General features: G+C 40.6%; 3 protein-coding genes and 1 pseudogene across 5 annotated transcripts; 2 read left to right on the top strand and 2 right to left on the bottom strand.

The window, feature by feature from the left end:
* The first annotated feature begins 49,769 nt into the window (after nt 1-49,769).
* On the top strand, nt 49,770-149,231 carry cers6 (ceramide synthase 6). Of its 2 annotated transcripts, XM_004917706.4 has the most exons (11): nt 49,771-50,157; nt 89,268-89,373; nt 91,192-91,322; nt 99,653-99,710; nt 117,958-118,008; nt 127,382-127,474; nt 134,392-134,520; nt 135,467-135,573; nt 143,314-143,470; nt 144,862-144,885; nt 146,666-149,231. In XM_004917706.4, exons 1-11 carry the CDS (start codon nt 49,988-49,990, stop codon nt 146,819-146,821), a joined length of 1,182 nt encoding a protein of 393 aa, XP_004917763.2. In that variant the 5' UTR covers nt 49,771-49,987; the 3' UTR covers nt 146,822-149,231. The 2 variants fall into 2 exon arrangements, with proteins under 2 accessions (XP_002936799.3, XP_004917763.2); XM_002936753.5 differs by lacking the exon at nt 144,862-144,885 and having other exon boundaries at nt 49,770-50,157.
* On the bottom strand, nt 111,720-112,824 carry LOC116407537 (annotated as a pseudogene).
* Nucleotides 149,232-151,528: 2,297 nt separating the features above from the next.
* nostrin (nitric oxide synthase trafficking) lies at nt 151,529-197,158 on the top strand. Of its 2 annotated transcripts, XM_012971308.3 has the most exons (16): nt 151,529-151,768; nt 156,600-156,685; nt 160,399-160,482; nt 162,341-162,403; nt 162,644-162,725; nt 163,206-163,268; nt 164,084-164,185; nt 164,915-165,040; nt 184,212-184,310; nt 184,689-184,814; nt 185,411-185,519; nt 186,130-186,218; nt 186,761-186,886; nt 187,191-187,413; nt 190,078-190,161; nt 194,063-197,158. In XM_012971308.3, exons 1-16 carry the CDS (start codon nt 151,742-151,744, stop codon nt 194,188-194,190), a joined length of 1,617 nt encoding a protein of 538 aa, XP_012826762.2. In that variant the 5' UTR covers nt 151,529-151,741; the 3' UTR covers nt 194,191-197,158. The 2 variants fall into 2 exon arrangements, with proteins under 2 accessions (XP_012826762.2, XP_012826765.2); XM_012971311.3 differs by lacking the exon at nt 156,600-156,685.
* A 2,817-nt stretch (nt 197,159-199,975) lies between these two features.
* Nucleotides 199,976-254,700, bottom strand: abcb11.2 (ATP binding cassette subfamily B member 11, gene 2). Its single transcript, XM_004917707.3, has 29 exons — nt 254,576-254,700; nt 250,586-250,670; nt 249,485-249,503; nt 248,359-248,400; nt 248,204-248,252; nt 246,512-246,753; nt 246,330-246,417; nt 244,889-245,022; nt 244,086-244,257; nt 243,605-243,729; nt 242,403-242,577; nt 241,206-241,319; nt 238,890-239,000; nt 238,356-238,481; nt 236,875-237,078; nt 216,768-216,938; nt 216,118-216,319; nt 213,957-214,038; nt 211,627-211,762; nt 211,017-211,181; nt 210,444-210,548; nt 209,670-209,831; nt 208,705-208,908; nt 208,110-208,351; nt 206,319-206,475; nt 206,002-206,199; nt 205,057-205,263; nt 204,213-204,359; nt 199,976-201,653 (listed from the first exon to the last, which is right to left on the bottom strand). The coding sequence occupies exons 2-29, from the start codon at nt 250,653-250,655 to the stop codon at nt 201,453-201,455; spliced, it is 4,050 nt and encodes a 1,349-aa protein (XP_004917764.1). The 5' UTR covers nt 250,656-250,670; nt 254,576-254,700; the 3' UTR covers nt 199,976-201,452.
* Between the last annotated feature and the right edge of the window lie 12,132 nt (nt 254,701-266,832).

Below are 266,832 nucleotides of genomic sequence, written 5' to 3'. Positions count from 1 at the left end.
ACTGTTTTCTTACAAAGTTGCCACTAAAACCCGCCGGGAGTAGATTACACGAATCACTAATCTGGTCCTCACCTTGCAGGATTTTCTAAAATTCATTCCTGAGGTTCATGTCTGCTTTGGTCAGGACCCCTCCCTGTGCCAATATGCCACTGCTGATATAAGCCCACATATAGTACAAGCCAGTTTTAGTATAAATAGCACCCACATGATGGGTGCCCTCAATAATTATAAAAAAGGAACAGGATGTTTCAGAATTATCATCTTCCTCATTGAGGCTTCTAAGCACTTACATCAAGTTTACTGTGTTTTATTAGGTTGTACATTTATATAAATGGCTTTTGTGCTTTTATAGGCCTATGGCACATAAGGTTTCTTCAATGCTGCTTAAAATAGTGGTCGCAACAAACATGGCCTGCTGAGGCATTAAAGATAGACTTGTCCCTGATTTACAGTGCATGTTGTGAATCCCCTTACTGTGGCATTTTGGCCGCTGCTGTGCTATCCGTCAGAACTGCAGCAGCCAGAATGCTCTTTCCCCTAGAGCAGGGGTCCCCAACCTTTCTTACTTGTGAGCCACAGTCAAATGTAAAAAGACTTGGAGAGCAACACAGGCGCCATAAAAGTTCATGGAGGAGCCAAAGAAGGGTTGTGATTGGCTATTAGGTAGCCTCTATGCACCCTATCAGCTTACAGGGGGCTTTATTTGGTAGTAAATCTTGTTTTTATTCAACTAAAACTTGCCCCCAAGTCAGGAATTCAAAAATAACTACCTGGTTTGGCGGCACTGAGAGCAACATCCAAGGGGTTGCAATATGTTGCCCCACTGGTTGGGGATCACTGCCCTAGAGCATAATCACATTAATGGGAAACATAACACCAATTCTGGCACTGTTAGGTATCAATCACTTGGGCAGACTGTTCCCTATTTATATTGATGGAAAGTAGCTGTTAATAGAGAAGAGTGTTCTGACCAGGCCAAAATGCCTGACATGCCATACAGTCAATATGAAGGAGCATGTGGTAGAGCCCCTTCTTCCTGATTGCCAGTACTTGCCACATGTGCCAACTGGAATTGAATCCAGTGTAATATAATGAAGCCAAATTAACATAATAATCAGCAAGATGCCTGACATAGTGCTGGAAATCAGCATTCTCAATGGTGAATTCTCTTACATCTATAATGATGATCTTAGGGAGTAGAATTCTCATTGGTGAATTGGTTGCCATGGGTAATTACGTTTTTGCCAACTTCTATTGAGAACTAGGGGATGCAGTCAGACAGTGTTACAGTTGTGTTTGGAACCCCATTAAGATTCAAGATCAGAAGGTAACAGTTTACTGCTTCCACAAGGTAGGTGCCTAATAACATCCCATTTTCATCCTCCCTAATAGCGGCCTACATTTTCCCTTTACTCTAACAAACCTCACACTTACAGGCCCCTACTCTGTTTCTCCTATCAGTAGCCTAAGAGAATTAGCTAAGTTACACCCACCTGTTTATCTCCCCTGACCACTGGCCACTCTGGCCTTCCCCACAGAGTTGTAGCCCACTAATCTGTTCTCAGCACCTTTCTTCTCATGTGGCAATAGTTAGTCACTAGAAAGAGAAGAAGCAGAATAGATTGGTTGTCTCATATCAAATATCAAATATCTATATAATGTATATATAGATATTTGACATGAGACAACCAATCTATTCTGGAGTTGAAAGCATTAAGCATAGTTTTCTATCACTAAACAAGTGATCATTTTTTATTACTTATCTTTCTGTTTGGGCACTCTCCTATTCATATTTTAGTCTGTCATTCAAACCACTGCCTGGTTGCTAGGGTAATTTGGACTCTAGTAACCTGGCAGTTGCTGAAATTTCAAACTGGAGAGCTGCTGAACAAAAAGTTAAATAATTCAAAAACCACAAATAATAATACATAACAAACAGTTGCAAATTGTTCCAGAATATAAACCTCTACATCATACTAAAAGTTAATTCAAAGGTGACCAACACCTTTAAATTAATGTCAACTGGAAAAGTGCTCAGAAGAGCATTATGAGTAAATTTACATCAATGAATTTAAGTTTGAAATGCTATAGGTATGGGATCCCTTATCCGGAAACCCGTTATCCGGAATGCCTGTCTCCCATAGACTCCATTTTAATCAAATAATTCAGAATTTTAAAACTGATTTCCCTTTTCTCTGTAGTAATAAAACAGTACCTGTAATTGATCCTAACTAAGATACAAATAATCCTTATTGGATGCAAAACAATCCTATTGGATTTAATTGCTGTTTTATTGATTCTTTAGTAGACTTAAGGTATGGAGATCCAAATTACGGAAAGACCCCTTATCCGGAATACCCTTGGTCCCGAGCATTCTGGATAACGGGTCCTATACCTGTACCAACTTGCACACACTTATATTTCCATCCCCATGGATGAGGTGTAGTATAATAAAGGCTCTTGGTCCATGCTTTATGCTTGTTCTTTTTGTTGTTATTCCAGCCTTTTGCTAAACCAGAGGATGTGTCTTCTGGATGATTTTCATCAGTGGGAACCAGGAGCCACAAGCAATTTCCCAAGCAGATAAAGATTGTTAGATGTCCTTATCTCTATTTCACAAGCAAAGAAACATGCAATGTGTCTCCAGAAACAGGAGGCCCTAACTTTTGCCTTGTTTCCCTTGTGCCCAGTGCACAGAATGACACGACTGAGGCGAGACAAAATAATCTTATTATGCAACCGGACGTTTAAGATTAAGCAGATGTTTGTAAAGTGTAAAATAGCAAGGAGATTGCTCATAAGGCTCTGGAATAAAGCCAGCCGAGCTACAAGTTGGGACTCTGGTGTCTGTTTCCTAACGTTCATTAAAATTGTCTATAACTCATCGCACTTCAGTAAATGGATCCATCAGAAAAATGAGATAAATGTCTGGGTGGGAGGAGGCAAAAAAAAGCAAAAGAAAAGAAAAAAAAAACCAGAGGCAGGAGATGGACACAGGAATGGAGTCATGCAGACAAAATAGACATTTTTTGAATGTTCAAGATTGGAAAAATATAAACTGAGGAGTGAAAGTACACTCAGGGGAGCAAGCAGAGTGGTGGTGTTTTGGGAGGGGACAGGGGTAATATGTGTTGTGAGGGATGACTTTGGGGGATTTAGAGTAGGAAAGTGAGTAAAGTTGCTCATTTGTTAATGTTGCTCATTTATTCAGGTCACCTAACAAGCTGATTTTCACCCAATTTTGCCACTCATGTGGGAGACAGGGTGCCAACAATTGGATCATACAGGAGGCCTTTGGGGACCTGATAGATGAGGACGGCATTAATGTGCTCATGTGGTACTCACACAAAGGGATTTTTCATCCTACCCAAAGGATGTCTATTTCACCTGCCTTATTGATGCCAGACTGAATCTTCAAACCATTCTGGAGGGGCCAAACAAGAAGCTTTTATCAGCCTGTGTATGGCCAGCTTAATAGCTGTAAAATACACATAGGGGTTAGGTAGTCATTTCATTGTCGTGCCATCATGGTTATTTATATGTATGCTTATAAATAAGTGTTAATAATAATAATTAAACCTATGTGTAATATTATTACAGTAGGGAAGAAGCGCTATGTATTTGAGCAAAGGCCAACCAAAACCTTACTTCCCTTTCCTAAGTCAGTGTTGTGGGTCCAGGTACCTTGCCATCATACTGTTATTCCCCTCTCTTCAAAACTCTCTGACCTACCTTGTATATATACCCCACCCCTCCTCTGGTGCTGTCAGAGTTGGATGGGTTGGACACACATCGCTAATACGTACGAGTTAATATACCCAAGGTGAAATCCCAAAGCGACTGAACAAGAATCAGTGGTGGTGGACTGAGTTGGTGGAATGGACAAACAAGTAGAACTGTGGAAACCAATTAGCATTTATCTTTCTTTATCAAAAGACAGAATAATTATAGAGAAGAGAGATGAGATTACCAAGTAATGAACAAAAAATGCCTCAGTTAACACACAAGAATGACACGATAACAGATATTTCAATAAGGTCCAGGAAAATGTTCCTCCTCCCTCTTATTCAAGATGAAACCTTCATTCATCATCAGCCTTTATTTAACGAATGCTCCCTAGGCATTGTGCACATTGTTTTTCTGTAACTTTTGCAGTATCCAGTAAAAGATTCTCTGTACATTCTATCCAATTCTCTGTATGCCAGTGTAGGATGCCAGCTTGCTAGGTGCCGGCAGGGACACTTACCCATGGGGAGGAGGAAGAGAAACACATGTTTACTTTGGGTTAGTGAATGTAAGGGAAACTGACAGCACAGGTGGGAATGCAGCTGGGACAAACACAGAGCCAGCGCCTCCCTCTTTATTAAATGTCAGTTCAAATTGCAGGAATAAATGATACCAGTGTTATTCTTTGTTATAAGTCTGAATGAACTACTTCCTCAAGGACTACTCTCCGTCTAACTCCCCCACACTTGGCATACACACAGCCAAAAGGCCCAAACCATTGCGTCCAGTTTCATTTATCATTTATGCTGCAGAGGCGATGTAAGAATCTGTATAACAGTAGTGCTTTCAGGCACCTGAAACCCTCATTGCAAATATCCTAGTGATGTTTCATATAGGTGAGGCGGGGGGGGATAATAAACATTTTAAAGCTGTATGAGAGCCCCATCTATGGCAGAGAACACTAGGACTAAAGAAAAGAAACATAGATCTTTGATTTATTATTATTATTATTAACCTATTAACCCATTTTACACAGCACCAACACTACATTCCGATTGGAGGTTAATTTTGTATCAGGATGTGGAAAGATCTTGAATAATGCAAAGCCATAAACCTCAGGATGTAGCAGAGGTTGGACACGTTTGTGAAGATTGGTTGGGAAATGTAATGTATCTGTATTCTGCATCTTTTCTGAAGGGAATGTTGAGTATCCCTAAAGATCTATGAAACCTCTACAACTTATGTTACCTGATCTACATGACTACTAAGAAGCATTTGCTCCTACCTAAAGTTCTATGGGACCTCTTCAGCCTCTCTCGCCAGCCCTAAAGGGACTTTGAAAAAGATTTCATACACAGTTTTTTTAATACCCTACTCCCTTATATATATATATAAATAAAACTTTGCATGTGAGAATCTGAAAGCTTGCAACAATTATAATGAGACATATGCCAATTAGTTGGTCTAATGTCCTTTTACATCATTTACATTTAATTAAATGCCAACATATGGTAGCAAGAACATCCAGTGTCTTTTCACTCATTAGCATTGAATGTCTTTTCAGCCTTTCAGCTTTAATGTCAGTGAATGAAATAGAATGGAGCAGCAGGGCATTGTATAAAAAAAACAGAATTGCCTGCAGTGGGGGGAATACTTAATGGCTACACTGATACACTTGAATAAAGGACATTAAAATATTTAACAAGGGTTGCATCCCACTTAAGGTGTTATTTGGAAATATTTGAAAATAAAAATATTGCATAATATTGAACCAACTTCATTTGATTCAGTTTGTAATGCATGCTCCCATTCTGTTGACCAGCCAGATGTGGATTAGCAACCTTACCTGGCAGTCATGCAGAGGTGATTGCTGCCCTTAAGTGGCACTTGACAATTTTCAGTAGTGATTATATAGTGACAGTTCACTTAGAAAGTGGCATGAAAGATCCACAGTTGTGAACTCTTGTGGATGAATCTTGGAGCACCCGTCTCTTCAACAATCCAGGGCTCATTTTCAGACGCAGACGCAGTGGGCAATTTGCGCTTTTTCCAGCAGTTGCATCTAAAATGACTTTCATTAAAGGTACTTGCATCTGTATAGTTGCACTCAGCACTGATCAGACCTTCCTGCTTTCCATTCCAAATGGAACGCTGCTGCGTCTGTTGGACCCTGAAGCTTCCATCACCTCCTGTCTGGGCAGTAGCCCCAGGGTCCCATTGGCACCCTGCATAAAGAATCGGTTGCAGACATCATTCACACGTTGAACACCGAAAATGATGTAAGCAAGACTGCAAAAATATTTGGCACAACTGCGTGCAATTAGTGACAAAGCGCATGCACAGTTGCGTCTATATTGAAGACTCAGATGCAGTTGCACTTCATGCAGCACAGTTGCATCCGATTTAATGCCTGTATTGCACCTGCAGTGACGTAAATTCTGGGGTACACCAGTGCATTGTGAGAAAGAAAAACTTGGAAATGGCAGTTTGCTCAATGCATCTAGGTAAGTGAATGCACCCTTTCATCTCCTTGTGTGACTCTGGACATGGCCACACTAGATACAAGCAGTGTTTCTTGCTTATCCTTCACCACTATGAGTCTGTTAGAAAATCACTAGGATGCTCACTGCATGTCCCTAGAAGCATGTGGGCAATATAACCAGAAGAGCCATAACTCACTGATCAGGTATGGGATCTCTTATCCAAAAAGCCATTATCCAGAAAGCTCTGAACTACGGGAAGGCCATCTCCCATAAACTCAATTTTAAGCAAAGAATTTACATTTTTAAAAATGTTTTTGATTTTCTCTGTAATAATAAAACAGTACCTTGTACTTGATCCCAACCAAGATATAATGAATCCTTATTGGGGGCAAAATACTCATATTGGGTTTGTTTGATGATTTTTTAGTAGACTTTTAAGTATGGTGATTCAATTATGGAAAGTTCCCTTATCTGGAAGAACCCAGGTCCCAAGCATTCTGGATAATGGGTCCCATTCCTATACTTATCATGGGTTCTTCTTGATTGGATGCCTTTGTCACATTCCCAAGAGTCACCAGCAAGCCTATTTTCACAGATAATTCTTATTGTGTATATAAGGATAGATCAAATGAAGGTTGACCACCACCTGTCAGGTAAATGGATGTCAATATCTAGTATAGTGAGACTTTAGTCTAGTAAGTAGAGGGTCTAGACGCTTCCCTGTCTTCTTCTGGTGGAAGTGCCTTATTGAGTCTCTTAAATGCTTATTAGATAGGTAGGTTGTGGTCTCTCCAGATAGTAGATCCTGGGATTGGCTCAAACTGTGAGTTAGGTATTAGTCAATGAGAGGTCAACAATCTTAGGTGGAGGTGCTTTAGTAGCACTAGACAGTCCAAAGCCAAAATGGGTAGAGTCAGTTTTAGAGCAATAATCTAAGGGGTATATTTATCATGCTGTGTAAAAAGTGAAGCATTACCAGTGATGTTACCCAGGGCAACTAAACAGCTATCATGTGCTTGAAGAATTGAGTTGAAAGTTATATCCTACAATGATTCTAAAGTGGGCACAAGTGTAACTAACAGTGCAATTATGCCTGTTAAGGTTTTCATTCAGCCAAGCTACGCTATAGGTAAATTTATAGCAACTGGACTTACTGAGTAACCATTGAAGACATTTCACGTGTGGCTACCCTGACTTGGTTTTTGTCAAAATATCAGCCCAACAGGAACACCAAAAGCAGTAATTGCCCCGAGAAAGAGGGTAGGAGCAATATAGTAATTCCATATGTAGCGGGAGTGTCAGAGAAACTCAAGTGGATTTTTAACAAACACCAGATCCCTGTGTTTTTCAAACCCAGCAACACACTGAGACAAAAACTGGTACACCCGAAGGATCCAACACCAAAGCAAAAACAAAGCAATGTGGTATATGCAGTCCATTGTAGCAAGGACCTATACATTGGGAAGACAAAACAATTGCTCACCACGTGAATGGTTCAGGATAGGAGGAGGAACTCTACAGGACAAGACTTGGCTGTCTTTTTATACCTAAAAGACAAGGGACACTCTTTTGAAGATAGCAATGTTCATATTATGGACATTGTAAATGGTGTAAAGATGTAAAAGAGGCCATTTGTGTTAAGGTAGAGAAACCATCCCTAAGCAGAGGCGGGGGCTTTCGACACCACCTGTCTGTTACATATAATGCTGTTCTGACATCTGTACCCCAGGGCTTTCAGGACAATTCACACATCTATTCATGCAACTCTCACAAGTAACACTTGTCTCTATGAATTGTATAAAATCTAGGTAATTCTAAGTGTAGGGTACAGCACCAACAGTAGAATACATTTAAATAGCCTTTATTAAATATAAAACTTTATTAAATATAAAATAGATCTACGACAATGCAATGTTTCAGGCCAATACTCAGCCCTTTATCAAGGCTTTTTAAACATATTCTTCTCTTGGTGCTGTACCCTGTGCTTCGATATACAGATCTTGTTTTAGTGGACACCATGTGACATGCACCACACTTTTCACCCTACAAGCTTGGTGAGTGTTGATTGCTACTTTTGACCTAGGAAATTCTATCACAGTAATGTCACAGCATTCACACCTTTGTGAGTTTCATTTGTCACCTCTCTGAATAGTTACATTGCACCACTCTGATTGGATTAGTGGAAGAGTATATATGCAGAGGAATTCCCGTACCAGTCACTTGAACTGAAGAAGCTGCTCGGATGAGTAGTGAAACAGTGATTATTCAGCAAGTCCAGTTGCTCTAGATTTACTTCTTGTAGATACAGTAAATTTATCCATAAGAATCTTAACAAAATATTACTTGCTAAAGGTTAAATGAATAATAGGAAGGAAAACCTTTGGGCTGTACCAATCTGTCTTGGTCTCACAATGGGATTCTGGGAGTTGTAGTACAACCACAACTGCAGGGTCTCATGTTACACATGCTGGAATTAGATATTGCTTTTTCTCCTTAGCATGGGACACCAGGCTTTCTGTAATGCTGGAGGACCTCATATCTTTAATGCCAGCCTTTACAAACTCAATCACATAAGGGGGCCGAAATCTAAAACACAAGCTAAGTTGCCGGACAAATTTTTTATTAAGACACTGTACGGTCAGGCACAGTCACAGTGCAGTCAGGCGATTGGTGCTGCACGGTCAGGCACAGTCACCAGGGGCCACATAAAACAGCCAGAAGTGCCATATTCGCCCCCCGGGCCTTGTGTTTGACACATGCCCTAGACTATATGTAGCAAAATCAAGATATGAAGGATTTACTGAGTGCTCCACTGACACACAGGAAAATAGTGATTTTCTTTGCAGTTTATTTTTGAAAAATAAGCCAAATAACTTTCTCCCCCACATTCATCTGTGCCCATACCTTCAGCTATTTTAGTATTTATGTAAACACTTCCCTCACCCAGGCCTGCTTTATCAAAATCCATATTCTTAGGTAAATATTGCCTTTACCACCTACTCTCTGTTTACACATGTTAACATTCCTGCTAATGCCTGTTTAATTCAGAACTCTCATACTCATAGCTCTGTTCTAAGGATATAATGGGCCCTGGTGATGCTTTCCAGGAACCCTGCTGGCACGCCCCATCGGAATGCCCTGGGGGTCACTGTTACAGGGATAAGGACTTGGTTTATCAGTACCAATTTGCTAGTAAAGTGGGAATAAACATTTCATAATAGTTGTCACCTTGCCCTTTCTTGAAAATGTCATCTACTGTACCTGCCAGTCCAATGCTAGTTTAGGGCACTTATCCTTTGGATCTCTTTGGATCTCTTTCTATCACTTATGGAATTGAAGAATGCATTCTTCCAAGAGTTTTTTTTTATGGAGCGCCAAAGCAATTTGCTGATTGGACTTCACGAATCTTTATTCTCAGTACAACCTAAATATATGGCTAAAGAGTTATTGCGGAATATTTTGGAGTCTTGTCTTGAAGTTTCTGTTCCCAGATTCTGCCTACTTTGTTCCACTGATCTGTTCTGATGAGAAACCTACAGGCTGAACCCATGTTGTCTGACTTTGTCCACCTTTACAACAGTTCATCAAATTTCTGGCCTACTAGATCTGCCCCACTAAACAGTAAGTGAAGTGATGGTGAAGTAGAAACGTCTAGGAGCAGTAACAATTCAGTCACAAGGCGGTTAGGCTATACAGGTATGGGACATAGGACCTGGGTCTTTCTATAATTTGGATCTCCACACCTTATGTCTACTGAAAACTGAAAATTAATTTAAATATTAAATAAACCCAATAGGATTGTTTTTCTTCCAATACAGATTAATTATATCTTAGTCAGAGAAAAGGAAAATCATTTTTAAAAACTTGAAATATTTGATTAAAATATGGGAGATGGCCATTCTATAATTCAGAGCTTTCTGGATAACAGGTTTACAGATAAAGGATCCCATACCTGTATAACCTCATGGAAAGGGAGTGCTGAACTCTATTATTATGTAATAAACATCTAAAGACTAAAACCATCAGCAGGTAGCAGTTGCTGGTCAGCTGTTGGTTGCTATGATTGGTTGCTATGGGCCAGCCAGATAGAAGTGGGGCAGTGGGGATAACCTTTCCCAAAGGGTTGGGCTAAAGGTTTGGTTATAACTAGGTGGCAAGTTCCAAGTTAGGCAATGTGTGTTCATACCTCACATGCCAATCACCTGGTGATGGCTGAAATTAGTTGGTTAATGAAGAAAAGTAATATTTTAGGTTACATATGGTATAAGTAAGTTATAGCAAACACCAGTCTAGCTGGTAAAATAGCAGCCAAGGCCGAGGCTGATATTAGCAGCAATGTAGCAGCCTTCCTCTCTATTTATGCGCTGTTTGTCATATTCATCCCTTCACGGCGGTAATTATAAGTGAACAAATTATGATCTTTTAAATGTGAATTTTTGTTTGAACGTTCATTGTTGCAAAGATTTTGTAGTCCCGCGCGGCTGGATTTGCATAAGTCATTTCATTCAAAGTTATCTCGGATTTTATTGCCTTTATATAAGAAAAAAAGCAATATTTGGGGTAATGTTGTATATTAGCCATTCCGCTGATTAGAAAACATGAGGCTGCTTGCAGACAAGCTTTGGGAGAGGGACGTGTGTAACTGCAAGTTTTATCACTTCTGGGAGCAAATCAAAGGCTAAGACGGTGCAGGCATTTTGCTGCTAAGCATTTCTCTATTACCTGGCAGGCATGAAGGAGAGGTGACAAAAAAAACCCTAAAAATCATAGCAGCACCCCCACTGCTGCTTCTGACTGCCAAAACAATGTAGCAGCACCCAACTGATTAACAGACCTGTAAAGCAGCATGCAAGGCTTGAGATATGGAAGGGCTCATTTAAGTCCGCAAGTGCAGTGGGCAACTTACGCTTTTCCCCGCAGTGAGTTGCACCTAAAATCACTAGTGATGCACAAATTTTTTCACCAGGCATGGATTCGCAGCGAGTTTTCGCATTTCACCATTGGCAAATAGTTTTGCGAAACTTCCATGAAAATTCGCCGCGGAAGAATTCGTCTCACAGATTTTTTTTTGTCGCACGTCAAATTGGGCGCGGTCGCGTCTAAAGAAGCCACGGTCTCCAACTGGATGAACCAATGGCTCCTTACACTGAACCTAACAAAAACTAAACTGATCATCTTTCCACTTAAACCTTGTCCTACACTTCACTATCTCTATGGATTGGATGCTCATTAACCCTGTCTGGGGTGATCTTTGACTCTCTGACCATATTAGCACCATTGTCAAAACCTGTCACTATTTTTTAAGCCCAGAAAAAAGTCGGATCTTAGTAGATGTGCCCCTAAGGGGCCCATTCATTAAACCACAATTTTTTTGTGGTTAAAATCACAATATGCAAAAAATTCAGAGTAACCACGATCATTTCTGATGTTCAAAAATGTCCCGAAAATTATTTTATCGGACGTATGAAAATATTGTGGTTGCGTTCCGAAAGTCACAAATTTTGCGGATCCGAACGTTCGTAAACGGCGCAAAAACATTTCTTTGAAACCTTCGGTGTATGATTTTGGAAGCCTCCCATAGGGCTCAATGGCACTCTGCAGCCCCAACCCGGCCCAAGGAAAGTCTCCCATAGGGCTCAATGGCACTCTGCAGCTCCAACCCGGCCTAAGGAAAGTCTCCCATAGGGCTCAATGGCGCTCTGCAGCTCCAACCCGGCCCAAGGGAAGTCTCCCATAGGGCTCAATGGCACTCTGCAGCTCCAACCTGGCCCAAGGAAAGTCTCCCATAGGGCTCAATGGCACTCTGCAGCTCCAACCTGGCCCAAGGAAAGTCTCCCATAGGGCTCAATGGCACTCTGCAGCTCCAACCCGGCCCAAGGAAAGCCTCCCATAGGGCTCAATGGCACTCTGCAGCTCCAACCCGGCCCAAGGAAAGCCTCCCATAGGGCTCAATGGCACTCTGCAGCTCCAACCCGGCCCAAGGAAAGTCTCCCATAGGGCTCAATGGCACTCTGCAGCTCCAACCCGGCCCAAGGAAAGTCTCTCATAGGGCTCAATGGCGCTCTGCAGCTCCAACCCGGCCCAAGGAAAGCCTCCCATAGGGCTCAATGGCACTCTGCAGCTCCAACCTGGCCCAAGGAAAGTCTCCCATAGGGCTCAATGGCACTCTGCAGCTCCAACCTGGCCAAAAGATACCAATGCTTGAATGAATTCCGAAATGGTTAGAGTCTTTACGAAAAATACGAAAAAGTCGTGGAATTTTAATGAAGTTAGAAAAAACTACAAATTTTTTCTAGAAAAAACGTACTGTATATACTCGAGTATAAGCCTAGTTTTTTAGCACCCAATATTGTGCTGAAAAAGTCACCCTCGGCTTATACTTGAGTCGGGGGCCATGGGTCCCTCCAGACTAGCCCCCTCTGTCCTTTGTGTGCAAATTAGGCCACCCGCAAGCAGACCCTCCAGTGCCCTGGCCCTCTCCCAAATTCATCTTCATCTACCATCCTCGCCTGTCCCATTCTGCAGTAGACATTGCACTTTATACTCTACATTAACTATATATAGTTTTGAAGGATTTTATCTGTTTGTGTTTTAGCTCGGTTACTGATTGAGCTAAGGGGGTAGTACTCTTAAGGTATCATTGTTGATACCATATAGTTTTTGTTGACCCTCTCCTCCACTTAAAGAGCTAGTTTACTGTTTTTCTTTGAAATAAATATTTAAAAACATATACCCCACTGATGCCTCATTTAATGTAATGTTGTGGTATTTATTTTGATTACTTAAAATTAGCAGTAGCTGCTGCATTTCCCACCCTAGGCTTATCCCCGAGTCAATAAGTTTTTTCAGTTTTTTTAGGTAAAATTGGGTACCTCGGCTTATATTCGGATCAGCTTATACTCAAGTATATACGGTAATCGTGGTTTAATAAATGGGCCCCTAAGTGTCATATGCTCAGAAACACTGGCCCCTGCTCTGAAGAGCATACAGTCAAATTTGGTGGATAACATTGGCCCTTAAGTACCAAGACTGGACCAGGTTTTGTTCTAGTTCTCCAAAAAGTAGGGTCTGAGTTTATTTATGAAAAGGTTGAGAAATTCAGGGATGGAAATCCAGAGACCCCTGCAAGTAAAAACAACAAGAGATGGCAATGGATGTAGGATGAATACTAGTAGAAGGATTTATATGCTATAATGTGCTTAACAGGCTGCCATTATAGGGATTTTACCATATTTTTAGATTGATTGCAGGGGAGAAATGGGAGTCTGGAAGGTCGGTGGTTAGACACAAATAAGATGATATAAAGAGCTGCTGGTAACAATGGTTGCTATGTGAGTGCTCCAAAGGGAGTCTTTGGGTTTAGTGCTGAAAAGACTGAGGGGGAATCTCTCCAGAGGAATTCAGGGATGGAATTCCCAATGTAAGGGGCAGCAGGGCAGAAAGGTTAAGGCAGTAGTAGTGGGGGGCGCAACCAAGTGGTTCCTCTGTGAGGAGTAGAGGAGTCGGCCAGGAACATATGGTGACTCAAGAGAAGAGATGGAGAGAGGTGCAGAGGAATAAAGGCCTTTGAAGGTTATAAGAAGGCATTTTTTTAAGGTACTCTTGGGGACAGATTTACTAAAACTCCATCATTTCTATTTTTTTTTTTCAAATTCAGACACATAGGGGCTGATTTACTTACCCACGAACGGGTCGAATGGAGTCCGATTGCGTTTTTTTCGTAATGATCGGTACTTTGCGATTTTTTCGTATGTTTTGCGATTTTTTCGGATTCTTTACGAATTTTTCGTTACCAATACGATTTTTGCGTAAAAACGCTAGTTTTCCTATCCATTACGAAAGTTGCGTAAAAAGTTGCGCATTTTGCGTAGCGTTAAAACTTACGCGAAAAGTTGCGCATTTTTCGTACCGTTAAGTTTTAACGCTACGAAAAATGCGCAACTTTTCGCGTAAGTTTTAACGCTACGAAAAATGCGCAACTTTTTACGCAACTTTCGTAATGGATACGAAAAACTCGCGTTTTTACGCAAAAATCGTATTGGTAACGAAAAATTCGTACAGAATCCGAAAAAATCGCAAAACATACGAAAAAGTCGCAAAATGTTCGTTTTCAAGTCGGAACTTTTCCAATTCGGGTCGGATTCGTGGGTTAGTAAATCAGCCCCATAGTACAAGTTGCAGCATTTTTTCTCGTGACTCGAAAAAAATCAGAATCAATGAAAAATTGATGGTCAATAAATGAGCCCCTTAGATGGCCATTTCTAAGCATCTTTTCAATTGGTCTTCATGGTTTATTTTTTATAGTTTTTCAATTATTTCCCCTTTGCAGCATGCAAATGGGGGTCCCTGACCCCAGCAACCAAAAAATTATTCCTTTGTAAGGCTCTACTTTTACTGTTATTGTTACTTTTTATAACTTATTTTTCTATTCAAGTCCTCTCCTGTCCATATACCAGATTCTTGTTCAAATCACTCCCTGGTTGCTGAGATAACTTGCACCCTAGCAACCAGATAGCTGCTGAAACTCCAAACTGGAGAGCTGCTGAACAATTATTGAAACAATGAAAAATCTACAAATAATAAAAAAATGAAGACCAATTGCAAGTTATCTCAGAATATTACTCTTGACATCATAACTAAAAATTAACTGATTAATGAGTTTATGCAAAATCTGTGGTCATAGTTCTTGTTTCCCAATTGTTTGGCCGCCCACGTAGATTTTTTGTAACTATTTCAAAATTACATTGCAATTGTTACCGTGACTACTAATCTCATCAACCATTGTTATAGTATCGAATTTCACAGCTGTTGGACCCCCCACATAGATTTATGCTAATTAGCATCACACCACCGCGGTTACCATGGCAACCTTATCCGTTACCATGGCAACCTTATCCGTTACCATGACAACCATCAGATAAGAACAGAGTTTATGGCTTCACTCCTGTCAGCTGTCAGTTGGCAGTTGGCAGTCGACGGGTGCAGTCGCCTCTTAGCACACAGTGCTGAGTACACAGTCACCGTACACTGTCCTGTCACTATGGATCCAGGTGATCCAAACAAGACCACTAGTTCCCCTTTGGGGAACACACAACAAGTTAACACAGCAATGAATGTTTTTCAGGATGCCACTGCAAGAGCTTTTGGCATTTCTAATCCAGATGGAGCTCCAGTTGGAGCAAATGCTGGCACTGTGACTGGTCCATCATCCAGTGCAAATTTGGCCGGCAATTCAAGTGCAGGTCCAAGTACCCGCTCTTCTGGAAGGAAAAGAGCACGTTCTCCTGAGGACCAGACTAGCAGTAGGAAAAATCGCAGAATAGACTTAAACAACATGGCCCCTGCAATATCAAAAGAACAAAGAAGTTCTTCTCCGGCTCAGAGTGCCTCAAAACAACTGAAAAGGAAATACAGGAAGATCAAAAGACGCACTTTGGACAAGCCCAAGATATCTAGAGTACAGGAGGCACAAGCTATCAAAGTCTTCCAAGATGCAATTGCCAAAGCCCTTGGAATCTCATCGGCTACTGGCACTTCTGGAGCAGGTACACAAGTTGCCTCACCTCCTGTGCCATCTACAAGCATGGCCAGCAGTTCAGGGGCAACTCCAAGTACCCGCTCTTCTGGGAGAAAAAGAGCATATTCTCCTGAGGACCAGACTAAAAGTAGCAAACGTCACAGAACAGATGGTAATGGTAGTACCTCAGACTTAAAAAACAGAGCCCCTGCAATATCAGAAGAACGAACTAGTTCTTCTCGGGCTCAGAGTGCCTCAAAACAACCAAAAAGGAAATACAAGAAGATCAAAAGACGCTCTTTAGACAAGCCCAAGGTTTCTAGCGTGCAGGAGGCACAGGATATCAAAGTCTTCCAGGATGCAATTGCCAAAGCCCTTGGAATTTCATCGGCTACTGGCACTTCCAGAGCAGATACACAAGTTGCCTCATCTCCTGTGCCATCTACAAGCATGGCCAGCAGTTCAGAGGCAACTCCAAGTACCTCTTCTGGGAGAAAAAGAGCTCGTTCCAGTGAGGAACAGTCAAGATTTAACAAAATGCAAAAGGAAGACACTAAAGACAATGGAACTGCTACTAATTCCACAAGCACAAGCAGACAAATTTGTAAAAAATCTACAAAAGGTAGAAAAAATCAACAGCCCAGCCCTTATAGCCAGCATGCTAGTGCTTTCAAATTATTCCAGGATGCAGTTGCCAAAGCTCTTGGAATATCTGACAGTAAAACAAACACTAGCGTTGCCACTAACCAGACAACAGAAACCAGAATAAAGTCAACTGTTAGTTCTTCCGTGGCCCAGAAAGACAATTCTGGTCAACAGAAACAGTGCAATGTTCAAAATAATGTCACGGCCCCTGAGAATCCTTCTACTACCACCAGGGGAATATATGAATTTATAGAGTTGAGTGATAGGGAACGGGCCATTCAAGCACATCAACAGCAGATGGCTCTACAACAACAAATGGAGCATCTCAGACAGTCTCCATATGAAGATTCCCCTCTATTCAGGAACCCAATTCCTGAAACAAAGAAGAGAAAGTTGGACACATACAAAGAAGATGTTGCTTTATGGAACCCCAAGCGTCTCAGGCTGAGACTGGGCAAAGGACCTAAGGTACGCCCCAAAGCCTTAGAGACAAAGGCAGAAACACGGGATGTACAAGAAGATTGTACATCAGACGATATATTTCCACCAAGATCAGTAATGATGGCAAGATTAAGGGCATGGGCACAAGCAATGAAGAGAAAAGATCCGAGCAGATCTGAGCAGTCTGATAAAAAAGATGATTCCCAGTCAAACTAAATATAATTACACAGACCATTGAAGATATGGACAAGAAAGGCAAAGGCCAATAAATATAATTGATGGCTGTTACTTAGACACTGGGAATTTTCACCACTGCATTTCAATTATGGGCACAATTCTAGACCAAAGGAAAAGATGGATGGACACTACTCATGTCTGTTCTCCATCAAATGTTACTATTCCCATAATGGAATGCTTAAGATGAGCAGTAGGAAACAAGCGTAAGGCAAATTACTGAAAATAGAATGGGAGGTTGGATGGGAGATTGGGATGGATTTCCAGTACTGCTCAAAAAAATGAACACGTGGGGAGTAAATATATACTCCATTCAACTCGAGCTGAAGAAATCAGTACAACTAGAAATGACAGGACAGTGCTTACAGTGTAACGCCATGAATAGCCCAACAAACCCTTCTGGTGTGGTAGTGGGGGTCATTTATAACATTTTTGAAGCGCAGAATATTCGCACAGTGAGCATATTAGCCCTGCCCGTGTTTATATTTATAACGTTGGACAAGACTGGTGCATTTAATAGGGAAAAATTTTTTTAATTCACAATGCAAATATCCTTAGGGCTTTTTCAATAGGACAAATTCGCAAACTGTGAATATTTCAGCGCACACTCTGAGTTATGCCGCAGCTTTAGTGGCGAAAAAAATATTTGCTAAACTGTTTTTGTTAATAAACGCACACAGAGGGCACGCTCAAGCAAATCCCAATCTCATTTGCAAATATTTGTGTGCAATTAACAATTTACTGTGATTCGCAAATAAAGGCAAGATGGGCACAGCAGTGCAAAATTGAAGCGTTGAGAGGAAAACATGTGCAAACAACCATTTGCGAAAAAAATATGTGATCCGCGAACTTTATAAATGACCCCCACTAACTATGAATGTTTCCCAGAAGTCTAAGCCTAATAATTCTGTAAGCGAAAGCATTTCATTGGACGCACCAAATGCCGGTGTTACTGCTGGGAACAAACTATACATAAGGAAATATAACCCAGCTACAGATTCCAGAATATTTATAGGACAGAAAGACAATTTGCACAGCGGCAGAGACTTCGATATTCGTCTCACCAGTGTCTGTATCTCTGAAGCGTGTAGATTCCCCGTCAGAACTGCCGCAGAAAGTTCCAGGGCCCCAAAAGGGCGTTGGTGAAGACCAGTGCTGACAGGGGTTTTCTTGCTTCATGGAAGAGACGGCTACCTTCAGCTGTCTCCTTACCATTCCACATACACAGTCCTTACACTGTAACATAGCAGAGTAGAAGCAATTGCTTCTTTTGCCACAATGTCTAGATTACAGGGATCCCATCTGTTTTGGAAAACGATTACAGACTGAAATAGAAGGAAACTAGCTTTAATAATCTATGGCCCCAGGGCAGTGATCCCCAACCAGTGGCTTGGGAGCAACTTGTTCATAACCAACCCCAAAAGAGGGGCCCATTTTTTTATTTCTGCCTTAGAGGCAAGTTTTGAAAGCAGGGAGTTCTACTTCTGCAGGCTAGCAGTCCCCATGGGGCAGGGAATGATGTATCAACTCTATAAAGTGCTGCTTAACGTGTCAGCTCTATATAAGTAACTCAATGATTTTACTAACAATCTTTATTTGTTACACTTATAAAGAGCCATAATTTTTTTCCACCATATGGGGTTTACCTTGACGTGGTATGGTGGCTTGGCAATTTTATGATCATAAACTCTCTTTTGTATATTTTCATTCACTTTTAATGGAAGTAAATGAAGTTAATGGGGTTTCCCTTAATGTGGTATGGGGGGGCTTGGCATTTTTATGATCATAAACTTGTAACTAAAAACCCCTGTATAAAACTATTCAAAAGTATAAAAGTATTGGCAATTTATATATAAAATGGTTCATATAGTGTCCTGTCTAAAGTAAATCATTATATCATATAGTGTCATTAGTAATAAGTGAATCTGTCCCATTTGGCTTTGGCAAAAATTTGCGAAAACAACAGGAAAATTCATGAAACGGCGAAAAATCCACGAAACGCGTTTGTTGCACAAATTTTTTTGTAGCCCACTTCTTTTATTTCCTGTGACCATGCCTATTTTGATGCGCCACGTGTTTGTCCGCTGCGAATCCATGCCTCTCTCATGACTAATCCATTCATTTAATCCATTAATAAAGTCCCAGGACATTTAAATAGATGTTTCTTTCTTGTCACTCTCTATAGATATTATTTCCTCTGTTTTCTTTATGTCTTCCACCCAGTTCTTTTTAGATTGTAAGTTCTTTTGTGGAATTTTATTATGTAGTCTGTTCAACATATGCCTCTTTGTAAATACATGTTATTAAAAATAATAATAATAATAAGGGCACAGTAGTTCCTCCAGAGGCAGGAAATGGTTAAAATCGTTGTTTGGGGGGGCTAAAGATGGGCCATACATAGACTGACCTAAAGCTAATGTGAGACTTGGTGGATTCGCTGCTGATAGGGTAGTTAAAAGGGTAGTTCTCTATTATTATGTAATAAACATCTAAAGACTAAAACCATCAGCAGGTAGCAGTTGCTGGTCAGCTGTTCGTTGCTATGATTGGTTGCTATAGGCCAGCCAGATAGAAGTGGGGCAGTGGGGATAACCTTTCCCAAAGGGTTGGGCTAAAAGTTTGGTTATAACTAGGTGGCAAGCAGGGGCGGGCCAAGCCGACCGGGCACCCTAGGCAACCGGGTCGGCCACCTCGCCCCTGCACCTTCCGCCCCCCCTCGCGTTTCAGCGCGCATGCGCAGTTCCGGGGGAGGGGGGACGGTGGCTACGCGATAGTTCATTGCCCCCACCGCGTATTGACAAGCGGCGGGGGCAATGAAAAAGGAGCTAGGGGTAGGCAGGAGAGGTTCCTGCCTGGCGCCCCCCAGTGTTTGCGCCCCAGGCAGCTGCCTCTTCTGCCTACCCCTAGTTCCGGCCCTGGTGGCAAGTTCCAAGTTAGGCAATGTGTGTTCATACCTCACATGCCAATCACCTGGTGATGGCTGAAATTAGTTGGTTAATAATGAAAAGCATAATATTTTAGGTTACATATGGTATAAGTAAGTTATAGCAAACACCAGTCTAGCTGGTAAAATAGCAGCCAAGGGCAAGGCTGATATTAGCAGCAATGTAGCAGCCTTCCTCTCTATTTATGCGCTGTTTGTCATATTCATCCCTTCACGGCGGTAATTATAAGTGAACAAATTATGATCTTTTAAATGTGAATTTTTGTTTGAACGTTCATTGTTGCAAAGATTTTGTAGTCCCGCGCGGCTGGATTTGCATAAGTCATTTCATTCAAAGTTATCTCGGATTTTATTGCCTTTATATAAGAAAAAAAGCAATATTTGGGGTAATGTTGTATATTAGCCATTCCGCTGATTAGAAAACATGAGGCTGCTTGCAGACAAGCTTTGGGAGAGGGACGTGTGTAACTGCAAGTTTTATCACTTCTGGGAGCAAATCAAAGGCTAAGACGGTGCAGGTATTTTGCTGCTAAGCATTTCTCTATTACCTGGCAGGCATGAAGGAGAGGTGACAAAAAAAACCCTTAATCATAGCAGCACCCCCACTGCTGCTTCTGACTGCCAAAACAATGTAGCAGCACCCAACTGATTAACAGACCTGTAAAGCAGCATGCAAGGCTTGAGATATGGAAGGGCTCATTTACGTCCGCAAGTGCAGTGGGCAACTTACGCTTTTCCCCGCAGTGAGTTGCACCTAAAAACACTAGTGATGCACAAATTTTTTAACCAGGCATGGATTCGCAGCAAGTTTCCGCATTTCACCATTGGCGAATAGTTTTGCGAAACTTCCATGAAAATTCGCCGCAGAAGAATTCGTCTCACAGATTTTTTTTTGTTGCACGTCAAATTGGGCGCGGTCGTGTCTAAAGAAGCCGCGGTCTCCAACTGGATGAACCAATGGCTCCTTACACTGAACCTAACAAAAACTAAACTGATCATCTTTCCACTTAAACCTTGTCCTACACTTCACTATCTCTATGGATTGGATGCTCATTAACCCTGTCTGGGGTGATCTTTGACTCTCTGACCATATTAGCACCATTGTCAAAACCTGTCACTTTTTCTTACACAATATTGCCAAAATCCATCCAACAGCCAAGATGTTCATGCCTGCTCTCATCCTATCCCCATTACTGTAACCTGCTACTAACAGGTCTTCCTAACTCCTATCTCTTCCCACTACAGTTCTGTTGCCCAAATTCTCTTCCTCTTTTTCGAAAAAAATCAGAATCAATGAAAAATTGATGGTTAATAAATGATTATTTTGATTATTTAAACTTAGCAGTAGCTGCCGCATTTCCCACCCTAGGCTTATACCCGAGTCAATAAGTTTTTTCAGTTTTTTTAGGTAAAATTGGGTACCTCGGCTTATATTCGGATCAGCTTATACTCAAGTATATACGGTAATCGTGGTTTAATAAATGGGCCCCTAAGTGTCATATGCTCAGAAACACTGGCCCCTGCTCTGAAGAGCATACAGTCAAATTTGGTGGATAACATTGGCCCTTAAGTACCAAGACTGGACCAGGTTTTGTTCTAGTTCTCCAAAAAGTAGGGTCTGAGTTTATTTATGAAAAGGTTGAGAAATTCAGGGATGGAAATCCAGAGACCCCTGCAAGTAAGAACAACAAGAGATGGCAATGGATGTAGGTGGCTCTGAGGGCTTTGAATACTAGTAGAAGGATTTATATGCTATCATTTGCTTAACAGGCTGCCATTATAGGGATTTTACCATATTTTTAGATTGATTGCAGGGGAAAAATGGGAGTCTGGAAGGTCGGTGGTTAGACACAAATAAGATGATATGAAGAGCTGCTGGTAACAATGGTTGCTATGTGAGTGCTCCAAAGGGAGTCTTTGAGTTTAGTGCTGAAAAGACTGAGGGGGAATCTCTCCAGAGGAATTCAGGGATGGAATTCCCAATGTAAGGGGCAGCAGGGCAGAAAGGTTAAGGCAGTAGTAGTGGGGGCGCAACCAAGTGGTTCCTCTGTGAGGAGTAGAGGAGTCGGCCAGGAACATATGGTGACTCAAGAGAAGAGATGGAGAGAGGTGCAGAGGAATAAAGGCCTTTGAAGGTTATAAGAAGGCATTTTTTTAAGGTACTCTTGGGGACAGATTTACTAAAACTCCATCATTTCTATTTTCTTTTTTTTCAAATTCAACTAAATTTGTTTTCCAGAATGTCTGATAATTACTAAAAAAAGTCACAAGGAGCAGTCGCGAGAAAAGTCGTAAAAAAAATCAAATTGTTGCAGTTCAATCTCTAAAGTTTGGAGACAAAAGAAAGAAATTCAAGGAAAGGGAAGGGACCGTTGCCACTGATTTCCACCTAAACTCGGCAAGTTTAATCTGGCGCACTGTCAAATTCGGATTTTTAGCCTTTTAGACACATAGTACAAGTTGCAGCACTTTTTCTCATGACTTTTTCGAAAAAAATCAGAATCAATGAAAAATTGATGGTTAATAAATGAGCCCCTTAAATGGCCATTTCTAAGCATCTTTTCAATTGGTCTTCATGGTTTATTTTTTATAGTTTTTGAATTATTTCCCCTTTGCAGCATGCAAATGGGGGTCACTGACCCCGGCAACCAAAAAATTATTCCTTTGTAAGGCTCTACTTTTACTGTTATTGTTACTTTTTATAACTTATTTTTCTATTCAAGTCCTCTCCTGTCCATATACCAGATTCTTGTTCAAATCACTCCCTGGTTGCTAAGATAACTTGCACCCTAGCAACCAGATAGCTGCTGAAACTCCAAACTGGAGAGCTGCTGAACAATTATTGAAACAATGAAAAATCTACAAATAATAAAAAAATGAAGACCAATTGCAAGTTATCTCAGAATATTACTCTCGACATCATAACTAAAAATTAACTGATTAATGAGTTTATGCAAAATCTGTGGTCATAGTTCTTGTTTCCCAATTGTTTGGCCGCCCACGTAGATTTTTTTGTAACTATTTCAAAATTATATTGCAATTGTTACCGTGACTACTAATCTCATCAACCACTGTTATAGTATCGAATTTCACAGCTGTTGGACCCCCCACGTAGATTTATGCTAATTAGCATCACACCACCGCGGTTACCATGGCAACCTTATCCGTTACCATGACAACCATCAGATAAGAACAGAGTTTATGGCTTCACTCCTGTCAGCTGTCAGTTGGCAGTTGGCAGTCGACGGGTGCAGTCACCAGTACACAGTCACCAGTACACAGTCACCGTACACTGTCCTGCCATTATGGATCCAGGTGATCCAAACAAGACCACTAGTTCCCCTTTGGGGAACACACAACAAGTTAACACAGCAATGAATGTTTTTCAGGATGCCACTGCAAGAGCTCTTGGCATTTCTAATCCAGATGGAGCTCCAGTTGGAGCAAATGCTGGCACTGTGACTGGTCCATCATCCAGTGCAAATTTGGCCGGCAATTCAAGTGCAGGTCCAAGTACCCGCTCTTCTGGAAGGAAAAGAGCACGTTCTCCTGAGGACCAGACTAGCAGTAGGAAACATTGCAGAATAGACTTAAACAACATGGCCCATGCAATATCAAAAGAACAAAGAAGTTCTTCTCCGGCTCAGAGTGCCTCAAAACAACTGAAAAGGAAATACAGGAAGATCAAAAGACACACTTTGGACAAGCCCAAGATATCTAGAGTACAGGAGGCACAAGCTATCAAAGTCTTCCAGGATGCAATTGCCAAAGCCCTTGGAATCTCATCGGCTACTGGCACTTCCGGAGCAGGTACACAAGTTGCCTCATCTCCTGTGCCATCTACAAGCATGGCCAGCAGTTCAGGGGCAACTCCAAGTACCCGCTCTTCTGGGAGAAAAAGAGCATATTCTCCTGAGGACCAGACTAAAAGTAGCAAACGTCACAGAACAGATGGTAATGGTAGTACCTCAGACTTAAAAAACAGAGCCCCTGCAATATCAGAAGAACAAACAAGTTCTTCTCGGGCTCAGAGTGCCTCAAAACAACCAAAAAGGAAATACAAGAAGATCAAAAGACGCTCTTTAGACAAGCCCAAGGTTTCTAGCGTGCAGGAGGCACAGGATATCAAAGTCTTCCAGGATGCAATTGCCAAAGCCCTTGGAATTTCATCGGCTACTGGCACTTCCAGAGCAGATACACAAGTTGCCTCATCTCCTGTGCCATCTACAAGCATGGCCAGCAGTTCAGAGGCAACTCCAAGTACCTCTTCTGGGAGAAAAAGAGCTCGTTCCAGTGAGGAACAGTTGAGATTTAACAAAATGCAAAAGGAAGACACTAAAGACAATGGAACTGCTACTAATTCCACAAGCACAAGCAGACAAATTTGTAAAAAATCTACAAAAGGTAGAAAAAATCAACAGCCCAGCCCTTATAGCCAGCATGCTAGTGCTTTCAAATTATTCCAGGATGCAGTTGCCAAAGCTCTTGGAATATCTGACAGTAAAACAAACACTAGCGTTGCCACTAACCAGACAACAGAAACCAGAATAAAGTCAACTGTTAGTTCTTCCGTGGCCCAGAAAGACAATTCTGGTCAACAGAAACAGTGCAATGTTCAAAATAATGTCACGGCCCCTGAGAATCCTTCTACTACCACCAGGGGAATATATGAATTTATAGAGTTGAGTGATAGGGAACGGGCCATTCAAGCACATCAACAGCAGATGGCTCTACAACAACAAATGGAGCATCTCAGACAGTCTCCATATGAAGATTCCCCTCTATTCAGGAACCCAATTCCTGAAACAAAGAAGAGAAAGTTGGACACATACAAAGAAGATGTTGCTTTATGGAACCCCAAGCGTCTCAGGCTGAGACTGGGCAAAGGACCTAAGGTACGCCCTAAAGCCTTAGAGACAAAGGCAGAAACACGGGATGTACAAGAAGATTGTACATCAGACGATATATTTCCACCAAGATCAGTAATGATGGCAAGATTAAGGGCATGGGCACAAGCAATGAAGAGAAAAGATCCGAGCAGATCTGAGCAGTCTGATAAAAAAGATGATTCCCAGTCAAACTAAATATAATTACACAGACCATTGAAGATATGGACAAGAAAGGCAAAGGCCAATAAATATAATTGATGGCTGTTACTTAGACACTGGGAATTTTCACCACTGCATTTCAATTATGGGCACAATTCTAGACCAAAGGAAAAGATGGATGGACACTACTCATGTCTGTTCTCCATCAAATGTTACTATTCCCATAATGGAATGCTTAAGATGAGCAGTAGGAAACAAGCGTAAGGCAAATTACTGAAAATAGGATGGGAGGTTGGATGGGAGATTGGGATGGATTTCCAGTACTGCTCAAAAAAATGAACACGTGGGGAGTAAATATATACTCCATTCAACTCGAGCTGAAGAAATCAGTACAACTAGAAATGACAGGACAGTGCTTACAGTGTAACGCCATGAATAGCCCAACAAACCCTTCTGGTGTGGTAGTGGGGGTCATTTATAACATTTTTGAAGACCAGAATATTCGCACAGTGAGCATATTAGCCCTGCCCATGTTTATATTTATAACGTTGGACAAGACTGGTGCATTTAATAGGCAAAAAAATTCACAATGCAAATATCCTTAGGGCTTTTTCAATAGGACAAATTCGCGAACTGTCAATATTGCCGCAGCTTTAGTGGCAAAAAAAATATTTGCTAAACTGTTTTTGTTAATAAACGCACACAGAGGGCACGCTCAAGCAAATCCCAATCTCATTGAAAATATTTGTGTGCAATTAACAATTTACTGTGATTCGCAAATAAAGGCAAGATGGGCACAGCAGTGCAAAATTGAAGCGTTGAGAGGAAAACATGTGCAAACAACCATTTGTGAAAAAAATATGTGATTCGCGAACTTTATAAATGACCCCAAATAACTTTGAATGTTTCCCAGAAGTCTAAGCCTAATAATTCTGTAAGCGAAAGCATTTCATTGGACGCACCAAATGCCGGTGTTACTGCTGGGCACAAACTATACATAAGGAAATATAACCCAGCTACAGATTCCAGAATATTTATAGGACAGAAAGACAATTTGCACAGCGGCAGAGACTTCGATATTCGTCTCACCAGTGTCTGTATCTCTGAAGCGTGTAGGTTCCCCGTCAGAACTGCCGCAGAAAGTTCCAGGGCCCCAAAAGGGCGTTGGTGAAGACCAGTGCTGACAGGGGTTTTCTTGCTTCATGGAAGAGACGGCTACCTTCAGCTGTCTCCTTACCATTCCACAAACACAGTCCTTACACTTTAACATAGCAGAGTAGAAGAAATTGCTTCTTTTGCCACAATGTCTAGATTACAGGGATGCCATCTGTTTTGGAAAACGATTACAGACTGAAATAGCTTTAATAATCTATGGCCCCAGGGCAGTGATCTCCAACCAATGGCTTGGGAGCAACTTGTTCATAACAAACCCCTTTGATGTTGCTCCCAGTTGCCTCAAAAGAGGGGCCCATTTTTTTTATTTCTGCCTTAGAGGCAAGTTTGGAAAGCAGGGAGTTCTACTTCTGCAGGCTAGCAGTCCCCATGGGGCAGGGAATGATGTATCAACTCTATAAAGTGCTGCTTAACGTGTCAGCTCTATATAAGTAACTCAATGATTTTACTAACAATCTTTATTGTTTACACTTATAAAGAGCCATCATTTTTTTCCACCATATGGGGTTTACCTTGACGTGGTATGGTGGCTTGGCAATTTTATGATCATAAACTCTCTTTTGTATATTTTCATTCACTTTTAATGGAAGTAAATGAAGTTAATGGGGTTTCCCTTAATGTGGTATGGGGGGGCTTGGCATTTTTATGATCATAAACTTGTAACTAAAAACCCCTGTATAAAACTATTCAAAAGTATAAAAGTATTGGCAATTTATATATAAAATGGTTCATATAGTGTCCTGTCTAAAGTAAATCATTATATCATATAGTGTCATTAGTAATGAGTGAATCTGTCCCATTTGGCTTTGGCAAAAATTTGCGAAACAGGAAAATTCATGAAACGACGAAAAATCCACGAAACGCGTTTGTTGCACAAATATTTTTGTAGCCCACGTCTTTTATTTGCTGCGACCATGCCTATTTTGATGCGCCACGTGTGGCAAATATTTCCACAGTGAATTTTGCAAAACATTTTCCCAATGGTGAAATGCGTAAATCCGCTGCGAATCCATGCCTCTCTCATGACTAATCCATTCATTTAATCCATTAATAAAGTCCCAGGACATTTAAATAGATGTTTATTTCTTGTCCCTCTCTATAGATATTATTTCCTCTATTTTCTTTATTTCTTCCACCCAGTTCTTTTTAGATTGTAAGTTCTTTTGTGGAATTAGCCTGTGGAACTTTACCTCTTGTATTGGTTATTCATTGGTTGCTTTTTATTATGTAGTCTGTTCAACATATGCCTCTTTGTAAATACATGTTATTAAAAATAATAATAATAATAAGGGCACAGTAGTTCCTTCAGAGGCAGGAAGTGGTTAAAATCGTTGCTTGGGGGGGCTAAAGATGGGCCATACATAGACTGACCTAAAGCTAATGTGAGACTTGGTAGATCCACTGCTGATAGGGTAGTTAAAAGGGTAGTTCACCTTTAAATTACCTTTTAATATGATGTAGACATTGATATTCTGAGACAATTTGCAATTGGCCCTCTTTTATTTTTAATGGTTTTTCAGTCATTTAGCTTTTTCTTCACCAACTCGCCATTTGGTATTTCACCAGCTATCTGGTAGCTAGGGTCTTATGTTCCCTAGCAACCAGGTAGTGGTTTAAACAAGAGATGGGAATATGAATAGTTAAGGGGTCTGAATGGAAAAATAAAATTGTAGCCTCACTGCCGGGGTCAGTGACCCCCATTTGAAAGCTGGAAAGAGGCAGAAGAGGAAGGCAAATTATTCAAGAACTATAAAAAATTAATTAGGAAGACCAATTGCAAAGTTGCTAGGAATAAGACATTCTATAACATACTAAAAGTTAACTTAAATGTGAACTCACCCCTTTAGATGTGTTTTAGTTACTTTTATAGAAAGAGAGGCAACGGCTACCAACACCCCAGGCACATTATATTCAGTGAGAGGCAGTCTGTATATACAGAGCGAGCACATTATATACAGTCAGGCGCAGTCTGTATATACAGAACCGGCACATTATATACAGTGAGAGGCAGTCTGTATATAAAGAACCGGCACATTATATACAGTGAGAGGCAGTCTGTATATACAGAGCGAGCACATTATATACAGTGAGAGGCAGTCTGTATATACAGAACCAGCACATTATATACAGTGAGAGGCAGTCTGTATATACAGAACCGGCACATTATATACAGTGAGAGGCAGTCTGTATATAAAGAACCGGCACATTATATACAGTGAGAGTCAGTCTGTATTTACAAAACCAGCACATTATATACAGTGAGACGCAGTCTGTATATACAGAACCGCACATTATATACAGTGAGAGGCAGTCTGTATATAAAGAACCTGCACATTATATACAGTGAGAGGCAGTCTGTATATAAAGAACCTGCACATTATATACAGTGAGAGTCAGTCTGTATATACAGAACTGGCACATTTAATACAGTGAGATTATATACAGTGAGAGGCAGTCTGTATATTCAAAACCAGCACATTATATACAGTGTACTGTATATACAGAACCCTTTTTAAATGATTTCCTTTTGCCCTTGTACTATAACTGAAACAATCCTATTGGGTTATTTAATGTATAAATAATGAACTAAGGAACTTAAGGTATTTTGGTCCAGATTATGGAAAGGTCCCTTATCCAGAAAACTCCAGGTCCTGTGTATTCTGTGTAACAGGTAGTGATGAGTGAATCTGTCCCATTTCGCTTGACCTAAAAATGTGTGAAATTTGTGAAATGGTAAATATTTGTGAAATATGAATACCTTACAGCTTTTCTGGCGCGCACAACTTTAAACATGACCGTGACTCAACCTTTCTGGCGCGACCACAACTATTTCCTCACTCTGCAAATTTTTGATGCAGCAAATTTTTGCGGCAGTTTTGCAAAGAAATTCGCCAATGGCAAAATGTGGGATTTTTCAGCAAATCCATGCCTGGCGAAAACACTTGCTCATCACTAGTAACAGGTTCATACAGGTTCATACCTGTATCTATTTTCAGGATTTGTCTTGATTGTTTGAGGTCTGTATCAGAATATATAGGAACTTTTTCCATATATAATCAGTTACTAGTAGTTGGTACTCAGCTATCATTACCCTACACGTGGGGCTTCAGCTTGTGGAGTATATCATACAATCGCATGAGCGTAAGAAAAAAAAAAGATCAATATTTGATCTCTTCTATCAAACAAGATTTGTTTAAATTACGGGCGAGAGAAGCCGATTCCAAGAATATTTCATAGTCACAAAGACAATAGCAAATGCAGTGGAAACTAAAGCTTTAAAGGTACAGGTATGGGATCCCTTATCCGGAAACCCATTATCCAGAAAGTTCTGAATTTACGTAAAGGCCATCTCCCATAGACTCCATTATAAGCAAATAATTCTAATTCTTAAAACTGATTCCCTTTTCTCTGTAATAATAAAACAGTACCTGTACTTGATCCCGACTAAGATATAATTAATCCTTATCGGAGGCAGAACAGCCCTATTGGGTTTATTCAATATTGAAATAATTTTTAGCAGACTTAAGTTATGAAGATCCAAAGTACAGAAAGATCCCTTATCCAGAAAAACCCAGGACCCAAGCATTCTGGATAACAGGTCCCATACCTGTATAGGTATGGGATCTCAACTGGGAAACCCAGAATCCAGAAAGCTCTGAAATACAGGAATAACATCTTTCATGGAGCCCATATTTTTATTCTATTTATGATTTCACTTTTCTCTGTAATAATAAAACAGTACGTGTACTTGATCCCAACTAAGATATAATTACCCCTTACTGGGGGCAGAACAGCCCTATTGGGTTTATTTAATGGTTAAATGATTCCCTTTTCTCTGTAATAATAAAACAGTACCTGTACTTGATCCCAACTAAGATATAATTACCCCTTATTGGGGGCAGAACAATCCTATTGGGTTTATTTCATGGTTAAATGATTCCCTTTTCTCTGTAATAATAAAACAGTACCTGTACTTGATCCCAACTAAGATATAATTACCCCTTATTGGGGGCAGAACAGCCCTATTGGGTTTATTTCATGGTTAAATGATTCCCTTTTCTCTGTAATAATAAAACAGTACCTGTACTTGATCCAAACTAAGATATAATTACCCCTTATTGGGGGCAGGACAATCCTATTGGGTTTATTTAATGGTTAAATGATTCCCTTTTCTCTGTAATAATAAAACAGTACCTGTACTTGATCCCAACTAAGATATAATTACCCCTTATTGGGGGCAGAACAGCCCTATTGGGTTTATTTAATGGTTAAATGATTCCCTTTTCTCTGTAATAATAAAACAGTACCTGTACTTGATCCCAACTAAGATATAATTAATCCTTATTGGAAGTAGAAAAATTCAATTGGGTTTATTTGAAGTCTGAATAAAAATATCTGGAGCCCCGGTGCCAAGAATTATTCTGGATTATAGATCCTATACTTGTATTTGCATTTACCAGTATATATTTTGCATATGAAAAGTTGCAATGTTGATTTTATTGGTTAAGATATTTGCGTAAGAAAATAATACCAGTGTCACCATCTGTTCTACACTGCTGGGAATGCTGCTATACCGGCCTCTGCGGAGAGTTCTTTAGTCGAGCCAAGCACTGTGGCGGCTTCTGCTCTTATATGCAGTCAAGATATCATGTGTACACAATAAGCTATGCCTTAAACATACTGTTTTGGTAAAAAGACATATACTATTCCTAAACAAGGCAACATCAGAAATCACAGGATGCCATAATACTCAGGGTCTGTCCCCCACATTATAAGCCCACTGTCTGCAAAGCACTCTGACCATTCAGTAGAATGGGGCCAGAATTTAAAGGGGTACTAAACCCTGCTGTGCTGCACTGCTCAACCAAACTTTACTCAGCTGTTGCTGGACTACAAATTCCAGAATTGTGTAATATATAATGAAGGTTGAGGCATGCTGGGAGCTGTAGTTCAGCAACATCAGGGTTGTATTCTTAAAGGAGAAGGAAAGGCGAATAAAGAGTTAATCTCAAGCTGCGGGCATACCTTCAGTTCTCTCAATAGTGCCCTTAAGTCTCCCCATATTTCTCCTATTCAGATGATCAGAAGCCTCATAGGAAAAAAAACGCTAAGCTCTGTAAAGAAAGTTCCCATAATGCCATGCTCCAGCACCCAGACCAAGACCGGTGTACATGCTCAGTTAGTTAGACTATGAGGAAGCTTCCTGCTGATTGGCTCAGATCCACATTCCTAAGAGGGGGAGTGAGTTCTTAGCATTCCTGTGGGAGGGAGGAGCAGGAGAGAGGAGAGAGCTGCGTGTCTCTGGCACAGGAAAACAAAGAGACAAGAAATTCTGTTTCTTTTGACAGATAAATCAGTGCAGCGTTTCTGTGAGTGCTTATGGCTGTATGTACATAGACCTTTCTGATAAAGCTTACTTAGTTTTTGCCTTTACTTCTCCTTTAAAGCAATATTACACAATAAAACTTTTCCAAAAAAATTTCCGAAATCTCCAGAGCCAAATGCAAGAAATCCTCCAATGAGAATCCCAGCTGATCTGTGTAAATCTGGCTCCATGTTTTTTGCTCCAGCAATTGGAGTTGGGAGCATTAAGTAAAGTTTCCCAGCACTGAACAAGTCTGCCCTTTATCCCCATGTCTGATTCCTGTGTCATATAATGAAGGGAAAATATGACATAATTATCTCTATATGTAAGATACCAGCAAGATGTCTGACACAGTCTTAGGAATTGGCATTCTCATTGGTCAATTATTTTGCATTTATAATTAAGTTTTTGATCAGTAGAATTCTCATTGGTGAATTTTCTTGCATCTATAATTACGCTTTTGGCAACTTCTATAGCAAAACTAGGGGGCGCAGTGGGACAGTGTTATGTTAGGGTTTAAAACCCCTTTAAGTCAGTGAACTGCATCATTACATCTGTCCAGGTCCCCTAATGCCATGGGGTCCCTAAAAGAATTCCCACCTGACTCCCCCACAAAGGCAACCCTATTTACATCAATACACAGGATTTTCCTTTATTTGCATTTTCTGTAGCAGAATGGGAGTGACTATGGATTTTAAAATATTTCCAACTGTGTTTTCTCTCTTGCTTTGAAAAAATTTGTCAGGATGTGTTAGAATTCTTATAAAACTTTATACGTGAGAGTATTCACATATCACAGGGCTTCCGATTAAAATGCTACATAAAGGGAAGCTGCTATTTGGCAGGAACTGACCTGCCTGGATCAGGAATTTTCAGAACACAGCTTTAAAACAAGCCCAACAAGTATTTTGAGCGTCACTGTTTACAAAATGCTTGATCAGCAGCCTCTGTATGTACAGGACATAACCAAAAATCCTTATGGTGCTAGAGGGGAAAGGAAAGTTCAATATGAGACCACAAAGCAGTTAGCCATAACAGCCAACCAGCAGCAGCCTTTCTTCAGTCTTGTGCAGCTGGAATGATGAAAGCAAATGTCTGATTGGCTGCTATGGGTTACAGCACTGGACATGTACTATGTGCTCCATAAACTGGTAAGAATAATCATCAGACAATAGTAAGATTGAACGGAATAGAATAATGTGAGTATATGGACTAGAATGTTGAGATAGAATAGAAAGAATGCATTTAATGAAAGGTTACCACAATAAATAGGTGGTAAGAAGCAGGATAGAAAAATTCAAATGAAAGAACAGAACTGTAAAAATGTGGAATGAATTGGAGGCAATGGTGGTCAAAAAACAGGGAGAAAGTGATGTCTTAAATGGCTCCACTGAATGAGACAGAGTAGAAAAATTATGGAATTGTAAGAATGGGCAGGACAGAACGGATAGAAACTTGGAATGTATGTTAGCAATGATAATATGGAACAAACAGAACAGGCATGGCAAGACAAGGCTGATACGGGGTACAAGCAGGGCAGGTTTCTCTTTATTTTGGTACTTGTAAGGCAAGACTGGGACTGATAGCAGGCAGGGCAGCATGTCCGTCATTTTAAGTACACAGAGGCCCAAACAACTTCACAAGCCCACTACATAATGCCAGTCAATGGCATCTTACAGAAGCCCCTCTGGCATGTGCCAGTTTAGGCCTGCAGGGCACTGCTAGTTCTGGGACAGGCAATAAAGGCAAAGTCCAAACCCAGGCACAGCGCAGGGCAGGCAGAATTCAGATAAGGTGAAGCTGCAGTCAGGCTACAGGCATTGGCATCAGTGAGGTTTAAATGCCAACTTTTTCACCACGGGTGGCGCTGATGTTCCCCCGCTGTGTGCCAGACCTGGGCCTGACTTAATCCTCCTACATCCTCCTGCAATGACACAGCACCATGGGGCCATTAGTGGGCAACCACACCAAATGGTTCTAATGGAGCATGAGTCATTGTACGGGTTTCTTTCTTCAATTTTTATGTTTCTAAACAGCTGGGAAATACGTCAAAGTGACTGAGCTCTCTGGGTGCCTGTGAATGAGTGGTGACCTTGCTAATGGAATTGATTTACTTTAATTAGTGTTCCATCGGCACAATCACTGATTTCAGCATTGTACTTTCTACTAACGAGTTGCCTTTTCTGATTCCTTTACAGGAACGTCTTTGGGCTCAGCAGTCTTGTCACTGCGTTCTGCCTAGTGTCACACTCGCTTGACAGTTGTGGATGTTTCGCAGGAGCGGGATCATTGCTCACCCTGATGCTCTGGCTTGCTGTCAGTCTCTGTCAGAAGAATTGTAGCTTATTCTTGTCCAAGGCAAAACTTTATTTTCTGCCCTTTGAACACAGCGGGAAGGCTTGTGGAGCAGGCAAGGGTTCCATTATATTTTATACTTTCAGAAATAGTTACCATAATAGATTAACATGATATAGTCTGTGCATAGATATGTTTATTATCTGCCTGTAAATAGTGTCTAATGATCCTCAGACGTTCCTCAGACGTTTTGTCTGTGTTTGTGTTTTGCATGCAACTTTAGTTGTTCTAGTTGCTTGCACTCACCTGACTGGGATTTATATATATATATAGGCACCCTTGGGCCTGTGCCTAGGGCTGCAGCTTCAAAAAAACAAAAAAAATAATAACCTCAGGCCACCACTGAACTGGGCTATATCCAGTAGCGGAGATGTGGGCCACCCTACCCTTTCTTGACCAGCGTATGTGAAAGCTGTACTGCTCATGGGCAGATTGGTGAAGGGGTGCGATCAGGTGCCTAGGGCACAGTGTGCAAGGGTGTGTCCCTTTGTGCTCATTCTAAGAGCACTTGCACCCAGAGGTGTGCCACTCTTTCCAGTGCTGGATCAAAAATCCAATGTTCCCTGCAAAAGAGCAGCATCAAGAGGTCCATGCCAGCCCTGATCTTACTGCCTGCCTCAGAGCAAGCAGCCTGTTGTTGCCGGAATCTCCATCTGCCGCTTAGTGCTTTATGCATCTGAATGACATGCAAGGTTCAGGGCATGATGGGGGGATACCTTTGTAACTCTGTCCGTCCACCCCTTTAGAATCGAACATGGCCTACTGCAGGCCGCACTCAATTCTGAGTCTCTGTGCTCTGAAACAGAAAATAGAGGCCTGCAGCTATTAGCATAATGCCCCACACAGCGGGCAAATGAAAAAAAATGGCTGATTGTGGATTTTTGCACTTTGAACACTGTGTGGGGCATTGTGAATGCCCCCTAAAATAACAATTTGCTCGGAGCAATGCTATGGTAAATGACCCCCTCTAGCTCCGCTCCTTACCTGAGACACAGCACAACATTGTCCCTGCAACTTCTCTTTAAACTTTTCCTCTAATCTTCTTATCATTCACTGAGCTAATTAGAACCATCAATCCGTGACTCATTCTTGCTTAAACCATAGCATCATTGCTCTGAGCTGTGCTTTCCCCTTTCTGCCCCCTGAGAGACTCCATGCAAATCACACATCTGCTCCGCACCTCACATACACCTCTCCTACTCAAACACTAAGCACATATTTAAAGGCAATTGGTCTTCATTTGTATTCTTTGCAGTTTTTTAATTATCAAGCTTTTTTGTTTAGCAGCTCTCCAGTCTGGAATTTCAGCAGCTATCTGGTTGCTAGGGTCCAATTTAACCTAACAGCCAGGCAGTGATTTGAAAGAGAGAGTACAATATGAATAGGAGAGGGGCTAAATAGAAAGATAGGGAATATAAAGTAGCAATAACAATAACATTTTAGCCTTGTAGAGCAATAATTTTTGGCTTCTAGGGTCAGTGGCAATTCTATACATACAAAAAGTTAACTTAAAGGTGAACCACCGCTTTTAAAGCATTTATTGTTCCCAAGAATGTTTGGTTATTCCTTCTACTTGTTATCGAAGCCTCTTAACGTGGCCATACGCACTCACCAAATGAGCAGATCTTCAACCAGAATTCCCATCTAAGGTGGGCGATATCAGGCTTATTCGATCAGTAGACCCTAGGGCCAAGCGATCAAATTAAAACAGCGAGTATATGGACCGAAGGACCAAGGACTGCATCAACGGACCGATGCAGTCCCTGATCCAATGGGAAAATCAAACCTGCCTCAAGATCGAGATCTGCCAGATATTGGCCGGGAAGGTCTACTGGGGGTGCCCATACATGGGCAGATAAGCTGCTGAATCGGTTTGATGAATCTGAATCGGCAGCTGAAATCTGCCCGTGTATGGCCACCTTTAGTAAAGGAGTTGAGCCGTGTTAGCCAGTTGGACTGCAATAGGGTGAAACTTATGATATGGAACATAAGAAAAGTGGTGGAAAGGCGATACTGTTATCAACTAAAAGATGATAATCACAGTTGATTAGCTTTGAAAAAGGAACTGAAATGTTTCGCCAGCTTGCACTGATTAGTCAATAAAGGTATCACCTTTACACCACTTTTCTAATGTTTCACAATCAAAAGTTTTACCCTGTAACGCAAGCGTTCGTATTGTTACTCGGGCGTAGCCTGGCTTTGTACTGGTCAGCTGGGTTATTTCTTACTAAACTATTGTGACGTGACTCCTGGGTAGTAACACCGTTAGTTCTACTTGGTCAGTTGCAGAAATAAAAAAATCATTTTTGACTGGCTGAATTGGATTTATTGTAGAAAGCCACATTTGTTCTTGGAATGTGATGATTAATAGCTTTTTTTTCTAGCCTTGGTGGACTTAAGGCAATTGTATTCCTTATACTACCCAAGCATTAGTCACTGGGATTCAATACATTTATATTATCATTTTAGACTGCAGGGAAATCCTCTCCCTATCATGTGATACATGATTAAAGCCAGACAGCCAATGAATGTCACCATTGTGATGTATGTAAATCACTGTCAAAATTCCAAGCACAGACAGATCCTTTGTGAGAGTCTTATGACCAATCCATAATATAAGCATATTGCCTTTGTACAGCCCAACAGCACTATTGTTTGGTGCAGAGCTTTCCTAGTGTTCTGTAATTTGAGGGGTCACTAACTAATGCCCCATATTCAAATGCAAGTGCATTAAGGGGAGCAAAATTGCACCCTTAGTTTTTATTTACCTCTGGGGCATTGCTGTGTTCTGTTGGTTAAAGTGCAGGGCACAACCTGGGTGGACACAAGGCAGCCCTGCCATTACTGTCTGCCATAGGGAAGGTGGTAAGTAGGGCTTCTTTGTACCCTGTGTATCTGAATGGATGGGTATGGGGGTACCTACATGTCACTCCTATCCCTCCCATTATGAATACATCACTGCCAAATGCACCATACTGCTAAAAGTGCAGGTTCTTGCACTACAGTTTAGAGATCTAGAGCACCCACAGAGCGGAAGTACACAAAATATGGCAGTTTGCTCCCTAAGCCCCTTTGTTAAATGAGCCCTACTTCTCTCTCCTATCCTAAGTAATGGGTTTAGGAATAACAAGGTGGTGTACCTGAGAAATGTTTCCCCTGCCCCTGCTGAATGCGCCTGCTTTGGTGGTTACCCCAGTAAAACACTAATGTATAATAACATAATGCAGAACAGGGCAATGATGCATCACAAGGAGAACACGGAGCAGCCAAAGGTTACTTACTTACACTCTCTCATACCCACACATCTACCTTAGCCTATAAAGGCTGGTACGAGTTAGGAACTAAACCTACTGTCTCTCCTTGGCAGAGCTTTCACTGGGTAGCTGTTCAGTTTATTCTCACTAGTTCTCTTTGAGCTCTACTTCACTTTTATACTACTTGTAAAGCACTTTTTTTTGGAACTCGTTAACATCATTCTTGGCTGAGTCTACAATGGGTGAAGTCTCCATGGAATCACTTGAGGGGTAATCCCCCAAAATACTACAGACCCTGCCAAACACTTAAGGTTGATGAGCCAAATAGCTGCTTTTCTTCCTTGATCTCTAATCCACCCTTTTCCTTGGGTGTTCAACTGCAACCCCTAGCTCACACCCAGGGCTGCCCTAGCACTCTCTCTTCCACAATGTCAAGGGGCATACCAATGTGGCCTATGTATTTCTGTCCCCCCATTATTGGTTCCTGACCGTGCTGTTTTCTAAACAAGATGGCAGCATAGACCAAGAATCCTTGCAGTGGCAAAATGGCAGTGGGCTGGCACAAGTTATTCCCACTTCCACCCACTCTACTACTTTTGTTCATTACAGCGGTTTGACTATGCTTCATTACAAACCAGGCAATGCCCCCCCCCCCCCACACTGCTCAGTGGTGATACATTTGGGAGGCTGTATAGGTTCTGGTATTAAAATGAATTGGGTGTAATGTAGGAAATGGGTTACTAGGCTGTTACTGTGGGAGACCAGAAGAGGGAGGGCTAAAACCATGTGACTCCCCAAAAAAATTCTACCCTCTAGCTCGGCTGCATGGAGCAAAAACTTTCCCTCTTTCATCTGTAGCAAAACTTCAATCAGGCCCAGATTTTTGGTCCACAAAGGCCCTGGGCCTAGGGCAGCAAGATTTTTTGGTCAGCCAAACACAAATCAAACTCTAGGTCTGACTACAACTCCCAGAATCCCCTCCCATCTGATCTATAGCCCTAAAGGTCAACTATCCCTGGCCTATGGCAGGTGTCTGTTATCCAATCAGCATGAATACACTTTTTCCCTATAAGGTTTCACTTTATTAAAGAATTGCTAAATATGTGAAAAAGCCTCTTCTCAAAGAAAATGTAACACTGAATTTCTGTCCATTTTTGGAGAAAAAAATGTGATTTATGTTTCCGTCACTGTGTGAGTCTTTAGAATTTGCCGACTGTGCACTTCTGCAAATATGTAGCCTGACCAGAGAATTCCTAGCAAAATGAACAATCGACCACACCTATGGCACTCAGTGTTTGACTTTAACATTCAGTCTTGTTTAAAGGGGAAGAAACCCCTCATTATTTACTTTACATTTATTTCCTATTTTAAGTGGATTCTGAGATATTTGCATTAGTAGACTACTATCAGGCCTTTGGTAACTGAAGGGTTAACTGAATCCAGAAAGAGCCCAGAAAGTGTATAGACAGTAAGGGGTATATGTATCATGCTGTGTAAAAAGCTCATAGCAGCCAATCAGATGCTTTGCTTTGGTTTTCTAATTGTTGAAATCTAATTGCTGATTGGTTGCCCTGGATAACATCACCAGTAATGCTTCACTCAACTTTTCACACAACATGATAAATATTCCCCTTAGTGTTGCAACACCTTGGACGAGAATTGAAAGCCTGATGTTGGCAGTCTAAAACTGCTAATATCTAAAAAAAATCACTAAAGCAATGTAAAATGCAAACATGATCAGAGCATCACACAGTGTAAGTTTATATAAATTCCTTTTTAACACTTCCTATTCATTTTAACACTTTAGGTTAAACAATTTTAAGCATGATGGAAGCTGTAGCCTAGCAATGAGGTGGTTCCTTAAAGTGATACTGCACTTTTCCAAGTCCTTAATAATATGCTCAAAATTATAATCCAGCAGTATTTGGGTGGAGCAGCCTATGGAAGGTAAGTGGAAGGTACAGTATACCCGCAATACTCACTATTGCACGTTTTAGCTCCCACTTGAAAGTATTGTACAGGTATAGGACCTGTTATCCAGAATGCTCGGGACCAAGGGTATTCCGGATAAGGGGTCTTTCCATAATTTGGATCTCCATAACTTAAGTCTACTAAAAAATCAATAAACCATTAATGAAACCCAATAGGATTATTTTGCATCCAATAAGGATTAATTATATCTTAATTGGGATCAATTACAAGGTACTGTTTTATTACTACACAGAAAAAGGAAATCAGTTTTAAAATTCTTAATTATTTGATTAAAATGGAGTCTATGGGAGACGCGTTTTCCGTAATTCGGAGCTTTCTGGATAACGGGTTTCCGGATAAGGGATCCCATACCTTTAGCTACTAATTTATGTGACTGTGGCTCTAAATTCCAAATAATTTTACAATAAACTTTAGGCAGGGACTATCAGATAGGAATCATGAGCAGCAGTACTGGTTGGTATGGGGCAGAGCTGTGCCAACTGACAGGCTGCGTACAGTACATATTTTTAATTTCTGTTTAATTTCTGTCAAAGACAAGGCAACATGTTTACACTAGATGGTCTCAGGCCATGTTCCATGTTATTATTGTGCTTTGCAATAGCCGGAGCTATGATAGAGGAAGACAGAAAGTCCATTCTGTGCCACTTGCATTGCTCCATAAAGATTTTATTGTGATGCACTTGAACAGGGTGTACTTGTAGGCTGAATAGTGCTACTGTGTTCTACAGGAAGCCGGCCGCTGGGGTTCAGTCCTGTCAAATAGCACTTAGAGCACTTCCCTTTCAGATGGATTTAAAAATCAGGAATGGCATTTTGGCAAGCCAACATAGCTCAAAGCAACACAACTAACCCAAAATAATAGTATAAACTAAAGTACAGGTATAGGATCCCTTACCCAGAAACCCGTTATCCAGAAATTACGGAAAGGCCATCTCCCATAGACGCCATTATAAGCAAATAATTTTCATTTTTAAAAATGATTTCCTTTTTCTCTGTAATCATAAAACAGTACCTTGTACTTGATCCCAACTAAGATATAATTAGTCCTTATTGGAGGGAAAACAATTCTATTGTGTTTATTCAATATTTAAATGATTTTTAGCAGACTTAAGTTATGGAGATCAAAATTACAGAAAGATCCCTTATCTGGAAAACCCCAGGTCCCGAGCATTCTGGATAACAGGTCCCATACCTGTACAGGAGAGAAAGTTATTGCATCAATCAACTTATAAGGATTCCACTAGATGGCGCTGGTCCACCAGCCTTACTGAACCCGTTCAAAGGACTATTACACCTATAATGCACTGTTACAAGCAATTAGATTGTGTGCCGCTGTGTGCGTAACAGGGTGGCTCAGCGATTAAATGGAAGTGGCAGCTGCCTGTAGCACTTGATACTCGCAGAAGGGAAGGCAGCGATGACAAGGACAGTGGCCAAGCAAGCGCTGCGCTAGCCATGAGCTTTTATTAACCATCAGCACCTGCAGGAGATGATTCCTGCCTCCAGCACTCGTATCAAAGTATAATCAGCATCACAATTATTTATAGGCTTTACATTAAAGGGGCTGTAAATCCTAAAAACTACATTTTGTTTATTAAAAAAATGTTATTCTAAGCAATTTTCCTGTATATATGCATTTGCAAATTACAGATACATTTAAATCTGTAATTAAGGTTTATGGGGATGTTGTATAAAATTACCGTATTTTTCGCCCTATAAGACGCTCTGGAATATAAGACGCACCCAAAAATCTAGAAAAAAAAGATTCTGAACCAAATACTGTAGTAAAATATTTTATATCAACTGTATAAAGTTAATTGTCTCTGGGCTCGCACATAATGAGGCTTCCCCCAGGGCCCCCCCAAGCATCCTTCAGCTTCCCCCAGGGCCCCCCCAATTATCCTTCAGCTTCCCCCAGGCCCCACCCCAAGTATCCTTCAGCTTCCCCCAGGCCCCCCCCCAAGTATCCTTCAGCTTCCCCCAGGGCCCCCCCAAGTATCCTTTAGCTTCCCCCAGGGACCCCCCCAAGTATCCTTCAGCTTCCCCCAGGGCCCCCCCAAGTATCCTTCAGCTTCCCCCAGGGCCCCCAAGTATCCTTCAGCTTCCCCCAGGGCCCCCCCCAAAGTATCCTTCAGCGTCCCCCAGGGCCTCCAAGCATCCTCCAGCTCCCCCAGGGCCTCCAAGCATCCTCCAGCTCCCCCACGGCACCCCCAGCATTCTTCATCTTCCCCCAGGGCCCCCAAGCACCTTCCATTTCCCCCCTAACCTACCCCCACCGGCCTCTGGCTCCCATGATGTCTTCCTCTCTGTGCCACGGCTCCCAGCTGCTTCTGTGCTTTTATAAGGTTGCGCCCTGTGAGTGTGACGTCAGTACGCACGGGCGCAACCTTATAAAAGCGAGGAAGACGCAGTTCACCGTATAAGACGCACCAACTTTTCCCCCCCAGTTTTGGGGAAGAAAAAGTGCATCTTATATGGCGAAAAATACGGTACATTTTCTTTCATTAGGTAAAACTCTGTTTTTGGATTTACATCCCCATTTACAGGATTATATTCCTTACTGAAATCTGCTCCACCTAGCTAAACCCAACCATAACACTGTCCCAGTGCGCCCCCTAGTTTTCTTAAGAGGTTGCCAAAAAAAAAGCAATTAGGGATGCAAGAAAATTCAAAATGAGAATGCTGATTCCCAGCACTATGTCAGGCATCTTGCAGCTGCATTTAAAAGCAAAATCCTCCAATGAGATTCCCAACTGATGTGTGTAAATCTGGCTCCATGTTCTCTGTTCCAGCAATTGGAGTTGGGAGCATTAAGCACAGTTTCCCAGCACTGAACAAGTCTGTCCTTTATCCCCATGTCTGATTCCTGTGTCATATAATGAATGGAAAAAATGACATAATTATCTCTATATGTAAGATAACAGCAAGATGCCTGACACAGTGCTGAGAATCAGCATTCTCATTGGTCAATTCTATTCTATTCTTGCATCTATAATGAGATTTTGGGTTCGTAGAATTCTCCTTGGTGAATTGCTTTCTGTAATTAATTTTTTTTTTATTAACATCTATAGAGAGCTAGCTACCAGCTACAAGTAGCAGCTATATATGTATAACTAATGCTCATTTTTGAAGTGGCTTCAACCGCACTTGTACGCAGTTGTTGCTGGACTACAAATCCCAGAATTATGTAACATATAATAAAGGGTGAGGCATGCTGGGAGCTGTAGTCCAATTGCATCAGGGTTGTATTCTTAAAGCAAAATTGCACAATAAAACTTTTCATCTCCAGGGCCAGCAACTGCATTAAAATGCAAAAAATCTTCCAATGAGAATCCCGACTGATCTGTTTAAATCTGGTTCCCTGTTCTTTGTTCCTACTGGGAATTATAATTGGCAAATTCTTTTGCATTTATAATTAAGTTTTCTTGATCAGTGAATTTTCTCATTGGTGAATTTTCTTGCATCTATAATTCTAGCAACTTCTATAGCAAAACTAGTGTGCAGTGGGAAAGTGTTATACTTGGGTTGAAAAACCCTTTTATATTCTGTGAAAAAGCCATAGATATTTATTCTACCTGCAATGAGAAGCTGGGGGGGCAGAATTTGACTTTTATTATGATCTGGGCCATGTATATTTTATAATAATGAGTCCCCCAGCAATACACACATACAAATCAAGAGTAATTTATTAACCCTTACAAACACAATATGTTATTGCTTCTGCATGTCCCTTCCTGGCAAGTACCCAAGTGCTCAGTCTTAGCACCACTGATTTATAATAAACATGCCATATCTTCTATGAAACACTGCAAGAATGATCCATTGCTCCTTGTTCATATCTCATAAGGATTTTAGCTCAGACCATCACTCTTGTGCTTTCATTAGCGGAACATTTTCCTGGGCTAATCTGACACGGCTTGCAACCCCCTTTAATGATGAAACGCGTCCCCTGAACAGACCAAATTAAAAGCCTAATAACCATTCTGCATATATAAATGCCCTTAAATCGATAAACCCAACTATAAAACGTGGGCCTGGGGTATTTCTCCTCCAGGGCTGCCACAGTAATTATGGGGCCTCATGTTACCTCAAGTTATAAGAGCCCCCCACCCAGGGGCGGCCAATTATTAGCCCATGGGGTCCTTAACAGCAGTACTACTTGTACTCCCTGAGGGCAGCCCTGGCAGCATTTTCATTCATGTTCCCTGGAATCCACTCTGGGCTAGTATATGGCCAGTATAATGAGTTTTCTGACTACTAAACTGCCAGCCCAGGGTGGAGTTGGACTATACATATCCTTTAGTATTTGGTGAGTTTTGTTCAGTTTAGGAGGATACCTATGAGGCCATAATTTGATGGCATCCCTCAGTAAAGGTTATAAACTTTTTTCAAAGCTATGGTAAATTCTATTTATGAATCTCATTTGGCTAGCCAAATCTGCACTCTCATGAAACAACAACCCCTAGGGGTTATTCTATACTTATAACATAATGGGAGGGCTGTGAAAGGTTATAAAGAAAGCTGTGGCCAGCCAGCCTAAGACAATGGCAACTAAGGCAATTCTATACCTTGGAGCTGAGTGAGTAGTGCCTTTGCATATGTAAAAGTAAATTTTTAAAAACACAGTCTGTAGTCTTCTATTTGAACCTAGTCAGTGGAGGGTGTAGACATAAAGCAATGCAAATGTTCTAAAACCACCCAGAAGATCTATATCCTACTAAATCAATATCCTTGCCTTGTATATTTGAGTAAAATGCAAGGAACAAATTCAGACAACAGTTTCACTGTGAAAGCATTCCAAACCTCAAACATCTCATTTTGTGTTCAGTCAGTTCAGTCCACCAGTATTTGGATAAAGCAACAAGGTTTATGTCCCTTTCAAAGGACAACTATAGTACCGCAAGTACAGGTACATAAGCATAAGGTTACTATCAGTCCCCGTTTCATGGGAAGTGACTCATTTCATATTCCTTGTCCCCATGGAAAATGGACCTCGGCAAGTGTTCCCACCTCTGAAAGCTGTCCCCGTGGCAACAGAGCCCCCCCCCCCCCCCAGCAAATGCTGGAGTGATCTTCTATTATCTGATCCCCCATCCCTCGCCCATGTCCTCCAAACTCCAATATATATAAAAATATTTTGGAGCTTTTCTAGGGAAATATATAAAGAATAACGTATGTGTCTGTAATGTGGGTGGATGGGAATTGGGGGAGCAGCCAAGAAGTAGGCATGGCATATAAAAATGTAGTGCAAGATACGTAGCCCCTTCCTTTCCCCAGATTTTACCTTGGAGATCCTTCAGGTTTCCCTCTCATAGGCTCACAGGGTGGCCTTCTATTAGGGACCTGCCATATGCAGAGCAAGCAGATCAGCACCCATAGTACAGGTATCGGACCCCTTATCCAGAAACCCATTATCCAGAAAGTTCCAAATTATGGAAACGCCATCTCCCATAGACTCCATTTTAATCAAATAATTCACATTTTTAAAAATGGTTTTCTTTTTCTCTGTAGTAATAAAACAGTACCTTGTACTTGATCCCAACTAAGATATAATTACCCCTTATTGGGGGCAGAACAGTCCTATTGGGTTTATTTAATGGTTAAATGATTCCCTTTTCTCTGTAATAATAAAACAGTACCTTGTACTTGATCCCAACTAAGATATAATTAATCCTTATTGGAGCCAAAACAATCCTAGTTGGTTTAATTACTGTTTAAATAATTTTTTTAGCAAACTTAAGGTAGGAGATTCAAATTACGGAAAAACCCCTTATCCGGAAAACCCCAGGTCCCGAGCATTCTGGATAACAGGTCCTGTACCTGTAGTTCACTTTCATATCTTTAGGAACATGATTTAAGCCTTAAAATAATAGGGATTTTTTTTAGTTCTTTCTAGATTATACTGCCAATGTAAGGAAGATAGCTGTGCTTTAACTCTTTAAATGCTATAAACATAAAATACAGTTGTGACACTAATACCAGCAACGTATGTTTACTGGCCACTGGTCACACCATTAGATACAACAGAGCTGACATGGAAGGGGTTAAACAATGACTTTTCAATTTTAGGACTCAGGGTCCTTCAGAGGGTTTTTATATCCCCCCAAGCATGGCTGAGAATTCAATTTGTTCTTTATGTGTGATATCATTTTGCTAGGATATAACCCCTTAAATGTATGAGTGTGCCAGCTAATTGTCTCGCTATATAGAAGCTGGACAGTGCAACTATCTATTACAGCTTATGGCTTCCACTGCAACATTATTATCCAAAGATAACTTTCTTTTAAAATGAAATTTCTTTTAAAGCCCTGAGGATAAAGAAGAATAGAGTATTGTTAAGCGCCTAATACTCTCTGACAGTCACACACTCTATAGAATCCATTCGCCCGTATTATATTCTTTATAGAAACTCTAATGTGTACACATAATTGGTCTGGCGGGGCAGGGAAGAGATCCATTGTCCCAATGGCACATTTTGCTAAAATGTATAATAAAATTGGGCAATTACTTTGTTTTAGGAGCAGTTTGAAATGCCATCACACGTTATACAGTAGCAGTTCTGGACTGGGATTCAAAATATGCCCTGGCATTTCAAGAACACAAAAGACCAAAAAGCCCCCCCCACTAAATAGTGACTGTCTGAAGACAGGACACTTTGTGCAAAAAAGGAAATAATCTTTTTTTTAACCATTTTTTTTTATAACAATACTTTCTTGAATTTTAGGAAAAATTTCATGAGGGTAACTAAAGTGTAAAAGATGTTGTAAACCAATAAACAAAATACTGTCCCACTGCGCCCCCTAGTTGTGCTATAGAAGTTGCCAAAAAACATAATTATAGATGCAAGAAAATTCACCACTGAATAAGACATTGGGATAAAGGACAGAAACTGTGCTTAAAGCTCCCAACTCCAATTGCTGGAACAAAGAACATGGTACCAGATTTACAAAGATCAGCTGGGATTCTCATTGGAGAATTTCGAATACAACCCTGATGTTGCTGGACTACAGCTCCCAGCATGCCTCAATCTTCATTATATGTTACATTATTCTGGGATTTGTAGTCCACCAACAGCCGAGTAAAGTTTGGTTGAGCAGTGTAGCACAGCAGGGTTTAGTACCCCTTTAATGAACATACACATTTATCAAAGCCGACAGATGTGTCAGTTCCAGTGATAGGTGAATCTGTCTTGTTTTACTTCACCGACTTTTTTTTTTTACTGCTCGACTGTTATTTGCAGCCATTGGAGTCTATGAATATAAATTCCACTTATCAATAGCTCAGTTCTTCACAATGTGTTTGACTGCTTTGAGCATTTTATCAGACGTTGGGAGGGGGCCCCTGCAGGGGGTTATGGGGGCGCGGCTGGGGAAGGCCGGTGGGGACACCTGGGGAGTGCGTGGCCCCCAAGGCAGTAGCCCATGCACCCCCCCAATTCGACCCTGGTCTTAATGGTAATTAAGAGACACTAAACCCAACCATAATACTGTCCCACTGTGCATCTCCAGAGGCATGGATCTTCATTTCTATAGAGCTTTGGTGGCTTTGGGCTGGTACAAAAGCCCAAAACACATGGCCATATATTTCTAGGCATATTCTTTTGTAGGCTTTAGTTTCCCTTTATGCACATTTTCCTATCACTGAACAAGTTTGCCCTTATCCCCATGTCTAATTCCAGTATAATATAATTATATTATCTCTATATGTAAGATAACAGCAAGATATCCGACTCAGTCTCGGTCAATTTTTTTACATTTATAATAAAGATTTTGATCAGTAGAATTCTTATCAGTGAATTTTCTTGCACCTACAGTTACTTTTTTTGGCAACTTCTATAGCAAAACTAGGGGGCACAGTGGGACAGTGTTATGGTAGGGTTTACAATATGGTAGGCTTTAAGAATACAACTCTGATGTTGCTGGGCTACAGCTCCCAGATGCCTAAGCCTCCATAGTTTATTACATTATTTTATGATTTGCAGTCCAGTAACAATTGTGTATAGGGCAGTTGAGCAGTGCAGTACAGTGGAGTTCAGTGTATTTTTAATGCAGACATTTTGCATTTTTGTCAACCTGAATATTAAATTCTATGTTGTTGTCAGAGGGAAGAGGTGACTTTAACTCCTAAGAGCTAAATTCAAGGTGAACGGCCCCTATGAGCAGTACAAAATAGTCACAGCAATAACCCAGCGGAATGCCCCCTGGGAATTTTCTTTTTCTAGACGGCTTGCACTACAGATAAAAGCTCCTTATTGGCTTGCTGTTAGTCAGCAGGCATTCATTGCACATTTCCTCCCATTAGGCTGCCCCACTACAGAGAATAGAGGCAGTTCACATCTCACACGATTAGGGGAGCATTTTACTGAAATTACTAATGCTAATCTTTTTTTTCCCTAGGGGGTTTGATATAAATGGAGTTAGCAAATGATATTTATAATACCATTACTATGAAAGCAAGAGTGTCTGGTTAGATTCTGGGTTGCTTTGATTACTATAAAGCAACAGTAAACTATAAGTGCATGATATTGTGGCTCTAAATATGCGGCAGTGGTGTTTAAATGGACAGCTATGCCTAAAGGGGTTGTTCGCCTTCAAATTAACTTTTGACATGATACAGAAGGTGATATTCTGAGACAATTTGCAATTGGCTTTCATTTTTTAGTATCTGTGGTTTGTGAGTTATATAAAACTTTAAGAAAAGTAATAAAAAGCAGCAATAACAATAAAATGTATGTCTTACAAAGCATTCGTTTTTTAGATGTCGGTGTCAGTTACCCCCATTCGAAAGCTGGAAAGAGTCAGAAGTGGAAGGCAAATAATTAAAAAACTATAAAATGCACATTTTCCTATCACTGAACAAGTTTGTCCTTATCCCCCATGTCTGATTCCAGTATAAAATAATAAAGGAAAAAAATGACATTATTATTATTACTATATTATTATTATATTACTATTATCTCAATTTTTTTTACATTTATAATAAAGTTTAGTGTACACTAAACAGTATCTAAAGGCAAAACTTAAGTCCTGAATAGAATCTTGTACCCAGATTCAGTCCCCTTAGCAGAGCTGCAGTATGTGTTAAAAGGTACAGCAGCCCTAAGGCTTAAAGGAGACATATCATATAAAAATGATGAATGTACCAGTGAATTATACTCATCTATATATAGAAGGATTGTGCTTAAAAAAGTTGTGTTTCAGACTGATTTATTGAGAAATTCCACCAAAACCCCACTAGCCCTGCCCATTTGTTCTCTTTTTGCACATCTCTGGATGTGCAGGGGGGCCGGTGGAGTACAGGCACTGCAGGATAGGAACCAATCAGCAGCTAGGCTGACCTGATAGAGAACTGAAGCCTGTCTGTGCTTGTGTGAGTGCAAGGCTGTGATTGGCTCTCCCCCTCCTACTGTGCTTCTGGCAGGGACTGTTAGGACACGCCCAGGCCCGGATTTGTGGAGAGGCCACAAAGGCCCGGGCCTAGGGCGGCACAAGTTTAGGGGCGGCACAAGTTTAGGGGCGGCATGGCGCCCCGCCACAACAGAATTTTTAAATTTGGCTCCCATACGGAGCAGTTGGGACCTCTCCCCACTGCTCCGTATGGGAGTTTAAATGTGCGCATGCGCACTGGTTACGCACAATCGCGCATGCGCACTTGCGGGGGGCAGGGGGGGACCAGCGGGGGCGGCCTTGGGGCGCCCAGAAGTGAAATCCGGCCCTGGACACGCCCACTCTTCATTTCAAACATGGACAGAGAACTGATAGGATCTATAGGGAGCTCCAATAAAGGGACCATTTTTACAGATAGGATTAATTTTTAGGCCAAAGTGAAACCAGCACCGTATATAATTCATAATTGCCTACAAAATTAGGGTTTTTCCCATTTATCCAATATGTCTCCTTTAAAATATATCCTCCTCCATTTCTGTTCCCATGTTCCTAAGCTGCTGCCTTCTGTACTGATCCAATGACTTTGCTTGCTTGGACTGACCTACCGTAGTATCAAAGGTTCTTCTGGGGTGGGTCTGGGTTCTAGTAGGCCACCTCAAAGGAATCTCCATGGGCTCATCACAGTTTCCATCATGGGCCCATATTTGATTGAGAACTCAGGTGTGCCAAGTACAGAAATCTGCAACTAAATTAATGTGTTTCTGGGAGGAGTGCTGAACTTGGAACTACATTGTTTCAGAATTCAGGCCCAGCAGTGCAGAGGAGAGAAAGGGACAGAAAGCTAAGACTTTCAGTCAATGGAAAGTTCAGCAAATAGAAATTTAGAATTAGTTATTTTAGGATTCACTTACAATTGAATATTAGTGGTTTATAGGAAAGTGCTATATTCATTGGTCTGGATATTTCCAGGTCTCCTGTTGCTCATGTAGAAACATCCCATGATCTCTGGAAGGTGTGGGCACCTGTGCCAGTTGGGTGCCACTGACTATACGAGGCTGAGCTACAGGGACACACAGACACATGCACTAAATTGGTCCAAGGCAAAATAAATGAGCCGCTGTCCAATACGGGAGCCGTTTCCAGTAATAGTGCTGCGTGTCCTGGCCAATCACAAGCGCCCTTACAAGCGCACAGAGGCTTTGCGGCTACGGACGCTCCAGTGAGCGGTGTGTGAGTGCGATGTGACTCCGCCCCTTTGCTAATGATGAGCAGGGACAGAGCCTGGGAATAAAGAGGCGCTGCTGCTGCTGCTGCTACAGGGACGCTGCGACCCAACGCCTGCCTCTGGAGCGCATCCCCCCTGCCTTGGCACCGAGCCCCCCTCCCTTCGTACCTGGCACACCCACACAGGAATACAGGGCAAGATGGCAGGGATCCTAGTTTGGTTCTGGAATGAGAGATTTTGGCTGCCTCACAATGTTACCTGGGCGGATCTAAAGAGCACCGAGGAATCCACTTTCCCCCAAGCCGAGGACCTGTACCTGGCCATCCCACTGGCCTTCTGCATCTTCTGCATCCGGCTCTTCTTTGAGAGGTAAAGGGGCTGGGGATTGTGTGTGTACCTTCACTTTCCCCACTTACTCATCATCATCATCATCATCATCATCATCAAGCTGCCATAGAGCACACAGAACAACATGTATAGCTCTGAGAGTCTGGGCTGCTGCAGAACCTCTTGGGGACACATCTACCAGCCATATCCCTGAAGGCAAGTGATGCTGTGATTGGCAGCTTCCCTGCTCAAGAGTTTCTGCTCTAACTGCCCAATGTCCAACTTTTCTATCAGTTTATATAATTGAACCCCACATCCCCCCTATTCTATCCAGGGTTCTTGCTGCTGACTTACCTTCACAACTTGCCCTTTGTGCAACCACTTAGTTTATGAACTGAATAAGAGTCATGTGGCCACAACACACATCTTGAGAAAATTTGCAATTAGTCTTTATGCTTTTGGGACATTATTTTCTAATAACAATTATTTTTTAAAACTTTTTTTGTTTTCTGACTCTCTGACTTGAAAGATTGGCTTATGGGTTGTTGGGCTCAGTGTTCTATTCAGGCATTGCAAGTTCTTTTGAGATTTACTTTCCCTTGAAATCATTCTGCATAGTTGATAAGGAAATAATGTATTTAATAGAACCCATAAGAATTATATAAGCGGTGTGGTGAATTGCAGGCAATCAAAATCTATCCTAGAGAGTTTACAATCAATTCAAGGAAAGCAGCTGCTAAAGGGAGCATTTTTGGATGCTATATATGTGAGTGTGGGCTGCACCCCCCGAATCCCCTCGTTGTAACTGAATGACATTGTGGGGATAGCCCGCTATCTCTCCTCTCTCGAGATTGTGCTTATACTGCCAGTAGGAGGCAGGATCTTCTTAGTTGCCTGGCAGGTATTTATAGCTTCCCTTTGATAAGGATCGGGAAGGAGAAAACAAAAATGTTTTACAGATTAACCTTGTGTTCTTGCCGAAAGGGAAATCAGAAGTGTATCCTTCAACCTTCTGGCAGGGTTATGGTTAAATCAACCAGGTCCTCTCCAGCATTGTCCTTAGGCCCCTGAAAGTTCACACACCTTTACCCACCTGTAACCACATGAAGGAGACAGGCGCTGCCTATGGCAGACCCAGAGATTGCTTGGGGCCGTGCTGCACATTTAATGGACTGCCCATGTCGCATTCATAATCACAGGACGTGGCTTCATGTGAAAAAGAATTCCGACTTCCGCGAGTTTTGTTTTGCTCAAAATGCCACTTATGCCCTGCGCCAGAGTAATGTGGACCTTTTGAGATGGCCACAGTATATAAAGCTCTTTCTTAAAGGAAATGGAAACACCATGGGGGTGCATCACTTTAATTATCACTTATATATGGCTTTGTCAGTTCCCTGGCAATAAGTAAGAGGAAGGACCTGCTAGATCAGGTATATTATAGTACACTAGGGGTCTCCAGGCAGGTTTGTGCCCCTAGTGCTCATTCAGAAAGCACTTCTATTTGGTATATATATGACATCTGTACCTCCCACAATTAAAGAAGAAGCCCCCAGCTGGTTCTTCTTTTAGCAGAAAACTGCACCAGCCTGAGGTACTTCTGAGTGAGCACCACTGAGTGGTGGTTGGGTAAGGGGCAGGATTGAACATTCCCCTCATGTAGACATGTGCTGGATGCAGGCGTCTTAGTTTTCATGTGGGATGCGTCAAGAGGTGCAGACAATGGGGAAGGGTGCAAAGTGCAAAAGGTATGGTGACTTGCACCCAGTGCCACCATCAGTACAGGCGCCATCAGTTGTTTTCTCTGCTGGGTATTTCTGCAGCACATGTTGCATACTGTTGGCTTGCTTCTTTCCAGTAGCGGCCAGTATTAGTTTGGAAATCAAGCATCTACCACAAAGACCCAATGTAGAGCTGTGCAGGGGGGTCAGAGGCTGCCATGTCATTGCTGAGCTGGAGCACGTGCAATGAAACACCAGCATTTTTAAGAGTATGGGCAATGCAGTTGAGTAGGGGAGTCAATTTAGTTCTCTTTTAAGCAGCGGTTGCATTAGACCTCTGTTTAAATCTTTCACATTTGAATCTATCATTCCAAATTACTGATAAGTGGCCTTAGGCCTATTTTAGGATTCTGTCTGAGCTGCAAACCGTGGCACACCTAGAAACATTTGTATGCAGACACTCACACTAGCCAGAGTGCTCAAACAGTGCTTTGTTCACAATTGCCATTCCAAAGGAAAATAGAAAGATTTTAAGTGCTTTTTCCATGGGAAATTGTCGTTTTTTGATGCTGCTGATGGCAATAATTACTAACCCAAGGTTGAGGGGTTCCAGATCATCCCTTAAAACAGGACACAAGAATATAGCCATGCTGCAGGGTTGACTAGGAAGTATGTACATTACTTTTTCCAGTAATTTTTGAGTGAAGCTTATTGGCACTGTTTATTCTGTGCAGGATGGGCTTCTTTATCCATATTCTTAGCCGCATGTTTCTATTCAAAAGGTAAAGCCCTATACAATAAGGTACCCCCTACTGTTAAGCTTTAGAAAGAAACTATAGAGTTTCTTGACTGTAATGCCATGAGGCTATACACTAAGTGATTTTTATATAGGTCATGAAACTCCAAGGTGGTTTCTGATATCATTAAATATTATGGTGAGAGTTTTCTTATCTCTGATTATACTTATTGGTTTCCTGGGTAGGCTTGTCCTATGAGATGCATGAGCAAGTACTAAAGGGGTGAGACGATAAAAGGCTGCCTGTGCCACCTTTTGGAGAACTAGAACATTATCTGTTTCAGCCTTGGAACTTAAAGGGACCCTAAACCCTGCTGCACAGCGCTGCTCAACCAAACTTTACTCAGCTGTTGTTGGACTACAAATCCCAAGGTAATGTAACATATAATAAAGGTAGAGGCATGCTGGGACCTGTAGTCCAGCAACATCAGGGTTGTATTCTTAAAGCAATATTGTCCAATAAAACTTTTCAGGCTTTCCAGTGCCCGCTGCAGCATTGAAATGCAAAAAAATCCTCCAATGAGATTCCCAGCTGATGTGTGTAAATCTGGCTCCACGTTCTCTGTTCCTTCAATTGGAGTTGGGAGCATTAAGCACAGTTTTCCAGCACTGAACGAGTCTGTCCTTCATCCCCATGTCTCATTCCTGTGTCATATAATGAAGGAAAAAAAGACATAATTATCTCTGTATGTAAGATAAAAGCAAGATGCCTGACACAGTGCTGTGGGCCTTTTGCCCTCCTGCATGTTTTTGCCTGCATGTTATCTACCCACTTAGATTGTAAGCTCTATGGGGCAGGGACCTCCTTCCTTCTATTGTACTTACCACATATCACTCAATCTATGTATGTTTATAGTTATTTATTTCAGTATTCCTCTTTCCTACTTTTTAGTACTGTAAAGCCCTCTACATTTTGGCGCCTCCCCAAATGTGGGCCATTTGTTGGTACTTGTCTGCTGAGACCCTTCTCCAGGGCTGGGCTTTTGACAGGTTCCTCCTGTCTAGTAAGATACCACCCAAGACCACAGCCAATATTTTAGATTTGCTGGCTGGTAAATTTGTAATTCCCAATATCGCTGCCCCCCAGTCCCCCTCCCTGTTTATCTTGGATCCTGCAGTGGCCCTACACCTTACATCACCATCATTATCAGTGCCACAATAGATTTATATTCATCTAAAATCTACATAATATAGTAATATAATATAGTCATATAATTGTAATTCAGCATCTAGCAAGTTACTTATCGCTGGGCTATAGAGTACAACACCTTATTATTACTGACAGCATATAGTAAATCTTACTCAATTACATACAATTCTGCCTTTCCTGCTCTGTAAGCGTCACCCGGTAGATCCTTGTTAGATCCTTGTTAAACTGACACAATCTGCTCTCACTTGAAAGAAACCCGTGTAACAAGTGACAGGGCCGACAGAAAGAATCGCTGGTAGGAACAGGCTTCCCACAGCCTGTAGCATAGCAATAATATAGGTACTCGCCAGCCGTGCAGCCATGCAGACTTTTGTATGTATGAATTTCAATTATGTCCCTCTTTAGTAAAGGCGATGTAAACCTTCCATACAATCAAACTCTCTAATATAGACTTCTGTGCTTAATTACACACGCAAGAAGATTCTCCAATAAAAATCATCTTTACCAGCTCTACAGCACTGAGACTACATTGCAGTTGTTACATCAAACTTTAGAAGGGCAGATATAGTGCTGTTTAGAATAATGTACAGATATAGAACCCATTATCCAGAATGCTCGGGACTAAGGGTATTCCGGATAAGGGATCTTTCCATAATTTGGATCTCCATACCTTAAGTCTACTAAAAAATCAATAAAACATTAAACCCCATAGAATTGTTTTTGCATCCAATAAGGATTATTTATATCTTAGTTTGGATGAATTACAAGGTACTGTTTAATTACTACAGAGAAAAAAGAAATCAGTTTTAAAATTCTAAATTATTTTATTAAAATGGAGTCTATAGAAGATGGGCTTTCCGTAATTCAGAGCTTTTTGGATAATGGGTTTCCGCATAAGGGATCCCATACCTGTATTTCATTCCTTGTATGAAACCAAATATAGAGAGTCGAGTGTAAGCAGGTGTTTAATTACTACAGAGAAAAAAAGAAATCAGTTTTAAAATTCTAAATGATTTGATTACCTGTATTTCATTCCTTGTATGAAACCAAATATAGAGAGTTGAGTGTAAGCAGAACAGGCAGGATTCCCATTGGAGGTTGCTCTTGTATCAGTTGTTCAGGTGTGGGGGTTCTGCAAGGAACATACAATATAAACATGGGTTTCTTTGTCCTGGCCACCATTGTACCGTGTGATTGAACATCAATAGGGATATCTCTGTGTTCAGTTCTAGAAAAAATATACATTGTTTCTTTACTATAAACTTAATAATAATATTGAGCCGAGGGGGTGAGGGGTACATATTGTATCATTGGAGGATTTTTTTGCATTAAAGGGGATGTAAACCCTGCTGTGCTGCACTGTTCAACCAAACTTTACTCAGTTATTGCTGGACTACAAATCCCAGAATAATCTAACATATAATGAAGTTAGAGGCATGCTGGGAGCTGTAGTCCAGCAATATCAGGGTTGTATTCTTAAAGCAATATTGCACAATAAAACTTTTCCAACACTTTTCCTCAAATCTCTGCAGCCAATGAACAATCCTGCAATGAGAATCCCAGCTGATCTGTGTAAATCTGCTTCCCTTTTCTTTTTTCCAGCAATTGGAGTTGGGAGTATTAAGTTCACTTTCCTGTCACTGAGCAAATCTGTCCTTATCCCCATGTCTGATTCCTGTGTCATATAATGCAGGAAGAATAATGACATAATTATCTCTATATGTAAGATAACAGCAAGATGCCTGGCACAGTGCCGGGAATCAGCATTCTCAATGGTCAATTATTTTGCAATTATAATAAAGTTTTTTTATCAGTAGAATTCTTATTGGTGAATTTTCTTGCATTTATAATTGTGTTTTTTGGCAACTTCTATACTAGGTGGTGCAGTGGGACAGCATCATGGCTGGGTTTACAACCCCTTTTAATTGAGATGCTGTACATGAAGAGCTATGGAAGAGGTTTAGTAAAGGGACACTAATCCCTGCTGCACTGCACTGCTCAACCAAACTTTTCTTAGCTATTGCTGGACTACAAATCCCAGAATAACTTATAATGAAGGGTGAGGCATACTGGGAGCTGTAGTCCAGCAATATCAGTGTTGTATTTTTAAAGCAACATTTCACAATAAAATGCAGAAAAATCCTCCAATGAGAATCCCAGCTGATCAATCTGGCACTATATTCTTTGTTCCTGCAATTGGAAGTTTTTGGTCAGTAGAATTCTCATTGGTGAATTTTTTTGCATCTATAATTATGTAATGGCAACTTCTATAGAAAATAAGGGGTGCAGTGGTACAGTTTTATTATTGAGTTTAGAAGTCATCCCTGATATTCCTGATTTAACCCATGCCAGGGTCGGTATATGCTGGGAGCTGTATTCCAGCAACATCTGGGTGTGCTGTGCTTGAAAAATGGTTATTCCAATGCATATCCTGCCTTCAGATTAGGCCTTTTCTTGCCAAGAGGTTCTATATGTAGGATGTGTCAGGTTGCCCTGGGGGGAAGAATATTGTTGAATATGAAGTGCAAGATTAAACTCATGCAGTATTTGTTTGCCATCCTGCTTGACATAATTTATAATTGATCTCTGTGGATTACAAGAAGTGTGATTGTAATTCTAATTAATTGTAATAGAAACACATTAGGTATTTAATAATCCTTGCTTCCTCAGATCCGTATCCCTTATTAGGACTCTGGGCCTCCTGATCTGCATGCTCGCTTACTCATTTGAAGGTTTGTTGGGTAAAAGGAAATATTAATTGATGGCTGTTATTATTTAGCTGGTAAATCCTGCATTACAAGTACAAAGGATCCCCCCAGGGTGCACGCAGGCAGCTATAATCATTTTTGTTTCTTGTGCTTTGTGCTCCCCAGTGACGGACATTATCTAATAAACAGACACGTGTTCTACTGGAACATTTCTCAAACCAGTGCTTTGGGAGCACCTAACAGCGCGGAAATTCCTTTTCAGCTTCTCACAATATTCTCATAAGGCAGACGTGGCAAGGATTAGATTGACTGGCTGATCTGCACTTAAAGATGCTGTGATGATGTGATACTGTTCCAATGCCTAAAATGTTGCTGGACTACAACTTCTAACCTATTCAAGCATATTATTAAAGGTTAAAGCATGCTTGTAATTGTAGTCAAGAGATACAATGATTTATTATTAAAGCACATTGTAATAGAACCTGTTCTAAACTCTCTAGGGACAAAATTGATAAAAGAGAGGATCCTCCAATGAGAATCTCTCCTGCTCTGTTTATGTTGACAATTCTTGGTTTAATATGATCGTTGGATCATTGGAACGGTCACTGAGACCCAACGCAACCAAAACCGTAATCGGGGCTTCCTCCCTGGCCCAACAGGTTCTGACCCCAGTGATCTAAACTGAACTATATCTGCCATTGAAGTTTAATTATAGAGTAATATTGGCAAGTAACAAAAATGTACAGTAATCCCAATATAGGCAGACCAGGCAGAGAAAGGATAAATGATAATTGGTAAATGGGCAGGAATATGGGTGGAGCAGAGAAGGAAATGAGCGGGGTAGGGGTGAGATTGCGAGTATAAAGGCTGATTAGCGAGGAGAAGTTGAGGAAAGGGGAAGGGGGAGATTTATAATGTATAACAAAAAAATTACTGGAAAGTACATTGCCAGTAAATTTGTAATACCGGTGCTGGTGATCTACCGGCTAGGTTGGTTAACTACCGTCCAGGTGGCAACTCTATTCTCATTGGAGAATCCATTTTGCATCTAGAAGTAAGTTTGGCGTGCCTCTTTTGGTCAGTGCAAATGGGTCAGATTTAGAGTGGAAAATTATTAGTTATAAGAAGAACTAATAGCCTCCTGCAATGTTTTTCATTTACTACTAGGCTCCCTAGTGCCTAGGTCATAAACACTCTTCCTCCAGAGATGTATGGTACAAAGAGGCTCTTTCTTAAACACTTAAAGGTGGCCGTAAGTGGGCATATCGGGAGAAGTGTATGGCCACCTTTAGGCACCAATACATAAGGCAGTATCTTCTGGCTACATTTTGTAGTGTTACTGGGCCTTTATTGGGGACATAAACTCTTGCCAGCTATTCAAATTATAATTATAATTACAGATGCAAGAGTAACAACCATTGAGTATCCTACTTGCCAGGGATATGTCAGCCATCTTGCACTTAGTGGGGTTTACCAATAAATCCAGCAATGATCATGTGACACAGAGAGGGAAACAGACTTGATGAATGCTGTTGCTATAAGAATCCATCTGTAATGCAGTAGGACCACACATTGCAGCATTGATAACCTGCTAAAGAATGCTGGGCGTTGTGCAGAAAAAAATTGCTGAAGAAACAGTTATGAAAAGGTAATGTCCCCTTTAAAACTTTTATGTAGAGACAGATTTACTAGATTAACATATTGTATATTAATATAGAAGGAACCGTTTATTCCAAACCCATTTGTTACTTGGTACAGCAGTCATGTGGATACAGTATGTCAGAGGGGACAATCATTCTTTTCTACTTATGTTTTCCCCATTGTGCTGTTCCCACCGTGCAGCATACGATTTAAATTCTTTCAGATTACACGAACGCTCTCTCAGAAAGCTCAATTTTAGATAATAGTTCCCACAGGCATTGTATACTCCCATCATGCAGTTCATCTGTTCATAATACTTTGCCTTCTGCCTTGGCACCATTTGAAGCACTTTAGGGACCCCCTTAGCTTTGTCTTTTATATCCCTTTGTATTTGTCTTCATAAGGGAACATTCCTTTCTTGATTTGTTTTCCCTAACTTCTATGAAGTCTCATGAAAGTTTAAAACTTGTAAACCATTATGTGCTCGCTGCTTGGCCGCAGTCCTCCTTATTCCCTTCAATACACACCCCTCTTTGCTTGTACACAGAGATAACTTTAAAAAGGACAAAACTTTGCATAAAGGGGTGCTTCATTTCTAAGGAGAAAGTCATTATGGCATTTTACTGCCAATAGATTTGCCACATTAGTGCCACCTAGAATGCTATATTTATTCTGCAGAAAGCTTTAACATACCCTAGAAGCTCCCTCTGATAGCAGCTGCCATTTTAGCTTGGTCTTGGTAGCTTCCTGCTGCAGTTATAGCCCTTGGAAGCTCAGATCACACATTCCCAAGGGTGGGGGAAATGAGTTTGTATGCATTCTTATGGGAGGGGGGAGCAGGAGAAGGGAGGGGGGGGGAAAGGAGGGACCTGAGCAGACTCAAGCCCCAAACCTGAAGGAGCCCTAAAAGAGAGGAAGTCTGATACAGAAGAACATGTTCACAAAAAAGGAGACAAGAAATCCTGTGTTTCTTTTTATAGAGGACTCAGTGCAGCTTTTCCATGAGTGCTTAAAGCTGTGTTTTCATATACCTTTCTTACTTAGTTCTTACCTTTACTTCTGCTTTAAGTTAGTTAGCTAACTACTTCTAGCAACTTTGTAATTGGTTTTTATTATTTATATTTTATAGTTTATGAATTATTGGCCTTCCTCTTCTGCCCCTTTCTAGCTTTTAAATTGGGCTCACTGACCCTGGCAGTCCAAAACTATTGCTCTGTGAAACTACAGCTTTGCACTTCCTATTTAGCCCCTCACCTATTTATATTCCAGCCTTTGATTCAAACAACTGCCTGGTTGCTAAGGGAAATAAGACCCCAGCTGCTGAACATAACCACAAAAAATACAAAATGAAGACCAATTGCAAATTGTCTCAGAATATCAATGTGTACATGATACTAAAAGTTAATTTAAAGGTGAACTACACCTTTAAAATTCTCCAACATCTGCCACATAGCTCTTAAGTGTTGGCACGCTAAAAAAAAGAATTCTGTAGTAAATGGTGGTGGTCTAAAAAGCTTTTGTTTGACTTATATGAACGTGTCAGGATATGGGAACAGGAGATGACTTTGCAGAGGGCAGACATTAATAGATTACAGAAAGCTTTGGTCTATTGTTAGAGACTGTATCAGGTTTGGTCATTGATTCGTAGGCAAAATAGTCATTTCTCAGCCATATAGAATATAATTAGCATCATAAATATTCAAAGGACTTTATGAGCTTTTCTTTTGCCCTGACAAGCGCAGATTAATGTCAGTATATTTAGGGACTGTGAACACATGCAAAGTTTATTCTTGGTATTAATGCTGAGGGTGCCAGTATTTAAAGGGACGGATGTACTTATTTAACTGGGCATGTATAAAAATGTTGCATAAGTGCTATATGAACTACTAATATTAAAAAGGATCTATAGCCTAAAATAAAATTTACTCTTTACTCCCCTCCCCCATCATCTGTCTCTTCATGGAGTCAGATTTTGATTGCGAGTTAGGTCTCATAAATCCTTTGGGGGGGTTGCACACTTTGCTTAGAATGCTATTAGAGCTAACTCTTAAAAAATAACTGGCTCTTATGTAATCCTGTCTGGCTACATGGTGGGGTTTGTGCTGAAGTCAGTTATTTTGTTCTAATCTGCTAGGAAAGAAAGCCCCCCTAAAAGATGTATTAGACCTATCTGTCAATCAGAATCTGACCCCGACTTCTGCATGTAGAGAGAAAGATGAAAGACTGAGAGGGGAATAGTGAAGAGTAATTTACTTACAGAATTTTTAATTGGTCATATTTAGAAAGTCTCATATTTCCATGAGACAAAGCTTATTACATTTTAATTTTCGCAATAGTTCCCCTTTAAATATGTGTGGACAGACTAACAGGCATTCAATTCCTTAGATCAGTGGTTCTCAACCTTCCTGATTCCGCAACCCTTTAATACGGTCCCTTATGTTGTGGTGACCCCCAACAATAGAGGAGTGGTGTCTCAGTTCCCAAGACCATCGGAAATATGTGTTTTCTGATGGTCTAAGGCGACCCCTGTGAAAGGGGTCCCGACCCACAGGTTGAGAACCGCTGCTTTAGATTGAAGGAGAACCATAATACTGTATATACTCGAGTATAAGCCTAGTTTTTCAGCACCCAAAATGTGCTGAAAAAGTCACCCTCGGCTTATACTCAAGTTGGGTGCCATGGGTCCCTCCACACTAGCCCCCTCTCTCCTTTGTGTGCAAATTAGGCCACCCGCAACCAGACCCTCCAGTGCCCTGGCCTAGGCTCCCACTAGCAATACTTATTTCCCCATACATCTCCTCTGGGACCGGGCAATGAGCGTGGGGTAGTACTCATATTGTTTTTGTTGACCCTCTTCTCCGCTTACAGAGCTAGTTTACTGTTTTTCTTTGAAATAAATATTGAAAAACATATACCCCACTGATGCCTCAATTAATGTAATTTTATAGGTATTTATTTTGATTATTAAAACTTAGCAGTAGCTGCTGCATTTCCCACCCTGGGCTTTATACTCGAGTCAATAAGTTTTTCCAGTTTTCTTAGGTAAAATTAGGTCCCTCGGCTTATATCCGGATCGGCTTATACTCAAGTATATACGGGTAATCTTCCTCTGATTTGTAAACCATTACCCAATCCCCCTTAGGCTCCCAGTGTAATGCAGCCAGTCCCTCCCTCACCTTGATCTTCACCTTGTGAAAAGATCAATTTTAGGACTTGAAGTCTGTCTGCTTTCCATGGTGGGTAGTTAACAGATTCTCTTGAAAGGGACGTCAAGTCCCAGAATCCATTTCTTCACAAAGGAATAAGGTGAGGAGGGGTTGTATGACTCTATCCACTATATGTAACTAAAGTACTAAGTTTGCCCAGTAGCAGTCACCCACAGAAACCAATAAGATGTTTGCTTTTAACCAGGTGACCTGTAAATTCTTCCTGCTGATTGGTTGCTCTGCACTACTGCTCCTGGGCAAACTTTGCATTTCATTACATAACAGTTTCTGACCCTTAGTTGGCTTGGTAAATGGTTTCACAGTATGAAGACCATTATTCTTTCCAAAAACACAGGAGTCACTTTTGGAGCCTCATGTTGCTCTAAAATGGGGATAAATCACCTCTTAAGATAATTTTTCCATTAGTAATATGTATTGCAGAGGCCTTCCAGCTGCTTAAATTGCTGGTCCTTCTGTTTCTGGGTGACATATCCCTAATAAGTCGTTGGAGCTGTTATTTTAAAATTTCCATGACTGCCTGGTGACTTTATAATTCAAGACATTTTGACATAATGCATTTCTAGTGGCATAATACAGAAGGTTGAACATCACCCAAACAGGTAATGTCTATTTCCTCAGCCACTACAGTTTAATAAAAGGAAACAAATACTCTATTTAAAGGGGACCTGTCACCCACACATAAAAAGCTGTATAATAAAAATCCTTTTTTGAAATTAAACATAAAACCCAAATTCCTTAACACATCCATACCCATTATAAAAGCATTTAAAAATCCCAGCTGTAATCATATATTGCCTGCCCCGCCTCTATGCCTTAGGTTTTCACAAAATGGCGCCTGCCTGCTTGCTGTGATTGCAAGCAGGCAACTATTCAAAGGAAACTATTTATAATTTTTCTATAGTGTAAGTGAAGTTGATTTCGCTTGACAAACACAATAGAAATTAGTTTGAAATCATTTCTTAGGGTAACAGGTCCCCTTTAAATGTATAAGTTCCATTACCCACTTACTGATAGATAGGTTTGACATTTTTTTAAAGGAGAACTGAAGCTCAGCAAAGAAATAAATAAAACATTTTACACCTTTTGTTTAGGGGGCTCCGAAGGCAACCACAGCCTTTTAGCAGGGAAGATTTGTGCCACTAAAGGTTCCCCAGTAGACCCCCATCTTCTTTTCTGCACATTCTCTGTGCTGCTCCCAGATACTGAGCTTAGGGACCAACTCACAATATAGAAGTATAGGATCTGTTATCTGGAAAACCTGTTATCCAGAAAGCTCAGAGTAATGGGAAGATCATCTCCCACAGACTCCCTTATAAAGGGGTTTTAAAGACTCATGGAAAAAAGATGAAAAGGACACGATTTGAGAAAAAGGTAGAAGTGTCCCTGGAAGCTTTCCTGTAGGTATCGAGACAGAAGGAGTGGCTGTCATTAAAACAATGGCAAGGTTAACATGATGCTGAGGAAACCTAGTTTAGAGCAATTCCCTGTATGACTGTGTATGAGAAGCACATTCTCCTGCCATCTGAATACAGCAGAGCTCAGTGCGGAGACCTTGACTGCCGCTGATGAAGGTCACTGTTTACCCTTTGTCAGGGCTGCTTCGTGGAGTGATCACTGCTAAATCTGGGCAGAAAGTGAAGAAGAGAAATTATAGCACTGAACAATATTTGTTATCCCATTGGTTCGAATGGTGAAACAGACATTAATTTTATTTACTGCAGAGGCTCTTTATAACATTGCCATAGCGCTTATTGGGAGCCTTTATTATCTGGGCTGATTAAGAGATGCTTAATTGGTTGCAACTCCTAGACAAGGGCTGTCAGGCAAAGAGTTGCTTGCCCACTTTTCATTTCTGTTTAAAGCAAAACCACATGGGCAACCAAGTCACACAGGGTGGTACTATGTGATATAGCTATCACTGCCCCCCCCCCCCCCCCAGTGTCAAAAGGGACACTAAACCCTGCTGTGCTGCCCTGCGCAACCAAACTTTACTCGGCTGTTGCTGGACTGCAAATCCCAGAGTAATGTAACATATAACGAAGGGTGAGGCATGCTGGGAGCTGTAGTCCAGCAACATCAGGGTTGTATTCTTAAAGCAACATTGCACAATAAAACTTTTCCAAAACTTTCCCCCAGATCTTCAGGACCAGCAGCTGCATTAAAGGAGAAGGAAAGGATAATAAACAGTTAATCTCAAGCTGCAGGCATACCTTCAGTTCTCTCAATAGTGCCCTTAAGTCTCCCCATATTTCTCCTGTTCAGATGATCAGAAGCCTCAAAGGAAAAAAAAAAACGCTGAGCTCTGTAAAGAAAATTCCCATAATGCCACGCTCCTGCACCAAGACTGCTGTACATGCGCAGTTTGTAAGACTATGAGGAAGTTTCCTGCTGATTGGCTCAGATCACACATTCCTAAGGGGGGGGGGTTCTTAGCATTCTTGAGGGAGGGGGGAGCAGGAGGGAGGAGAGAGCTGCACAGACGCTGGCACAGGAAAAGAAAGAGACAAGAAATCCTGTTTCTTTTGACAGAGAACTTAGTGCAGCGTTTCTGTGAGTGCTTATGGCTGTATTTACATAGACCTTTCTGATAAAGCTTACTTAGTTTTTAGCTTTCCTTCTCCTTTAAAATGAAAGAAATCCTCCAATGAGAATCCCAGCTGATCTGTGTAAATCTGGCTCCACGTTCCCTGTTCCAGCAATTGGAGTTGGGAGCATTAAGCACAGTTTCCCGGCACTGAACAAGTCTGTCCCTTTATCCCCATGTCTCATTCCTGTGTCATATAAAGAAGGGAAAAAATCACCACAGCCAGCGACTGCTTTAAAATGCAAAAATCCACCAATGAGAATCCCAGGTGATCTGTGTAAATCTGGCTCCATGTTCTTTGTTCTTGTAACTGGAGTTGGAAGCACTTAGGGCTGTGACAGACGGGGAGATTAGTCGCCGCGCGACAAGGGAGATTTGTAATCTCCCCGTCTGTCACAGCCCTAAAGGAACAGTAACACCAAAAAATGAAAGTGTTTTAAAGTAATTAGAATATAATATAATGTTACCCTGCACCTTACTATAGTTTATATAAATAAGCTGCTGTGTAGCCACGGGGGCAACCATGCAAGCTGGAAAAAAGGAGAAAAGGCACAGGTTACATAGCAGATAACAGATAAGCTCTATAGAGTACAATGGGGCTTTATTTGTTATCTGCTATGTAACCTCTGCCTTTCCTCCTTTGATTGGCTGCCCCCATGGCCACAGAGCAGCTTTGTTTATATTAACTATAGTAGGGTTTCTGGAGCAAACAAACCAGTTGTACCTATTGCAGTTTGCTATCACTGAACAAATCTGTCCTTTATCCCCATGTCTTTTTCCAGTGTCATATAATGAATGGAAAAAAATGACATAATTATCTCTGTATGTAAGATAACAGCAAGATGCCTGACACAGTGCTGGGAATCAGCATTCTCATTGACAGATTCTTTTGCATTTATAACAAAACATTTTTTGATCAGTAGAATTCTCATTGGTGAATTTCCTTGCAACATCTATAGCAAAACTAGGGGTTGCAGTGTTTTTGTTGGGTTTACAGCCCCTTTAAGTCACACAGTCTGATTGTTATCATTTGCCCTGCTTGTGGCTTGTTATCAGCATCATAACAATGCTCCTCTCTCCGTGCATCTATAGAACTCTGTAGGTCATATTACCGTGCATTGATTCTGTTTGTACTGATTAGATCAGAAACATGTTCTATCCCCTAATAACGCACACACAATAACTGGTGATGAAAAATAGGGGGAGATTTTATACAAGAGATAATCTCACATAGCAACCATGATAATGGCATCCCTATCAAAAATTAAAACCCTCTGATTAATGTATATTGAAAAGCAGCTTAGAATGAATTTTTCAGTGTATTCCTACAACATATTTATTGGGGTGTTATTACTCACAAAGGGTTGTCACAACTCATATAATACAGTAATTAACATCACTCTCTCATGACAAAAATATGGCTATAGTAAAATTAATGGAAAAAGAGGATAATCGGTTAGCTTTACTTATTTGTTTAATGCAGTTTGAATAATAATAATAGAATCAGGTAAAGTGATATAAATATTGGACATTGTTTTCCATCCTATGTGCCTATTAAAAGGGTTCTAAACCTATCCGTTAGGATGTCCACTAAGCCCCCTAGTTTTCTGTAGAAGTTAATTACCATGTTTGATAGAGATGTAAGAAAATTCACTAATGAGACTTCTACTTCTTACATACAGAGATTATTGTGTCTTTGCGGCTTCATTATACAGGTATGGGACCTATTATCCACCTGGGGTTTTCTGGATAAGAGATCTTTCCGTAATTTGGATCTCCATAACTTAAGTCTGCTAAAAATCATTTAAATATTAAATAAACCCAATTGGCCTCTGTTGCCTCCAATAAGGATTAATTATATCTTAGTTGGGATCAAGTACAAGGTACTGTTTTATTATTACAGAGAAAAGGGAATCATTTAACCATTAAATAAACCCAATAGGATTGTTCTGCCCCCAATAAGGGGTAATTATATCTTAGTTGGGATCAAGTACAGGTACTGTTTTATTATTACAGAGAAAAGGGAATCATTTAACCATGAAATAAACCCAATAGGGCTGTTCTGCCCCCAATAAGGGGTAATTATATCTTAGTTGGGATCAAGTACAAGGTACTGTTTTATTATTACAGGGAAAAGGGAAATCATTTTTAAAAATTAGAATTATTTGCTCATAATGAAGTCTATGGGAGATGGCTTTTCCGTAATTTGGAACTTTTTGGATAACGGGTTTCCGGATAAGGGATCTCATACATGTATTACACTGGAATCAGACATGGGGATAATGGACAGACTTGTTCAGTGAAGGGGGAAATCCTGGTGGTCCCCATTAAGGTATACCTATATAACACTGGGGTGTACAGTGAGCCCCTAGGCCCCCTGGTTAGAGGCTTTTCAGTTGTGGTGTTCCTTTTATTTGGATGAAAATTATGGGTAATGGATGAAAAAATTTGACACATCTGGACCATATATATGATGTATGAGTATCTGTTGCCAGATTTATTCCCTCTCGTAACAGTTTTGTGATGCTTTACCTTGTGAATTGAAGCAATAGATCTTCTTTGTGTTTATGCTGTGTCTTGTCTTAGATATACCACTATATTCCCAGTAATCTATTCTGCATACATATGAAGCCCAGCACTCATTTATATTAGTTAAACTATGTACTGAAAGTTCCTCATAACTAAGTGAATGAAGCCTCAGAGCCACGAATATTGGTTTTGGTGTTCAAAATATATCATCATAAAAACATGCCTGTAGCCACTCGAGATTCATTATTTACAGTTCATTAAACTGAAATTTATTCTAACAAACATCATGGTTTATCATTATTAGTGGCTTCTCTAGTGCAAAGGCGGAATTGTTGGTACGGAGTAAATATAAAAATCTTCCATTTTGCTGGACAGAAAAGTCAGTTTTGCTCTTTCATATTTGAAACCTTAATGAGGGCAGTAAATGAATGTTTATTTTCAAACACATTAAATAAAAACTGTCTTAATGTAAATGCATTCATGATTTATGATGATGTTGTCAAAATAAAAAGTGTGCTTCCTTGTGTCTGAAGATTGACTAAAGTAGTGGAGTTTTGGGGCAAAAAAATGAATTCTTTGCACTTCTCCTTCTGCTAGTTGAACCTTTGTTAGCACATAAGGGGCAAAATGCATTACTTGAGGGTGCAAGGGACACTGGTACATAAGGGAGAACTATTCCTATCAATGAATACAGCTAGATATGCTGTATTTTATGTACTGAGCTTAATAATACAACCCTGATGTTCCTGCACTACAGCTCGCAGCAGCATTATATGTTACATTATTCTGGGATTTGTAGTCCAGCAGTAAAGTTTGGTTGAGCAGTGCAGCAGGGTTAACATCCCCTTTAATGCACAAGCCTAAAGATTCAGCATATCTATAAAAGTAATGATCCAGGTCTTCAAAGTTATCCACAGGAGCTCCCCATCTTGGATTTCATTAGGAGTGTCAGTGACACATGCACATGCTCAGTGTGCTCTGTGCAGCTGTAGATAAGCTTAGCTTAGGGGTTGTCGGAAATTTCAGCATATCTATAAAAGTAATGATCCAGGTCTTCAAAGTTATCCACAGGAGCTCCCCATCTTGGATTTCATTAGGAGTGTCAGTGACACATGCATATGCTCAGTGTGTTCTGTGCAGCTGTTGATAAGCTTAGCTTAGGGGTTGTCGGAAATTATCAAGCAGAAAATGATGTAATAGAAGCTGATGATATGGAGCAATTCTAATACAGATTGGACTCGTTCCTGGGCTGCCATGCCATGAAAATGTGAATTACTAATCAGCCTTGTATCATGACTTTTATTTTCTAAATATACTGTGAGTCTTTTTCTAAACTCAGGTAAGTGACAGCAGCCCAGAGGATGTTGTAAGAATCAGGAGAAAAGAAGATGGAGGGGCTACTGGGCGGATCTTTGAGGCACAGATCCTCCCTGCTAAAGGGCTACGGGCAGCTTGTGCTTTGTGCAGCTTTTCTGCTGTACTTCTTTGTTAAGCTTTAGTTCTCTCGCCTGCCTTTAGAAGTTTGTAAGTGCAGGTTCCATGCATCCATTGGCACATGTGGATGCCCATTGTCTACCCTAGCGTGCTTGTCTTTGGCTGGCAGAATTATCTAAAGCTGTAAAACTGTTTGGAGCCAGATGCATTATGTGCATTATCTGTTATTCTTTTACCACTAAAATTATTTTCTAAATGTTGCTTGTAAATATAATGATGCATTAGATCAGGGCTGTCCAAATGAATATGTCCCCCATTAATTTTATGGCTCCTAGCCTGCTCAAGAGCTCCATGGTCTTACTGACTACTTTCCACAAACTGAAAAAGTTAGTGCGGGAAAATGTTGCAGAATTTTTAAATTGTCGCACCGAAACCTTGATTTTTTTCAATTGTAGCACAGAAATCCAATGTCAAAAATCCAAAAACCTCTTAAGTTTCGAAGGAAAGAAGGATCCCCCAGGGAAGAGGCATCTGCCATTGACTTCTAGATGAAATTTTAGCAATTGTTACACATAGTAAATCTTGAAAAACTATGTTTTTTTTTCCTGCAACTTTTAGAGAGATATATAGAGATATTTATATTAATTTGGCCAACTCTATGGAAAATATTTGGATAGCACTGCATTCGGGTAACCACATCAAAAAGTAAATGCAAGCCAAGGAATAAAAATTACAAGTGATAAATCCTCCCCAAATTGCTCTGTTGTCTTAAACCCCCCCACAAATCTATAAGCTGGATTTGTAAGACTTGAGACTGCTTGTTTCTGGTCGATGGTAACTCTTGGCTTTACTCTTGAAGAACACAGGGATCTTCAAGAAATCAACAAGGAGGCTGCTCAAATTTTACAATCTTACTGTATTGATTCAGCACTATTGATTGCTTTGGATAAATTAGAAGACAGACCATCAGTCATGGGAAGCCTTTAGCCTTTATTTTTTATGGGTTTATTTTCTTTAATTCTGCAGTGCTGTGAGAAGGCTTATTACTGCAAAAGAGACATGACGTTGTGTCCTTCCACTTGGGACTTGCAATTGAATAACAACTAGAAAGGATGCCGGTGGCACTTTCTTTTTCATGCCCGTGTAGAGATGGAGAAAACCTTATCCTGACCTTTTGCTCAGAGACCCCCACCATGTCTTCTCATTTAAAGGGACAGCATACCTGCTTGTTCAACCTGAGTTTAATGAATAAAGCTTACCCAAAAACATACTTACCTGTAATTTTAATCACAAATAATTTTGTTTTTCTTGAGTGAAACAGGACAAACATGTTTGGTCTTTGCAAGGTAGATAATTAGAATACAACTAAAGAGATCTGTGAGCCAAAACAGTCACAACAAAGGGAATGGGTTGTATCCTGATCTACCGGATAAAATATGAAGTACCTTAAATAAGGACATTTAAGATACTCCATGTTTGGTCCTTGTGAGGTAGATGATTGGATTTGCTTAAGAAAAAAACATAGATGTTCATGATTAAAACAGCAAGCAAAAATAATGTTCAGCGCAAACCCTTTTCATTGCACTTATGTTAAACAAGATTTTATACTGCCCCCTTAAAAACAGATCACTGTTGCTTTTTGGGATTTTGAGTCAAGTGCATGGAATTGTCTTGTTATCGAATATGGTGGGATTCCTGTACATTTATGCTTGGCAAGATTTTACTTGCAAAATGGTTAATTGTATAGTGTTGCCTTAAGAATGTATCACTATAGTTGCTGGGCTAATGATCCTGTTATGCTTTTACCTTTGCTAATATGCTAGAGAAGGTTGGAATTTGTAGTGCAGTAACATCTGTTGCCATCTTACTTAACATACCAGCCATTACATAGTTAAGCTGGGTTGAAAAAAGTCAATCATGTTCAACCCCTCCAGTGCACATATATAGACTTATACTGACCTATCTATACACTCACATACATAAACCATATATACCAACATCAATACTAACTGTAGATATTAGTATCACAATAGCCTTGGATATTCTGCTTGTTCAAGAACTCATCCAGGCCCCTCTTATAGGCATTAACAGAATCTGCCATTACCACATCACTAGGAAGGGCATTCCCCAACCTCACTGCCCTCACCTTAAAAAAACACCTACGGTGCTTCAAATGAAAGTTCCGTTCCTTTAATCTAAAGGGGGGGCTTCTGGTGTGCTGATCACCCCCCCCCATCTGTCTATAGTTCCCTCTAATGTACTTGTACAGAGTAACCATGTCCCCATTGTCCAGTATTCCACTCTGTGGCGGCCCCACTGTGTGCAGGACCAATGACTGCCATATTTGCACTTCTCTGAAGACTGCTGTCCTGAGGACTGAGAAATAGACTAATGTATTTGTATGCTGTATGTGTAAATGTATGCTAATATAGAGGCTTACAGCTGATTCCTGCTCCCAGCTCTATTGATTTTATATTGACTTTGCATTTTGGAGTGCAGCTTGAGGACAATTGTCCTAATCTACTCATCTGCCCAAAGAGATAAGTTGGCATTAGAGAGAACTAATATCAATATCCTTGGAAGGCATTTGCGTGTGGTTCTTTATATTTTACTGCATGGCAGCACATGTTTTTACTGATCTCATGTTTCCCAGTGTGTATGTACCCTTGGGAATAAAGACCAATACTGAGTGCAACTTTTGTTACTGATCAATTTTTATACATTGGTCCCCATTCACATGGGAACTGATTCATTTGAAAACATGAGATCAATAAATCCATGGGTTACCATAGGCTCCTTAGAAGTGGTGTTAAAATCTTTCCTGTGCGGTTCAGTTGCCTTTATTCCATAGGCTCCGTACACAGGGTGGTTACATGAGTCTGTAACTTTGAGAGTGGAGACCAATACTTAATGCCATCAAAAGTGGTCTTTGCTCAAGTTTTAATTGTGTTAATCCTTTTTCCCTGGTCGTACTCCATATCAGCACTATCTGGGATATCCCCGCCCCCATGCCCCATCAGAAGGATCCTCCCCAAAGCTTTAAAAGCCACCCCCACCCCCTCTATGGCGTCTTTGTTACGAGCTTTAAGACTACCATTGCATAAGGGATGGGAACATGCTGATATGGAGTACTCCCAGGAAAGGAAAATCACGGTAAGTATGATACAATTTTCCCTTGTCTGCATTACCATGGGTACAGACCCACTGAAAGATATGAGATCTGTAAACCCATGAGTTGTCATAGGCTCAATAGAGATGGTGGTCACAGGGTGATTTTTTTAAACATCTTTATTGTGGAAAAGGCATTTAAAAAACACCCTTTGACCACCGTGTACGGAGTCTGTTGTTTGTTATTCTATATTCCTGACACCCTTCCCCATGAATGCGGTCAGTGGTACAGGGGCACTAGCTGATCAATAAGTGGATAAGTTACCATAATTCAGAGTGAGCTGACCTGTGCTACTGCAGTAACTACCTGTTCTGCAGTGTTAATAACATGAATATCTGTACTTTTAAAACACTTTCCCAAGGTTGCACTGACATGGTGGGGCCAGGAAAAAGGAAAGGGACCGGGGATAAGCCAAGGTTTAGCTGACATGGAGATAGGCCAGGAAAAATAATGGTAAGTATAGACACATTTTCTGTTAGAATACAGAAAAGAAAATAGGTAGGATTTTGTAAAAGAAAAATAAAAAAGTAAAAAAAAAGAAAAATGTTCAGTAAAGCTTTTAAAATGGAATTTCTGTAGGAGTAATTGTTGGTTTTGTAAGATGTTCAGTTGAGTTGAATGTCACTCTGCACTTTTGATGTGGTTGTTCTTTATTATGTAGTCTGCTTTATCTTTGCCTTGCAACTCAACAAAATCAACAAAAAATGGATATTGTGCAGTATATTTCCACTCTTGCTTTAAAATCTTTTATTGCTTCAGTCTTCAGTGTTTTGTTAAAGTGGTTGTAAACCCAACTATAACACTGTCCCACTGCGCCCCCTAGTTTTGCTATAGAAATTGCTGGAAAACATAATTATAGATGCAGGGAAATTCATCAATGAAAATTCTAATGATCAAAAATTTTTATTTTTAATGGAAAAAATCCACCATTGAGAATGTTGATTCCCAGCACTATGTCAGGCATCTTGCTGTTATCTTACATGTAGAAATAATTATGTCATATTTTCCCTTCATTATATGACACAGGAATGAGACATGGGGATAAAGGACAGACTTGTTCAGTGCTGGGAAACTGTGCTTAATGCTCCCAACTCCAATTGCTGGAACAGAGAACATAGAGCCAGATTTACACAGATCAGCTGGGATTCTTATTGGAGGATTTGGATTTTAAAGCAGTCACCGGTTGTGGAGATTTGGGGAAAAGTTTTATTGTGCAATATTGCTTTAAGAATACAACCCCGATGTTCCTGTACTACAGCTCCCAGCATGCCTCACCCTTCACTATATGTTACATTATTCTGGGATTTGTAGTCCAACAACAATTTAAAAGTTATAGTTAATTGTGGTGTCTCCATCCCAGACTGGAAGGCTCTCTTTTCTTGCCCAAGATACCAAATAGAATCTATCCAGATAGTCCAGTGTGAGGAAATCAAATAGAATTTTCCAGGGTAACTACACATTCATGAGATAAGAACCAAACTTATTTTCATTGGTTGGTTCTGAATGTTCCCCTGTTGTATACATCCTTTGAAGTTCATTGTATTTGGTTTTTTTTCTTCTGTATCACTTAGCAGTTAGTGTCATGTTCCAGCTTCCTTCAGCAAATTCCAGGGCAACTTTGCTTCTTGACTGCCATATTTTATTAATTCGGATATCCTATATCTGTTATTGGATTATCTTACTTATATCTCACTTATTCCAGCTGCCTTGGTCATATATTCTTTATATTGTATATTCTTTATATTGTGCTCAACTATATTTATGGCATACTGCTCAAACCATGGCTCCTTTAGGGTAACCACATACTCTCGAAGACAGTTTAGAAAAAGCTGTAAATTTTCCTCTAGTACACATGCTTAACCCAGGGGCTTCTCGGTTTCTCCTTTGCTCCTTCACTGTGACTGAAGAGGTTTAAAACCCTTCAACGTATTCCTTCCAAAGTAAAAAAGTTAAAATTTTTAATTATATTTCTAACCCATTAAACTCTTTCTTTGATCATCATTTATTGGAAATAGGAAATTCATACATCTCTCTAGGGTGAGGGGTCAGGGACAATAGGTCAAGGAGCCACGACAAACTACTCCACACTGCTTTATTTATGGCTTTTACCTATCTATCAGTCTTTCCCACTTGACTGAAATCTTCTTTCCCTTCCTGTCAAAACAATGTACTGAATATCCCCATGAATAAAACTCTTATATGAGTGCTCTTCTTCCGAAACTGGTTTCCATTCATCACACTCCACTGTTCTACCATGACTTACTACCTGGCCAGCTTTGTTATATATTTTATTTTTAGTCAGAAAAGCAATACTTATGGCAGCAATAAATGTACCGGTAGGTATTGCAAGAAATGAGGTTTGGTCTACTAACCAACCTACTGCATGCTAGCATATTTTATTGGGCATCTTTAAAAAAATATATAAAATTCAAACACAAATACAAGTTTGCCAAGTCTAAAAACCAAGTCCAAGTCTAGTAACCTATAGCAACTAATGAGAGTTTACATTTGGTTGGTTGCTATGGCTAGATTTGAAGGAAACTTTCTACCTGTTTCTACACTGCCCCTAAACTCTTTTCCTGGTAAAAATGGTTTGCTGGCTGTATATCAGCCTGTAAGATAAAGAGATGGTGCTGACCCTCAGACGCTTGGGAAGAAGCCATGGCCAACCAATTTCCATTAGGGTCACACAGGGCCATTGTGACCTCTTCTAACAGTTGCATCTCTGTCTACTATCACGATTTTTTTGGGATGGGGTGGGATTGTTAGGGGGGCTAGTCACAGAATAATACTCAGCTTTTAACACTTGTGTCACATCCGTAAGGTATAGGGGTTATTTGGAACAGAAATTAAATTTGATTTGCCATATAAATCACGTCTCAGGTTTTTATTTACTTCAGTGGGTGAAGTGTTAGAGACATGGCTGCACAGATACAGGTTACTTCCAGATTGTGTGTCCCTTGAGAAAAACAGCTATTTTTCAATCAATACACAATAGCACATTAGGGTTTCTACTACTGTATTGCATGAAACTGCAGCAAACTTGTCATTTTTAATGATTTGGAATAGCTTGGCTCACCAGACCTAAAAAAAAAAAAAAACCGAAAAAAGCATAAAAATAGCTTGACAGAATAGGATCACCTCCTGTGGAAGAGATATGCCTTTTACTTCATGGTTCAGAGGGTAAGTAAAGCCAATATATTACATTTCCATAGTTATTTGAACATGATTTCCACCCAAAAACTGTTTTGTAAGTCCTTGGACTTTCCAATAAAAATAAATTTGCAATAGTTTTAGAGTAATTTGTAAATGTAATTGCTGTTAAAAGTAGTTTGTTTGGCTGTCCCTTGCTGGCCCTGACAATTGAAACAATATAGCAGAGACCGGCTGATTAATGTGAATAAGAATGCATGGCATTGTGGGAATTTGAGTCTTGGCACATAACTTTGAAACCACTGAGACGTTTGAATGAATTCATATTTGAGTTGTTTAAAAAATGATATTTCATTTCATTATGCTAAATTGGTGGTTTCCCTTTAATTTTGGGAGCGCTTATATGTTTTTTCTTGTCCGTGTGAAGCTGAAAACTCTTATATCTCTGTGGGTAGAGGAGTCAGAAATAATGTTATGCCAACAAGCCTTGACACAGTGCCTCCCATAGAGCAAACAACGCAAGCATTCCAAATCCTACTGTACTCTATATCTCTCTTTATATTGCATCGCTCCCAGCCAGTGGTGTAATTAAGGCCCCTGCAGACCCTGCAATTTGGGGGGCCCCCGAGTCCTGAAGGGCCCCACTTCTGCTGGGATCTGAGGGGACCTCTACAAACACCTGTCGCCGCTTGGGGGTCACTGCAGCGGCCAGGCAGGCACTCCCTTTGTCTGTCCTCCCTCTCTCCTTCCACCCTTGGCAACAGCTCTATTGAATATAATTGTGTAAAAAAAAAAAAAAAATACCTTGAAATTTGTGAGCTCAGAAGCTCAAAAAGACCCTCAAATTTAAAAAAAGATGGCTTGAATTTTGACAACTCTCATTGATGCCTACTGAACTCTCAAGCTTTTATATGCCAAAATTTTACACTTGAGTTTTTTGCACTTAATAAATATTGAAAATTAAGTTTTTGAGTCATAATTTGAATATTGGGAGTTTTAGCACAAAAATATTTGATTAGTGGAAAAAATACAAATTTAAATGTTGATAAATCACCCCCTTAGTGTCACTGTGCAATAAATTAAGTCTCAGCAAGGGCTAAACCAGTGACTTCAGACTGTCAGATTCCTGATGCTCGAGTGACTTTATCAGATTTATTAGACGCCTTTATCAAATTCCTGCTGCAAGATATTTTTGGATCAGGGCCATTTATTATATCACCCTTCCCCTTAGTTCTGTTTGCCTATTTGGTGTTTTGTTAATAAATTTATGTCTGTAGGCGAGTAAATGGTATTGATTGAAACGAAGACTCCGCGTGAAACGTGTTGCTTGAGGGGACTTTCTGCTCTGGGTATTACAGTCTAAGTGAAAGTTCTTTATGGACTCAGACAATTGTGGTTGTGCTGAAAATCAATATTTGTAAAAGTCTGGGGGAAAATGCAGACTGGAATTCAATATAATACTGTATTTTAACATCTGGGTCTCTACAATATATGGCTCTGTATACAATAGGCTTACTGTAGAGATTTTGTAGCCCAATACCACACTTCTGTATGCATCACTTCATATGTGTAAATAGACATTTTGCATTTAAAGGGGCACTAAACCCTACTGTACTGCTTAACCACACTTGCTGTGCTACAAATCCCAGCATATTTTAACAAATTATCAAGATTAAGGCTGTAGTTCAGTAACATCAGCAATATTGTTCAATTAAACTATAATGAAGCCAAAATGGCATAATAATCACTGTATGTAATATAACAGCAAGATGCCTGACATGGTGCTGGGAATAAGTGCTCTGAGAAATTCTCTTGGATCTATAATTAAAGCAGAACTTCACATTTAAATTAACTTCTGGCATGATATAACTTTTTTGTATCGTGTATGTTCTGTATGCTGAGAAAATTTGCAATTTGTCTTTTTTTTAATTTTTTTGCGGTTTTTCAGTTATATAGCTTTTATTTCAGCGGCTCCCCAATTTGGTATTTCAGCATCTGTCTGGTTGCTAGAGTTTTATTTACCTTAGCAACCATACAGTAGTTTGAATGAGAGACTTGAATATAAATAGGCAAAGGACTGAAGATCAAAAGTAACAATACCAATGCAATTGTAGCCGCACAGGGCATTCGTTTTTGGCTGCCAGTTAAAAGCTGGAGCGAGGCAGAAAAGGAAGGCAAATTAAGAAACAATAAAAAAGCGAATAATAAAAAGTTGCTAGGTATAGGGCATTCTATATGGATACCCCAGTGAATTCAGTTTTTTGCTGGCCTAGAGGGAAAAGTAGTTCAGTGCAGCCATCTTTTATACCTCTCCCAGGTGTCCCTTAGCAGACACCTTACTTTTGTGCACGTGCCAGTTACGGCTGCCACCTTTTGTATTCTTAATGCCGGGCTTTGGGTCAGGTGCAGGCAGTGATGTCATTTGGGGGCGGGGCTATGGCATAATTGACTGGAAAATGGGCAGACTGGGCATGGAAAAAAGGTGACTGGAACTGGGTAAGTTGTGTTTGTGAAGGCTGATTGGCAGTGGAGAAGGTGAGGAATGGTTTTATAGAGTAATAAAAATTTACCAGCAAGTACATTTGTAACACCAGTACCAGACCTAGCTGGTTAAATACCGGGCAGGTACTCTAGTGCTAGTCTAAAGGGCTTGTGTACAATGCCTCACGCAGTGGGCAAACTGCAAATAAAGGCCCCAATCATGCGTTTCTGCGAGAGGCATTGTACAAATGCCGCAGACCTGTGAACTGCACTTTAAGTTCAGCCTGTATATATACCCCTGGGGGGGTGGTTTGGTGTTGGAGCCTATTACTAAGTGCTGGGTAAGCATGAAACGTGTTAGCCCATGTCTGTAAGGGGTTACTTATGTTTTTAATGGATTGAAATAAAAGTGTTATACTTTTCAGTGGCTTTTTTTTGAGACTTTTTTCTCAGTTGTCATATCCCTCAGTGATCACTAGAGGGTGCTCTCTATATGCCACACTTAGGGGCTGATTTACTTACCCACGAACGGGTCGAATGGAGTCCGATTGCGTTTTTTTCGTAATGATCAGTATTTTGCGATTTTTTCGTATGTTTTGCGATTTTTTCGGATTCTTTACGAATTTTTCGTTACCAATATGATTTTTGCGTAAAAACGCGAGTTTTCCTATCCATTACGAAAGTTGCGTAAAAAGTTGCGCATTTTTCGTAGCGTTAAAACTTACGCGAAAAATGCGCAACTTTTCATGTAAGTTTTAACGCTACGAAAAATGCGCAACTTTTTACGCAACTTTCGTAATGGATACGAAAAACTCGCGTTTTTACGCAAAAATCGTATTGGTAACGAAAAATTCATACAGAATCCGAAAAAATCGCAAAACATACGAAAAAGTCGCAAAATGTTTGTTTTCAAGTCGGAACTTTTCCAATTCGGGTCGGATTCGTGGGTTAGTAAATCAGCCCCTTAAAGTGTTTACTTTTCAGAGTACTGTTTCCTTATCAAATTCCTTTTTTTGAAGTTTCAGCCTGCATTAGGCCGTGCTTGATTCAAAAGGGGTGGCGGGGGGGGGGCAGGTAGGTGTTCTACCCTCCCCCCCATGTCCCTACCTTGTTCCTCAATTTGATGTGCGGATGTGAAAGGTAGGGAGCATTAGAGCCCACAGTCGCCCGCATTGGGGTCCTATTCACATGTTGTGGTGTTGGGGGGGGGGGTTACCCCTATGTGCTTCCCCCTTTCTTTCCCTTTTGATTCTAGCTCAGTCTAACATAGGCCACACTAGATTCAACCAGCAGCCCGTTGGTCTCAGTGCTCAGAGGCTGCAGATATTCCCACAATGCCTGGCTCAGTAGGCAAACTGCAAAATGTGGCCTTTGTGGGGAATTGCAAATGACCCCTATAATGATAGGTAAGAAGTATAAATATGGCGGCACAGCACTACTCTTCTCTTCTAAAAGGAGCACCAGCTTGTCTTGTCCTTCAATGACTAAACACTTGGATATAAATTGCATTATTGCTGGGATGGATAATGTTTTTTTTTTTAACTGTCGGTGCTCCCATGACCAGCGTGAATTATTGTTCAGTCCCTGAAAAGCAGTTAATCGCCGTCATCTTGAACATAAACATTCTAAGAAAAGAAACATTCAACCCTTTCACTGGAAGTGTCGGTTGACACCGAGATTAAATTGAAGGAGATACGTAGATCCGTATTTCAGCAGAGCTCTGTAATGTTTAAGCATGGATCTGCAATTCGCTTTATTGTTATTTTCTCTGTCTTCTTCTTTCACCTTGAAAATGTTCCTTCCGAGATCTGATAAAAAAGACTGCTAAGATTTTTTTGCAAACAATAAATATTGAAGCCGTGGAATATTTGCCACACACTGTGAAGCAGAACAGAGAATAATTACTTCCCGTACTAACAGAAACAGCCGTATCCTTCTCTAAACAAAATATTCATTGTTAGCAAAGAAGATAATGCATATTTCTTTGGTAAATATATATACTTGCACTCACACAAATGGACACAATGGCTAGCAAAACCACAGTGGTCACTATGGTCAGGGGCTAGAAATAGGGTTACCACCTTTCTGAATAAATCTAAAGGGGCACTAAACCCTGCTGCGCTGCACTGCTCAACCAAACTTTACCAAACTGTTGCTGGACTACATATCCCAGAATAATATAACATATAATGAAGGTGGAGGCATGCTGGGAGCTGTAGTCCCGCAACATCAGGGTTGTATTCTTAAAGCAATATTGCACAAAAAAACTTTTCCAAAACTTTCCCTGAAATCTCCAGGGCCAGAAATGCAGGAAATCCTCCAATGAGAATCCCAGCTGATCTGTGTAAATCTGGCTCCATGTTCTCTGTTCCAGCAATTGGAGTTGGGAGCATTAAGCACAGTTTCCCAGCACTGAACAAGTCTGTCCTTTATCCCCATGTTTGAATGAGTCATTGTAGGACTAGGGTTGCCTCCTGCCCGGTTTTCCAAATTAGGAAAACCGAGCAGGACTCACTGACGGCATAGCCCCATCCCCGTGACTACATAACCCCTGCCCGCCGAAGAAATCCGGCAGAGGTAGCAACCCTATGTAGGACATTCTGCTTTTTGTTCTGAAATCACTCCAATGTTACTTTGCCTTGTGTTTGGGATTATTTTCCTGCTGAAAGATAAAGTTTTACCCAGGTTGCCCAGTCCCTATCTCCAGCATAATTCAAGTAGGTATTGTTCAGGCCTGGCAGTCTTTTTTGAACTTTGGCCAAAAAGCACCACCTAGGTTATCCTATCTTACCATGAAACCTTTTCCCACACTGGAAAATGGCAAACTCCTTTTTGAGTAATGGTGTCTTTGCACCAACCTCTGATTCAGGCTCATGTTATGGACACCTGATATGGACACCTGATAGAATCAAACCCTATTGAGGAAAGGATAGTGGAACCCACAGTAGTGGTGTTTCCCAGTGGGTGGGCTTGGGATCATATTTTTGAATAGTGAAGAAAGATAATTAAGTGGCAGTGAAATATATAGGAATGTGTGGAATTAAATGTATAGAGAAGCTCAAACATTTGGCGTCATCAAACCTAAAGTGTTAAGTCTCATTGTTTGCATTTGGCCAGTTTGGAGTCGTTCAAGATCTGTTGATGTTGATTTAGAAAAATGGCATCATGGGGATTATTTTTTTTTAACAATTTACTTCAGCAAAAGAGTGCTTTTTTTATTTGTTTCCTAGGAAACAGAACTGGCTGGTTTCAACATGTTCTTGATAAAAGTCCTTTGAGGGCCCAAACATATAATTTGTTTATTTTTACAATCCATACTTCTATTTGCATAAAGTACATGTCTGTTGCGGCAGTGACTTCTCCCTGACCTACGCGTGCTACTAAACGCCCAGTACAAAATACAAATAACAAACATCAGGCTGACAGGCTATAGCTCTGTTGTATCGAATATGTGTGTCACACACTATTAACTCCAATAGCCTAACCAGCTGAAGGTGGAATGTTTGCACTGCCGGCTGCCATGCCCACCATCCTACAAACATTACTCAAGAAGAAAAACACTTCTCACTGTCACCAGACCCAGAGAGTGACTTCCCCATTACAACTGTCCCTAACCCTTAAATTAGCAATCCTTAAAGAAGCCCCCCAGACAACCCCCAGAATAACATACCTTAGTCCCTGCATTCAGTCTGATCTGGTTTCTGACTTATAAAGGTGGCCATACATGGGCAGATTCTAGCTGCCAATATCAGTCCCTTACACCAACTCGCCAGCTAATTGGCCCGTGTATGGGCACCAAGGACGGGCCTGCCTGACCGACATCTGGCCTGAAATCGGCCAGATATCGATCGGGCAGGTTAAAAAATTTAGTCGGATCGGGGACCACATCGCCTCGTTGGTGCAGTCCCCGAACCGACTGCGCCTATACCCATCATTGTAATTCGATTGTTTGGCCTGAATTAGCCTGAAATAGCCAGCTTAATTTGAAATCTCCAGCTCCTTTCCTCTACTTCCTGGTACAGCGTAAAGCCCCACCCCCTTTTCCTGTTCAGCTTCCCTCATCTCTTTGACTTCAGGGTAGTCGAAGAGGAGAGCCTTCTGTGCATGCCTGACAGAGAAGAAGCTTTCAGGAAGAGGGGCAGGGCACTGTACCAGGAAGTAGAGGAAAGATGCTGAAGACTTCAATTTATAAGTCAGAAACCAGATCAGACTGAATGCAGGGAGTAAGGTATGTTATTCTGGGGGTTGTTTAGAGTGATTTTAGAGATAGAAAAAAAAAAGGTTTACTTCTTCTTTAAAGGAATTCTGTCACAGGAAAACATGTTTTTTACAAAACACATCATCACAATCTTGCATTGAAACCTATTTTCCAGAGTCAACAGATTTTTTTATATGTAATTTTGAAACGTGGCGTGGGGCTAGCCATATTCTTAGTTTTCAAGCTGCCCTGATAAACTTCAGTCACACTTTACTGCTGCGCTGCAAGTTGGTGTGATATCCCCCACTCCCAGCAGCCGATCAGCAGAACAATGAGAAGGGAACAAGATAGCGGCTCCCAGTAGGTATCAGAATAACACTCAGTGGTTAGAAATCCAAGTCTGGCTTGGGACTCCTCCAGTTACATGGGAGCAGGAGAAACAATACGTTACCTGAAAGCAGTTCTAATGTGTAGCGCTGGCTCCTTCTGAAAGCTCAGACTCAGGCACAATGCACTGAGATGGCGCCTACACACCAATATTACAGCTAAAAATACATTTGTTGGTTCAAGAATAACATTTTAAATGGTAAAATGAATTATTTATAATATACACAATGTAATTTAGTCTGTTTAAAACTGAACCATAAAAATCAAGACATAATCCCTTTAAGCAAACATCCTCTTACTATGACAAATATTGTTTAACCTTTAAAACCCCCCCCTCCAACATCCCACTTGGCCCATTATCTATGATTTGCTTCTTAAGGCTTTGACCCATGGGATGTACATTCATCCTTTATCATGGTTGCTAAAAGTAACTGCATCTTTTTGTTTCCTAGGTAATTAACTGCATGAGTTTTCCCATTAGTTTTCCTGCATTCTCCGTCACCCTCTCTTTGCTTCCCAGTAAATCGTGTCTCTTTTTTTTCCTGCAAATTAAGTCTGAGTTATTTTCTTGAATGCGCTAGTGATTGAATTTCAATAAAACTCAGATTTGAAAATTAAGAAATATGCCTCCCAGGGTTTGGATTCACATCAACAAATCCAAATACTGCAAGAAAGCGCTGAACCCCAAACCAAATCCTGGATTCGGTGAAGCCATTAAACACTTTCCAAGTCCTCTAGGGAATTGCAGTTAGTGTAAAAGGATCCATAAAGAGCATCCTGTCTGCTCTATTTCCACTTGATGTTCTGTTTTGGGTTTTAGGGGCTCATCAAGAAAGACGTCATCAATATAATGATTAAAGGGGAACTCCACCCAAACAGAAGTAAGCTTTTTGAAAAGTAAACATAATTTCAAGCAACTTTGCAATATACATCAATTAAAAAATATGCAGCCTTTTTAGGATTTTTTATTTAATAATATATTTTGGAACAATTCCTTAAGCCCCGCCCCCTCTACCCCCCTGATCTGGCTGACTACTTTGATACTGCAATAAAATGTAACAGTAGTCGACTGCCCTCAGCCTGCCTTCAGCCTGCATCCCCCCAATCCCACAATTCCCTGCACACATGATTTCAATAAGGAAAGGAACATCACAGTGCAATGCATTGTGGGTTATGTAGTTCCTGCATGCTGTCTGTAAGCTGTTGAGAAATTGTTATAATTTTCAACATTAATATTTTATTCCCTCCTCCCCTGCCAGGACTTCAAATGATGCACAAAGAGAACTGTTTTGCAGCTGGATTTCAGCATATAAAAATTGTATTATTTATACTTTTTGAAGGAACAGATTACAGTGATAGGTATATTAGGGGTTTCTGTGTTGTGTGGGGCTCTTTAACACATTTTTATTAGAAAGCCAGAGTTCCCCTTTATTAATAATAGCAAGCAAAACATGCAGAGCAATTTCAGTATGTTAGATAAGGGTTAAATAAATTACTACTAATATGGATTATTCTCATTGGATAATCCTTTTGCATGTCAAATTAAGTTGGATTTAGTTGGGTTTTTTTGGGAGGGGGCTCAAAAAAGTAATTTAAGGAATATTTACATCCCATTTAGGATTGCTAATTTGCTATGTAGTATATCTTCTGTGTACTGTGTTTATTACGTATTAAATCAGTACAAGGTCTGTTTATCCTAATTAAGTAGAAACGATTAAATATGAAACCAGTTTTTCTGTTCCCCCTAATTCAGCCCCAGAGTCACAAACCAGTTAATGTTAAAGCGCTAATGAATTTATTGGCTTATATATCTTTGAGGGACTCAGTGGGGATGAGCGACATGAGTATTTCCTTTCAATTAGTGTGTGTGTGAAAATCCAATCTCGTTATCCAGCCTGATTTATAGACATGTAAAACTCTTTTGTGTGATCCTCGCGTTTGCAAATTGATTTGCTGAATTTAGTCTTTTGCAGTTATTTCTCTAGTGACTGAGCTAATCAGATCAAAGGCAGCGTGCAAGCCCTGTACGTGAAAACTGGTGCTAAATCTGCAAGCCACAATATTTACCCGCACCATATGCATAGCGCAGTGACATATGCCTTAGCATTGCTGCCTTATACCACTGAAATCCTGGGTATGGTTGTGACTAGAGGGGATTCACATAAGTGGCATTTAGCTGAAATTCGGCTTAAAATGGAGCTAAAATTTTTGAGTTCATGGGGTTTCTGCCAATGTAGCTTTATTTTTCTGAATTTGAAAAATGAAGTTAGAACACCAAAAGACTCCATCGTGAATAGCAAAGGTTCTCCAAAACGTGAGTTGGGGGCGGGACCTAAAAAGGCCCCCACCTAAGCACACAGAAATCCATATTGCCACCTTTTCATTGTCCCCTTACAGGCTGATGACGTTGAGTTGGGGGCAGGGCCAAAAAATGCCCCCACCTAAGCACACAGAAATCCATATTGCCACCTTTTCATTGTCCCCTTACCAGCTGATGACGTTGAGTTGGGGACAGGGCCAAAAAAGGCCCCCACCTAAGCGCACAGAAATCCATATTCATGAAAGTGGAGTGAGACTTTAGGAAATTCATTGCTGCCCACACCCCAATATTACTGCTAAAAAATACATTTGTTGGTTCAAGAACAAAGTGAAATATTTGCTATGAAAACGTGTAATTTGAAATAAAACATACCCCATAAAAATCATGACAGAATCCCTTTAAAGGAGAAGGAAAGGTAAAAACTAAGTAAGCTTTATCAGAAAGGTCTAGCAGAAAGGACTCACTCCCTCTCCCATCAGAATGTGTGATCTGAGCTACCAACTGCTAGAGCTGCAGCAGGAAGCTACAAAGACCAAGCTAAACTGGCAGCTGCAATCTTAAACAAGCATAGGGAGCTTCCAGGGCTCTTTACTCAGGTCAGTAAAGCTTTCTGCAGAATAAATATAGTGTTCTAGGTGCCACTAATGTTAATAATCTATTGGTAGTAAAATGCCAAAATGACTTTCCCTCTCCTTTAAGGCTTGTAGAACAGTATTGCCCCCCCATGCACAGAGCAAGGTTCATACAGAGTGGTTTTGCTGAGAAGGGTGGGAAAGAACATTGTTATGTACAGAGGCTTGACCTCAACCCAACTGAAAAGCTGACTGTGAGCTAGGCCTGAGCCGCTTAACAGCAGTACCCAGAAGTGTTGCGGGTGGGTTCGGGCCAGCAAAACATTTTCTTTTTTAACAGGATGAGCAGCAGGCTGTTCTCCGCCTAAGGCGCTCCTCTCCTGTGACATCAGGACACCCCTCATTCCTCCTCCCCTGTCGTTATATTTATATACTCGCACCCTCCCACCCCATTTGGTGATGTCTGAAATGGGCGGGGACATGTAAGTAATGATGCCACTTTGGGTCAGCCTGGATCTGGATTAGTAGAGGCAGGTTAGCTTTGGGTGTGGTCCGACTTTCTGTTGAGCCCCCATGTCACAGTTCCCGAACCTCTTACATACAAAAGAAAACAAAATGTTCCAGAACCCTCCAAAAAGGGTAGAAACTGCTATAGCAGCAAAGGGAGGGCAAACCTCATATTATTACCCATGGTTTGAAAATGAGATGTAGGAGGCAGGTGTCTAAATACTTTTGGTCATGTTGTACAGAAATGGCACCTGTTAATTAGAATTCTCGGGACCTGTGGCTTTCGGGATAAGGGGTCTCCATACTTTAAGTATACTGCAAAATCATTTAAACATCGAATAAACCTAAAAGGATTGTTTTACCTCCAATAAGGATTAATTATATCTTAGTTGGGATCAAGTACAGGTACTGTTTTATTATTACACAGAAAAGGGAATCATTTAACCATTAAATAAACCCAATAGGACTGTTCTGCCCCCAATAAGGGGTAATTATATCTTAGTTGGGATCAAGTACAGATACTGTTTTATTATTACAGAGAAAAGGGAATCATTTAACCATTAAATAAACCCAATAGGGCTGTTCTGCCCCAATAAGGGGTAATTATATCTTAGTTGGGATCAAGTACAGGTACTGTTTTATTATTACAGAGAAAAGGGAATCATTTAACCATTAAATAAATCCAATAGGGCTGTTCTGCCCCCAATAAGGGGTAATTATATCTTAGTTGGGATCAAGTACAGGTACTGTTTTATTATTACAGAGAAAAGGGAATCATTTAACCATTAAATAAACCCAATAGGGCTGTTCTGCCCCCAATAAGGGGTAATTATATCTTAGTTGGGATCAAGTACAGGTACTGTTTTATTATTACAGAGAAAAGGGAATCATTTAACCATTAAATAAACCCAATAGGGCTGTTCTGCCCCAATAAGGGGTAATTATATCTTAGTTGGGATCAAGTACAGGTACTGTTTTATTATTACAGAGAAAAGGGAATCATTTAACCATTAAATAAACCCAATAGGGCTGTTCTGCCCCCAATAAGGATTAATTATATCTTAGTTGGGATCAAGTACAGGTACTGTTTTATTATTACAGAGAAAAGGGAATCATTTAACAATGAAATAAACCCAATAGGGCTGTTCTGCCCCCAATAAGGGATAATTATATCTTAGTTGGGATCAAGTACAAGGTAAAAAAACAGGAAATCATTTTTAAACATTAGAATTATTTGCTTATAATGCAGTCTATGGGAGATAGCCTTCTTGTATTTTGGAACTTTCCAGGAACAGATTTCCAGATAACAGATCCCATACTTGTATATATGACATTAGAATGCTTAAGCTTTATTTTTGGCTATACAGCAATACACATTCCTTAATTGCTGTTTCTTTTGTTAAAAATGTGTTCAGTCTGGATGAAGTTTATTACCAAGAACGCACATTTCCGTATTATGCTAATCCGACGTGCCTTTGCGGCGATAGGATACTTTTCTCTGAACAGTTTTGCTTCCCAGGAGGAAACGCAAAGACAACCTTGAACAGACTGCTACTATAATCTGACTTAATTAAAGCTTGGAACCCGAAGCCGAACAGCTGAAGAGGAAAGGTTTTTAGTTATCTAAAAATAAGGTACACATATATTAAAGTTCCGAAACGCGGCTTTAGCATTCGCAGGATCAGTGTAGCATTAAAGTAATGGCTGTTTGGTAAGAGATTTAAGCAATTACCCATGCTATGAGTTATTTGCTCTTTTCCTCCGCACTTCAAAATAGCAGATTTAATTGCCGAATAATCTTTAAAGATGGTCTGTTGGGTAAAACTTTTCTTTCTGATTCAGTTAAACACTTTTAGAAAATTATCCTAAATGATTTGTTTTGGTGATTTTTTTTAAAAAAGGGAAAGGAACAAATAATTCTATCAGATTTTCATATTTAAGCATAATAACAACTATAACTTCTCCAAAATTGTAAATACACATTTTCCCAAAACTGCTCTTTTCATTTTTGATGATCACGCTTCTTTGATGATTTTTATGGATTTTCTTCTAATGCCTGCCCTAGAGGTATTTCGGCTTCTTCTTGATGTTCTTCTGTGCATGAATAAGAGGAGTCAACGAATGAGGGCTTGCAATAAAATAATATCTCAGCGTTAGGCTTATATTTCCTTGGCAGGCTCGGGAGAGAAGTCCAACTGCAATTAAAGCTAAAATACATAAAGCACTAGAACCGCATCTTCTTTTACCCAGAAATACTTTATATCTGAGCGTCTTGATCTTCCAGGACTCGGCTCTGTCTGATGTGATGCCAAACGACTTGGTGCATTGCAGAAGTTCTGTTCAAAGAGCCAGATCTCCTCAGCCAGGCAACTGTTGAATTGTACGTTCTGTGACCTCTAGAATTAGAGAACTGTAGTACGTGTAGACTGCAAAGGATATTGTAGGTGCATAATGAAGAGACAATATAGTGGGATACCTTTTAGCAGGGTGCAGCACCCTTACTCTGTCTTCCTTATGGTTACACAGTATTCTTCAAACAAGCCGCAAAGGAGAAGTCATTTTGGCATTTTACTGCCAATAGATTTGCCACAATAGTGCCACCTAGAACGCTGTTCTGTAGAAATCTGACTAAAGAGCCCTAGAAGCCCCTTCCATTTTAGCTTGGTCTCCCGTAGCTTCCTGATGCAGCTCTAAGAACTGGTAGCATAGATCACACATTCTGATGGGAGGGGGAGTGAATTCTTATAAATTATTATGGGAGGGGGGAGCAGGAGAAGGGCGAGAGGAAAGAGCTGCACAGACTCACGTCCGGGAAAGAAGGATGTTTCTGAGAGAGGAAGTCTGATACTGAAGAACATGTTTGCAAAAATGAAATCCTGTGTTTCTTTTGATAGAGGACTCAGTGCAGCTTTTCTGTGAGTGCTTATGGCTGTATTTACATAGCAAACAGCAACGGCACTCAAGAGCTACATACGGGCCTTGCCCTTAAAAAATCCTTTATTGCGGAAATGCAATGTATTTACATAGACCTTTCTTATAAATATTAATTAGTTTTACCCTTCCTTCTCCTTTAAGCTAACCCTACGGCCAAACTATTGAGTTACAGAAATGGTTTAAGTAGTCGTCGGACCAAGGACCGCATCAATGAGCCCCCGCATCAAGGGCCCCATACAGGGGCATATAAGCTGTTGAATTGGTCTAAAGGACTCAAATCTGCCCGTGTATGGCCACATTTACTCTATATATGCTATAAAATCCTGCATGTTTATGTACCAACCCCCCCTCATTTTCCTTTAGGTCCCTCCTTTCTCTTCCACTCCTCTATCCCCCTTCTTTCTACCCTCCCTAGTTTTTTTCCTAGATCACCTTTTCTACCCCATATTAAAAATTATGAGGGTTGAATATTCCTGGCTTTATATGTAACTATAATTCACTGATTAAAAATGAAGTTTGAAAAAAAATCTCTTTTCTAGGAAGTTGTTATGACAAATAGAACGTGTAGGGCAGTAAAAACATTGCTAAAAATAAAAACAATAAAATACACACACTGTTGGCCATCATATGTACAAGTATGTAAATGTATTTTATGATGCTGATGCTCTATATGACCCATTAAGGGTAAAGCCCGACTGGCGACTCTGTCCAAGTGTCTCAGAACCCAATTAAATTCAAAGAAGTACATCACATGGACTGTTTGTGAGATTCAGAAGCGAACATCTAAAGAAACAAGTTTATACTAGACCAACCTTAGCAAAGTGCTGATTGGTTGGGATGGGTTACGGACTCAGTTTGTAAAGTGTTGGTAAATGAAGACCAGTATGCTAACATGAATATGGAATTGCACTGAAATTGTTGAAATCTGGTACCTCAGCTTGTCCATGTGTTTTTGCAAGAAGTAATCATACATATTACAGATCTGTTATCCAGAAACCCATTATCCAGAAATCACTGATTTACGGGAAAGGCATATCATATATATTTAAGCAAATAATTTAAAATTTTGAAAAGTACCTGTATTTCCTTTTTCACTGTAATAATAAAACAATACCTTGTACTTTATCCCAACTAAGATATAATTAATCCTTATTGGGGGCAGAACAGCCCTATTGGGTTTATTTAATGGTTAAATGATTCCCTTTTCTCTGTAATAATAAAACAGTACCTGTACTTGATCCCAACTAAGATATAATTAATCCTTATTGGAGGCAAAACTATCCTATTGGGTTTAATGTTTAAATGATTTTTAGCAAAATTAAGGTACGGAGATCCAAATTACAGGAAGATCACTTATCCAAAAAAACCTGGTTCTGAGTATTCTGAATAATATGTCCCATACATGTATATGTAGTCTCATTTCTGAGTCATTAGAAGATATGATTGGCACTGAGTCTCATAGCAGGCTTCATTGCCCCATGATCTGAATGGGTGCCTGCAACACGGTTTTACATCTGCAGTGAAAGGCCAAGATAGAAGGATAGACAATTTCTTTAAATATCTTATTTTATTGCATTGTCCTGTATGAAAGCTTTATCCTTCACCTTATGTGTACACTGAACACGGCAATTCTGTTTTTTGTAGGTTTATAGCTAAACCGTGTGCTTTGGCCCTGAAAATCCAAGCGAGTGGACCGCAGAAGGCTCAGCACAATGCCATTCTTGAAAAGGTCTTCACTTCAATCACAAAGGTATTGTCGGGGGAATATAAACTTATTAATGGATTTTGCCAGTGCTCAGAATTAGAGACACGACTGTATAGGAGCTCACACTATTGGCCTCAACAAAAAAGGGTTATGCCATGGTTACATTTCAGTCTTGTCACTTTGGGATTAAGCACATAGAATGGAATTAGGTGTTGCTGTATTCCAGCAGGGGAAGAAAAGAACAGAACGACTGTTCGGTGAGTCAACCAGAAGGGATCAGAAAGTCAAAGAACAGCTAGTGATTCCCTAGACCAGACCCACCTGCAATGGATAGTTCCTGCCATAAAAGCATTTGTTTGTCATGACATTTGTCTGCTCTACGCTGGTTGCAGACTTGGGGACTGCAGGGCAAAAGCATGAACTCATTCCAGGCTGTAACTGTAGTAACTAGTAGATGTTTAAAGGTAAATTTATCCACAAAGATGCAGGGGCATAATAAAGGGCGCAGTCAATAAATGTAAATCCGTGTACCCACAGTCATTTTAGAACTAGCCTTAGACAACAGCTCCCATTCACAATTTGTTGAACTGATAAGATAGGAGAGTCCATGATCTTTCTTTAGAAAAGATCATGAAGGAAATTTCATTTGTTGATTTTGCCCTTTATTATGTGGACCTTTACTTTTTATAAACTCTTATAAAAGTTATGATATTTGCCCTGGGCCTAGTGACCCAATCAGCAACCAATCAGCAAGTTGTATTTACTCATCATCTCTTTGAAAACAGACATCTAAATGGTTGCTATGAGTTACTAGACCAGGTGCGAACATCGGGACTTTAATTATCGCATTTATATTTTTTTGTAAGTTTTTCAGGTGAATATTTTTTTTCTGTTGCTTTTTTTTTTAAATAAAAGGGGAAAAAAGTCCCATACTGACCAATACAGAATCCTTCTAGTCCTAGAGGCAAGAGGAAACCCATGGGATGAAATTCCAATCGAAATTGGTCCTCCAAAATAAATACAATTTTTAGTCAGAAGAGCTGACTATTAATCCCAGTTTGCAGGGGCATAAGGTAACTGGACACTCCCCCTCCCTCAGGAGTGGATCGGAGGTTGGTCTGAAAAATGAGAAAGCAGACATTTCCAGGCCGACCTCCGATCCGCTCCACTCTGTGTGCCCACACTTGGGCAGTTGCATAGTTAATCCGAATCTTTCTGAAAAAGGCAAAATCCCTTACCAAATCCTGGATTCGGAGCATCCCTAGAAGCGGATCTCACCTCGCCCAAAAAACGCAGGGCTTAGAGAAGCATATGTACGCTTCATGTGACCTCGCCCTTAGGTCAGGATATTGCTGGTTGGGACCCATTTACACATGGCTGATTCCAGACCCTAGTGAAGAGTCCTGTTAGGTATCTGTTTTCTGGTTCTGGCAGAATGATTTTTGGCTTGCCTTATTAACTCATACAGGCCTGTATCATGACACTTCTGTTTATGGAAACCAGGCAAATCACTGTAGTTGCCTGGAAGGCATTATTACATTTATCATCATTTCCTGGGATTTAAATGCAGATTACTTTGTCTGTCCCCAGTCAGAATTCCCTAAGTGCAGAAGATCATCATTGTCCAGCTAGTTCAAATTTACACTTTATCCTGGCTAACACCCGATTTTCACCAGGGACTGTTTTTCGCCCCACTGAAGAATGAAAATAGGTTAACATACACACAGGACTACCAGTAGAAACTCACATGACCCACTAGGTCCCTATACACTTTGGGCTTTTGATGCCCATTATGACTTAATGAAATTGGGAAATACTGGGTTTTCTTTTTTTACAGCTGTGTCCCAATTTTTTTAATTGCAGCACCCTGATGAGAAGCGACTGGATGGGCTTTCTAAGCAGCTGGACTGGGATGTGCGTAGTATACAGCGTTGGTTTCGGCAGAGGAGGAACCAAGAGAAACCGAGTACACTCACGCGCTTCTGTGAGAGCATGTAAGGAGTTACTTTTTTCTCTATCTAGGCTAGTAATGGGCAACTAATTTAGTGGAGCTGCAGCTCTCAGCATCACCCTCATAGCCATATGCCCCTGATGACCTCTTATGTAAAAAGTGTCATCTTAACTGTATTATGTCACAAATTAACAAAGTATAGCTGTCTCAATTTGTGCTCAAATTTAGGGTTTTGCTTGTCTGGTCCCTTTTGGAAAATCATTATTCTCCTTGCTATGGCAGATTAAGAGAACTTTGGGACCTTGTTTAGAGCAGTGATTCTCAAACACCATTTTGGTTAAGAACTGGGGAGAATGACCATTTGCTCTTCTAGATCCTGAAAGCCCAGCTGGGGTGCAATTTGTTGTAGCTGCCCTGGATAGTCTTAATACTACAGGTATAACAGAATCACTGATATTTTCCTATATCTGTTCTTATTTTGTGACCTGACCAAGGTTGAACTTTCAATAGAGGTGTTGACTAAAGGTCAATGCTTTAGGCAGAGATTGAATTGAAAATGGTCAACAACCACTGACATAGACAGGTCTCATGTACCCACCCTAAAAGACTTAATTATTATTTGCCCCTCCCCCATTAAACAAGCACAACCATAGACTGTCTCTGGAAGCAACTCTCCCATCGTTTCCCCTGTGTTCGGTTTTAATTAGGGTTGTTCAGCCTTGTGAAACCTGAATAATAATCTGGCCAACAACCACCTCTGATGTCACAGCCTTGCCCCTCGCAAGGCACAAGCATGTCCCCGAATGTCATGACCCCACCCCCATATATCACTGCTCTGTCTCCCGATATCATTATCCCATCTATTGGTTCACTTTTGGTAGAGGTCAAAGGTGGCAACCCTAGGGTCTGTTGGGGTTCGGTTGGTAGTGGGGGAGGCCTGTCTAGGGGGGCCTAGGGTCGATAAACCACTTTCATTCACCTCTAAACTGCTTTATTTTAAGGTGCAATGAGTCACATAAGTCCTGTATATGAAATGAACACAGCATACTGCCTGCATTAAATACTCAGCACAGAAGCCATGGCAACTTAGTGATTACTTAAATTAAGACGTTAAGAAAAAAATAGGTGTCACATTTAATATTGCAAAGCCTTGTAAATTAAGCTAATTAACATTTCTAACAGATGTCTTTCTCTGTAACTCATAGAGAGGGGAAAAAAAAATCAGTTTGACCCTCTGATTACAGAGCATCGGATAATGTGTTTTCCAATTAATGTGCCATGGCTAATGAATTTAACTAGTGAACTTCAAGGGATCATAAACCTTATGTCAGATTCATGCTTATTAAATCAATAGCACTCATTGGAAAGCTGCCGTCAATTTTAATTCATTCTGTCTGTAAAACTGGGTCCAGAACCCTTCTTTTGATATCCAAATGCTGTGAAGCTAAAATCGAGTGTCAGGGGTATTCAGAGGACCGCACACATTCTCCAGTCTTTCATCTGCTCTGCCCTTTTAAAGGGAGATACACACTTTTAATCAAACTATATCCCAGGGGGGGTCTCTATATTTCCTTTAAAAAACATTTTTGGCCTGAACTCCAACCACAACCACCCTTAATCTGTACATACACGAACCAATAAAATCATTTTGTGCAGTTTTTGGGTACTTACACATAGGGGCATCTTTATTATTGTGTGTAAGCCAACATCACCGGTGATGTTGCCCATAGAAACCCATCAGACCTTTCACATCTAATTGCTGATTGGTTGCTATGGGCAGCATCACCAGTGATGTTGGATGACCCCCTGTAATAAATACTGTATGCCCCGTGCAGTGTAATACCTGTGAAGTATCCATTGGTTCAGCCTCTTGGCCAAGCAGTTAGTTTCCTCATAGCAGTGATCCCCAACCAGTGAGTAACATGTTGCTTATCACTCCCTTTGGTGTTGCTCCCAGTGGCCTCAAAGAAGGTGCCCATTTTAACATTTCTGGCTTGAAGAAGGTTTTGGAAGCACAGAGACACAGTTTTACTGCAAGCAGGGCCACCACATGGGGTTACCAAATAGCCAATCACAGTCCTTATTTGACATCGCCCAAAGAAATTTTTTCATGCTTTTGTGGTTCCCCAACACTTTTTACATGTGAATGTGGCTCATGAGTCAAGAAGGTTGGGGATCCCTGGCTTACAGGATTGGCCAATGTATGCCCTCATTTTGGCTAATGGCTCAGGTGGAGAAGTCACTGAAACACCTGGGCTGTCTGTCATTTGGAAACTGCCTGTAAATGCTCAAACAACAGATTTCATGCACAGAATCAGGCACTTCTGAGCTGGCTGAAAAAACTGGCAGAGAATGTGCCTCGTGTGCCATCAGCATAGGAAGCAGTTGGCTACTGCAATTGTTCCCTTGATATCCATGGCCAGACTTAGTAACGTAATAAAAGTCAGTAATACCTTCATAAAAGTTCTACGGTGCAGTCAGATAGAAAATAGCAATGCTTTCAACCAATATTTCCATTATAAAAATATAAAGGTAACATAACAGTAAATTTATAGTGCCTCTCCACTAATGTGTGGCATTAACATAGTGGTATATGAACCAGAACTGATGAGGTGGGTCCTTTGCATTGTTAATGGGAAACCTTAGTGTAATTACCCTATTTGGTCCAAGCACCATTGGAATGTACTGCGTCTGTGCTAGTGCCAAATGCTACATTTCTGAGCCCTCGTATCCTAACAAACATAGGAGACAGATAGGAGATAAACATGCCATAATGCTTTTCTTAATTTAGGAAAATTAAACATTCTATTTTCAGGGATCCTGTTGGAGTTAAGGCCCAAACACATCTCAAATAATTATGGGCATTGTATTCTTCTCCAACTGAACAAGGCCCATGCTACAGTATCTTGCTTATACAACCAATTGGATGGGTGAAGGATCTCCTATTAGAATCAAGGGTCTAATTGTGGTAACCTGAGTTCTATCCCAGAACAACCAAGCAGATCAGTGCTTTCAAGCTTTTAGCTGTACTAGATGTGAGCAAACCAACTGCTGATTAGTAGCTATAAATTTCTGGTCTGACAAAGACTTTTTTTTAGTAGACAGTCTCCCAAAGTTCCTTCTCCTAACTTGGCAACTGTAAATATGTCATCAGTACTTACACAACTAGTTGGGAGCAGGGGTTACCTATAAGCCATTTAGCAATTAGAGTTGCCACCAGCTATGGCCTCCGTCGATATTACAAATTTACCTGCAATTTACTTGCCAGAAAATTTGTAGTGGCCTAGAAATTCCTCCTTTTCCTGACCCTCTCTGCTGCTGATTGCCCTTTATAACTATGGGCCCACCTCTGTTCTGCCTATAACCCCGCTAGTCCACCCATTTCCCCGCCCCTTACATCACATCCCACCCCCAAACCAAAGGCTGTTATTATTCACAGAAAAATGTGGCAACCCTATCCAAAACTTTTCTGTAGCATGTAACTCTGCAGAGCAATCCATAAAAATATAATCCTTTCTCATTCTAAAGCATTTCAGATCTCGTTGGGCTGGGCTGAGAGGAAGATCATACAGATCATTGCTGTCAAAATAAAACTTTGGCAAATCCTGGTTTAATTACATTAAATGATAAAGGCCCCGCACACTAACACCTTGTCAGGCAGAGAGCTCTAATGTGAATATAGTAATTGCTTTTGAGTGTCAGATAGTGGCACAATGTTAAAAGCAGATGGCAGGTCTGGTTGTGTAGCTTATTCTCTGTGATGGAGTGCATTGCTAATTAAATAAAATGGTTTGCTATTGACACAGTGTTCTTTATTTATTAGCTCATGCTGCCAATGAAACAGCACAGCAGGGATATTTTAAAACCAAAGTCTAAGCAGTTTGGCCGCAGCCATTGGATTATAATAGGCAGACATTGATTGCCATGCTCACGCAAAGTTGTAGTTCTGATTTCATTCTCAGTGTGTAGAGCTGTGTCTCAGAATTTATTATCATTTGTTTTGGTAATGAGAGGTGGAGGTAGTTTATTTCTGCTGTAAAATCTACAAAGTTCATTTCGGTCCATATGTTGATTGGGATATGGTAGGATAATCGCAGAGTCGATCACAGGTATGGCATCCGTGATCTGGGAAACCTGCAGGGCCAGTTTAATGTATAATACCTCCCATATCATGACAGAATAAATACAATGGCGACTCCATGTATAATACCTCCAGGTATTACTCTGCTGCCTGTGTGTGCTATACTCTGCCTGCCCTACCCTGCCTGTGTGTGCCATACTCTGCCTGCCCTATGCTGCCTGTGTGTGCAATACTCTGCCTGCCCTATGCTGCCTGTGTGTGCCATACTCTGCCTGCCCTACCCTGCATGTGTGTGCCATACTCTCCCTGCCCTATGCTGCCTGTGGGAGGTGTTAGCAGTTGGAAATAGTCATTATATGGTCCCTAAGTTGTGTAATTATGTGCTGGGGGTTGCAGTGCTATCCACAGGAGAGGAGGCATATGGATTGGGTGTGTCTTAATATGACACAATGTAATTATTTCACATTTATTTCATAGCCCCCTGCAGTGCTAGGCTGCCCACATTGGGAGGTAGCATCTGGTGTAGGCAGCCTAGCACCAGAGGGATTTTTTTTTTTAAAAAACAATTGGAATCAGAATGTTTGAGTCACATCCACTGCTTATACGTCACATGCATGTACATAATGAGCAAGCGGGCAGTCTCTCTCATTATGTGCATGTACGCTAAATAACATGGCAGGCCAAAACTTCTCACATTGGCCATTGTGTGAAGTTTTGTGACGAGATTTGTCCTCTGTCTACGGACTCGGGGCACAACCACCTGGGTCAACAGGAGTGTTTGGTAAGCATAATGCTTTCTTGTTTGGAAGTGGTTTCTCCCAGGGTCAAGGATTTGAGCGGGGAGCAGTTTTTGTGTGGGGGAACCTGTATTGCTTTGTCTAGATTGGCATTTGTATTTGTAAACTAATTTCCATGTTTGAACTAGCCCTTAAACTGTGTGCTGTGGATATATATTGTTTTCATGTGACCATGGCTGCCCAGACCAGGAGCTCCCTCCTGGTGCGGCCAGCCTAGTGCCGGAGAGGATTTTTTTTTATTTTTTTAAAATCTATTGTTCCCCCGACTGCAGTGCAGACTCTAATAGCCCCCACCTCTGTGTGGGAAAACAATTCTCGGGTGATAGGTGCACTTTGAATATGCTGTGGGACATTCCTATTTACCTGTGTGGCAGCTCAGCGCAGGAAGGCACCCAGGGTTCAGAGTAATCTCTATTAACAGCCAGTGATGCAGGATTATTAGCACATCGGGAGCCAGAGCGCACGGAGTGAGCACGTTAATGGCAAATTGTAATAGCCTGTACAGAATTACTGTAGTGCAGCACCACACTTTATACTGTTATGTTTTAATTGCCCTACAGTATCTGGAAATTAGAGTTGGGACAAAAAAAAGGGTTTGCAGACCAAAGTAGAAAAGTTTAAGAATAATGAGAAAATAACAGAAGAGACCACAGAAAGGCTAATATAGAGAGCAGAAGAGATTAAAGAAGCAGAACTTGCACCCTTGCTCCTGGTTTGTGCTGCTTTGTGTCAAATTGAAAATCCCAGATCTTGACAGGGGCAGCCAGTGTCAATTCGACTGGCCCCTCCCAACAACCCCAGGCTCCTCCCCCTTTATTATGATAACATGAAACACTTTGGGTGGAAAGGCTGCAGCTGGTTTATTAACATAACAATTTACATAAATAATAACCAACTTATCTAAACATCAGTTAAGTGTAAGGCAATGTAAACAATTACAGTTATATAATATTTAACCATATATAACAATTTAATATATAACAATTCTAACCAAGAGTGAGCAGCCCACCTGCTGTCCCTCCTAGGCATGGCTTTCCTCCATAACTCACTCCCCTTCCATCACTTTGGCCCCAGGCCTAACCCCTGTTACACCCTACACTTCATACCCTTATCACAAACTCCCACCCTCAGGGAAGCCCCTCCCACTGGGACTCCATACTAGTACCGCCCCCTACTCCACTACCCCTTTGCTCTGCAGAGGGCAGGTGGAAGCTGTTAAAGTTAAACGACAATGACCACTTCACTTCCTTCCTCCTTTAACCACTCACGTCTCCACCCTTCCTACCAGGAGGAGGATTCCCTCTATCCTAGCCCTGTCATGGCCCTGTCGTTCCACAATTCCTGGCTTACTCCACTTGGAGTCATAAGGCCTCTTTAAAAATAAAAAAAATGAGAATGCAAAAAGTAGTTGCCAAGTGGACACAAATGTCCTAAGGGGCACATTTACTAAGACACGAATTCGAATCCGAATTGGGAAAATTCCGATTGGAAAACGAACATTTTGCGACTTTTTCGTATTTTTTGCGAATTTTCAGCGCCTTTGCGGATATTGTCGCGACTTTTTCGTTACCAATACGATTTGCGCGAAAAAACGCGAGTTTTTCGTAGCCATTACGATTCGCTCGTATCTTGTCGCGACTTTTTCATATTGAGCGCTCGTAAGCGGCGGGCGAAACTTTCAGACTTAGCATGATTTTGGAAGCCTCCCATAGGACTCAATGGCACCCTGCAGCTCCAACCTGGCCCAAGAAAAGTCACCCATAGGGCTCAATGGCACTCTGCAGCTCCAACCCGGCCCAAGGAAAGTCTCCCATAGGGCTCAATGGCACTCTGCAGCTCCAACCCGGCCCAAGGAAAGTCTCCCATAGGGCTCAATGGCACTCTGCAGCTCCAACCCGGCCCAAGGAAAGTCTCCCATAGGACTCAATGGCACCCTGCAGCTCCAACCCGGCCCAAGGAAAGTCTCCCATAGGGCTCAATGGCACTCTGCAGCTCCAACCCGGCCCAAGGAAAGTCTCCCATAGGGCTCAATGGCACTCTGCAGCTCCAACCCGGCCCAAGGAAAGTCTCCCATAGGACTCAATGGCACCCTGCAGCTCCAACCTGGCCCAAGAAAAGTCACCATACTGAAGCTTGAATGAATCCGAATCTTTCGTACTCGGCGCGAAAGCTGTGAAAAAGTCGCGACTTTTCGTGCAAGTATTAACGCTACGAAAAAAACGCCAGATTTTGCGCAACATTCGGAATGGCAACGAAAAAGTTGCGACAATTAGCCGAAAAATCGCAAAATACCGATCATTACGAAAAAACCGCAATCGGACGCATTCGGCCAGTTCGTGAGTAAGTAAATGGGCCCCTAAGTGTTGCATGAGTAATGTTAGCAGTTAGGCTTGAGTTGCCCTTTCCATTTCTATGTCTGTTCTATCAGTGGAAGCACAGATGTAAGGTTTTACCTCAGGGCAGGAATCTGCCATGTGTGGCTCTCAAACTGGGGAGGTAAAGGGTAAGTCACTTAGAAATGATATTTTCCTGCTGTTGCCATGCTTAAAACAAATATCTTTTTTTTTATTTTCAGTTCTTTGTGTTACATGTATTTTCTGCCTCTCTCCATCGTGACATTTTATATGTTGTATGGTTGCTAAGTGTAAGGAATATGACACACGGTGCAAGAGTGACAGATAAATAGCCATAACTCTATATATGCCAAATATTTCAAATGAACTGCACTATTCTAATATTTAACTCTCTGCTTTCAGCTGAACAGAATAAAGCAGAGGGATGCTTCTCACTTTTGTCCTGTGCTAAAGCCCCAAGTCATTTGTAAAGGGTTAAACTATTGAGGGGCCATTTACAGATCCCTGGGGCTAAAGTGCTAGAACGCTAAGGAGTACAAGAGTACACCACTAATGGGTGTGTTTACTAACATTGGAGCTAAATATCACTGGGGATGTTTCCCATAGCAACCAATCAGCAATTAGACAACAATTAACAAGCACTTACAAATTAGAAATATAATGACCTACTGATGCCTGCTCTGGTAAAGTGTGTGTGTTTGCTTCAGAAACTCTAGTATAGTTTATATAAAAAAAGCTGCTGTGTGGCAATGGAGGCATTTGAAATAGGGCTAACTGGCACAGGTTAAATAGCACTGGCTGAGCTCTGTAGAACACCATTATATTCTACAGAGCTTTTCTGCTATATACCCTGTGCCTTTCCACCCCCTTGGCTAAACAGCACCGTATTTATATAAACTATAGTGTTTATGAAGCAAATACACCAGTTTTAACTGTGCACGACAACAATACATTATCTTTTAATCAATTTAAATCATTTCATTTTTTGGTGTTACTGTTCCTTTAAGGTTTCCAGTGTTGTGAGATGACATATTTAGGCTTTAGCAGAGTATTTGGAGACCTGACTGACAGTTTTCTCATGAGCTGCCTTCTCAGCCTTTTCCATGTCGACTCACAGATGTATTTATTGTGCTTTCTGTAGGTGGAAGTTTACGTTTAACCTTTACATATTTACCTATGGAGCCAGATACCTGAAAAAGGTAGGAAATGGCATTTTCTATTGCAATATTTTGGTTCCTGTGTGAAAATGACTTTGGGATGCAGCAGTTTTATAGCACATTCAACGACTAAATCAGCAAATTCCAGGGATCAGCTTTAATATGTGAAGGTTAATGAGTAGCTATTTTCTTTGCAGTTTATTACCTTAATTAATAGGATAGAACTTTGCTATAGTGTCTTTACTTAAATAGTAATTGGATTTATAATAAGTCATTTTTATTCATATTTTTTTAATATCATGAGTTAAACAAATTGGAAATGTACCTGTGTGGTGGCAATGTATGTGCTGAGTCTTAATGACATGTTGTTGCCTTTAGAAGGAAAGTGTCCGTAGTCAGCAGCCTGCTCTCATTTACAGATTATCTTTTACCATCCATGGGGGGTCAGGAACAAAAGGGGGATGGGCTGTAATGTAAAGGAGCGGGGTAGTGATGTAAAATGGGCAGGGATATGATGTGTGACAACCAGAGGACTGGTTATGGAGTGATCTGGAGAAAAGGTACGTTTGGGATGGATTAGGGGCAGGCCGAGGACAGGCCAGGGGCTTAAACATACTATAAAGAGGAGTTCTATTATACTTTAAAGGAGAAGGAAAGGCATGTTGGCATTTTACTGCCAATTGATTTGCCACATTAGTGCCACCTAGTGCACTATATTTATTCTGCAGAAAGCTTTACTATACCTGAGTAAACAGCCCTAGAAGCTCCCTCCTTTTGTTCAAGATAGCAGCTGCCATTTTAGCTTGGTTTCAGTAGCTTCCTGCTACTGCTCCCATTTCTATGGGAGGGAGAGTGAATTCTTATGGGAGGGGGGTGCAGGAGGAGACTGCGCAGACTCTGGCCTCCAGTAATAAAGGATATTTCTGAGAGAGAAAGTCAGATACCCCAAGAACATGTTTACAAAAAAGGAGACAAGAAACCCTGTGTTTCTTTTGATAGAGGACTCAGTGCAGCATTTCTGTGAGTGCTTATGGCTGTATTTACATAGACCTTTCTGATAAAACTTACTTAGTTTTTACCTTTCCTTCTCCTTTAAAGGATGAAGGTCATTAATGGTGTGCTGTTGAGGGATTAAAAAGCAGTAATTATTATCATTTTGAACAGCTTGAGCAGTAAATTAAAATGCCATTAATGCAGCTTAACATAAGCAGTAGGTGAAGGAAGTTTTAATGACCCTGTAAGCAATTAAAACACTTTGGTAAATATGTTTTTATTAATGGGGTCTCCACCCAAAGCCTCTGCATAATGGACCAAAACATATTTCTAAAACACATTAATGAATCATTTTCAGTGGTTTTAAAGTTGTTTTTAAATGTAATTTTCTATTACAAACAGTTAAAGACTCTTTTCACGCGTTTTCCTGAATGTCTAATATTTACTAAAAAAAAAGTTGCTGCGAGAAAAGTAAAAAAAAACTCTGCTTTTTTGAATTGTTGCTGCGCAAATCCAGACTTTATCGAATTGTCGAGTTTTCAGACAAAACCCAGCTAAATCGCTAAACTTTCCAAACAAAAGAAAAAACTTCAAGGAAAGGGACCTTTGCCATTGACTTCTACATGAACTCGGCAAGGTTAATCTGGCAAATTGTCGAATTCAGATTTTTAGCCATTTAGACGCATAGTAAATCTCAGAAAAGTTGCAGCATTTTTCTTGACTATTCAGCTATTCTTGAAATCAACAATCCTAATTCCATAGTGTCCTTTGAAATATTTTTACAAATAACTAACAGAAATATATATAGGGTTAGTTGAGTATGATCACATGTGTGTGTAGGTACTCTACCATAAACGCAAGCATGGAGGCAGGGAGGAAAGCTTACCATAGTGGAGAGTAGCTGGAAGAATGTGGGGAAACTTGCACAGTGATTTTTACCGATGAGGCAGAGCACAAACCTTGTTCCTTTATGAGCATGGTGTTTAATTGAGCAAAAGTAGGAAAATTCTATTTAAAATGATATTTTTTGGCCCCATGTGGACTGCCATCTTGCTGGAGTCTCTGATTGGCAGTAAACCTAAAGAGGAATTCAACCCAAACACAACTTAAGGTTTTTGAAAAGTAAAGATAATTTCAAGCAATTTTGCAATATACAGCAGTTAAAAAATATGCAGCCTTTTTATGATCTTTTGTGTAATAATGTGGTGTGGCCAGTTACCTAAGCCCCGCCCCCTGTTCCCCTGCTGATCTGGCTGAATGCTTTGAGACTCAAATAAAATGCAACAGTAGTCGACTGCCCTCAGCCTGCCTTCAGCCTGCATCTTCCCAATCCCACAATTCCCTGCACACATGATGTTAATAAGGAAAGGAACATCACAGTGCAATGCATTGTGGGTTATGTAGTTCCTACATGCTGTCTGTAAGCTGTGGAGAAGTTGTTGCAATCTGTAACATCAATGTTTTAGTCCCTCCTCCCCTGCCAGGATTTCAAATGATGCAGAAAGAAGAACTGTTTTGCAGCTGGATTTCATATAAAAATGGTATTTATTCATATTATTTGAAGGAACAGATTACAGTGATAGGTATATTAGTGTTGCATAGGGTTCTATTTGGTTTGGAAGCTGGAGTTCCCCTTTAAAGCATTTCCCTAAACCAAGTCAGATATTCTACATTGAGCACTTGCTTTGAGGCCACGAGAAGCAACATCAGAGGGGGCACCAAGAAACATGTTGTTTGTGAGCTACTGGTTAGGGCATAACTAAACTAGACAAACATGATGCTAACAACAGTATTAGAAGATGCGCAATTCACAATGAAGACAGCCGGCTGCTATATTTCTAGAGAACTGCATGAGTGAAATGTGAAAAAGTTTATACTTCCAAGTTGTTTGCAGTTGCCTTAGTAATCACTGCCAAAATGTCTATGAATACAGAATATAGGCTCCGATACATCACAGCAGCTCCTGGCAGGAGTCAAATTTAGAATATTTTTCTGGCAGGTAATCCAAGATACGAATATAATTGGCTGCTGGTAAAATGTGTATTATTACCATTTAATTAAGGGATACATAATGTCAAAATATCAGATTCTGACACAGTGCATCTTATTTTATTATATGATAAAGACGGAGTAGAATATAGTTATATATTTTATTTTTTCTGACAAGGGAAAAAATGGGAAAGAATACAAAAATACAGTGGGCGCTCTGCTAACAAACCACTTTTGCTGTCAATCTTTTGTGCTCGACTCAACCATATCCCAGGGGAAAGATTGTTCATGCTAAGACAGCGTCGCATTACTTTAAGGGCCGGTGGATGATGTACTGTGTGCAACTGATCAAGTCATAAATCTTGTTTTTACATTTGCATATGCTTAACATGCTCGGCACAATCTGCTCAAACAAAAAATGGAAGTGCTATGTAGTTCAACAGCAGACACATTTTATATCGTAGGGCACTTATATATATATACCATCCCATAGGAAGCACGCACGGCATAGAAATAAAAAAACAATTTATTGAAGCATAATGTCTACGCGTTTTGATCCAAATAGGATCGTCATCAGGACGACAACAGGTCGTGCAGTATGAAGAAATGTAGCACAATCGAAATTAGATGCCGCACTCACAGGACTTAGTAGAAATAAAGAAAAATTTATTTGATGGAAACACGTCAAACTAACGTTTCGGCCGTATCCACAGCCTTTCTCTTTGAAAAAAGGCTGTGGATACGGCCGAAACGTTAGTTTGACGTGTTTCCATCAAATAAATTTTTCTTTATTTCTACTAAGTCCTGTGAGTGCGGCATCTAATTTTGATTGTGCTATATATATATATAAATATGTATTTGTTTTGTACAAATTCTACCTGATTAATAATATGGCACTGCTTACAGTAAGCAGTAGCAGCCAATAATCAGTTTGTTTTTACAAGTCCAGTGTGGTTTCAGCAATGAAAGCCAAAATTTAATTGGTTGTTATGAACTGGGGTAGGTATGAAGTGGGGCAAGTTTTGCCTTTGTTACCATGTAACCCCCTCTTGCTTATGGTATGCCAGGAGAGTGGGAAAATGGTCTACTGCTACTCAGCTCTTCTAATGTGTCACTCACAGTCTGTGCAACAGGCTACTCAGTTGTGCAAACATACTAAATAGTGCAAAACTGTAAGTTCCGTGCAGGAGGCAGAGTGATTTGACAACATTAGAAAACTGGGCAGCAAACTGGAAAATGAGGTTCAGTGTTGAAAAGTGCAAAGTTATGCATTTTGGTAGAAATAGTATCAATGCAAAATGGTAGCGTATTGGGGGTATCCTAAAAGAGATATTGACATGTTTGGATCTATTATAACATTGTCTTTGCATACCATATGTAATTTTGCCTTAAAAGTATTTACCAGATGCTTTTACATTCCCTATCTGATCCCCCATGTTCCTCTATGAGGGGGCGGCCATATTTGTCCAGCAGGAGGCCGTTAGCATTAGAAGCTGTAACTGACAGGTTGAGAAGGGACAGTCAGGTTGGCAAAACAGTCAGGTTTAGGGTCTTCAAGTAACAATTACCGTATTTTTCGGACCATAAGACGCACCAGTTTTTAGAGAAGGGAAATGAAGAAAAAAAGATTCTGAAACAAATACTGTCCTAAAATATTTTATGTGCATTAAAAGCGAACCTGTACCAGCAGCACCCAACATATTGCCCCCCACCTGTACCAGCAGCACCCAACATATTGCCCCCATCTGTACCAGCATATAGCCTACAGATATACTTTAAAAAAAGTGCGTCTTATGGTCCGAAAAATACGGTACTTACAAAATCAGCCCTATCAGTGAGAAACCATCAACATGACCTATAGGGAACTTTTGTAATTACATTAAAGGAACAGTTCAGTGTAAAAATGAACCTGGGTAAAATGAATAGAATGTGCAAATTAAAAAATATTTGTAATATTATATATATATCTGCTCACTCCAGCCTTTATATATGACATTTTTGCCTAACTAACTATATTGAAAACATTTTTTATTTTGCGCAGTCTATCCATTTTAACCCAGTTTCATTTTTACACTGAACTGTTCCTTTAATATTTTGAAGAGTTGTTTTTTAGCATCAGTATCACTTCAGTTGAGAAGGATCTAGGGGGTTTTGTAGATAATAAGTTGTCTAATTCCAGGCAGTGTCATTCTGTGGCTACTAAAGCAAATAAAGCGCTGGGTAAAAAGGGCATTGACAAAGGGCATTGAAAAGATAATTTTGCCTCTTTATAGGTCCCTGGTAAGGCCTCACCTTGAGTATGGGGGGCAGTTTTGGGCTCCAGTCCCTAAAGGACATGTAAAGCCTACATTTGCCTACAATGCATATCAGTTGGGCACGTCTCTCCTACCCAAATGGCATCATTTGTACTGCATATATCCCCTCTGTTTGCCAGCACCATCACATTTTCCTAAAGCAAATAGCAGCTTTCACCCGGTGGCCATTTTTCAGGTACATTTAAATCTGCAAACAGCATAGACACACACAGACCCTTATTCAGCATACATTTCATCAATAATACAGGCTCACACAGGCACAACTGTCTCTGATAAAAGTTCTGATTTGTTTGAGCTGAGCTCAGGAGAGGAGGTTAGGAGAAAAAAATTGAAGCAGACAGCTGGAACTGAGTTTCTATGGGAACCAACAATGCCATCTCTTCACTGGCTGCTAGACTGGAAGGCGTGTTTAGTAATCTGAGCTTAGAACAACTGAGCATGCCCACAAGCCAACAGCCAAAGCAAATTCCCGAAGGGGGGGGCGAGTGGGTTACAGGAGGAGAAGGAAATCTAAGTGATTAAGGAGATGTTGCAGCCTTACTGTTAAACTCTAGACAACCAGAGAGGCAGGTATTAAAAGATTTCAAAGGGGCTGTTCACTGATTACATTTTTGTGTGTGGGGTTTACATGTCCTTTAAGATGGATTTTAATGAGCTGGGAAAGTGCTTGTGAGGGGACATGATTACTCTGTACAAGTACATTAGAGGGGATTATAGGCAGGTAGGGGGTGTTCTTTTTTCCCATAAAAAGGATCAGCGCACCTCACTGCCCTGCACTGCTAATCAAATGGGGGGCCTCTGGTGCGCTGATCCTTTTTATTGGAAAAAGAACATCACTTAACTTTATATAATCCCCTCTAATGTATTTGTACATAGCAATCATGTCCCCTCACAAGCACCTCTTTTCCAGAGAAAACAACCCCAACATAACCCCTTATTGCTGATCATCATATAAAAGAAAAGTCTTTCTCTGTAGAGAAACTGGCAAAATCTAAACAAAAGGGTTAAACCAAAGGTCTACTAATAATAGGTTTTAATACTTAGAAGTAAGGTTAGGAAAAAGCAGAGTGAAACAAGCTATAGAGCTGCACATACATTTTGGGGTTTATCTAAGTTTGCCCAGGAGCAGTAACCAATAGCAACCAATCAGCAGGTAGAATTCACTTTTCACCTGTTTAAAAGTGACTAGCTTTCTGGGGTAGCTGCACTTGGGCAAACTTAGTGCCTTTTATTGCATATGGGGGTCTGTCTGCTGACTCGGCCACCTCTGATCAACAAGGCAGCTTATATGACAATGCATGGGTCCTCTCCAATTATCACATAAGACCATGTATGTCTCCGGGTGTGCAGAGGTGATCCAGTAAACAGACCAGGACCTATTTATCCTACGAGTTGGGTGACCAAATCAAGAGAACAGAACAAAATGAAAATACCAGAGAGAGAGAAAGTGGCAGGAAAATCCAGCGTATAAAGAACACAGGCTAAAGCTCAGCAGTTTTAGTAATTTATCCAATTTGTCTCTTAATACAACTCATAAATTCCTTGGTCTGGTGCTTTATCTTTGTTCTCTTATTCATTAAGGTGGCTGTTTTGAAGTTTACAGTTGGGACAGATTTGCATTTATTTGCCTGATACAGAATATATTAAAATTTAATGAAAAACGAATGGTAAAAGAATAGTGCAGCCATTTACTCTCCAAGAAAAGATTTTAGAATATTTCCTGGAGTGTTTATAAAATGACAATATCATAGTTTTGAGATAGGGTTTGTGTCATTATGAAATATATACTAGAGATTTAGGTGCAGATTTATCAAAATTCAGATTTGTGTAATTTTAGAGGTTTTAATGTTAATGCAAAACAAATACTAATCTTAATAAACCTGTTACGTAATCTATAAGTTCTTTAATCATTCGGCCATTTCAAACAATGAATCTTTCATGATTGCGAGTAAACATAAAAAGGATCAGTTATAACAGGCCAATATATATATAATCCCTTTAGACACCTTTGAAGGTAACTAGAAACTTACATGTTTTTAGATTTAGGGTCTTCCCTTTTCTCATAAATTCACAGATCCCATCTATAATTTTAAAAACTGCATCCCTATGCCTATAAAACTGAAATGGTGGATCATGGTGTTCAAGGTGAGTTTGTCATCTCCTTTTGAAAATCTTACATAGTTACATAGTTAATCAAATACCATCAAAGTCCATCAAGTTCAAACCCTCCAAACAAGCCCCAGTGTAGATATACAGGTATCGGACCCCTAATCTGGAAACTCATTATCCAGAAAGCTCCGAATTATGGAAAGGCCATCTCCCATAGACTCCATTTTAATCAAATAATTCAAATTTTTAAAAGGGTTTCCTTTTTCTCTGTAATAATAAAAAAAAATACCTTGTACTGGATCCCAACTAAGATATAATTACTCCTTATTGGGGGCAGAACAGCCCTATTGGGTTTATTTAATGGTTAAATGATTCCCTTTTCTCTGTAATAATAAAACAGTACCTGTACTTGATCCCAACTAAGATATAATTAATCCTTATTGGAGCCAAAACAATCCTATTAGGTTTATTTAATGGTTAAATGATTCCGTTTTCTCTGTAATAATAAAACAGTACCTGTACTTGATCCCAACTAAGATATAATTAATCCTTATTGGAGCCAAAACAATCCTATTGGGTTTAATTACTGTTTAAATAATTTTTTACCAAACTTAAGGTAGGAGATCTGAATTACAGAAAGACCCCTTATCCATAAAACCCCAGGTCTCAATGGGTCCCATACCTGTATACACATATTTATATAGTCTTATCTGTATACTCAGATTTTGGATCTGTTATCCAATATGCTCGGGACCTGGGGTTTTTCGATGCAAAAGAAGCAGAATCCACTATGCAAAGATTGACTTCTCCTCCTAGCCTTCCTTTTGTATAGGAAGAAGGCAGGCCAGGATCGATCAATCGATCATCACATAGTGGATTCTGCTTCTTCTGCATCGCCGTATCGCCCTATTTCAAATAACCGGAAGCCAAGTTTTAGCAGGTATTTTCTAATAAAGCATTCAAAATAATACATGGTGTGCAGGATAGGGCAATTATTGGGGCAGGGTAGAATAGATTTTTTACTAAAAAATTTTTAGTGTTACTTTTCCTTTAACTAGAGACTATATCATACCTAATTGGGTACGATGATATCTTTGCCGATAGTCCTGGATGATGTAATGGAATCGTTATACACTATGGATATTACTTTAGTCAGGGAATCATTTGCTGTTACATTCCTTATGGCTGTGCTCAGGTTATTACATTGCAGCTGTAAATGGAAATAAAATAGTATGGTTACCTGGAAATTCATGGCCCAGCAGGAAACTGAAAGATGGAAATGAAAGAACAGCTGGAAACTAAAAGAGACGCCCCCTTGTTATAAATCAGCTTGATGCTGTGTGAGTAAATCCTTTACTAAGAATGAAGGCTAATAAATATGAATTTAAAATATGTATAAGACAGGGTAAAGCTCTGCAATATGGCCACACACAGGCTTATCTTGCTGTGGAAGTTGATCATGCGCCTGAATGGCAGAATTACACACATAACATATAAAAGCTTATGGATCAATTGGAGTAACAGTGGCTGCATCCTAATGACCAACATATTTTATGTCCCAGCGATCTTTGTTTTCAGCGTGCACTGTGCTGTTACTAATGGCAGGACTAGGGGTAGGCAGTAGGGCACAAGCATGGGGGGCACCAGGAAGGTAGATACCCCTAGTACTCGCTCCCTTGCCCCCAACGCTTGTCATTGCGCAGCTATCCCACCTCTGCAATGGCCAACCTGGGTGCCTAGGGCACCGGCCAGCATGGGAAACCCTGACTGACTAGTTTAAATGTCCTGCATTGCTCCGCTCCTCTTCTGTTCTTCATCACTCGCTTCTCCTAGCTATGATGTCTGAATCATATTAAAGTTGATTTCAAGGTGAACAACCCCTTTAAAGGAACAGTAACACCAAAAAATGTATATATTTCAAAGAAATTAAACTATAAGGTACTGCTGCCCTGCACTGGTAAAAGTTTTGTGTTTGCTTCAGAAACATTACTAGAGTTTATATAAACCCTGGTGTGTAGCCATGGGGGCAGCCATTCAAAAGAAGAAAAGGCACAGGTTATATAGCAGCTAACAGATAAACCCAGTAGAATACAATGGTGTCTTATCTGTTATCTGCTATGTAACCTGTGCCTTTTCTCCTTTTTTCCAGCTTGAATGGCTGCCCCCATGGCTACACAGCAGCTTATTTATACTATAGTAGTGTTCCTGAAGCAAACAGCCCAGTTTTACCAGTGCAGGGCCACGGTACATTATATTTCAATTACTTTCATTTTTTGGTGTTACTGTTCCTTTAAGAGAAAACTAGATCCTGTCTTCCACACTTTGGGAAAGCCAAAAATAAACAAGAGAGGAGCCACCTCCCCATATAAGTACACTCTTTTTTCACTGGGGTGCAGCTTATGCATTCTTTTTTCAATCTGTTAAACTTAATGTGTCTTTTGACTAAATGCAGACCTTTTTTCTATTAATGTGTGCCAGACTAGGATCTAGTTTTCTATACACAGCTAGTATATCCACTGGGGATAATATTCATTCTATTTCAGCGTTACCCAGGCTCTGATTGTTCAGTAACGACAAAACTAGTGGAGACTTAGAGGCAAAATATAAGTTAGAGCTTAATACTCACAGTTCTAAAAATCCTATAAGCGTGAATAGAACGTGGGTGAGTTTTTATGTATTAAACTCTAGTCACATTTTGATAAATCTGCCCCTTAGATAATAGTAGGAGGTATTAGCTAGACCACCTGAAATATCTACAGCTTATTGCCCCATGGAGTGATACCATTTTATTAGGGACTGGAACCAAGTGCCAAAAATCACATTTATAATTATAAAACACTGCTGCTCTTCATGATTTTTGAAATGATCCCGGCGTTCTGTACTAACATGATACACAATGGCACCATCTGTTCAGCCCTTTATTCTGGATCATTTTCACTACTTGGGAAAAAATAACGGAAACGCTACTGAAACAATAAACCTCTCAGTCAACAGGTCAGGTGAAATGATACACTGAAAAATATGCATTGATCATACAGTATATTACATTAGTCAAAGTTTCAAACAACAGACATTTCCCACTGATATTTTCAGAACAGGTTTGCTAACTTGGTTTCCTTGGGGGAAGCACTAGATGCAGAGACAACGTTGACTTCTGTGCTCTAGTGAATTGTGAGTCTATTCCCCAAAGTTGTACCCATGCAGAAAGAAATTCTATTGTGGAATAAAGGTAGCTCTTGAGTTTGCAGGTGTATACAGCTTTAAAGCCATTTTCTTTTTAAGCATATTGACAGCAGGGGCTCCTGGGGGTTGTTGGAGGCCCCTTGGGCAGCAGTCCCAGTGGGTCCTGTCCACCCTGCTCTGACCCTGATCCCATCTTCAATCTGTAAGGCTAAGATAGAAGGTGTCGCTGTTCAGTCAATTTAAATCAAAAGGAGGGTGGCAGTGCTGGACTTGTTTTTTCCATCTAAGTAACAATCAAAGGGGCAATTCAACCTTTTTTTTTACCATTTTGTTCAGCAACTCTCCAGTGTTATCTGGTTGCTAGGGTTTAAAATAGCAACCAGGGAGTGGTTTGAATGAGAACTGGTAAACGAATAGGAGAGGACCTTAATAGAAAAATAAATACTAAAAAGGCTCAGAAAAGTAAAACCACTTGGTTGGTATTGCAGGTTGTGTGAAAATGGTCTCAGGGTAGCTCCATATATGACTTCACACGTCACATTTTAGACATGGAATTGATGGTATAAAAAAGTACAGGTTTACTACAAACATATTATGGGAGCTGGAAAACATCTAAACCACTGGATAATCCTGGGCTTAGATATAGGTATTACAACACACGCCTTCTCAGTTTTCTCACAAACCCACCCTGTTGCCACCCTACCCTTCCTTCCCCAATAACAAAGTACTGAATGCTAAATGTCATTGTATAAAAGTAACTTTATTGTTCACATTTTGCAGTAAGGAAATGAAAAGAAGCTTAAAGGACAAAATCTAAATTCCCAGATCCCTGCTTGCTTCTCTGAGATATGGTGCTGGCAGCCTACAGCAGTGTGAAGCCTACAGTGACATCACTGAAATCTCTCTCCCCTTCCTGTAGGTGCCAGCAGCAGCCTTCCTATTCTCTGAGCATGTGTGTAACTTGATCCTGTCTGCTGTTCTCAGCTACACATGCCCACCAGCCAATCAGAAGCGGATCTGCTAGAGGGGAGGGGGGGAGGGAATGAAACACATGTGCAGTATGAAGTAAGGAGGGAAAGGAAGGGAGCATACCTTTTTAGTGATGGCTGCCTGCTCTAGAAAATGTGAGTAAGTGTGACTGAGTAAATATTTGATTAGGTGAGCCAAAAGTGTGGGGTTTTTACTAAACAATAGGAGGACTATTGGGCAGTATGCTTTTTAAATTTTGACTTGCATTCTGCTTTAAAATAGCTCCATCACTTGGATTCTACAGCATAACTAGGGTTGCCACCTGTCTGGTTTTGACCCAGATAGCCCGGTTTTCGGAAGGGCTGCCCAGGTCAAAACCTCCTGCCCGGTTTCCCTAATTAGGAAAACCAGGCAGGGGGCCCCGCCTCCTCCCTGCCCTGTGATGTCACAACCCCACCTCCCCCCCATGACGTCGCTCCTGCCCCCGCCTGGCTTTCTTAGCCAGCAGGGCAACCCTAAGCATAATAGAAATAGGTCTGCTGTGTATCTCAAGCAAAATATTCTGGGGTCCGCGGTGGCTCTCTTCTTCTAAGCCTTTTTTGAAAATAGCGGATCCAAGCAATAAGTAATTTTATTGTCTTAAAAAGGAGGCTGTTGAAATTGCAGCAACTATTTCTCTCGCTGAAGGTTAATGGCAGAAAATCAGGGTGGTTTGGGTATATTGAGACTGTGGCTTGGTATTGAATAGGAAAAGAGCACCCATCTCCCAATCTTATAAAAACAGGGAGTAACCACCACTTCTTCTTATCTCCAAGGACCTGTTTCAGGTTCTGCCAGAAGCCAAGAGAGTAGCTGTCTCTGCTCAGTCCATTCATAGCAAAGGAAAAATGGCAATGCTCAAGGGTGGACCTATTTTTTCCAGCTATGCGGCAATGAAATACATTGAGTAGGAAAAGGAGCAGAAAGATAAATGTAAATAAACAAAACATGATTAAGATAGGAATTTTTGTAGGACTATCTGGAATTGCTCCGGTCCAAAACATTATCATGTAGTAAAGCGATGTTGCAGCACCAAATGCGAAATATAGACAACCGTAAAATAAAACCAGGAGGAAGTCCTTATAGTTTGAAAATCCCACGCAGTTATTTAACCATGCGCAGTGATGGTCATATTTCAGCACACATGTATTGCAGACGCGGCAGTGGTGACACCGGTCTGGTTTGATCAGCTGGCATTGTTCACAAAACCGCATATTTCCTTCATGTGTCATAGTGTGGATGGGATGTTTTTTAATTGCCTGCCGTAGCAGGTACCCTAATTCTTCTGTTCTATTTCCTAATGCGAATAGCTCCTTTATACGCTTGGAAAAGTGAAAACGCTTTGGTGGTGTAGCAGGGCGTGTGGAAGCGGTCACAATATAGCTCCATAAGAACATTGTAAAAAGAATATAATAAATGACCAGGAATGTCACTCTTTCCGCTATGGAAGTGACAGTATAAAAGCACAGTTCCACAACAAAAATATAATAGGAACCGACAAACATGACTGCAACCAGAAAAACTGGAAACCATCGGTACAGTCGTTGCAAGATTGTCAGTGTCATGGTTATAGTAAAATCAGGTTTGACGCAAAAATAATTTTGTCAAGAGCCAGAGAACAAAAAGACAGTGACCTGTCTCTTTCGGTCTCGTAGCTGTAATGACAGAGTTCAGGCTGGAAGGGGTATATCCAGAGTGAAAACTGTTGATGACATCACAATGGGAACTTGCAGCAGTGACCCAGATTAGGAGCCTTTGTTGATGACATCACAATGGGAACTTGCAGCAGTGACCCAGATTAGGAGCCTTTGTTGATGACATCACAATGAAGACTTTGATCTTGGGCAAAATCAAAATTCTGACTTTTAAACTCATAATTCTGATTTTAAAAAGTCATAATTATGAGTTTAAAAGTCAAAATTCCAATTTTTTAAGTCAGAATTATAAATGTGAAAGTCAGAATTTCAACTTTTCATAGCCAGAATTTTGAGTTTTAAAAGTCGTCAGAATTTTTTTTTTTTTTGCTGGCCCTACTGCTGTTTTGTAGATTTTTGGCCTGCATTTATCCCCAGGCTTAGAATCTGCTCCATGTGGCCTTGTGGAGTAAGAACAAAATCCCAAAGACTGTGGATTCTGCTATGTTTTTGTTTTTCTGAGGATTAATGTCATTTGATTAAAGCATAGGAAATGTTTTCAGTTTCAAATCCTTGTTTGCATCGTAACATTTGACTTTTCTCTGCTAAACTCGTACCTGATGTAAATGGTTCTCTCAGTCATCATTAAGGGGACATTAAACCCTACTCTACTGCCCTAATTAAACTTTACTCGGTTGTTGCCGGGCTACAAATCCCAGAATACTTAAACATATTGTCATGGTTAGGATAAGCTGGGAGCTGTAGTCCAGCAACTTTAGGGTTGTGTTCTTAAATCAATATAGCATAATGTAACCTTTCCCCAACTCTCCAGTGCTGACAGCTACAGCAAAATGCAAAATAATCTATGTTCTTTGTTCATTATATGGCACTGGAATCAGACATAGGGATAAAGGACAGACTTGTTCAGTGCTAGTACTGCCATTTATTAATAACTTGCATTTGTGTGTGTGTGTGTATATATATATATATATATATATATATATATATATATGCAATGGAAACTTAGAACCATGCTATAAACTATAAAGAAGTTATACTTTATATAGTGATCAGCAAACTCACAGTTATAATGATACAGAACAAAAGTAGAAGAGTTAAACACTTTATAAGGTGCAAGTGGCTCATGTGTTCTTATGTACAGAGAGCAAACCTAGTGGCTGCTGGGAGTCAAGAAAAGGGCCCAGTAAGGGACTTGACTGGTCCACAATTTCAATATTAAAAGGAAAGGGAGCGATAGGATGGGTTTCGCTTTGGCCTTTCCCTCTTTATGTGAGACAACACATTTTTTTTTGGCTTTGATTTTATATCAGACATTTACCCTAAGCCAACCCACTGGTCTTGCTTGTTACCCTAGATGTGCTAAAACAGCTAATAGAAAGGTTAAAGGGTCCCAGCCAAGCATTAACCTCAAAGGGGTTGAAAGGGCAATGTTGGAAAATAGCAGCACCTTTTTCAAAAAGATTTACCGGCTGGCGGTGGCCTTAAAAAGGAGGCAGAGAATGACATATCTAAGTAAAGATGAAGCAACAATGATGTGAGATCCACATATGAGAGATCCACACATGCGAGATCCACCACAGAGATCTCGATCTCTTAAATACTATCCCATATAGTGACACCTAGTGGAACATTAGCAAACAGGAGTATTCCTGCCAAATTAAATTAATATAATATACACACAGTCCAGATCCTTAGTTCAGTCGGTGGTGTAGTCCCAGTTTATAATCCAGTGTGAATGAACAGGGAAAGTTCATAAAGTCCATATGTGTAAAACTATATGTATTTTCCACTAATAAGTATAAAGAATCCATATTCCAATAACATTCAATACTTGAGGTGTCAGTAACATAGGTTAGTATAGAAATACATTATACTTACTGACTATCTGTAGAGAAGGAAAGTTTTACTTTCATCTGTATTCTCTGTTTGGCGGTTGGTGGCTCCACCCACTTTTTCTAACCTGAAACGGAAGTTACCCAGTGACTAACTGCAAAGTTTAAGGACCCTGGGATCAATTGTTAAAGAATGGTAGCAGTTTAAATTTAAACCAATAAAAGTTAAAAGGTGAACTGTGATTGGTGTTTGGTGGGTGTGCCTGATTTTTTGACCTTGAGTCGAAGTCACCCAGTGACTATGACAGTGGGCACCCGGCATAAATAGTGTGAGAATTACAGCATTTTATGTTTAAGCCAATAAAATTCAATGGGTGAAATCTGATTGGCTGTTAGTGGCCCAGCCCACTTTTCCTATTTTTGAACTGATGTCCCCCAGTGACCAATTTTGCAAAGTTTGGGGACTCAGGCGTAACATTTGCGGGACTGACAGCATTTTACACTTCACCATTGGAAGTAAATAGGTGAAATATGATTGGCTGTTGGTGGCTCACTATTTCTAACTTTGAACTGCAAATACCCTTAGACTGAGATTGCAGATTAGAATTAATACTTAAATAATGGCATCAGTTTAAATATAAACCAATTCAATTTAATGGGTGGAAATGGATTGGCTGTTTGCGGCTCCATCCACTTTTCCTAACCTTTAACCTTAGCCCCCAGTGACCAGCTGTGTAAAGTTTGGGGACACTGGCATTAAATGTGTGAGAATGGCAGCAGTTAAAATTTCCCCATTGAAATCAATTAAATAAATCTGATTGGCTGTTGTTGGCTCCACCCACTTTTTAAAACCTAAAAATGCAGTCCGCTAGTGACCCTGGTGTTAATACTGTGAGAATGGCAGCAGGTTGAATCTCCCCATTGAAAGTCAATAGGTAAAATCTGATTGGCTGTTCACAGCTCCACCCACTGGACATCCAACACTCTTCATATTTCCATTCAGGCTGACGCCTTGACTATGTGATTCAAGTTTGGGGAGTGTAGCCTCAAAGCTGTAAGATTGGAAGCAGTTTCAATGTCCCTATTAAAGTTAATAGGTGAAATTTGAATGGCTGTTGTTGGCCCCTCCCACTCCCACTGGGTTATCCAACAAATGTCGGAGGAGTAGCTTTTAGAAAATGGGGGGCGCTAAATATAATAATAAGAAAAAGCGGAAGAATAAGCTGAAGTGGAAGAACATTATGTTGGGTTTTTCAACCCAATATAATTAATAGCTTCATTTAGACCTTTAAAAGATAAAGTATTCAGTCTCCATAGTGAAAAGGTTTCCCTTTGCAAAAGTTTTTGTTCTAGATTCCCTAGCCTAGTTTGCTGTCTTCCTGGTGCCAGGGTTCGGCATGTGGTTGATCGGGTTGACAGATTAATGGGAGGGGCTGGGCATAACCCGGCTGTCTTGGTTCATTTTGGTACTAATGACAAAATGAACGGTAGGTGGAGGACCTTAAAGAGTGAGTTCAGGGATCTAGGCTCTAACATTAAGCAAAGGTACTCCAATGTAATTTTTCAAAAATTTTGCCGGTGCCACGTGCAAGTTTAGGGAGACAGTGGGAGCTTAGGGAGCTAAATATGTGGCTAAAGTCTTGGTGTCAGAAGGAAGGGTTCCTAGAGCACTGGGCTGACTTTTCTTTGGGGTATTATCTATACAGCCGTGACGGATTGCACCTCAATGGAAGGGGGTCCGCCGTGCTAGGGGAGAGAATGGTTAAGAGGCTGGAGGAGTGTTTAAACTAGACGGGGGGGAGCTAGATACAGTAGATACTGTACCTCACAGAAGGTTAATGATCAAATTGAGGAATATTGGCCTAGAACATAATATTTGTAATGGGATAGAGAACTGGCTGAAGGATAGAATACAAAGAGTGGTGGTAAATGGAACATTTTCTAATTGGACCAGTGTTGTTACTGGAGTACCGCAGGGGTCAGTCCTTGGTCCTTTGCTTTTTAATTTGTTTATTAATGACCTGGAGGAGGGCATAGAGAGTACTGTTTCTATTTTTGCTGGTGACACTAAATTGTGCAAAACTATAAGTTCCATGCAGGATGCTGCCGCCTTGCAGAGCGATTTGACAAAACTGGAAAACTGGGCAGCAAACTGGAAAATGAGGTTCAGTGTAGACAAGTGCAAAGTTATGCACTTTGGTAGAAATAACATAAATGCAAGCTATTTACTGAATGGTAGTTTGGGGTTTGTTTTCTCTGGAAAAGAGGCCCTTGCGAGGGGACATGATTACTCTGTACAAATACATTAGAGTGGATTATAGGCAGATAGGGGGGGATTCTTTTTTCCCATAAAAACGATCAGAGTTCTTGAACAAGCATAGTATCCAAGGCTATTGTGATACTAATATCTACAGTTAGTATTAATGTTTGTATATATGGTTTATGTATGTGAGTGTATAGATTGGTAAGTAAAGGTTGTGTGTGCTGGGTTTACTTGGAAGGGTTGAACTTGATGGACTTTGGTCATTTTTCAACCCTATGTAACTATGTAGTGGAACCATCTCGAGTCCCATCCACCGTAGCTGAGAAATGGAATGGTTGCATTCCGGCAATGTCGGCTAACGTTACTCTGTTTTGTTTTTACATTACGTATAGCATTTCTGTGCTCATTAACGCTTTGTCGGACCATTCTGTTAGTTTTGCTGTTAATACAAAAGGCCACAGGGACACTTCAGTAGATAAATTACGTTTGTAGACCTACACGGAAATTACCTTGATAGTTTAATCTGGGAACCCGATGTTGGGTGTGAGACAGTGGCCCCTTTTATTATAGTTCTGACAAATAAACAAGTATAAGTGCCGATTAATGCTTTAACTTAAAATCTCTGTATTGCTTTCAGTGTAGGTGTAGATAGGTCACTGTGTGTAAAATGATCACCTAGATTCTTCCCTCTGCTGAATGCAAATAGTGGAAATTAATTAAACACTTTTGAGGTAGAAGAATCATTAAGCAGGATAGGCCAATAGTAAAACTTCAGTTCAGTAAACTGTTAAATTCAATCTAATGATCCAGTTATTTTACTTTCATATATAGGTAAACTCATGTGAACCTGGCGCTGGCTGCCTGTACATGGACAGAAAGTATAAATGGCAGTTACTCTTAGTTCTCTACATCATAACTCTATTCACTTTCTCTTCTTTCCAGACTTCGTGGCTTTGGAATACAAGACAGTGCTGGTACAACTATCCTTATCAGGTAATACTTTCTCTTTATAATCTATATATCATATTCAGTATATTTAGGGACACTGGGGCTCATTTATCAACACTGGGCAAATTTGCCCATGGGCAGTAACCCATAGCAACGAATCAGCAGTTGGCTTTTTTCAGCCTGCTGCATGTAGAACAATGAATGCAACAATTTTATTGGTTGCCATTGGTTACTACCCAAGGGCAAATTTGCCCAATGTTGATAAATGACCCCCACTGTGTTTAATTTGGCTTAAAGACACAGTTTACAACTTGGTGTTTTACAAATACTGACTTTTCTTTTAGTTGGTTTCTGGTAACCAGTTATAAGTGATGTACCGAACCCGCTCTTTTGGGATTGGGTCGAAACCTCGAATCCTTCACGGAGGATTTGGCCAAATTCTGAATCCGAATACTAGTTTGCATATGCAAATAAGGTAACAGAGGGGTCAAAAATGTTTGGCTTCTGTGTTTGTCACAAAAAGTCACATGATTTTAAAGGAGAAGGAAAGTCATTATTGTCACCTAGAACAATATATTTATTCTGCAGAAAGCATTGCCATACCTGAGTAAAGAGCCCTAGAAGCTTTCTCCCTTTGCTTAAGATAGCAGCTGCCATTTTAAATAGCTTCCTGCTCTAGCTGTTATAGCTGAGATCACACATTCCTAAGGGAGGGAGGAGGGAGTTCTTCGCATTCTTATGGGAGGGGGGAGCAGGAGAGGGGAGAAAGGAGAGAAGCATACTCTGGCCACTGGAATTAAGGAAGTTTCTGAGAGAGGAAGTCAGACACTGGAACATCCTGTGTACAAAAAAAGAGACAAGAAATCCTTTGTTTCTTTTGATAGAGGACCCAGTGCAGCATTACTGTAAGTGCTTATGGCTGTATTTACATAGACCTTTCTGATAAAGCTTACTTAGTTTTTAGCTTTACTTCTCCTTTAAGGAATTGGCCACGCACTTGGATTCGGCCAAATCCAAATCATGATGGAAAAGGGCGAATCTTGGCCAAATCCTGGACAGAATCCTGGATTTGGTGCATCCCTACAGTTAAACCGAGTTTTGATCTGTTTCCCATTAGAAGGCCAATAAGTCAGGTCACTGACTCTGTTCTGTTCTAATTTGATAAACTGCTCCATTTCTCAGTAGCAGCATCAGCCCATTCTGAGAATTCTCATTGAACCTAAAGTCCCTCATGGAGCAACTGTTAGAACTGGATACCTTTGTTGCTGGTATTTCTCTGAAGATGCTGAGAAATGTTATCACTAATCAATGCCATAATCACTTAAACAGTTAACAATGTAGCCACTGTGGGCAGCCTTGCAGATCTGACTCTGGGAAATGTCAGGAAGGGGAAAAGTAAGTTAGATTATTTTATAAAAAATAAAAAAAATACACAATAAAAAAGATAGAAGACAAAAAAAAACCTTATTTGTTGTGTACTATTAGAAGATTAAAAGTTTTGTGAAGGTATGCTATCCATTTAAAGGGGCAGTATACCCTTTTTTCAAAATTAGTGGAATTAATAGGGCTTGTGCTTTTCTTTGAATTAGTAAATGTATGTTTTTACTATTTCTTGCACTAAAATTAGGGATGCACCAAATCCCGGATTCGGTTCGGGATTCGGGCCAAATCCAGCCTTTTTTTGATGGATTCGGTTTCGGGCGAACCAAATCCAAATTAACATAAATTAGCATATGCTAATTAGCATTCGGAAAGGGTTAACATTTGGGGGGGAGCAACTTTTAACCCTTCACGATCCTAATTAGCATATGCTAATTAGGATTCGGATTTGGTTCAGGATTCAGCAGAATCCATCAGGGTGGGTTCGGGGGTTCGGCAGAACCCAAAAAAGTGGATTCGGTGCATCCCTAACTAAAATATTTAAAAAAAAACAGGAAAAAAGTAAAATCACATTCTAATTTTTGCTTCCCAAGTCTAAACAAATCATCCGTCCAACAAGAAGCCCTCTGCATAAACAAACCCCATCCCTTTCTGCAGCTGGAGCGTTTGTGCTTTCAGACAGGTGCAGCTCATTATACAGAGGGATTCTCCACGGAATGCTGATTTCTTTAGATTTTTGTAGTAATATCAGGATTCTTTCCAGTGCTGAGCCAAAATGTCCAAATTCACCTTCCCCATTGCTGAAAATGCACCTGAGCATGATGACTGGCAAATATCAGGTAAGAATAGCCAGCAGGAGTGTGGTAGGGGTCATTTTTATGGTGCATTTTTGAGTTATAGTCTAAAAAAGTAGTTAACGCACTGAAAAATTAAGAAGATAGTATAAGGTGTGCACACTGTATAACAGACCAGATTTGCAGTGTATGTTTTATGTTCTTATGGTTGGTCTGGCCCACCAAGATACTGAGAAAAATCATGGTGGGCCCCGACCGTCTTGGGCCTTGCCACCTACCCGCAAACCAGCCGCCACCACCACTTCCCGCTACTCTGCCACTCTTTCCAACATGGAAAATCTTTCATTTTAACAGAAAGTAGTGCAGAAAAGTAGGAGCGGGGAGTGGCGGTGGTAGGACCTTGTGTCGAGTACCAGGTGGTCTCATTATGTTGTTGATGACTGCAACAGGACTGCAGTAAAGGGACTATAGTAGAAGACCCTTCAAAAGAGATATGATTGGCTGTGTGGTCATGTGTATCTCCAGTGCCACCCATGATTCGTAGGTTACTCCATCTCCACGTTGCACATTTCTCTGCAGACTTCTCCATCTGTATTTAACTGAGTAGAACACAAGGCTGTGTAAGTGCGCTGGGATCACACCAGGCATTGGAAATGTTTTCATTTAGTTTCAGCATCGAGATTTAAATGTGAATACGATATGTTTCTTGAAACGCAGCGCAAATCCCACAGCATGTTCGGCACTTGAGGAAAACACGAACACACATCACAAAGAATATATTTTTTTAGAAAGAATAAAGCAAACACAAACCCCCTGGGGATCAGGGTCTCATGCCAAACATTGGAATGATATTCGGCTCGTGTTGCTCTCTGCCGAGGCTGCTTCTTGTTACAGGATCCCCGCTGTCTCATTGCTACTTCACATTACACAATACCTGCAGTAATAGCTCTTGTTTTGCCACGGTTTCTTCTGGCTCCCATCAGTAGGAGAATTGTTGGCGCAGAGAGGTAGCATTTTCTGGAGGTGTTTCAAAGATGAACCGGGGTACCAACACAAGGAAACTTGTTCACCATCCTTCATTTTTATATAAACAGCATTGTAATTAAACATTTCAAATGAGAAATGCCTTTTATTACATATGGGGGCTGAAAACATCATCATATGTTCATCATAATCCCTTGTAACCGTACTCTGCAATTAAATAGCGGCCAGTTGCCCCTATTGGCCATTTTTGATCCATCATCATTTTCATCGGTATATATTGCTTGTGCATCAACTGCTTTGTCTAAGGCAGGCATTCCCAACCTTTTTTACTCGTGATCCACACTCAAATGTAAAAAGAGTTGGGAAGCAACACAAGTATCATAAAAGTTCACGGAGGTGCCAAATAAGGGCTGTGATTGGCTTATAGGAGGCTTTATTTGGTAGTAAATCTTGTTTTTACTCCAAAACTTGCCCCCAAGTCAGGAATTCAAAAATAACTACCTGGTTTGGGGGCACTGAGAGCAACATCCAAGGGGTTGATGAGCAACATGTTGCCCCCGAGCCACTGGTTGGGGATCACCGGTCTAAGGGGACACTTTGCTGGTTGTTATGCGCATGTTCTGCCAATGAAAGGAACTCACTGTGCAGGGGCTTTGCCCAAGCCAAAGAAAGGGATATGCTCCATTGCTAAGGATTACTAATATTTCTCTTGATGGTGCTGCAACAATATTACTGGTAGGATTAATAGGTATATATATTTGTTACTAAGGCTCTCAGAATAGCAGAATATCACTTAGGAACTTTCCTTGTACAGATATGGGACCTGTTATTCAGAAAACATGGGACTTGGGGTTTTACAAATGAGGGCTCTTTCTATAATTTGTATCCCCATACCTTAAAGTGATACCAACACATTCTTATGAAAATCCATAGGAACGTGTAAGTATTAGTAATGAGTTGTGACATGCAAAATATTTTGGGCCAAAAGTACCCCCAAAGCTGCCTCCAACCCAGCGATACTTACTCCGGCATGGTTAAAGGCTCTTCCGTAGTTGTTTTAGTCATGCTGGGCTGTGGGCAGTGCAAACCTTCCATAGGCTGGAGTACAGTTTTCATTTCTAAAGGAAATCATTTTTAAAAATGTATTTGATTAAAATGGAGTCATGGGAGATGGCCTTCCTGTAATTCGGAAATCTGATCCCATAACTGTACCCAGAATGAATACTTAACCAACAGATACACATACAGTAGCACATACAGGTATAGGACCCATTATCCAGAATGCTCGGGACCAAGGGTATTCCGGATAAGGGGTCTTTCCGTAATTTGGATCTCAATACCTTAAGTCTACTAAAAAATCAATAAAACATTAATTAAACCCAATAGGATTGTTTTGCATCTAATAAGGATTAATGATATCTTAGTTGGAATCAATTACAAGGTACTGTTTTATTTCTACATAGAAAAAGGAAATCAGTTTTAAAATTCTGACTTATTTGATTAAAATGGAGTCTATGGGAGACGGGCTTTTGGTAATTCGGAGCTTTCTGGATAACGGGTTTCCGGATAAGGGGTCCAATACCTGTACTAATAAAAAAAGTATATGTTTATGAAAATAGTTTATTTAGATTTAACAGGGTACATATGACCTTGTTAGGCAATATATTTGTTCAGGCAATATATTTTCAAGAGACCTACATTGTTTGGAGGTATAGTTTTCCTTTAAAGGAGAAGGAAAAGTAAAAACTAAGTAAGCTTTATCAGAAAGGTCCATAAATAAAGCCATAAACACTCACAGAAAAGCTGCACTGAGTCCTCTATCAAAAGAAACAAAGGATTTTGTGTCTTCATTTGTGTACACATGTTCTTCTGTGTCAGACTTCCTACTCTCAACCAAATCCAGGGCACTGCAGGAGTCTGCTCAGTTTGCTCCTTTCTCCCTCTCCCCTCCCTTTTCCTCCTCCCCCCCCATAAGAATTTGCTCCCTCCTTCCAATTCTGTGTAATCTGAGCTACCAGCAGGCAGAGCTGCAGCAAGTTACTCAGACCAAGCTAAAATGGCAGCTGCTATCTTAAACAAACAGAAAGCTTCTAGGGCTCTTTACTCAGGTATAATAAAACTTTCTGCAGAAAAAATATAGCGTTCTAGGTGGCACTAATGTGGCTTTCCTTCTCCTTTAAGTATTGACTTAATTATACCATTAAAGCCTGAACCACTTGTGTCTTTTAGGTTATTTTTTGGTTATTTTGAAGGCCCAATACTGTTGAGTAAACTCTTTGAAAATGTAACAAGCGAGGGTCATATTGATTCCTTTTTCTCTCTAATAATAAAACTTCTTGTACATGATTGTAATTGAGCTGCATGAATCCATATAGATGGTAAATCAATCCTATTGGGTTTATTTAATGTTTAAGTGTTGTTTAGTAGCCTTAGGGTATGGTGATCCAAATTCCAGAAAAATACCTTATAATAGATATAATAGATCCTACGCCGGTATAGTAATATAGACTTGAGGGTATAATACTGTATATGCCATTCATTTCGGTTTCGGAAACTCGCAATTGATTATGTCCACAGGGACGTGGTATTTTCAGCCATGACGCAATAGGTTGAATAAAAATTACAGTTTGCTATAAATAATACTTGATAGGGTTTTTTTTTGGAAGCTCATTGTACCGGTGCATTAATCCAAGAATAAATGTATATTCATTAATTATCCTTTGAGTTTCCTTCAATGCAGCTTTGCTTCAGAGGCAGAATTTACTGCCAAATCTAATGAGATGAGGCCCCGGGCCACAGGGAGGGATAACAAATTCGATTTTCATAGGCAGTAAAGCACCCGCTAAAAGCCTTCAAAGTCAACGTTCCACAAAAACGCTGTGGCATCTGTATGCTCATATAAATATGAGTCGCGTCTGAAGGAAATCAAATCTTGCTTCTTCTTGAATCGCTTAGCAAAACAAATAATGAACGTTCATAAATCATCACAACTGTGTGTGCGTTTCATTCAGTGCCGCAACAAGGCAGCATTTCATTTACAAGTGACCTTGACAATAACTTTGGTATTCTGGTTTGCTTTTCCTGTTTTCAAGATGGCCCTGCCTGCGCTACTTGCTAGGCCTGTGGTGAAAGCGAAAGCAATGGAATGTTGGATATTCCTCAGTTGTAGGAAGTATTTCACCTATATTTTCTTCTGCCCACTTGGTAAAGGGATGTGCAATTGGTCATTATTCAGTGCCATTGCCTTGGGCCAATTTGACCTTCATTGACATGGATATACAGTATATAGTCACCAAACTAATAACCTTAGCAGTCACAGTCAAGGACGTAATATACATGTATTTAATGGGGCTAATGGGGTACAAGTTATATAAGTTATATGTTCTATTTTTAATGTGTAGTAGTTCATTCAACAGTTGTATTGTTTAAAAAAAATGTTAGACTCCTTATTGTCCTTATATTTAGTAGTGGGCTACTTGGTGCATACAAGTATGAGACCCATTATCCAGAATGCTCGAGAACTGGGGTTTTATGGGTAAGGGGTCTTTCCATAATTTTAATCTTCAAACCATAACTTAGTAACATAGTAAGTTAGGTTGAAAAAAGCCATACGTCCATCACATTCAACCATAATGCCTATATATAACCTGCCTAACTTCTAGTTAATCTAGAGCAGTGCTGTCCAACTTCTACGGTGCCGAGGGCCGGAATTTCTCTAGCATACATGGTGGAGGGCCGCTAATGGAAGCCAGTTTTGACCACTCCCCTTTTTGAAACCACACCCACTTCAAACCACACCTATTTTATCACAATGGTGGTAGCACAGCAAAATCCCAAATGCTTGGTCCTTACTGTGGAGATATCAACCATCATTCATATGTGAAAGAATTATGTCATATTAAGATATACCCTTAAATTCCATATGCCTCCTCCCCTGTGGATAGCAGAGCAACCCCCAGTACATAATTACACACCTTAGGGACCATGTAATGGCTATTTCCAACTGCTAACAAACTCCAACAACAAACCCCTGCCAGGTTCACCTCCCACAAGCAGCATAGGGCAAGCAGAGTATGGCACACACAGGCAGCACTCTGCCTGTCCTATGCTGTCTGTGTGTGCCATACTCTGCCTGTCCTACCCTGCCTGTGTGTGCCATACTCTGCCTTCCCTATGCTGCCTCTGTGTGCCATACTCTGCCTGCCCTACCCTGCCTGTGTGTGCCATACTCTGCCTGCCCTACCCTGACTGTGTGTGCCATACTCTGCCTGCCCTACCCTTCCTGTGTGTGCCATACCCTCCCTGACCTATGCTGCCTGTGTGTGCCATACTCTACCTGCCCTATGCTGGCTGTATGTGCCATACTCTGCCTACAGTACCTATGTCTGAGGTGTGAAGAAGTGAACAATGGGAGTGATTACAGTCTGAGCCTGAGGTGTGAACACTGCAGGGGGTGAACAATGCAGGTATTAAAAGGTATGAAAAACACAGGGGATTACATTTTTAAACAATACAGAGGGATTACAGCCTGAATCCGAGGTGAGAACCATGCAGGGGGGCAGTTAATCTCAGTACTGATACCATTTAAAGCTTACACAAGAGTAAGCCATCAAAGCAGCCAGACAGGTGGGGGGCCACACAGAGGGGGGTCGCGGGCCGCCAGTTGGCCAGCACTGATCTAGAGGAAGGCAAAAAAACCCATCTGAAGCAGAGGGGAAAAAATTCCTTCCTGACTCCAAGATGGCAATCGGACCAGTCCATGGATCAACTTGTACTAAGAGCTATCACCCATAACCCTGTATTCCCTCACTTGTACTAAGAGCTATCTCCCATAACCCTGTATTCCCTCACTTGTACTGAGAGCTATCTCCCATAACCCTGTATTCCCTCACTTGTACTGAGAGCTATCTCCCCTACCCCTGTATTCCCTCACTTGTACTGAGAGCTATCTCCCCTACCCCTGTATTCCCTCACTTGTACTGAGAGCTATCTCCCCTACCCCTGTATTTCCTCACTTGTACTGAGAGCTATCTCCCCTACCCCTGTATTTCCTCACTTGTACTGAGAGCTATCTCCCCTACCCCTGTATTTCCTCACTTGTACTGAGAGCTATATCCCATACCCCTGTATTCCCTCACTTGTACTGAGAGCTATCTCCCATAACCCTGTATTCCCTCACTTGTACTGAGAGCTATCTCCCCTACCCCTGTATTCCCTCACTTGTACTGAGAGCTATCTCCCATAACCCTGTATTCCCTCACTTGTACTGAGAGCTATCTCCCCTACCCCTGTATTTCCTCACTTGCTAAGAATCCATCCAGCCCCTTGTTTAAGCTATATAATGTATCAGCCAGCACGACTGATTCGGGGAGGGAATTCACAGCTTCACAGCTCTCACTGTAAAAAATCCTTTCCGAATATTTAAATGGAACCTCCCTTCTTCTAAACGGAGTGGGTGCCCTTGTGTCAGTTGGAAGGACCTACTGGTAAATAAAGCATTAAAAAGGTTATTATATGATCCCCTTATATATTTATATATAGTTATCATGTCACCTCTTAAGCGCCTCTTCTCCAGTGTAAACAGACCCAACTTGGCCAGTCTTTCTTCATAACTGAGACTTTCCATACCCTTTACCAGCTTAGTTGCCCTTCTCTGGACCCTCTCTAACTCAATAATGTCCCGTTTGAGCACTGGAAACTATAAAAAACCGTTTAGATATTAATTAAACCCAATAGGGCTGTTCTGCCCCCAATAAGGGGTAATTATATCTTAGTTGGGATCAAGTACAGGTACTGTTTTATTATTACAGAGAAAAGGGAATCATTTAACCATTAAATAAACCCAATGGGGCTGTTCTGCCCCCAATAAGGGGTAATTATATCTTAGTTTGGATCAAGTACAGATACTGTTTTATTATTACAGAGAAAAGGGAATCATTTAACCATTAAATAAACCCAATAGGGCTGTTCTGCCCCCAATAAGGGGTAATTATATCTTAGTTGGGATCAAGTACAGGTACTGTTTTATTATTACAGAGAAAAAGGAAATCATTTTCAAAAATTTGAATTATTTGTTTATAATGGAGTCTGTGGGAGATTGACGTCCTGTAATTCTGAGCTTTCTGGATAACGTGTTTCTGGATAACAGATCCCATACCTGTATACGTTTTTGTAACCTATAGCTACTGTGTGAATTTGGGTTCATTTTGTTTGCAAACCAAAGCAGTACTAGCTAATAGTCAATGTTTTTCTCTTTTCAGCAACTTACCCCTGACTTGCATTACTACTACCTTGTGGAACTCTCTTTCTACTGGTCCTTGATGTTTTCTCAGTTCACTGACATCAAGAGAAAGGTAAAATCAAAACATTTTCTTAATATCTAAGTCTAAATTGCAGTGTTCTTTGTAAATGAATATCCTTCTGCACCATGTAGCATTAGCAGCTCTTCCATTATGCCTATACTAATTAACCCCCTTGTCCTGCTCATATACTTTAGCACTGCATACCTTACATAGTTACATAGGGTTGAAAAAAGAGTCCATCAAGTTCAACCCTTCCTACCCTACCTTAAGTCTGCTAAAGAACATTTAGGATCTCATAGCTGTATATTGTATAGAGAAATCAGCCTTTCCCTCATTATAGGAGGATTTGGCCTAGAGCAGCGGTTCTCAACCTGGGGGTCGAATGACCCTTTCTCAGGGGTCGCGACAGTCCCGGTTTTTACAGCGCGTCCCACTGTCCCGGATTAAACAATCCAGGCCAGCGGGACGCGCTGGCTGCAGCCGACCGCTCCGGCACCGTCTGTTCTTGGGCTCCTGCTTCTTATTCGGCTCCTTGTACGGCGGCGACAGTTCCTTTTATAAGGTTGCGCCCGTGCGTACGTGTGACGTCACACGTACGCACGGGCGCAACCTTATAAAAGGTCCTGTCGCCGCCGTACGAGGAGCCGAATAAGGAGCAGGAGCCCAAGAACAGACGGTGCCGGAGCGGTCGGTTGCAGGTACTCTCTATGGGGGCAATTGGGGGGCTCTGTGTATGGGGGGGTACTGTGTATGGAGGGCACTGTATGGGGGGATACTGTAAGGAGGGCTGCTGTGTATGGGGGGGCACTGTGTATGGGGGGGCACTGTGTATGGGGGAGCACTGTGTATGGGGGGCACTGTTTAAGGAGGGCTACTGTGTATGGGGGGCATTGTGTATGGAGGGTACTTTCTATGGGGGCTACTGTCTGTGGGGCAATTGAGGGCATGGTCTATGGGGGGGTACTGTTTATGGGGGCAAATGAGGCACTGTGTATGGGGGGCACTGCATGGGGGTGCTGTCTATTGTGCCATCGTGGGTACTATTTTAAAAATGGGGTGTGGCAACTGGGGCGTGGCCACAAAGTGGGCGTGGTCAAAAATTGTGGGGGTCACCGCAACATGAGGAAATGTGTTAAAGGGTCGCGGCATTAGGAAGGTTGAGAACCACTGGCCTAGAGGTTAAGTGATAAACCTTCAATGTGGGATCTCCTGCTAGAAATCCTGGTTCAGTTTTCTGTGGAGTCTCTTTGTGACCCTGGACATGACATTTCTCCTGGTTTCCCAGTATACTTAGTGCCTATAGTGGCTGCCTTTCTTTCTGTAAAGCACTTTGAGTCCCCTAAATAAATGATTTCCCTTCCCTTTATGTCTGATTAATGCACTTATAACTGAAAACACTGGCCATAAAAGGGCACTCTGGTACATAATGTCAGTTACTACCATCTACATGTTGTTAGGTAGGCAAGGATTGCAGAGGATAAGTTCATAGATAATCCCTATGGTATTTCTCTCTCAGTTTTGTTGTAATGAATGTAACTAAAATGTGTTGTACATGCATTGGGTAAACATTTGTTCTTAATTGTGATACATTGAAAAGATATGGCATACATTAGGGGCAGATTTCCTGCAGATAAAATAATCCCTAAATTGTATAAAGATTTGTAAAGTAACGGGAAGGAAAGAAGTTCTCTGCGTTGCATTAAAGACGCCAGAAAATATGCAAATGGTTTTCGCCTTCCATCAAATTCACAGATGATGAGCCGGTTGCTGTGGAGCTTGGCAGCTAATTTGTCACAGGGAAACACAAATGGCTAGCCAGCTCCCTCTCTTGTCTTATTTAATGGTGTTTTTTTCTCACATTGAAAAGGCTTGTTTACATTAAGAACAACAAACATTTTATATGATAGACTAACTGAAAAGCAACATAATCCAACCATAAATCTTTTCCTTCTTTATTGTCAAGTTCTTTATTCCATCACCAACTCAATGCTTACCTGTCAATGGCATTTCAGAGTCCTTCTAAATATTTGGAAAGATTATGTGGGTATTAAAATTCATTTAAGACCCTGATTGGGCTGTACCCTTACTTCCCCCACCCCCAGGAGTCTCTTTTAGTATAATCCAGATGGGTACAGTCACTACCTTGGGAAGAGAAGGGAAAAGTGAATTAGTGAAATGGGCAATGGTATAAGATTTTCTGGTAGATCCTGCTGAGCTATTTAACACAGGATTGGATCCCATTAATGTCAAGTGTTTTTTAAGCCTGCTACAAGCGACTCCCAGTTGCTTGATCATTAAGCCTTATAGCCTGATCTGGTCCATGTTATCCGTTGTTCTGGTGTTCTTTATTGGTTTCTGCCCGTGTTCCTCCCAGTTCTGTATCTTGTTCCTCCGCCCCAGTTGCCCTTGCCTTACTCTATTCCATCTCCTGGTATTTGACTTTGGCCTGTTCACTGGACTACCCTCAGTCTTCAGCCTGCCCCTGACTTCAGCCTGTTTACCGGACACTCCTTGCCAGTCCAGACCCTCTGCCTGTTATATGGACTTGTGATTGTTTGCTGCCTGCCTCTGGCCTCTGGCCCAGTATAAGGACTTACGTATTTCTTCTGTTTTGTTTTGAAACTGTTGTATTGCCTTCATCTTTCTTATCATCAAGTTAAATACCCACTTTACTTGTGTAATACAGCACATAGGCTCCTACCTGCCAACCTGACAGGGTCACAGCCCCTACTAGCCCCACATTCCATATAAGTTATTTTTTCTAGATGCAGTGCTGTAAATGTTGGACCCAGGATCTGACTGGCTGCCAGGACACTAGAAAAAAAAAAAAAACCCAATGGGCCTGGCCTTTGGGGGCCCGCAGCCCCCGATGGCCCAGGTATGCTGTCAGGGAACTGGGGCGTTGGCACTCCCCCCCCCCGATTGTGGTGACAAGGAGGAAGGGCGGAACATGGTGCGGCAGGGGGAGGGAGGATGGTGTTGAAGCAGGAGCTCACGACTGGGCTGGGGACCCCCAGGCAGAAGCTCAGGTGGGCCCTGTGGGACTGGTTGGACCCCACCTACAGCACCATTTTGTATGTATCTAAACATTTTTCACCTTAATGTTTAAAGGACAAGGAAAGTCAAAATCAATTAAGCACACTATTCAATAGTACTACTATCGCTATGTAGAAACACTATATTTCTGACTTGCCTAGAGAAAGATTTACTGATTTACTGAGATACACTTACTACATACTACAGACTCTTTTCAGTGAACAGCGCCGCCATCTTTAATAGGGATGCCCACTTCCTTTACCTCACTACTCTTTACTGCACATGCATCCCCAGCCAGGCTGTGTCTATCAGCACCCCCCCTCCTCCTGAAGCACTTGCAGGCTGTGTCTTTGTGATCCCACTTCACACCAGGGATGTTCTGCTTGTGAAGTTACTGTTACACTTGTTTCCTTTGGATATATTGGTTAAACACCACATTTTTGCAAGCTCATCTGTGCCCCACTACTTTGTCTTTTATGGTTTGCCTATTCTGAGAATTGTAAGGCTGGGTAACTGATCTATGAGGGCTCATTTAGAGATGGTACAAGGATGGAAAATTGTGTCCCACCGGGCCTATACTGGGAACTGTAGCACTTGTAGCATTGGTGCAAGGTGCAAAGCCAGCTCACTTGAACATAACAGAGCCGTGTCCTTTACTTACTCCCCCATTGCCTTGCACCCCCCAGCTTGTAAAGTCTGGTGATACACCAGCTAGAATGGATTCCAGGGGATGTCCAGTTGCAGTCAGCTACTCCCCACTCTTTGCCTTTAGAGATGGGTTTTGTATAGAAGGAAAAAAAAGCATTTTACATAAATATGAAAATAAAAATAAATGAACCATTGCCTCTTTCTGTACCCATTGCTTGCAAGCAGGTTAACTTTGGAATAATTATGTGCTGCCTCTGTTTCAGCGAGAAACCCTTAATGAAGCAAACAAACCTGGGGAAAAGCTACGTGCCTTAATATACATGTGTCACTTCTGTTCCTTAATTAATATGGGATTTTGCAGAAACCAAGCATTTGCATAAACACAGATATCGTTTCCTGCTCTATTAACATTTCAGACAAAAAATTCAATTTTGTCTTTGCATATCCTCTGAACTAAAAAAATGGGGTAGCGCTTGGCCTGCTTATTATATATCCTTCACATTAAGACTTTCTCTTTTTGGCTTTGTGTGTGAAATCTCTCTAATGAGGTTTATTTTTGTCTCCCTGTTAAGTAAGGAGGCCTGACCGACAGTGTATTATGCTATACTCATTATGTTATAGGCGGGCAAAGGCACAGTGCTGCTGGGTTCATTCTCACCACCCCTTGCCCATGCCAATCTCTAATTTAGATTTAAAATTGGGGCATTTCATGCAAGATCACCTCTGTGGAAAACATAAGGCTGAAGCTAGCATTCCAAATAACGGCCAGTTTTAGTGCAAGTGAATGAAACCAGGCATTTTCATGAAGGTTTTGGGACTTCAGTACCTTCTATTTAATCCCCTGAAATGAAATGCAGAAGAGACCAACACACACAGCCTAACTTGCAGGGGTAAAAGGATGTTATAAGGATACAGTGGGTACACGTTACAGTTTGGGGGGTGATTGGGGAGCTGATTAAAGGAGGAACTTGAGGTATGAATGTTATAAAAGAGCTCATTGCTACACCTGGAACTTTTATTGGCCTTACAGAGTACCAGAAGATCTCCTGGTGGGCCCCGACCAAGGACAAATCCTATCAACCCCTACTTATTTCCACCATACGTCTGTATGCCACCTATTGCTTTTAGCGTCGTCTAAATTTAATTGTTTTGTGACTAGTAGGGTTTCCACCCAGCCAGTGATTCACTGGCATATCTAGCAAATAACCTACTAGGGCTGGGGCTGGTATTACAGATTTTATCCCCCTGTTTTCCAAATTTCCCCCTCTGTGGCACTTACTTTTAAGTGCTCCATCTTGCTCTCCAACACCAGGAGCTCCCCAAAAACTCCAACACACAGATTCCCCACACACCCATAGCTCGACATGTCCACTCCCCACCCTCAAAACACCACAACCCTTCCTCAACACTACTGCTAGGCACCAAAGTGACAGCCCTGGCCAGTAGGTAGAACCTATGAGGTCCAGACCGACACTGCCCTGAACACCAAAATTCTTTGGGAAAAACCTAAACAGATTCTAAGACTTGAAGTCCCCCTGCTTTTTAGAAAATCTGTGCAGCACCAATTATGAAAAGCAAAGGGACTTTTTCCATCACTTCATATGAGATCAAGGTAAGGGGAGGGGCTGGATTACACTGTGAGCCTAAAGGGGGTGATTAACTGGTCCCAGCAAGCATAGAGAAAGAGAATCATATTTTCCTTTCAATTAAGGAATCAGTTGTGTTAAAAAAAAATATATATAAGTTTATATATATATACTGTTTAAGTTCAGATAGAGAAACAATAAAATAGTTCTATTTGAAAATGATATTTTTGGTGAAGTTGAACGTCCCCTTTAAATACACTTGGCTGAAATCCGACACTATATCATTGTTGTCTCATACCAAGTTAAATTTCTGGAACATAAAAATGATGGGTCTTCAACTAAGTAGCCTTCTCCTCTCTCCTGTCAATGACTTGCTTTCAATTCTATTAGAAGGAAAATCATATCTCATATCTTTCTGCTCTTGTGCATTTACTAGAGGCTGAGGAGAGCCCTTGTGAGGCAGAGGAACGAATGCCATATTGATTGTGGAGAGAATCGATTTGGGTTTGTGGTCTGAATCATCGTAACACAGTTCTTGCTCTTGAATTGTGATTTGGAGCCAGTTATAAAGCCTGGTATAATGGCTTTGCAATGGTGTTTACTGGAGAAATGCATTAATGGAAATGCTGTAAACACTTAACATCTTTAGTGATTAAACTAAAGGGTTTGATGGCATTTAATCCCTTGGTTTAGGTATTCAATGTGGCTTAATCCAGTCCATCGCTTTATTTTTCTGTATAGCGTATGTAGCTTAGGAAAATTTGATAAAGTGTCCAATAGTGTTAACATTCCCTTTAGCTTCCTCTGCCGCTTAGGAACGCTCCATGGAGCACTTGCTCCTGTGGGATTTGCTACGATCTGCACTTTGCGTATTTAACTGGTATGGCTTCTATCATGACTTATTATGACTGTGAAAAAACATTTTCAGTTTTTGATCAACGTTTTCATGTTTATCACATTTTTAATTGTTTAGAGATAATAAATGCTAGATAATTGTTTAGAAATGATCAATAATAGACTGATTGGAAATATACTCTGCTGCTAAGTAATAATGCACAAAGTTGAATGCAAATGTGCTTTTATCCTGCTGCCTGCATGGGAGCTGCCATACAGCCTACCTTTTCTAATGCAATTGTAATGTAGTGTAATGTAATTCTGCTTTATCTGAGTGGAGATGACTGGGTTTGAATGTGCTAAAAGTGGTGGGGAAAAGGCAGTTCATGGCTGCAGCCCTGCTGATTCCTTGTGCTCCTGTATTTACACCATTGGTTCTCCCCATCCTTTAGACATCTAATCTATTCTCTCTTTTCATATGTCGTAACCCTGTATGTATAAGGACCAGCTATTTTCTAATGGGAAATTGGGAATTCTTTCTGTCCACAAGCACCCCTCAGCTCCTTGGGCCCAGTTTTGAAAATGCGGGTACATGCTTCAGATAGGTAGATATCACTTATTTTGACACTTTTTGGATTCAGGCTCTCCTTTGCAGGTAAACATTTGTTCAGGCCTCCTTTAGCTCACATCACAATTATAAATATGCCAAAGCCATGTTATAACAGTAACCATCCTCTAGGTACAGGAGTATTCAGAGCTGAAAAATAATCATATCACCCTACTTTGCTTTTAGGCTGGGCCCTCCATCCATTACTTAGAGGAGCCACCCCATAGTAATTACTGTTTTTGTCATTATCTTTTTAGGACTTTGGCATCATGTTTCTTCATCACCTTGCCACAATTTCGTTGATTACGTTTTCATACGTGAACAACATGGTGCGAGTAGGTACCCTAGTGATGGGCCTCCATGACATGGCTGATGTCCTGCTCGAGGTGAGCATTACCAGAACTAAGCAAAAGACTTTATTCCCTTGATACTGCTCAGCAACCCTACATCTCTGCTCATAACTCCAGATATTCTCTTCGGCAACTGCTATAATGTTTTTCTAATGAGCATCCATCTGCCCTTCAGATAACCTCCACCCACTCTTATCTTCCAAGCTGTTTTATGTGTTTTCAATTCACTGCCACATTCTGTAGTCTTACTGCCGACATTCCAATGTTCCCCAAAGACCCATTTTGCCAAGGACAGCAAAACATCAATAATAAACTATTTCATATACTCCTCAAAAACACACTGTTCTGCTTCCTGTAGGTATTTCATTGCATTCTGCTGGCCTACACCCAATTAGGGCAGCAGGAGACAGGTGCATCCACATCCTTATCTAATTCATAATAAAACTGAATAAATGAATTCCCACCAGAACATCCAAAATTCTAAATCTTGTATAACATTGTAATGCATGCCTTAACTCTTCCATGGTGGGTTCCATGCCGCAGTGAAGGAAGCAGAGCTATGCCATTCAATAGGAATCAACACGTTGATATTGTCCTCTACAACTGATGTTGGGGCAAGGAAGTGTGTACCCCAATACATTAGTACTATCATGTTCCTTCAACTACTTCTTCTTCCTTCATGCATACTTGCTGCCCATACATGGCTCAGAAGCCCCTTATGCCAATACTTATAATTATTATTATTATTTATTTTTAAATGTCATTCCATTAGTCATTTACAATTTCAGTTCATTCTAGCAATATAGCACCATCTTCCACCGCCATGGTGAGAATTAAAAAAATGAATAATAAAATGCATAGTTATAGTCATTAAGATTGATTCTACCTATTTTTCACATTCTGCGTTCTTCTGCTTGCATCTAAACAATAACTCTTTTAGGGGCAAGTGTTCATTTAAACACGTGTATGTGTTTTTTTCTAGGCAGCAAAAATGGCAAATTATTCAAAATGCCAAAAATTATGTGACCTTCTGTTCATCGTGTTTGCTTTAGTGTTTTTAATTGCAAGACTGGGAGTATTTCCATTATGGTAAGTTTTTATATATTTTTTTTGTTGGCAAAACCTAGTTGTACAGTTACAATACCCTAGAGCAGGGGTCTCCAACCTTTTTTACCCGGGAGCCGCATTCTAATGTAAAAAGAGATGGGGAACAACACAAGCATGAAAAATGTACCTGGGGGTACCAAATAAGGGCTGTGATTGGCTAATTGATAGCCCCTATGTGAACTGGAAGCCTACATGAGACCCTTTTTGGCAGTATACCTAGTTTTTTTTGCAATTAAAAGTTGCCTCCAAGCCAGGAATTAAAAAATAAGCACCACCAGGAGCAGCATCCAAAGGGGCTGGTGAGCAACATGTTGCTCAAGAGCCGCTGGTTGGGGACCACTGCCCAAGAGGTTGGGAGGGAGGCCATACAGGCACGTGGAGGCCACACACACTACTGAGCCTCATTTTGACTTGTTTTAAGGACATTACATCAAAGTTGGATCAGCCTGTAGTGTTTTTTTCCACTTTAATTTTGAGTGTGACTCCAAATCCAGACCTCCATGGGTTGATAAATTTGATTTCCATTGATAATTTGTGTGTGATTTTGTTGTCAGCACATTCAACTATGTAAAGAATGAAATATTTAAAAAGAATTTTTCATTCATTTAGATCTAGGACGTCTTATTTTTGTGTTCCCTTTATTCTTTTTGAGCAGTGTGTATATGTATATATATATATATATACAGTATATATATATATATATATATATATATACACAGGTATGGGATCCCTTATCCGGAAGCCCATTATTCAGAAAGTTACGAATTACGGAAAGGCCGTCTCCCATAGACTCCATTATAAGCAAATAATTCTAATTTCTGAAAATGATTCCCTTTTTCTCTGTAATAATAAAACAGTACCTGTACTTGATCCCAACTAAGATATAATTACCCCTTATTGGGGGCAGAACAGCCCTATTGGGTTTATTTAATGGTTAAATGATTCCCTTTTCTCTGTAATAATAAAACAGTACCTGTACTTGATCCCAACTAAGATATAATTACCCCTTATTGGGGGCAGAACAGCCCTATTGGGTTTATTTAATGGTTAAATGATTCCCTTTTCTCTGTAATAATAAAACAGTACCTGTACTTGTTCCCAACTAAGATATAATTACCCCTTATTGGGGGCAGAACAGCCCTATTGGGTTTATTTAATGGTTAAATGATTCCCTTTTCTCTGTAATAATAAAACAGTACCTGTACTTGATCCCAACTAAGATATAATTACCCCTTATTGGAGGCAAAAAAATCCTATTGGGTTTATTTAATATTTAAATGATTTTTAGCAGACTTAAGGTCTGGAGATCCAAATTACTGAAAGATCCTTTATCTGGAAAACCCCAGGTCCCGAGCATTCTGGATTACGGGTCCCATAACTGTAATCTATAATACCAAGTTATATAAATAGTTCATATTCCCCTTTAAGACTACATAAATCTTCCATACTAGTGTTAATCAACCTAATTGCCCATTCAGTAAACTCTTCTATAGCTCCAAGCCAGCAGAAAACTTAAAGGGGTAGTTGATATTTATGTTAACTTTTGGTAGTGATATTTTGAGGCAATTTGCATATAGTCAAGTTTTTTAATTGGTTAGCTTGCCCAGCAACTCACCAATTTGGAATTTCAGCAGCTGGTTTCTAGAGTCTAATTTACCCTAGCAACTAGGCTGTGGCTTGAATGAGAGACTAGACAATGAATGGGAGAGGGCCTGAACAGAAAGATAATAAAATAAGTAACAATAATAGTAAAGTTGTTTTTGGCTCTTAGGGTAAGTGACCCACTATTAAAAAGCAGGAAAGAGGTAGAAGAAGGCAAATAATTCAAAAACTATATAAAAAAGATTAATTTAATATAGGGATTCTATAACATACTAAAAGGTATATCACCTTATACAAGAATTCTGTTTGCAGCGTATGCACTCGGCTCCATGTTCTTTGTCTATAGGATTCTTGCTCAAGGGATTAAACACATTTGTTGTCCACCCATCTGATATCTACACACGAAAATTGCTCTTTAATCTACCTGTGTTATATACTGTTACAACCTGATAACCAGAGTCTTTTTTGTGAGTTTTTTTAAATAGTTTTTTTCTATTACAATGTATGAAAAAGCTGTAATTTCTGTAAGAATTTAGCTTTTTATCGGACCAATAGTTTTCTTTCTTCCAAAAATAATTTGCCAAGCTTTTCTCATTGACGAGACAAGTGCAAAGCTGAGAGAGTATCTACTTAATTGGAAATACTGGAATTCCAAACTGCCATTTATAGTCGGCATGTACTGTTCTGTATTTCCGGGCAGCATTATTATTTCTTTCTCATTAAGGAAGGAATTATGCTTCTAAAAAGAGAAAAATCATTTGTAACATTTGTGACATTGTAAGGCATAACTGAAGAACACTGCAGAGATTGTGAAATATATTAAAGGGGCACTACAGCTTTCTTGTTATTGCATTTGTCCAACCAAAATATTAAAGGCTTAATATATAATTATTTTTTTTTAGTTCTATTATTGGTCTTAGTTTCTGTAAAGGTGTTGTTACTTATTCAGCTTATGAATTGTAACTTATTGTCATCTGGTTCTTTACTTTCATTATAGTCTGCCCACACTCTTCTGTGGTGTGATAACCAGTCAAGACCTAGCCCAGGGATCCCCAACCTTTCTTAGTGGTGAGCCACACAAGCATGAAAAACGTTCTTTGGGGATGCCAAATAAGGGCTGTGATTGGCTGTTGGGTAGCCCCATGTGGCCTGCTGGCCTACAGGAGGCTCTGCTTGGACTAAAACCGTGTCTCTGTGCTTCCAAACTTGTCTCCAAGCCAGAAATGTAAAAATGGGCACCTACTTGGCCACTGGGAGCAACAACAAAGGGGAGTGGTGAGCAACATGTTGCTTATGAGCTACTGGTTGGGGATCACTAACCTAGAGGGAAAAGTATGCTATCATCTGGGGCAGAATAAGCCAAAAGGGGCCAAATATATATAAAAACAATACAGTAGCAGCAAAAGCTTTAGAGAGTATTTGGAGGAACGGAAGACCTTGAGAGTGAACGAATCCCCCTTAAAGGGGCCCACAAAGCTCAATGTCCTTGCTGTTCTAGTTTGTGCCATTACTGATGTGCCTTTGCATGGTCTGTAGGTGCAGGGCTCAATGGGAATTCAGGTGTCCCCGGTAAGAACATTCTCAGCAATGTAGGCAAGGGTCGGGGAGGCTCATGAGTTAGGGAGCAGCTGTAGGCACAGGCCGAGTCCTGCTTTTATCATTTGGCTGATGACAGTAGGTAATGACAGGGCTGCCTTGCCCCTGCTGGTGCACCTTGCTCTGGAGTTTTTGCTGTAGACTGCGTCTAATGTGAGTGAGCACTAAGGGGTGTGATTTAGGGCTTCTACAGTTGCGTCCTGGGCAGAAGGAAACGAGCAAGTATTATGGAAGATTTAACTCATCTCTAAAAATTTTCAGATCATTACTGACACTTTAAGCAAGTACAGTAAGTTCTGTATATAAAATATGGCATTTTTAGCAATATTCATTTTTAGGGTTAGTTCTCCTTTAAGGGGGCCTCACCAACTAGGGTTTTGATTCCCAAGTTACATGTTCTTCCTAAACACTAATTATTGATACAGGTTGAAAAGAGCCCATCACTGATGTAAATACCTCCCCTCCAAAGCACAGAAGGTAATAATAAGTAAACCTATGGGTTACCCACCCTAGTATGGGTGGTCTTCTTCTCCTTTCTCTTTCCTTAGCTTGTTGGCTGTTTCCAAAGTCTGTGGTGTAGGGCATGGATCCCCAACCTTTTATACCTGTGAGCCACATTTAAATGGAAAAAGTGTTGGAGAGCAACACAAGCATGAAAATGGTTCCTGATGGTGCCAATAAGAGCTATAATTGGCTACTTAATAGCCCCTATGTGGACTGGCAGCCTACAGAAGGCTCTGTTTGGCATTATACTTGGTTTTTATGCAACCAAAACTTGCCTCAAAACCAGAAATTCAACAATAAGACCTGCTTTGAGGTCACTGAGAGCAACATCCAAGGGGTTGGGGAGCAACATGTTACTCACGAGCCACTGGTTGGGGATCACTGATGTAGAGGCTAGCTAGACTGGCTAGTGAGCGCTGTTAATGTCAGACCCTAGGCTTGGGTATGACATAAGACAAAAAGAGGCCCCTGTCCCATAAAGCTTCGTAATTACCAAAATACTGTGCCATACCCATAGGCTTCCCTGCATCTCTTAGTGATACAGTATTATCAGCATCTTGCAATCTTTTTTTCTTACAGTGACACAGTTGAACAGCTCAATGCAGACAATTTTAGGATAATTGCGGTTTTCACATCACATCAAACAAATTGCATTGACAAGTGAGCTTGATTTATTAATATAATGTACTTTTTACCAGTCTAGTGAATCCAGTATCTCACAGACAATAGAAAAGCTTCACTTTTTTTTCCATACAAGTTTATAAATGAGAATACTTTGGATAAGTGTTTGTCAAATGGAGCTGCCAGGCAACATTTTTAGGGGTGAAGACACATGGAGCTTCTAGTAGCAGCTACTTGGCTACAAAAACAACAAGACAATGCTGATCATTTACTGATAATTGTCTCTATGTGTGTTTTACCAGAGGCAATTCTCAGTATTGTCTACAGCAGGGCATTTTCTGGAGTTTATTAGCCATTAATATGTAGCTGCTATTAAACAGTGCCATGTGTCTTTACCCTTAGTAGAACACAGCATTTGCTCCTTTAAAGGCAACTCTAAAATGTATGAGTGGGGCCAGGAGGAGAGAGAACAGGGCCAGGAATTGCGGGCAGGACAGGGGTTGGAACAACAGGCGATTGAAAATATACTGGCAGATACATTAATGGTAAATTTTAAATACCGGCTTCAGACCTAGTTGGTATATTACTGGCTAGGCTAATAAAATACCATCCAGGCAACCCTTCTTACTTCTCTGGTAAAAAATAAAGATGGCCGTGCAAAAATGGCAGCAGAGTGAGGAGCAGTGTTGGCTACTGGGGGCAACTGGATTGCGGGCAGGGCTCAACAGGATTGGGGCCCACTGGGATTTTTTTGCAGCACCAACCCAGACCGACCCTGGGTTGGTACTGCAAGCCTTTTGGTCAGTTGGTCACATCACTTAAACAAGAGAAAACGATGGCCAGAGAAAACCATGGAAGCATCACGCTAGATAATAGAGTCTTTATTAGTGCCTTTTCCAGTGCTCTGGCAGATCTGCATACAGAATGGGTAGGTGGTACTTGGCAACACCCTGAAATGTCCTAAACTTGTTTTTTATTTAGAAGAAATAACCTGGGTTACATCAAGGGACACAAGGTGCTATGATTCCCGGTGCTTAACCCTGCTGTAGACATGACAGGGCTGTGCCCTAAGCCTCGTACCAGATGTTTAACTAGTGCAGGAGCCCTGAGGGCTGCAAAGTAGGACCTTTAGACCTTAGCAGCAATGCGTAGCAGAGCCACTGTTTACTCAAACAAGGGTTTTTAAAAACATATAATTTCTCCAGAATTGAAAACGCATACAAATTAATTAGAAATATTTTCAGATTTTAGGCTTGTAGAATCCCTAATAAGAGCCATGTATCATGTATTTGCCAGAAAAGAGCAGTGAGATGAACATTAGACTGTCAGGAAATAATTGGACTTTTTTGCTTGTTGCAACCATTTAGCCACACAGTGGGGTTTATATTATTATTACAGTATAATAATTTGTATGATCAGTAAAGGGGTTATGTTCATCTTGTCTGCTGAAGGCAGCTTCTCTTACATTTTCCAATGTTAACAGAATAAAATGTATAAATTGCGCTAATGAATTCACATTACTGTTGATTATCGCAACCTTTATATCATCCAAATCGTTTGCACAGTCTATTTATTACCATTACTGTATTTGTGCAGCTCACAGACAAAGGACACTATTACCTGCTGTTCTGTTCCTATCTGGATTCTTCATTACCGCCTTTTGTGGTCCAGGAGTTGCTGATCAATATAACTGCTGTATTATCTGCAATTAGATTATAACTTGGCATTGTATATCCAGCAGAACAGCGTTTAATGCTCGCATCCTGTGCAGATGTGCCACCTAGTGGTTAAAAAACTAAATTTTATTTGTAAAAACTTTTTAATTTTAACAAGAAAAAAATAAATTGACACATTTGTTTTACATATATATATATATCTTCAAAAGGTACCTAAATCTTCCATAGTGCTGCTGCACCACCAAAATGTTGCATTATAATATATTCTGGTATATTCCTGATGTGATATATTTAGAAATATTACATTGGGTGATACTCTCATTCACTTGTCACTTTAATTAAATTCTTGTGCTTTTTAAGTCCCTCTTTTCTATCCAGTTTCCTCCATATCTTCATACACCCCTCTAGCTGCTCCTTATTATTGGAATGTCCAAGGTACTGTAGATCCATTTGCTATGATGGATTCCTAGAGATGAATATGTTTAGTATGTTTTTATATATATATTGTATGTGTAAGTTTGAGAAATGCATTTATGTTATTTCTGCTATCTTAAATTGAGATCTGTACTTCTCTTTACAGATCATGAATCTAGAAACCATACAGCTATACTATAAACCAAAGTTCCTCTTGTCAGTAAATACATACTCCCTACAGGCCTTAACTCTTTATATCTTTCCTTGACCATTACCCTCTTCTTTATGCAGGTTATGCAGTTTACACGTTGCATTGTTGCATTCTTTTCTTGTAATGTAATTGCAATGTAATGTAAATGTGAATAATGTAATATGTTGGTGTCAGGGCAATAGGCTATTAAAGCCAATTGGTATGGAACAAGGAGTTAGCAGAAGCTGGAGAACAGGATGAAAGGACAGAAGGGTGAAGGCTTCTTATCAAGAAGGTTAAGCAGGGTTGTTAACAAGATCCGGGCTCAGGTCAAGGTAGGTGGCCAAGAGTATAGTCAGGATTAAGCAAGTAACTTGAGTGTCAGACAGAAGTGTAGGAAATTAGAAATTAAAGGTGGCCATACATGGGCCGATTGTAGCTGCCGAATATCAGTCCCTTAGACCGATTTGGCAGCTTATCGGCCCGTTTAGGGGCACAAACGGCAGGCCTGCCCGACCGACATCTGTCCTAAAATTGGCAGATATTGATCGGGCAGGTTAAAAAATTTAGTCAGAAATTTAGTCGGCTCGTTGATGTGGTCCCCGAACTGACTGTGCCTATTACCAGCGTTCTAGTTCGATCGTTTGGCCCCAGGGCAAAACAACCAATATAACTTAAATTCACCCGGTATCGGCCACCCATAGGTGGGGATATCAGGAGAAGATCCGCTCGCTTGGCGACCTCGCCAAGTGAGCAGATCTTAACGTGTACGGCCACCTTAAGACCTGCAATTGGAAAATGTGTGTGAATTTCTCTGCCGATGGTGGTGCTGTGAGGTCACTATGCACCACAGTTGGCACCAAAGTCCAGCTTCCAGCCTCCAGCTTTAAATGCAGATGCTGTCCTATATACACACACTTGGGTACACAACTGTAAGATTTATACAGTAAATGCGACTATGAAGCACAATGAACGGAACACGTGCTTTACTGCATCCTTTAGCTTGTGACAGAATGCCAAGGCCTATATCCTTGTTCCGTCTCATTGTTTAGCTATATACAGTATAGTTTTTCTCTGCTGTTCTAACAATGGATACTGTACCTATTCTTTGTTTTACAGGATATTAAACACAACATTGTTCGAAAGCTGGGAAATTGTTGGGCCTTATCCCTCCTGGTGGGTATTTAACCTACTGCTGGTGCTCCTACAGTTCCTGCACTTATTTTGGTCTTATCTCATAATCAAGATCGCATGTAAAGCAGTTTGCAAAGGAAAGGTAAGGATATATATTCAGATAAAAGTTTAGTGTAATGCATGTTGTTTTCTTTACATTTGTGATAGTCATAGTTATAGCTCTGTGGCCCATGCTCTCCACTTGATGCAAAAGGAACCTCAACAGATATGCTTGATATACACCTGGTTACCTGTTCATTTTTCATGTAAGTACAGGGTCAGACTGGGGTGTGCACGGCCTTCAAGGGCTTCTACCCCAGGGCCCCCCATATTCCTTCAGGGACTCCCCCTCATCCATCGCCGGCCCCTTCCAACACTGGCACAGTCCAACCCTGTATAAATGTGCTCTTCTGACATTCTATTACAGTATAATATCAGCAGGCCAAATTGGTCAGAACTCTCCCTATGTTATATAATACTAAGATGCCAGGCTGCTGATTGGCAAGACCATAATTGGGGAATTATTTTGCATTTTTGTTTATTAATGTGGGTGTAAACCTTTCCTAAAACTTTCTAAAGTAGCCATTCTAGTTTTACAGTAATTGCAAAAGCAAGAGTTTCATCCCTTGTAACCCCATGTAGGGATCTTATAGTTGTTTCTGTAGCTGCAGCCAATCACTCTTTAGGCCAGTGGCACACAAGGACATTAGTTGCCCCACAATTAATCTCCTATAGCGGTGGTGCCTAATCTTCTCAGATGCTTTCCTACCAGCAATAATGTAATTGCCTTGTGTGTAACTTGGGGCGCTTTGAGAAAACTAAAGTGATGCTTATACCATCCCACTGCCAATTCACATTCTTGCCAGTGGGAAGGCATTTTGGGAAGATTATAGTCGCCCGCGGTAGCAAAGATTTATCTCAGAGACTAATCTCCTTGTATGCCAGTGCCCTAATCCAACTACACTTGGATGGAGCAACACTGATATGGAAGGTTTAAGACCATTGTTACCTCTAATTCCTCCGACTATGTGCACAAAAAAATTGTTGTAAATGGGGTAAATGGCAGAGTTTCTGGGAAGGGTTACATCCCCTATAAACCACTGAATTTATTTCTAGGACTAGCATAGGTTACTAAGCCACAAAACCATGCTGCACCTACAGAACAAAGGCCACGTACAGTTCTTCTATGAAGAATGCCCTAATTACAGTTGGAGTTTTATTTATTTATGGATGTAACTGTACTTTGGGAAAGTATAGGCTAAAAGTTGAATTCAAGGCTATATACGTCATTGTGTACATGGGAAATAAATGGAAGGCAGTTAGTATATGCAGTCTGAACAGGATATATCTCCCAGCTAAGCTTTTAGTATTTTGACAAATGATGGTCCATGTTCTGTTTGCTGGGCATTGAACTAGAGAACTGTATTTATTTATGTAATTACTCTTTGCATGCTGACCTGTCTGTGTGTGTATTTTCTTTTGCTGTCATGGAAGATCGGAAAATGGAATCCTTTGCATGTGAGTCTCTCTACTACTCTCTTATACTACAGAATGTTCATACATGTCCATTGGGATATTATTGTGCTTGTATGTAACAGAAATGTAAACTCAAAAAGGAATATAAATCTAAGATTTACTAGTAGAAATCCAGCTTATCCGATTAGAGGTTTGGTCCGGGTGCTCATGCCCCAGACCCTCAGCATAGGGGAGCCATATAAAGAACCAATCGATAGAAAAGGCATGCACTCCGGAGGTCCAAAAAGTAGAGTAGAAGCTCAAAATTGAAGTAAAATCATACATACTTCATAGCCTATGATTAACTACCCTAAATGGTACGAAACGCATAAGGCTTCTTTATAGCATGTATGTATATTAAAATAAAGTACTTATGATTTTACTTCAATTTTAAGCTTCTACTCTACTTTTTGGACCTCCGGAGTGCCTGCCTTTCCTATCGATTGGTTCTTGTATGTAACAGCTTTAGTTTGTTAGTTGTAGTTATTAAGCTGATAGAAAAGTGAACATTTAAAGCCACTATACACCTATTTATTAACATTGGAGGCAAACATTACTGGTGTTGTTGCCATAGCAACCAATCAGATATTTGCTTTTATTTTCTAACTTGCAGTTGACCGTTCAAATCTAATTGCTGATTGGTTGGTATGGGCAACACCCCCCCCCCCCCCTTCTACTATACATTTTCCTCTAAAGTTGTGTTTGGTGAAGGGGAATACCTTCTGCCCAATAAATAAATGTAGGTGACTCCTGGTTAACAGCTCTCTTGTTTGTTAGTTTGTTACTTGGTTTAGGCAAGATTAGCAATTGCTTCATTAGCCTCATTGCTAATCTTGCATAAACCAAGTAAAAAACTAACAAACGAGGTCACAGAGATCCCCTAAAATTAACCTTTTTTTTCGGACCACTGAAGTGTATATTCTTTTACTGCTGCTGCCTGCAAAATAATTGGGAGTTATGTATCCAAGTTCCCCTCTCCACCTATATTTTAGCTCCTTCTCCTCTAGTGGATGTGGGCAGAAGGGATTAGAGATCCCATAACCTTTACCTGCTTACTTTTTTTTAAATAAAAAAATACATATGCATGCAAACTTCAACCAACATTCGCAAGATTTACTACAAATTTTTGTTACGTAACTTTGAAGTTGAAAATATTGTGAGTTTGAAAATATCACAAGTTTTTCAACTTTATTTTATAGTCAATACCACAATTCTCTCTGAGAACAGTAGTAGTCCAACTCCCTTAGCTATGTCATACCATTAGCCTAAAAGTCTGATTGGTTGTCTTGGGATAGGTGCAACTTATTGTAAATAAAAATATAATATGAGTTTCATCTCATAGAAATATTTAACTTTCTAATAGTAATAAATGAACAATTCTATGCTATTTATCAAGTTTCTCTTCACTATTCTTCTCTTAGCAATCTGTCTCTCTACATGCAGGAGTCTGAGTCAGATTTCATAAAGCTTCATGTTGGTTATTTTAAAAAAAACAGTTAGCCTCTAATGTATATGTATGTGTTCTCTTTTCCTACAATGTATTGGACTGACTCCAACACAAAATTGAGAGAGACAGGCTGCTGAGAGGAGATTGCTGAAGAGTAACTTGTTCAAGAATTGATACATCATTTTTTATTTTATTCAGAAAGCTTTTTATTGATTGAGTTTTCCAAGCGTATTAAATGAGCATTTTCATGGTAGTTCTCGTCCTAAATGAGCCCCGACATATTTTAACATGAAACTGTAGCCTACATTTCAAAATGGCCATATGTATCTGTTACAGGTATCAAAGGATGACCGTAGTGATATTGAGTCCAGCTCAGATGACGAAGACTCAGTAAGCTGGACCAAACCCTCCCAGAATCCTTCTTCCAATGGCATCAGTTCTAACGGAATGAATGGATATCTTATGGGTGCAGCTGTTTCAGAGGAGCACTAGCTCGCCCACTGGGCCCAACCACAGAACAATAAACTCTTTGCAACCGGATACGCTCCTACATAGATCTCCCGCACCACGAAATGAATCTAGAAAATGCATTCAACTAGTGCACTGCCGGGTTTTCCTTTTCTTTTATTTATTTGGGGTATTTTTTTTTTTGTGAATGATGAAGGAATATCTGTCAGTATGTGTAGGCATGTGTATTGTTCCAGCAACTGGCACTATAGGATAAGTATTTTCATAAGTCTGGATGTTATTTATTTTTATATTTGTTTCGGAAAAAAAATTGTTAAAAAAAAAAAAAGAAAAATGCACATTTTTACTTGTTTTATTTGTTTGCTGATTGTAAAGCTGAAATGATATGTTTGCATTTTATCTTACAGTATTTGATAGCCTCTGACATATTAGTTTAAAGGGGAAACAAGCTTTAGGGTTACAATACTGCACATACAGGAAGTCACACATATAAATCAAAAGGAATTAAGGAAAGAAGGGAGAGTTGGATAATAAAATGGAGCTGAAAATTAAATCAGTTGTTGATAATAATGTAGGGAGGTGTTTTTAATGGAAAACATTGGGCAATCTAAGTTAGCGAGGCTCATTTATTGTGCTTAGCTGGCTGTATGCATTTCTACATGGACAAAGTTACAAAAATAGTTGCAACTGCCTTGTAGAGTAACCCATGGCAACCAATTAACAATTATTCTAATTAAAGCAAACCTCTGATGAGTTATCCTGAATTGTTGTACTGCAGAAGAGTAAAGGGATGAAGCTGACACATGAAATACATGGACAAAATGGCTGATTTTGCGCAGTCCACCATTTTTTTTTTTGCAGTTTGCTCCATGCCTGGCTCATTGAAGAATTTCAGCTGGTCTCTGAGCAGTTTGAGAGCACAAAGACCTGCCTGCAATTGGCAATGAAGAGGGCTGGGAGGAGGGATGCCTATCCATCCCCTAACTTGGTGTCATTTACATCCAACAGTAGTAGACACAGGATGCAAAAGGCTTGCTTGTATCTGCCATCACTGCACACCGCACCCTGTGCCATATTATTTATCCAGCACAAGAATTTCAAGTGCAGTCGGGCCACTGTCACCAGTGCTCTTTTAAAACTAAGGGGACAACTTTTGTGCCCCTTAGTTCTCTTGCACTTCTTTCTAGGATCACAGTAAATGTCCCCCTAAAGTGACCTTGTGCAAGGGACAGAGAAGAGGGGAACGTGATCTCTTTTTTTTATACTCTTATATTTCCACATACAGAATAGATGTTTTGATGCAATTAAACAGTAAATGCCACTTTGGGGTGACATAGCCAATCACACCAAAGAGAGAGTTGTTTGAAGGTGTACTTGCCAAACAATATAGAAACTGGCATGTTTAAGGGTAAAAATGCAGAAATATCCTTTATCTGAGAACAAAGACTTTTACTTGAGGCCTTTAGCATGTTTGTACATTCTGAAAGTGGCAAAATATGACATATACCAATCCTAAAACGTATTCTTTTGCTCCCCATGGCTCTCCAAAATATATAACCCACTCGATGCAAGAGAATTCCCCAATAAGAATCATCCTAACCAGCTCTACATCAGGCATCTCTCACATTTCAGCTGTGGAGAAGTGTTTTAGTCAGTGTTTTAGTCCCTCCTCCCCTGCCAGGATTTCAATTGGTGCAGAAAGAGAAGAACTGTTTTGCAGCTGGATGTCGGCATTTTATTCATACCTTCAGAGGAGCAAATTACAGTTATAGTTGTATTAGGGGTTTCTGTGTTGTGTGGGGCTCATTAACACATTTTGGCTCGGAAGCTGGATTTCCCTTTTAATTAAACCGAGGCTGAACCAGTCCATTGTTTCTACCTGCTAACTATTTAGGCCATGAGAATATCTTGTGCCCACTTCACAGTTCATAAATGAGCTTTCTAAATTTTTTTTTTTTGTAATACCACGGTGGTTAACGGGGACAGAAATTGACCTGAATAATTAAATGGAATCTTCCAGTTTTGTTCCATCCAAATGTTAATATTCTGCAACCTACAGCATTTTCCAAAATAACCCCAGGATTAGAGTGTGCCGAGACCCATAGACCAGCAGCACCATTCCAGTATGATTTCAGCCTTTTAAATAAGTAGAATTCTATTCCACATGAACCGTTTATAGCAAACCTCATTGCTGTATCTTTTGGGGAAACAATTTATATAACAATTGACTTTAAACAATAGAATCAGATACAGATTTTTCTTTTTCCTGATTTTGTTGCAGTGTTCTACAATAATATTTCCTTGATGCTTTAAGACCATTACTATGGAAGCTCCAAAGCAGATTCTGTGGCAGTGAATTTTGTTTTTTGAACAATACACTTAATTTTGTCAAAGTACGCGTATTAATATATGCAATAAATATATGATATCCGCAGCTTGCCTATATTAATTCATTCCTGTTGTATTAATTCAACCCAGAGACATTTACTGTACCGCATTGTCCTTCATCTGATTCCTTAGTGGCAGTGTATCAGTGAGGTCTCTCTGGGCTGTTGCCCATGCTCTTATTGCCTCCGGGGGTTCAAATTGTATGTTATCAATGGGTTTCTTTTTATAATTCATCGCCCCTTTTGCATTGCTGTATTGGCCAGTGATCCGTTTGATTGGAAATATTGTAAAGTGGAAAGGCCTCTTACCCATTTTTGTAGGCCTGAGTGCTCTGATGGACCAGCATGGTTTCAAGGAGCCTTACTCTTTCAGGCCAAAATGTTTTTGTTTTTTTAATAGTGAACTTTTATTGATTTTGTTATAAACAAGGGGTATTATAGGAAGAGGGAAGGGGGAAGTAGGGGATGGAGAGTATATCATGGTGTTTTATACAGCAGTTGCTGGAGACTCCAGCCATGGGTTCCAAATCTTCTCAAACTTTAGTGGGCATTCTCTGGCTAAGTAAGTTAACCTGTAGAGTTCCAGTTGGGAGTTTATCAACTTTATCCATTTATTAAAAGTAGGAGGTAGGGGCCCATCCAATGTAGAGCCACAGTTTTGTTTGCATTAAACAAAACAGCCCTCATAAGTGATCTGGAGGCTGTCTTCGGTAATAGGTCCACCAGGCCCTGCAGGCACGTGATTGGGTTTAGAACTTGAGGTAAGGAGAGTTTGTCTGCTAGAAAACACTTGACTTGTTGCCAGAATCTCTGGATGTCTGGGCAGTTCCAAAGTAAGTGAATGCAATCAGCGTCAGGTTCATTACAGTGAAGGTATCTGGAGTGTTCCAAGCGGCCCATCTGGTGTAATTTCTTAGGTGTTAGTGTAGGTTTGGTGTATAATTTTGAATTGAATTAATTAGTCTCTTGTACTTATTAATGGGGAATAGAGATTATCTACCACCTCCAGGCGGAGGAGGCCAAATGTTTATCAATACACAAAGGGCAATACATTGGCTCTCTTAACAGGAAGAGTCAGCTAAGCCCAGTGTAACTTAGACCAGGTCAGGGTTTGTGTTTTATTCCCAGTAGGGTTTTTCCATAAAAAAAAGTAATACTTTTTATAATTCTATACAGGATATGCAATTAGACTGGTCCACTTGCAGTCTGAATAGTTAGGAAACCAGCTTTCTTTCCAATATGACTCGGCCACTATTAGTTCCATCCAAACTAATGAAGGTAATATTTAATTCGCCTTTTTTTTGTGTTTTCTCCTCAGCGCTCTCAGCTGTGCCACACTACTTAATGGAGAGCTCCCTTCAAGCCCCATGCCCATTTTACAGGTACCGTACTGGTAGCTTTTCAGCCAGAGTGAACACAACCCCTGTTATTGTCTCATTCTGGGTGAGACATAACTTCCCTTTAAGGTTACTGTGCCACAACTGGTATATGGCTACCAGTCATTAAGGGGCGTGTTTACTAATTTTGGGATAAATATCACTGGTAATTTTGTCCATAGCAACCAATCAGCAATTAGATTTACGAGTTAGAAATCAAAAGCTAAGATTTGACTGGTTGCTACGGGCACCATCACCAGTGATATTTATTTCCAATCTTAGTAAACGCCTCATAGTCTGTATGAAACCTGCCACTGTATGAAACACTTAAGTACATACAATTGTTCTTATAGCCTGGCATTGTTTATTATTTTGTGCCAGTCAGATGCCTAGTTGCCGGTTGTGAGTTGCCAGTTGAAAATCTAAATTGTTTGCAGTATTACCGGTGTGTACCATTATATTGATTTATGGATGCTGCATAAAATAGACATTGGAAGTCTATATCTTACAAATATGACCCAGGCCCAGCTCCCGAGGGCATTCATGTTGGCATAGAAAGTACATACAGGATTAGAAAGGCTTTATCAGGATGGAGCTATGAGACATTTTCCCCACTAATACAACTTGTTTATTCACTCATCGCCCTTCAGTTGTTCCCTGGAATTAAGGTCAATTTAAATTCTGAATTTTAAACAAATCCCACCCAAATTGCTGTTGTTTTTAGGTACAATTTCGAAATCATCATTATTTCATCTAATCAGTCATGTTGCCACATAACCCAAGCTGTTTTTTTCCTCCTGACTTCTACGTTCCTTCCAGAGATGTCTGTGCATGAACAAGCAGGGCATGAAAGCTGGCATAGCCTCGGTCATGAGAAGGAAAGCAGTTCTTGCCATGTGTGAGTTGGCTTCTGTTGCATGAGTTTATAAGTCACCGTTCAGTGCACAAAACACACAGACACTGCTCAGACCTTAGAGCGGCTGCCAGATATCCCAGGGCAAAAGATCAGCCCTAATGGAAGTTACACAATACCTTTGTACTGAAATATTTTTATTGAGCCTGGTTGATCCATACTGAGCTTTGGGAGTCATGTGACGGAGGTGTCACAGCTCCCAGGATTCATTATTGTACGCGGGCAGCCTCACCTGGATTCCCTAAGGGATCAGATACACCGTTTTAAAATGAAAGACCCACTGGCAGGCTCTACGGTAAGTACGGACTATTTTTTTGAAATTCTATTTTGCATAATGTCAGCATTGCTCATATAAAGTCTGTGCCAAAAGATCACTTTGATATAATTATCTGTATTGCCTGTGGGTTTGCTTTGGGTTGGGGCTCGGCGCACACAGCTGCACTTCCTGTTTACTCTCCGGCTCTGCTGTATTAACCTTTATTGCATTTATTCAGGTTGAAAGCTAATATGGGAATAGGAAGCCCTTATGTATTACGTGCATTTCCATACTCCTCACCTTCTGCCATTTATAGTATAGGAGAAGATCTTGTATTTATAAAATTAACTCCAATGACATATGTTCTATATATCCAGCAGTTTCAATAGTAATATATGTTTTTTTACTGTATCTCTTTCTATCTCTGCTAAGGCATAGGGGATTTCAGGCTGTTATTTATATCACTATTGATTTTTTTGATACAGGTATGAGACCTGTTATCCAGAATGGTCTGGATCTGGAGTTTTCCGGATAAGGGGCCTCCATAATTTAGATCTCCATACCTTAAGTCTACTAAGAAATCATTTAAACATGATTTAAACCGAATAGGATCGTGTTTCCTCCAATAAGGATTAACTGTATGCCAGTTGGGATCAAGTACAGGTATGGGATCTTTTATCCAGAATGCTTGGTACCTTATCCCTTCTGGATAAGGGATCTTTCCGTAGTTTGGATCTCCATGATTTAAGTTTACTAAAAAATCATTAAAACATTAAATAAATCCAATAAGATTGTTTTGCATCCAATAAGGATTAATTGCATCTTAATTTGGATCAAGTACAAGGTATTGTTTTAATATTATAGAGAAAAAGGAAATACTTTCTACAAATAAGAATCATTTGTTTAAAATGGAGTCTATTGAAGATGGCCTTTCCATAATTCGGAACTTTCTGGATAACGGGTTTCTGGATAAGGGATCCTATACCTGTGCAAGGTACTGTTGTATTATTACAGAGAAAAAGGAAGTCATTTTTAAAAATTAGAACTATTTGTTTATAATGGAGTCTATGGGAGATGGCCCGTAATTTGGAACTTTTTGGATAACGGGTTTCTGGATAATGAGGGATTTCATACCTGTATATAATAATACTTTCGCTCTTGTGTGACTATTACACAGCATATTGGTCTCAAAGAAATAACTTTATACACTGTACTGTATAATATAGTTATATCAACTGCCCCTTTTATCCAGGGGTGATTCTCAGTTTGGAATTCCAACTCTAGTTTTTAAAGCGGACCAACTGCATGGAAGATTTTTTATGCTCAGATGTTTGTTCATATTTTATTCAGTAACATTATACAAAAGGGTTAATCAAAAAGAAGTGGGGGCAAAATTATTCTGCTCATTAATTGTGTCATGCATGTTGGGGGTAGCCCTCAGCCGTCTACTTCCCATAAGGCTCAGCAAGGGTGTGTTCTCTATCTGATGTTACTATCACATTTTACTATGTCAGGATGTTACTATCAGATTTTGGTGCTATAAATAACTAGGTCAAGGCACAGATAAGGAAGTCAGGCAATGTGGGAACTTTAGACAGGAATACCCAAACGGCAGCACTTCAGCTGCTCTTGAACTACCACTCTCAGATCACACCCTCCCCTTTCTCTGTGGCAGCCACACTGGGAGTTGCAGTTCCAGTGCTGCAATAGGTGCAGTTGGGCATTCCTGACTTCATCTTAAGCAATTGTTTTGCAATATAATGATGTGCTATTTGTGTTCATCCGAGGATGTTTCCTTTCTAAAGGACCCTCTGAAGCTAAAGGGGACCCCCGGCCCATGTATTCTCTGCCCTGCGACGCAGCTACAGGGAGCGCCACTAAATGAGCTGATACTGCGGGATATAAAAGTACTGCACTGCATCCCTTATTCTGCTAAATCTGACCTCGTTCAATTTAATTCATTGTGTAAGCATCGGAGTGTGGCATGTTAACAGTTTCCTGGGTGGTTACAATGCAGTTATATACGAAGTGCAAAGTCTATATCCGGCACGTTTGTTCTGTAAACATAATGCAGATAATGTGTGTGGAATAGGGAAGACTATACTGCATGCATACATCTCTCTGGTGTACCTGGCATTCCCCCCTGGTGCCCGCTAACTGGGGCATTCATAGGACAGAACTCTCCATGGATGAAATGGTAACCTATGTGGATAACCCTATTACAAGAACAGAAAATCCCATTTATAAAGCTCAATAACTCCTTTCAAATGTAATAACATTCCCCCGCTGTAAGTGTTGTGCATTCCGAGGGAATATACAGAAGGCGGATGGTCGGCTGATACACCCCTGTCACGTCCCTCCTTGTGTAAGCTGTGCCAGTTAAACACTGCAAAGTCCAACCCTGACATCATATGCAGCATTATTAATAGTACGCCCTCGAAATTCCCTGAAGAATTGTGTTACTGGGGAATACCAATGAGGGAAGAGATGCATGGCATGTCTCTTGGATGCCCCTGGATTGCTAGGCCAATGCCCCATTCTGGCTTTTAGTAATTAGTATTAGTACAGGTATGGGATCTGTTATCCAGAATGCTCAGGACCTGGTATCTTCTGGATAAGGGATCTTTCCATAGTTTGTCTCTCCATGCTTTGAGTTTACTAAAAAATCATTTAAACATCAAATAAACCCAACAGGATTGTTTTCCAAACAATAAGGATTAATGATATCTTAGTTGGGATCATTACTTAATGATAATTAATTATTATTACAGAGAAAAAAGAAATTATTTCTAAAAATTAGAATCATTTGTTTAAAATGGAGTCTATGGGAGATGGCCTTTCCGTAATTCAGAACTTTCTGGATAATGGGTTTATGGATAACAGATCCTATACCTGTAGAACATTAAATTAACCCAATAGGATTGTTTTTCCTCTAAAAAGATTAATAATATATTAGTTGGGATCAAGTACAAGGTCCTGTTTTATTATTACAGAGAAAAGGGAATCATTTAACCATTAAATAAACCCAATAGGGCTGTTCTGCCCCCAATAAGGGGTAATTATATCTTAGTTGGGATCAAGTACAGGTACTGTTTTATTATCACAGGGAAAAAGGAAATAAGTCTATGGGAGATGGCCTTCCTGTAATTCAAAGTCTTTCTGGATAAAGGGATAATATGTAACAGCTAAAAAAATAAACGCACCAGGGGTCATTTATAAAGAGCTGGGCAGGCACATGTTACACACACATACACCCTACCTTGCACTTCTCTTGATCACCCGAGGCTCCTGTTCTCCAGAACGGGCCAGATTTTGATCTGGGGTAGGAGCCCCTAGGCCACTCGAATCCCACCCCCACTCTCTTGCAACCCCCCCCCCCCCCCGCCAGGCTAGCACCTCTCACATCTCTTACCTAGTCAGGAGTCCCCGCTCTTGCACTGATCTGCTCCACTGCACTGGGGACTCGACAGGTGGGAGATTCAAATCTCCAGTCCCCAGTGCAGATGCGGCTAGTGGGAGGCATCCCACCCCATTATCTACACCGCCTTAGGCCCCAGATCTGTGTGGGCAGTAGGCTTGAGGCGCTTAGGCGTACCTACCTTTCCCCTACCCTTGCACTAACCTCTGTGTTATTTAGACGTGCACATTAGTGAGCCTCCCCGGGCACAAACAGAACCCTATAGGACAGGGCTGCCTTGCCCCTGCCAGAGTGCGGCCAGACCCTACACACAATTGCTTCTTGAATGAGTCCCAAGGGTCATAATAACTGACCCTTATAGTGGCCCTTTTAGTGTTAGAGAGGCAGGAGAAGACCCTTCTCCTGTGGGGTGTAATTGTTATCTACAAGCAACCACTGATCTTTCCAAATAACAGTCCCTTAAAGGAAAACTATACCCCTAAAGGATGCAGCTGTCTATACAACTATATTGCATAAACCAGCTCATATATAAAACCCTGCTTCATCTAAATAATCAATTTTCATAAAAATATACTTTTTTAGTAGTATGTGCCACTCCTTAATCCTAAATAGAAAATTGCTATTTTAAGAATTAAGGGCCGCCCCCTGGGATCATAGAATTCACAGTGCACACAAACAAGCCAAGGCACACATACATGCTAGGCCCCATCAGCCAATGAATGGGCAGAGTTCTGTCTTTCACTCCCACACTACTTCCTGTTACAGTTAGAGCTGCGTTATTTCCTGTCAGCTGATCTCTGAGGAAGCGCACAGCCCATCACTAAATGGCGGCTCAAGGGAAAGGATGTAAAAGGGCAATATTTACTGATATATATATTCCAGTTTGGTGAGATTCTTTAATAGGTCACAACATAATATAAACTATCTTTCAGGTAAGTATTAATTCTGGGGGTATAGTTTTCCTTTAACGAATCTCTGCAGGGGAACAGTGCCAAGGGACTGGGATTCAAACTAGGCCCTGTACACAGAGGCCCAAACAGCCCCCCACCAGCCCAATAACTAATGACCATCTATGGCATCTTACAGCAGCCCCTCTGGCATTTGCCAGAACCCATAGATTGCCAGTCCGGACCTGCTAGTAAGGAACAGTAGACTGCACTGGTATCTGGAATGTACTGTATGAAACTGGGAATCCTTATTCACTCACCCCCTGGTTGTGCCTCCCATTCTCTGTCCCACAGTTCTCATTTACAGAGTGTTATTCAGGACATGTTTATATTGCTAATAACCGTGTCACATGTAAATAACGCTCCCTATCTTTTGGCCCAGTTGCTTCTTTACCTCGGCCAATCCATTCAGGTCTCTGACTATCAGGGAAATCCTTCCAAGCCTCACTCTGTTCCTCTATATCTTGCATATATTTAACTTATAAAACCATTGTTTTTGTGTCAGTACGACAGGGTTTATAAGGATCTGAAGAACATATCTAAGAATGGAGAGATCTTTTGCAAAACTCTGATGTCTGCCTTGCAGCAGAGGTGCGTATGGTTCAGATTCCTGATACATTCAGCAGTCGCATACTGTAGGTGCATAAGGGGTAAGGCAGGGCTGTAGGTGCGTTTGGCTGTGTGCTGAGGGCAACACATGGAGGACCCCCTCGATGCCTCCTATCTTGCACATCATTCACACATATAAGCTAGGGAGGGCCAACAGACTCTGGGCAACTTTGCCTATGGGCAGTAACCCATGGCAACCAATCATATAGTTGCATTCATTGTTTTACTTGCAGTTGGCTAAAAAAAAGCCAGTCGCTTATAATGTTTTATAAAGACTGATCAGATTTGCACCTGGGCAGTAGTCCATGGCAACCAATCAGGCTTAACCTGCAGCTGGATGAAAAAGGCTAATCACTGATTGGTTGCTATAGGTTACTGCCCAGGTGCAAATGTGCCCAGTCTTTATAAATGCCCCCTCACTGATTGGTTGCTTTGGGTTACTGGCCACGGTAAAATTTACCCACACAACACATAAACCCCTAATATACATATCACTGTAATCTGTTCCTTCAAAAAGTATGAATAAATACTATTTTATATGCTTAAATACAGCTGCAAGACTGTTCTTCTCTTTCTGCATCATTTGAATTCCTGGCAGGGGAGGAGGGACTAAAACACTGATGTTACAAATTGTAACAACTTCTCCACAGCTTACAGACAGCATGCAGGAACTACATAACCCACAATGCATTGCACTGTGATGTTCCTTTCCTTATTGACACCATGTGTGCAGGAAATTGTGGGATTGGGATTATACAGGCTCGACTACTGTTACATTTTGAGTCTCAAAGTAGCCAGATAGATCAGCAGGAGAACAGGGGGTGGGGCTTAGGGAACTGTTCCAAACCATATTATTACATTTAAAATCATAAAATGGCTGCATATTTTTTAATTGATGTATATTGCAAAGTTGTTTACCTTTCAAAAAACTCAAGTTGTGTTTGGGTGGCGTTCCCCTTTAAAACAACTGAATAAATTGAATTGCCAACTGTATATTTCTGATTACTAGAAAGGTGGTATCCAGTTCATAGCTCTTTGTGATGGAAGGGTGCACTATATCCACGCTAAAGGTCTTTTACACCATTAGAGCAATTATTAGAGTACTATAGGCTGCAGTGGGTTATATCTAAATCCCATGAATACTAATGCAGAGTATATTGCGTATGTATTGCTCAGCGTGCATGCCTCAGTTACTTAATGAGCTGCACTGCGTATGGAATATTCTGCATTGTTATAATATACACTGAATTGCACTTACTGATGATTACTGTAAGGATTTGTTCCTTTATTGCCGCTCCCTGTTTCAGTATAATGTAGCCCTTGTTTCCTCTCCCTGCTAATACAAACCATTTATATTCAGTACTTTAATAAGTGAATGATTTAATTGACATTATGTCATATATATCCCTTTGGGTAGTTATTGTATGTACTATGGCTTAGCCCTTTTGTTCTCCATTTCATTGCTTGGACCTAATAACCTGGGACATAACACGTACATTTTTGAAGCCATGGGTTTTAGCAGTATAAGCACTAAGGCCTGACTAACGTAGGGGCTTAGGAAGGTGGGTTGCTGTTCACACTTCCCCATACAAGATGGCAACAACCCGACCTTGTATCTGAATTGGGTCCAGAGGATCATCCCATGGAACCTCTGCGTTTTGAGAAAACATTTGCATCATCAGAAAACTGGGTTTTAGTGACGACACGAAGGACAGAACATTTATTAAATTGGCCCAAATGTATTGCATTGATAAAAGTGAGCACACTGAAGATCCAAGCCATAATTTAAACAGTCAGGATCCAACCTATAAAGCTGGACATGCAACTTAAAGATCCATTCAATTGGCGAGGTGGCCAAAAGAGTGGATCTTTACTCGATTTGTCCACTAACATGCTGGTTAAATAAGGACGATCAATTGGCCCCAGTGAACTGTTGGGAGTGGACCTCATCGATACTCCCAATGGAAATTTCAGACCTACCCAATTTTTGGCCATATATCTGTCTGGCAGGACACCAGAGGAACCCAATAAACTTGCCTGTAAGATGGATGTCCTGAATAAGCAGACTGTATTTGGCAGTGTATAGTCGGAGTAACCTACTCAGAGTCACCCACTGTTAGCTCTGGAGGTAACATGCTTAGTGGTTGACCCAGAGCCTAAATTTTTTTAGTTACATATGAACTAACTTTTGGGACAAATTTATTTTTCTTGAGACCCCTGTCCAGGGGCTATAATTGGATATGGGTATAGATAGGGTTGCAATCACTGTTTTATTTTCAACCACTCCAGCGGCCATAGGCATTACTCAGTTACAGACTCTTGACCCCAAGTCAGTGGATTTAGTGGTGAGTATGTAATTATTTACTACCAGCCCAACTGGCATAGGTAATGTTTAAAAGACTTATTCAGAATGGATATTAGCTACCCACTTCTCATGTATCCCTATCCCCTGCCCCACCCCACTACACTATTTAAAGGAAAAGGGGGAAAAAGTATCCCTATGTTGTGGGTTCCTGGTAACCCTGTTCCATTTGGTTCTGATAAAAACTGACCTGCCAGGCGCTGTTCTGGCTGCTGACGTAGGAAAATTCATGAGCAAGTAGAACAGAACACTCTAGCTGAGGCACTGACAGCAATGTCACTGACCCTGGGCTCATACTCTAAAGGGCTCATACTATTTGCCCCTATTGAACTGCTTCTGTGGTTTGTTGATGAGGCAGAGAGACAGAAGTCATGCAGTTTGCCTGGTACAATGTAGCAGTGTTGATAGTAGATCAGCCCAACTCACCCTGTTAGTTTTATATCAGTGGTAGGAAAGCTTTATATGTACCGACACGGTTTCTGGCAATTCCATTATTATGTCAGGAAGGGATCCTGCTGGGGTAGAAAAACCATGATCATGGGAAAAAATGTCATCACATTTTGTTGTGGTGCAAACAGGTTGCTTGAATGCTAAAAGTACACTTTGCCTTGATTTACCAAGTTGGCAATTCGTTTTTATTTGTTATTTTTTATGCCATTTAACAGATCTCAAAAATTTGCAGCAACAAAACATGATTTATTTTTTACAGTCATGTTTTTTGGCCACTACTTTTCCTGATCAAGTTTTCTTCCTTTTATTGCTGCAGTTTTCCACAATCGTGGCAAAACTGTGATCTTGAATATTAATAAATGACCTAGGAGGTAAGCAGAAACAAAAACCTTGGGGTGGCAGTGGATGTGATTTGCTAAATTATTTCATACAGTAACTTACAGAATATTGGCCTGGAACATACTATTTGTATTTGTATAGAGAACTGGCTAAAGGATAGATTACAAAGAGCGTTGAGAAGTTTAGGAGCTTTTCCTTGATTTGCTGCTTTGCAAATGACCTTAAGTAGTAAAAAAGAAAACTGGAATTCTCCCAAAATATTGAAGATATACCGTTAGGGTAACACAGAAACACAGAAAAAGTCTCAGTAACCTATTGCAGCTATTCAAGTGTTTTTAATGATTATTCTAACTGCCCTAGATATTTACTCATTGGTTGCTATGGGTTACTTAATCAACATCCACTCAATTAATTTTTCCAAAGCCAGTTCAAGCTTAGTTAAGCAATATGGCAATTGTTGCCCATGTCTGTTACAGAATATGCAATACAAAAAGAATGTTGTATCTATACTGTAAGTATTGGTAATGTTCTATTACTTTGGTAGGTCTAACCTAGAACTGAGTTATGCCAAGGGACTCGAGAAGGTAGCAAACAAGCTGACTAAAGCATTGGCAAGTGTGAATAAAAAGTAAGTATACAAAACAAACATGTTAACAGTTCTTACTGTACATATTGGTTTATGGCTTCACTTCCTGGCACTAAATGGGAGGGCAGCAATTTTACTGGCCTGACCATATGTAGTTTTGTAAATATGGCTCACAGAATGCAGAATTGTGGGAGAACATGCAGTTAGTTTAAGGGTAATGGGGATTTGCTACTTAAGTTTAATCTATGCATTCCCCACAGGTGTATGAGCTGCAGCTAATACAGGTATAGGACCCGTTATCCAGAATGCTCGGGACCAAGGGTATTCCGGATAAGGGGTCTTTCCGTAATTTGGATCTCCATACCTTAAGTCTACTAAAAAGTCAATAAAACATTAATTAAACCCAATAGGATTGTTTTGCATCCAATAAAGATTATTTATATCTTAGTTGGGATCAATTACAAGGTACTGTTTTATTATTACAGAGAAAAGGGAATCATTTAACCATTAAATAAACCCAATAGGGCTGTTCTGCCCCCAATAAGGGGTAATTATATCTTAGTTGGGATCAAGTACAGGTACTGTTTTATTATTACAGAGAAAAGGGAATCATTTAACCATTAAATAAACCCAATAGGGCTGTTCTGCCCCCAATAAGGGGTAATTATATCTTAGTTGGGATCAATTACAAGGTACTGTTTTATTATTACAGAGAAAAGGGAATCATTTAACCATTAAATAAACCCAATAGGACTGTTCTGCCCCCAATAAGGGGTAATTATATCTTAGTTGGGATCAATTACAAGGTACTGTTTTATTATTACAGAGAAAAGGGAATCATTTAACCATTAAATAAACCCAATAGGACTGTTCTGCCCCCAATAAGGGGTAATTATATCTTAGTTGGGATCAATTACAAGGTACTGTTTTATTAGTACAGGAAAAAAAGGAAATCAGTTTTAAAATCCTGAATTATTTGATTAAAATGGTCTATGAGAGATGGACTTTCTGTAATTCGGAGCTTTCTGGATAATGGGTTTCCGGATAGGGGATCCCATACCTGTACTACATTGAACCTATCTAAAAGTGTATAAGAACGGGGGCTCATGTATCAACCCTGGGCAAACTTGCCTACCAATAGGTGGCTTTTTTTCAGCCAGCTGCAGGTAGAACAATGAATGCAACAATTTGATTGGTTGCCATGGGTTACTGCCCATGGGCAAATTTGCCCAGTGTTGATAAATGACCCCCAATGTATCATGCTATCCCATTGCACTTCCCAGCTCATTAAAGTAGACAACTTAAATATAATAATGGATTCAAAAGTATCTGCTAATGTGACTCACTTTGTTCTTCTTATAAGTTTTCCATGAAGGTTTTTACATACCATGTAATAAAGTTATTCTCCATAGATTTCTGTGGTGTGTATCTGCTCCATTGTCTATGTTTGCAGAGACTGGTAGCAATGTTTAAATGAGTGATGCCTGGGTGTTGAGGGCAATAGGAAAGGTAGACGATAACGGGATAGCTCTAAAGCTGAAGGCTATTCTCTCCAATTGTGTGAGGTTCTTATGCCATGAGATGTCTTTATCATTGTACCTTGGATTGTCCTGTGTGCAGCACAAGCCCATAGCTTCCCCAGGTCACTATTAAAGCCTACTGACTTTAGAAAATAGATCATATTTTATAATGCTTCCACTACCTTACATGTACCTTTCTCATTGGCTTTTTACCAAAATTCAAACTTCTACAATCAACTTCAGTGCACTTAGCCAAACACAATACCATTTCTTTAACATATTTGTCGCAACAGCAAAAAGTATTTTCATGAAGTCAAAGTGAAGAGAAACTATTTAAATAAGAGTTAATTAATATACGTACACAACCTCTTTACCTACAGTTGCATTAATAATGCCTGGACTTGTGCTTCTGATGAAATGAGAACCACGGCAGAAGTACACAAGTGAGTATCATTACATAATACAAGTTTGTTTTTAAATTAAGCTTAAAACTTGCATTGGATTCTGTACCATTTGCTGAACCTCAACTCAACAGCCTAAAAGCTGCCCCAAACGTACTCACGTTTTGGACATTTATAACATATTGTTAAGGTAATCTCTAGTAACCCATGATATGTACCTTGGATGATTATTTAAAGATGTATTTGCTCCATAAATAACCTCATTTGCACTTTTTCATATAGGAAACTGGGCACAGCCATTCAACAAGAAGCCATAAAACCAACCAGTCAGGTCTTGGAAGAACATGAAAAAAAGAAGAAAAAAGTAAGGAGCCATCTGTCACTTCTAACCTTCAGTTCATGTTGAGCATTGTTGAATGCAATTAACTAATTGCTTTAGAATAATATATGAACACGCACTGGGTTTGAACTGGGGAAAGATCCCTTTAAAAGTATACAAAGTTGAGGACACCTCTGATCAGAACAATATTTGGTAATATTTTGGCAATAATCCATGGAAAGACCATGGAAAGACAGGACTAATTCTTTGGTTAGGATGCTGCAAGCCACATACTGTAGCCATTTCTGTTGTATCTAACCAGTTCCTTCCGCATTAACACTTGCATTGATGATATTACTATTGGAGGTCCCTGCACCATAGAGCATACAATCTAAACAAGTGGTAACGAGAGTGATCTAGGGACAGCAGTTTTGGGGTTGTAGTCAAGCAGAAATAGCCATATACAGACTTTGCATTGATAGAAACAACCCCTTAATGGATCTTACCTGTTTTTCTCCCCTCAAGCTAGATAATGAAGTAGAGAAGATGACAAGTTCTGTATTAAATAACTGGAAGCAGCAGATAAAGGTATTTATTCACATATTTAATCATCTCTTCAATTAGATTTTATAAAGATTTAAAACATTCCATTCTGTGCATTTTAGGCTTGTTTATATTGCATTGTAATCAATTAGCAGAGGGTTGGATATTATGTTGTTTGGGCTTTTGGTGGTAGACATGGCCATACACAGAATAGGCAGGATATTCATTGGAGGAGTCTTATGAATTAAGTTGGCTGCTGACCCTAAGGGTGCTTGGGAAAAGTTTTGCTAAGCACTGTTACTGTTGCTGTATTGATTCAGGGACACATTTTGGACATCTCTTATGTACAGTACAGAGATGCCAATTTATCAGAGGTGATGGTTTTGGCTCTGACTGTAAAATGCTGACCATACCCAGTAATGCCTAGACTCCGAAGCCATTGCCTGCAAAATAAATCTGGGTAACTCAGGTTTATTCAGGGTAGGTTGACAGGTCTTTATGTGTATATACTGCATATATATATACTGAAACAGTTGCAGCCAACCCCACCAGGATGCCCAACTGCCTTCACTGGAACTCAGCCCTTGCTGTCATTGACAATATATCTTGGGTATAAATGGGCACACAAGGTGAGATGCACCTTATGTTATAACCTCCATGGCTGATTATGTAATAACAAGTACAAAGTTTGCTCCAAGTCTAGTAACCTGTAACAACCAATAGAAATGGTTGTTACACTTCTTACACAGGAACAGGACAAAGCATTTGCCATTGCAGTTATTCTGAAGGGATTATATTTGATTTATCTAACATACAGGTTATTTGTCTGAAATATAAAACTTCTATGTCGCAATGTATAGGTCAAGAAGAAACTTATGGAACATACCAAAAAACATGAAGCTCTTTTCCACCATGTGGACAACACCAACAAACAATCTCTGACCGAAAAGGAGAAGCAGAAGGTAAATGCTTTAAAAGTATTTTGCCAGTGTTCTCATTGTTCTAAAAGTGATTGCTTTATAGTATTGTAGTATAGAATAAAGTGACTAAAACCTTGCCTGTCCAGCAGCAAGAACAACTAAGATCATTGAAGGAGGTGTGTCTTACATTATCAACTATAAATGTTGAGATGTGAACTAGGGAAACAGAGTTTAGACAAAAGTGTCCTGAATATAAGCTTAGTGCCTTCCCCAGATACAGGGCTTAGCTACAGCAGCAAGGGCCAACAATCCAGCACAGAGTGTAGCAGGGAATAGGCTTAAATAGCCCCTTAATTGGCCAATTACCTACAGCTACTGTATATTAGGGGTGTGGACAAAGGGAATACTGACAGGGGAAAAAGTCATCATGATAATCTGTCATTTTTAAGTTCAGGTCCCAGGTTCAAGACCAGGGAGAAGAGTGCAAACAATTCAAACTATTTAAAATGAGCAAATAACCAAATTGTGCAAACAATTTAAACTATGCAGTGTATTAAAATAAAATTATGATTCTTTTGTTTAAAGTGTCTTTATTTCACCCATTACAACTTATTAATGTTGGTTCTGATGGCATTAGCATGTAGTGGGCTTTAATTCTCAGGTGCTGGGTTCTCAAATAAATGGAGCATGAGTTATTTCCCAATAGCATGTACTAAATATTGTCAGTCTGATTACTTTATTCATGTACAAAAATGTTTTTTTTACTTCCAGCTTCTCAATAAACTAAAAAAATCAGTAGATACGCTAACCAAAACCGACGAGGATTATTATCAAGACAATATAAGTGGTCAAACAGTACGGCTGAAATGGGAAAATGTGCTGGAAAATTGCTATAAGGTATACATAGTTACATAGTTACATAGGGTTGAAAAAAGACCAGTGTCCATCAAGTTCAACCCATCCAAGTAACCCAGCACACCTAACCCACACCTACCAATCTATACACTCACATACATAAACTATAAATACAACCACTAGTACTAACTGTAGATATTAGTATCACAATAGCCTTGGATGTATTAATAAGGCTGAAAAATTTCTTCTACTAATACATGTGTTTTAATGTTTCTGTGATGCGGATATAATTCTGCTTTAGCTCTTTGCTCATAAAAATTACAAATATTGACTTTTGTGTTTTACTGCCTATGGCTTTTACCACAACTGCTTCATTTGACTCATACTGATTTGTTGCACTACTAATCCACTACTAAGTTTATAATCCCCATTCCACCTATTGGTAAATATTTAAGTCTGTGATTTGTTCCAGAGAAAATCTTCCAATCGTTTTGGGACTTTTGTCATAGCTTAAATTTGGCCTGAATAAGCTATGATGAACTTAAGAGCAGACCTATCAGAGTTGACTTTGAACGTTACTTAGAAATTAAGTATATAGTTGGTAGGAAAATTCACCAAAGTAACTGGAAAGCCCAGGTGCCCAAACCTTCATCTAAGAGAATGGATGACAAGTCATAAGCTTATGACCAAGGGCTAAGGAGGCTGTAATTATATGTTTCAACCTAATATAATAAATCACATTTTCTGTTTTGAATGCTATTTCATTTTCTAATGACGGCTTGTGATATTTATCCATAGACAATGCAACATAATAAATATTTACACCAAGTTAAACACAGGTAATGTACTCCAGCAGGGATTAATTCTCATTTGCTTTCTGTTGGGTTACCTCTGCAGTGCTAAAGAATGTATTATCTAAATGGTTTGACGTAATCAAAACTATTGGGTTACCTAACTAATACTCATTTACAGTTTCCAGGATATTAAACAATAGTGACAATTTCTGGTAGTTACAGTTCTTGAAAATCTGAAGCAGAGCTGTCCAACTGGAGGCCCATAGGCTAGAAGTGGCTCTCCGAAGGATGTTTTGGCCCCCAGTCTGCCCCAGGGCTACATAGACTTGATTGTATAACATCATCATTTTCATATAACTTGGCCCTCAAATACATTGTATAATACATAATTTCCCCATGAATGTAATAAGTTGGACAGCACAGATCTAAAGAACATGTAAAGCGCTAAGTATAATCATGTCTTTTAACTCCTGATAAACACTATTCAAGATGTCTACATGCACTAGTAAAAGAACTATTTCCAGTCATTATAGGTAGATATCCTACTATTGAGTATAGAAAGAAAAGGCATTTCACCTAATGAGCATTCATTTATATGGGGATCAACTAGAGAACAGTGCACCTTGTTGACTGGGAAACCAGATCAGCTGCTGAAAGTGGGCATGAAACTGGGGATTCATCACAGTCTGATGAGATGAGTTGAGCGAATTGGCAGTGATTCGATTTTTCTAAGGCAATTCACACCAATTTAAAATAACCAAATGAAATACAGATGAAGCGCAGGTTTTCCCAAAACTTAACTAGTTACAAGATAACACAGGCTATCCTGTTGTGTTATCTCGTGCCATCTCCCTGCTGTGTCAGGGGAAAAAAAGCCTTCTTAGGCTGTTATTCTGTTTTTAGACAGCAGGTGGTGCCTGGAAAGTAACGTTAACATGCACAGTAGGGGGTCCATTTTGACACCAGACTTCTCCAGCCTTATCTTTTTTCTGGAATGTGGGAAGTGCAGTGATTAAGATTATCCCCTGGTAAAAGCAAATAGAGCACTAGTCTCTCCTGTGGGTAATTACACACTGGGCTGTTTCTGGGCAAATCCAGTTGGTACAACGTATATCAGGCGCATAATCATATATTTTTAATACTGTAGTTTGGCATTTTTCCCTCCTCTTTTCACATTATGCAATTTTGTTTTCCTCAATCATTTAACTATTAGAGTTCCCAGATCCCTGCAAAGAATGGGCCCAGACAATAAATAAGTTCCCTTTCTCTGTAATAATAAAACAGTACCTGTACTTGATGCCAAATAAGATATAATTACCCCTTATTGGGGGCAGAACAGCCCTATTGGGTTTATTTAATGGTTAAATGATTCCCTTTTCTCTGTAATAATAAAACAGTACCTGTACTTGATCCCAACTAAGATATAATTACCCCTTATTGGGGCAGAACAGCCCTATTGGGTTTATTTAATGGTTAAATGATTCTCTTTTCTCTGTAATAATAAAACAGTACCTGTAATTGATCCCAACTAAGATATAATTACCCCTTATTGGGGCAGAACAGCCCTATTGGGTTTATTTAATGGTTAAATGATTCCCTTTTCTCTGTAATAATAAAACAGTACCTGTACTTGATCCCAACTAAGATATAATTACCCCTTATTGGGGACAGAACAGCCCTATTGGGTTTATTTCATGCTTAAATGATTCCCTTTTCTCTGTAATAATAAAATAGTACCTGTATTTTATACTGGGTTTTTTTTGTGGTTAGGATGGTTTTGAGAGAGGGCCAATTGTATAACTCAGCCTGCAGCCTTGTGCTTTATATGGACACAGAACCCCTCAGTGACTTCTAAAATCCTTATCATTTACAGTAGGGGGTACATTATCCCTTATAATACATGAGTGATACTCAGAGTTCCCTGTATAACTCAGCCTGCAGCCTTGTGCCTTTATATGGTCACAGAACCCCTCAGTGACTGCTAATATCCTTATCATTTACAGTAGGGGGTACATTATCCCTTATAATATACGAGACCTGCAGCTATGTACCTTTATCACAGAATGCCTCCAATATCCCTTTTAATACATAAGAGATTATTACAGCCATGTTTTTCATTTATAGTTATTAAGGTTAAGGCCACAGGCAGTGACAGCAGCTTTGGACAAGTATAAATGATAAATAAAGCAGACATTATCAATAGTTAAGAAATATATCTTTCCACAACTTGGGACAACCTATCTGTACTGAACCCAGTGAGTTTCTTACGCCCTGTAGGCAACACTGACACCCAACACTGCACAACACCATGCCTCCCAACATTTAAAAATTAAAAAGAGGGACAAAAGTATATGCCGCGCTAAATGATGCAATATTTTTGACCACGCCCCTCTGACCACACCCACATTACAAAACACCCCCATTTTCCATGGTTGGAATGGCAGCATCAGACAGACAAAGTGCACTAGTGTTTTAACTCTTTTACTGCCAACGACGTATGGCATACGTCGTGGCAGTAAAAGGGCTTAAATGCCAACGACGTGTCCCATACTTCCTTGGCATTTATGCGCAGCTCTCTGCAGCGGCGGCATGTGCCGCCGCTGCAGAGAGCTTCTATCCATGACAGCCCCCCTGGGCAACGTGCCAGGGGGGCTGTCATGAGGGTCCTGCAAGACGATCGCTCGCAGGACCCTCCAGGAAGCAGCAGACGCGATCGCATCATGTCTGCTGCTTCCTCCTTCCCCCCTGCCGTCCGGCCCACTGAAGAGGAGGCGATCGGGTCTTCAGGACAGGTAAGAACTTTTTTTTTTTTCATTTACACACTTACACACACACTTACATACATTTATACACACTTACATACATTTACACACACTTACAGCACACATTTTAGCAGTTTTTTTTTCATTTTTCACACTTTCATACACTTATTTACACTCATATACACACTTACACACTATAACAAAACTTTTACACATGTACACACATGTATACATAAACATTTTGGTTTTTGTTTTGTTTTTTTTTCATTTTGCCACTTTGTTTTTAGTTTCTTTTACCCAAAAACTGTTTATTTTGACAGCGTGACTATTGCATCAGATATTCTGACCACTAATTACACTGTCATGTGACTTATTTTGTTGTTTCACTGATTTGCACAATTTTTGTGGTTTTATCGCATTTTATCCCTGTATAAGTGTTCCTAATCTGTTTTTAGCGTAGCTTTGCCAGGTGTAACTTTGGTGTACAAAAATAACTTTGCCTATTTTGAATTCATCAGAATGTGTACTTTCCAAAAATATATGGTTTCCTGGGGGTCTCTGTATAGTTAGGGGGGGGGGTTACTGCACATAATATGCTGTCAGGGGGCTCTGTGTGCAAAAGCGTTGAGAGTTGGCAGGCGAGAAATCCTTATGCGCTATTTTCATTTTGGGGTCAGTACACACCGCAGACTTTGGTATATCTATGCATATTGGGCATCAAACTGTTCAGTAGGCCTTAGGTGTTCCTATTTGGGGTGATTTGCCCTTGTACGCAAGAAATTGTGTGAGATAAATGCGGCAAATTGCAACATTTTTCGGCGATTTTCTGAAATGCAATAAAAAACAATAACTTTAGGAAAGCTTTGCAAACTGTTCAGTAGGCCTCTGGTGTTCCTATTTGGGGTGATTTGCCTTTATCTGATCTTTATCAAGAAATTGTGAGAGATAAATGCGGCAAATTGCAACATTTTTATGCGATTTTCTAAATGTCATATAAATCTGCAAACTTAGGAAAGCTTTACAGCTTGGTACTTTGGAGCAAAAAGAAATGTTTACCCATTACAGATTCGGGGGGATGTGTACTTTCCAAAAATATATGGCTTTCTGGGGTGAGCGTACTTTTTTTGTAGCATTATCCCACATAAAGGATGTAAATGTGTTGATTTTGCAGGAGCTGAAATGATACATCATATGGGGGTATGTTCCCATTGGGGCCCCTACATGCCACATACTTAGCTAAACCTATACATATTGGGCATCAAACTGTTCAGTGGACCCCTGGCGTTCATATTTAGGGTATTTTATTTGGTTACTTTATGACCTGTAGGAGATAAGATACTATAGACTGGAAGTTTTGAAGCAATTTTTTAAAAAAATCACAAATTTTGATAAAAACCAATAACTTTAGGAAAGCATTGCGACTTGATAGTTTTGAGCAGACAGACAGTTCTGCCTATTCTGTATTCCCCAGAATCTGTTCTTTCCAAAAATGTACAATTTTCTGGGATAAACCTTCTGTTAGTGGAAATTTTGTCCTTGAAATCTAAGGTATGCCGCTTTCTGGAGCAGTGCTTTGGAAATTTGGTAATGTACTGCTGGGAGTTTTTGAGAAATCTCCATAAAACTATATATATTTGGTATTGGCACGTTCAGGAGACATGGGACTTTCCAAATCAGTTGTATATTCGTGCATAAAATAATTTTTGTTTCTAGTATGTGTGTTTATATTATGGAAAATTAGATTTTTTTTTGCATTTTTAGACATTTAGAAGCCTATATCTTGTTACAGAATTGGAATTACACAAAAATTCTACCATATTTTGAAAGCTTAGGTTGTTCTGAAAAAAACAATATATTGTTTTCCTGGGTAAACTAAAAGTCCCCCCGAGGAAAGGCCCCTAAAGTGAAACAGTGCAAAATGTTCAAAAACTGTCTGGCAATACAAGTTCCGCTTTGACCAAAACAGCTGGCAGTAAAAGGGTTAATAGCTGGCATCATAAATCATGAGCTGCCCTTGAAAATACAAAAAGGAGGAGGCCAGGACGCGCCTGTGGCCATCAATGGTCCTTCATAGTTCAATTCCCTTGGTGCGTCTGCCTCTATCAATGGGGCTCAATGCTGATACCATTTCTGATACATGCCCTACCTAAGGCATCAGCTTTGAGACCCAAGGAAGCTCAGCTGCCAGGGCGGGACTCGAACTCCAAACCTTACGGGGTAGGAATTGAACTCCAAAGCCAACGGGGCAGGAATCGAACTCCACACCCGGCGATGTAAGGGCGTGCGCTCTACCACTTCGCTATCCTTCCTCCTCCCACTTGTAACATGTCTCTTCGTAATCTTGTCTTCTGCATATTGGCGGTTGGTGTATCCTAACCGACTGACTGAAACACTCAGGGTTAGAGCCTGCTGCTTGCCCCAAGCCCTATATAACTAGGGGGGCTGTTATAGTAGGGGGGAATGAATCCTCCATTTATCAACATTCTCTGGGGGGAATGAATACAAGGGTATAAGTTTTACCCCCGGGGCAAGAGAGGTCCCCAAATTTGCCCCATTGACTTATGATGGGGATTTTGGCAAATAACTAGTTTGTCGTAGACCCATGAATGAGGTGTTAAACTGTGCGGCTAATTCGAGAATGGGGTGCAATGACTTTTCTGAGGGGTGGGCAGTTAATTGCCCCAGCAGGGGGCAATTATCCGCCCATAGACTTAACATTGAGACCAACTTTGACTGAGTCCCGCACCATTTTTGGTAGACCCATGAATGAGGTGTCAAACCGTGCGGCTTATTCTGGAATGGGGTGCTATGACTTTTCTGAGGGGTGGGCGGTTAATTGCCCCAGCAGGGGGCAATTATCCGCCCATAGGCTTAACATTGAGACCAACATTGAGTCCCGCACCGTTTTTCGTAGACCCATGAATGAGGTGTCAAACCGTGCAGCTTATTCGGGAATGGGGTGCTATGCCTTTTCTGAGGGGTGGCCGGTTAATTGCCCCAGCAGGGGGCAATTAACCACCGTTTGTCGTAGACCCATGAATGAGGTGTCAAACCGTGCGGCTTATTCGGGAGTGGGGGGCTATGACTTTTCTGAGGGGTGGGCGGTTAATTGCCCCAGCAGGGGGCAATTATCCGCCCATAGACTTAACATTGAGACCAACTTTGACTGAGTCCCGCACCGTTTTTCGTAGACCCATGAATGAGGTGTCAAACCGTGCGGCTTATTCGGGAATAGGGTGCTATGCCTTTTCTGAGGGGTGGGCGGTTAATTGCCCCAGCAGGGGGCAATTAACCACCGTTTTTCGTAGACCCATGAATGAGGTGTCAAACCGTGCGGCTTATTCGGGAATAGGGTGCTATGACTTTTCTGAGGGGTGGGCAGTTAATTGCCCCAGCAGGGGGCAATTATCCACCCATAGACTTAACATTGAGACCAACTTTGACTGAGTCCCACACCGTTTGTTGTAGACCCATGAATGAGGTGTCAAACTGTGCGGCTTATTCGGGAATAGGGTGCTATGACTTTTCTGAGGGGTGGGCGGTTAATTGCCCCAAATGGGGGCAATTATCCGCCCATAGATTTAACATTGAGACCAACTTTGACTGAGTCCCACACCGTTTGTCGTAGACCCATGAATGAGGTGTCAAACCGTGCGGCTTATTCGGGAGTGGGGTGCTATGACTTTTCTGAGGGGTGGGCGGTTAAATGCCCCAGCAGGGGGCAATTATCCGCCCATAGACTTAACATTGAGACCAACTTTGACTGAGTCCCGCAACGTTTTTCGTAGACCCATGAATGAGGTGTCAAACCGTGCGGCTTATTCTGGAATGGGGTGCTATGACTTTTCTGAGGGGTGGGCAGTTAATTGCCCCAGCAGGGGGCAATTAACCACTGTTTGTCGTAGACCCATGAATGAGGTGTCAAACCGTGCGGCTTATTCGGGAGTGGGGTGCTATGACTTTTCTGAGGGGTGGGCGGTTAAATGCCCCAGCAGGGGGCAATTATCCGCCCATAGACTTAACATTGAGACCAACTTTGACTGAGTCCCGCAACGTTTTTCGTAGACCCATGAATGAGGTGTCAAACCGTGCAGCTTATTCGGGAATGGGGTGCTATGCCTTTTCTGAGGGGTGGGCGGTTAATTGCCCCAGCAGGGGGCAATTAACCACTGTTTGTCGTAGACCCATGAATGAGGTGTCAAACCGTGCGGCTTATTCGGGAGTGGGGTGCTATGATTTTTCTGAGGGGTGGGTGGTTAATTGCCCCAGCAGGGGGCAATTATCCGCCCATAGACTTAACATTGAGACCAACTTTGACTGAGTCCCGTACCATTTTTGGTAGACCCATGAATGAGGTGTCAAACCGTGCGGCTTATTCTGGAATGGGGTTCTATGACTTTTCTGAGGGGTGGGCGGTTAATTGCCCCAGCAGGGGGCAATTATCCACCCATAGACTTAACATTGAGACCAACTTTGACTGAGTCCCGCACCGTTTTTCGTAGACCCATGAATGAGGTGTCAAACCGTGCAGCTTATTCGGGAATGGGGTGCTATGCCTTTTCTGAGGGGTGGGCAGTTAATTGCCCCAGCATGGGGCAATAAACCACTGTTTGTCGTAGACCCATGAATGAGGTGTCAAACCGTGCGGCTTATTCGGGAGTGGGGTGCTATGACTTTTCTGAGGGGTGGGCAGTTAACTGCCCCAGCAGGGGGCAATTATCCGCCCATAGACTTAACATTGAGACCAACTTTGACTGAGTCCCGCACCGTTTTTCATAGACCCATGAATGAGGTGTCAAACCGTGCAGCTTATTCGGAAATGGGGTGCTATGCCTTTTCTGAGGGGTGAGCGGTTAATTGCCCCAGCAGGGGGCAATTAACCACCGTTTGTTGTAGACCCATGAATGAGGTGTCAAACCGTGCGGCTTATTCGGGAGTGGGGTGCTATGACTTTTCTGAGGGGTGGGCGGTTAATTGCCCCAGCAGGGGGCAATTATCCGCCCATAGACTTAACATTGAGACCAACTTTGACTGAGTCCCGCACCGTTTTTCGTAGACCCATGAATGAGGTGTCAAACCGTGCAGCTTATTCGGGAATGGGGTGCTATGCCTTTTCTGAGGGGTGGGCGGTTAATTGCCCCAGCAGGGGGCAATTAACCACCGTTTGTCGTAGACCCATGAATGAGGTGTCAAACCGTGCGGCTTATTCGGGAATAGGGTGCTATGACTTTTGTGAGGGGTGGGCAGTTAATTGCCCCAGCAGGGGGCAATTAACCACCGTTTGTCGTAGACCCATGAATGAGGTGTCAAACCGTGCAGCTTATTCGGGAATAGGGTGCTATGACTTTTGTGAGGGGTGGGCAGTTAATTGCCCCAGCAGGGAGCAATTAACCACCGTTTGTCGTAGACCCATGAATGAGGTGTCAAACCATGCGGCTTATTCAGGAATAGGGTGCTATGACTTTTGTGAGGGGTGGGCAGTTAATTGCCCCAGCAGGGGGCAATTAATCACCGTTTGTCGTAGACCCATGAATGAGGTGTCAAACCGTGCGGCTTATTCGGGAATAGGGTGCTATGACTTTTGTGAGGGGTGGGCAGTTAATTGCCCCAGCAGGGGGCTATTAACCACCATCTGTCGTAGACAAATGAATGAGGTGTCAAACCGTGCGGCTTATTCGGGAATAGGGTGCTATGACTTTTCTGAGGGGTGGGCAGTTAATTGCCCCAGCAGGGGGCAATAAACCACCATTTGTCGTAGACCCATGAATGAGGTGTCAAACTGTGCGGCTTATTCGGGAATGGGGTGCTATGACTTTTCTGAGGGGTGGGAGGTTAATTGCCCCAGCAGGGGGCAATTAACCACCATTTGTCATATACCTATGAATGAGGTGTCAAACTGTGCGGCTTATTAGGGAATGGGGTGCTATGCCTTTTTTGAGGGGTGGGCGGTTAATTGCCCCAGCAGGGGGCAATTAACCACCGTTTGTCGTAGACCCATGAATGAGGTGTCAAACTGTGCGGCTTATTCGGGAATAGGGTGCTATGACTTTTCTGAGGGGTGGGCAGTTAATTGCCCCAGCAGGGGGCAATTATCCACCCATAGACTTAACATTGAGACCAACTTTGACTGGGTCCCGCACCATTTCTCGTAGACCCATGAATGAGGTGTCAAACCGTGCGGCTGCTTCGGGAATGGGGTGCTATGACTTTTCTGAGGGGTGGGCGGTTAATTGCCCCAGCAGGGGCACGAGTGGAGCAAGCACCACTCACATTTTCTTCAGGAAATGTACCTCTCTAGTTATTATTATTATTAACATTTATTTATAAAGCGCCAACATATCCCGCAGCGCTGTACAATAAGTGGGTTTCATACATTGGACATACAGAGTAACAAATAAAGCAATCAATAACCGATACAAGAGGTGAAGAGGGTTCTGCCCAAAAGAGCTTACAGTCTACAAGGAGAAAGGGCTGAGACACAACGTGTGGGAATGGGCATGACCAGAGTTGTGAGAGGTGTGGCACATATACCAGCAGGGGGTAACAGCGCTCAGAGGATATCTCCTGTATTATATACTAGCTGGGCACTTACTGTCAAACCGCCCATAGACTTAACACCGCACCGTTTGTTGTAGACCCATGAATGAGGTTTCAAACCGTGCGACTTTTTCGGGAATGGGGTGCTATGACTTTTCTGAGGGGTGGGCGGTTAATTGCCCCAGCAGCGGCACGAGTTTTGCCACGGCAATAATAATAACTAGATAGGTACATTTCCTGAAGAAAATGTGAGTGGTGCTTGCCGTGGCAAAACTCGTGCCCCTGCTGGGGCAATTAACCGCCCACCCCTCAGAAAAGTCATAGCACCCCATTCCCGAATTAGCCGCACAGTTTGACACCTCATTCATAGGTATATGGCAAACGGTGGTTAATTGCCCCCTGCTGGGGCAATTAACCTCCCACCCCTCAGAAAAGTCATAGCTCCCCATTCCCGAATAAGCCACACAGTTTGACACCTCATTCATGGGTCTACGACAAACGGTGGTTAATTGCCCCCTGCTGGGGCAATTAACTGCCCACCCCTCAGAAAAGTCATTGCACCCTATTCCCGAATAAGCCGCACAGTTTGACACCTCATTCATGGGTCTACGACAAACGTTGGTTAATTGCCCCCTGCTGGGGCAATTAACTGCCCACCCCTCACAAAAGTCATAGCACCCTATTCCCGAATAAGCCGCACGGTTTGACACCTCATTCATGGGTCTACGACAAACGGTGGTTAATTGCCCCCTGCTGGGGCAATTAACTGCCCACCCCTCACAAAAGTCATAGCACCCTATTCCCGAATAAGCCGCACGGTTTGACACCTCATTCATGGGTCTACGGCAAACGGTGGTTAATTGCTCCCTGCTGGGGCAATTAACCGCCCACCCCTCAGAAAAGGCATAGCACCCCATTCCCGAATAAGCCGCATGGTTTGACACCTCATTAATGGGTCTACGAAAAACGGTGCGGGACTCAGTCAAAGTTGGTCTCAATGTTAAGTCTATGGGCGGATAATTGCCCCCTGCTGGGGCAATTAACCGCCCACCCCTCAGAAAAGTCATTGCACCCTATTCCCGAATAAGCCGCACGGTTTGACACCTCATTAATGGGTCTACGAGAAACGGTGCGGGACTCAGTCAAACTTGGTCTCAATGTTAAGTCTATGGGTGGATAATTGCCCCCTGCTGGGGCAATTAACTGCCCACCCCTCAGAAAAGTCATAGCCCCCCATTCCCGAATAAGCCGCACAGTTTTACACCTCATTCATGGGTCTACGACAAACGGTGGTTAATTGCCCCCTGCTGGGGCAATTAACTGCCCACCCCTCACAAAAGTCACAGCACCCTATTCCCGAATAAACTGCACGGTTTGACACCTCATTCATGGGTCTACGACAAACGGTGGTTAATTGCCCCCTGCTGGGGCAATTAACCGCCCACCCCTCAGAAAAGGCATAGCACCCCATTCCCGAATAAGCTGCACGGTTTGACACCTCATTCATGGGTCTACGAAAAACGGTGCGGGACTCAGTCAAAGTTGGTCTCAATGTTAAGTCTATGGGCGGATAATTGCCCCCTGCTGGGGCAATTAACCGCCCACCCCTCAGAAAAGTCATAGCACCCCACTCCCGAATAAACTAGTTATTTGCCAAAATCCCCATCATAAGTCAATGGGGCAAATTTGGGGACCTCTCTTTCCCCGGGGGTAAAACTTATACCCTTGTATTCATTCCCCCCCGGTTTGACACCTAATTCATGGGTCTACGAAAAACGGTGCGGGACTCAGTCAAAGTTGGTCTCAATGTTAAGTCTATGGGCGGATAATTGCCCCCTGCTGGGGCAATTAACCGCCCACCCCTCAGAAAAGTCATAGCACCCCACTCCCGAATAAGCCGCACGGTTTGACACCTCATTCATGGGTCTACGACAAACGGTGGTTAATTGCCCCCTGCTGGGGCAATTAACTGCCCACCCCTCAAAAAAGTCATAGCACCCTATTCCCGAATAAGCCGCACGGTTTGACACCTCATTCATGGGTCTACGACAAACGGTGGTTAATTGCCCCCTGCTGGGGCAATTAACCGCCCACCCCTCAGAAAAGGCATAGCACCCCATTCCCGAGTAAGCCGCACGGTTTGACACCTCATTCATGGGTCTACGAAAAACAGTGCGGGACTCAGTCAAACTTGGTCTCAATGTTAAGTCTATGGGCGGATAATTGCCCCCTGCTGGGGCAATTAACCGCCCACCACTCAGAAAAGTCATAGCAACCTATTCCCGAATAAGCCGCACAGTTTGACACCTCATTCATGGGTCTACGACAAACGGTGGTTAATTGCCCCCTGCTGGGGCAATTACCTGCCCACCCCTCAGAAAAGGCATAGCACCCCATTCCCGAATAAGCCGCACAGTTTGACACCTCATTCATGGGTATATGACAAACTGTGGTTAATTGCCCCCTGCTGGGGCAATTAACCTCCCACCCCTCAGAAAAGTCATAGCACCCCATTCCCGAATAAGCCACACAGTTTGACACCTCATTCATGGGTCTACGACAAACGGTGTGGGACTCAGTCAAAGTTGGTCTCAATGTTAAATCTATGGGCGGATAATTGCCCCCATCTGGGGCAATAAACCGCCCACCCCTCAGAAAAGTCATAGCACCCTATTCCCGAATAAGCCGCACGGTTTGACACCTCATTCATGGGTCTACGAAAAACGGTGGTTAATTGCCCCCTGCTGGGGCAATTAACCGCCCACCCCTCAGAAAAGGCATAGCACCCTATTCCCGAATAAGCCGCACGGTTTGACACCTCATTCATGGGTCTACGAAAAACGGTGCGGGACTCAGTCAAAGTTGGTCTCAATGTTAAGTCTATGGGCGGATAATTGCCCCCTGCTGGGGCAATTAACCGCCCACCCCTCAGAAAAGTCATAGCCCCCCACTCCCGAATAAGCCGCACGGTTTGACACCTCATTCATGGGTCTAAAAATGTTGCAATTTGTCGCATTTATCTCACATAATTTCTTGCGTACAAAGGCAAATCACCCCAAATAGGAACACCAGAGGCCTACTGAACAGTTTGATGCCCAATATGCATAGATATACCAAAGTCTGCGGTGTGTACTGACCCCAAAATGAAAATAGCGCATAAGGATTTCTCGCCTGCCAACTCAGCTTTTGCACACAGAGCCCCCTGACAGCGTATTATGTGCAGTAACCCCCCCCCCCTAACTATACAAAGAGCCCCAGGAAACCATATATTTTTGGAAAGTACACATTCTGATGAATTCAAAATAGGCAAAGTTATTTTTGTACACCAAAGTTACACCTGGCAAAGCTACGCTAAAAACAGATTAGGAACACTTATACAGGGATAAAATGCGATAAAACCACAAAAATTGTGCAAATCAGTGAAACAACAAAATAAGTCACATGACAGTGTAATTAGTGGTCAGAATATCTGATCCAATAGTCACGCTGTCAAAATAAACAGTTTTTGGGTAAAAGAAACTAAAAACAAAGTGGCAAAATGAAAAAAAAACAAAACAAAAACCAAAGTGTTTGTGTATACATGTGTGTACATGTGTAAAAGTTTTGTTATAGTGTGTAAGTGTGTATATGAGTGTAAATAAGTGTATGAAAGTGTGAAAAATGAAAAAAAAACTGCTAAAATGTGTGCTGTAAGTGTGTGTAAATGTATGTAAGTGTGTAAAAATGTATGTAAGTGTGTGTGTAAGTGTGTTTAAATGAAAAAAAAAAAAAAGTTCTTACCTGTCCTGAAGACCCGATCGCCTCCTCTTCAGTGGGCCGGCCGGCAGGGGGGAAGGAGGAAGCAGGAGACGCAATGCGATCGCGTCTGCTGCTTCCTGGAGGGTCCTGCGAGCGATCGTCTTGCAGGACCCTCATGACAGCCCCCCTGGCACGTTGCCCAGGGGGGCTGTCATGGATAGAAGCTCTCTGCAGCGGCGGCACATGCCGCCGCTGCAGAGAGCTGCGCATAAATGCCAACGACGTATGGGACACGTCGTTGGCATTTAAGCCCTTTTACTGCCACGACGTATGCCATACGTCGTTGGCAGTAAAAGAGTTAAAACACTAGTGCACTTGGTCTGTCTGATGCTGCCATTCCAACCATGGAAAATGGGGGTGTTTTGTAATGTGGGTGTGGTCAGAGGGGCGTGGTCAAAAATATTGCATCACTTAGCGCGGCATATACTTTTGTCCCTCTTTTTAATTTTTAAATGTTGGGAGGTATGGTGTTGTGCAGTGTTGGGTGTCAGTGTTGCCTACAGGGCGTAAGAAACTCACTGGGTTCAGTACAGATAGGTTGTCCCAAGTTGTGGAAAGATATATTTCTTAACTATTGATAATGTCTGCTTTATTTATCATTTATACTTGTCCAAAGCTGCTGTCACTGCCTGTGGCCTTAACCTTAATAACTATAAATGAAAAACATGGCTGTAATAATCTCTTATGTATTAAAAGGGATATTGGAGGCATTCTGTGATAAAGGTACATAGCTGCAGGCCTCGTATATTATAAGGGATAATGTACCCCCTACTGTAAATGATAAGGATATTAGCAGTCACTGAGGGGCTTTGTGACCATATAAAGGCACAAGGCTGCAGGCTGAGTTATACAGGGAACTCTGAGTATCACTCATGTATGATAAGGGATAATGTACCCCCTACTGTAAATGATAAGGATTTTAGAAGTCACTGATGGGTTCTGTGACCATATAAAGGCACAAGGCTGCAGGCTGAGTTATACAGGGAACTCTGAGCATCACTCATGTATTATAAGGGATAATGTACCCCCTACTGTAAATGATAAGGATTTTAGAAGTCACTGATGGGATCTGTGACCATATAAAGGCACAAGGCTGCAGGCTGAGTTATACAGGGAACTCTGAGCATCACTCATGTATTATAAGGGATAATGTACCCCCTACTGTAAATAGTTACATAGTTACATAGGGTTGAAAAAAGACCAGTGTCCATCAAGTTCAACCCATCCAAGTAAACCCAGCACACCCAACCCACACCTACCAATCTATACACTCACATACATAAACTATAAATACAACCACTAGTACTAACTGTAGATATTAGTATCACAATAGCCTTGGATATTCTGATTGATCAAGAACTCATCCAGGCCCCTCTTAAAGGCATTAACAGAATCTGCCATTACCACATCAGTAGGAAGGGCATTCCATAACCTCACTGCCCTCACCGTGAAAAACCACCTACGCTGCTTCAAATGGAAGCTCTGTTCCTCTAATCTAAAGGGGTGACCTCTGGTGCGCTGATTGTTTTTATGGGAAAAAAGAACATCCCCCAACTGCCTATAATCCCCTCTAATGTACTTGTACAGAGTAATCATGTCCCCTCGCAAGCGCCTCTTTTCCAGAGAAAACAACCCCAACCTCGACAGTCTAACCTCATAGTTTAAATCTTCCATCCCCTTTACCAGTTTAGTTGCAGTCTCTGCACTCTCTCCAGCTCATTAATATCCTTCTTAAGGACTGGAGCCCAAAACTGCACCGCATACTCAAGGTGAGGCCTTACCAGGGACCTATAAAGGGGCAAAATTATGTTCTCATCCCTTGAGTCAATGCCCTTTTTTATACAAGACAGCACTTTATTTGCTGTAGTAGCCACAGAATGACACTGCCTGGAATTAGACAACTTGTTATCAACAAAAACCCCTAGATCCTTCTCCATTAAGGAAACCCCCAACACACTACCATTCAGTAGATAGTTTGCGTTTATATTATTTCTACCAAAGTGCATAACTTTGCACTTATCAACATTGAACCTCATTTTCCAGTTTGCTGCCCAGTTATCTAATTTTGTCAAATCGCTCTGCAAAGCAGCAGCATCCTGCATGGAACTTATAGTTTTGCACAATTTAGTGTCATCAGCAAAAATAGAAACAGTACTGTCTATGCCCACCTCCAGGTCATTAATAAACAAGTTAAAAAGCAAAGGCCCAAGGACTGACCCCTGCGGTACTCCACTAACCACACTGGTCCAATTAGAAAATGTTCCATTTACCACCACTCTTTGTACTCTATCCTTCAGCCAGTTCTCTATCCAATTACAAATATTATGTTCTAGGCCAATATTCCTTAATTTGATCATTAACCTTCTGTGAGGTACTGTATCAAACGCTTTAGCAAAGTCCAAGTAGATGACATCAACTGCCATTCCAGCATCAAGGTTCCTGCTCACCTCCTCATAAAAGGCGACTAAATTAGTCTGGCAAGATCTGTTACGCATAAAACCATGCTGGCACAAACTAATAGTATTGTGAACTGCAATGTATTCAAGTACCCTATCCCTTATTACCCCTTCCAAAAGTTTTCCTACTACTGATGTCAGACTAACAGGCCTATAGTTTTCAGGCTGAGAACGGGATCCCTTTTTAAATAACGGCACCACATTAGCAATCCGCCAGTCTCTCGGCACCATGCCAGACCTCAATGAATCCTGAAAAATTAAGTGAAGAGGCTTGGCAATCACAGCGCTCAGCTCATATAATACCCTGGGATGAATCCCATCTGGCCCTGGACCTTTGTTTACCTTTACATGTTCAAGTCTCTTTTGAATTTCCTCCCGAGTGACCCATGCACCAATAGCTAAATTACTAGAACTGGGCATATTACAAGGGAAGCCTTCATTATCTGGCTCCTCAGATGTATAGACAGATGAAAAATAAGAGTTCAAAATTTCTGCTTTTTCCCCGTTCTCATCAACCAACTTACCCCCCCTGTGATAATAAAGTACCCACCCCTTCTTGCTTCATTTTTTTACTATTCACATAATTAAAAAATAATTTAGGATTCTTTTTACTCCTAGCAGCAATATCCCTTTCCATCTCTATTTTAGCTTGCTTGATAGCTTTTTTGCATGCTTTATTTGCTTCCTTGTACCTGATGAAAGTTTCCGCTGTCCCAGCTAACTTGAATGCCCTAAAAGCACATTTTTTCTTACCAACCTCTACAATAACACTTTTATTCAGCCATAAAGGTTTTGCTTTGCGATGCCTCTCCTTGCTTACAAGGGGGATATACTGTTGTGTATACCTACAAAGCAATGTTTTAAAGATGTTCCATTTTCCTTCTGTGTCTAACCCCATGAAAAGCCTTTCCCAGTTGACACATTGCAGAGATGCCCTTATACTGGCAAAGTCTGCACGTCTAAAATTAAGCGTATTAGTTACTCCCTTATAGCGCTGTCTCTGCAGCATTATCTCAAAGGAGACCATGTTGTGATCACTGTTCCCCAAATGCTCACCCACACAAATGTTAGAGATGAGTTCATTATTATTAGAAATCACCAGGTCCAAAATCACCAGGAAATCACCAGGTCCATTCCTAGTGGGTTCTTGAACCGCCTGAAATAAAAAGTTGTCATTTAGCATATTTACAAACCTACTAGCTTTTTCTGACTTAGCCACCCCATGATGGTGATTGATAAGGATTTTAGAAGTCACTGAGGGGTTCTGTGCCCATATAAAGTACAAGGCTGCAGGCTGAGTTATACAAATGGCCCTCTCTCAAAACCATCCTAACCACAAAAAAAACCAGTATAAAATACAGGTACTATTTTATTATTACAGAGAAAAGGGAATCATTCAAGCATGAAATAAACCCAATAGGGCTGTTCTGCCCCCAATAAGGGGTAATTATATCTTAGTTGGGATCAAGTACAGGTACTGTTTTATTATTACAGAGAAAAGGGAATCATTTATCCATTAAATAAACCCAATAGGGCTGTTCTGCCCCCAATAAGGGGTAATTATATCTTAGTTGGGATCAAGTACAAGGTACTGTTTTATTATTACAGAGAAAAGGGAATCATTTATCCATTAAATAAACCCAATAGGGCTGTTCTGCCCCAATAAGGGGTAATTATATCTTAGTTGGGATCAAGTACAGGTACTGTTTTATTATTACAGAGAAAAGGGAATCATTTATCCATTAAATAAACCCAATAGGGCTGTTCTGCCCCCAATAAGGGGTAATTATATCTTATTTGGCATCAAGTACAGGTACTGTTTTATTATTACAGAGAAAAGGGAACTTATTTATTGTCTGGGCCCATTCTTTGCAGGGATTTGGGAACTCTAATAGTTAAATGATTGAGGAAAACAAAATTGCATAATGTGAAAAGAGGAGGGAAAAATGCCAAACTACAGTATTAAAAATATATGATTATGCGCCTGACAGGCCCGGATTTGTGGAGAGGCCACAAAGGCCCGGGCCTAAGGCGGCAGAAGTTTAGGGGCGGCATACGGAGCAGTCGGGACCTCTCCCCACTGCTCCGTATGGGAGTTTAAAGGAGCGTTCGCGCATGCGCACTGGGGAGAGGCCGCGTTCGCGCATGCGCACGGGGGGCACGTTCGCACATGCGCAGAGGGGGACACCTACAGGGGTGGCCTCGGGGCGCCTCAGAAAGAAATCCGGCCCTGGCACCTGATACACGTTGTACCAACTGGATTTGCCCAGAAACAGCCCAGTGTGTAATTACCCACAGGAGAGACTAGTGCTCTATTTGCTTTTACCAGGGGATAATCTTAATCACTCTTAGCACTTCCCACATTCCAGAAAAAGATAAGGCTGGAGAAGTCTGGTGTCAAAATGGACCCCCTACTGTGCATGTTAACATTACTTTCCAGGCACCACCTGCTGTCTAAAAACAGAATAACAGCCTAAGAAGGCTTTTTTTCCCCTGACACAGCAGGGAGATGGCACGAGATAACACAACAGGATAGCCTGTGTTATCTTGTAACTAGTTAAGTTTTGGGAAAACCTGCGCTTCATCTGTAGCTCAAATGTGCAATTCTTGACTTGCCGATGTCAATCACCAGAGGTGCAGGAAATGTCATTATTGGCATACTGTAGGTAAGAGATCACATCCTAAATTCTACTAGCCTATGGAGCCCCCAAAGGAGACTCATCCAATCCAGTTCTACCAATGGTAGCTATGTATGTTCTGAGCATGCAATGAAAAACATAATGAGCAATCTTCAATCGAACTCACTAGAAATATATATTTGCCATTGTGCTTAAAGAACCTTTATTTATTCTGCATTATGTTTCAGAGTATTCAAGATCTTGAAAAGGAAAGAATACAACTCCTTTCTCATATCCTTAATCGGTACAACCAGCATGTGTTAACTTTCGGACAGACACTAAACACCGTGAGTGATGTGTTAGGGTCTTATAATGGGAAGAGTGATGGACACTTACTATAAAAGTCACTGCTATTTATGGCATTAATTGCCATAGTTTTTAACATAGGTTGGAAGAGTGTAACATTGAGTAACTTTGATCTTGTGATCTTAAACCTTTCCCAGTTTCCCTCATTTCAAAGGCAAAATATTCTTATCTTCAATGTTCTTAAACCAGAATCCTACAATTCTATTTTGGGGGGCTTGATAAGTACATTGAAAAGAATAATATTTTGCCTGTTGAATAATGTACTTATCAAGCCCCCAAAGAAGAATTGTTTTGGTTCACGATTCTGGTGTAAGAATTTAAATTAAATGAATATATTTACACAGCATTTTGCCTTGTAGTGTCAAAGCCAGATTGACCAAGCCATCAAAAGCATTGATGTTGAAAAGGATATTCAGACCTTCATGGAGGAAACAGCCATTTATTCTGAAGAAAACAAATCAGAATTTCTGCTGATGGATTATTTTGTAAGTTTCAAGACCTACTCGAGATTTATACATCAGCCTCCCTTCCCTGATGCTGCTGTTGGGTTTCTTGGTCAATATAGCAGTCATTTATGGCTTTATGTGATCATTCACATTCTACACTGCCTTCCTCTTAATGACCTAGTCATTTTGTTTTCTACACAGTAAGGAGATATTAAAGTACTTCTATTTTCTGATGAAGTAAAAAAACTCAATTCATTATTTGAAAGACCTTAGATTTATATACTTAGAATTTAAAATTTCTACAAACATCTCACAGGACATTTACTAACAATTGGCATAGAAATTGCCAATAGAAACCAAGCAGGCAGTTACTTTACTTATGCCAACCATACTAAGCCCTAACCCTGCTAAAAAATTTCAAACGAAGGTTTACTCTTGGTAATAAACCTTAATATGCTCCAAAGGTATATTAAATTAAGGAATAGGGCAGTTGCATTATTAGCGAAAAAATGCAGTATTTTTCAGCTTCATCCTCCCAGTGTCTGATATGAGGTTTAATAAATAAACTCACTTTATGCAATACATCTCGCTGGCAGAGTAAATCAAATAACAATATAATCACTTTGTTTTGATAGGAGGAAGACAGTTCTGTTATAATGGACAAGGAAAGAAGGATAGCTTCCATTAACATGAAACTTGAGAGACTGCAGGGTGACATTGATAAGGCACAGAAGGACAAGGATGGTAGGACTGGGTGATTCATCAATCTGTACTTAATTTACCTCTAGTCTTGTTTGACTTTTCTACACAATACACTAATCAGACAACTGTAGCACTGAGGGGCTGTGAATGTTGCATGGGGTTGTTGCACCATGTATGTATTTGCTTGTATGAACCTGCTAAAGGCCAGTCTTATGTCTTCATTGTACAACTTCTTTGTATCCCATTCTCTAGCTGACAATAGTTCTTGAGTAAATATGGACATACCCTGTTTCCCCGAAAATAGGACATCCTCCGAAAGTAAGGCAACCCCCCGATTTTTCACCCCCCTCGGAAAATAAGGCACCCCCCGAAAATAAGACACCCACCTAGGGCTGGGCAATAAATTTTGCCCAAACGATGGAATAAATGTGTACTGTATTCTTCTTCATGGAAAAATAAGACATCCCCTGAAAATAAGACCTAGTGCATATTTTGGAGCTTAAAAAATATAAGACAGTATCTTATTTTAGGGGAAACACAGTAGCATAGGTGCACCCATATATGCATACTGACATCTTGAGATAACCCTAAAGATTATCTTACATTGCGCCAGCATGCACGTCACTCATCGGATTGTCTATGTTTGTTTTAGGACTGGAGAAAATGCTAAAGGCTTATGTAGATAATCCAGCATTTTCAGATGTAAAAAATGAAGAAAACACCATTATTCTTCTAGAAGAGGTATGTTCACTAATATTGGCTTGTTTAAAGGGGGCAGAACTGTATTTATAGGGGCACGCTGCCTGCCCTCTCGCCTCCCTAACTGGCACATACACAGGAAGTCTTTGTGCATGCAGTGATCTCGAAAGAAAGGAGTTCCATACTCCATCTCTGCTCTGGGTATAGGCACCCAAGGACTTACCCCCCAAAGCTACCACCCTAGGCCCATTCTCAGTTGCCTATGCAGAATGTGGTTGGGTTTAACTTCAAACATACACTAATTTTATCGAGTTTTAAAGCATGCTAGCCCAGGAACATCGGGGTTTAATTTTAAAGTCAAATCTGAACAGTAAACACTCTGTTCTAGATAACTGCCAGAAGGCTGACTTATTGGTGATATGGGGGTTATCATTCAAGATTCCTCTTGCTTCTGTAATTATTTAAGGCTACCAGATTCATAGAGCTGGGGAGTTTTATGTTGGGTCTGATTGATAAGCACTCAGGAGGGTTTAAATAGTAATTCCTTCTATCTGCTAAACCTATTTATTACCCCTTTTTTGTAGACAAACTTAAAAATACATTTGTTGGAAGCAAATCACTTCAAACTGTTATCAACCCTTGCAGAACTGGAAGGAAGGTCTTTGTCGCCCCACCCATGCAGTGAACGGATCTCAAAATGGAAAGAAAAGGTGCCATATAATTCCAAATGCTTTTATGGAGGGTCACAAATGGTCACTTTGATTCTCAAATGGTTTGGTTGGGATTTGATTGGCAAGAAAATGTGCCATATAATTCCAAATACTTTTATGGAGGGTCACAAATGGTCACTTTGGTTCTCAAATGGTCTGGTTGGGATTTGATTGGCAAGAAAAGGTGACATATTATTCCAAATGCTTTTATGGAGAGACACAGATCATTGCTTTCATTTCATGCTCATTTTGGCTTTATATTTATTTTATTCTATTTCTGGTTATACTTGCACTGTACTTCCAGGGTTCCCAACATTCCTCTGTATATATATCACGCGCAATCAATACTAGAAAACTAAAACGTTTGGAAAGCCAGCGAATTTCTAACAGATCGAGAGACAGGATGAGCCACTCAGTATCTTTTGATGATTCAAAAGAATCTGATACTACTGATTACCCCAACAAACCACCGAGAGGCCTTTCCAGAAGGGTTAAAGATCTTCATGAAGAAAACACACCCAACAATGGTATGATTTAATATTATGCAATGTGTTATCAACTGTATTGTTTATGTATTGGCACCCTGCCTTGTCTCTTCCTTCTTCTTTTCCCTCTCTGTTCCTTTTACTTGTATATCACAGACATCTGTTTCTCTAAATGCCCACTGTAGTTTGAACGTGTTTGAAACCACAAACTGCAACTTGTTCTTTAAGTTGGAAAAAAGAAAGAGTAAATGTATTATTACAAATCTCCCATGTAATGTGGATCTACATGAAGTACTAATCAGCCTTGTATTGTGACATTTACCGTATATACTCGAGTATAAGCCGATCCGAATATAAGCCGAGGTACCTAATTTTACCTGAAAAAACTGGAAAAACGTATTGACTCGAGTATAAGCCTATGGTGGGAAATGCAACCGCTACTGCTAAGTTTCAATAATCAAATAAATAATAAAAGGACACTCAGCGTGACCCCCTGTGAACTCTTCATAAATATATCATGCTGGCAGCTGCAGATTAGGGAAAGGTGGATGGAGGACCCTTTCACCCTCCTGCCTTGAAGAGTTACAACACATTCATACAACTGACCAGATATCTTGTCAAACCTTGGTCAAAAACATTTTGGCTGGAATCTGCTTGCTGAAAAATCCTATCATACAATAATGACATAGTACTGGGCATGCAGTAGATCACTTGATCAACTGCCAAAAGACCCAGTCAGTGCTTTCATTTGCCAGCACTGGTGTGCATTTGTTAACCATAAATCTCACTCTGACACTAAAGCTGGTCTGAGAGAAAAGAGGCTTTTCATTTAAATCCATCCCTAACTGGCCTTCAATGTGGGCCCCCAGCTAAGATGCTGTGTCCTCCTAGGGACAACCCCACAGTTTAAAAATCACTGCTATACCCTTGAAAGAGTCCTGCTCCATCTAAACTGCACCCATCACAGGACTAAAGTATTAAATCCAATATATTGTTTACAGCAAGTAGGGAATTGACATTTGTTTGGGTACCAGGTTGCTTGCTTTAGTAGCCGCACACAAGCAGTTACTCAGCACCCGTGCATGCTAAGAAGAGGCTTCACTGGCACCAACCCAGATCCCCCCACCGTGCGTGCTAAGAGCCTTCACTGGCACCCCCCGTGTGTGCTAAGAAGAGCCTTCACTCGCCCGTATGTGTGAGCGTTCGTGCGGCCCCTTCACTGGCACTAGCCCCCCTGGGTGCGTATCAGAGCCTTCACTCGCCCGTATATGCGCACGCCTTCATGCGGCCCCCCGTGAACTTACCCGGCCCCCCTGCTGCGTCCTCTCTCACACCGGGCAACTGAGAAAGAAGACGCTGCAGGGAGCTGAGAGAGAGGATGCAGAGAAGATCTAACTTTGCGCGCGCACTTCCTCTTACCGCTCCCCGCAGCGTCTTCTTTCTCAGCTGCCCGGTGTGAGAGAGGACGCAGCAGGGGGGCCGGGTAAGTTCACGGGGGGCTGCATGAACGCGTGCGCATATACGGGCATGTGCGCGCGCCGAATGTAAACAGTGTTAGCTTTCTTATTGCTTTGGTTCTGGCAGTTACCGTATATACTCGAGTATAAGCCGAGGCTGAGTTTTTGAGCACATTTTTCGTGCTGAAAAACTTGGCTTATACTCGAGTATATACGGTATATTGTGTATATACAGTAAATTGTGAGTGGGTCCCTAAGCTCAGGTAAGTGACAGCAGAACAGAGCGTGTTCTCTGGGGGCACAGATCTTCCCTGATAAAGGGCTATGGTTGCCTCGGGCTGGTACAGAAGCCTAAAACATAATGTGCAGCATTTCTGCCCTATTTTTTTGTTAGTTTTTTGTTAGTCTTTAGTTCTTCTTTATGGTGAAGACACACAGAGCTGCTAGTAGCAGCTACATGTCGTGGTTACGTGTGTTTTAGCAGAGGCAATTCTCAGTATTGTCTATGGCAGGGTATTTTCTGGTGTTTAGTAGCCTTGAAAAAGTAGCTGCTACTAGTAGCCCACTGTGTCTTCACCCTTAAGGCTACTACAACCTGCAGCTGGCAGAAAAAAGCCAATCACTGATTGCATGCTATGAGCCCCATAGAGTCACTTCTGTTAATCTTCTTGGAATATGGTATCTTCTTGCAATATTGCCTTCTGTATCCCTGCTGTAGTATATGAATGTTTGCCCTCTAGAGGCACTGTTTCTATGAAAATGCAAGTTTTAAGTTAAGAAATATGGCATCTCTCTGTCATATAGATAAATACAAATATTCATATAAGGAATGTTTTGAATTAAAAAATGTATATTCTCATAGTTTATTTAGAGAAAGTTTATGGAAAATAACCCTTCTAAAATAGGTTTGGTTCCACTTAAGGCTACTTATGAGAGATTCAAAGAGACACTAAAGTTATTACAGCTTTAGATAAAACAATTTCAACTGCTTTCTTTTCAGCATAAATCTATGGTAACTGAATAGTTCTGTGCAAGATTTGCCTATTATTTATCTGTATTGTCATGGGACACATGAAGGCATCATGTTCTTACAAGAGTAATGTCAATCCATTTAAGATGCTGTGAATTACTTTGCACTTTCTATGTGTTTAACAGTGTTGTTTGCCTGAGTGTTAATGACTAGAAAATGAAAAAGGGCTGAATTTGAAGACGTTTCCTAAGGTTGACATTATTATTTTCCCTTATTCAGAAACAAATGAACATCGAAGAATCTCGTGCACAGTTTTATACCCATATAAACCCCAACGGCAGGATGAGCTGGGCTTGCAAAAAGGTATTTGTGAAACCACAAGTTGCCATTCACAGGGTGTTTTTAACCTTGGAGACCTTAATAAACCTTGTTGCTTATCACCGGCTGCATTTACCCTCTCTGTACTTATATTTTGGGGCATGCCATAGTGCCACCCTGAGGAATTATAGGGTACTGCAGGCTGAGACCCTGTTTATTGATAGCTGAGGATCACTGCCCTGCATACATGTTGCCAATAATCTAAATATTACCCACCAGTTCTACACTGAAGCTGGTACCATAGTTGGCTCAGGCAACCTTACTGAGGGAGGGTTCAACCAACTGCATAGGTAGGGGTGAGGAACTGAAACTTTGCAGTTTCCCAATGCATCACAGCAAGTGAAATGATGAATTTATTTGATGTACTTGCAGCAGTTGTTGTAATACAATTCTCATTTTGATCTTTGGAAGATACTGTAATGCTATATATTAAAGGGATACTTAAGCTACAAAGAACAGTTTATTGAATGCTAAGGCTGCTGGGGCTTCCAGCGCAATTCAGTACCAACAGAATGAATTCAGTAATGCCACTTGTCTCATAAGTGTACCCTCACAGGGATCATCAGTCTCTGCCCCATATCTAGCATTGATGCGCATGTTTTGAAATGTAGGGCACAAAATTGGGATAAATTGGGAACAATTTATCTACAGCAATAGTCTCTTTCAAGGATATATTTGTTGTGAATTAAAGGAGAAGGAAAGTCATTTTGCCATTATACTGCCAATAAATCCACCACATTAGTGCCACCTAGAACTCTATATTTATTCTGCAGAAAGCTTTACTATACCTGAGTAAACAGCCCTAGAAACTCCCTGTGTTTGTTTAACATAGCAGCTGCCATTCGAGCTTGGTCTTCCTAACTTTCTGCTGTACAGCTCTAGCCGTTGGTAGCACAGATTACACAATCTGATGGGAGGGGGGAGTGAGTTTTATGAATTCTTGTGAGAGAGGGGAGAAGGAATAAAGGAGAGACCCGTGCAGACTCTGTTTACAAAAAAAAAATGAGACAAGAAATCCTGTATTTCTTTTGATAGAGGACTCTAGATGTGTTTCTAATAGATTGATAGAGGCGTTTCTGTGAGTGCTTATGGCTGTATTTACATAGACCTTTCTGATAAAGCTTACTTAGTTTTAACCTTTCCTTCTCCTTTGTGGTGCCAATAAAATGTGCTAACGGCAACTTATTGGCCCATGTTTGGCAACTTACCAAACCAGCGGATATTTACATATTGGTCATCACATGTTGGTCATCACATTTGTATTGACTAGTGATGAGCGAATCTGTCCCGTGTGCTTCACCGAAAAATTTGCGAATCTTTCAAAAGATTCGCGAAACGGCGAAAATGTCGCAAGTCAAAAAAAAATAGTCGCCCGCGGCTATTATTTCATCGCGCGGCTATTATTTCGTCGTCCGCGGCTATTATTTTGTCGCGCGGCTATTATTTTGTCCCCCACAGCTATTATTTTGTCGCACGGCTATTATTTTGTCGCGATTATTATTTTGATGCTGGCGACAATTTTTGGACGTGCAGCGAATTTTTCCGCGGCTAATTTTTTCATCCGTTTCGGGAAACAATCCGCCAAAGGCGAAACTCAATGGCGCAAATCCATGCATGGCGAAACATTTTGCCCATCACTAGTATTGACCAATTTAGAATTTTTTTTACAAATAAGAATATAATGCTGTTTAGGTGTTAGTGCGAAAAACATTTGCTTAATTTCTTCTTTCTGGTATGGCTCTAAGAAAAGAGAGTCAACCCATTTACTAGATCCTAATAGTGGTCTATACAAACCTATTGGGAGTAGATTGTCCCAATTAGCTAATGTTTCCCTCTGACCATCTGTTTGGCCTTCATAAAAGTCAAAGATAACTTAGAATTACCAGCATTTTGTGCTGTAGAAAACCAAATACAACCTAAATTCTAACAACAGGAATTTTTATAAATATACTTTTTTTATATGACATGGGAAGCATATAGCTTAAAAAAAAAGTGATAGTATTCCTTTAGTAAAGGTAGCCATTCTTCAACTGCTTTACAATAAAATGCCCATTTAAGAGTGCATTTCTAGAGAAAGTCTCAAAAATTGGCACAGCAAGTTGGTCTTTTGTTCCGACACACTGGAATCAATTTTACTACAGAGAATAAATGTACCTTGTAATGTGCAGAACCGCTGTCCCCGCTATCCCTACTGAATGTGAATCCAATTCAACGAGCCTCAGAAACGGCTGGAATGATTTGTAACTAATGGTGACTGTATTGTATTGTAATCTCACCAGGGCATTTGTTTTTATATAGTATTCTAATGTTAAATCTGCTCAGTTCTACTTCTAACAGCAAAGCAGCTTATTCGTATTGGCGATCTGTTTTTCTGTATTGCCTGCTTTGTGTTTTATTATTTTACTTGCTGTCACAGTAACAAAGTGCCAGCTGTATACGCACCACTCATGTAAATACTTTTTTTTTTTTGGTCGGTCAATGATTTCTTGTGTTTTTATCTTTTAGAATACATTTATAATTACTGTTATTAATATTATTGTTATTAACATATAATTACTGGTAATGATTTCATTTTGGAATTTCACAGATTTTGGTTACATTGCTGGAAAAAGTGCGGGAACACAACTGTGCTTGCAGTTGTAAATGCCCCCTATGGGCACTTCTGCGCAATTGTGTCACAGTTTGCAACAAAATGTATGTGTAATTGCATTAATTTCGGCAAATTGGACACAATTGCATCAGGTGGAGTGTAATTGTGTCAGGCACAATGCCCACTTGTGCCTGCAACGGCTGTGTGATTTTTGAAAAAATTCTGCATTGTGGGAACAAAACATGCCAATTGCACTAAAAAATGTCACTTTGCTTACTGCACTTGTGAATGTAAATGACCCTCTATAACAGGGGCGGGCAAACTTTTTGGCTCAGGGGCCACATTCACTTACAGCCGGGTCGGGCCAGCATTACGCCCAAGGCTGCTATCGGAAATCACGGGGCCTCTCAGCTCCCCTCCAGCATCCCACAGCTCCACTCGCCAGCATCCTGCAGCTCCCCCCCCCCAGCATCCTCCAGCTCCACTCCCCAGGATCCTGCAGCTCCCCAGCCCAGCATCCTCCAGCTCCCCACCCCAGCATCCTCCAGCTCCACTCCCCAGCTTCCTGCAGCTCCCCCCAGCATCCTCCAGCTCCACCCCCCAGCATCCTCAAGCTTCATTCCCCAGCATCCTCCCCCCAGCGTCCTCCATCACCCCCCCAGGGACCTGCGGAATTGCTCCCTGCGGCGCTGCTCCATGCGGCTGCTTTGGCATCCTCTGACTTCTGTCCCCACCCAGCATACTTTTGCTAATGTTGTGCGCATGCACAGGGTGCAACCAATCAGGGCCCATATTTCTTTTAAGGGGCCCATGTCGGCGGGCCGGATTAAAAAGACCAACGGCCCAGATGTGGCCCGCGGGCCGTAGTTTGCCCACCTCTGCTCTATAATGACCAAACATATCTGCCCTACTTCTTTTGTTGAGATTTAGTTCTTCTTTAAATAACCTAGGCTATTTCTAATGATATCAGGCCCTTAATTCAGAGGTTCCACCCATGTTTTCACCTGTATCTCGCTTGTCATAAATGTCATAATCCCCCACCAAGTCCTTGCCCATTCTAACCAATATTACTGAAATTACGAGTAAAGTTACGAGAATCTGTATGCTGCATTTTATATTTGTTACATTGCCGCTAATAATGCTGTAACAAGAACATGTGTGAGGGTCTCACCAGATTCGAAAGAGAGCAAATACTCACAGTTTTAAAGAGCCAAAATGTTAAGACCATCCAGATCTCCTCAACAAGTAAATGCTACACTCTATGGTATCAATATATTGATGACGTTTTTTCCACAGGTGATCTTCTAGAAATTCATCACAAGGATGATGACGGCTGGTGGTACGGAAGCCTCAATGGAAAGAAAGGCTACTTTCCCTCTACGTATGTTCAAGAGCAGATGGCAGATCAATCATCTCATGCATAGTTGCCAAATGTACTGTAGCATTCACGGACCTGGCATAAACTTGCTTTAATTAAGGCCAAATTGCTTATTTGTAAATAGATCAGCGCTGTAATTCTGTAATTCATGGTCACTACCATAGCTAGGAGGCTGATTTATCAATTTTTGGAATTTAACATTTTTAATTTTGGCAAATTGGGGAAAAATATGATCTGGAGTTTAATAAGTAGGCCCCTTAGAATACAAAATCCTGATCCACTTTCTAGTTCTTTAATAAAGGGTAGGCAGGCTGCACCCAGATTCATCATATTCCACAAAGTTTTATTACATTTGAAGTAAAATTTAATTATTTTTTTTAATAAAACATTTTTGGGCTAGCTTGTTGTCCAGCCCCCATAATGTTTATATTTATTATGTAACGGTAAATGACTCATTCAGCATTTACTGTGCTGTTTTGTGAAGCTTAATTTATTATTAAATCTTAGTTGTTAAAGAAAAAACTGCCCACCTTATGTTTGAGAAATGTCATCTAAAATGGCAGGTAAATGTTTCAAGTAGTTTCTAAAAATAGTTATTTCTTTTGATATTGTGTGATAAAAATACAGTGTTTATGGTGTAACTTTTCTCTTAACCGTGGGTCCCTAGATGTTGCTGGGCTACAACTTCCAGAATCCTTCAACATATTACTGGAATGGAATTCTAAAGGTGAAGTTGAGTGTTTCAGGCAATGGACGGCCGATGTGTGCCGATGGGGTCATCGCTCCAACAAGGGCAGAGCAGGCTTAGAACAGGGCAGACTTGAGCAGGACGGAGTGGCTGTAGAACAGGATGGTGGAGCAGGAGAGATTGAGTGTAGAACAGGGCAGACTTGAGTAGGACGAAGTGGCTGTAGAACAGGACTGTGTCGCAGGAGAGATTGAGTGTAAAACAGGGCAGACTTGAGCAGGACGGAGTGGCTGTAGAACAGGAAGGTGGAGCAGGAGAGATTGAGTGTAGAACAGGGCAGACTTGAGCAGGAAAGAGTGGCTGTAGAACAGGACGGTGGAGCAGGAGAGATTGAGTGTAGAACAGGGCAGACTTGAGTAGGACGGAGTGGCTGTAGAACGGGACTGTGGAGCAGGAGAGATTGAGTGTAGAACAGGGCAGACTTGAGTAGGACGGAGTGGCTGTAGAACAGGACGGTGGAGCAGGAGAGATTGAGTGTAGAACAGGGCAGACTTGAGTAGGACGGAGTGGCTGTAGAACAGGAAGGTGGAGCAGGAGAGATTAAGTGTAGAACAGGGCAGACTTGAGCAGGACGGAGTGGCTGTAGAACAGGACTGTGGAGCAGGAGAGATTGAGTGTAGAACAGGGCAGACTTGAGTAGGACGGAGTGGCTGTAGAACAGGAAGGTGGAGCAGGAGAGATTGAGTGTAGAACAGGGCAGACTTGAGCAGGATGGAGTGGGTGTAGAACAGGACTGTGGAGCAGGAGAGATTGAGTGTAAAACAGGGCAGACTTGAGCAGGACGGAGTGGCTGGAGAACAGGAAGGTGGAGCAGGAGAGATTGAGTGTAGAACAGGGCAGACTTGAGCAGGACAGAGTGGCTGTAGAACAGGAAGGTGGAGCAGGAGAGATTGAGTGTAGAACAGGGCAGACTTGAGCAGGACGGAGTGGCTGTAGAACAGGAAGGTGGAGCAAGAGAGATTGAGTGTAGAACAGGGCAGACTTGAGCAGGACGGAGTGGCTGTAGAACAGGAAGGTGGAGCAAGAGAGATTGAGTGTAGAACAGGGCAGACTTGAGCAGGACGGAGTGGCTGTAGAACAGGAAGGTGGAGCAAGAGAGATTGAGTGTAGAACAGGGCAGACTTGAGCAGGACGGAGTGGCTGTAGAACAGGAAGGTGGAGGAGGAGAGATTGAGTGTAGAACAGGACAGACTTGAGCAGGACGGAGTGGCTGTAGAACAGGATGGTGGAGGAGGAGAGATTGAGTGTAGAACAGGGCAGACTTGAGCAGGACGGAGTGGCTGTAGAACAGGACGGTGGAGGAGGAGAGATTGAGTGTAGAACAGGGCAGACTTGAGCAGGACGGAGTGGCTGTAGAACAGGACAGTGGAGGAGGAGAGATCGAGTGTAGAACTGGAAAGACTGGAGCTGGATGGAGCAGTTGTAGAATAGGACAGTATGAAGCAGGATACAAGAATGCAATAGCAAGGCATTACAAGCTAGGAGTCACAGTCAAGGCAAGAATTCTCAGAACAACATAGGGCTTCACAGGATAGGCAAGGATTCACAGGTTAAAAAGGTGTGTAATTGGAGGGCTTAACAACTCCCTGCAGTGTATGCTAGCTGTTGTTAGTAACTACTATTAAAATAACACTGGTAAAACAATAGGGTTGTTACCCTGTTCCAGTAAGCAGAGAGCCCAAACCTAGGGCAATAATCATACATAGACCTATCCTACAGCAGCTTTCACTTCCTTATATACATTTTGTATAATCTATATTTTGCTTAATCTGCCGACTGTCTTTGCTCTTCCCAGCTCTTTAGAAATAAAAATATCAAGTATTAAAACATAAATAAATGAATCAGCCTGGTCAGGAGCCGGGAGCGTCACTAATTGTTAAAGTTGCCCATTTAATAGGACATGTTCACACATTTTTACTGGGGCTTTCTCGCCTCTGATTTTTTTTTTTTGTTTGTTTCTTAAATTGACATTTTTTTGTTACTAATAAAAAAATAAAAATACTGTACAGAACACTCTAAAGTAAAGATCTGAGGACTCATTTATAACAATGGGACAAGGTGCAAGGTGCAGAAAACATACTTTTGGCACTTTGCCCCCTTCCCCACCATGATCACCGTTGGATACAGATCCTTATACTTCAGAATGGGGGACCTTGACTTTCTGAATGAGTTTCATCACTCATCTCAGTGGCTTCTTCAGTCCGTGGAATGGTTCCTTTTTTTGTATATAAAGAATATTCTTACAATAAATATCCTTCCAATCTGTTGAGTTTGTTGGATTTTTAAATACATACTGTGCACACCGTTCTACTGGGGTATTTTGAAACAGAAACTCATTTTATTTGCCACAATATTTTCCATATGAGGTGACTTTTTATACTGGGACACAGCACCAGTACATCAGAAAGCATAGTCAATTTAAAAAATAGTCATTTATCATAAGAAACACTACACTGCACTTCTAGAGCAATCAGCATATTGGTCATTCCTAACAATATCTATATCCATAAGTCAACATGGTTAGAAGGTTACAACCTTGGGCAGTGGTTCCCAAACTGTAAGGCAGTGGCTCCCAGACCATAGGACTATCCCCCCATGGGAGTTTAAGAATTAAAAGGGGGGTAACCAGCCTTGGGGCCAGTTAGGGTGAATATTTGGGAGAATGGACCTTTGTTCTCCTAGTTGCCTGAAAGCCCAGCCCTGACCAAAAGTTGAACATTCAAGTGGGACTTGAACTGAAAGAACTTTAACAACGGGCTTAGGATAATGACAAATGGGACACTTTGAGCACTAGTGCTGTCATTTTAAGCAGTCTGAAAACATGGTACAGGTACCTTAAAGTCCAAAATCAACCCACACTGGCTTACATTGCAGTTTCCTGAAAATGCTTGTTAGGCCATAGTGGCCTGGTAAAGTGGTGCTCCGCATTTCAGGGCTATCATATAAAAACTTGTTGAAGACACTTTGAGGGGATTACAGTGGGTGATTTCAGACATTTTGGGCTGTTCAAAAACATAAAAGATCCCTGTGTACTCTTAACTTTGAAACGGAGTTTCCATTTTGAACTGAATACTAAGTGCAATTAGTAATTCTCGTTACTTATGAAATGTAGTTCTGTGATAATTTTTTACTTAATTGTTCAATCTTCATATTCCTTGTTTAATCAAATAGATGTACCTAGATATTTGAATTCAGTGTGTCAGTGTTTTATCATTTTCCTTTGCTCTCGCTAATCAGTGGGAAAATCCCCTACACTGTATCTGCTGGTGATTCATGACTTTATCTCTCATTAATGGAGGCTATAAATGCCTTATCTTCTTCCCTTTGTGCTTCTAACACTGGGTATGTCTCTTTATTTTCCTTTTCAAAAATCCAGCAGCTCTGTAATGACGTCCGTAAAATAAAATCCAAGATTATTTATCTTGCCCACCTATTTTTGGTTTAATCATAGATATTACTATTGTTAAGAGCAGCATTATGATTTCCTTTGATTTTGGGCAGAAAATTCTTATCTTCATTTAACTCATTTCATTACAATTTGAACAACCTGTCTCCACTCTCTAATCAAGAATCTAGATGATGTATATATCACTGTTATCTTCTAGGCCTTTCTATTTTATTCTTTCTGTACATTATCATGCATTTGATTTGACATTGAAGCCGGAGGCAAGCCAGCCCTAGTGGCAATGGTAGAGAGTGATGCTCACTGGGATTTGCTGTTGTGCCAATGCTATGGAGTTGGAGTTCCCTTGCATACAGTATGTAGAGCGACTACATTATTGCCAGCCTCTGCTTTGGGTAAATCTGTGCATACAGGTCAGTAGTAGCAGACACGGTGGGTGTAACTAGGGTTTGACAGGCCCAGGTGCAGGATCTGATGATTTGTACCCAGTCCCCCACCCCTTTATGGCACACTACCCCCTATGGGCCCCCACCCTGGGAACCCCCTACCTCCTTATCTGGACAACTGCCCACATTCAGTGCAGGTCCGGGTGCAATTGCACTACCTGCACCCCAGGTAGTTACACCACTGAGCAGACAGGTCCCCAGTTTTCTTATCCCTCTGTAGCAATCCTGTGCATTCACTGTGGTTTTTATGCAATTGCCCTGTTTTGGTGCTAAGGACTTGACCCATTAAAGGGGTAGTTCACCTTTAAGTTTACTTTTAGTATGTTATAGAGTGCCGAGTTCTAAGCAACTTTTTAATTGATCTTTATTATAAAATTGTTATAGTTTTTTAATTATGTGCCTTTTTCTTATTTGCCTGACCCTGGCAGGTCACATTTAGACATACTGTAAATGGTGCCACAATTTTAACATGGCAGTAGTCAATCCAATTAAACAGTACATTGTACTTGATCCCAACTAAGATATAATTACCCCTTATTGGGGGCAGAACAGCCCTATTGGGTTTATTTAATGGTTAAATGATTCCCTTTTCTCTGTAATAATAAAACAGTACCTGTACTTGATCCCAACTAAGATATAATTACCCCTTATTGGGGGCAGAACAATCCTATTGGGTTTATTTAATGGTTAAATGATTCCCTTTTCTCTGTAATAATAAAACAGTACCTGTACTTGATCCCAACTAAGATATAATTACCCCTTATTGGGGGCAGAACAGCCCTATTGGGTTTATTTAATGGTTAAATGATTCCCTTTTCTCTGTAATAATAAAACAGTACCTTGTACTTGATCCCAACTAAGATATAATTACTCCTTATTGGGGGCAGAACAGCCCTATTGGGTTTATTTAATGGTTAAATGATTCCCTTTTCTCTGTAATAATAAAACAGTACCTGTACTTGATCCCAACTAAGATATAATTACCCCTTATTGGGGGCAGAACAGCCCTATTGGGTTTGTTTAATGTTTCAATTATTTTTTAGTAGCCTTAGAGTATCGAGATTTTAACTACTGACCAATCTCTTCCCTGGGAAATCCCAGATCACAAGCATTCCGGATAATAGGTCCCATACATGTTCTTTGTATTAACTATGAATGATGACTGGAACAGCTAAACTAAATGCATGAAATAACCTGACATCCCCAAAAAGAGCAATAAAATGTTACAACAGTGTAAGGTTAGCGATTGTATTAAGGACCTTTATTTTATATAAAATCACAGAAAAAATAAATCTTTTGAGATGCAAATAATTAAGTTTTACATAATATGATCACCTATTTGGCAGAATTAGCAATATTCCGTTAAATAAACTCTTTGTGTTGTGTCTGCACGCATAGGATTAAGAACATTTACAAATATCAATGTACATTTACCTACGTACATATATGACAAACACACACAGATGTCAGAGGGTTATTGTATGGCAACTCAAGCCCACAATGCATTCAAACTTATTCTAAACACAAAATGTGTTGCATGAAAACTTTACTCTACTACTTTATTCTTGTTTAACATACACATGTAGCCAGAGCTATCCTAGTATAACACTGAAAGCTGTCCTATAGAGCAGTGATCCCCAACCAGTGGATTGTGAGTAACATGTTGCTCCCCAACCCCTTGGATGTTGCTCTCAGTGCCCCCAAACCAGGGAGTTATTTTTGAATTCCTGACTTGGGGGAAAGTTTTGGTTGAATAAAAACAAGATTTACTACCAAATAAAGCCCCTGTAAGCTGATAGTTTGCATAGAGGCTGCCTAATAGCCAATCACAGCCCTTATTTGGCTCCTCCATGAACTTTTATGGTGCTTGTGTTGCTCTCCAAGTCTTTTTACATCTGACTGTGGCTCAGGAGTAAGAAAGGTTGGGGTCCCCTGATCTAGAGTAATCTGCCAAACTGCATTCCCATTAGTGGTTATAGGGAACTGGCACAAGACATGGAGTAAAAGTACTATGGTATGTTGGTAAAATGTAATAGGAAAGGGTGTTATTATTTATACCCAACAAGATTACATATGGATTAGTTACCAATGTTAAATTAATCTTCCTTGCGTTAAATCCCATTAAATAAGTGCATACACTACATCTACACTTGCTTCTTTATATATAACTCCCAACTTGGTTCTCTATAATGTCGTCTCTTTCCATTTCTGCCTTCAGAAACCTGACTTAGAGAATGAACTTTCAAACTGCATGTACACACCTCGAATGTAATAAATATAATACACATTAATATTTACAGCCCTTGGATAGTGCCATTCCCTACATTCATGGAATTAACCTTCCAGTTGAATTGCAACACTGGACTGTTAATAGATGTTTAGGGCTAAGTGCACATCTACTGACCAACTGCTGCCAGTAACCAGAGCGCAAAGCATCCCCGAGATTTAACCACATCTCTTGCCAAACACTACAGAAGTTTTGCCTCATACAACAGCTAATTATCTATTCCTGTAATGTTGACTAGAGATTAAAATAGCAGTTTAACTAAAATGTAGTGGTAAATGTAGAAGTTAATGGAGTGAATGAAAGTGTGAAAATGATCTTTAAAAGCAGATGTCATACACTCCTTCACTGGGTTTCATCCCTTTGAGCAAACACTTGAAATTCACTGGCTCGTTCCAGCAAAGCTTTTCCTGCCTCTATTGGACCGTTAACTGATTGGCGCTCCGGTTGTAACAAGTTTGTAATAGGCTCCCTTCTTCTCCATTAGTTCTTCATGGTTTCCCTTCTCTATGACAATTCCTCGAGACATGACCGCGATGATGTCTGAATTCTGAATTGTTGATAAGCGATGGGCGATGACGATGCAAGTGCGTCCTTCTCTGGCTCTGTCAAGGGCGGCTTGGACCGTCTAGATATAAACAGCCACAATTTATATTTCATCAACCGTATTGTTTTACCTACGTAATATTCACACTTTCATTTAGTTCATTGCTATGCAAATACATTCTTTGGTGAAATGTAAAGTAGAAGGAAAGGTACAATCACGGGGGGTTTGCAAATATTAAGCATTCTTAAGCATCACTTACCTGATACCCCGGGCCGGTGCTACTGTTAGCAGAAAACTGCACCAGCACAAGGTAGCTGCCCAGGAGCAGTAACCCATAGCAACCAATCAGCAGATAGAATTTAACTGTTTAAATGCAAACATCTAATTGGTTGCTATGGCTGACTGCTACTGGGCAAACTTAGGGGTACATTCATGAAATCATGAGTTCGAATCCCGAATGGGAAAAATTCAGATTGGTTCGTTCGAATGCTGCATGTGTATTTTCAGCAACAATTTCGTAGCTTGCGCAACAATTTCGTACCTTGCAACAAAATTTGTGAGACAAAATTGTATTGTCGCGCTGAATACGAAAGTTTCGGATTCATTCAAGCTTCGTTATCGTGACTTTCCTTGGGCCGGGTTGGAGCTGCAGAGTGCCATTGAGCCCTATGGGAGACTTTCCTTGGGCCGGGTTGGAGCTGCAGAGTGCCATTGAGCCCTATGGGAGACTTTCCTTGGGCCGGGTTGGAGCTGCAGAGTGCCATTGAGCCCTATGGGAGACTTTCCTTGGGCCGGGTTGGAGCTGCAGAGTGCCATTGAGCCCTATGGGAGGCTTTCCTTGAGCCAGGTTGGAGCTGCAGAGTGCCATTGAGCCCTATGGGAGACTTTCCTTGAGCCGGGTTGGAGCTGCAGAGTGCCATTGAGCCCTATGGGAGACTTTCCTTGCGCCGGGTTGGAGCTGCAGAGTGCCATTGAGCCCTATGGGAGGCTTTCCTTGGGCCACGTTGGAGCTGCAGAGTGCCATTGAGCCCTATGGGAGACTTTCCTTGAGCCAGGTTGGAGCTGCAGAGTGCCATTGAGCCCTATGGGAGGCTTTCCTTGGGCCGGGTTGGAGCTGCAGAGTGCCATTGAGCCCTATGGGAGGCTTTCCTTGGGCCAGGTTGGAGCTGCAGAGTGCCATTGAGCCCTATGGGAGACTTTCCTTGGGCCAGGTTGGAGCTGCAGACTGCCACTGAGCTCTATGGGAGACTTTCCTTGGGCCAGGTTGGAGCTGCAGAGTGCCATTGAGCCCTATGGGAGACTTTCCTTGGGCCGGGTTGGAGCTGCAGAGTGCCATTGAGCCCTATGGGAGACTTTCCTTGGGCCAGGTTGGAGCTGCAGAGTGCCATTGGGTCCTATGGGAGGCTTTCCTTGGGCCAGGTTGGAGCTGCAGAGTGCCATTGAGCCCTATGGGAGACTTTCCTTGGGCCAGGTTGGAGCTGCAGAGTGCCATTGAGCCCTATGGGAGACTTTCCTTGGGCCAGGTTGGAGCTGCAGACTGCCACTGAGCTCTATGGGAGACTTTCCTTGGGCCAGGTTGGAGCTGCAGAGTGCCATTGAGCCCTATGGGAGGCTTTCCTTGGGCCAGGTTGGAGCTGCAGAGTGCCATTGAGCCCTATGGGAGACTTTCCTTGGGCCGGGTTGGAGCTGCAGAGTGCCATTGAGCCCTATGGGAGACTTTCCTTGGGCCAGGTTGGAGCTGCAGAGTGCCATTGGGTCCTATGGGAGGCTTTCCTTGGGCCAGGTTGGAGCTGCAGAGTGCCATTGAGCCCTATGGGAGACTTTCCTTGGGCCAGGTTGGAGCTGCAGAGTGCCATTGATTCCTATGGGAGGCTTCCAAAACCGTGCACAGAAGGATCAAAGTTGGAAAGGTTTTCCCGCTGTTTACAATCGTTCGGTACAAAAATTTTGGATCGCCAATACGAATTTTTCGTTAGCATTTTCGTGATATTTGCGATCAGCAGAAATTATCGTGTCCAATCCGATTTTTTCCCATTTGGGATTCAAACTCTTGATTTCATGAATGTAGCCCTTAGTGTATTTTATTACATATGAGGGTAAGTGTCTTTTTTACATAACTCCATTAGATCCATAAGGAAGGCCGCAATGCAAAAGGCAAAGGACTTAATACAACAAAAGGGAAAAGTGCATAGCGGAACTAAACCTAGGCAGTAAGGCAATCCAGGAGCATGTGGGGAAGTGGAAAGCAGACGGCAACCCAGACTGCTGAGAAATGGTGAGGGAACAGAAGGGGTTCACACAATTTAAGTTAATTGAAGGTGGTCTTGATGTTGACCAGGGAGAAAACTAAACAGTGAATAGGTAGACAACTAAAACAGTGGATAAGCATGGGGTATGGGATCAGGAAATGTAGTGGGGCTGAAGTAATAGATGAAGGCCATACAAAAAATGGTTTGTCAGAGTAGATGGGAGATCTATTCAAAAGGTAGCAGGTGAGACAGGTGAGCAATAGGAAGAATAAGTAAAAGCCCCCAAAATATCACACAATGTCATAGACAGCTTGCAGTATCAGGGCAGGACGTGACTTAACATGTGGCCCTTTCTGCCCCAATTCGTTTTGCAGTTCCATTTGGTACTTACCTTTTCACTTTCTGTATCTAGAGCTGAGGTGGCTTCATCAAGAAGCAGAATTTTAGGGTCTCTGACAATTGCTCGGGCAATCGCGATTCGCTGCTTCTGTCCACGAGAAAGCTGAGACCCGTGGGCCCCGACATTGGTGTCATATTTCTGAAACATGAAACAAGAAATACCAGTCTTTTATTCATGTAAAAGTTATACTTTTCACAATCCTACAGGCAAAATGGCACCCCAATCAAACATGCCCATATGTTTTACTATTGCAACCCATTAAATGTATAGGGAAACATCTCAGGGGATATGAAAAAGCCCAGTATATGTTAAACTTAGTTAAAACATGGGTCTGACCTCAATTCCAGCAGGTTACAAACTGTTTTGCTGTCTAGTCCTAGGGAGTGGCTTTCTAATGTATTGGGGCTCTTCTTGAATACCATACAAAGTCACTACAGAGTAAGGTCTGTAAAGTAGTGACTAGGGAGCAGAACTTGGGGGCCTTCGGGAGAAGCCATAAGGATTAGGATCACATGTGCAATGTAGATAGGTTGGCAACCACTGCTAGCTACAGTATATATACCTTGATTGTATCTTTATTTATACAGCAATTAGCATTTCTGGATTATGGATCTATATCTATTGCAGGTTCTGTTATACGTTAAGAACTCCAACAACCCATGAAATGATATTTATGTTCTTACTAGTTAGATACAACCAACACTATAACTGATACAGTCAGGTCCCATGCATATTGTGGAGTCATCTCTGAGTGGTTCTGAAATGTACCCTAATAATGAGTTTTGGGTTGGATATGAAATAAATGGTAGTAACTTCTCTAGATCTCTGAACTTACATCTGGAAGCCCCATGACAAAGTCATGCAGTTGGGCTTTCTTGGAAGCTTCAATGATCTTGTCCTTAGAAAGTTCTTGATTATTATCTCCATATCTGATATTTTCAATTATGCTGCAGTCAAACAGCACAGGTTCCTGAGATACAATGCCAATTTTAGAGCGGAGGAAAGCAACATTGACGTTCTTGCTGTTGTGCCCATCTATGAGCTGTTAAAGGATAAACAAAATATGATTCGATATGTACCGCGTCAAAGGAAAACTGCAAGCAAATGTAGTTTAAAATGAATTGTAGAAAACTGGTTATCCAGACCATTAATTTGTTTTTCATGTGCTTTTTCACATATGATACAGATGTTTTTCATCCAGTTTTAGCTATTTATATCAGATCTAGGCATCCAGCTTCTTATTGAAACTATCTAATGTATAAACCATTCATTAACAGAAATGCCAACAGATGCCCTCAGGTTCTCTGTAAAGTTCTAGTGGTGAATAGGGCACCAGAGAATGCATTGTATACTACTCTTATATATTTATTCATTGTCATCGCTTGGATGGCTTGATAGACTTTGGTCTTTTTTCAACCCAACTTAACTATGTAACTATGTAACCCTTAAATACATCTGTAGTGTAAACAATCCCCACTCATTAAAAGCTTACTTGCCCTTTACTAGTCTCACTATTTTAATATTGCCCAATTTTCCCCAATATAAGTTCAATTAAGGGTGTAATTAGACTGCATAACCCCAATAATATGTCAAGCACTGTGAAGTACAGTCTTCATGCCTCATACGTCATTCATGACTTCTATATTAATATCAGCCCTAATCTGTTTCTCCCTGCCCCTGTAATGTGCTAGAATGGTGTTGTAAATCTCCCCTTTGGCTGGGTGCTTCTTTCATCTCAGCGGGGGGCTTTATACATGCAGGTAATCAGGGTGATGCTTACCACTTTGCCCTTGTCTGGATCATAAAACCTCTCTAGAAGCTGTACGCTGGTACTTTTCCCACATCCACTGCTGCCCACAAAGGCAAGGGTCTGTCCCGGCTTTACCGAAACATCTAGGCCATTTAGAACTTGGATATCTGGGCGTGTCGGGTAGGTGAATTTGCAGTCTTGAAAGTCAATGCTTCCTTTAAAATCAGGCTGAGAACAAAATGACAGTGAAGGTTGACAAAATGCAGATTTCCCTGTTATTTAAGGCAACCCATTTAACCCAATTCTTATGATCAATAGACATCTTAGACCCTGACAATATAACTCACCCATCTTTCTCCATGGTCAGTGTATACACTGATTTTTGGAATGCGATCCACCAGTTTAAAGAAGCGGGCTGCCGAGATTTTAGCTTTGGCATAATCTGGAGTATAGGATGAAGCTCTTCCTAAAGCAGTTCCACTGGTCACAATGGAGGATATCACCCTGGATTTAATGACAATAAATGGTTACATTTCAATAGAGAAAACACCGACATGTTGCAGAAAGGCAAACACCATTTACTTTGCTTTGAGAGGAATCTTTATACTTAAGACTCTTTCTCTAAAATGCAACAGGTTGGTGGCTAAGATATTAAGATATGTGACATATCATGGTCACTGACTTTGCAGCAGAAATACTTTGAAAAATGCCAATAGAGAGGACAGAAGCACTGTGGCTTTTCCAACAATCTACATTAGACCTGCATGGCAACCTTTCCTTTATTTCTAGGGGGTTAATGAAGTCCCCAGATAGAGAGAGACATTTATGAGATATTTGTGTCCTGATTTCTGTAAAGAACAGATATTGAACCCCCCCTGTTTACTGCTGTCAAACGTTCTCTCTTACAAGCCATTACTATAGAGTAGGCATGTTAATATGTGAATATTCAGTGTTAACTGAAAAACTTTTAATTCCCTAGTACAGAACAGTGACTGTTAGAAGCAGCTCCTTCATTTGGTAGATGCCTCTATGGCTTTACTCCATCAAAATGCCACATGCAAATGCCACAGCTGATCCACGGAATGGATAGCTTTAACTGCTATGATCAATGTGACCAGTTATGGTCTATCCAGAGATGGGAGGCTGCAGATCACATTTGAAGTAACTGGTGATGAGTGAATCTATCCCATATCGCTTTGCCAAAAAATTAACTTTTGAAAAAGCTGCAAAATGCGTCTACTTTTTTTTTCTTCTCACTCCAAATACATTATAGTCAAGGGGCATTTTTCTTTTATTTTTGAATTTTTTGTTGCAGCCAATTTTTGCCACAGTTTCACAAAAAAAATTGCCAATGAGGAAATGGGAAATTTTGCCGCTAATCCATTGGAAAAGGTTCACTCATCACTAGAATAACTTATTTGACCTATTGTAAAGAACAGAGATCCCCAACCTTTTTAACTGAGATGTAAAAGAGTTCCTTGAGGGTGCTAATTAAGGGCTATGATTGGCTATTTGGTAGCCCCATGTGACTGCTGGCCCGCAGGAGGCTCTGCTTGGAGTAAAACGGTGTTTCTGTGCTTCCAAAACTTGTCTCCAAGCCAGAGATTTAGAATAGGCACCCACTGCAACATAGGTACAAATAACTTTAGGATGCTGGGTTTTTGCACAAGGTAAGTAAATAATCTCTTAAATCAGGGAACCCAACCTTTTTTACCCATAAGCCCAATCAAATAAGAGCTGGGGAGCACCACAAGCATGAAAAAAGTTCCTGGGGGGGTCCAAATATGGGCTATGATGGATATTTGGTAGCCCCTATGTGTACTGGCAGCCTAAAGGAGGCTCTGTTTGGCAGTGCACCTCGTTTTTATACAACCAAAACTTGCCTCCAAGCCAGGAATTCAAAACTAAGCCCCTGCTGTGAGGCCACTGGGAGCAACATCCAAGGGGTTGGTGAGCAACCCCTGGTTGGGGATCACTGTCTTAAGTCTTTTCATTTTCTTTGTCCCTTTGAAAAATTTTCTATCTTGACACCCACAAGTTTCCACCATCATTACCTAGGTCCCATTATCAATCAGACTGCATATTCCATTACCTTCTAGTATAATGTCAGTTTTATAGCAATACTATGCCAATTTTACCTGAACACAAAACTGTAGTGAAGACCTTCCTTATCTACCAAATATCCACCATATCTGTATGACACAGTGTTAGCAATGAAAACAATACACTGCGCAAAGCCGAAACATAATCCATAGACGTTGGCTTTCTTGATTGCAGATCTGTACGGAGCCTCCAGCTGTTCCTCATACATATCCACAAAGGTCTTCTCCTTGGCTATTCCTGCAATTGTTCTGATATTTCCTAGAGCTTCACTTGATATCTAGAAAATGTTAGTGGATTGTTAACAATATTTCTAAGCAGGCAGAGGTTCTTTTAATTCTTTACATTCTAAAGCAAGAAGCAGGGTCTTTTTAGTTGTTTTCACTGTAACAATAGTTTTGGAATTTATCATATTTAATTTATAAAACCATCCCCTCATATAAAGCAGTATAGTATGTAATTGTAAGAACACATCAACACACTGGAACAAGCATTTACAGCAATTATGTAGGTTTAAAGAAGAAACAGTTGAGAAGCCTTCTCCTGTGAAGGTCTATACTACTATACAATAATAGGTCTGACTAAGGGCCGGATGGTTCTTTAGCTGTCATAAAAGAGTTAAATAAAACCTACCCTTCCAGCAGATTCCATAGCATGCTTGTCTTGATTCGCAAACCCGGTGAGCATCTTGGCTTGCAGAGCCCCAGACACGGCCAAGAATGGCAGGAAGCACATGATCACCAGGGTCAGCTTCCAGCTAAAGTAGAAAGCAATAATAAGGGCAACACCGATGTTAGAGATCGCGTTCACAATCATTCCAATCTGGGATCCAGTTGCCTATAAAAATGAAAAAGAGTCTGGTTAGATTGATACACATTTTCAGTCATTAGTTGTATAAGCCTTCATGCCACTAATGTTTTATAGAAACTGTGTGAAGAAAACAATCTGCAACTTGGCTCCCTAAACATGGGGCAATGATTTCAACCCTTGTTTCTTGCCATTGTTATTAGTATGTAAAGCCCACATCCCCCCAAAAAAAGTAAGGCAGCATGGCACTTAGGGGGTATGATCCCTAGACCTGAGCAATATTTACTGAACAGGAACACAAGTTCACTGGGGGGTGCCCAGGTCCAGACTGGCAATCTATAGACTTTGACTTCTGTAAGATGCTATCGACAGTCACTATTTATTGGCCCTGCAGGGAGCTGTTTGCGAATCTGTGTACTTAATTGCCAGCCTATTTTGAACCTCAAAAAATATAGTGGAGTTAAAATGCTTAAATGGTTTACATGGATTTTATTTTCCCTTTACAAACATACTGTATAAATATTAATATTAAACTGTTTACAGTACTTTTGTCCAAACACTCAGATAAGCAATGATTTATAGATAACTCAGATAACCAATGATTTGTATTGTAGTTATGACCCATGATACTGCACTGCGTACATAAAAGGGAGGATTTGGAAGAAGAGTTACAAGTGCAATCACGGCTTCATAAGTCTAAATATTTGTGCCTGCAGTTTATAGAGGCCGTTCGAGTCCTACAAATCCTCATATAGGTTTTTTTGTGGTTAATCCATATTAGGACCACTAACCCCCTGGACTTGTGAGGCATCTGTTGCAAGTCTTGTGGTTAGGGCACCGGGGCTGTTTCTAGGATCATCAAACCATCCAACTTCTTGACCCAACATTGATCTAAAGCCCAACTTCCGCAGCCTCCTTGTAAGCAGCTCCCCAGACTTGGCAAATGTATAACCCTGGAGAATGAAACAGAGCATTCAATATTTAAGAAAGAAAACTGGAAATTAGAAAAAAAATACTGTCGTTCAAGACTGCAAATATTGGTCACTTTACAAAATCCTAAATTGTGTGAAATTGTCATGGGATGGTGTAAAAGTGGCATCTGTGTGTAATTATTTCAGTGCAAGTCTGCTGCACCTATTGACACTGCCTACAACCCTGGGATGACCACCAGCTTGTAGGTGATGGCAGCTTCAGGATTCCCCTTTGTCAATAAACACACCAACTGGGATAGAAGGGTGGACAGAATCACTAGCGGCACGGGCAACTATAGGAAAGTTCAAGGAGCATCTTTGGCCACAAGTACCTTAATGGCATCAATGCGCTCATTGACTGCATCCATTGTTGTAAATAAGCCCTAAAATAACCAACAATATTGTTGGTGACCAGTATATGCTGTATTTTAATAGGCTGCTATGGGTTAGTAGACCTTTCGAAAACATTGCATTATTATTACATTGCTCAAAATATTGATCATTTTCAGTGTATTCTTATGAAGAAAAAACTTTACATCTTGAAATCTGTAATTGGACTTGGGTTATCCACCCCAAATAAATAAATGTTCATACCTGCAAAAACTGGGTTAAGAATGATACAACACCAATCAAAACAAAAAGCACACAGATGCCATTAATCTGGTCTCTCTGTTCTTCCTCGTCTGGTAGAGAGAATATCTGCAGAATGAAAGGGAAGCAGATGAAGTAGGTAGAATTCCAATAAAAGTAGGCATGCTGCCACAATATCACATAACCTAAGCTGCTGCTAAGCCAAGTGACTCTGTATCCATTCATTCCTTGGCACTATTAAACGTCTAATAGAAAAGGACTGTGAGTATTCTGAGATCCCATAGCTTTGTTGAAGCTTAGAGACTGGTGCAATTTCTAATCAATCACAACATAACAACGTGATAGCATACAGTGCTTCTCATAAGAAAATTAACAAAGTGTCTCAGCATCCAAACAACCCGGGAAGATTAATCTAGCCATGTCCCACTGGAGCCACAACAGCCAAAAAGGCACAGTCAAATGCACTTTCTTACATTTCCAATATGTGCTAATAGTATTACATGCTCTTCTGTACCCAGTATCAAGGTGAAAGGTTAGTGTCTTCCTTTGAGCAAACTGAACTGTTTATAGACTTACCCCAAGAATCTGGCTAAAGAGTAAAGCATACAAAGGACTGACGGCACCATTTATTGCAGCGCCTATTGATCCAAATAACATATACGGCCATTCTGGTGCATTGTATTTTAAAATCCGTGCAACTGGTGCTGGCTCAATATCTTCCACAATTTCTTCTGTTTTGATCTAAAGAAAACCAACACAATTATTTAGTAGAGAAAGGGAAACAAAATTCCACTGAGGTTGTATTTTGGGCCCTTTATGGTCTTCTTGGATCTTCCATATATCTGGGCCAGTCATATAGATATTGTCCATTAAATATGGACAATTTCAACTATTGTATGTGATTTAGCAACCTATATGTCTAAGACTCTGTCTAAAGTAAGTCTTAGCAACTCAGAATACACTTGTGTGCAATTGTGAGTATGTGTGGGGATGAAGAGAATGTATTAGATGAGCAGTATTCTCTCTCCAAAAAATAAAAGCACCAGTAAGATAATAGTTGGATCACAATTTTGGTGGAAATCATTGAGGAGCCTGGTTGATTATGCTCAAAGGGATCCAAAACTCCAGTATAAGGGAATAAAAAAACCCCACAGTTTAGCTGGACCATTAAAGTCCTTTATCTCACCATGTTATTGTCGCTTTCATCATCATAATGAGTTGAATGTTGTATGGGGTCAGATGCATCAGCGCCAACCACCAGTAATGGTGTATCTGGCACTAGATTAGATAGCTGAGACCTTGAACGCTGCCGAATAGAAGCCCTGGCAAAAGGAAAAAAAAATAGCAGAATATAAATTCACAATGCATTTATTTATATAGTGCCAACACAATAGTCCATTTGCTTCTATAAAACCCAATGCAGGGGTTGTACTTCTGGTCAGATCAGCAAACAGGTTGTTGTTGGTCTTCACTTTTTTAAAAATGTATTTATTTTTTAATACCAACCTTTCTATTCTACCTCTCTCTGGCCTGAAATGTATAATTCTCTCTGCTTGCCTCCAGCTACCAGGAAACAAAATAATCCTAAAGCTGTATTGTTATATAAGGTGGGGTAACTCCTGTTCTTCAACCAAGTATTACCCACATATTGCTGGGCTACAAACCTCTGCATACCCCAACATACTTTCAATGGATAAGGAATGATGAGAGCTGTCCATCAAAGCAAATAATGCACACTTGTATCTAACTCTATAAGGCCAGCAACCCAGTGAATCCACCTGATTTGTGTACATTTGGCTTCATTTTCTTTGTTCCTGCAATTGGTGTTGAAAACATTAAATAAATATTTTCAAACACTGATCACCTCAACAGTATGGTGTCCACCCTTCGATGTTCCATTACATAAATGGCTCACATACTATGGGCCTGGACTTGCTGGGGAGTGTTGAGCAGCTCTGGGGTGGCTTAACCTGAAAGCCATTAGGGGAGATTTAGGGAGAATGCATAGTTGCTCTTCAAGATTTGAAGGTGCAATTTGTGGTGAAAATGTACTAGATGTCTAAAGTATTCTTGGAACTATGGCCAAACGTCTGTGAGAGATAATTGCACTGTAAGTAATCTTGGTAAATTTGATACCAGCAAGATTGCTTATGTAATGGTGGGTAGCATCATTCTCATTGGTTATTTCTTTTGTATCTGCCAATCTAATTCAAAGAGCAAAGAAGGACTGTTGAACAAGATTTATGTAGGGTTTATATCCCTTTTATTTTATATCCTCTTTCTGTTTGTAGTATCTTTTTATTCACAAGCTCTTCCAGCCCTCCATATAAACGAGTGTCTACTTGTTACAATAAGCAGGACCCTAGAGCCTAAATACATGGAAACTGGAGACCTGCAGAATAATATATGTTAATTCAAAAATAACAAAGTATAACGGCCTTGAAATACATCTGTTTAACTCATGTAAGTTAATTTCAAGGTGGACTGACCCCAGAACTTTCGAGAAGAAGCATTTTCTGCTGAGCTATTTGGCTATAGCTGAAAAATGAGATATTTCTTTTAATTTGTAGTTGTACATTGCCACAAATATATAAGGAATTCTTATAGCCGTGTAAGAGATAATCCACTTTCACACCACAAAGGCCTCAATTTACTGCCTCAACATTGTTATACTTACTTGTCTATTGATCGTATAATATTAGGTGTCAACACCACAGAAAAGGATTCGTCATAAGAGCAAAACAATAAATTACTGAAGTAAAGTTGTCAAACAAAAGTCCGGAAAAAGCTTCATGAAATAATTTGCTATTGCTACGTGTTTAACCTTCTTTTCCCACAAAGCTCTTTGTCACAGAGGCAGATGCTGTGGTACTAACACCTCATTTTTTGTAAAAAATTATTTTTAAAGGCAAACTAAGCGCTGGCAAACTTTCTTCTTCTTTGTGTATAGGTAATGGTTTTTTATCGTTTATAGCAGCTGGTCAACTCCAGATTGTGGGTTAGACTGAGCGCTGGCACAATTGTGTGTTTCTAGCAGCTGGTCAACACTACAGCGTGGGTTAGACCGAGCGCTGGCGATTTCTTTCTGTGTTTTGTGTACAAATTGTAGCCAAATTTTGCTTCTAGCTGCTATGTGGCCTTGAATCAATGAATCACTTTCATGTGTGTGCTAATGAGCTGGGGCTTAAAAGCTCCCTGCTTTTTCACTAGAGCCTTTTTGAGCTGAAGGTAGGTGCAATAGGTCTTACTACTCAGTCACATTGTTTTCTGGGGGACTTTATTTTAATTGCATCACAGACTCAAAGTCATTAGACAGTGTAGGACTCACGTATAATGAGGGGCCTTGACGTGGCACGTGAGCTTACATATTTTGGCCAAAGTGTGGTACCAACACCTCATTTTTTGTAAAAAATTATTTTTAAAGGCAAACTAAGCGCTGGCAAACTTTCTTCTTCTTTGTGTATAGATGCTGTAAATGATGGGAATAAAAATGTTTTCTTGGTTAGACAAACATACCGCAGGCTGGCCTGATAGCTTCCTCTCTTCAAGGGCTGCAACGTCTCCAGTTTTGGTTCCTCAAATTCTTTATTAGATTTATCTGGAAATAAATGGCTCATTTTAAATGCAAAAACTGAATATTAGGCAGCAGGTCTGTATGAAACAATAATGGCATCAACTCGATATGTCACAAATAAAGATCTGAAGAGATGAAAATATGATACAGATATTCTAGATAGATGAATAGAGAGAAAGAGAGAGATAGATAGATAGATAGATGATAGATAGATAAAGATAGATAGATAGATAGATAGATGATTGATAGATAAAGATAGATAGATAGATAGATAGATAGATAGATAGATAGATAGATAGATGATTGATAGATAAAGACAGACAGACAGATAGATAGCTAGATGATAGATAGATAGATAGATAGATAGATAGATAGATAGATAGATGATTGATAGATAAAGATGATGATAGATAGATAGATAAATAGATAGATAGATAGATGATTGATAGATAAAGATAGATATAGATAGATAGATAGATAGATAGATGATAAATAGATAGATAGATAGATGATAGATAGATAGATAGATAGATAGATAGATAGATGATTGATAGATAAAGATAGATAGATAGATGATAGATAGATAGATGATAGATAGATAGATGATTGATAGATAAAGATAGATATAGATAGATAGATAGATGATAAATAGATAGATAGATAGATAGATAGATAGATAGATAGATAGATAGATGATTGATAGATAAAGATAGATAGATAGATGATAGATAGATAGATTGATGATTGATAGATAAAGATAGATAGATAGATAGATAGATAGATAGATGATAGATAGATAGATAGATAGATAGATAGATGATAGATAAAGATAGATAGATAGATAGATAGATGATAGATAGATAGATAGATAGATAGATAGATAGATAGATAGATGATTGATAGATCAAGATAGATAGATGATAGATAGATAGATAGATAGATAGATAGATAGATAGATAGATAGATTGATGATTGATAGATAAAGATAGATAGATAGATAGATAGATAGATGATAGATAGATAGATGATAGATAAAGATAGATAGATAGATAGATGATAGATAGATAGATAGATAGATGATTGATAGATAGATAGATAGATAGATGATAGATAGATAGATAGATGATTGATAGATAGATAGATAGACGATTGATAGATAAAGATAGATAGATGATAGATAGATAGATAGATGATAGATAGATAGATTGATGATTGATAGATAAAGATAGATATAGATAGATGATAGATAGATAGATAGATAGATAGATATATAGATAGATAGATGATTGATAGATGATAGATAGATAGATAGATAGATAGATAGATGATAGACAGATAGATAGATAGATAGATAGATGATAGACAGATAGATAGATAGATAGATAGATAGATGATTGATAGATAAGGATAGATAGATAGATATAGATAGATAGATAGATAGATAGATAGACAATGAGATACTTAAAAGATTATAACACCTTTATAATAGAGAAAAGTTTCAAAAAGTTTTGAGTAAGTGGTAAAATAAGGAGCAGAGGACTAGAAGTGGTCATTGGTGAAAGGTTGGGCACTTTTCAACGAGTAGAAGAAGGGATAGTCAGGGAGAAATTTATTAACACTGGGCAGTAACCCATGACAGCCAACCAAATTTTTGCATTTATTGTTCTACATGCAACTGGCTAAAAAAAGACATTCCATGATTGGTTGCTATAGGTTACTGCCCATAGGCAAATTTGCCCAATGTTGATACATGACCCCCACTGCTTGATCTAGCTGGATGTAAAAAGCCAGAAATTGGATCCATTCCTTCTTCTACCAACTGGAAAATGCCCGACCATCCACCATTGACTGGCAGCTCTTCGTCTATTGCCACTGCTAGTCTTCTCCTCCTTATCCCACCACTTACCCACAGCAAGGGAGTCTGTTGAGTATGTTAAGTATATGGATGGCAGTTTGATACAAGTGGCAGTAATGTTATCAATAGTGAAATATATCCTTCTATTCATCTGGGTAAATGCTACAATCATATTATGTGTAGGGAAGAGTGTTGAGATCAGATTAGAACACTGGCAAACACTAGCTTTTAGGGAACCAATGGTTTACCTTTCTTTTCCATGTTATGCAATGCTTTATCTCCTTGGCTTTGCAGAGTCACCAACGTAAAATACACTCCCTTTCGCTCTAACAGCTCATCATGGGTTCCTTTTTCTACAGCTCTCCCATGTTCAAATCCAACTATCACATCTGCATTCTTGATTGTTGACAGACGATGGGCAATAGATATTGTTGTTCTACCAAATCGGACCTGATGATATAATCTTTCATTTAAACAGGGTACATGTTGCATCTCTTTGGCAATACACCTACAGATGGAGCAGTGACTGGCCGCCATTAAATGCCATGGGAGAATAGGATGTTGTTGTGCTTGTTATACGCACATTTCATGACTGTGTAATGCATTTATATTTACATTACAGTATGAAAGCATAAGTTTAACACATATATCACTATTAATTCTATTCCTACAGATTTTTGAGGCCCAGTATTTAAGGAAAATCTCTCTATAATGGTACTGTCGGATGGGCTACAGCTTTAAGAAGTAGGTCCTCTTATTGTCTTGTTCCCCTATACTATAAATTCTAATTTCTAGGCATCAAGGCAGTCTAGTTCTAGTATTTGTATATAATGGCCTGTATGCATTACTCTATTTACACATCCCTCAAAAATAAATAAGTGGCTTGATAAATGCCAACCTTGTCAAGTGCCTCTTGGACGATGGCTTCACTCTCATTATCCAGAGCAGATGTGGCCATATCTAGAAGGAGAATTCTGGGATTCCTGACCAAAGCTCTGGCAATGGCAATCCTTTGTTTCTGTCCTCCACTCATTTGGCCTCCACCTTCTCCAACTAGCGTGTCAAATTTCTGGAAGATGGATAAAGTTTTAAAATGTATATCAGTACAGTAAAGAGAAACACGTGCAGTGAGGCAGATACCAAAGTTCTATACAGTGGGAAAACACTAGTGTCAAGTTTTGGTAAATGTTATAAGTGTCATATATAAATATTTATGATAGATCCAACCATCTTTTATGTTTATAAGTCCTTAAAAGGAAAAAATATAAATAGTTATGGTGGCTTGGAGGTCAACACAACAAATCCAAGAAGCCTAACACAAAGCAGGAGGAGTATGGGCAACTTAAGAGTAGAAAACGCTTTCCGGTAACATAGTTAATTAAGAAAACAAAAGGTTTCAATTGAGAAAAAAAAGTTGTATGTCTAATATTTAGCTCTTCCACAATTAAGAAATAACTTTTTTCCATTCAGACCCTTCTAATATGATTTTGTAGCACTAATGAGGTCACATATAGTGATTGGTTTTAATGGCAAAGCATAAGCATTTTAGAAATCGCAGTGGGACAGCTTTATCGGTGGTTTCCAGCCAGTGTCGGGTTTCCAGCCAGTGTCCCAAGGTGCCCCCATTGGCCATGTCACCAGCACCGCCCACAGGGCCCCCCGCCATGCCCCCTAACCCCCTGCAGGGGCCCCTGTCACCTGCCCGTTGTCCTCCCCTGAGTGCATCTAAGTGAAAGGCATAAGGGAGGACATCTGCAGCCAGGGGAAGTGACAACAGGGATCGGGTCTGGGCCGCAAGGGCCAACCAGGTGTCCCAGTCTGAACCTGTTTCCAGCTATAAATACTAGTGATGAGCAAATTTTTTCGCCAGGCAAAAATTTCCGTGAAAATTTGCAGCGGAAAAATTTGCCGTGTGGAATTGTTCTGTCAAATTGGGCGCAGTTGCGTCAAAAAAAGGGTGCAGTCGCGTCAAATCAGGCGCAGCCACATCAAAAAAGGGCGGGCGAGAGTTCTATATTTAGCCGTTTCGCAAATTTTCTTGCCATTTCGCAAATTTTATGGCGAAGCAAAATGGGACAGATTTGCTCCTCACTAATAAATACTTCCTAAAACATCTGAAAGCAAGGACACAACAAAATTAGCTGTAACATAGCGGCACCCCAAAAACAAACGTAATCTATGTTTCCATCGGTCCTTCTGTGAATAAATCTATATTTTCTTTGCTGACTGTGAAACTTAACCTTGGCAAACGGTATAATCTGACAGCAAGTCAAGAGATCCCACAAATGTGTTAATTAGCAAATCAGCTGACTATAGTAAATCAGCAATAACTGAAATCTGAGATTTAAATAGAATAATGTAGAATGACATAAATTACTACGTTTAAAGGAAAATATGTGGTGTCTTTTACCCATTTTGCCCTGAATATGAACAATGCCATTTATCATATGTGCCGTGAACTGGAATAATTCTGTAATTGAGAAGGCTGGGCTAATCCATGGGCTGAAATACCCACTAAGCCTTTGGCCTGATATAAATACTAGAATGCCCTCTGGTTTTTAGCATTTGAAGGACAGCTTCTTGTTCCTGTATTAGAACCTTTGCACAACTGCATGTAGGGTTCTAGACAGGAATCATGAGGCTTTTCATTTTGTCTGCACTCTTGGGATTGGCAGCCGGAATAGAATCATCAGAAGGTAAGTAGTTGCCCATTGGACAGCCAGACTCAGATTCATACAGCATGTTTGAATTGAAAACAGTTTGTCCAATTTTCCATTAATCCCCACATTCATTTGCACTGAAGAAGCACTAAACCCTAAAAATGAATATGGGAATATGGGTAGAAATGCCATATTACATACTGAAGATACTGCACCAGCCTAAAGGTTCAGCATCTCTACATGAGTTCACAGGAGCTCGCCATCTTGGATTTTGTTAGGCCTGTTGGTGATACTTTCATGCTCAGTGGGCTCTGGGCAGCTACTGAGAAATTAAGCTTAGGGGTCATCGCAAAATATCAAGCAGAAAATGAAGTTTGTCTGTCATAGAGGTTGATGCTACAGGGCTGATTATTAATTTCAGATGCTAATTGCGCTGGTTTCTGAGCTGTACGCACTAATAATCTGTATTATTTACTAATCAGCCTTATACTGTGACATTTATATTCTATATATACAGTATATTGTGTGTTGGTCCCTAAGCTCAGGTAAGTGACAGCAGCACAGAGTATGTGCAGGGAATCAGCTTCATCTTTGAGTTAACTTTTAGTATGATGTAGAGCAGGGATCCCCAACCTTTTATTTAAATGGAAAAGGTGTTGGGGAGCAACACAAGTATGAAAAATGCTCCTGGGGTGTCAATAAGAGCTATAATTGGCTATTTAATAGCCCTTATGTGGACTGGCAGCCTACAGGAGGCTCTGTTTGGTATGATACTTGGTTTTTATGCAGCCAAAACTTGTCTCCTTACCAGAAATTCAAAAATAAGCCCCTACTTTGAGGGCACTGAGAGCAACATCCAAGGGCTTGGGAAGCGACATGTTACTCCCGAGCCACTGGTTGGGGATCACTGATGCAGAGAGTGCTATTCTGAGACAATTTACAATTGGTCTTCATTTTTCATTATTTGTGGGTTTTTTTTCATAATTGCCATTTTTGTTCATCAACTCAGCAACCCCAGTTTGGAGTTTCAGCAGCTATTTGGTTTCTAGGGTCCAAACGAGGAAACATTTGAATGAGAGACTGGGATATACATAGGAGAGGGTCTAAATAGAAAGATAAGTAATAAAAAGTAACAATTTCAAGAAAAGTTTAGGCTCATAGAGCAAAAGTTTTTTTGTTGCCGGAGTCTGTGACCCCCATATGAAAGCTTTAAAGAGTCAGAAGATGACAATTCAAAAACATTTAAAAATAAATAATATAGACCAATTGAAAAGTTGCTTAGACTTGACCATTCTATAACATACTATAAGTTAACTGAAATTGATATCTATAGCAGGCTGGAACTTTAAAGTGGTGAACTGTAAAGAATGGCTTCTATCTCTCTGTATATTTAGGAAAATCTTACAATTTATTTGCCAGAAAATCTGGGTTTATCAGACAATAATGCAGCCGGAGGGTTTATATCTGTAGGTGTAAGAAGGAATTCAAATGGCATTCAGTGTCATTCCAAAATCTGGTGACCAGAGAGCATTTCCATAGGTTATAGAACAGATTCGGCTGCATTTAGGGCAGTTACTTTCTGACTTCTAGACTATCCTTTGGAGGCAAAATAGATGAGCCGATAGCTTTGTTCCCTCTATGTTTATGATTGTATCAGTTTATCATAATGGATGAGAATAGAGAATCAGATTTAAGGTAATCTGACCATTTTGTAGCCGGTGCTTCCTATGGATGAGGCATAAGATCAGGAGTTTATATTGTTATTGTTTACGGTAACTCTCTTCTCAAGTTGGTGGGATAAGAACTTGCGTTCAGAAGATAAAGAGATTGTTAGCTCTTTTGGGCAGGACTCTCTTCGCCTCTTGTATCGGTTATTGATTGCTTTATATGTTACTCTGTATGTCCAATGTATGAACACACACTTATTGTACAGCGCTGCGGAATATGTTGGCGCTTTATAAATAAATGTTAATAATAATTATAATAATGATAATAATAAAGAGAAGTTATCACTACATTTCAGTTTTTTGAACCAACAAGAGTTTTGGTAGTACAGGTATGGGACCTGTTATACAGAATGCTCGGGACCTGGGGGTTTCCGGAAAAGGGATCTTTCTGTAATTTGGATCTCCATACCTTAAGTCTACTAAAATATTATTTAAGCAATAGGCTTGTTTTGCTTCCAGTAAGGATTAAATATATCTTAGTTGGGATCAAGTACAAGGTACAGGTATGGGACCTGTTATCCAGAATGCTTGGGACCTGGGGCTTTCCAGATAAGGAATCTTTCCGTAATTTTGATCTCCATACCTTATGTCTACTAAAAAATAATTTAAACATCATTTAAACCCATTAGGATTGTTTTGGCTCCAATAAGGGGTAACAGGTACTGTTTTATTATTACAGAGAAAAGGGAATCATTTAACCATTAAATAAACCCAATAGGGCTGTTCTGCCCCCAATAAGGGGTAATTATATCTTAGTTGGGATCAAGTACAGGTACTGTTTTATTATTACAGAGAAAAGGGAATCATTTAACCATTAAATAAACCCAATAGGGCTGTTCTGCCCCCAATAAGGGGTAATTATATCTTAGTTGGGATCAAGTACAGGTACTGTTTTATTATTATAGAGAAAAATTACAATTATTTGCTTATAATGGAGTCTATGGGAGATGGCCTTTCCTTAATTCGGAACTTTCTGGATAACAGGTTTCTGAAAAACAGGTCCCATACCTGTACTGTTTTATTATTACAGAAAAAAAGAAAATATTTTTTAAAAATTTGCATTTTTTGAGTCTATGGGAGATGACCTTCCCGTAATTTTCTGAATAATGGATCCCATATCTGTAATATAGTTTCTCCATACTGTAGAAGGAAATAGTTTAATCAATGGGATAACATTGTAATTGCTGACAATGCTTTAATCCATCATGCCATTTTTTTCATTCTCTAGGGCTTTATGGGTATGTATTTATCTAATTGTACTGGATAAATAAATACCCATAAAGCCCTAGAGAATAAAAGAAATGGCATCATGATTTATAGAAATGATGAAGAAGGTTTGAAAATATTGATTGCAGAATGTAGTAAATGAGTAAATATATATATAAGGAATATTACATTTTAGGTATATTGGCCTTTTTAGAGTGAAACAAAACAAAAGACCGTTTTAAACGACACAAAAGAAAAATTGATGGAGTTTATCCCACAATGATGTCAATTTTGATGTAATTTAATGCTCTCTTATGTCTGCTAAAGTCCCTGTTCCATGATAGACCAGAGCAGTAAGTGCAGGTTTATAGCATATGTTTTGCAGCAGGGAATTTCCTAACTAATCTAGTGTGAAAAGAAGCCCAATGTACTAGAAAAAGACTGATTTTTGCTGTGCAGAATTATATCGCAGTTATTTTATAATCTCTGAGTAACGCATGACAGAATGACAGGAATCCCGAGGGACTTTAAGCAGCTTGAATACTTTTCCAACATCAGTGTGATTTAGCTAAAGCTATGAATTGTTTTCGGTCATGATAAAACTTTCTTTTTATGTAGCCCCATTTAACATAGAGGGTTTCAAACCTTTTTAAACTCAAGGCCTCGTCAGTGCTCAGATTTAGTCAGGACCCCACCCTAGATCCCTGTCCTCTCTCTTTTGTTTTTAATTTATTCTTATTCCTATTCTCAAATCTCTGCTTTTCGTTCACCCCTTGTGCCTTCTGCTGTCTTAGTACCCTATTACCACCTTCTTCTTGTCTCAGACTTACCATTGCTCCACTTATCTTTGTCACTCACCTCCTTTTCCATGTCCCCCCATGTATGAATGTTCCTCATTGAGCTCCTTTATGTCCTATCATCCCTATAATTGTAACTAACATGCCTCCAGCTTTAGGCTCTATATTTTTTTCTCCCCTTTGTTCTCTGGAGCACTTTTCTCTGCCTGTCATCTGTCTCTTCTATACCTTTTTCTTCCTCTCTTATTCCTTTTTGGCATTATCCTACTGCCCTTGCCCCATGAGCTGTGCCATTCTTACCTTCTTATTTTTTTTTACTGTTGCTTTGTATTTTTCCTTCCTTAACGATTTATTTTTAGAAGTTCCGTCATCTGCATTTTTTGTCTGCTTTCTCTCTGATGCCTCTTTTTATTAGAGCCCCTCTCTACTTGCCCAAAACAAAACTACTTGGCCCAGTGCCTACCAGCCCCACTCTTGTTCATCTCCTGGTGCTTACTCCCCATTCCCTCTTTCTTCCAAAAATGCCACAGGCACAAGCTTGCCAGGAACTTGTAAACTCACCTTCCATGACAGTTGTTTATTTGTTCTTTTTCTTCTATCTGAACTGTGCCTGCTCCCCTCTAGCACCCTAGGCAACTACCTCTGCTGCCTCTCCCTTGTTCAAGCTTATGTAAAGCTTATGAGTTAGCTAGAGACATGAAACATGTAAGCGTGTAAGCCACATTTCAATAAAGATTGATGCTACTTGTAGACAGTCTAGAGGAGCATGTCTTTCTTCATTCTAGATCTGCAAGCCTTAAGTGGAACCTAGTAGTTAGCACTGTGTTTGGGAATCGTACATTGATTTAAATTCTAAAAGAACAATGGGTCATTGGTGTTCATAAAATTGGGGTGCCACAACCCTGCTGATTAAACTGTATAAGCCACTTGGTACTGTATGTTTCTACACTAATCTACTAATTGAAATGCATTTATCTCATTGATCCCCATTAAGACTTCAAGACAGATTCACATTTTCAGCTATGGTTTATAAGATTATAATACTAATAACAATAACAATTCATTAATATATATAAACATTTATATATTTTTCTCACAGCAGAAACACCATGGACATGCCCTAAATTGAATGCTATGGCACATCATTGGCATCATTCTCAGCACCTCCACAGATATAAGAGAGATATATGCTCATTGCAAGACTGTTTGCTGGATGAAGAGTGCAGTCCCAATGCTAAGTGTTGTGAAACTCCTTGTGGATTCCGTTGCCTAACTGAAGTGCAGGGTAAGCAAAGGTCTAGACATCTTGTATTAACCAAAAACATCATAACTAACCTCTTGGGAGTTCATATATTTAGTGCTATTCTGGCCTGTGTTATTATATGGGAATAATAACTGAAAGTGCTCAGTGTTGGGGTAGCAGCATTAGATGGTAGATGGATGTACTAAAGCAACAAGGGCAGATTTTAGACACCCAATAACCAATCAGCAGTGTGTTTGCTATGGGTTTGCTATGGGTTACTAGAGTTGGAGGAACCTTTGCGCCTGATACTAGATAACCTTGTTACACAGATACACAGAAATGTTTCTAAGATCTAAGGGCTCTGCCTTTTTTCCGCATTTGGCTCTGCACTATTTAGACACTTCAAAATAAATATTTGGCTCAATACTAAACTGATGACAGTCTTAAAGGAACAGTTCAGTGTAAAAATTAAACTGGGTAAAATGGATAGACTGCGCAAAATAAAAAATGTTTTCAATATTGTTAGTTAGGCAAAAATGTCATCTATAAAGGCTGGAGTGGGCAGATGTCTAACATAATAGCCAGAGTACTACTTCCTCCTTTACAGCTCTCTTAGCTGTTAGCAGTCAGTAACCAATCAGTGACCTGAGGGGCATAACTGTTCAGTTAGTTTGCATTTGAATCTGACCTCACAAACTAACAGAACAGTTACGTCCCATGTGGCCCCTCCTAAGGGCAGTGGCAGACGGGGAGATTGCCGTTGCCGCGGGTGACTAATCTCCCTGCAATGCCATCCCACCGGCAAGAATGTAAATCGCCAGTGGGATGGCATATGCGCCACTCCGATTTCCCAAAGTCACCCAAAGTTTCCTATCAAGGCAACTTCGGCAAATATTTTTTATCCAGTTTCATTGTTACACTGAACTGCTCCTTTAAGCTGGGTATGCATTATATAATTTACTTTATATGTATATAATAGGCGGGGGGAAACAAGTGATTATTTCTTCTCATATGGCCCCCCTTGCCTATGGATATCTCCTGGGATACCAATTTGGATTAATCTTACAGCACATTGGTCAGGTCATTGGGCCAGTATGCTGCCAACTTGGTCTGTAGGGTCCAAGTTGGCAGATTTTATCATACCGTGTATGGCCAGCTTAATATCAAGCAACGGGGAGGGCTTCAGTGCACTGCTTGAGACTGTATAAATGTTCTTATTACAAAAAAGTTTTATTTATGATATGATTAATTTATTTTGCCTGTTTAAATTCCTTTATTTTTGTGTTTAAACCATAAATTAATGTTGTTTTGTCCCCTCCAATATGTACGTAACCCACAAAGAATATATAGGGTAAAGTATATAGGGTCCTAGATTTGATTCGTGTAAAAGCCCTATCTGCAAGGCGTTTTTAAGGGTCATTTTTTGCATGTAGCACCCTACCCCGCAGGTAGTAAATGACACCATATATGCTCTCCCCTGTCTGGGTTGGCTTCCTCCTATATTTTTGGAAAAGATACATTGGGGCTCATTTACCAACCCTATGGGTGCAGTCTAAAGAAGAGTCAAAAAGCATGTAGATTACAAGTAGAGGTACAGAGGAATGGGTGCAACCAATTTCATAGGAAATCTTAAAGAACAGTACAAAAATCTAACAAAATGAATAGTTCTCTAGATTCCTCTTCATTTCATACTTTGGAGAGTCAGGAACATGAATGAGTCTGTTTCTGACACGACAGATCCTTATTACTTGGCTCTCCAAGTTTTTATCACATTTGGAATTTTTAAAGTATATATTGGAATGTTTTTAGTTCAGAAAATGATACACGTTTTATTTAGGGATGCACCGAATCCCGGATTCGGTTGGAGATTTGGCCGAATCCTGGCGTTTTTTTAAGGATTCGGTTTAGAATTAGCATTAATAAGCATATGCTAATTAGAATTCGGAAAGGGTTAAATGGGCAGTGAAAATTTTTTTTCGCTGTGCACACAGCACGCAGCGATTTTTAACCCCTTCCAATCCTAATCAGCATATGCTAACTAGGATTTGGTTCGGGATTCGGCCAAATCCTGCTGGGTGGGTTCGGAGGTTCAGCTGAACCCGAAAAAGTGGGTTCGGTGCATCCCTAGTTTTATTGAGGAGCACTGCAAAGAGAACTCTCAAGAGCAGTGCTGTCCAACTGGCGGCCCGCGGGCCGCATGTGGCCCTCGACCCCCCTCTGTGTGGCCCCCCACCTGTCTGGCTGCTTTGATGGTTTAATTTTGTATCAGTACTGAGATTAACTGCCCCCCCTGCATGGTTATCACCTCAGATTCAGGCTGTAAACCCTCTGCATTGTTTAAAAATGTAATCCCCTGTGTTGTTCACACCTTTTAATCTCTGCATTGTTCACCCCCTGCAGTGTTCACACCTCAGGCTCAGGCTGTAATCACCCCCATTGTTCACCTCTTCACACCTCAGACATTGTATGTACTGCCTGGCCTATACTGCCTGTGTATAGGCAGCATAGGGTAGGCAGAGTATGGCACATAGGGCAGGGAGGGTATGGCACCCACAGGCAGCATAGGACAGGCAGAGTATGGCAGGCAGAGTGCTGCCTGTGTGTGCCATACTCTGCCTACGCTATGCTGCCTGTGGGAGGTGAACCTGGCAGGGGTTTGTTCTGAGAGTTTGTTAGCAGTTGGAAATAGCCATTAAATGGTCCCTAAGGTGTGTAATTATATGCTGGGGGTTGCTCTGCTATCCACAGGGGAGGAGGAGGCATATGGATTTAAGGGTATGTCTTAATATGACATAATATCATTCTTTAACATATGAATTATGGTTGATATCCCTGCAGCGACCATTGTGATAAAATGGGTGTGGTTTGAAGTGTGTGTGGTTTAAAATGGGGGAGTGGCCAAAACTGGCTTCCATTAGCGGCCCTCCACCATGTATGCGAGAGAAATTCCGGCCCTCGGCACCGCAGAAGTTGGACAGCACTGCTCAAGAGGATTACTCAAACATGTTTCTTAAAGGAAAAAGAAAGTCAAAGTCACTTGGGGGTGCCAAAATGTTAGGCACCCCCAAGTGACTTTGACCACCTACCTTTTACCCCGGGCTGGTGCCCCTGTGAGGAGGGAACAGCACCAGCCCGGGGTAGCTGCCGGCGCTTGCTTCTTCCTGATTCGCTGCGCGCGCATGCGCAGTAGAGTGAAAAGCGGAACTTAAACATTAAAGTCGGCTTTTCACTCTACTGCGCATGCGCCCACCGCGGGCATTCCAGCAACGGAAGCCGGAAGAAGGAAGCAATCCGCTCCAGGTGCCCCGGGCTGGTGCTGTTTTCTCCTAACAGGGGCACCAGCCCGGGGTACGAGGTAAGCGGTTAAAGTCACTTGGGGGTGCCTAACATTTTGGCACCCCCAAGTGATTTTGCCTTTCGTTTCCCTTTAAATACCCTACTATAATCAGGGGGGGGGGGGGAGAATAGGGACGGCCTCTGGGCGCCCTAAACAGAAATCCGGCACTGTACTCTATCAGGCTTAATCTCAGGAGATTACCAACCTTCGCAATTTTCTGTGATAAAGCCAGAAGGCCAAGAGTAATATGTTTTACTACAAATCTCCCTGTGTGCCATTGCCCCAGTTTGCTCACATCTACCCAGAGGTAATCACTTTGGAATCCCTGTTTCAAACCTGCATACATACGGCAGACTGGGCCCAGTTACAGGGCAGAAAGTAGGAAAAAAATGACAACAACAAAAAAACTTTTGGCTTTTGATAGCTTGTTTCAAGGCCCAAGGCTCTGTGCTGCTGCCACTTACCTGAGATGAGGGACTGACGCACAATATAATGTGTATGTAGAATATAAATGTCACACTATAAAGGTTATTAGCAAATAATACAGATTATTAGTAAATGACAGCTTTAAAACCAGTGCAGTTTGCATCACAGGAAGCAGCAATAGGGTCGGGTCTGGGCCGCTGGGGCCCACCGGGTATTTTCCCAGTGTTCCGGCGGCCCAGTCCGACCCTGGCCTGGATCATTGCTACTATAGAGCTGCTGAACCTTTAGGCTGATCCAATAAGCTCAGTATATAAAAAATGCAATTTTCCAATTTTTAATGTTTAGTTAAAAAAAGGCTAGCTAAATCAGAGGAAATAGTACCACTAATTCTAAACTGGAGAAAGACCTGATGATAGTGAGGGTCATTTATCAACACTGGGCAAAATTACCAGTGGGCAGTAACCCATGGCAACCAATCAAATTGTTGTATTCATTGTCCTACCTGCAGCTGGCTGAAAATAGCAAATCACTGATTGGTTGCTATGGGTTACTACCCACAGGCAGATTTGCCCATTGTTGATATATGAGCCCCAGTGACTGTGGCAGTACAACAGGGTATAGTACTCAGATCCACAGTTTGCCATATGCAGTGGTGTTATAAGAAGTGTTTGCATGACCGTATAGGTTGGATTCATGTTTTTCTTTTATTTTTTCCTTTAAAGCTGCACATGCAACAGTGAAGAAAGAATTGAGGCATCATCACAATAAATCTAAAAAAAGAATGGAATTAGCAGAAAGAAACAACCAAGAAAAAATCTGGAAACCAGAGGAGGAAACATCTGAAAAAATGATAGAAGACTCAAGTGGGAACAGTGGACATATGATTGAAAGGAAAAAGAGAGAGGCTCCAGCACCAAAATCTCCAAGTCAAGGAGCAAGTGGGATAAATGCCCAAGGGACCACAGCCATAAAAAGTCAAGGGACAACTGTTGCAGTGCCACAACAGACATCACAAGTAAAAAGTCAAGGGACTACTGTTGCAGTGCCACAACAGACATCACAAGTAAAAAGTCAAGGGACGACTGTTGCAGTGCCACAACAGACATCACAAGTAAAAAGTCAAGGGACGACTGTTGCAGTGCCACAACAGACATCACAAGTAAAAAGTCAAGGGACGACTGTTGCAGTGCCACAACAGACATCACAAGTAAAAAGTCAAGGGACTACTGTTGCAGTGCCACAACAGACATCACAAGTAAAAAGTCAAGGGACGACTGTTGCAGTGCCACAACAGACATCACAAGTAAAAAGTCAAGGGACGACTGTTGCAGTGCCACAAAACACACCACAAGTAAAAAATGAAGGAGTAAATGTTGCAGGGCCTAAAGAAACACAACAAGTAAAAAGTCAAGGAGCAAATGATACAGTCCCACAAGACACACCACAAGTAAAAGGTCAAGGAGCAAATGCTGCAGTCCCACAAGACACACCACAAGTAAAAGGTCAAGGAGCAAATGCTGCAGTCCCACAAGACACACCACAAGTTAAAAGTCAAGGAGCAAATGATACAGTCCCACAAGACACACCACAAGTAAAAGGTCAAGGAGCAAATGCTGCAGTCCCACAAGACACACCACAAGTTAAAAGTCAAGGAGCAAATGCTGCAGTCCCACAAGACACACCACAAGTAAAAGGTCAAGGGACAACTGTTGCAGTCCCACAAGGCACACCCCAAGTAAAAGGTCAAGGGACGACTGTCACAGTCCCACAAGACAAACCACAAGTTAAAAGTCAAGGAGCAAATGCTGCAGTCCCACAAGACACACCACAAGTAAAAGGTCAAGGGACGACTGTTGCAGTCCCACAAGAAAAACCACAAGTTAAAAGTCAAGGAGCAAATGTTGCAGTCCCACAAGACATACCACAAGTAAAAGGTAAAGGGACGACTGTTGCAGTCCCACAAGAAAAACCACAAGTTAAAAGTCAAGGAGCAAATGTTGCAGTCCCACAAGACATACCACAAGTAAAAGATCAAGGGACGACTGTTGCAGTCCCACAAGATACACCACAAGTAACAATTCAAGAAGCAAATGTTGCAGTCCCACAAGATACACCACAATTAACAATTCAAGGACCAAAAGCTGCAGTCCCACAAGATACACCACAATTAACAATTCAAGGAGCAAATGCTGCAGTACCACAAGATACACCACAATTAACAATTCAAGGAGCAAATGCTGCAGTCCCACAAGATACACCACAATTAACAATTCAAGGACAAAATGCTGCAGTCCCACAAGATACACCGCAATTAACAATTCAAGGAGCAAATGTTGCAGTCCCACAAGATACACCGCAATTAACAATTCAAGGACAAAATGCTGCATTGCCCCAACAGATGTCACTAGTAAAAAGTCAAGGAGCCACTGCTGCAATGCCACAAGACACACCACAAGTGAAAAATCAAGGAGTAAATGTTGTAAAAGTGCAGGAAACATCAGAAGTTAAAAATGAGGCAGGAAATGTCAAAAAGGTACAGGAGACACCAGAAGTAAAAAGTCAAGCAGTAACTGGGACAAGGGGTCAAGAGCCACAGGAAGTTAAAAGTCAAGGCTCAAATGTAACAAAAGTGCAAGAAACTCCAGAGGTTAAAAGCCAAGCAGCAAATGGCACAAAGGTACAAGTGACAACAGAAGTGACAAGTCAAGGGGCAAGTGTTGGAAAGGTACAGGGCATATCAGAAGTAAAAAGCCAAGTAGCAAGTGGTGCAAAAATACAAGAGACACAAGAAACTAAAAATCAAATAGCAAATGCCACAAAGGTGCAAGAGACCCAAGTAAAAAGTCAAGTAACGACTGGGACAAAGGGTCAAGAACCACAGGAAGTAAAGAGTCAAGGAGCAAATGTTGCAAAGGTGCAAGAAGCACCACAAGTAAAAAATCAGAGTGCAAATGGGGTAAAAGGTAAAGAGGCACCAGAAGTAGAAACTCAAGGCCAAAGTGGAATAAGGGGGCAAGATACAATAGAAAGAAACATTCAAGGAAAGGGACAAGACATATTTGAGGTTAAAAGTCAAGAAGTTAATGTTGAAAAGGGGAAAACTGGACAATCATCATCAAAAGAAAGTCAACAAGAGCCAAACTGGAATAGGGAGCACGAAACAGGAGAGCTAAAAAGTGTGAAAATAAATGGAACAAAAGATCCTGAATGGTTAGAAAAGACAAATCAAAGAGAAAACTTGACAAACTGGCAAGAGAAAGAACAAGAACATTCAAAATCATCAAATGAAACAAGGGGGCCTGGGCTAACAGAGCAATGGATTAATGAAGAAAACAGGGGAAAATGGCAAGATTCTTCAGAGATTAAAACAAAAAGTCAAAGTGCAAATACTACCAAGGGACAAGAAACATTAGAAGAAAAGATTCAAGGGGCAAGTTTTGCAAAGGGACAAGAAACATCTGAGGTTAAAAGTCATGGAGCCAATGTTACAAAAGTGCAAGAGATGCCAGAAGCAAAAAGTTTAGGAACACATGTGGCAAGCACCCAAGAAGTGAAAAGTCAAGGATCAAATGTTGCAGTGCCACAAGAAACACCACAAGTTAGAAGCCAAGGAGCAAATGTTACAGTGCTGCAAGAAACACAACAAATAAAAAGCCAAGGAGCAAATGTTGCAGTGCCCCAACAAATACTACAAGTAAAAAGTCAAGGAGCAACTGTTGCGATGCCACAAACCACATCTAAAGTAAAAGGCCAAGGTGAAACTGTTGCAGTGCCCCAACAAATACCACAAGTAAAAAGTCAAGGAACAACAGTTGCAATGCCACAAGACAAACCACAAGTAAAAAGTCAAGGTACAAATGTCTCAGTGCAACAAGACACAGCACAAGTAAAAAGCCAAGGAGCAAATGTTGTAGTTCCCCAAGAGACACCACAGTTAAAAAATCAAGGCGCAAATGTTGCAGTGCTGCAACAAACACCACCAGTAAAAAGTCAGGGGGCCAATGTTTTAGTCCCGCAAGAGACACCACAAGTAAAAAATCAAGGAGTAAATGTTGTAAAAGTGCAGGAAACATCAGAAGTTAAAAATCAAGCAGGAAATGTCCCAAAGGTACAGGAGACACCAGAAGTAAAAAGTCAAGCAGTAACTGGGACAAGGGGTCAAGAGCCACAGGAAGTTAAAAGTCAAGGCTCAAATGTAACAAAAGTGCAAGAAACTCCAGAGGTTAAAAGCCAAGCAGCAAATGGCACAAAGGTTCAAGTGACTACAGAAGTGACAAGTCAAGGGGCAAGTGTTGGAAAGGTACAGGGCATATCAGAAGTAAAAAGCCAAGTAGCAAGTGGTGCAAAAATACAAGAGACACAAGAAACTAAAAATCAAATAGCAAATGCCACAAAGGTGCAAGAGACCCAAGTAAAAAGTCAAGTAGTGACTGGGACAAAGGGTCAAGAACCACAGGAAGTAAAGAGTCAAGGAGCAAATGTTGCAAAGGTGCAAGAAGCACCACAAGTAAAAAGTCAGAGTGCAAATGGGGTAAAAGGTAAAGAGGCACCAGAAGTAGAAACTCAAGGCCAAAGTGGAATAAGGGGGCAAGATACAATAGAAAGAAACATTCAAGGAAAGGAACAAGACATATTTGAGGTTTCCTTGACAAATGTTGGAAAGGGTAAGGGTGCCCCAGAAGTTAAGAATCAAGGAGAAAATGTGACAATGGGACAAGAGAAGCAGGTGGCTAAAAGTCAAGAAATCAATGTTATTAAGGGTCCAGAGACACCAGAAAAGAAGAATCAAGGAGAAAACGTATGGAAGGCTCAAGAGTCTGTAGTTGTCAAAGAGACAGAAATAAAAAGTCTAGAATCAAATGTGGTGAAGGCACAAGAGGCATCTAAAGTCAAAACTGAAAATCGGACAAAGGAACCGGAGACATCAGAAAACATAAAACAAGATACAAGAGGGAAAATGGAACAAGAAGAGAGGCAAAATGCTAGTGGAGCACCAGGAAAAGGCTTAGTTAATGAAATGAAGGGTGGGTTAATACAAACACTATTTGGAGGAAAAGCACAAAATATGACAGTTGAACACAAACAATCTGTCAATGGAACAAAACAGCAGGAGCTATCAGCAGTAAATATAACAGAAGCAAAATCAAAAAAAGAACAAGAACTGGAAGAGGAAAAGATAAAAGATGCCACTTGGGAAAAGGAAAAAAATATGCCCCAGTCAAAGGGACAGGAATCAGTTAAGAAAGAGTTACAAACACTATTTGGGGGAAAGTCACAAAATGTGATAGTTGAACACAAACAATCTGTCAATGAAACAAAACAGCAGGGGCTATCAGCAGCAAATATAACAGAAGCGAAATCCAAAAAAGAACAAGAACTGGAAGAGGAAAAGATAAAAGATGCCACATGGGAAAGGGAAAAAAATATGCCCCAGCCAAAGGGACAGGAATCAGTTAAAAAAGAGTTACAAACACTATTTGGGGGAAAGTCACAAAATGTGATAGTTGAACACAAACAATCTGTCAATGAAACAAAACAGCAGCGACTATCAGCAGCAAATATAACAGAAGCAAAATCAAAAAAAGAACAAGAACTGGAAGAGGAAAAGATAAAAGATGCCACCTGGGAAAAGGAAAAAAATATGCCCCAGTCAAAGGGACAGGAATCAGTTAAGAAAGAGTTACAAACACTATTTGGGGGAAAGTCACAAAATGTGATAGTTGAACACAAACAATCTGTCAATGAAACAAAACAGCAGGGGCTATCAGCAGCAAATATAACAGAAGCGAAATCCAAAAAAGAACAAGAACTGGAAGAGGAAAAGATAAAAGATGCCACATGGGAAAGGGAAAAAAATATGCCCCAGCCAAAGGGACAGGAATCAGTTAAAAAAGAGTTACAAACACTATTTGGGGGAAAGTCACAAAATGTGATAGTTGAACACAAACAATCTGTCAATGAAACAAAACAGCAGCGACTATCAGCAGCAAATATAACAGAAGCAAAATCAAAAAAAGAACAAGAACTGGAAGAGGAAAAGATAAAAGATGCCACCTGGGAAAAGGAAAAAAATATGCCCCAGCCAAAGGGACAGGAATCAGTTAAGAAAGAGTTACAAACACTATTTGGGGGAAAGTCACAAAATGTGATAGTTGAACACAAACAATCTGTCAATGAAACAAAACAGCAGGGGCTATCAGCAGCAAATATAACAGAAGCGAAATCCAAAAAAGAACAAGAACTGGAAGAGGAAAAGATAAAAGATGCCACATGGGAAAGGGAAAAAAATATGCCCCAGCCAAAGGGACAGGAATCAGTTAAAAAAGAGTTACAAACACTATTTGGGGGAAAGTCACAAAATGTGATAGTTGAACACAAACAATCTGTCAATGAAACAAAACAGCAGCGACTATCAGCAGCAAATATAACAGAAGCAAAATCAAAAAAAGAACAAGAACTGGAAGAGGAAAAGATAAAAGATGCCACCTGGGAAAAGGAAAAAAATATGCCCCAGCCAAAGGGACAGGAATCAGTTAAGAAAGAGTTACAAACACTATTTGGGGGAAAGTCACAAAATGTGATAGTTGAACACAAACAATCTGTCAATGAAACAAAACAGCAGGGGCTATCAGCAGCAAATATAACAGAAGCGAAATCCAAAAAAGAACAAGAACTGGAAGAGGAAAAGATAAAAGATGCCACCTGGGAAAAGGAAAAAAATATGCCCCAGCCAAAGGGACAGGAATCAGTTAAAAAAGAGTTACAAACACTATTTGGGGGAAAGTCACAAAATGTGATAGTTGAACACAAACAATCTGTCAATGAAACAAAACAGCAGCGACTATCAGCAGCAAATATAACAGAAGCAAAATCAAAAAAAGAACAAGAACTGAAAGAGGAAAAGATAAAAGATGCCACCTGGGAAAAGGAAAAAAATATGCCCCAGCCAAAGGGACAGGAATCAGTTAAAAAAGAGTTACAAACACTATTTGGGGGAAAGTCACAAAATGTGATAGTTGAATACAAACAATCTGTCAATGAAACAAAACAGCAGGGGCTATCAGCAGCAAATATAACAGAAGCAAAATCAAAAAAAGAACAAGAACTGGAAGAGGAGAAGATAAAAGATGCCACCTGGGAAAGGGAAAAAAATATGCCCCAGCCAAAGGGACAGGAATCAGTTAAGAAAGAGTTGCAAACACTATTTGGGGCAAAGTCACAAAATGTGATAGTTGAACACAAACAATCTGTCAATGAAACAAAACAGCAGGGGCTATCAGCAGCAAATATAACAGAAGCAAAATCAAAAAAAGAACAAGAACTGGAAGAGGAGAAGATAAAAGATGCCACCTGGGAAAGGGAAAAAAATATGCCCCAGCCAAAGGGACAGGAATCAGTTAAGAAAGAGTTGCAAACATTATTTGGGGCAAAGTCACAAAATGTGATAGAACAAGAGCTATTAAAAGAAATGAGACCTATTGTATTTGGGAAGCAATCTGAAAAGGAAAAGTTGGCTTCAAATCTCAAAGCAGTGACCAAACCCAATAATAAGCAGGAGCCAAGTAAGAAGATCTCAAAAATGACATGTCATCGGCGAAAGAAGAAGAAGCCTGAGAAAACAAATGCAGCAATAGAAAAGAAGCAAGATAGTCCTGGGGGACAAAATAATAATCTGACGTCTGTGCAACTTGAGCAGAAGAACATAGGGCAAAGGTTGCAGAATATAAAGTGGTTCAATATTACAAGACAAGCACAACCATTGGTTACTGCCGACAAGCAGAAACTTCCTGCAAGTAGGCAAACACAACCATTGGTTACTGCCGCTAAGCAGAAACTTCCTACAAGTAAACAAACACAGCCACTGGTTACCACCAATAAGCAGAAACTTCCTACTAGTAAACAAACACAGCCATTGGTGACTGCTGATGAGCAGAAACTTATTGCCAGTGAACAAACACTGCCATTGGTTACTGCCGATAAGGAGAAACTTCCTACAAGTAAACAAACACAGCTATTGGTGACTGCCAATAAGCAGAATCTTCCTACGAGTAAACAAACACAGCCATTGGTGACTGCCAATAAGCAGAATCTTCCTACGAGTAAACAAACACAGCCATTGGTTACTGCTGATAAGCAGAAACTTCCTACAAGTAAACAAACACAGCCATTGGTGACTGCAGATGAGCAGAAACTTCCTGCCAGTAAACAAACACAACCATTGGTTACTGCTGATAAGGAGAAACTTCCTACAAGTAAACAAACAAAGCCATTGGTGACTGCAGATGAGAAGAAACTTCCTGCCAGTAAACAAACACAACCATTGGTTACTGCCGATAAGGAGAAACTTCCTACAAGTAAACAAACACAGCCATTGGTGACTGCCAATAAGCAGAATCTTCCTACGAGTAAACAAACACAGCCATTGGTTACTGCCGATAAGCAGAATCTTCCTACGAGTAAACAAACACAGCCATTGGTGACTGCCAATAAGCAGAATCTTCCTACGAGTAAACAAACACAGCCATTGGTTACTGCCGACAAGGAGAAACTTCCTACAAGTAAACAAACACAGCCATTGGTGACTGCAGATGAGCAGAAACTTCCTGGCAGTAAACAAACACAGCCATTGGTTACTGCCGACAAGGAGAAACTTCCTACAAGTAAACAAACACAGCCATTGGTTACTGCCGATAAGGAGAAACTTCCTACAAGTAAACAAACACAGCCATTGGTGACTGCCAATAAGCAGAATCTTCCTACGAGTAAACAAACACAGCCATTGGTGACTGCAGATGAGCAGAAACTTCCTGGCAGTAAACAAACACAGCCATTGGTTACTGCAGATGAGCAGAAACTTCCTGCCAGTAAACAAATACAGCCATTGGTTACTGCCGATAAGCAGAAACTTCCTGCCGGTAAAAGTAAACTTTGAGTAAATGCTCCAGTGTATTCCCAGGAATGTATCCCTTACCAATCAATACAAACATGCTTTGGCTTTGATGCTATGTGTATATCTACAGATGTGATAAGAATAAAATGCATTTAAAATGTATCTTTCTTCTGATTCTTCCATGTTCTGCCCTGCAGAATGCCGTATTTTTTCCCAGCTTAACAGAGTACTGTTGCCCTGAGATGTGCTTTTACTAAGAGGTGTTAGGTTAGTATGGGTTACACCAGAAATGGAGCTCCTCAGTCAGTACCATGTTGATTTGCACAGAGACCAAAGGGATTTAAAAAAAAAAGATGCCCTGCTTTAGGTAAGGTGTTAGTTAAATGGCATATCTTCTCTGTCTGGAAATAGAACAGACAAGTCCTCCTTAATTATTAACAAAAGGTTCCACTCTTACATCTCCTAAGGCCATTATTCTTCTTAGAAGAACAACTCTCATCTTTTCCAACAAGACTAACCTCTATATATTATATATTTATCCTGCGTAAGGTAAATATAGCATTCCTATAATGCACCTGTCCAGTTTTAGAACACCTCCCCCCCCCCCCCCCGTCCTTCTTATTTACTTTTTAAAATAGTGGTCTGTAGACTGTGGGAGTTGTTTGGGAGTTCATAGAAACTACACCATGAAACAGGCAAGAATGGAAGGGATGCAATACCTGTGGTAGGTCCATGATGAAATTGTAAGCATTTGCCTCCTTTGCAGCTGTGATGATCTCCTCCATTGTCGCATTCTCCTTTCCATAACGAATGTTTTCCGCAATTGTGGTTGCAAACAGGACCGGCTCCTGCTCCACAATTCCAATCAAAGAGCGCAGCCACTGAATGTTGAGAGAGCGAATATCATGCCCATCTAACGTCACCTGCAATAGAAGCAAACTGTTATTCTAGTTTCTCCATTATAATTCGAGAACCTAAAAAATGTTTCTTTTTTTTTTTTTTAAATCTGTGAGAGCATGGGAAGGCAAACATAGAGCTCTTTTATTAGTGCTAGAAAAACTATGTTTAATATGCCCCCAGTTTTTGCTTCAGCAACACAAAAACACAACAAAGCCAGAGTTGTAGGAATATCCAAATCAGTAAACAAGAGGTAACACCACCAATCAGAATGCTGCAGTTACTCCCGTATTAGAAGAATAAAAAGTCTAGCCACATCCCATAGGATATCCAGGCACATCATAATGACTCTCCTCACAATCAGAAACACTGGTCTAGGGTCTCCAACCCTAATTACCTGTGAGCCACACTGAAACGTAAAAAGCATTTGGGAGAAACACAAGCATGAAAAAAAGTCCTAGAGGTGCCAAATAATGGCTGGGATTGGCTATTTTGGTAGCCCTTTTGTGGACTGACAGCCTACAGAAGGCTCTGTTTCTTAGTACACCTGGTTTTTATGCAACCAAAACTTGCCTCCAAACTAAGAATTCAAAAATAAGCTCCTGCTTTGAGGCCACTGGGAGCAACATCCAAGGATTTGGTGAGCAACATAAAACACTGGTTGGGGAACACTGGTGAAGACCATAGGGCGTAGGCATCATGAAATTGCTTTTTGTGCTGTACTTCTCCATATATGCATTATGTGCAGCAAATTCCTGCTTGGTAGAACTTCTGATCCTACAAACATGCTGGAAGGTAGTTCTCAAACTACAGTATTACTATACTCCTCCTGTACTGAATGCATAAACTCTTCTATGAATTCATGTTAAAAGACAATGGAGGTGATGCCCTATCACTGGTATTTCAATACAGGTATGGAACCCGTTATCCAGAATGCTCAGTACCTGGCGTTTTCTAGATAAGGGATCTTTCCGTAATTCAGATTCCCTACCTTAAGTCAACTAATAAAATTATTTAAACAGTGATTAAACCCAATAGGATGGTTTTGGCTCCAATAAGGATTAATTATATCTTAGTTGGACTCAAGCACAAGGTTCTGTTTTATTATTACAGAGAAAAAGGAAAACCATTTTTAAAAACGTGAATTATTTGATTAAAATTGAGTCTATGGGAGATGGCCCTTCCGTAATTCGGAACTTTCTGGTTAATGGGTTTCCGGATAAGGGGTCCAATACCTGTATAGTAATATTACCCTGTAACCCCATTCATACTGTTACTTGTACATTTCCGGAAGACTCCTTACCATGCCAACATCCGGATCATAGAAGCGCTGAATGAGTTGAACTGTGGTACTTTTTCCAGCTCCACTTGGTCCAACAAAAGCCGTTGTCTCTCCAGATTTAATAACCATGTTTATCTTGTCCAAAATCTAACAAAAGAGTCAAAATGCTGATTAATTTATTTAAACTATTTTTACACTTATCCAACACTTATTAAATATTTTGGCACAGCAGCATTAGCCAATTTGGCTAGCTTGATTCCTTCAGGTTGTTTATACAGAACTCAGTGACAGTAGTAGAACTCATTGATTAATGCTACAATAGTAAGTTTGAAAGCAAAATAATGCTTTGTAATATAAATAACTAAGAAAAATACATTTTAAAAATTAAAACAAACTGCAGAATGTGTTTTCAGCCTTAGTTGCTCAAGTGTTTATGGCCATCAATTTTAGATAATTAGGGGCACACTGGGAAAGTGTTATGGAAGCTTTAGATCCCCTCTAACACCAATTTATCATTTACAGTTATAAAATGTCCTTCTCACACCCATACTTTACCTTTACTTCAGGTCTTGATGGGTAGTGGAAAGAAATATTATGGAATTCAATTTCTCCCTTTACTTTATCCAGCTTATAACCTTCTTCTGACATGCAGTCAATTTTTGGCTCCTATAACAGAATTGAAATCAGAAGATAAATATAGACGTGTTCACCTTCAGAATAAGAAAGGAGAGTTACAAGAAAGAAAAATTATATATATAGTTGGGGGGGGATTAACTGTCAATGGGATCTTATCCTGTGTAATAGGGCCAGCAGAGATGATGTTATCTTTGATTACACCTGACTGGCATACAATAAGAAGCTCTGAGTTTGATCCAGGTCTAGAAAGCCATGGTAACTAATCAAATAATTGCTTTTAAATAGTTGGCTAGCAAATGCTACCTCCCTAGCTAACATACCTGCTGGGTCCTGCCACCTTGGTCTCACCAATCAATAACAAAGGCTCCTGGACTAATAGTGAAGGAAGCAAAACTGAATAGGATATGGAAAAAGTTTCCAGAAATCGGTATTCCTTAACTATCCAACTATCCTGTGTCAAAATCAGATTGGGCGATCAGATCCAATTTATTTGCTCTGCAGGTCATTGGAAAACTGGGAATGATAGTGCCAGGTGTGAACAAGGGGGTTGTAATTGCCAGAGACCTGACATGGCAAGTGTGAAGTGGTGTATCAGTCATAGAGAGATACAAAAAAGTGCCTTCTTAAGAAACATATGGAAATAAATGTTCAGGTAATTCCAATTGCCAGAGACCTGACATGGCAAGTGTGGAGTGGTGTATCAGTCATAGAGAGATACAAAAAAAGCTGCTTCTTAAGAAACATATGGAAATAAAAGTTTAAGTAATAACAATTTAGAGTCAATTATATGACTCCAGCCAATGATACAATGGGCCTGATTCACTAAAGTTTATCGCACGCTTTTTTGCGGAAAAAAGACGCGACAATTAGCGCGTGATTCACTTCAGCATTACCGCATGCGATAAGTCGCATTTTCGCATGCGGTATTTCTCGCGCTAGTTTTACCGCATACGTTCATTTCCGTGCTGAAAAGAATATGATCGCATGATTCACTATAACTTTTGCGCGCTAAATATCGCATTCGACTATGCGAAAATTAACACCTACTACAGGCAGGCGAAAAATTATACAAAAGTACAGTAAATGATTTTTTGCAATAAAATATGGACTTACAGTGGGATTTATTCAAGTATGTGTTTCCCCTAGAGTGACGCAGCCGCCAGTTTGCAGGGAAATGGTCATTTTTAATACAGTAATTTTCTGCAAGTATTGGCGTGTATGGCTAACATGGCGTGTGTTTATTTGCGCGACTATTTATATTTGGCTACAAGTGATGAAATGTTTTGCCAGGCATGGATTCGCAGCGAATTTTTGGACGTGCGTTGAATTTTTTTGCGGCGGATTTTTTCATGCGTTTCGCAAAACAATCCGCCAATGGCAAAACGCCTGAAAAAATTTGCCATGCAAAAATTCACCGCACATACAAAAATTTATACAAGCGTCAAAAAATAATAGTCACAGCAACAATTTTTTTGCCCTTTCGTGGATCTTTCGAAAGATTTGCTAATTTTCACTAAAGATAACCAGAACACATTTGCTCATCACTAGTGGCTACTATTTATAAGCATCTACTATTTATATGATACCATTTATATGCTACCATTTATATGTGGATAATATTTATATACACCATTTATATGCGGCGACAATTTGTATACACTATTTCTAAGCTACCATTCATATGCGGTGACTATTCGCGGGCGTAATTTAGCACATGTACCAGCAAATACCGCATTGAAATAGTCTTCGCGAGTTAAATAACGCATGCAATATCGCGCGTAAAAAAGCGCGAGTATCCTTATAGTGAATCGTGCGAAAAATCGGCAAAATTAAGACGCTGTAAAATTTTTAACGCACGCTATAAATAGCGCACGTTAAATCGCACTTTAGTGAATCAGGCCCATTATGTAGAATCTTAAAATCTAAACATTGGCTATGGCTGGCCATATACAGATAATAAAAGCTACCGACTCAGCCCCTTCAAACTAAGTTGGCACCTTATTAACCTGTGTATGGTGCCTGTTAATTGGCCTACCAGATTGATATTGATTCGACAGGTTTGAGCATTGATGTGGTCCTCTACGAACTGAATGCCATAGGCTGCATTAACTATCCGAACAGACAGATTTGGTACACAGGATGGGTGGAAAAATCGGGGCACAGATCCTTGCCAAACACGTAGTGTATGGTCAGTTTTAGTCACATGTTGCTAATGTTTAATGGCTTGTAACTTACATTATCAATGGTCTCAAATATATTTGTTGCAGCTCCACGTCCAGATGCAAATGCCTGAAGGCATGGAGATGCCTGGCCAAGGTTCAAAGCTCCGACTAATACACCTAAAAAGACCTAGGGAAAACATACATTTATTATTTCTCCACCCTACTAAGAGTACATTTTTATACAGGAATGCTGGTAGTATAAGTGGTGGCCACGAGCATTACTTCTCCATATAGAACGACTTATACTGTAAATAGAAACCACTTGTGTTCGGCTCAACAGGGTGCATTTCATTAAGATCCATTATTAAAAAAAAAAACGACATAATACCCATAATTGCTCTTTTCAGAAAAGGTAGAAAGAAAATCAAAATCACCCTGCTGTTTTAATGTAATACCCATTGAATTATTTAAAAAGTTATGTGAAAAGGCAATCTGCAGAGTAAGATTAAATAGAAACTGTTAATGATAAGAAATAAAGAAAAGAATACAAAATAAATAAATATATACATATTAGGATCATGTTTAAGTGTGACGAACGGATTACATCTCTCCATCCACAATGACACACAGTCAATGAGTTACGCAGTCACAGACAGACTATACACGTTACTCATAACAATACAGACTCACTGAGACCCCTTGAATAGAACAATGTGGCATTTCTCCTATGATTAAACCAGTTCTGTAACAAATGGTGCCTACATTGCATTGAAACATTATTCTTTGTAAGAAACATAAGCCTTAGGGAATTTCTGGTTGATCTGACAGCCAAGTGTTAGACGACGTAACGTGCTGTGAATGAATAGGGGAGCTCAGTTTAAATAAACCCATCACAGGGCACCACACTTCTGTATCTGAGGAATAAATCTCAGGTCACTTCCACTGTGATCCACGCTGATTAATAACAGTATATGTGGTGACTTTAATAGACTGTGTATATGTTCTAGAAAGAGACTGTAATGCCTTTTTAGAAATTTATACAAAGACAGACAAAGGTCTAGAATCCCTTAGAAACCAATGACATTTTTGCTTCCAGACAGTTGACCAGAAAATGCCACCTGCTGGTTACTAAGGGTTACAAGACCTTGACTGAGCTATGCAACTTTTAATACATTAGCCCCATATTATCAGAAAAGCAAGGTATGAGGAGCTTTATATAGACAGGATGATATACAGTTGATATACCTATACATTAGCACTCTGTGGTTACCTGTAAAAGGTTCCCAGGAGAATATTCCTCTTCTTCCAGAACTAACTTTGACCCGTACCAAAATGCCAGGGCATAACACAGGAAGATGATAAACCACATGTATCCAGTGAAGAATCCCATTATGATTCCTTTCCTTATTCCCCAGCGCTGGGCATAAACAAGGTTTCTGTCATACCTGTGTATTGTGCAGAATTAAGAAAATAAAGCATTGGATCGATACAGATATGGGATCAATTATCCACAAACCCATTATCCAAAAAGCTCCAAATTACAGAAAGCCTGTCTCCCATAGACTCCATTTTAATCAAATAATTTAGAATTTTAAAATTGATTTCCTTTTTCTCTGTAATAATAAAACAGTACCTGTACTTGATCCCAACTAAGATATAATTACCCCTTATTGGGGGCAGAACAATCCTATTGGGTTTAATTAATGTTTTATTGATTTTTTTAGTAGACTTAAGGTATGGAGATCCAAATTATGGAAAGACCCCTTATCCGGAATACCCTTGATCCCGAGCATTCTGGATAACAGGTCCTATACCTGTATATGTTTTCATTTACATCTGGGATCAACTTATCCCAAACTGGCTGGTTTCCCACTTACGTAAATTCTCCAAATATCTCAGAAGAAGGAAATGGGATATCACTTGGGGGTACTAAATCTTAGCAAACCCCCCAATAAAAGTAATTATAATCACTTATGTATTAGCATAAAACTTCACCAACCTGGGGTCCTTCTGGGCAAGCATTTGGCACCCCAGTGATTTCACCTTTCCTTCTTTTAGCAGTATATATGCCTAATTCATCAAATAGGCTTCCAAGCCAAATACAAGGAGGCTTTAAATACAGGGTGCTGGGATCCCTGTCAGATGGTGTATCAACCAGCTCAGTTGGTTGAAGAACAATGTCTATTTCATTGTAGATGAGCTCTATAGGGTCATATAATAATACACACAGAGCAGGGAGCAAAGGCAAAGGACAAGTATTGGAATGTTTATCGTGTCTGCTGTGTTTTTATTTCAAATAAGAGCCTCTCTCCATTCAAATGAATTAAAAGCAAGCTGCTTATGGAAGACACAGCAGGGATATCTTGAGAAAGCCAAAGCAAGTATTCCTAAGTGGTCCATGCCGAAACAAAACAGGCCTCTGCTGTAGGCTTAAATGAATAGTAATTAATATAAATAAGGATTATATTGTACCTGTCTACTTCTTTTGTCTCCCCACCAAAAGCTGCCACAGTTCTGATACCGGAGAGCACCTCATCAGCCACTGCTCCAGCCTTGGCGTAAGCTAGAAGTTCTCGACCAGTCAGTTTTGCAACAGCCTATAAACACAGACATATGTGATTATTGTAGTCTCATCTAAAATACTAATGTAAGGTTGTATAGTTCAGAGAAGGAAATGAAGGTACGAGTTTGGGACTGAATGAGCTTTAGGCTGGGCAGTGTTACCAGAAACCACCAAATAGAGTTCAGGCAGATAATCTATAGTCTAAATAGTTCTATCCTATAGATTATGCAACTATATTTATTGTTAAGTAGATGAAAACTCTTTAAGTTAAGCAAAAATAGCCTACACAACAAAGATCTATTCATGGTCTAAAAGGCCCTTTGGGAGCTGCCTGTAGCCGACACCATTACAGATGGCTGCGCTCTGCTGGTATAAAAGCAAAACCCTTACCAGAGCCATCAGCGCTGCTCCAACTCCAATGAGAGGACTCACTGCAATGATGATCAAGGTCAGTTTCCAGCCATTGACAAATCCTAACAGGAAACCGCTTAGAAAAGTAGTGAATCTCTGGATGAATATCCCCACTTGATCAGCAATGGCGTCATTAATTTTGTTGATATCACTGCAAAGAAAATGCTACATTATATCTACATTACATTTACAATCAAAATCTTTATAGGAAAGGAAATGGCCAAGTGAATGGTAACTAGCAGTGGGCCCCGAGTTTGATTCCTGGTAATGACTCCTTGGCATAACATTCAACCTCATTGTACTCTAACACAGGGCAAGGACTTATTGAATAACTGAACAATATTGAATAACATTATTTTATCAAGGTTTTTATGTTGTATGGGACATAAATTAAAAGTTTAAACAATTTAGTTTGTGTTCTCCTTACTAGAAATTTCATTATATAGAGAACATTTAAAAATATATTTTCTTAAATACTTGGAAATCCCCATATCTTCCAATTGCAGCAACAACAAATTTGTATATGGAGATTTCAAAAACCCCAGGAGTACCCTAGTACTAAATTCAGACCACTCCAGAAATGAGCTAAATTTGGATTAGCTTAACTGACCACTAACAGTAAGTTAACCCCATACATTTAGTACACATTCAAGTCAAAACAGGTGAATATGCCTTTCTATTTTAAACTACCAATGGTGGAGCTTAACATTTTCTATCTTTTTTCATTTTCTGATATCTACTTAACTGCATCTTGCTCCCCATTTAAATAGTGGAATACTCACTCTGACATTCTGGTATTTAACTCCCCCACTGAGGTGCAGTCAAACCAGCCAATCTCCATCCTCATTACTTTCCGGAAGTAAAGTTTCCTTATCCTTTGAATCTGGCGGGCAGCAGCTGTTACCCAAAAACAAATCTGAGGTGGAAATTAAGGTGGAAAAGATTTAATTCCAAACCAACATTTGCCATTTAATAATATATGCTTCTTATATCTGGGATCTAATAAGTCCCACATATGTATTCTAGTCTTTAAATATGCCCTACTAAATATATGGGCCAATTCAGATCAACATAAAACCAATTTTTATTCCATTTTATAACAGAATCAGTTTTGGCACCTCTGTTTTCTAACAATGTTTGGAAATTGAATCACATGAGTCATTGCCCTGTAAATCATTAGTAAATCTGCCCATACAATATTTGAAAAAGTCAGTCCATTTGGCCATTTTGAATGAACTGTATGTCCACTTGAAGTGACGTGAAGTGAAGTGATCATAATATTCAGTTGGACTGCAAAATGTTTCTGTCATGCCCCTCCTATTTCCTGTGTACTCTAATTAGGTTTCCATAAAACCTTGTTTCCCAGGAAAACATGGTCCCCAAGGAAAAGTGTCCCCACCTGAAGTTATTGGCTCAAGAATGCCCCAGTTATTTTGCTTGCTTGACAAGATTGGAAACCTTAAATCTGATTCCCTCAGCCAGTCAAATTGGTGCAGTTGTGTTTGGCCTTATTGGCTGGCCACATGTCAGCCAAAAGGACTGTGTAGGGATTCTGCATTTGTAGCTGGCCTAATATTTTCATCTAAATATAATCAACTAAGAATTCAGCATTTCAGAAACCTGTTTTTCTGCATACATGAGCCAACGTCAGATTCTAATTGACAGTTAGGTCAACTACATTGGTGTGTGCTCCCTTTGCCTAGACAATGCATTAGAGCTAACTGCCTTTTAGAATAACCGTCTCTAACACAGAGCCTGCATCTAAAGAGACATTTCAGATATGGGGATTGTGGAGTAACTTGATTATTTTCGAAACAGTACAGAATATTTAATTGATTATACCTAGAAAATGTCCCATTTCCATGAGACTAATCTTATATTACATGATAGTTCCCCTTTAATTATACTACCACCATTAATAAAGGTTCCAAGCCCTGTGTACAGAATATATAGCAGTTCCATTGCTATTTAGCACTTTATAATTTAGCTGTTCTCAGTTTCTTGGAGTACACAATAAAGTAGCCATTTCCTATGGGGCAAAGAAAAGACACATCTTCCAAAGGCTGTTAATAAAACTAATTCACCAGTGAAACCCTACTGTCAGTACCTCACATCAGTATTTTCTATAATGGTATATTTTGATGGTTGAAAGGAATACAGTATATCTAAGTAGTTTGTATAAAGAGTAAAGCAAATGCCATTTAGCACAGAAACAGGACTTACTTGCATGTAGCCAAGAATCAGGACTGAACATCCTATCCCCGCATAGTAACTGGCAAAATTTGTCATTTCTAATTCTATATCCAGCATACTGTTGGGATACATAAAAGTATGGTTTCAATTTGGAGGGGAGGCAGAGGTTGTTGGATAGACTGTTATGCTGATAAAGTAGCAAAATATCGTACCCACAGCTAAAGGTCTTGTTGTCCTTATCTGGCACTAAAGAGCCATTGGTCCATGTAATAGTGTTGTTTGTGCAGGTCTTGTTAGGGTCCCGCAGCTCCTGCATCTCAATATCATATTCTATAAAGGTGTCAATCATGAGGCCAAAGACCAGCAACATGCAAGGCTGTGCAGCTCCATGAATAATGGCAGCCAGACTTCCGAACAACATCATGGTGGTCTCAGAGCAAGTGGCAAATCTAAACTGGAGATATAAAGAAGTTTTAATTATGGAGGTGTAAAGTAAGAACAATCACTGGTCGACTGATGGAAGGATTGATACTGTGGATTACTAGACTTGGAACAAAGTATCTGAGCCTTTGTGCCTATTATTTTGCTTTTTCCAACGGTAGTAGTGTAGTAGTGATCTGTCCCGTTTCGCTTAGCCAAAAAAATTGCCAAAACTTTTTTTGATGCATGTGACTTTTTTTTTTTTTAATTGATTGCTATTAATTAATAGATCAGGTGCAAATTTTCCTGCTTAGATTGTAAGCTCCACTGTGGCAGGAACTGATGTAAATGATGTATAACCTTTGAAACACATCAGCACTATATAAACAAAGGATAATAACCTTGGGTTTTAAATGGGTCCTAAACACTGTTGCTCAACCTCAGTTGTTGTCAAGGCTAAAAGCATGTTGAAATCTGGCTCCATATTCTCTTTGATTGTGCAACTGGAGCAGAAAGTTGTAAACACATGCAACAGTACTGTATGTCCTCCCTTCTGATGTTGTGATTACAGTGTAATATCTATAAGCCATAATTACACAATAATCTCTGTATGTTTGATAACAGTAGAATGATTGACATAGTGCAGGTATGCAGCATTCTTATTGGTGCATTCCCTCGCATCTAAACTGACTATTGTCTATTGTCTAAGGATATTAATGTGCAAGTTTGGCATGCTGATAATTACACTGTAATCCAACATTAGAAAGACAGGGCACGGTGCTGTATAAGTTTGGTGTTAAAAAAGACATGCCTCCAAGTATGATTGCATATGCAAAGAACAGGGAGAGGCAGAGGCAGGACCCTTATTTTTTTGCTGTAAGTGGATGGCTAGCCCTGGAATACTGAATACCCCTGGACACATTCTATCACACAGTTGGGTTCATGCAGTAAAAACTGGGCAACTTTGCCATTGTGCAGTAACCTATGCAAGCCAATCCAAAATCATCTTCAATCAGGCGACTGCAGGTAGAATAATAAAAGCAAAGCTCTGATTGGTTGCTAATGGTTATTATACCTATGCAATTTCCAACAGTTAATAAATAAGCCATAAAGTATATTTCAGGGGGCTGTATTTTTAATTCAGTTATGACTAGTGATAAGCAAAATTTTTCGCCAGCCATGGATTCATGGCGAATTTCTGCGTTATGCTATTGGCTTTTTTTCCGTAAAATGGGTGAAAAAAAGTTGGTGTTTTTGGTGTTTCACAAATTTTTCCACCGTTTCGCAAATTGTTTCACAAAATTGTGAATTTTTCAACAAAGAGAAATGGGGCAGATTTGCTCATCAATATTTGAGACATTTATGATTTTTTGGTGTGTTATTTACACTATGAAAATTTCACTTTTTGCCCTCTGACTGCAAAAAATATAGTTACAACCAACACACACACAGTGAAATGGGAGACTGAATCCATATGGCCTTACCAGCTGAAAGAAGCCAACTCTGATGCTGTCCTCTGGCTTTTTTTTGGACCTTTTTGGGTACGTTGAAGAAAGAAATTAGAAAATCATTACATTTTTCATTTTACAATCTTTTCATAAAAAAACGAAATAATTATAAGAGAATGTATAGCACTTACTCATCTTTCTTTGAGGAAGCATTTCCATTTTGATTCAGATCTCTGTTAAATAAAGTTCAATTTTATGAGTATATGGGTGAAAATGCAACTTATTTATGTATGAAATGGCCTTATTTGTGTCTTTATAAGGGAAAAGCAAAATGATATGGCTACTTTTTACAGAACAATTCATTGAGGCTGAAACGGAAGTTTACATTTGATTCAAAAGAATTAAATAACATACTAAAAAGGGCCACTATCCCATCCTGAGAATTCCATTCTATGTAGAAAGGAAGGGTACCCAGGGTTTTTTGATAGTTGAGCCAAGGTTGTGGTTTGTGCCTAATGGAAATATTACGAATTGAACGTATATGTAATTTTCTTTTGCTTTATTTCCCCAAGCTTCTAAGATTGCTGCAGGCTTATCATCAACCACAGGTCCCTATTGGGTCACCATCCAGTTACAAGAAGCCACAAGGTGGCACAGCCTAAGGGTGAAGACACATGGAGCTACTCGTAGCAGCTACTTGTCATGGCGACTAACCTCCAGAAAATACCCTGCCATAGACAATACTGAGAATTGCCTCTGCTAAAACACACATAGAGACAATTATCAGTAAATGATCAGCATCGTCTATTTTAGTAGCCACAACAAGTAGCTGCTACTAGTAGCTCTGTGTCTTCACCCTAATAGTTTAGGGGAATTGTTATACCTATTATTATACCTATTCCTTCTTCAGCAACAGAAAATGTGGCATGGGAAACTGGGAGGAAGGGTGAGGAGGGGGGGGGGGGTCAGGTGACAAAAGATCACTCCTTCCTTCCTACTGTCCTGGAATAGCAATGATTGGCTGGGGGAGGCTCTGTTTCCACAGGGTCCAGCTGGGGACAGCTTTTAGAGGCAGAACACTTGCCAGGGTCTATTTTCCAGGAGGACAGAAAATCTCAAATGGGGTCAGTCCCCCTGAAACAGGGACAGATGGTAACCTTAGGTGACAATCATAGATCCCAAGTGGCGAATCATATAGGCACATAAGCATTTGACCTGACATTTCTGGGGACTCCTCTGGAATGAACACTACATTTTCATACTTTGAATTCAGATTTAACCATATGTAATTATGAAAAAATGAAAATTAATACTTACACTGTCTCCTTATAGTTATCTGTTAAATGATTAAAAAAATATAATCAGCTGTATACAGATAGATAAAGTATTCTGCCATGATTTTTATGGTATACTTTTTATTTCTATTTCATTATTTTTTATAGCAAATAATTCACTCTAGCATTTAAAATTGTATTCTTGAACCAACAAATATGTTTTTTTAGTTGTAATATTGGTGTCTAGGCGCCATCTCAGTGCATTGTGCCTGAGTCTGAGCTTTCAGAAGGAGCCAGCGCTACACATTAGAACTGCTTTCAGGTAACCTATTGTTTCTCCTGCTCCCATGTAACTGGAGGAGTCCCAAGCCAGACTTGGATTTCTTACTATTGAGTGCTATTCTGATACCTACTGGGAGCTGCTATCTTGTTACCTTCCTACTGTTCTGCTGATTGGCTGCTAAGAGGGCGGGGATATCACTCCAACTTGCAGCGCAGCAGTAAAGTGTGACTGAGGTTTATCAAAGCACAGGTCACATGGCTGTGGCACCCCGGGAAATGTCGAATATGGCTAGCCCCATGTAAAATTTCAAAATAAAATATAAAAAAATCTGTTCACATTTCTGAAAAACAGATTCCAATGCAGGATTCTGCTGGAGAAGCTCTATTAACTGATGTGTTTTGAAAACAAATATGTTTTCCCATGACAGTATTCCTTTAAAGTAATAATTATTGTTAGCTTTTGTTACCCTCTGGTATTTTAACAAAGAAAGCAATATTTAATGTTCCTCTGAGCGCCCCAAATGCGTTAGGCCTTGTGTCCATAGCTCATTCCCTAAGTGCTAATAAAGCACATTGGCGTTTTCACATGAGCGCTGCTCCACTGTGTACTTCACAATACAGCACAAGAATAGAGAGTAGTTACCTCTATGGCAGAGCAATGCAGTGACGGCTAATCAGCAGAAAGCTCTTGGTGCATATAGACATACCCAGCATATAAATGAATTGCTATGTTGTCACACAGATACAGAAAGGCACAAAGAAAAGTAAAACAAAGAAAAATGCTTTAATAACCCTTCCCACCTATAAATATTGGATTTCTTGCAGAAAGCAGCACATGTTTCATTGCCATTGGTTCATTTACCTGAGTCCTCTGATTCAAAGGATTTATTCTCTTCCCCAATCTTTTTGAAGCTACTCAGCTTAACCGACATTTTCTGTCACAAATTCTGAAAAAAGGTTTAGAAAAAAAGGAATTCTAAATCATATTTCTGTACAAAATATACAGAATGTGTGCTAAAATGAAACAGAGCAAATCATGTGCCTTAAATAAAGGGTAGGGGCTGTCTGACAGAGTTGCCTGTGGGGGGGGGTGGGGGGCCAGCAGGGGAGCTCTGGCACTGAATATTAGGTCCTGGGAATGATGTACCATTAAGGCACAACTGTGTTACTAATACAGGTACAGATATGGGATCCCTTATCCGGAAACCCGTTATCCAGAAAGTTCCAAATTACAGAACGCCCATCTCCCATAGACTCCATTATAGCCAAATAATTCTAATTTTTAAAAATGATTTCATTTTTCTCTATAATTATAAAACAGTACCTTGTACTTGATCCCAACTAAGATATAATTACCCCTTATTGGGGGCAGAACAGCCCTATTGGGTTTATTTAATGGTTAAATGATTCCCTTTTCTCTGTAATAATAAAACAGTACCTGTACTTGATCCCAACTAAGATATAATTACCCCTTATTGGGGGCAGAACAGCCCTATTGGGTTTATTTCATGGTTAAATGATTCCCTTTTCTCTGTAATAATAAAACAGTATCTGTACTTGATCCCAACTAAGATATAATTACCCCTTATTGGGGGCAGAACAGCCCTATTGGGTTTATTTCATGGTTAAATGATTCCTTTTTCTCTGTAATAATAAAACAGTACCTGTACTTGATCCCAACTAAGATATAATTACCCCTTATTGGGGGCAGAACAGCCCTATTGGGTTTATTTAATGGTTAAATGATTCCTTTTTCTCTGTAATAATAAAACAGTACCTGTACTTGATCCCAACTAAGATATAATTAATCCTTATTGGGGGCAGAACAGCCCTATTGGGTTTATTTAATGGTTAAATGATTCCCTTTTCTCTGTAATAATAAAACAGTACCTGTACTTGATCCCAACTAAGATATAATTACCCCTTATTGGGGCAGAACAGCCCTATTGGGTTTATTTAATGGTTAAATGATTCCCTTTTCTCTGTAATAATAAAACATTACCTGTACTTGATCCCAACCAAGGTATAATTAATTCTTACTGAAGGCAGAACAATCCTTTGGGTTTATTTAAGGTCTAAATTATTTTTTGCAGACTTATGTTATGGAGAACCAAATTACGGAAAGATCCCTTATCCGGAAGACTCCAGGTCCTGAGTATTCTGGATAACAGGTCCCATACCTGTATACGGGATCTCTTATTGAGAAACCAGTTATCAGAATTACAGGAAGGCCATATCCCATAGAGTCTATTATGATTTCTCTTTTCTCGGTACAGGTATGGGATCCCTTATCTGGAAACCTGTTATCCAAAAAGTTCCGAATTACGAAAAAGCCATCTGCTATAGACTCCAGTATAAGCAAATAATTCTAATTTATAAAAATGATTTCTTTTTTGTCTGTAATAATAAAATAAAATCTTCCACTTTATGCCATCTAAGATACAATTAATCCTTATTGGATGCAGAACACTGCTATTGGGATTATTTAATTTTTAAATGATTTTTTAGTAGACTTAATGTATGGAGATCCAAATTACAGAAAGACCCCTTATCCGGAAAACCCCAGGTTCCCAGATTCTAGATAATGGGTCATCAAGGAATCCCCCAGGATCCCGAGCTTTCTGGATAATGGGTCATATATCTGTAGTAATTAAACAGTTCCTTGTACTTAACGGTAACTAAGCTGCAAAAATCCACATTGGTGGCAATACAATCCTATCGGGTTTAATAACTTTTTAAATGATTTATAGCAATTACTTTATGTTAGGGTTGTCCTACGTGCACTCTCCTGTTGTTATTTAACTAAAATCCCCACCAAAGACACACGGACAGACTTCCACACAATTGTGTCTGATCTGCGATTAAATTCATGCACAGTTGCAGCAATTATGGCGCATCAGACGCAACTATAATAGGTGTAAATTTCAAAAGTGCAATTTTACATTAATTGGTTTCGAGGATTAATATTTCCTTTAATGGTAACTTAACAGCCCAACTCTAATAATGTATTTAACTGTCAGTAAAATGATTTACCCAAAAATGGTCACAAATATTGAAGTCATGCAACAAAACATTAAAAAGACATCATTTAACTGTTTCACTTGAAACTGAATTAAACTAGGAAACTCAAGTTCCGCTCCATCGTTTCTACTGTGCAAAATGCACCTCTCTTACCAATGCATAGCTTTCCTTTTAATTTAGCAACAATTTACTCTCAGTTAAAAATATAACGGAAAACATACTATTTGCACATAAACCTGTTAAAGGAGAACTAAACCCTAAAAACATACATGGCAAGAAATTTCATATTTTTTATACTGAACTTACTGCACCAGCCTAAAGGTTCCACATCTCTATAACAGTAATGACCCATCAAAGTTGTCACAGGAGCTCCCCATTTTGGATTTTGTTAGGGGTGTCAGTGACACTACACATGCTCAGTGTGTCTCTGGGCAGCTGTTGAGAAGCTAAGATCAGGGTTGTCGCAAATGTTCAAGCAGAAAATAAGGCTTGTCTTTCATAGAAGCTAATTCTACAGGGCTGATTATAATATTCTGATGCTAATTGCACTGGTTCCCGAGCTGCCATGTAATGAGAATCTAAATTAATTACTAATCAGTCTAATATTGTGACATTTATATTGTATATACACAGTATATTGTGAGTGGGTCCCTAAGCTCAGGTAAGTGACAGCAGCACAGAGTATGTGCAGGGAATCAGTAGAAAAGAAGATGGGGGGCTACTGGGGCATCTCTGGGGGCACAGACCTTAGCCGCTAAAGGGCTGTGGGTGCCTTGGGCTGGTACAGAAGCCTAACACATAGGGGCTGATTTACTAATCCACGAATCCGAATCCGAATGAGAAAAATTCGGATTGAAAAACGAACATTTTGCGACTTTTTCGTATTTTTTGCGATTTTTTCGTCGCCGTTACGACTTTTTCGTAAATTGTCGCAACTTTTTCATAACCGGTACGACTTTTCATAGCCAGTACATATTTCGTGAATTGTCGCGACTTTTTCATAGCCATTATGACTTTCGTGAATTGTCGCGACTTTTGCATAGCCATTACGACTTTCGCGAATTGTCGCGACTTTTTCAGATTGAGCGCTCGAAAAATTCGCGACAATTCGCGAAAAAGTCGCAAAATACCGTTCATTACGAAACAAAAACATTCGGACGCTTTTCGGACGTTTGTGGATTAGTAAATTGCCCCATAATGTGCAGCATTTCTACCCTAATTTGTTAAGCTTTAGTTCGTCTTTAAATTAGAACATATACAAGCACGCTGCCAAACAGGATATCAACCAGGAGTGACCTTTCCCTTAACAAGCCTCCTAATGCATATTTAGTCATATTGGACTTTGAGGTGTATTTAATCCACTAGCACAGGTATTAATTGGTAATCAACAGTAACAACAGTAACAATTCAAACAGTAAAATTTAGAAAAAGTTTCAAGAGTCAGATCCAAGAGTGCGGACAACATAATCAGACAGATATTGCTTTCAGTAAAAATACAAAGAAAAAAATACATTTTTCATGAATGTATATTGAGAAGTTGCTTAGAAGTTGCAAAGTTACTGTTTTTGGGTGGAGGAACCCATTAACAGTGGTTAAACATTCCTGGTGTCAGTTCTAAATAAAAGATGAATTGCCTGTTATAATTATTTATCTAATTGTCAGCTTTCTGTCATTTCACTAAGACCATTTTCTGGCCAATGGGCCCCTGTGAAGCAAGGTCCCCAGGGCAAATGTTAATTAGCAGTAATATTAATAGAATAATGATATTAAATTATAGTTAATGATATTAAATCTGTAGCCATGCAGTGCGACATCGGAGCATATTACTTGCCAGTGATTTCCACGCAGATCTGATGCCAGAGGTGTCACAGATATAAACTGAGAAAATCCCCCGTTGGTAATGTCAGTGGGATATGTGAGTGTCCATGTCTTGTGCCTGGGGTGCAAGTGAAGGGACATAATAGAGAAGTGAAGCTTTTAAGGTCGTGTTGGGTGTTTGCCTAAAGGTAAATGGCCCAGAGATCAGTTCTCTGGCAGTTCATTGACTTTTGTAGCAAAACCGTTGTGCTTTTGTGTAGGACACAGACAGCAAAATGGGAAGATGTATGTGCATCACGTGCCTGGGCATTAGCTGCTCCAGGTTCATGTGCTTTAAGTGGATTAACTACAAGTTAGGCTTTAGGTTTAATATACAGTAGATTTAAATGGTTGAACTTGTCTATTTTCAACCTAACTACTATGTCACTATGGGGCACATTTATCAAAGTACGATTGTTTCCGATTACAAAAAAATCGTATTTTTTTTAAGTTTTCGTACTGTGTGTATTTTATGCAACTTTTTTGTTAATTTGCGCAACGTTTTCGTATTTTGAGACAATTTGTGCGACAAAATCGTATTTGTCTTGCTGAGTACGAAAGTTTTGGATTCATTCAAGCTTCAGTATCGTGACTTTCCTTGGGCCAGGTTGGAGCTGCAGAGTGCCATTGAGCCCTATGGGAGACTTTCCTTGGGCCAGGTTGGAGCTGCAGAGTGTCATTGAGCCCTATGGGAGACTTTCCTTGGGCCAGGTTGGAGCTGCAGAGTGCCATTGAGCCCTATGGGAGACTTTCCTTGGGCCAGGTTGGAGCTGCAGAGTGCCATTGAGCCCTATGGGAGACTTTCCTTGGGCCAGGTTGGAGCTGCAGAGTGCCATTGAGCCCTATGGGAGACTTTCCTTGGGCCGGGTTGGAGCTGCAGAGTGCCATTGAGCCCTATGGGAGGCTTTCCTTGGGCCGGGTTGGAGCTGCAGAGTGCCATTGAGCCCTATGGGAGGCTTCCTTGGGCCGGGTTGGAGCTGCAGAGTGCCATTGAGCCCTATGGGAGACTTTCCTTGGGCCAGGTTGGAGCTGCAGAGTGCCATTGAGCCCTATGGGAGACTTTCCTTGGGCCGGGTTGGAGCTGCAGAGTGCCATTGAGTCCTATGGGAGACTTTCCTTGGGCCGGGTTGGAGCTGCAGAGTGCCATTGAGCCCTATGGGAGACTTTCCTTGGGCCGGGTTGGAGCTGCAGAGTGCCATTGAGCCCTATGGGAGACTTTCCTTGGGCCGGGTTGGAGCTGCAGAGTGCCATTGAGCCCTATGGGAGGCTTTCCTTGGGCCGGGTTGGAGCTGCAGAGTGCCATTGAGCCCTATGGGAGGCTTCCTTGGGCCGGGTTGGAGCTGCAGAGTGCCATTGAGCCCTATGGGAGACTTTCCTTGGGCCAGGTTGGAGCTGCAGAGTGCCATTGAGCCCTATGGGAGACTTTCCTTGGGCCGGGTTGGAGCTGCAGAGTGCCATTGAGCCCTATGGGAGACTTTCCTTGGGCCGGGTTGGAGCTAGCTGCAGAGTGCCATTGAGCCCTATGGGAGACTTTCCTTGGGCCGGGTTGGAGCTGCAGAGTGCCATTGAGTCCTATGGGAGACTTTCCTTGGGCCGGGTTGGAGCTGCAGAGTGCTATTGAGCCCTATGGGAGACTTTCCTTGGGCCGGGTTGGAGCTGCAGAGTGCCATTGAGCCCTATGGGAGACTTTCCTTGGGCCGGGTTGGAGCTGCAGAGTGCCATTGAGCCCTATGGGAGACTTTCCTTGGGCCGGGTTGGGGCTGCAGAGTGCCATTGAGCCCTATGGGAGACTTTCCTTGGGCCAGGTTGGAGCTGCAGAGTGCCATTGAGCCCTATGGGAGACTTTCCTTGGGCCGGGTTGGAGCTGCAGAGTGCCATTGAGCCCTATGGGAGGCTTCCAAAATCCATGCACAAAGGATCAAAGTCAGAAAGGTTTTCCCGCTGTTAACGATCACGAAAAAATCGTATTAGTCACGAAAAAATCGTATTGGCGATCCGAAAGTCACGTAGTTTTCGTACCAAACCATTGCAAACAGCGGCAGTCTTTCCGAATTTTTCGCGCGGGCGCACGACTTTTCGCACGACTTTTTCGTGCGCCCGCGCGAAAACGCCGCGGCCGCTCGAAAAAATCGGGCGCGAATCCGCTCGGCGCATTCGGACCCGTTCGGGTCTTAATAAATCTCCCCCTAGATCTTCATACAAAACAGACCCAGTAAGGCTTTATTCAGTTCTGGATAAAACTAGAAGTTATTGAACCCAACCACTAACAAACATAGCAAAATGTGATCTAGTTCAAATACTGACACAATGATTTTGGACATTGTCTGAATGTCGGCCCCCCCCAAGGGCCCACCAGTCAGGCTGCAGGCCTGCAGTGTTTATCCACCACCCCTGCATCAAATGCATTAGCAGGTTTTCTTTTTAACGTGTCCAGAGCACTCGGGATTAGCGCAGGAGCTTTACACACTTATCAAATCTCCCATGCATCTCCAGTACTTTAGACCAAATTTGGATGCGGCAGGGCGACATGCCGCCCTTCGAATTCTGCCGCCATAGGCCCGGGCCTTTTTGGCCTTTCCACAAATCCAGGCCTGCCCCCAGTAGCTCCAGGATCTGTTGCATCTATTGTTAATAACCTGGTACAAGTTATTATTTTTGACCTCTGTAACATTGCCTGAGCCATACTGCAGGTTAACTGATCCGAAAACAAACAAGCAGGCTGAGTTCCAGCAGGTCAAAGGCAGTTTGAGCACAGGGCACTGTTAAAGGAATAGTAATCCCAAAAATGTGAGTGCTTCATCTAAACTTAATGTATATTTACCCTAATCTCATAAACATTCTTCATAAGCTCTAATATTGTTTATATAAACAGCAGAGGGGACTGCCATGGAGGACTGATAGATGTGGGATGGTTTGCCCTGGTTCTACCTGTGACTTCAGTCACTCGTGGGCCTAAGTTATCTGTTAAGGGCTTGTGCGTTCTGGAAAAAGATTTCGGAATTCTGATTATGATCTTATTCTAGGTAAAGCAGATCCAAACAGATTGTTGCACTGGGTAGCACTACTGCCTCACAGCCTCTTACCATGCATGGAGCCACATTTACAGATTTTATCAGCTGGGGTTCTCAGTGGAGGATTTTCTTGCAATGACTGTGTCACTGACCCTGGAGATCTGAAAGATGAGTTGAATGGTGGTGCTTGAACAATATCAGCCTGATGTTGCTGGACTAAGACTCCCCATGCTTTAATCCTTTATACTGAAGAACACTGTAACTTTTAGTCCAGAAAAATATGAGTAAAATGTGCTTGCAGCTATAATCCTATCAAATGAACAATACACAGACTAAACAAACAATTAAAAATTACTTTTCAATTACTACCCATATAATTTACGAAATCACTAGCACTTTATTTTTATTATATTAAAGAGGCCCAGCCTGCTTAATGCAAATGTTATTAACAGGAAAAAAAACATAAAAATATAGGAAAGCTTGTCATTTTTTTTCAGATATAGAAGCCAAGAACCTTACAGGTGCAAATATCTGTATGGAGACAACTGTGTCTATTGCCTAGTGAATTATGACAACCATATATTTCTCCTTCTAGTTCCGTGCTATGTGCCCACCCAACGTCAGGCTCGGGTGTCTGAAGCCCACCAGGGCTGCCACCCCAGGACTCCCTGCCAACTGCCTGCTCACCACCTGCCCCTCCCCCTGTGCACATACAGTGCTTACTTCACTTCCATCTGGGGAGATAGGTCAGTGGGGTCAGTTTTGGGTCTGCCCAGTTCGACCCTGTGCCCACCTTACTGCAGGTTGTGTATAATGCAGAAAAGAGAGTGGGGAGCATGTACTATGCCCCTAGGCCGAAGTTCTATAGGCACAGAAAACTGGCTTGAGTTCTGCACCTTGAGTTCTGAGCCTGCACGATGTGCGGACTGTAGTGTTGGTGGGCACAGGCCAGCCCTGTCCTTGCAATAGAGGCACCTATGTGCCCCATCATGAATATAATGCAGGAAGCGCTGTATTTACTGGGGTATCCAACACTGCGCTGAGCCTTGTGCCTCATAATAAGTACTGTACAATTGTTGTTAGGAGCAACAAACTAAAATGGAAGCTTTGTGTACGGTATGTTAACAAGTGAAATAAAAAATGGAAGAAAGCAACACTCAAGGCAAATGCAACAGGGAACTAGCCCCTCAAGATTTGAACTGAAAAGCACAAATGAAAAAAGCTGCGGAAACTGTGACTTTTTTGACTTGTCGCATAATAACCACAACTTTCTCGTATTGTCGCACATAAAATCCAAAAGCCTCTAAAACTATGAAGCAAAGAAATATCTTCCAAAAGGGACATTGATCTCCATAGGTTTTAGATGGCGTATTTTCAGATTCGGAATTGTCGCAGTTTTGTCACATAATTAATCTCGGAAAAGTCACAGTTTTTGGCTACAAAAGACACAACCCACAAAAGTCCTGGTTTAGTAAATGCCTCCTCACGGGTTGGGATTGAGGCACTTGTTTCGCACAATCATGTCATTGATTGATAGCATTTTTTCCCTTGTGCATTTTTTTATTCTAAAAATTGTATGTTATATATACACACACACATACAGTATATGTATATATATATATATATATATATATATATATATATATATATATATATATATATATATATATAAAAGGAGTTATCCCAAACCTCGACTATTAATAAATAAGCCCCTATGTGTGTTTTATTTATATGTAAAGGGCACTTTTCCAATTCTTTCACTGCATTATTTGTCCTACTGAGGTCCAGGGTTTCAGAGGGGAGATGGTTTCATATAACATTCTGAAATAAAGGTCCTAGTGGTAACTAAGCAAAAGGTGAATGCACTTAGTTCCTTGCATGAAACGATTCTGTGTCACCTTCTGTACTGACCTTTCCATGGAGCATTCTGAGCATGTGCAGGTTTAGCAAAACATCAGTGGGGGGAATGTAATAAAGTCACAAAGCTTGGCTTCTTCTAGAAACGCATAGCAACCAATCAGGTGTGTGCTTTCAAACAGTAAATGCTATGGGTTACTAGACTGGTGAAATATTAGCAATTTCAATTAAATTACTGTTTGATATATTTTTCATCTTTATTAATGGAGTAAATAATTAAAATGTAATTTAGTTATCATTTATAGGATAAAGGCCTGGAAATAGGATGCACTTTTTTATAGAAGGTACTCAGGGTTGCCACCGTTGAACTTCAGAAAACTCAGGTGAGGGGGAGAGGCAGTGATGTTGCGGGGGTGTGGCTGTGGCTGATGATGTTGGGGTGTGGTTATGATGTAGTCATCGGCGATTGGTTGAACACCACTGTCATTCTAGAGAGAGCCCTGCCCTGTTTCCCTAATTTGGAAAAACAGGCAGGGAGCTTTGACTCAGACAGTTCCCTACCAGTGAGATCTTCCACCCTAGATAATAAAACTCGAATAAGATAGGGCCCGTACACAGGCCAGTAGGCTACCAGCTTCGTCAGGGAAGCCCAGTGCCTGCACCTCAAATAAGAACTTAAACTTACCAAAGAAGTAGGTTATAAATGCTGTACTTTAAACAAAATTTGTGGAAAAAACTGTGTGAAATAAATGGCGAAGTTTGCTGTCCAAATGCCGGATGCCACCATTTTTTACATAATGAATCCTGGTCATGTGTGGTGAATTTTGTCGCCATTTTTTATACTGCAGGATAAATTGACCCTCTTATATTTTGGTCTTCTTTACCAGCCAAAGGCAACAACGCCCCTTAGCAACTGCTGCTTAGGGACCAACTCAATCTATACTGGATATAGAAGTCACAACACAAGGTTAATTAGAAATATATGCAAATACACATTACATGGCAGCTCAGAAACCAGTGCATTCTCCATCAGAAAGATATAATTAGGGATGCCACCTTTTCCAGAAAAAAATTACAGACTTTCTTATATATTTTAACTTTTTAACTTTTTATAACACTAGTCAACATTTTGACAGGCTGGGCCAATAAACTACTGGCCAGGTGGCAACCTTAGTTATAATCAACCTTGTAGTAACAGATTCTATGAGAAACTAACCTTGTTTTCTGCTTGACAATATGTCTAACTTTTCAGCAGGAGCCCAGAACATACTGAGCATTAATCGCCAGTCTGGGGTTCCCTTTCCTTAAGCCACGCTATGTTAATGCACAGGCTGATAACCCCAAAGGCCAATCATGATGCATGGTTATAGTCTGTGTGGAGAAAGCACATTCTATATGTTAAATAATTACTGCAATATATAAATTCCTGCCCCAAAGCAACATTTGCCATTACACTAAGGGGCACATTTACTAACCCACGAACGGGCCGAATGCATCCGATTGCGTTTTTTTCGTAATGATTGGTATTTTGCGATTTTTCAGAAAATTGTCGCAACTTTTTCGTAGCCATTCCGAATGTTTCGCAAAATGTCGCGACTTTTCCGCAGCTTTCACGCCGAGTACGAAAGATTCGGATTCATTCAAGCTTCAGTATGGTGACTTTTCTTGGGCCAGGTTGGAGCTGCAGGGTGCCATTGAGTCCTATGGGAGTCTTCCAAAATCATGCTAAGTCTGAAAGTTTCGCCCGCCGCTTACGAGCGCTCAATCCGAAAAAGTCGCGACAAGATACGAGCTAATCGTAATGGCTACGAAAAAGTCGCGACTTTTCGCGCAAGTCGTAATGGTTACGAAAAAGTCGCGACAATTTCCGAAAAGTCGTAAAGGTGACGAAAAAATCACCAAAAATACGAAAAAGTCGCAAAATGTTCATTTTCCAATCGGAATTTTTCCAATTCGGATTCGAATTCGTGTCTTAGTAAATCAGCCCCTAAGTAAAAGGATAAAGACTGGCTAATGGGGATGGGATGAAACACAGACAGGAATGCAGGTTGGAAAAAGAGATGGCCAAAAGGAAAAGGCATAAGATGCCCATACCTTGTACATTCAGCAACCCACTAGCCTTTATGTTGGTCCCCTTTACTGGTGTCTGATTGGGCCCCATTTAGATTCTGATCATATCATTGGCCAAGCACCACATCAGTCTATATATGTGCTCTAGTGGTATAATAACTCCCACTTACATCCCTTGATCCCCATTAACTCCCCCTGCATTTTCATTGAGCTGAGGTACAAGGGGAGTGGGCCTGTGAATGTGATGTGCAAGGGGAGGGGCTTGCATGTGTGGGTAGTGGGTGCTTCTGCTGGTCCAAAGTTATTCCACTGATGTGGTCAACAGCCAATGGCATTTTATTGGCTTCTAAGGTGATTAACTGATTGGTTCAAGGCCACATATTTGGATTAAATTGAGTTGGTGACTGATGGGGTACAAATCCACGTTTATGGGTTATGATGTCAGACATGCACGGCTCTTTGCTTGCAGTGCAGTTTGAAACTGAATTGAGTTACAGCTCATTTCTTAAATGTTACTGACGACATTGTGTGTCCAACAGTAAATGTGTGGAAATTATTATTAGAAAATATAATATGTAAAGGACTGAGAGATACTTATAAAATACCAGAGTATGTTGTATTATTATATAGGATGTACAGATACTGTTTTAACTTCACTTGACCCTGAGCGTGGATGAATGTTGACATTAGCCAGGGCAATGACCGCGGAGTTAATGTTTGTAATGTATTGAAACTAATCTCAGTTATTCTGCACCAACAAGGTATATTCATTTAGAATAAAAAGAACAATTTATTGTGAGTCTGTAATCTGCATTGGTCTCACATAATCTAAGGCAACCAGCGCTTCAGAGGCAACATGTTGCTCACCAACCCCTTGGATGTTGCTCTCAGTGCCCCCAAACCAGGGAATTATTTTTGAAGGGCAGGTTTTGGTTGAATAAAAACAAGATTTAATGCCAAATAAAGCCCCTGTAAGCTGATAGTGTGCATAGAGGCTGCCTAATAGCCAATCACAGCCCTTATTTGGCTCCTCCATGAACTTTTATGGTGCTTGTGTTGCTCTCCAAGTCTTTTTACGTTTGACTGTGGCTCCTGAGTAAGAAAGGTTGGGGACCCCTGATCTAAGGCCTAGCTACTTTTCCTGCCATAGTTTCTAAACCCTACAACCATAGGCCACTATCAAAGGGGACAGCTGGGATTGCTAAGGGACCTGGCAAATCAGGGAGTCCTAGACAAGAGCTGTCAACCCCCCCTATATATTTGGAAGATTTTGGTGGCTCTCCCCCGGTCTCCCGTCCCCAAGCTGCATTCTCACAATTTTTCTGAATTGTCCTGACGTCCTGCAGTGAATTCTGGGCACTGATGCACAGTAAACCTTCGGTAATGTGACTGTGTGATGTCACTTCCAGGGACATTTACATGTGCTAGCATCCCCCTGAGTTCTGCCTTAGTGGCTGTGAAGGGCAACAGGCCCACACTTTTGGGTAGAAATTGGTTGAAGCAGATAAAGGTGAATTGGGCAACAATATTCATTATCAAACAAACTACAGCCTTAATACCTTTCAGAACAGAATTATAGTTCTTTGGTTTTTTTTTGTTGTTATATGATCTACTTTTTGGTAAAAAGGGAGGAATGTAGTAACCTCTGCTTGTGTGGACATTTTGGTTAAGGGCATTCCTACTGTTTTACCATTTGTCTTATGGGCCCCTGACCCTCCAATCTGAGTCTGAATAAGACCCCCCAAATAATATTCCCATATGTTAAAAAACGTATATAGGTATGGGATCCCTAATCCGGAAACCCGTTATCCAGAAAGCTCCGAATTATGGAAAGCCAGTCTCCCATAGACTCCATAATAATCAAATAATTCAGAATTTTAGAACTGATTTCCTTTTTCTCTGTAATAATAAAACAGTACCTGTAATTGATCCCAACTAAGATATAATTACCCCTTATTGGGTGCAAAACAATCCTATTGGGTTTAATTAATGTTTTATTGATTTTTTAATAGACTTAAGGTATGGAGATCCAAATTACGGAAAGACCCCTTATCCGGAATACCCTTGGTCCCGTGCATTCTGGATAATGGGTCCTATACCTGTATATGTAAAAGGACTGTTTTGTGTTTTAGCGGGCAAAGAGGATGTGGATAATCCCAAAATACGCTTCCCCAAAATGGCGGTCCATGGAAGTCAAGATGGCCAAAACAATATACAGATTTAATACTAAAAAAATTGACATTGGCAGCTTTAGTTCTCCTTTAAGGTACAGTACACCTGGAACACATGCTATATCATCCATTTTTGTTTAGATTGTGTTTTGTTGAGATTTAGTAGTCCTAACTAAAAATTCTAGATGTAAAAATCACAAAGAAAGGACAAGTATCTGTTTTCCAGAAAGCTACAAATTACAAGAAGGCCATCTCCCATAGACTTCATTGTAATTAAATAATTCAAACTTTTTAAAATGATTTTCTCTGTAATAATAACACAGTACCTTGTACTTGATAGAATGAATCCTTATTGAAGGCAAGACAATCCTATTGGGTTTATTTAATATATTTTTTATCAGTCATAATATGGTGATCCATATTACAGAAAATATGGAAAACCCCAGGTCCTAAACATTCTGGATAACAGGTGCCATAACTGAAGATTTCTCTGAGTTTCCATCCTTAGAAGTTCTATTCCATCCACGAGGCCAGGTGTATCAGAAGAGGGATGGGGATGACTGACCACTTTTGAGGATGGAGTTTATTGCAAGTTCAAAAAAAAAAATGTATGAACTTTGTCCAGCAGTGAAACAGACAACAGGTTTGTTTTTTGGCAACTTTTCTACTGCTCATAAGCACATCAGTGTCCTACTTACTGTATGAACTGACTGTCCAACAACCCCGTGTTATGGCTTGGGAAAAGCAGATGCTTTTTTTTACTAAATCTGACATTTGAAATTCCCCTTTCCTCCTTTATGCCCAACGCAATGCTGTCATTAAAGAGAATGCGGTTTTCCCACCACCAACACTCTGGCAAAAAGTTACAGGTGGCAATTATTCTACTTACAAGTCATCTGTTGTTGAATATTTGCTAAAAAGCCCCTGTGGTCAAAAAGGTGACAGATCAAAACTCTAAATATAAATGTACAATTTCTAAACATCTTAATAATGTATTGGCCACAATACTCATTTCTGTCATTCTGTCTACTTTGCTTTGATGTTTTTCAGGTTTAGTAGATGTTCACAAATGAGGGAGTAATAGCGTAGGATTGCAGTTTTCAAGTGTTTATACCATATATGCGTTTACTGTATGTGTATAATTAGGCCCCGTGCTGGGGGCTGCTTTTCATCAGCATGGTCTTGGCTGCTTGTTAAAAGAGATGGAAGAATGGATGGTGAAACATACAGGGAAATACTGCATGCGAACGTATAAAACTTATAAAAAATTAAATCTCTGTTCTCGAAAACAAGGCAACGTATCATTGGAGCAGGACTGTCCTGAAAAGGCCCAGTCACAGCCCTAACGTCAGTCCAACTTGGAATCTGTGCCACTATTTCTAGGCCCAAAATATTTCCAAAGCTGCTATGTACTAACCCCCAAAAGATTTCCAGCAGCAAAAGGTGGTTCTTCTTATGTATTGACTCAGCGGCGGTGAAGATTTATACATACAACAGATGTTGAGTTATTCAAAACCAGTGAAATACATACTGATTATCACATCAGTACCAGTAATTCTATTAACATGGATGGATACTACAGTACATTGTGAACCAGAGCTTGGAGCAGGAATATTCTCCCAACCATTTTGGTGTTTACGGTTAATAAGGAGGAGACCTGCACCAAATTTTGCTCAGAGGCCTACATGCCCAACTGAGGCTTTCATGCAGTCAGCACTACAGTGGAGCTACCAATGCCTTCCTAGAAGCCAGACAAACAAAGCAAGAGGTAAATAATTAAACACCATACATTACCCAACAAACAAGCAATATTACTAAGGGTCAAGGCAGCTGTAGTCCTGCAAGATCAGGGACTATATTCTTAAAGTGAAGCTACTCTTTGTAGCAAAACAATAAATGGATTTATTAAAAGGTTGCACTGGTATAGCAATATGACATCCTTTGAAGCTTGGCTTGGAAAAAATCTTTGCAAGTAAAGCAACATATTTTTTATCTTCTATATTTGCCTTTTTGATTGCTATTTTAGTTGTAGTATTTATAATACTGCTGTGTAAATAATATGGTGTGTCTGTCCCCTTATTCCTAAGGGAATATATTGATAACAATTATGACTTAATATCCGTTAATAAACATACATTTAATACTTGTACTTATGATGCAGCTACAACTTGGTCCTCCATTTCATATGATATCCCTGCGCACTAGTCAACTAATAAAGCCCAACAACATGCCGATTCCCAGTACCAGACAAACAATACACAGTTCTGTATGTAGGGCTCTGTTGAAAGATTGCCTTATTCACCTTTTTAATTATCAAATCCTATACTACTACAACCTGCTTTGCCTTCCTAATACTCTTCGCCCCTCCTGTACTAGAACAAATACCCAAATGGTGCCCTGAACGTCAGTCTCCTCTAAACAGACCAGCTCAAAGCTGTCTCTGCAATATCTAAAACCCAAATAATAAATACATTTAAATCTACTCTCTTCAGCTCAGCAGTTCTTTTTCAGAATCATTGTGTCAATGGCCTTAGGGTTAACTGACTATGCAGGCAGGCAGTTAGGGTCACTGACACTCTGACTCTGAATAAGAGCTGCTGAGCTGGTATTAGCAAAGAAAACTGCTAATATCACAGAAACCGTCAAAAAAGAAAATATTAATTGCAAAAGTGAGCAGAGGAGCAATCTAAGTAAAGAGAGCATAATGGCTAGTTCAGCACAGATGTCTATCCAATTGGATCAACCAAATCAACCAATTCAGCATCAGAAGTGGAACCGACATTACTGTAAATGAGAGACACATGAAGTTCATCTTCCACAGAGAATAGTTTATGGTTAAAGTGTCATCTGCATAGCATATCTGATGCTATAGATATTTTATTAATATAGAATCTGCCAACCCTAAATTTGATCAAACAATTGAAACCATATTCTGAACATTGATGGGCTAATGCTTGTGTCATAATGATGTCCACCCCACTAATATTTGCCCATGGATATTCCGTATATATATCGATCTGGTTCCAATTGGACAAGAATCACAATGGGCTGTAGATGTGGTCCTCTCACAATGGGTCTTTGTAGGACCCTATTGTGTCTAAGGTCTCCAATGCTGCACAGAA

This window comes from Xenopus tropicalis, chromosome 9 (assembly GCF_000004195.4).
Source record: "Xenopus tropicalis strain Nigerian chromosome 9, UCB_Xtro_10.0, whole genome shotgun sequence".
NCBI classification, from domain to species: Eukaryota; Metazoa; Chordata; class Amphibia; order Anura; family Pipidae; genus Xenopus; species Xenopus tropicalis.
The sequence above is the reverse complement of the archived record's forward strand: the minus strand, read 5'-3'. Positions and strand labels throughout refer to the sequence as shown.

Coding starts and splice junctions, on each gene's coding strand:
- abcb11.2 (XM_004917707.3), bottom strand. CDS start 250,655: ATGTCGGTTAAGCTGAGTAGCTTCAAAAAGATTGGGGAAGAGAATAAA. Junction 211,763..213,956: donor AGCTATCAGGCCAGCCTGCG/GTATGTTTGTCT, acceptor TCCTTTTGCCAG/GGCTTCTATTCGGCAGCGTT. Junction 208,352..208,704: donor CTATGGAATCTGCTGGAAGG/GTAGGTTTTATT, acceptor AACATTTTCTAG/ATATCAAGTGAAGCTCTAGG.
- cers6 (XM_004917706.4), top strand. CDS start 49,988: ATGGCAGGGATCCTAGTTTGGTTCTGGAATGAGAGATTTTGGCTGCCT. Junction 89,374..91,191: donor TCTTCACTTCAATCACAAAG/GTATTGTCGGGG, acceptor TTTTAATTGCAG/CACCCTGATGAGAAGCGACT. Junction 99,711..117,957: donor GAGCCAGATACCTGAAAAAG/GTAGGAAATGGC, acceptor TCTTCTTTCCAG/ACTTCGTGGCTTTGGAATAC.
- nostrin (XM_012971308.3), top strand. CDS start 151,742: ATGAAAGACCCACTGGCAGGCTCTACG. Junction 160,483..162,340: donor TTGGCAAGTGTGAATAAAAA/GTAAGTATACAA, acceptor CTTTACCTACAG/TTGCATTAATAATGCCTGGA. Junction 190,162..194,062: donor TGAGCTGGGCTTGCAAAAAG/GTATTTGTGAAA, acceptor TTTTTTCCACAG/GTGATCTTCTAGAAATTCAT.